The sequence below is a fragment of the Sparus aurata genome, chromosome 22 (genome assembly GCF_900880675.1).
Source record: "Sparus aurata chromosome 22, fSpaAur1.1, whole genome shotgun sequence".
NCBI classification, from domain to species: Eukaryota; Metazoa; Chordata; class Actinopteri; order Spariformes; family Sparidae; genus Sparus; species Sparus aurata.
Window position 1 is genome coordinate 12562242 of NC_044208.1, and position 286234 is coordinate 12848475.

General features: G+C 41.6%; 6 protein-coding genes and 1 long non-coding RNA gene across 15 annotated transcripts; 2 read left to right on the forward strand and 5 right to left on the reverse strand.

Annotated features, from left to right (window-relative positions):
- Window positions 1-46732: 46732 nt before the first annotated feature.
- On the reverse strand, window positions 46733-56061 carry hadhb (hydroxyacyl-CoA dehydrogenase trifunctional multienzyme complex subunit beta). Its single transcript, XM_030405534.1, has 16 exons — window positions 55928-56061; window positions 53768-53840; window positions 53402-53443; window positions 53006-53102; window positions 52815-52859; window positions 52095-52194; window positions 51916-52003; window positions 51232-51419; window positions 50937-51117; window positions 50615-50736; window positions 49830-49909; window positions 49681-49728; window positions 48748-48835; window positions 48369-48443; window positions 47388-47552; window positions 46733-47140 (listed from the first exon to the last, which is right to left on the reverse strand). Exons 2-16 carry the CDS (start codon window positions 53832-53834, stop codon window positions 47105-47107), a joined length of 1422 nt encoding a protein of 473 aa, XP_030261394.1. The 5' UTR covers window positions 53835-53840; window positions 55928-56061; the 3' UTR covers window positions 46733-47104.
- A 184-nt stretch (window positions 56062-56245) lies between these two features.
- LOC115574193 (uncharacterized) lies at window positions 56246-59919 on the forward strand. Of its 3 annotated transcripts, none has more exons than XR_003982442.1 (8): window positions 56246-56348; window positions 56894-56945; window positions 57249-57319; window positions 57515-58820; window positions 58909-59038; window positions 59262-59364; window positions 59454-59584; window positions 59786-59919. It is a non-coding gene; the product is annotated as an uncharacterized LOC115574193 (long non-coding RNA). The 3 variants fall into 3 exon arrangements; XR_003982443.1 differs by having other exon boundaries at window positions 59509-59584; XR_003982441.1 differs by having other exon boundaries at window positions 59262-59584.
- On the reverse strand, window positions 59711-81535 carry gareml (GRB2 associated, regulator of MAPK1-like). The gene is made up of 7 exons (XM_030405533.1): window positions 81212-81535; window positions 76281-76421; window positions 70137-70267; window positions 69795-69960; window positions 67859-68709; window positions 64929-65098; window positions 59711-62446 (listed from the first exon to the last, which is right to left on the reverse strand). The coding sequence occupies exons 1-7, from the start codon at window positions 81321-81323 to the stop codon at window positions 61846-61848; spliced, it is 2172 nt and encodes a 723-aa protein (XP_030261393.1). The 5' UTR covers window positions 81324-81535; the 3' UTR covers window positions 59711-61845.
- A 3392-nt stretch (window positions 81536-84927) lies between these two features.
- Window positions 84928-87452, reverse strand: atp5mj (ATP synthase membrane subunit j). Its single transcript, XM_030405262.1, has 4 exons — window positions 87315-87452; window positions 86300-86423; window positions 86006-86026; window positions 84928-85070 (listed from the first exon to the last, which is right to left on the reverse strand). Exons 2-4 carry the CDS (start codon window positions 86421-86423, stop codon window positions 85057-85059), a joined length of 159 nt encoding a protein of 52 aa, XP_030261122.1. The 5' UTR covers window positions 87315-87452; the 3' UTR covers window positions 84928-85056.
- syne2a (spectrin repeat containing, nuclear envelope 2a) lies at window positions 87443-172725 on the forward strand. The gene is made up of 113 exons (XM_030405261.1): window positions 87443-89089; window positions 89398-89502; window positions 92759-92820; window positions 95095-95190; window positions 95351-95428; window positions 95528-95620; window positions 95819-96015; window positions 96404-96603; window positions 97674-97774; window positions 97936-98025; window positions 98363-98476; window positions 98916-99053; window positions 99354-99518; window positions 99665-99777; window positions 99928-100096; window positions 100227-100323; window positions 100441-100646; window positions 100864-101016; window positions 101263-101400; window positions 101509-101610; window positions 101801-101968; window positions 102174-102332; window positions 102427-103173; window positions 103502-103636; window positions 104003-104158; window positions 104284-104450; window positions 104778-105099; window positions 106319-106434; window positions 106857-106977; window positions 107751-107917; window positions 108518-108668; window positions 108760-109649; window positions 109777-109935; window positions 110029-110179; window positions 110270-110428; window positions 110857-111024; window positions 111152-111253; window positions 111451-111654; window positions 111890-112095; window positions 112443-112550; window positions 112918-113215; window positions 113475-113630; window positions 113767-114105; window positions 114301-114437; window positions 114707-114836; window positions 116406-116573; window positions 116677-118233; window positions 119454-119612; window positions 120839-120994; window positions 121081-121322; window positions 122367-124404; window positions 124509-124843; window positions 124971-125115; window positions 125900-126100; window positions 126599-126858; window positions 126939-127089; window positions 127284-127427; window positions 127547-127678; window positions 128181-128363; window positions 128533-128670; window positions 128810-128995; window positions 129400-129522; window positions 129837-130019; window positions 130217-130315; window positions 131233-131331; window positions 131882-131959; window positions 132266-132679; window positions 132935-133017; window positions 133114-133264; window positions 133564-133650; window positions 134385-134540; window positions 134990-135184; window positions 135599-135691; window positions 136106-136291; window positions 136577-136747; window positions 136897-137028; window positions 138327-138526; window positions 139378-139510; window positions 139808-139990; window positions 140656-140805; window positions 141630-141806; window positions 142096-142251; window positions 142339-142494; window positions 143831-143995; window positions 144221-144354; window positions 144790-144979; window positions 145665-145850; window positions 146040-146153; window positions 146690-146841; window positions 148476-148623; window positions 149156-149250; window positions 151296-151527; window positions 151659-151856; window positions 153887-154009; window positions 155058-155213; window positions 157996-158154; window positions 159227-159393; window positions 162774-162936; window positions 163277-163467; window positions 163948-164098; window positions 164597-164779; window positions 164922-165059; window positions 165391-165582; window positions 166604-166895; window positions 167149-167217; window positions 168752-168897; window positions 169025-169151; window positions 169669-169862; window positions 169944-170120; window positions 170621-170749; window positions 170831-171022; window positions 171222-171316; window positions 171469-172725. The coding sequence occupies exons 2-113, from the start codon at window positions 89427-89429 to the stop codon at window positions 171674-171676; spliced, it is 22470 nt and encodes a 7489-aa protein (XP_030261121.1). The 5' UTR covers window positions 87443-89089; window positions 89398-89426; the 3' UTR covers window positions 171677-172725.
- A 1146-nt stretch (window positions 172726-173871) lies between these two features.
- Window positions 173872-192775, reverse strand: esr2a (estrogen receptor 2a). Of its 6 annotated transcripts, none has more exons than XM_030406049.1 (10): window positions 192542-192775; window positions 185591-185757; window positions 184977-185343; window positions 184600-184766; window positions 183153-183269; window positions 182310-182618; window positions 181096-181234; window positions 179296-179429; window positions 177566-177749; window positions 173872-176602 (listed from the first exon to the last, which is right to left on the reverse strand). In XM_030406049.1, exons 3-10 carry the CDS (start codon window positions 185264-185266, stop codon window positions 176362-176364), a joined length of 1581 nt encoding a protein of 526 aa, XP_030261909.1. In that variant the 5' UTR covers window positions 185267-185343; window positions 185591-185757; window positions 192542-192775; the 3' UTR covers window positions 173872-176361. The 6 variants fall into 6 exon arrangements, with proteins under 6 accessions (XP_030261909.1, XP_030261907.1, XP_030261908.1 ...); XM_030406047.1 differs by having other exon boundaries at window positions 184977-185391; XM_030406048.1 differs by having other exon boundaries at window positions 185553-185757.
- Window positions 192776-230350: 37575 nt separating this feature from the next.
- jag2b (jagged canonical Notch ligand 2b) lies at window positions 230351-279584 on the reverse strand. Of its 2 annotated transcripts, XM_030406269.1 has the most exons (26): window positions 279163-279584; window positions 278036-278356; window positions 259767-259821; window positions 254280-254537; window positions 253112-253172; window positions 249532-249662; window positions 247805-247924; window positions 246974-247087; window positions 246645-246758; window positions 244355-244468; window positions 243863-243909; window positions 243582-243755; window positions 238519-238681; window positions 238255-238416; window positions 237479-237592; window positions 237215-237328; window positions 236870-236983; window positions 236390-236506; window positions 235321-235348; window positions 234614-234699; window positions 233213-233326; window positions 232941-233056; window positions 232572-232829; window positions 232330-232461; window positions 231358-231508; window positions 230351-231245 (listed from the first exon to the last, which is right to left on the reverse strand). In XM_030406269.1, the coding sequence occupies exons 1-26, from the start codon at window positions 279229-279231 to the stop codon at window positions 230713-230715; spliced, it is 3780 nt and encodes a 1259-aa protein (XP_030262129.1). In that variant the 5' UTR covers window positions 279232-279584; the 3' UTR covers window positions 230351-230712. The 2 variants fall into 2 exon arrangements, with proteins under 2 accessions (XP_030262129.1, XP_030262131.1); XM_030406271.1 differs by lacking the exon at window positions 244355-244468.
- Between the last annotated feature and the right edge of the window lie 6650 nt (window positions 279585-286234).

The following is a 286234-nucleotide window of genomic DNA, read 5'->3' on the forward strand; positions in this document are numbered from 1 at the left end:
TTTGTGTCTGTTGGAGTGCCAGTGTGCAAGTTTGTGTCACTCCCGCTCTGTGTCAGCTGCTTAAAGCTGCCAGGCCACATTGTGTCTCTCTCTCTCTCTCTCTCTCTCTCTCTCTCTCTCTCTCTCATGTGTTTGCCTCCCTCACTCGCTGGGCCCTGATTGGTCATTTTTATTGGTTTCCGTGGGTAACCAAGGCGGTGTAAAGGGTTAGGGTTAGGAGAAGGAGCAGCACTTTGAGAGGATCTTCTCTTAACTTTTTTGATCAGTTAATCAGCCATTACGGCGAGTGACAAGCCTTTTCATGGTGGACAACAACCTGCAGCAGAGTCGCAGCGCGGTTGCCAGAGATGTAATGCGTTAATTAGTTGCCATGTTTTAAGTTGTGGTACTGTTTTATTTTGAAGTTGGATCCTCCAGTGTCATGTCTCACTTTGTACTTCCTCCCTTTGTCTGTTTCCCCGCCCTTGTTGCTCCTCACCTGTGCTCTATCATGGTTAGCGTTCTGCTTCCTCCATTTTTGAATTTTATGGATTTATATTTTCAGCTTTTTTGTTATTAAAGCTTTTTTGTGTGTTTGGTTACTTGTCTGCCTGTGTGTCTTGCGTTTGGATCCCCTTTGTTTTACCACAACGTTAGTGAGCTTCAGACTCCCCCTCCAGTCTTTGTGCTAAGCTAAGCTAAGCTAAGCTAAGTTAATTGCCTCATGACTCTAGCTCCATACCCTAACTCTCATAAAAGCAGGAATATTTCTTAAAATGTCAAACTATTTTCTTCAAAAATACCAATTCTTACCTGGGTTCAGATTCTCAAATATGTAGATTTGCTGTTTATGTTTTTCTCATAGTTGTGAATTAATGCTCTTGAGTTGTAGGTTGAGTAAAAGCAAGCAATTAGAAAGATATGACATTGAGCATTTTTTCCCAGTTTCTCAACATCTGTGCTGATTAGAGAGAGGATCTAGTTGTTTTATTGATGGACGTTATTTAAAAAATGTAAGTACAATATTTTATCGCATAAATATAACATGTATTGTGTATTACCTGTACTACTATAACTTCTTCAACTGCCACTTCTGTGATGGTCGAAGAAGCCACCACCTGAGCCCAAGTTGTGTCACAGCAGTATTAACAGTAGCAAAGACTGTTAAAGTGTCATTTTACAGTATTTAAGCACAGTTTTGCTAATATTAGCTATGTTAGCCACCTTAAGCTGCTAGTTATACGAAACGAAGTAGGACTGTAGCTGCAAAATCCCAAATGTGTATTAAGTGATTAGTTTTATTACTTATAAACTGAACTACTCATCTGTAAGAAGGTTTTAAAAAGTCTTATAACTCACTTTATAGGGGCACCATGTAGTTTCAGAGAAGAAATTCTCACTAATTTACAATATTAATGAGGTAATAGTTCAAACTCAGAATTATTAATAATATTTTCCCGTAACTGAATAAACAAGCTGTTCTCAGAGGACAATAAGGTCCCTAGAACACTGTTTGAAGCTAGAAAGGTGGCAGGGTCCGCCACAAATAAACAAAGTGAAACGGTGTGAAACTGTTGTCCTTTAAGGTCAGTTTGTTAATTCAGTTTATTCAGTTATGAAAACAAAGAGAGTCTGTTTATTTTTATGGAGTAAAAAATCAATCTTTTCTCTACTCATTAAAATGTCTTCCCCAAAACCACATAGTGCACGTTAAACCAATAATTGATTAATTTGAAAATATTCTGTAGAATTATGGACAATGAAAACTCCATCCAATTCCCTCAACGCTATAATAATACCACTGCCATGTGTTCTTGAACAGTAGAGGCATTTCTCCAATTCAGTCATAAATCCACAGCAAAAATGCCCCCATGTGACTCTTTGAGATAAAACCGAGTCACAAACTGAGACTCACTGTGGAGACTTGTGTTTATTTGAGTATTTGTGACATTAAACATAAGAGAGAGCCTCCGCTCAGTTAGGCAGCTCTGGATTAAAAATATCACCAGCAGCAGACTGACAGACACCGGCCTAGCTGTTTTCATCGTCAGTAAAAGTATCAGTTGACTGATGTGAGGTTGTGGCTGTGTGTCTGCTGCCGTCTGTCTGGGATGTCTGGCTGGATTCGGCACGTCAGAGCAACGCGAGGAGGTTTCCCACAACTGACAGATGTGTTAAAGCCGAATCGGCCCTCGAAACCCAGCCGTGTCACCTCCGACACGCCGCTGTCAGCTTCCCCCTGACAAGCTCGGGAAGTGAAATGTCTCTCTTGTTCGACTCAAAAGGAAGCATCAGCTTCTTGAGCATTTTTCAAATGTGTTTGTCATTAGAGTGATTAAGACATTGTACTGAAATTTGAAGAAGTTCTCATATTTTGTTTTCAGCAGAAGATTAATATATTTGATATAATGTGTTATCAAAACTCTAAATAATTTGGGTGATTTAATGACACTGTTTTACTGCCACAAACATGTTTATGATAACATTTCAGACCTCTGCAGCGTTAGACGTAAATCGAGGAAAGCATTTCTGACTCTCTCTTAACACATAACATATTATTATATACTATGCAGCTTGTATAGATGATCTGTATGGTCGTTTCTCTGATTAGAATGGGCTGATTTTTGAGTCCCTCCTGTAGCGAAATTTACATAATATTATGCCTACTCTTATTGTGATGACGTGATGGGCCGATGTTTCATTTTAAAGTCTTCATCGGCTCATACCGTTAACGTGCCAGTATTATCATGCATCCCATAAGACGACATAAAACAAATGCACATTTCAAGTTAAAGCTCCCGTTTTTGAGTGTCATACCCAACTCAAATCAAATACTGATGCTTTGGGGTGACAGCCAGCCCGACCTACACTCCCAAAGCGTCGGTTTTACCATCTTACCAACAGCAGCTTTAATTGGAAATGATTTCATTATAATTATTTAGTTCATATTCATATATATATATATATATATATATATATATATATATATATAATTTGAACATTTTTGGGGCTTTACATTGCCAGCTGATCTGTGACCATACTTTGTGCGGCAGGCGTTGTACGGTTGAGGAAATGTCGTCCCAAAAGAAAAGGGCGAGGTGTGCCTTCTTTCAGGTGGCTAAAATATGTCTAGCTGTCGGGCCCCGCATAGCAGTGCAACGCTCTGCTTCCTGTCGATGCTACGCGTTGCTTCTCCAGACAGGGGGAGAGCTGACGGTCGTCTACTGCAGGTAACACACTGACTAGAGATAAGCACCTCATACAACCCCACATCAGAAGACCCCAACTATCACTTTAATATTGAACGTATAAGTGAAATATTTACTCATGTATTGAATGAATTTTCTGCCCAAACGTTGAACCTTGCATTACAAAAGAACGTCGCCTTTGAAGATGATTTAGGCAGCTACAGATGCCAACAAAATGTAAGTGAGAAAACAACCGAGCAATAACAAGGTAGCTGTCAGGTTGCATATTAAACAGAGCCACATCGTGTTTATTTCAAAATAAATGCGCTGCTGATGTCTGTTGATATTACAGAATATAAGCCAAAGAACAAAATGATTTCACATCCTGTCAGCAATTGTTCCGGTTCTTGACTTTGCGTTGACATATTCCTCGACTGATTGAGCGGCTAACCAATGAGCAGCTAGTGAGGAGGGCTGAGAATAAAGGGACGTGTGGAAAGACGGGGCAGACTTTTAACTCTTTTAATTCTGCTGGAGGAAGCTGGTTAACCCTTAAGTGTTTCGCCCTGAGGACATCCATGAAAACTTAATCAGCCCCACCTGGGATGGGCACCTCCATAACAATGACTGCTCATATGTGTGTGTGTGTGTGTGTCTGTGAAATGTGCATGCATGGAGAGGCCGTGAGCCGTGGTCAGTGAGGTATGCAGGTCTATTTCTTATTGATGAGCGGCGGGCAGATGATGGGCGGAGTCTGCGGTGTGGTGCTGGCACCACAGAAGAAGAAGAAGAAGAGAGCAAATCAGGAGATGAAGGCATCCGGAGAACCATATGCACCATTTCAGATCGGTTAGCATGCCCAAAGGCGTGAGAGCTTTCATCTGAATATGCCAACTTTGTACTGCATGCAAAACCACCGCAGTAGCTGCAGGTCAGTGTGGTCTGTTCAGTGTGTGTGTGTGTGTGTGTGTGTGTGTGTGTGCGTGCATATCCTCATAACAATGTGTGTATCAGCCTGCATAGATCAATACGTTGGGTGTCCGATGGTCTGCTGCTCATCAATAGCATTGATCACATACTATCTTATCTATTCTGTATGGTAATGCATTGAAGCTAATGAGACCACACACACACACACACAACCACACACACACACACAGCTCATCCCACCTGAGAGGTAATTTCTTTCTCTTGCTGAGAGGCACCAGAACAAAACATTCATTTATTATTCAGAAATATATTATTCATCTATTCAATTAGCTACTGTTCTCCTCAGCCAACCTAAAGAATCAATGTGGGCAACGGATATGATATGCACAGTCCGTCGTCTGACACACAGACACACACACACACACACACACACACACACACACACACACACACACAGAGACACACACACACGGGGAGAGGTCAGATAGACTGTGATCAGAATTTGTAATGGAATCTCCGACCTGAAACCACAGAGCAGAGCAGACCAGCAGAGACACAGAGCCTCACACACACACACACACACACACACAAACAGACACACGGGCACTAGCCCACACTTTCACGTCCAGAAAACACACACCATGCAGACACACACAGAGGAGTGAAAGGTCCGACTGTACACCATTAAACCACAAGGACGTTTCAGGGACACTTCCAGGGTTTCAGTAATTTAAGCGTCTTCTGTTCTGAATGTGATTTCGACAGATTAAAGAAATCCAATAAAAGACTGTTTTGGTGTGAGAGGGGCAACGTGCAAACTGGATAAAAATGGCACAAGGTATTGATTAGCCAGAAATCACTGTGTGTCAGCCAAAGCCCGGACGTCTCAGTTCAGGGGCTACATCCTTCAAAGGACGTGCTCTACAAAGGGCTGAACTGAGCGATGTTAAATGAGACGGTCTGGTCTATCACGAAGCGTCGCCCCTGTCACCTAGCAACCATGGCCATATTGGGGTCCCTTGGCTTATACAACAATTATATCGTTAGCTATTGGAGTGCATTGTAACCACATACTTACATTTAAAAGTGTCTTCAGCTGCCGTTTCGCGGCACCAGTTGTCTTTTGGCAAAAGCAAATCCAACCATTATCACTACTGTGTAAACAAATCTTGAGATATGGTGGAAAGGGAATGAACGGACACTGTGACACATTCTGTCTTCAAACGCTGCCTTTAAAGGATGCGGCCCCCACCTTAAAACACAGCTATCATATACACACCGGCCAGCATTTATACTGTGTAGTGAGCAGAAAGACATTCACATGTTGTGGAGTTTTGTACCTGGGCACCGTTTGCAACTCACCAGTTTGGGAGGACGGTCGTTTTTGTCTGTATATAAAGTCTTCTTTTTTCTCACATGGACGTTTGCCTGATAAAGACTTTGAAGTGGAAAACATTTCATCATTAAAAACGTTGTTTTGGGAAGACAGATTCTCCTTTTAGTTTGTAGGAAAAGTAATGGATTCATAAAAACATGCAGTTTCGAAATACCGGTGCCTTCAAGTAGAGTCGTGTTCGTGTATAGAGTCGATCTGAACGAGTTACTGAAGCGATGGTCTTTCCGAATAGCTCAAAATGTAAAAAACAATTCCATAGTTCATGGACAAATTGCTAAATAACGATTTTGTTAGCTGATCAAAAGAGAAATATGGTAAAATCTTGAGAGTCTGCTGAGGGAAGAGGGAAACTAGCTGGCAGAAGAAGAGGCAGACGTTGGTCGGTTCCCCTATTCCTATTTGTTTGAATAGTGTCGTGTTGCCCCGACCCCGGACAGGATATTTTTCATTACACACACTAAGCAGACACCTAGCTAGATATCTGCTGTTCTGTTCCGTTCCGTTTTCTTTCCGCTTATCTGTGATTGTCGCTGGGATGTTGCCGCTTTTTCCCCCCTAAGGGGTTGCAGGGCTTACTGGGGCCAAATCCAGTTTACTCAATGGGTGAAGGCCAGGGTACACCCTGGATGAGTTGCCAGCTCATCGCAGGACCCTTACTGATGGTAGTGGCTGCCACACAAGGTGCCAACTGCACATCAGGAGCAATTTTGGGGTTCAGTATCTTGCTAAAGGATACTTCGACATGTAGCGCAGTCCCTGAGCTGAATATCTGCTGAATTTGACAAAAAAACATTTTTTATTGGACTAGAACAGCTGTCTAGTATGTAACAAACACAAAAGATACTTTTATAAGGGGACGAGACTACATTCATTATTGTCCCTTCATGACTCTAACAGGGTTTCATGACTTAAACCTCAACTAATACTAATAATGACGGCATATTATTTACCCTCCTTCCCACAGCACAGACTGTTTTCTAACATATGATGTCGCGCACAAAAAGAATACCTCACAACGTGAAGCCAGGGCCCGTGAATGCACCGTAACTGATACATGTTCACTTTCTTTGCTTTGGCTTTGTTTAAGGAAGCACGAGACATTATGACAGCAGGTACCTGATCACAGCTGTGGAGGTTGTTCGGGACGTACAGAAATCACATTTCAAGCAGTTGTCCCTTCAAAATGGAGGACATGACATGAAAGCCGGTCTACTGTGCGGTACGTGATGTTAGACTAACTTCCCATAAGCTCTCCGGGTGATAATAATAAGTTGCTGCGTTGAACCAGCAGGGACTTGGCTTACTTTCTCTGTTAACACAGTGAAGTGATGGCTCAGCGGATGAACGCGTGGTCGAGAAACGGCTCCCAAAATAAACCAGTTCATTTCAATTTCATAGCTCGCCACTGCAGCTAACGGGGAAACTATAATGGAATTTAGTGACATCAACGGGGCAAAATTCTGCGCTGTGTTAATTTAACCAAAAATCCTCCCACGGCTTTTTTTTTAACCGCCAACTTTGGAGTGCAAACTGTTTCAACAAAGACTTTTGTGGAGCGATATGCCCGCCGACGCCTCTGACACTGACCTGTGTGTCAGCGTGTAACCGATGTCAGCCTCCACGTCGCTTTGGGGATAAAGTCTTGACAAAGCAGAGCCGTTTCCAGTAGGAACTAGCCAGAGGTTATGTCCCCATTTGTCGCATTCGTCAAAAGAAAGAGACTCATCCATTTAATATCGTGCATCGCTCAGAGCCACCCGTCATCAGAGTACGTCGAAGAGATAGTGACAAACAGGAAGAGAGAGATAGGAGATAGAAAGAGAATAAAGTGTGTGTTTGTGTGCGTGTGTGAATGTGTGCGCGCGGCAGCAAGCTCGCTTCAGATAGAGACATTGGGCCATTTTTTGTCCCTCCTCGGAGGGGATAATTATCTTTTGCATATTCATATATGCAAACACAACATGAATAATTTCCCTCTCCACCTTCCTCTCCCTCTCTCCAAAGGTTAGCTCATTAATTACAGCCCAACAATTAGCAGAAAATATTTTTATAATTAATTATTTGCTGTTTCTTTGGCGCCGGCGTTCGTGCATAACTTACAGCGGGGGTCAGAGCCCAGGACAGCTGTTGAGGGTGTCTGTAGCAAATGGCGCGCCCATGCTAATGCGGGATGTGTTCTACACTTAGTTGTTGATGTTATGCGCGCGCTAGTGTGTGTGAGAGAGAGAGAGACAGAGCGAGGATACGGAGTCAAACTATTTCAAAATAAAAGCATACATCAAGTCAAAACCACACACAAGCAAATCAACGCACATGTCAAGACAAAAAACATGCACACACAGTCCAGATAGTATCTCTAACTCTGCCTCAGACACACACACACACACACACACACACAAATACACACAGGCAGCGGTCTGAGTGTTGGTTGTTGCCTGTGGGCCTGTGGTCTTTGAACTGCCTCTCAGACTCCAGTCTGTCCAAATTCACTATGAGGGATCCAGCTCTCTGCCTGCCTGAACTACTGCAGCTCAAACACACACAAAGAAAGAAACACACACACAACCCAAAGACAGACGGACGGACAGAGAGGCAAACACACACACACACACACACACACACACACACACACACACACTTTCTAAATCAGTGCACCTTAGCTTCCTGCAGAAGTTCTTGGAAAGTGAATTTTGCTTTCTACCTCGAGTCAAACATCCAGCAGTCCTCAGCTACTAAAACTTCAGGTAGGAAATGATTCAGGAGATTGTTTAGCAGTCGAACACTTACCTGTCATTGTTTACAGCACCATAATAAACAGTTCCTCTGCTGTTTTTAAGTCTAAAAAAGCAGCACTAACACTGACCTGAAGGATCCAGACATACTGTAATGTCTGAAAAGCAAAGTATGTGTTGTTAGATTTGGGGCAGTCAGTTGTTTACTTAGAACAGCGTGTGTTTGCTCTTTATTATGTGCGATGCTTTGCTCAGGCACATTTGAAGGAGGCGCAGTCGTCCCAACATCAGTGTTTCCCTCCTTAATTTGGTTTTGTAATGTCTTGATTGTGTTCCCTGCATTAATAGCCTCTCCCGTGGCCTCCGTTGTCTTTCAGACATCGTGATTTCTTTTGGTCTGTCAGCGTGGATAGACACTGATAAGGACGCATCAACAGCAGCTCTGTTTCAAAGGATTCATCCAAAACAAAGTGAATATTGCACTCAGTGTACGGCCAGACAAGAAATACTGTTAGTGGGGTTGAAAACTTGGTGACCTGTTGGGTACCTCTGGACTGTTGGAGCTGCTTTTCATTTGTTGTGTAAAATATAATTTTCTTATTTTTCTTTAGTTTCGGACTCCCCTTTTCTCTTTAAATCAGCATCATGTAGAAATTCATATTTTGTGCGATTTGACACTGGCCACCTTTTTTTTTTTTAAAAGATTCTTTTGAGGCATAGACACCTTTATTTGACAGTGGATAGATCAGAAAGGGGAGAGAGATGTGGGTGTCACATGCAGTACAGGTCCTCCGGCCAGATTCGAACCAGGGTCCACTGCGTTTGTGGCATGCGCTCTAACCACTCGACTACCTGCGCACCACCGGACACAATTTCTGAGTGCGACACAACTGTCGTGAACACGGATCCCAGGATTCTGTTACAATTTGTCGGACGCATGCTAACTACATGGGAAACTCAACTACATGGGATGTCAACAATGTAGTAGCTTGGAATTCTTTGCCATGCAGCAGTCGAAGTTTGCATATGGGGCCTTTTATTTATTTTTATGTTTTTTAACACTTTTAAACACCACTATGCAACAAACTTAATAACTTTTCAGTAGTTTTTTTTTCTAACAATGAACAGAGCATCATCCGGTTTTTGGTCCCACCTTCCCTCAACAGCGTTTCATGACTTAAACCATAAGCGATGCCAGGCCAACCAACGTAAGCTGAACCAGAGACAATAACACCTGGCTTTAACATGCATCCAACTCAATAATGATAATAATAATAATACATTTTATTTAAAGGTGCCTCTCTGGGCACTCGAGGAACACCGTACAATACATAGAAAAATACAGAAAAGAAAAAAAAACAAAAAAACAGATAGTACAGTACCAGAGTTAAACAGAGTAGGACAATATGGACAATTAAGATTAATTAATTAACTAACTCAAGACATGTAACTTAGCAAGCCAGCTAATATTACTTATCCAACAGCAGCAGACTGTATATCTTATCTATATCTATATCTTAGCTTCCTCTGTCAACGTCCTCTTTGGTCTCCTTACCTCTAATGATATCTGGACGGACTGCTGAGTCTGGTTCTGGACCTGAGAACCTCCTCTTCCTCCTCCATACAGTCCAAAGCTGCTGTGATACACCAACACGGGCCATTCAGGCGGTGGCTGATCAGTGGCAGCACTACACTTCCACTGTACTCAGTGGAACTGTCGTCACCAGGTGTGAGAACTCCATGTTAGTGATCTGCTCTACAAGCATTAAATAGAATAAAATGAATTAAAAGTCGACTTTTTATATTTTACACAAGGCTTGCGTGGCCGTTTATACACAGAACTGGTTCATACAGTGTGTTAAATTTTGTGTTAAATTAAACTACCTTGGCACCGGAAATGACTGTTTCTAGCAGCTGGTGGTAACTTAGAAACTTCATCGGACTTATTGTACTGTAGATATCCATATTAACATGGAATAAGTAGTCCGCATTCTTGATGTGTTCAATGAAGCCAGAGCGTCAGTGTTACTGATATGTAACATTTAATTGTCGAGCGGTTTCAAAAAGACCTAAATAATGACAAAGCCGTCATGATGACATGAGTTCAGACGGGTGGTTGCTCGGCTTTTAACCTTGAAAAGTGTGAACAGAGGCAAATTCTTTGAACTGAACTGGATCGACAAGGTGCTTCATAATTTCCATCACATGTAGTCAAAAAATGGGATCAGGAGAGGGCACGTTTTGCTTTTCTCTCATTACGAAGCCACCGCGCAGACTACTGGTTGGTAGAGACGTTCCAACACGCTGTTGTTTTCATTGTTATCCTCACCACATTGAGTCAACAGGTGCTTAAGGTGATAAAAGCAGCAGTTTCGCTCGCAGCACTTAATGCAAAGTGAACAATAAGACATGATGGTAACAGACTCCTTTGGTCAACATACCAAACGCTGTAATACTTTACTGTCACCGCGCTGTACGGCGGGTAATTTCCCTCCTCGCTGGCGAAGGCCTGGCATCTTCTCACTTTGATCCACACTCTCTCCTCACGCTGTGAAATGAGAGGTGATGTGACTGCGCCGCCGAACGCCGCGTGTGTAGTTTGTCTCTCTCGGCTTTAAAGGGAGCGCGTCTCGGCGCCGAGCGAACCTGTCCTGTTCACTTCCTCCTGAAGACTAATTTACCCACGTTGCCTCTCATGTCTGCGCCACTCTCACAACCACAGCAAAGGAGTTGTTGACTTCCAGAGAGGCAGGGAAGGTGTGCGTAAGTACACTCATCAGTGTGCCCATGCGTGTGTGTGTGTGCGCGCGTGTTTGAGAGAGAGAAATAGAGACAGGGATGACGCGTGGGCGTTTGAAGAGTGAAAGGAAACATTCTCCCACTCTCTCCTCCCATTAAACATATTTGTACATTTCATCGCCAATAAAAACAGCAAATCAATCTCATCCAGCGCCCTTCAGAGGGCCCTTTGAAGTCTTCTTAGTAAATGACCTCCCACTTTCCCCATCAACCGCAACCCCCCCACACACACACCCCTGAAAAAAAAAGACTAGTGCAATATTTATTTCACTTCACAAAATTTTCAAGTTTTTTTCTTCTCTCTCTTTTTTTTTTTTTTTAAGGAAAATCCTTGAAATTTTCATCAAAAGCATTCTAATCAGGCACTCCTCAGGTCAGCTAATGAGTTGGCAGGAGTGGGGCCCTCGCCGGGCGGTTCTCTTCAAAGGGCTAGCTCATTAGCGTTAGCGGCTCTGATTATGATACTTTCACATGCTCCCCTCCACACGCACACACACACACACACACACACTTGGTAGCTCACTGACGCTGTCTCCCTTGCATTCACACATACACACACATAGAGAGAGAGAGCTGTCATTAGCTCAGTTAGCATCATTAGCATCATTAGCAGCCAAGGTCAGTGTTTGAAGCCATAGACAGACGAGCGACCTCCATCTTCCTTCAGCCAGCCTTTCAAAATGTCTCCTGGCTACTTAAACAGCTCCAAAGTTACAGTGCTACAATTAAGGCCAGAGGAGGCGAGACGAGAGAGCGGAGGAGGAGTTGAGACGAGGAGAAAAAGGAAAGGAGAGACTAAAGTGTACACCGAAACAAAGGTTGAAAGAAAGAAAAAACAAATTCACGCTGTGCCCTCTCTGCCCTCAAACTTTCCAGGATTTCAGGAGCGTGCGTTTTCCCACCATCCGTCTTTGCCGGCAGAGAGAGGAGAGAGTTCACATGTGATTTGCCACAACTCCACTGAGAATTAATTAAAAAAGATGAAAAAAAAAAAAAAAAGATGTCACCCCTTCGTGGATTATTCAGCCTCACATTTACCTCTTGATAACATCACGTCTCGGTGTATGTGGTGACTCTGTGGGTGAGTTTTTTCATGTTTGCTGACATTCATTGGACCGTCACGGTGGACGTGAATTATTAAATCATTTTCTGCTCAAGTGTAACATCTCCAGCTCTTTCTCAGGTCTGAGTCCCTTTTGAGGCGGTACACATTCCATTTCATATTGCGCTGGTTTTTTTTTGGGGGGGGGGGGGGGATGCTACAAAAATAATCAGCAACCTTTATGCAAATGTGTTGCAGAGGATGTGACAAGATTACATAATTCAAAACCTCAAGGCATGTCGTTGCTGTTTCACACATAAGATTGCACTATTTTCTTAATTTTCTTTTAATTTGTCTCTCCTGTTCCACCTCCTGCACCTTGTGGTGTTTTTATCAGCCAGCCGTGGTTTTTCAGGAGGGCGCCGACACGGCAGCAGCTTCCAACCTTTGCACAAAAACGATGTCATGTTTTTGGTTTGACTGTCTGTTTTGTGGATGTATTTCAAATATGGAGTGTTACGCTGGTCGTACCTTGTTTCGATCAAACGCCAGGATAGTGATCTTTGCGTCGTTTGTACTGCTGTCTTGATGATTACGCTTGTACATGGATGCAGTGCTGCCAATGTTATTCAATGTTCCCAAACAAGGTTTCATTTGGGGATAAGTAAAGTTGAACTTGAATTCAAACTTGAACTTGTGACCCCTCGTTTATGGCCAGACTGCGGAGATGAATGAGCAGTTCAGCCAAATAGTAAAATTCCCTCTCAGACAATTTCATGTGAAGTTTTTCAAATACTATAAGAGGCTGAACGTGTCCAAAAATAGACATTAAGAACCCCTTGGATGTGTCTTGGGAGATTTATCGTCGTCAGCCTTTACAGCATCTTCTCTTTTTTAACATGCCAATTGTTCCACCTCAGCACAAAAATCCTCAAACTCAACGCCATGTTTGCAAAGAATATAATTAGTGCAAGACAATTCTGCACTGTGTTAAAGAAGCGTGACACTCATTTGAGCTTTTTGAGGGTTAAAGGCCCAATCGCCCAACATAATGTTAGCAAAGCACATTTCTGCGAAACCACGGACAAGTTACAACTTCACGTGTCTTTGTGCTGCAGCTTTACGTTTCAGTAGGTTCAATTTACTATTTCTCTCTTGTCATACCTTTTGTGCTTATGCTGTAGTTAGGTTTAGGCGCAAAAAAACACTTGGTTGGGGTAAGGAAAACAACGTGGTTCCATTCAAAATATGTATTTTGGTTGCCACAAGCACAGCTGGAAATGTAGCAAGACAAAGACAAAAATAGACATTTATATAAACTTGCATGTCCAGCGATCCATTCGAGTTTGACACCCTCGTCTCAAATGAATCCTGCTCAAGGAAACGTGGACGCGCGTGATGTTTGTGTTGTGTTAATTGTTTGTGCAGGTTCTGTCCTCAAATCAATGTTACGCTCTTTTACTTGGTTAAACAAAAGGGAATGAACTAAACAAATTGCAGACTTCACCAAGGTTCACCACTGATTCTGGTGCTTTTTTAGCCCAGAGAGGGCGCCACAGGTACAGGTCAAAAACATGGTGACACGGCCCAGGGGAGGGGGTGCATCCTTTAACGGAGTACGTCTGTTCTTTTGTTGTTTAGTAGTTTACAATCAGGAAATTAAAGAGTTTAGCATCCTCCTCTGCTACAGAATGAAATAAATCAGATGCAACAGAGATTTTAAAGTGTTGCTGGTCGCAGCAGCAGTTAAAACAACAAAGTATGTTTGTTAGTATGAGGTGATTTCGTTTGTTAAGACCAAGCTTTAACCCAAATTTACCGGGAGGGAAGAAGACTTGTCCAACTCTCCTGCAGCCTCTGTCTTGTTAACTGTCCGTCCTCCTCCTCCTCCTCCTCCTCTTCTCTCACTTGTTCTCTGTGGTCAGTGTGTGACAGAGGCCCCGGGCTGACTAATGGCTGTGGGCGAGATGTCTGGGAGACGGATCTGCCCCTCTAATTCACTGGTGGTGGACACACTGGATTTAACCCGGACTGACTGTGAATTTGTGTTTGAAGCAGTGTGTGTAAATGTGTTTGAAAGCTGGAAACAGAGAGCGAGAGAGTCAGTGCTGTTGTGTGCACGCATGCATGTACTGTGTGTGTGTGTGTGTGTGTGTTCTCCCAGAGAAGAGAAGCCTATTGAAAAGCCTCTCTCCAGTCTATCAGATTAGCTCCATTAGTGGATTAGCCGGATTAGCGGGTTAATTGCACTCTGCTGCTGCGTTGATGCACGGAGGCTAATGACGGCTAACGCCGGTTAATCACACTCACAGCCGCGTTAGCCAGCTACTGCCACGTCTGGCAACATGGCACACACATTGGGGAAACCAGCGTACACCAGCTTCCCATGAGGATTAAGAGCAAGACATGTTTTGGACCACACATCTTTTGCCAATAGCTGGCTCTGTTTTTTTTTTGTTTTTTTTGTTGGCATGGATATCTATCTTTTATCAACTGCTGTTGTGTGTGTTTGTCTTTTCAACACTTAATCGCGTTGTTTTTACACTTTTCAGGAGTTTTCTTTGTTCTTTGTGACGCATCCAGCGAAAAGGATTAATTTATAGGAGATACTGAAGCTAGGATACATGTAGAAGAAAAGCTACCTGCCCCCAACCATTGACGTGGCTTTGGTGAGAGGGCTGCAGAAAAATAAGGCATTATAAAAAAACATCCACTGATTGAAAAAAAAAAAAGTCTAGAATTAAATTAACACATACATCACTTGGAGAAATTATGTTTTTAACAGAAAGACAGAAAGAACTGTTTTCATAACACATGCCGAATTTACAAGAAGCCCAAATCATTAAGAATGTGTCACACGCAGTGTTTCATACAGTTTACAAAGTTTCTCCTGACTCGACAATTCACAAAAATGAGCAAATCTATGAGGGAGTCTGGGGAATGTCTGTACCTCCTCATCCCCTTGCTACTGCTGTGGGGCAAACCGTCCTCCAATTGTTATAAATTGTTATGAAGACCTGTTACAAGGTAGCCTGGCCATGGAATTTTTTCATTTTTTATTTTTATTTTTTTTAAATGAATGTCACACAACATTTACAATGATATCATCACATAGACCACATTATATAGACTGACCCTTCGGCATCCCCAGACTTCCAGCATCTCTGCCTCCAACGACTATGGTGTGTCTTGGCTGTACAGTGAGCACACATGCACTGGTCTGCATCGGAAACATCATCATTTACAAGATCACATATCTTAAATCCCAAACTAAAGTGTCTTATCATACAATTTTTTAATTCTTAATCTCAAATGCACCTTTTAATCCATCACCAAAACTGTATAATTCCCCCCTGTATGTACGTCTACACTGAAGAACGTGCAATTAAAACGGTTGAGAGCGAACAACAGTGTCCGTCTCTGCCTTCCCCCCACATGGCGTGCGTGCTGCAACATGCTATCGTTATAAAGCCATGGGGACGCTTTGACTTAATTTGCTTTGCGAGGTTAGCACTGTCCGTGTGCGTGCGCCGCCTCAAACGACCCCCCGCTTATTGTTTATCCCAGTGCCGACAACAAATCAGGAGATAAATATGAATGGCTGCACACTTTGGCAGTGTCGGGAACAGCATGTGGCAGCGGGAGAAGAGGAACTTTTTTGAAACAGACAGAAAAAAAATGTATTTTATTTCACTGAAAATCAGATCCAGGTGGTGTGATTCACCTCTGATATGATGGATATATACCGTATATATATTAACTTATACATTTTGATCAGGTTTATATGCTTCTCATTTAATTTAGCCAGCAGGAGTCTTTGCAATAGCAGCACCACCGGTAAGTGCAGTTCACTCTGTGTTGCAGGAGATCAACACAGATTGTTGATGTTTGTCGTGATCCTGATCATTTGGGATTGTTTATTTCTGAGTTTTTATAGGAACAAGTATAGCATGGACTTTTCCACAGTATACTCTATAACAGGGCTGCCTAAACCTTTGCACTGTGTGGTGCTGTGTTGTTAAGATATAAAATGGTAACAAGATCCCGAGGTCTGTTGATTGACTGACGCTCTGAGCCTGCTGTGCTCAGATGAGTGTAAAAGCACGTGCAAACAGACAACAAGCCATCATCTGCAAGTGTTTGTAGTCGTTCTGCACATGCTTCTTCTGTGTAATCGTCTACCTCTGTATAAATGACTGCATACGAATAAAAAAAATGAGTTTTTTCTTTTCTTTAAGATCTATTGTAGTAGATATTTGTAAATAAATTAGTTACAGCATGAGGCAGACACGGTAAGACTGAGACTTTCACTGATGCCTTGTTTATCTCTACACAATAAAGCCTTTGAATCATTGAATCCATGAATTATGAAAATATATATTTACAAGGGATCCTACATATTTAAAGAGCATTTTATCTCACAAAAAAATAAAGCAGCATAAACACTGTTATAATCTTGAACGTCTCTTTGATTTTATTTTGCTAGAAACATTTGTGAAGCCAAACTGAACCTCATGACTGGCCAAAAATTTTGCACGAGCTGGTTTGCAAAGCCTATCACTTCTACAGATAAAATACGCCGAACAAACAGCACCAAAATAATAACATTATGATATAATCGATGAAAAACATTGGATCACATATTAATGATTTCATGCCTGATTTGTCTTTTAATCCCGATTATTAACCGATGTTTGTGCAAATATTAAATATGTTCGGATCATTTTGCTGAGCAACTGTAAAGGCGGAATATGTCAAAATCTTGTCGAATTCACACTCAAAACAAATAGGGGGAAGCGCATCACAGCAACAACAGCTAAAGGCTGCTAACTGTAGCTAGTTAGCTCAGTTAGCGATGCAGCTATAGAGAGGCCCAGACTGCACCGCTAGCTGGTTAGCACGCTAACTTCAGTAGATATCTCTGCACCACAATACATAGACGTCAATGTCAAGACTGTTGGTTGCTTCTTTAATGTTTTCAACTAAAATCCTTACATATAGCAAACAGCTGTTTCCAATTCTGAAAAGTTGTCAGAGCTTAATTTGCATTTTGAAAAACAGTTTGAAGTCACATGTTCGTTAATACTCATTCTGATCAGTCAATTTCATTCCTCTACTCTACTACTATTTTGTTATTATTGCTGATATCCTATCTTGTATTGGGAAAATGGATTAATAAGGTGTTGTGTTTAATAATGATCAAAGCATATTGAATATCTGCATCCAGCGTTAAGCTAATTTCGAGAATATCAATGTCAAATATTAAAATATAACACATTGGTGTATTGTCTTAATTCATGAACAAATGTAAAGCATGTGAAGAAGTTTCTGCGGTCCGACACCGAGCCCCGCCGGATCAACACGAGGGGCAGATGTGTAAACAAAACCCAAATCAGCCCCGATCAACCACCGCTGCAGAAGTGAAAAGAAAGAGATAATCGGTCAAAGCAGCGGTACGTGATATGTTGCCGATGTGGTGCTGGAAGCTGAGTGAGCGCGGTGTTATTGATGCGGTAGCCAATGAGGTCTGACACATGGCTTCAGGACAGGAAATGCCAGGGGTTATGGGTAAAATGGGTGTTAGCGAGAGAGTGTGCAGGAAACCAGAAGCACACCCACACCTATGCACGAACACAAACGGCATAAGGAGGCAGGAATGTGAGCGTGCACGGACACACACACACACACACACACTTTCCATATATTCGGTGGGCACCTCGGCCTCATTAAGGGGAAGTGAAGGGCTCCCTGCTCATCTTTTAAAGATAAAACAAAGTGCTGTGATGTCATACCTCATCAGCCTTCGCCAAGGAGACGAGGAGCACTTTAGCAGAAAGAGCAGAGTGTGTGATCGCCTGAACGCACAGACCTCCCTCTGACACTCTCTCTCTTGCTTTCTTTCTCGCACAGACGCACAGAAGTCGACACACACACACACACATTCACTCACGATCGTGGCAGCAGTGGATGGTGGATGAGGGATGCATGTTGGTTTGGGGCTAAACATGATATCTCCTCTCCCCAGGGCCAGCCAATCAGAACAACCTGCCAGGGAAAAACAGCAAAAGCACTCAAGACCGGCCAGAAGAAAACACACACACATAAACACGGACACACACTGGCAGGCGCATAAAAAAAAACGACAAAAAGACACACACACTCCTGTACTCCTGTGTGCATTTTCCTCCGAGCGAGCATCCAGCCAGACAAAGAAATGCTTCGGCAGACACACACTCGAGTGTTTACGGCATCGTCGGGTCTGAAACCTCATGGTGAGATTCATCAATAGCCCAAATATCAGCAGCTATCAGCGGTACAAGCGAGTACAAAGCCGAGCCTCGTCGTCGATGTTCTTAGAGTTGCACCAGTGCCTGCAGGGGGTGGGACCTTAGGGTGGGAGCTAGGGGGTATGGGGCACAGGAAGTAAGTACCTGGGAGGCAGCAGTCAGGGGAAGTGCCTAGAGGTCCAGGGCCCAGGGATGATAGAGTCACCGCTGTCGGCTCTGTTGAGGGGGAAGGATCGGGGCTAAGTGTATCCAGGGGAAGTGTAATAGTAGAGGAAATGTTGTGAGGAGGGTGAACGTGTGAAACCGCCACAAAGAAGAAAAAAGATGAGAGTGAACGCTGAATGGAGTGAAGCGGTGGTGAGTGTGTGTCGGTGGAAGAATTTCACTTTTGGTCACGAGGCAATGCACACATGCAGCTCGACTAATTACACTTGTAGTATTACTAGTGTGATATGGTAATTTAGAATTAACTTTAATTTCATTATATGACAAATAAGGGATTTGCTCAGTCTCTCATAAATAAACTTCTGTCAATCATCTAATTAATCAGCTAAAACTTTTTTTTTTAACTACAATAAGTGTTTCAGCTGTTTTTTCTGTCCTTTATATTTCAAATAAAAAGTGTAACTAAGTACATTTACTACAGTAGCTCACTGTTCCGGTGTGTATGCTTCCTGTGGTTGCATGTATTCCTACAGTGTGGAAATCTCTGCTCCACTGTGTTTTATCTGTACAATCAATGTGGATTAAAAAAAAAAAAGTTTAAAACGTCCCTGTCTTTTAGACAAGGTTTTATTAGATAATACCTCACCTGCAACATGTATTTTACTTTTGTTTACTTTCTCTTGTCTGACCTTTTTTCATTTCTTTTCTTTGTGTAAAAAAATGAACATGCAGGACATTTGATCAGCCCATAAAACATGATGACTTGTTAAGATTTGAGTAGTTAACTTCGTTACTGCAGCTCACTGTTGTCCAGACAAAAGAAAAAAATGTGAAAATTATGGGTATCCTTGGTTTTAGTACTTGTTTCAATAAAAAGAAGCCAATACCCAAAATATGCTGTCACACAATGTGGCAAAATTATTATTTGTCTTTAAAACTGCTTAGAGGGGAAGCTATTGGGACAACTGCAAACTTAAAGGGGCACTGTGTAGTTTTGGAGAAGAAATGAAAACTCTAATTTTTTATATTTCCAATATCAATGAGGTATTAGTACAAACTCAGAAATATTTCTTTCCCCCATAACTGAATAAACAAGCTGTTCTCAGACGAAAATAAGGTCCCCAGACCACTGTTTGAAGCTATATAGGTGGCAGGGTCCGCCACATATAAACTTAATCTTTCGCTTCTTTTTAAAATGTGTTGCACTGAACTACATAGTGTTCCTTTAATATCCTGTTTATGCATTAAAGCACCAGAAAACCATCACTGAATCACCAAATCTCTTATAATAAAACACTAACGGGGGAATTCCGCTACTTTTAGCTCAAGTAAAAGATGTGAATATACTGTCAGCATCAGGAAGGCAAACTGTAGAAAACACTGCAAAAAGAGCGTCAAGCATATTAAGTCTGACAGTGACGAGGCGAAGCTAAAAGCTGCAGTTTTGCTCTCACTTGCGTGACTTTTATTTGAACCTCCCAACTCAGAAACACCCTGCAAAACTGCCCTGTGAAGAAACGTCGCCTGTCACACACACACACACACACACACACATATCAGAGGGGAAGACTAGTTATGCAACGTGGCGGGCCGAAGTCTAGAATGCTGGGAAAATTATCAAACTGTAACAGCGTCAGTCTGGGAAGCTGCAGATTCGTGAATCTATGAGCAGCATCCGAGTCGAGAACCATCAAACCGCAGCTCAGGTGGAGCTCGCTGACAGAGGATTAGAGAGAGGAGGCTCCCGGGTTTGTTTGAGGAGTCGACTCCACCGCTCTCTGGTTTGCCTGTGGGTCTCGCTTGGTTGTTGACCCCCTTACAGATCCTGACAAGAGTTTTCCACAGACTTTCTGTTACATCACGTCGGCGCGCGAGTAAATAAGTAAACTGAAGATTCAGAGCTCTGCGATGAAGAAATGTTGGATAGATTTCCCCCCTTCTTTTTTATATGACAATTACTGATAATTAGTCCCCACATCAAAACATAAAATTAATAAAACAGCAGTGCGAGGGCGAGGTGGGGTAGGGGTATTTGGCGACGGAGGGGTCATTATAGGGTGCAGGAGAGTGTGGAAGAGGGGGCACCGGGGCAAAGGAGGAGGGACGGCGGGGGTGACAGTTGAGGGGATTTGCGTGGGGTGAAGGCTGGGTGTGATGGGGGGGTGCAGCTTGGAGGCTGGTGTGCGACGGGGGTGAGGGTTGGAGGGGAGGGGGGGTATCAGTGGGGAATGGTGTCAGCTGCAGAGGCAGCAGGGAAAGCCGACATCTTAATAAAACAGCCTCGGGCTAAATCCCATTAAAGGCCTCAGAGCCTGTTACCACTGCTGGCCAGGTAGCGCACACACACGTAACACACATAACACACACACACACATCATATATTTCTGGCTGCACGTACACACACACACGCGCGAATATATTATATATGGATCCATGTGTCCGTCTCTCTGTCTGTTCCTGTCTGTCCATGTGTGAGGGTCTTTTCTTTGTGCTCACTTTGTGTGTGTGTGTGTGTGCGTGTGTGCGCGTGTGTGTGGTTTCACCATCTGACCGGCGTGCAATTATACCCTCCAAATCACACAATGCTGCACACACAAAACCACCAAAACACACCTTCCCTCTCCCTCTCCCTCACTCTCCGGCCTATTGTTGTTGAAGGTGCATGGTTAATTCACCACCGGGTCGACTTGTTGTGAACCGGCATCGTCAGCTTCGATTTCTCAGCCTCCGTCTCTGCCTCCAAACCTCTCGTCTGATTAGAACCGGCGAGGAAGAGGTGGAGCCGCCAAGCCCGAATGTTTTTCGAGGAAAAAAAAAAAAAAGACGTTGAGAGATCGTCCCCGAACTCGCCGCCAGAAGAGATGTTATTGTTGCAGGAGGTCTCCAGGCCTCATCGCTGTGTAGATGACGTGTGAGAGGCTCGTGAACACAACAGCTATTTAGATGCACGTGTAGGAATGACACAACATCTTGTTAGTCCGCCTCTGTGTGCTGTAAGTCGTTTTTACAGGTTCACTTGGTTCTATAATTGGGCAGCAGTGCTGCAGTTGATCCCTGCAGCAGCCCTGTTTCCTGTCAAAGTGTCCTTGAATGCCTTCCACTCATTATAAATGGCTCAGCATCAGTTAAATGGCCCCAGTATAAAAATGAAGCGGTGGAAAAGGGACAGAAAGTGTAAAAAAAAAACAAAAAAACTTAATCTGAAAAAGACCTCACTTGTTCTTTAGTTCTTAAAATGTGAAAAAGTGTATTTTTTCAAACTTTATAACGGTTGCTGGAGTGGCCCGATCAACCTCCTGCAGAGGTCATCAATTAGGGTCAGGCTCCTTCTTTCTCAGTCTGAGGGGATGGTGCAGGGGTGCCTTCACCCTTCTCCACCTCATTCTACAGCGCCCCTCGGTGGCTACAGATCAGAGCTGTCTGATCTCGTGGGAGGACGGCGGGCCCTTTCACAGAGGTTTCTGAACTGTAACCCTGTATTCTGAGATATCTCTGAAAGCCCCTTTGTTTGTTTTTTCCTTACATTTACTTTTTTAAATATATATGACTTCTCTATCCCGAACAGGAGATAAATAAATGCTATGTGTCATAAGTTGGTCTCCTCCTCAGACATCAATGTAGGGGGGAAATCAGAGCAGTGAAAGAAAAAATAAAGCAGGGGTGCACAAACATCGTCCCACGAGGGCAAAAAACCGAAAGTTCACGGTGGGCCACGGGCCAAAGACAAACACCTATTGTATCGTTATGATGTAGAAATGTCAGGAGTTACTCTGCCTGCAACGCTCAGGGTAAAAATAATAATGAGTCCTGCTTGTTTAGAGCACTTTTAACTAAAACACTGAATGGCATAAACTGATTTATATGTTCTCTCATTACCTTTACCATCACCATTTCAATCATTATGTTTACTTCATTTTGCTTGATTTATTTTATTCTGCACTCACTCACAGCTCTTGATCTCAGTGTGGCTTCCTCATGAAATAACAGAATCATATACCTGGAGGTCAGGACCCAAAGAGGGGGTCACAAAATATATCTGCAAGGGCCATATTATCAGCACGAGAAAGGTGTGAAAAGTATTAGACCTCTAATTCTTTACATCAAGCCATCAAAGACGGGATGAAACGTTTCACTCGTGCGTTCATTTTTATACGAAGAATACGGGGAGTCCCATCCTGCATTAGTGATCTCAAGACTAAAAAAAATATATATAGGCTATTAGTCCATCTACTATCATGAAGAGGGGATGAATAAATGTGGTGTGTCATTAATTAACCTCCCCCTTTCTAGTGACAAACATGGCAGACAGAAATCTGGACCTGTGGCTTTATGTTACCGGAGGTCGCGACCTTACAAAGGGGTCACAAACTAAATCTGAGTTGCCACATGATGGTTAAAAGCATGACTAAGAAAAGAGAGTATACTTCTGACATGACAAATGGCTTATTTTCTATAATCTATCTCTTATTCTTCATATCAAATCATCCGAGAAGGAACAAAAACCCTCTCAGCTCGATGACATATGCAACATGTGACAGGCAGCCATTTTAAAAAAGGGGGTCACATGCCCCAAAAAAAAAAAAAAAAAGAAGGTTTGGTATGGCTGCTGCGCTCCGCACAGCTGCATGCTGGTACCTCCAGCTGCACGTCTGGGTACGAGGCAGAGACGGCAAGTCACAGTTTTTTGAAAGCGAGGAAAAGAAAACGGCAGAGAGAAATCTTCTCCGGTGCAGATGAGCTCTGGAGGAGATTTGTCAACGCTGGCAATTCCTCCCCGGAGCACTACAGACGCTTGTATGATGAACAGTATCTAAACTGTCCTCTGAGTTTTTAATCCACACACACACACACACTCTCTGATTCCGGGCTGGGATCCAAGTACACTGGCCCAAATGAAACACATGCTCACACAGACACACGCGCACACACACACACACACAAAGTGGGGGGGGGGGGATCAATATGAAAGAGGAATCTATATGTCCCAAAGTTGAAGTTCAGCCTCTGTCTGACAGAACACACAAGTTCCTGTTGTAGTAAACTATTGTTTTGACAGGATGTCACTTCAGTTCTGCCGAGTGTGTGTGAGAGCGCCGAGCGCCGCGCGCCTCCTCTTTATCTCAGGCCTAAGGCTACTGTCACTGAGCCGGGGGGAGAGTGGGAGACCGAGGCAGACAGACAGAGGGAGAGAGAGAGAGAGAGAGGCAGGGAGGGAGAGAGAGAGAGGCAGGGAAATAGGGAGGAAAAAGGGAGAGATAATTCACTTGTCAGCTGCCTGATGAAATGCCATTTTAACTGAAGCTGCTAATAGGAGCATTACGGGGGTTCAGCAAGCCTGAGACAACTTGCTGATACTGAAGCGTGTGTGTGTGTGTGTGTGTGTGTGTGTCCCAAGTAAGTGTGTGTGTAAAGCCAACACCAGCGTACTTTTCTCCCTCCTTTATATAAAAATCTCCCGCTGCCAACAACGAACACCGCGGGGTCAATGTAGATTTTTGCTTTCCTCCTCCACCCAGTCGCAACAGCTGCTCCACGGACCCCAGACGTTAATTACTCCACGAGACGTTCGCTCGTCACGAGAAATGATGTTAAAGTGTTGAAGAAACTCTCAGCTTCGTCTAAATGATGTTTGAAACCTCTCGGTGCGTTGTGGTCTAACTTTGTTGTTGTTGCTTTAAAGTTCTGGCTCCGGGTGAACGTTTGATAACTTTACTTCATTCCATTTCTTGCAACAACAGTACGCATGATACATATGATACATATATGATACATACACAGTGTACAGATAAATGAATATATAAGATGCACAATACGTCAGCAGGGTAGTGATAGTGAGAAGGGATGTGCACTTACTGTGGTGAATACAACATAAACAAGGAACATATACAAGATGTATGGTTCAAAGCAGCTATGAAATATCAGTAGTGTAAAAATGAATACAAACAGGTAATATGTGTGGTATAAAATAAGCCAATATGTAAAAGCCTACTCACAAAATGATCATAAAAATGTTCCGACATATATTTTTACACTGAGACAAATAACTCAATTTGTGAGAAACACACTTTCACTTTAAAGAGTAGGTAAATAAACATACAAGATGATTACTTAACATGCTACGTTACACTGCAACTGTTAGGCTAAACCTAAATTTGATTGAATTTAATTTAATTCAACTTAATCTAGTCAGATGTCTGGTTGTTTGATTGCATGATAGAAGAAGATCCACATTCTACTTTGAATTGAAACACGATCAAGTAAAATATACAAAGTGTGAAAGTGACTGAGAGCGTCAACAAATATAAAAAAAAAACACACACACACACACTTTTTGAGTTTTACTGTTTGTCACATATCGTTTAGTTATGCCGACACCATGTTTATATAAAGGGTTGAATGTATTTGTTGATCTGGAACTCTGGAAGTTAAATGTCTGATAAATAGAAAAACTCAACAAACTAAAACTTTTGTCTTGATTTTCTTGATAAATACAGAAGCTTGTGAAGTTCTGCAAACAGTAATAATGTAGAACAAAATTTGAACCAAACCAAACAACTAACAAATATTATCACAAGACAAAGAAGCACCAACAGGATAAAAAAAAGGTCTCTTTGCTCCTAAAAGAAGTTGATTATACATGTGATCCAGTCAGGTGAGAAAGAGTTTTACTAGTTAACTCGCAGTGCACAAACAGCAATTTTGCGGATTTCTTGGAGGAATGTAAAAACATTTTCCATGATGGAGTTTTATGAGTAACGATTAAGTGCCAAAAAAGTGTGATCATCATTCAGCAAAGAAGCGCTGAGAGAAGGCAAATGCATACGTTCGCTTCCCCTGACAGTATCTGCACATCGGTACTAATGATTGACTAATACAAATCTTGCACAAAACCTCAAACGCACTTTCCGCTGTTTATTTCTGGGCGGCACTTCCAATTCTTCATGACATTTAGCTCTTGTCCTTTCTGAGTTGTGATGCACTTTTCATAAGTCGTAACTTCTGTCTAATGAATGTGACGCAATTTAGCACTTTAGGCTGGAAAAATAAACCACCTTGAATTTCTTCCACATTGTAGTTGAATCACAAAAATACGGTTTGTCAAAGTGGAACCTGACATCTTTACAACTCTAGATTATGGAGTATAATTCACATTAAAAACACACTATTTTAGGTTCTAGACTGAATATGAATTGTCCAAAATCTTGGATGTGAAATGACCTTGTGTTACATAACATGGAGTAGATGACTGACTTCCTTCTGATGGTGATTTGTGGTGTGTGAGTTTTGACGGCGCGTTACGTTTCATATGGATACGGCGGAAGCTCATACGGAATCATCACAGCAGCCAGTTTATACTGTCCACCAGCATTACTGTTTTTCAAAGGGACATCCAACACACGCACACACACACACACACACACACACACACACACACACACACACTCAGACACACTCAGACACACTCACTCACACAGAGAAAGGGTTAAGAGAGCCCTGAGGCCAAGTGATTTACGCAAGAATAGGCTGAATAGTTACTGTCTCTTTCTGCATGAATGTGTGCAAATGTGTGTGCGCGTGTGTGTGTGTCTGCGGGTGAGTGAGTGAGTGAGTGAGTGTGTGTGTGTGTGTGGGCTCTCAAGTACTGTATTTAAATGAAATACTCCAATACAGGGCTGAAAAACTCTGCTTTAAAGCCGCAGAGTTTAAGAGGTTGGTTGATGTCTTTCTTCCGTCCCCTTTATATTATATATATCAAAAGCATGCACACACACACACACACAACTGTTAAACACATAATCCAATGCACAGACGTGTTAAGAACATTTAAAGCTTGGTTAAATATGACCTTCAAGGTGTTATTATATATTTTTTAAACAACTAGTTGATTATATTTTCAAAAAATATATCATTTCTCATTTTCTTTCAATTATTTCCATATATTTGATGCTAACTGTTGTCACATCCCATGTGTCTTCAACCTGTGTGTTCGCCCCTGGGTAGACAATACAGTAGGCTACATTTTAGTTGGGTGTTACTGCATTATATTTTGTATATTTATTAGATTCTATCACGAGCTTGATCATAAACAAAAATCACTCATTTTCTTATGAAAATATCAATTTGAGCATCTTTTTTTTTTGTCCTCATAGAATTAATCTTCATGTAAATATTAAAGGTGTCATACTGTTTACTAGGTAGGACTCAAAACTGACCCAGAGGTGTCAGTCTGTGAAGGCAGGACTTCCACTCGCTCAGGTCTCAGTCTGTGAAGAGCCTGAATGCCATCTAGTGGCTGCAGCAGGAGGCCCAGCGGAGGCGCTGCGGTACAGCGGGAGGGATCAGAGGTCACAGAGTGAGCGACTTCAATGTCAACAGCACCTCCTGCAGGCCGAGGCCCGCACTGCTGCTGCCACACAGCACGTCAGTTGCTGTGGGTGCGTGGAAGTCTTAATTTGTAAAACACAGGTTGGTTAAATATTTAGTCTTGCGCTCTTTAAAGAGACATATGAGGGAAATGTGGAAAGGGAGAGTCTTGCACATGGTCTTTGGTCTATCAAAAGATGTCACCCGTCTGTATCGTGTGACTATTTACCAACTTAAGGAAGACCATAATGCCGGAAATGCATAGGTATGTTCTTACTGTTATTAGATATATAACGACTTTTCATTAACTCAGAGGTTATAAGATGCGTTACTGGTTTGAGTCAAATGTTTAGCGCTCAGTTTACAGCTGCAACACAACCAAACAGGAAACCGGTATCATTCATCATGTTCCCGCTGCGCCTGACACCGCAACGAAAACAAGCTAAACACAGCCGTCCTGTTTCTCATCTCTTGTCTCTGCTGACTTTGCAACATTTTGTATCATATACTTGTCGTGTGTTGCTTGCTTTTGCTTTGTTTGCACCTTAATTTGTGCTGCTCTTGTTGCAATTGTCATCCATTACGTCACGATTGTTGTTTTTGTTCCTTCATTTGTAGGCTGACTTTACGTTGCAAACTTCACACCAGACCAGGAACTACACGTGAAAATGAGCCCCTTTCTTAATTCTGACATACATTCAGTGATGCTTACTAATATAATACGCCCCTGAGAAATAAAACTGAATGAGACTTTAAACATTTGTGATAAAAAAAAAGCATAGAGATTGTTTCAAAGCCACTGCAGAGATTGTTAACCTTTTTTTAATCCAAACAAACTCAAAATTTTCATGACTGAATAAACAAACTCAACTTAAAGGACAACACAGTTTCATACTGTTTTACTTTGTTTATATGTGGCGGACCCTGCCACCTTTCTAGCTTCAAACAGTGTTCTGTGGACCTAATTCAGTTATGGAAACAATAAATATAGCTCAGTTTGTATTACCTTAGTATTATGGTAAATAGTTTGAATGAATTTGAATTTGATCTCCCAAAACTACACAGCAGCCCTTCAAATATAAATACATTTTAAAAAAAATACTTATTTTTTAAAACAGTTTTTTGGGCAGGGAATGAGACCCTCCCTCAAAGAGCTCCATTTCCAGCTCTCACTCACTTTTTGTTCCTCATTAGTCTTCTTCATCCTATCGATGCATGGATTACAGTAAATAACCACCGTTGTACTCTTTTGTTTTCCTCCAAGCAAACTGGAAGCTTTCAGTTACTAATTGTGTAGCTGTTGGTGCATCAAAGCATTCATCCATAGAAAGAAACTTAAATAAAATCCTTTTTACACATCAGCCAGTTAAAGGGGCACAATGTAATTTTGGAGAAGAAATTCAAACTCAGAATTGTATTATTTACTATTTCAATGAGGTTATAATACAAACTCATAAATTTTTTTACATAACAACAAGCTGTTCTCACAGGAAAATAAGGCCCTAGAACACCCTCTGAAGCTAGAAAGGTGGCAGGGTCCGCCACATATAAACAAAGTAAAACAGTAAGAAATTGCATTGTCCTTTAAGTTGAGTTTATTCAGCCATGAAAACAAAGAGAGTTGGTTTATTTAGTTTGTTTAGGCTTAAAATAATCTCTTCTCTTCTAGTCTCTAAGATTTCTTCCACAAAAAGACAGCGTGCATCTTTAACAACAAATAAAATGTATAGAATACTATGCTGTATAAGCAGTATGCTATATACAACTCTCATAAGGCAGTGCAAGTTTATTTATACAGCACCATTCAGACACAAGGTCATTCAAAGTACTTTACAGGGGCATGGAAATACATTCACAATAAGAGGTGAAGAACATTTTTGAAATTGCATTTAAAAGGCAATAAAAACTCAAAGATAACGAAGTGGTTATATGTTGAAAGGGATAAACAAAGTAAAACGTATTTATAAATAAACCCACTGATTTCATTGTAGATCTGCCGTGGCGGCATGTCGTCAGTGACTTTAATACACAGTTAAGTGGAATAGATGAACACAGTAAAACTGAAGTTGAGCGATTTTACTGGATCTAATGCAGTGCAGACTCTCCCTCCACATTAATGTCCCAGCGGCCATCAGCATTCAGCTGGTGAAGGGAAAACAGGGACAGTGGATGGGCCTTCAGTGTGTGACTGCGCTGTGAAGGAGCAGGGGACCGTTGAGACTGACAGGACACACACACACACACACACACACACACACACACACACACACACACACACACACACACACACCTTACGAAATTGCATGAGTTTGTGTGAGTGTGCATTCTCTCAAGGTGTGCTTGTCTATGTGTGTGTGTGTGTGTGTGTGTGTGTGTGTGTGAGGAGCTGTGGATCTCCTAATTTAGCCTCTAGAGAGCTGAGACGTCGGGGTGTCAATCTCACTGCGCCGCTTTTTTCCCCACTTAACTTTTTAACCGAGTTTCCTCCTCTTTGCAATCCTCTGTATTTATAGCTGCCAAGCCTGGAGCAGCCACGTATGTCTCTATGTGTGTGTGCGTGTGTGTGTGTGTGTGTGACTGCGGTATTTACCAACATTAAACTCTTTGTGCTGTGTGTGTGTGTGTGTGTGTGTGTGTGTGTGTGTATAGCTGCACAGCTGTTGATATTGTGGGGTTAGGGGTTTGGTATTTCAGTCAATTTCCACAGAGACGAAGATGAAGCGCAACGCGCGCGAGAGAGAGAGACAGAGGAAGTGTGGAAATCGCTGGAGGAAAAAGAGAGAGCAGAGGAAGAAAGAGAAGGAGGTGAAAGGGATGGGGGGGTTGGTGGTGGTGGTGGTGGGGTTTGAAGGGGGTAGAGGGATGGATGGAGGGATGAGGCAGACTTCTGGCCGGGCGAGCTGCTCTGAGACTAATTAAGGTGAGGGCAGTGGCAGAGACGAGGTAATGATGAAGAAAAGGATTTACTCCCTCCATCCGTTCGTCTAAGACACACACCACCACCTCTCTACCCGTCACTCAGCCCCTTCACCTCTCTTCCTTCAACCCCCCCCCTCCATCCCCTGTCCATCTCCCCCCTCTCAATCCTCCTCTTGTCTTCCAGTGCTTCACCTCCATTTCCTGTCCTCTCTCAACAAACCAGTTTAGGACCATTTTCATGAAACGCACAACAGTGATTTGGCGCCAGAAACTAATCCAAACAGAATAAACATCAGTTTCGCGTAAAGAAAAGCTGACAGCAGGCGACGAACGAGGCATTTACATGTCACTCTAGTGCAAACAACACCTGAGGATAAGCAGGTGTCTGTGTTGCCCGCTCCCATCAATACAGCGTGAGATTTTAGGATAAAACTGGTATCACTCCCTCAGACCACACAGAATTAAGTTCCCTAACTTCAACAAATGTTAAACTAATTTGGGAGTTGTAAAACAATATGATCAAACAAAGAGAAATATGGCTCACAAATACAACAAAAATAAGAGCAGCACAAGAACATGTAACTCTTGAAACAACACAGCGATTGGAGGAAAGTTCACATACAAAAAAATACACACAATTAGGAACAGCAAAGCATGTAATATTCAAACATGAAATGAATTGCAGCTGAGTTTGTTTAAAGATGATTTAAAATGCGGATTGCACTTGCCATCGATATTTTGGGTTCATTCTGACTCTTTCTGAAAACGATATTTTGCAAAGCAATTTAATAAAAGCTGCTTCTTTTAGTGTTCTCTTTAAAGGCTGCTCCAAATAAATCACTCTTTCACAAAAATGACAGGTGACCTAGTGCAGTGGTAGCGATGCATATCATGTACCGTGAGACCTGCAGGCAAAAAGCGACGACTTTAAAGGCGGTCAGTCCGTCTTTGGGTTCATCTCTGTTCATGTTGCTCTCATTATCTTTCAAAGCACCCAATGTGAGGGGGAAAACACTACATGCATATCATTTTGGGGAACACATTGGTGATCAAGTTTAAACACAATGAACAGTCTGATGTAACAGCGGTATCAGATTATCATTATTATTATTTTTTTTTTTTCTAAACCTTTTTGATTTGTATCTTTGAAGCAAAAGATAATAATAATCATAAAATTGCAAACACGTTTCAACATGATCCTGTACGTTCAATCGGCCACTGGTTGCTGAAAAAAAAACCCAGACGATGCGAACACAAAAGTAAGCAGCGTTAAAACAATTCTAGAATAAGTTAAATTATTAATTAAAAAAAAAACATGAAATCTTTTGCTTTCATTCTGCTGCTCTGTTCCACTTTGTCTCCCTCTAATACTCCGTACAGCAGCGCCGCCGTCTGCTGAGACCCTCACATCTTCACGTCAACACTGATTTGACAAACTAAAGAGGAACAGGTTTGGTTTCAGCTTGAAGGCTGCGCAGTGTTGTAATATTATCAAAAGCTTTCCGAATACCAGCGGTGGTGCATTTTCCTCAGACCATTATCTTCACACCACTAAAGTAATGCGTAAAGTGCACGGCGTCTGTGGTTTACCGCTTGTCGTATCAGGTGCTTATGACACGACTGTTCTTCAAAACGACAGGGTGACACCTGCTGTCACAGAGCGGGGCGAGAAGCGGTTTAGGAGGATTTCAGGCACTAGTGGGAAATCAATAATAACACCAGACTGCAGGTGTGTGCGTTCAGTTTAATGAACCAACTTTTTGAACTGATCTCGGTGCCATTTAATTCTGTTGTGTCACACTTTAGCACCTTTTGAGCCCTTTGACCTGTCAGCATTTCTCCTGATTATTTCAATACAATGCTGATCAGCCTCCTTTCCCACATTCTTGACATTTACTGTTTAACAGACACAGTATGTTATTGTCTGTAAATCCATTTGACAGAGGAATTTATTAATGTTGCACTGAGCCCAAATGACCTAAGTATCTATAGTGCAATACCTTTTTAACACTTCAATCAATCAGTTCTAGGGGCCATTTGTTTGTAATTGACAATTTATTACATAAATAACTTTCTGGGGTTGTTTTTATGTGATGTTGCTGTGACACGGGTTGCTGTCGTAGAAAGATTTGTCTTTTTTTTAATATGCCATGACAATAAGGCGTCCCTCTACTGTAGCTCTTTATTTCTTTTTGTTGTTAAATGCCATCTTATTAAATCACGTTAAAAAAGTTCAACTCTGATTGCTTTCAGGGATCTCCTCAGTAACTATCAATACAATAGAACACAACTAACAGTGGTACATTGTCTTTGAGTCACCAAAATGATAAAAAAAAATAATTAAAAAAAGTAAGAGCAGCACGAGATAATAGCCAAAGTCTGACAAAAACAGTTAAACACAGCGGTGCAAAACATACACATAAGTGCTTAAACAAACTTATGGCTCAGTTTGTTTTTGAAAAGGATTTCAAATGCTGATTGCACTTGCAACCGAGATGTTTGGACCATTTTGATTGCTTATGAAAATGGTATTTCAGCAAAATTATTGAATGAAAAAAATACTTGTAATGTACTTTTTAGAGGCTTTTGCGAATAAATAGATATTTTTATTTAAGTATCTGATTAACTCGGTAAAATACTAATAAATATATTCAAGTATTTGATTAATCCAGAAAAGTTTCTTGATGTATAGACAGGTTTTTACATTAAACTTAACCATTATTTAACCTTCACGTCTTGTGCTGGATGTGCATTTTAAATATAAATGTAAAAACAATTTAAAGGCTTCAGAAGGAGACTTGGAGACGTGGACTCGCCTGAACATTGCTGTCCAATTCAACTCATCTGACCCTCATCTCCCCCTCTCTCTCTCCTTCACTGTCAGACAGGTGTGTCTGCTCGCTCTCTCGCTCGCTCCAGCTGTGACTCCTCCACTGGTTTTTCTCCTCCCTCCATCTTTCCCTCTCCTGCTCCTCCTCGGGCATCTTTCTGCGGGCAAACAGGCAGCTAGGGCGGCTTATCATGAGGCCTCCTGTTCCAGCCCCGCTGACTGTGCTCCTGTCAACCAACAACAACACTTCCTTCATCCGAACAATCACCTCCACCCACACTTTTCCTGCACCTGCTGCTCGCCGTATTTTGGCCTCTTCTTGTTACATATTTGCGTACGGTTTCTTGTCCTATCCTCTCTGCACAGCCTCTCCTGTTGTCGTTGACTTTAGTCTGATGCCTTCAATGGAATGATTGCATTTTACACACTATTGTGTTGCTGTTTGTATAACTTGCACTGAAACAGAAGACTCACGGATACAGGAATGTGATTTACTGTAACATGAACCCTTAAAATGCAAATGTTTGCAGTTATAAGGAGTAACACAGACATAAAAGAAGTCTGGAAGGTCACATAAAACAATGTAACTCTTAAAAATTTAATCACATGTTCACATTTAAGTCTATCCTAAAAAAACACTCATGTGTAAAGATGTAGTTTCCTCCATAACCGGCTATTTAAAAAAATTAAAAAAAATAAAAAAATTCTAATGTGCTTCCCTTGAAAGAAAAGGCGTCCACAGTTCACAGTCTTCATCATGAAATTAATAGAAATCTGAGTGAATTCAATCAAGGTTACAATATGGCACACAAAAATGTCAGTAGTTACTAAGGAACAAGTGAGGAACAAATGAGGAACGACCTAATAATTAATTAATTAATTAATCATTAATGAGTAATTCCTGAATAACTGTGTGCACGTGCATGACCAGTGTATGAGAATGGCCATGAGATATTCATTTTTTTTTAGGTGTGTTGTACGGTCTGAGATAATTCCTGAAATCTGGACTGGAGAACTTTTCTTTTATAAACCCTGCCTACAAAAATACACATCATAGTCGTTAAGACTGCATTCCAAGAATTGTAAGCGTGAACCAACAGGATATTCTTCATGACGGACCAAGGGGGGCAAACATTTTTGATTTTTGACAGGCTGTCAGGACATCTCCAGCCATATTTAGGTCGACTAACAGATATTTTAAGCCAGAACATGGTCTTTTCCTCACCCTTATCACTTGGTTTTTGTGCCCACACCTACTGTAACCAGATCAGGCTGACTCTGGTAAAGATTATTTAATCTTTTCAAATCTAATGTAATTATTTGTTTCTTGCGAGCTCGTCTGCTACCAGCTCAGTAAACCACCACAAGATGTGAGGAAATGTAGGAACAACCTGCATCACTAATGGGTAGCTTTTTATTCCTGGGGTTTCAATGAAAACATGAATTCTCTTGCTTCACGATGCACTTTCTTTCTAGCTGATTTTCCAAAGCAAGTCGGTGAAATAAGCGGCATGAAGATCGCATGTTTGATCACTGAGCGCATCAGACGGAGAAGAAAAAGCACCTCAGAGGCACGTTGGTGTCAGTTTTTTCTCACAGGCTCGTTCTGTAAACTACTACAGTGTAGAAATAAGAGAAAAAAAAACAGCGTACTTTGGGCTGAAAGAATACAGTGAGCAATCGTTCTCTGGGACTGTAAAAACTTCCTATAGAAATTAAAGGTCAAACATATGTCTCCCTTGGAACTTGATTATCGCTATGAGTAAAAAGGACAAATCTGGAAACTAGCTTTCGCAAACCACTTGGGTTAGACCTGAGGAAGGCCCTTCCTGGATCTGATCGGTTTCAATACCATGTTCTCTAGCGTTTACTTCCTGTTTGCATCAGAGTGATTTTCCCAAAGTATCATAAGTCTCTCTCAGGACGAGGTTTGCAGAAAGGCCATTTTTGTTGAGCTGAACACTGTCCTCTCTTAGGAACAGGAAAAATAGCTCGAAGTAGCAGATCTTACAGGTTTTACTGTGTCATCACGGGCTCTTGCAGGATTTTAACACATACATAGAATTCAGGGGACATGGAGCTGATGAGAATGTGTCTGTCACGACCAAAAACACATGACTTTCCACGCGACAAGACTACATACACAGTTTATGATAAAACATCCACAGACATAAATGTGTGTGGGTTGAAAATATTGAACTCAAGCAAAATTTTCACGTGACGCTGTGTCCCGAAAGCCTGCCGCAATCGGCGTTTCACAGCGATGTCATGACAATAACGTTGCTCATGTCAGGACGTTCATGAACAACAATGTAGGAGAGGATAATAATCACTAAAAGTGACTGTATGCAGACACCCAGAGCTGCACGATAACACATCTACTCATACCAAGACAGGACAAATAAGGAGCTGTCGTAGAGGGAAGTGAGTGAGAAGATCAGGCTGCCTGCTAAGTTTTGGAAATACAGCTCAGCACTGTGCAGCCAAGCTTGTATCCATCCAAACTCCATTCAGGGAACAAGCATTTAAAAAGTTGTTTGCTTGTCGTCTGGCCTACACACCTGACGAAGCATGAGTACAGATTTTTTACAAGATGGCATTATGATGTTGTTATTTCGGCGTTCTTCTGATCCATTTATCGCAAATATTTTCTTCACATTTGGTCTGAAAACGACGTAACGTTTGGCTTTTACTTTGGCTTTTACTTTGGAATTTGTATTGGACTGTATGTTGTGGTGGTCAACAATTGGTAGACGTTAGCAGACTCTATTACTAAGCTAACGTTCACCAGATATGCACATTGTCAACACTGAAGTAGTAACAGTAGTTACTATTGTTTGTCTACATTAGCAAAATCAACTACTGTTAGCTAACATTAGCCAGCTTGAACTACAGTATCACCTCATATTTCACATGGTTGCCAGTAAAGTTAGCTTTGACTTTTCTTTGGTGGGTGCTGGTGGTTTGTTGACATTGGCAGACTCCATTTCAATGCTAATATTAGCTATGTTGCGCTGTAGGGAGCGGAAGAGAGACAGGGCGCTGAGGAGTACACCTGAACATCACATCCTTTGGATTTTCACATAAAAACCCACAGGCTGTTCTAGGCAAGCAAGGAAGTCAGGGAAGGTTTTATTTATTAAGTTACTTTACAGTCTGTTTTGCAATACAATGTGATTATTACATGTGAGTTGCTTATATCATTCTTGTATTTAATGTGACATGTGAGCTACGTGAACAAAATAATCACCACTGCCATTGACTATTGAGGTGGCTGCAGAGCAGAGCTAAACTACAGTGGTATCTCATTGAATTTGACTATTAATTGACCTCTCAATGACTGCTACCTTTGGACTATGGTACACATGATTGTGTTTTGTGTTCTGGTACAATAGTTTTGTGGCATACTCTGTATAATTTGAGTTTTTTTCACAAAAAGCTGCCAAACTCAAGACAACTATCTGGATCCAAAAACAGACTGGATTATTTGTACATGGTCAGCAATCTGTTATGTCAACTCCCACCTGGTGCCCGTCCCTTCCTGAAATGCTTTCTGAACTGATACTGGCATTCAAATTACTGCCATCCAGGTGAAACCTGAAGAAGAAGAAGAAGAAGAAACTCTGAAGAGGAGAAACGAGTCTTTAGGTTGCAACTTTCATTCATTAACCCTTTTAACTAACCTTAATTTATCTTAATTCTAATCCTAATACTAATCAGTTCCAAAAGAGGGATAAAACAAAAATAACTGACTTTGCAAAACATCCTCATTATGAAGATCAAAAACTCAGAGGACAGAAGCACAAGGACACACACCTATAAATCAGTGATGGAGTCCACGTTTGAGTAAAGGAGGGGTGAAAACAAGCCCTCGACAAATGGAGTTTTTGTCTGCAAAATGGTGAGACGGCAACCTTTGACCCCATTAGATTCCAGCGCCTAAGAGGCGGAGCCCGCAGCCCAGCAGGCGCTCTCATTGGACAAGGTCGTTGGACATTTGAGCTCTGTGGGGGGACGTGATTGGAGGGCGAGCCTTATGCAGAGCACAGGATGCAGGCGAGAACAAGAGACACCGACACAGCATGAGACACAGGCAGAGAGAGAAGGAGGCTGAGACGAGAGAGGGATGGATGGATGGAAGGAGAGGCGGTGAGGAAGGTGCGTGTGTGAGCATGTGTGTGCGCGCGGTTGTGTGTGTGTGTGTGTGTGTGTGTGTGTGTGTTACAGAAAAGCCCGGATAGCAGTGTGTCAAGAGTGCTGTCAGTCACTCATCCATCCAGCTGGCTAATTGGCTCCTTACCCTCTCTCTCTCTCTTTCTCTCTCCTTCTCTTTGCCTCGCTCACTCTCTCTACCTACCTCCCTCCATCCCTCCCCCCCTCGGTTGCCCTCTCTCTCTCCCTCCATCAGGCGTTGCTCCTAACTGCGCGCCGGAGGCCAAAATGCAGATGAGCTCTGCCTCGCGTCAGGGGGAGCTTCTGCTCTGCTTAATTATCTGAGTGTGTGTATGTGTGTGTGTGTGTCTGTGTGTGTGTTGTGTGTGAGAGAGAGAGGGAGAGAGAGAGAAAGAGAGAGAGAGAGAGTTAGCTTATCAGCTTACCAGCCCACACACACGCACATTCACACACACCGTTCATGCTGCGGCTGCTGTTGCTGCTATGCTAAACAGCAAGGCATCCTGGGAATTGCAGTGACAGCTCATTTTGGTTTTTTCGCAGTCTATGTATGAAAGCTGCTGAGAGACAACCCTTCCTCCCCCCCTTTGCCTCCCCCCTTACAACACACACAAACACACACTGACATATACGCACACTCGCTCTCCCCAGTGCTCATGGGAACGGGTCCGGGGCCTGTCACTAACCCCCCCCCCCGCCCCATCCCTTCCTCCCCACATCACCCCACCCTTCCCTCATCGCCGCGGTGACAGGGCTTGTTGACAAACGCCAGCAGTCATCAGGGCACCATGGGAAATCTTCTGCCACCATTTTGTCAGCAGAATGACAGAAGTTGTTAATGTCTCGCCTCTCGCCCTGACACGAGACGCCGGGGCTGACAGACTCTGACACGCGCCATACACACTCACCAGACACACACTCCTTGAGATACACACTGCCGTGCGCAGCCGTACACCGACACAAATGTCACGCTCGACACCGACACAAACACACACATCCATGCACGCACACACACGACATTCATGTCCACATTTTGTGCACCCCATCCTTCACTCTCCCCCCCATCTCACTCAACTAAATCAGTGTGTGTGAGAGTGTGTGAGAGTGTGTGTGTGTGTGTATGTGTTGTCTGAAAACTAGATGTGTATGGATGTTTAGTGTGTATGACTTGGGAGTGTTAATGAGGATATGTCTATGAGTGTGTATGGCTCCTAATGAGTTGTACTCTAGTGTGTGTGTGTGTGTGTGTGTGTGTGTGTGTGTGTGTGTGTGTGAGAAAACAGTGTCTCAGCTCTCGTTATGGATGCGGTGTATGCGTCTGATCAATAACATTTACAATCCCGACAGGAGATCGAGTCTGGCGGACAACCCTAACTGACCGTTATGAGAACATGATGAACTCCGGACAGAGCGAACACACACACACATCCGCGCACATAGACACACACACGGAGATACATATGGGCAGCTTCTCTGGACAGCCAATTACCGTTGCTCATAATCCACTTGCTCCACACACAGCCTCTGACATCCACCTGTGTATAGTCGGTGTACAACCGACAGATGTCGAGATGTATTTCTCGAGTGTGTACACACGCACGCGCGCGTGTGTGTGTGTGTGTGTGTGTGTGTGTGTGTGTGTGTGTGTGTGTGTGTGTGTGTGTGTGTGTGTGTGTGGTGGTGGTGTGTGTGTGTGTGGGGGGGGGGGGGGGGGGGGTGCTGAGGATGCCAAAGTTCTCTCATGAATCCACAAAGATACACCTTCTTAGGCACACAGGCCCCTGATCAGATCAACATTGGTAGTTTACCACATCTCGCTGCACCAGCTGCACCTGTTAGGAACTGAACTCTCTGTTTAATGCAGGATTTCATTGAGTCGTACCTGCAGGGACGGACACTGCGGAATCTGTTGGAAAAAGTGGAAAAAGATGTGTTTATATAGTGCTTCAGAGTGTGAATTAGAATTCGATTGGGTGTTTCAGGACGTGGAAAAGAAGCCCTGTGAGTGAGTAAGAGCGTTGCCAGATTGAAAATACAGGTAACACAATGTGACATCTCTAAAACAAGACATGTGGAGGCCAGTCGAGAAAAAGGCCATATTAGCCTACAGCAGGTCTGGAGGTTGTTTTGATATAAGAGATCGCAGGTATGTTTGTTAGATACAAAAGTAAGGTGATTAACCATCTATTCAGCTCTTCAACTCAATTCAACTTCTTACCTTCTCAAATTGTAATCAGAAGAGAAAGTTTTTCACTGACTGATTTTCTTTTATGCTTGAACAAATTAAATTTAAAAAACTACCTTTCTTTTCTTGACTGAATAAACACACTGACCTTAAAGGGCTCTTTACTTTGTTTATGTGTGGCGGGCCCTGCCACCTTTTCTAGCTTCAAACAGTGTTCTGGGTCGTTATTGTCCTCTGAGAACAGCTTGTTTATTCAGTTATGACATTTTCTTTTTACATTTCTGAGTTTGTATTGTTACCTCATTAAAGTTGTAAATATAAAAATTCTGAGTTTAGATTTCTTCTACAAAACTACATAGTATACCTTTAAGTTAATTAAACATATACCAGGAGATCTCAAGCACCTTCATGTCACACTCACATATAAGAGGAGGAGCATAATTGTTGGTGCAAAAAAAGATGTTATTGTTGATTTAATCTCAATTCAGTAAAATAAATAAATAAATAAATAAAAGAGGGGGGGTTACAGTCAGGGGTGCAGATCTAAGGTCAGGATTGGGGGGGACACAAAAGTGATTTTTCTCAGCATATCATTCAAAAGGTACTGCACAGGGAATCATTTATAGTGCTTACCTTTCTTGTTTTTGTCCTAAACAGTCAACAGCGCGTATCACTGCTTACTTAACTGTAATATTAGTAAATCATAATTTTAAGGGTCTCAGACATTTAATGTCTACTCATGTTCTTATCTTTCGCCTCCCTCCAACCCTCGCAGATCCCCAGTTCTTCTTACCATCTTCCTTTTCTCCCAGAGTATGGGACTACTTTAAGCATTTAATAATTGATATGGATGAATGTCAAAATACGAAGCCCTAACCAAGTGGTGTCAACTAACTGATCATGTTTTTACAATGCCAGTTATGCTGGTAAACAGTTCTGAATCTCAAATGTGAAGAATGTTAAGTCTGAAAATACATTTGTTCAATTTTGAATAATTTAGTGTATTTTTATTGGGGGGCGATTCATGTTTTTCAGAACATCTCCATCGTTAATATTTCTAAGATGTTTGCGAAAGCCCTCTAAAGTCATCTCAATAGCCATGACTCTTAACAGCAAAGTCTGACCCAACCTGTTTGGACATTAGAGCATGAAACTTGCATATTATATATAATCAGTGGGATTCGAGCAACTCAAATGTGGGTATTTGCTGCTTTTTTCTGTTTTATGTCATATGAAGTGAATATCTGTGGGTGTTCAAACTGTTGGTTGGACATCTTCTTACACACTGGGAAGTTGTGACAGGAATTTCTCACAATTCTTATGCGTCGTACTCTGTACTTCAGATACTTTGATATGAAGGTGTATATAAATATCAGTGACCTGCAATAACTTTCAAGTCTTGTGTCATCAAATTTTCTTAACCAGGGATGTGGGAAGTCAGTCACAGTGGAGGGTGCTGAGGGGTCAGTCTATTTAATGATGTCATGGTAAATGGTGCACGACATTCATGTTTTTGTATTCATTTGAATGGCCGTGGATATCATGTATCTGACCGTTACTGACAGTAATTTACTACAATTTGTTTTGCGCTATAGCAGACGGAGTGAACATGAACATACTGAAGGTCAAAGCGGCCACATCGACTGCACTCAACAAACCGCAAGGAGATGAAGAGGCAGAGGGATTCCCCAGACTCCCTCTAAAAATGGCTCGGTTTTGTGAGTTGTTGAATTAGGTGAAGCTTTACAAACTTTGTGAAGTGCTCTGTCTGACAAATTCTTAATCGTTTGGGTCATCTTGTAAATTCGGCATATGTTATAGACTCGTTTTAGGGGTGCTGCAGCCCCCTCAGCAGCCTAAGTTCCCGCATCCATGCTTGCAACTTGCTTATCGCTCGACCAAAATACTTTGGGGGTACCAATTTCTGTAAGCAAATTCCCACTTGCTGTCTAACCTGCGAAGCTAAAACTATTAGCAATATTTTGAACAACGTTTCAAATGAAATTATGCAAATTCATGTATTTATGCAAGTTAGACAGTACAGGGATTTGCTTGCAAGATTTGGTCTGTTCGTCCCTCTCCTAAGCGTTTCAATTTTTCTTGCATGTCGATGTCCATAAAAGCCTTTTGCTTAATACTAGCAGACAGAATTTACCGGGCGAACAAGCAGAACAGAACCAAACAGGATTCATCCAAGTCCCCCAACCTACAGCACATAGAGTCAACGAAAAAGTTTGTCTGTGTTCGCGGTACACAGGGCTTGCCCATGATGGCCATTTGTTTGTAACTCTTGTATAACTGCCATAACTGTCTTTCCTAGTCTACTCACAGTGGAGCTCTGACTATTAGACTACCTAAACTGGGTTAATAGTATCTACACACACATGCACACACACACACAGTGGGGCTCTGACATTTTTGCAGTATTAAAAGTTGCACTCACTCGCTTCTTAACAAACACTGTCAGAGCTCTGTCACTTGTACAGTAGAGACAGCAAAACTTTTAACATCACACACGCCCACTCACACTCATTCTGACACTTGTACAGTACGTAGGCTGTATGGAAACCTGTTAAGCATCACTCACACACACTCTCTCTCTCACACACACACAACCACAGACACTGGTAGAGATGATTGGAAACTAGAGGGGAGAGCTTGTGAACAAATGCTACAAACAGTTGCTGTCCTGGTTGTTGGTTCAGATGAATAATTACACTGGAAATGCTTTCGAACTTGATTCTGTAATATTGTCAGTTGTGGTCTTGCCAATAAAGCTAATTTGAATTTGAGAGGAACAGAGTGCAGAGATTGGTATTGCAGCCTAAACCCTACAGATGAAACATTATACCATCATTATATGAGAGTACGTTGTCACACAGATCTGCTCTAATACTGTCATTTCCTCCAATCAGAAACAAGTTCGAGTGACATCACTCAGCCCTCTCATGTTCATTAAAAGCAGATCTGTTCTTTTATTCTTGTCATGATTTTGAAGTCGAAAACAATGAACAAACATGTCCTGTCCAACCCCGAACTGGAAACAAATAACTTAATGTTCTCTAACTACAACATTATCTGGGTCATTAATGTACTTGATAGGTAAAAAAAAAGGTAAACATTTTTTTAAAAAAAAGCTGTCCTACCGCATGTGTATTGTGTCAGAGCTTGTTGTTGAGATGTTATTAATAGATCTTGTTTTAAGGCCTTAAATTTTCAGCCATTTTCCCTAACATGGTAACTCTGAACAATTTAATTTCAGCACTGATATCATCACAATCATATTTAATGCATCTTAAAATATGTCAGCATAGTTTTAGACTTTTCAGTCACTGATATGTCCCTTATTATTTTTTTCAGTGATTGAAGCTGGATAATTAAGTGGAAGACAATAGTCATTATGTGAGTCAAGTCGTTTTTAAGTCATTTCAAACACTGGAAACAAAATCTAATTTAGACCTTGCATGTTGATTTTTGACCTTGGAAACAGCAGGTGATAAACAATATTCACTAAAGGTCCGCTTGTGCTGGAGCGTCACTGATGAAGACCTTCAAAAAAAAAAAAAAAAAACATGCAGAACAATCTGCAGAGTTTTGGTCCTAAATGAAGAAAGTCGCAGTTTGTGATAAATAAAGTAAAATGTAATGTAGCTTTGTGTTAAACATGTCAGACAGGATGAGAAAAAAAAGTTTTTGTCTTACTCCTTTCACCACCTTACCAAGTTACCATACAATCGCATTAGTAATGTTTTTTCCTTGAACAGCCACCAAAACCCCTAAACATTGTAGAGCTGCTCCTGAATGTAAGCAGCTCACAAAACTGACCAACTACACTTTCACATAACTGCAGTCTTCAGTATGACCAGATTTATTGTGATTTTCACCTTTTTAGTACCTTTTCTGCGCTGAGTTGGCGGCCATGTTGATGTTGGTGATGTATGTCAAGCGAGATGATGCAATTCGCCAGGCGGTTCAAAACAAAACCGGATGATATATCTTACTTTATTAACAACAAACCCTGATTTTCTTGACTTAAAAAAAAACCTTTTAAACTGTGCGTGATTTGCAGCAAGAATCAAACGGGATGGGAAAATCGTCTGTGGCATGGGGCAGATAGGTCCCGCAAGGTCCACCGGAAAGGGCGCGGCTTCGGCTCTCTGTTAATGCGTAGCGAGGGCGTGATGTGGAGAGACATACAATAATTTTGTGTTTTATTTTATTTATTTATTTTTTCCTGGAGACAGACCCCTGACCCTGACTTCTCATTTAGTATTTCACTCGCGTTCAGTTACATTACTGCGCAGTGAAACTTGGATAAACACACACACACACACACGCACGCACGCACACTGACTGAGTGAGTGAGTGAGTGGAGGAAGCGCGCGAGTCAAGTGCAGCTTTCAGCAGGTGCCGCCCCGCGTGAGCCGGCGAGGACGAGATGAAAGACACCGCTGCACATCGACTCCTCTCTCCTCTCCTCTCCTCCCTCCCCCTCCGCGCCGGCACCCCGTCTCCTCCATCCCATCCTCCCCTCCTCTCCTCTCCTCCCCTCTCGCTCGCTGAGGCAGATTTGTAGTGACAGCAGCGGGTGCATTCGCCAGTCATTCCCCATAAAAGGTTCCGTCTGATCAAAGCCCCGCTGAGGCAGAGAGAGGCAGGGAGGCGGCCCCGCTATGTCGGCGTGTGTCGGTGTGTGTCTGCGGTGTCTCGCAGGGTTGAGGCGGGTTTGAAGCTTTAAAAACACAGAAAAAAAACTCCTCTCTGTCTCTCTCCCCGCTATTTACATTCGAGCTCCGTTTTGCCTCGGCAGTAAAACATTGTGTTTTTTTTTTTTTATTCCCTCCGCCTGCAGCCCGTGTGACAGCCAGGCTTCGGCTGCATTAATCAACTCCTCCCCGCTCAGAGCCAAGGATCCCGTAAACTGGGAGAATTAAACCTTTAAATACGTTTTAAACGGAAAGCGTCTGACTGAAGTTATGTTAACAAGCCCCGCAACCCGGTGCGTGCGTGCGCGTGATAAGCGGGGCGCACTCCCCGGTGAGCGCTGAGGGGATCGAGGCCCCGCACATCGAACAGCACGAACACAAGGGAGGCAGTGTGTTGATATAAATGCACCCATCCGCTGTCAATTAGACAAACACTTATAACGGGGTGTGGAGAAAAAAAAAAAAAAAAGTTCGGGCCTCCACAATAGGAACACCAAATATCAGGGAGGCGGCAGCCGCAACATGAACTTTAAAGTCACCTGCCAGCCATACTCCCCCAATTTTTTTTTTTTTTTTTTCGCATATTCATGTTGCTTTAAATTACCAGGAAGCCCGAGCATCCCTCTTTACCTCCTCATTAAGATCAGTCGTCTCGTCAGGAGCAGACAGCGTTATTCACCATCAATTAAGCGCGCAGGAATCCACAGCCAGCCCGCTGCTGACACATCTTGATGCAGGATGCAAATGCAGGGGAAACAATTTTGGAAATGCAAATTTTGAAGTTAAAGACTAGACTCCCCCCCTGCAACACACACACACACACACACACCACCCAAAATCTTTTTCTCTCACTGTTGTTATTATGTGCCGCACAAAGCTGTCTATACATTGATCTTCTCCTTTGCAATAGTCCCCAATCCCTGCTGAATTAAACATAACCCATCAACACTGCTTGAAGTAGTTGTCCGTGCATCAAGGCCTTCAATCAGCGGCAGGCGGAATGTAAGAGTAAAAAAAAAGAAATAAACTGCTGTGATTCTTTGCCTTGTTACTGGAAACATTACCACTAATACTTAAAGTGGCACTATGTTGTTTCGGAAAGGAAACACAAACTCAGATATATTATTCTTTTTCCATAAGTGAACAAACAAGCTGTTCTCAGAGGAAAACACTGATTGAAGCCCAAAAGGTGGCAGGGTCCGCCACATTTAAACAAAGTAAAACAGTATGAAACTGTGTTGTCCTTTAAGGTCAGTTTGTTTATTCGGTCATGAAAACAAAGATGTTTATCTAGTTTGTTTAAAGCCCCTGTACAGACTTTTCATTTAGTGTTGATTTTGGCGGCCCCGGTGGACGAAAGCGGTGGTGTTTTGACGGAATGAAGACCGCATTTCCCATGAGCCCTAGCACCCACTGTCGTGAAGACGTTTGTCTGGCCGGCGCGTGTAGATTTGTTTTGGAAACGTCGGGAAGAAGACGGGACTTGCTTTGAAAACTTTTTTTTTTAGCAGCTATCTACAGTGTGCATATGGATGAGGTAATGTGTCTATTTGTATTTCTATGTAATATAATATGCCGCCGGTGAAACAAAGTAATGTTAAAACTTGTATCTAAGTTCTCTCTAAGTAATTGAATCATGCCTTGACCTGGACAAATGAGAATTTACACAGACATACATCTAAGTTCAGTAAGCCTACAACCAACAGTTTAGATAACTCGGTAGTAGAACTGTTTAGTTTAGTTGTCAACTTACCTTAGTAATATTTTATTGTCAGTGCAATAACCCAGCATTGGAAAAAACTGCAGTAGCATTGCCAACATAATACCTTACGTTGTAAGCTAACTGTATTACCGTGATGTCTGTGACATAGGCTGAACATGCAAAGACTGCACTATTGTCACTGTGTGTAATGCTGCTGTTGCACTGCAATTTCCCAGCTATAAATATTACCCACGGTGCTACAGAGCTAGCGTTACAGCAAAGTCACAGTGATTGTGATGGATGTTTTGTTCTAAGTAAGAAACTGAATCATTTATAACGACAGAGGATATTACCGATGCATCGTTGCAGGTCGGCTCAGCTTACATGGATGCGTGATCTAAGACGTTTGTTGTTGTTTTTACGAGTGTAGTATCAAGAGCTAATCTAGTGGTAACGTTAGCCAGCTTTGTTGTAACAATATAAATTCATGTATTGCTGTAAACTACGTCCCGCAATACATTTCATAAATGAAATAAAATGTACATACCTGTCTAGGAGGAATCGGGCAAATTCTGGATTAGCACTGGCTAGCGTAGCAACAAAACAGATATGCTGAGTGTCGTTAGTTCCGGTCTGACAGCCGTAAATCGTTTCGTCAGTGGTCCGACCCGACCAAGGCCTTTCAGAGGTATAGAATTAGACTACTTAGAAAAAGCGTATCTTCACACTGATGGGCTCATTTGCTGTTGTAGGTAACAGAGACACATCAGCAGAAACCAGAGACTTTTGCATATCTAGTTAAAAACTCCGCACAGGGGCTTTAAGCGTAAACAAAATCAGTCATTGAAGATCTTAAAATTTCTCCCCCAAAAATGCATACTGCACCTTTAAATGTACTAGTCTAATCTAATTCTACTCAAAACTGTTTTGGGTGTTTCACATGGCAGATTTCTGCATTTGGGGATGTAATGAGTGTTCTCCTTCCCTTCTCTCAGGTGCTGCTCATCTGACTTTGTTAGTTTAGTTTATGTAGTCGTTTCTTAGTTTGGTAGTGTGGCTTGCCCAGACTTCCTCCATCTTTTTGTTCATCTTGGCCAGACCTCTAAACAGCCATAGTTTTGGTATTATTTTTAACTAAACACTTTATTTAGCATTCTTGTACTAGGGTATAGCGTCCCTCCTAAAATGATGCAGGTCACAAGGTAGCGTCAACTGACATTTTCTGTCAATACTACCAGGCCACTGTAACCCTCTTAACCACCAAATTAACTGTGGGTCTTGAACATGTGTAGCCTGTAGAACAGTGGGGTCAAAAAAGAATAGCAAACCCAGAACTGAGTGTCAGTGTGGTTATCATCACACTATTTAATCTCAACAGTTGGTAAGAAAAAAATATTACAGCATATATAAACATTAGGATCACTCCAGCTCCTCTGAGTGCTTAAACTTTGCTATGTTACATTCGACTCACTGACAAGTCCACAAAATCCAAGGCAACATTCCTCGACGACATCCTGCTATAATTTAACAGCCTCTAAGCAAAGTTGAATTTACACAAGATTCCTCAAACACACTTACACACTGAATCTGACTCGTCTCTGATCAAGGCAAACGTGGTGCTAGTATGTACAGTCTGTTGTGTGGATGTTAGCGTGCGTGTAGCCGTCATGATGAATCTGAAGATCAGGTTGTAGATGTCATTTTAATTTATTGGGGGTAGGCTTCGATCACCATGGCATGACCCTAGAAATACAAAAATACAAGAACAAAAATAGGGTGTTACGATTATATTAAAGTTATATATTAAGTGCTGTCAAATCTGAGTAGCCCAAAAAGTATGTCATTTGGAAGAAATTACTTCCCTTGTCACCAGATAGGAAAAAATAGTACAAAATACTGTACAGACATACAAAAATGTTGGCTTTAAAACACTTTAAAGTGTTAAATTTGAATTTAATGACTTGTGTGACTGCTGTCTCATGCACATTACCTGTCCTCCAGCAGCGCAAGCCGCCACCAGTCCGTACTGTCCTCCCTCCTTCTGCAGCCGGTGTGCCACTGTGGTCACCAGCCTGCAGCCTGTGGCACCGAACGGGTGACCCAGAGACAGAGAGCCCCCCCACAGGTTGAACTTCTCCATGGGAGGAGCTCCCACCTGCACACACAACAGACATTTGGTCAGGACTGTGAAATCGGAAATTCCACATTCAGATAGGTGGGAGATATAAACACACAGTTGCCGTTTTTAGACAGGGCACCAAGCCGAAAATTGGGGGTCTGTTTTGGTCCACCAATTTTCCGCCTCGGAGGGTACACTTATTTCCGCCTCGCCTGCTATCTTAAAACGAGGCGGCAATGTGCCGGCCTCTGCGTGAGGTGGGCGGAGGTGTCAATGACCTGCACTGTTGTGACCCACAGCCGGGGAGTTTTAAAACCAAGAAACAGCTGATCACAGCAGTCAGTCCATCATTTCATCTGACTGCCAGAGTTAAAGCTCAAGTAAATAACTTTTCATTTTTCAACCCATATTTACAGTATTCTATGTTACTGGAGGGCAGTTGAAATGGAAAAGATGCTTTTAAAGATCCATTAACATGAAATCTTTGTTTCTTTGCAATATCCCTTGATGTAAATCAATGCAATTATTTTATTTTATGAGTTTGCTTGATATTATTCTGGACTTGAAACATTATTATGGTATAAAACTAAGGAAAAACTAGGAATTGTGATATAATTAGGCGTGAAATCAAAATAAACTGGCAAAGGTCTAAAATTTGTTGTTTTCTATTTCTTCCATTTCGTATATTTTGTTTGTTGTTTGTTTGCCTTTTTTTTTGGCTAGTCGTCAAGAGAGACAGTGTATCCATGTCTATTTATCTTGGCCAAATGTACTCGATGTTTATCTATTTCAGCACGTTGTTAGCATCCACATGTTCTCCATGGATCCATTCTGACCAGCAGTCACATTTACCTTCGATTTCCTGCCCAAGTAAGTCTGGCCGAACCAATCGGAGTCCATAGCCTTCAGATTTGCCATTATCTGGCCCTTGAAAAAACACACACACACATACATCCACAGTTACCATAGATACCAAACAGAAAACACATTGATTTCTGCTGATTCAGAAGTCCAGGATGAGAGGAAGACCGGTCAGATCTTCCTCCTCCTTGAATAACACAGAAAAAAAAAAATTGATCATGGCAGACAGAAAATTGAGAGTTTAATCAATCAAGTGATGTATCTGTAACTTAAAACATCTTGGAGATTGACAGGTTATTAATAGATCACTATGCACTTTCAACAACCACCACACATTTTTTTTTCCACTGAGTATGTTGTGATAACTCACTGCGAATGCCTCGTGGAACTCAAAGACGTCAATGTCATTCATAGTCAAACCAGCCCGTTCCAGGACCTTTGGTGTGCCGTACGTTGGCCTGGAAGACAGAAAAACATTTTGCTCAAATAACAGATAATCAAAAGAAGCACTGAAAAACGCCATCACCCCTTAAAAAAACTTTAAATTCTTAAACTACATTTTAGAAGTGTTAGAACCTGAATTGTTTATTTTATTGTGGTTATATGAATGCAACTTATGGCTCTGTTGCATTGCTGCCTGCCTTTCTTTGTGTGCAACAAGCAAGAGAGCAAGCAGCCTTGTGACTGCAGTGAAAATGTTGTTTTTGAAGCAAAAGGCCAACAAATATGGATTGTCTCTACGAGTTGTTAAACAATCCCACGCAGCCGCCACTGGATCTAATTCTGCAAGTACTATAACAGTAGATGTTTTTATACTGGGCAGCAAACCGCCAATTTGGCCTTCCTTTTTGCGGCTAGCATCTCCTTACGCCTACCCCAGTGGCGGCTTTTTGGAAAAGAAGGAATATTACACCTCCCTTTTAGATAGACAGGGCGGCAGATTGCAGCCTTTACCTGGCTGCAAATGTGCCGCCTTTTCTATCTAAAAGGGGCTACTAATAACATCAGTTTAATCTAATCATTAATTAATAATCTGAAACTGTGCAGAAATACAGGCTTTAAAACAGATTGATTAACACATACAAAAAACAAAAGAAAAAGCTGCAAAACATTCGTCATGAATAATGCTTTGAAGCTTCAAACTTTTTAGTACACCCCTTTTACCTGCTGACACTGATGTAAAGCAGATCAAAACAAGTGTTGCTAACGTTTATGAACAACATATAAGACTTAAAATGAAATAAGGAAAACAACTATCAGTTGATATTTCTACGAGGCAATCATCTAACACGGAGGGACTCACCCCAAAAGCAGCTGATCTTTGGGGTCTTGAGACACGTAGACGAAGTCTCTGCAAGGATGAAAACACAAAATATGATCAGCACCTCAACTGAAATAGCATCCCTGATGAAACTGAGGCTGCTCTACCAAACAGAGAAGGTGCAGATATACCTGAGGTAGGCTTTGGGCTTGTAACCCATGGCCAAGGCTTTCTCTTCAGACATGATGAGCACAGCAGAGGCACCGTCGGTCTGAGGAAACACGATCAAGCAGTTTGGTTCAGGGTTCACACAGCTAACAAGAGACTGAAAATCAAGCACTTCAAGGTAGCTTAAATGAACATTACAGGATTCCTTTATACCCACAGCATTTAATGTATAATGTGACCTTGTTTAATTTACCAGTTATTCACATTATCTTTGATTATAAATATTAACTAACTTTTGATTTAGATGAGTGATTGTGTAGACAAAACACCACATTAAGTTGAAAAATTGAGTATTGAGTATTATTTGGTTTCAAGCACATTCCTAACCTTGACAACTGGTCAAAACATTTTCTAAACTTTAAAGACGTTGTACGAACTTGGTTACTTATAGTCAGAACAGGTTATGAATTTTGGCAAATGTTTCTTCTTGTGAGGCAATCAACTTAAGTAGTTGGCATCAAATCAGTGGAGAAAAAAATATTTTGGAAGTGAACCCAGAATGTCACCAGAAGTGTAAACAAGATAATAAAAAAAAAATAAGCTAAAGTTGGTTAACAGTGTTTTGTTTGAGGTATTTTACAGCTTTGTTTTAGCAGCCTGAAGTGTGTGTAGCTGTGTGTGTTTGATTTACACACAGAAACAGATGCCCGTGTCTATGCTGAAGGTGTTTTTGAACCAGAAAGGACGAAATAACGAAGGCTGAAAGTGCTGAAGGGTCCGATGAGAGTGTGTGTGAGTGTGTGTTTACCAGGAAAGAGGAGTTGGCGGCGGTGACTGTGCCGTGAGGTTTGATGAAGGCGGCCTTTAGTTTACCCATTTGCTCCATGGAGGAGGGGCGGATTCCGTTGTCCTTGGAAACAATATCACGACCTGATGAAGACAAAAAATATACGGACATTGTGTAAACAAAAGAAATGAACAATACATGAACACGCAACCCAGTGCATCTCTTATACCTCAACCTTTAATTTGACTCTAGACAAAAGAAAAATACAACAATATAACAGACAACAATTAACACACACCCAAGTATGAATGTGTCTAAGATTAAATGGTGAAGTTGTGTCTACCTGGCACTTTAAAGGAGATTACATCCTGCAGCAGACCGGCATCCTGGGCCTTTTTGGCCAGTGTGTGTGATCGTAGAGCAAACTCGTCCTGTTCCAGTCTGGTGACCCCGAACGCAGCAGCCAGACGATCTGCACTGTGACCCATCGTCTCTGCTGTGGAGAACTCAGCCACGGCAGGGAGCTGAACATGGACATAATAAAAGGGTTATAGGAGGAAAGACTGTACCGAGTCAAAAAGAAGAACTTAACAAACCAAAATTGGTGCAACATTTGGTGATATTATGTGAATATATACCTCTGGGGCAAGGTGTGCCATCCGAATGCTGCCGATCAAACCGAGCTTGGCGCCGAGGGTCTTTGCCTTGTTGAGGGACAGCATGGTCTTCCTCATCTTACGGCTGTGACGGATAGGAACGTCGGACATGAACTCCACCCCTCCTGCCACAATAGCGTCACACTGGCCTGCAGCAATCAGACCGACACCTGGAGAGGAGGTGGGAGAAAGAAGACACAAACAACGGTCAGACACACAAGGAGACAACCAGAAAAACTCATTGGGACATTTAAAAAAGGTTAACTTTTACAAAAAACTACATATGTACATCCATGTTTTTTTGCTAAGTATTTTTTTTTTATTCCTTATATCAGTGAGAAAGGACACATGTGATCTCAGTCTCCTGCTGTGATCGCCCTTCTTCTATCCCCTTTCATTGTCATAAGACATCTTGGTGTGCCATACAGACATCTTAAACTCAGGCAAAGTGCTCGTCTTATAATTAAAATGCTTTTTTAGTCCTTCAAACGTGTTCTCAGTGTACAAAACACCAAATAATATCATTCTTGTTTGCAGCTACGATGTAAGGCTAAGTATCTTAGTTTCCTCTGAGTGTCCAAAAATATGACAATTATAACCCCGGCACAAAATATAAAGTACATGCCAGATGGAGACTTGGTGTAGAGATAGTTTTCCCTGACATACCTGAGGTCATTGCCTGGTTTGAGGAGATACAAGCCATGGTGACGGTGTGAGCTGGGATCTTGTCAGAGAAGCCTGCACCCAGGGCTGCCTGTAAAAAAGAGCATGCAGTATATGTAACATTTACAAGGCACACAGATTCTATAACCATTACTGTGTACTGTATGTGTGTGCGATCATACCTCTCTTGCTACGTTGCTGGTTTTGACCTCCTGAATGACTGTTCCATAGATGATGTAGTCTACAGCGTCTTTGGGTAGACCCGTTTTATTCAGCAGACCCCTATTGAAACCCAGATCAAACACTTTAAAATGCGCACTAAAAAAAAACATCTTTCCGTCATGCATTTAGATCCTAAGAATTGGAGAAACAGTCTTGTGACGAAACAGAATGGAAACTGATAAAAGCATCCTGAGTGAATTTACTGTATGAGAAAAGGGACAAAAGTAGCTGTTTTTTTAGATAACAACCTGCTCACAGCTCTGTTAGAATTTTGGACCAATGTTCCTCTATCTCTTCTGCTCCCTAAACCAACATGTTTCAGAAGTTTTCAGCTGTTTATTACATCTGAAGGCCACTCATATTTCATAGAATTGTGGTCATATACATAACTCTTGTTTAACGGTCTACCATCTTCTGCAAGAAGACAGAATCTGGATTTTCTTGGAAAAAAGGGAAATTACTTCTGTTGTAACGAACACTGAGGAACATGACCAGGATCAACTGACAGTCTAATAAAGTGACTGTACACATCATTTACTAAAGAAAAACCCTCTTTAATGCTACTCGGGTTTAGTGGCATGTATTGAACAGAACAGTGGTTTTGATGGGCAGTTCATTAGAACAACTACACACAATATGGTGATGGTGGAAAAGAAAACACAACCTCACGAGACACTTACTGCAGAGCTGCTCTGGCCAAGTCATGGGGCATTAGGTCAGCATATCTGTTAACACAAACCAGAATAGTTTTAGCTTTCATCAAGTATTCATCATTCATTTTTCTGATCATCTGAACGTTTTTTGAGCGCTGTTCTCATCAAAGCACCGTAAACTTAAATAAAATAAAATAAAGAAAAGAGTTGAGACGTACGTTGTTCCAGACAACAGGAAAGGAGTTCGAACTCCTTCAACCAGAACTATGTTCTTCATACCAGGCCGAGCCAGCGACTTTTTGCTCTTTGTCTGAACTGAAGGAACAGACAGACGGACGGATATAGACAGAAACGGGTAGATTAGACATTGATAGCTGTGAGCTGACCTGAAGAATGTATTTGAGTACCATCTCAGTTGCATTTAATGTATTTTCAACCACTTAGATTCCATCTAGTTCCATCTGTTTTGCAGAGGTTCTGTCCAGGCAAATAAATAAATCAATAAATAGAGGCTTATAATAATCAGCTCGAATTTTAATCACTGTGATCTCCACAAGACTATAATCTGGATTTCTATGTTAATATCAATGATTTCACTGAGAGTAATGACTTACCCTGAGCCTGAAGCTGGGCTGTCGTACTGAGAGAGCGAGCCCCTGAGCAACAAAGACAAAAACATTCTTTATAATTCTCGATTTAAATATTTTAAACACTTCACCAAACTGTGGTTGGCACAAACTTCTCAAAAGATTAATGATGATATAACAAATGGAAAGGCTAAATAAACAGAAGTGACAGTGGCCAAAGATAATATCTTCATAACAATTAATATACTGTATATGTAACATGTAAAAAATCTATTAACTATCGGTGTTGTATCTTGCATCTGATCTCGCATTTACTGTATTTTCCAGTTTTGGCAGAATGTTGTTCTCATTACTTGGAGATACATCTGACAAGAAAGTCCATATACAGCTTACCAATCCGCATCGCCCAGGAAGGGCTGACCGGGCAGCTCCGCAGTGTGCTCAGCAACATGGAAGCCATTATGTTCTATAGAGAAAGAAACGGCAATTGTTAGTTCTAGGACTGTAACTAACATTGTTTTTCGTTATCGATAAATCCGACCATTGCTATCACAATTAATCCATTAATTGTTCAGTCTTTAAAAAGTCAAAACATATCTGAAAAATGTTCATTGCCATCTCCCAGAGACGTCTTCAAATTGCCTCTTTTGTCCAACCAACAGTCCAAACCCAAATACTTTCCATTTACTGTCATGAATGACAAAGAAAACCAGCAAATCTTTACCTTCAAGAAACTGGAACAAACAAATGTTTGAAACTTTTGCTTGCACACTGACTGATTGATTAATCCAATATCAAAATAGTTAGCAATAAACTTTCTTTGACTCAAATAATTGACAAATCAACTAATTTTTGCAGCTCTATTTACTGCAAGTTATAACCAGGGATGTGGTGGAAGAAGAAGTACACGGCGTAAGTTTTAAAAATGTACTACTTTCTGTTTTAACAGTGTTGTTTTTAGTGGGGCAGAAAATAATCAGATTTTGACTTAAACTGAACTGCAAACTACCAGCTCACACAGTATGTAGAACATCCCATTTATATAACTTAGGCTAAATAACAGAACCACCTACCTGTATGACATGACCAGAAAATGCAATAAAACCGTCCGCAAAACCTCTTTAACAAAATCCAAACAGTTACCTTTTGGAGGTAGGAATTGTTGCAGCACTGCTGTATTAGATAGCTACAGTTTTACTTAATAAACTGGGAAATAAGAAAACATACTCTCAAATTCCCAAACAGTGACCAATTTTCCTGGTTTTCCATTACCTCCTCAGAGAATCTGCCAAAGTCTTAGACCTACTACTCTTAATTCATGATAACAGGTTTTTTTAAAATTCTTGACACCACTGTGAGGACTTAATTGTCCTTAACACTTTTATTAAATTTGTTTTGCCTGTTATATGGCTTTTATTCCTTTTACTTTCAGTGCCTCATATTGTCTTTTTGTGTTATTTTCACATTTTCTGTTGTGCCTTCTTGTTTTATCTTAGATTAAACAAGGCTTCCTAGCGCTCGATTTGACTGATGAATGTCAATTCTGTAACATTGCCTTCCTGAGTTTCCTGCTTTTGCCTGTTTATTTATTAGATTACCATTATTCCTGTGTGAGTGCGTCCTTAGAGTGACATAACCACACTACATAGCCCCGGAGGTAACACTCAGATCTGTCTCTGTAGGTAAAAGGTCAGCCTGGTACTGGATGTCTGGATCAGACTCTGGACATTTAAAACTGTCACCCCCAGAGTCCCATGCTCTGTTTGACTGTTTATGGCCAGGTAACTCGGACATATGACTCTACAAATTATGAGCCGATAAGGTTGTGATGGTGAAATTGCAATACGCTTGAAAGATTTCCCCATATTTTGCAGTGTAGGAAAACCAGCTAGTGTAGAGAGAGTGAACACCGTAGCAAAGTGTACTAATGCAATGGTAACTTGTTCTATAGTACAAACATACACCCCTGGTAAGTATAACATAACAATAAAGACATTTAGTCATTCCTTATTAACCTTTAATGTGTTTGTATGCTCCCATATTACATAGCAATGGGGATTTTAATTTTAGGCTGTAAGGAATAAATGTGCAATACATCCTATTCTATCTAACCTAGTCTTGTATTATGTGGGCTAATGTGACATATCGTTGACATTCACCCAACCCAACCCCACCCCCCTTGTCCAGACTGTGACCCTTCACCTAGATTCCTAGCTGGAGAATGACAGAGACAGAAATACACAATCACGCGACTCAAGTTGTATCACAACTGTTTTCGGAACAAGTAAGTATTGGGTTGTAATAACGTCTGCACAAATTTAAAAAAGAAAAGAAAAAACATTGGACAGTGTCACAAAGGGCACAACGATGACGCTAAAGCTCCATGCAAGCTAATAAAGCTAGTTAGCTACCTGTTAGCTAAAGTTTCCACTGAGTTCATTCTTATTCCCTTTGTCTGGGGTAAACACACACACTTGCAGAGCTGACACCATATCTTTGCTATTTGTGAATGTTATTAACGTTAGTAGCAGTGACAGATAAGCTGAAGCTTACCTGTACCAGTGTTGTATCTTTGCCGACAGCGCTTCCCTGTCAAACGATCAGCCAGACTCAGAAGCGCTGCTGGACTACGCTTTCAAGGACCCGTTAGCGTTAGAGCTGTCTGACATAATGCCTGAACAAAACACACGGGTTACCATTGAGTAGTCACTTACCTGCTTATGTCTGCGAGGTATTATGATGATGAATTGTAACGCCGACATGATAAGATATTCATATTTTACAAATTAAAGATGACTAATTGAGTAAAATAACATTTTAGTCTAGGGCAATCTTTCAATGTGTTTTGAGGTCCTTATCCTGTTTGCATCGCTACACTGTTGGCTCTGCTCTAGCGCCTCCAACGGTCAGGATATGTTTTGTGCACAGAATCTATGATAAGTGTGTGGAATAACATTTTCTCCATTATTGACAGGTAAATAACAGCTGGCTGACAATAGCACCATCTCATATACTCTCACTAACTGGGCCAGACTGATGGTTGACCAAAATATCAGGCCATTTCAGTACAGTTGTGTTATAATGTCTTCCTGTGATGTGGAAGTTTCAAGAACAGATTTTTTTAAATGTCTGCTGTCCTTTCCAGCCTGTAACAGTTATTCAAGTCAGATGTTAGCTCAAATGAACCTATTGTTTTTTTATTTGACATCAGGACATTAGAGCATGGATGATGTGGGATGAGAGATTTAAACTCTGAGCACTCGGAATAATGATGCTAGGTCATGGGCACCTGTTCTCTGGGCAGCTTCCTGCTATCGTTTACGCTAGCTTCTAATTGGGAAAAACTGAAAAAAGGCTATGAGGACACGGGCCCTAATAGGATGAAGCGTGTGCTTTGGCTTAAATCACAAAAAGTCCATTAATGCGGCACCTTTCCCAAGGATTTCATGGAGGCCAATAATCAGAAAATAACTGCTTTGTCCTCACTAATGCCACTCCTTCTCTTCATTCACTCTCCAGCTCACTTGACCACAATTGGTCTCTCTCTCTGTCTCGCTGGTTGAGCCGAATGGTGGGTTTACACACAGCAACTGGCAAATCATCATCATTGGTACATCATCATCAGAGAGTGAGCTGTCTGACTTTGAAGACCATCTTGGGGTTTAGTTAAAAACATTTAAATGTTCATTCAGTTGGTGACAGGCTGGTTCCCTAGTCCTCACAGTTCCCTATACATACAAGTGTCTTTGAGCAAGGACACCATTCATGTATATTTGTGCAATATATGCTAACACTACTACAAATTAGCATAATACAATACTGGTAGCCCACTGCCTGACGGCCTCTCATCTTTTGTACTCTTCTCTCCATCAAGCACGAACACACGTCAGCTACCAGCTCAAGGATGATGTGGCAGTTATACGACTCAATGATCCAACAGCCAAGGTGTGTGTGTGTGGGTGTGGGTGTGTGTTTATGGAGAGTGTGAGACAGTACATGTATGTCAGAGAGACAGAGAGATTATGTTTGTGACAGTCCTGACTGCCTGTCTCTGTCTCTCGCTTACAGATGTGACATGACTAATCAGTGTGTGTGTGTGTGTGTGTGTGTGTGTGTGTGTGTGTGTGTGTGTGTTTGCAGGTGAACACACCGACGGCACAGAGGAAGTCTGAGCCAACGGAGGCGATGGGAGAGATCTGGTCGATCGGAGTTGTGAAGTGCTGTCTTCATCTCCAGCAAGCCTGGCTGCTCCATCGCTAGGGCAGATACCGAGAGGCTTGCTGGAGCTTAAAAAAGGTCACCCCTCATTTGTATGTTGTTTGAACCAGAGGTAAAATTAAATATGGTGCAATTTGACATTTTAAACTTTCCAGCAAACTGAAGACAGTCACATGAGTCACAACCATAGACATATTTTGTCCATTGTAAATAGTGGATTTGGCCTGACCATCAGCTGAACAACACTGCACCAAAGACCCCTAGGAGCTAAGCCTTCTGATACTCCAGGGATAGCTTTTCTGGCAGTTATTGATACTTTTGACAGATCTGGGTCAACATACCCTGTTTAACTATCTCCTATATCTGTACTTCTGTAAAATTGTATCACTTTTCATTCCGATGAGGATTTTTTTTGTTGCTCTTTATCTTGTGTGGCCAGTCCTCTTCCAGGTCACCACGGTAGAGTTGAGTTTGTGTGACTGTGGCACCACTCGGCGATGTCGTCTCCTGGATCCAAACTCCTCACATATATTTTATGTAATTTCCTTGTATCAGATATTCTGTCAATGATTTTTGTAAACTGTGTTTTTGTTGTTCTTTTCTGTACATGCAACATATATATTGCATGTCTGTCCGTCCTGGGAGAGAGCAATGTGATTATGATTTTAGACTATATACATAGAATTTATTTGATTTTGATTTAATTTGACCCCTGGTTTGTTCAAAGGTAACATTACAATGTGAAATCACATCTTACTGATGATCTTCGTGGACACATCACATTGTATATAGTTAAGACGGGTTTAGGTCAGCTAAAGTTATCAAAACACTACCTAATTACTTGACGTATAGCGTTTAAACATTAGCTATCATTGAAGTTAGAGGAGATCGTCCAATGTCAGATCTGCCAGCTTTGCTTCCTCCTTATTTTTGTGATAATATTCATCATTTTGTCATGTTCATAAAACTTAACATCATGAATATATCCCTCCATCACATGCTGTAGTCCCCGCTTTTGGCTCCCAGAAACATACCTTATAAACACAGCTGAACCCGGCTAAACTGGATCACCTTTGCTACCTTTCTTTAGATTGGTCAATGCCTTCATGAAACTGAAATATATTTTCTTGGCGTTTTTGAGCACCACAAGCCATCTAGTTCCATTGTATTTGAGAGACTTCTCCAAGACGTCCACCTAAACAAACTACATGGGCAAGTAGCACTACAGGTAAGAGGAAAAACATGTTTTTTTAAATTTTGGGTTGAACTGTCCCTTTAAAGTACTATGTCTGCCCCCCTTATGTCTTTACTCTCAGTGCGATCCAGTCTTGTGAGAGCAGTGAGGAGGTCGCCCGTCTCCCCTGGGGAAGGTCAGAATACTTTGGAGAAGACCAGGAGGGCTCCAGATCCCTATCTGCCCGCGCCACTCAGAGACCGCCTCAAACGGTCTGCATACACACTCTCATATTAATCAGTTATTCACTTAATGTCCTGAAAGTACTGTCACAGTCTTGCGCTGGTGGCTACTGAGTTCCACTGGAGTGTATTAAGGTCAAGAGGCTCACTTTGGGGGATATCTGCTCATAATATCAGCAACCGGCTCGTGTCATGCTCGTTTGGTGTGTGTGTGTGTGTGTGTGTGTGTGTGTGTGTGTGTGTGTGTGTGTAGGTGGGTCTCCCCGGAGCGTCTGACATGATGCTGACAGGCAGGAACATCAGGGCAGATAAAGCCAAGGAGATGGGTCTGGTGCAGCAGCTTGTGGACCCTCTGGGTATGTTCTACGTGTGGCATTTCTTCACTGCTGAAGAAAGATAGTGTTGTTTTCCTGCTGTAATCTTCTGTGGTTTTGATCCTCCCGAGGGGGCGGGAGGGGATTAAACTGCTGTGCCTGTTAACTCCACGCCCCGGTGTGAAGCCTGCAGAGGAGAGAAACTGCTGAATACCTCGAGGAAGTTGCAGTGGACGTGGCCCAAGTAATTGCCAACAAGACGGTATATTTTTACCTTACACTGTTGTGTTCAAACAGCCTGTCACTGCCTCTGATAGCTGTTTTATTTGACCAACTTCTATGTACACATCTATGTAACATCTATGTGGAGGAAACACAGGAGGATAACTTGCTTTCCAGAGGTCATTACGTTTTCTATTTATTTCGTATTCTCTTGTTTATTTCTTCATCGCTCTTCTTACAGTGGCCTTGCAGTAACATGATCACATAGAGAGAGAGAAAGCGAAAGAGAGAGAGACAGAGAGGATCTGTGGAGATTCTGTCAGGACAAACAGTTTGGAGAAACATCAGTGGCGTCAGTGAGCCGCCTCTGACCCGCCTGCAGCCTTGTCAAGCTGCGGGAATGTTACGGAATTTAAAGAAAAATTGATCTCAGACATTACGAGATAACAGCTCGAATGGCAACAAGAGAATCACAAGAACTAACACACAGGATTATTTTGACGTTTACAACAACATAAATTTGCATTTTCACAGTTGTCTGGCCGACATGGATGATCTTGATTCTTGCAGCTGATGCTGAAGTTCCTGGTTAGTTTACATTTTTATCATCAGGCCATTTCTGACTCAGGTTTTGTCTTATTTTTTGAAGGTGTTTTTTTGTTTTTCAGCTCATATAGATCAAAGTAGTAGAACAATTATTACATTTTCTCATGTTGCACCTATTTTGATTATGTCTGGTAGAGGATACAGTCATTTATTTAAATGTAGGGCTGTTACTCATTATCATTTTCTCAGTCTTTCAATTAGTCAAGTCAGAGTTTGGTGCAGGAAATGTAAGAAACCGGTGAAAAACAACCATCGAATTCCCTCAGCTTATTTCAGAAAGTTTAAATGTGAGATGTTGCAAAGAAGGTTATGTTTTCACTTGTGTCCATTTGTTGGTTGGTTTGTCAGCAGGATTACACAAAAACTGCTAAGCGGATGTCCACCAAACTTGGATGGACTTGGATGGAGCCTCAGGGGCCCAGAATAGACCCCATTAACTTATGGTGCAGATCCGTCTATCAGACAGCGTATTTCGGTGTCCTGTCTATACGGAATGCAATTTGATGTAGATCCTAGCACTGGTGAGCTTAAATTATGGTTATTGTTATTGGGGGTTTAACATTTAGAGTGATGCAGGGCTAATGAGTTTATCATTGGATTAAGCTTGACTGAATGAAAGGAAACTGTTGAGCCTTAGTGGAGGTATGCACTCTACTGAGTGCCATTCTATTTTTTTTTATTTAAGAAGTGGACAATTTCAAGTCTAATATTTGATGCAACATCAGTAATCACTAAAGTTTATAATTGTATCATCTATTATAGGGCTTTGGACCTTCTCACATTTTCATTTCTCTCGTGCTTTTTTTTTCTTTTTCTCCCAGACGTATTACTTCCAGGCAGTCTTCAGTGTGTTTTTGTGTCTCGTGATTTGTAGTGAAAACAAATAACTACTGGATGTGAATTCATTTATTTTTATGCCTGGCTAAATCAAGTAAATCTGAGCAAGTGATCTGAGGTACATTTTGAGAACTGAGTGCTTCTGACTCATATTTTCTTAATTTCCTTTTTTTTTTTGTTACACTTTAAACAACTAACTCTTTCTTGGCTCCTCAGAAACACTTTGTTAATTGAGCCAATTGCAGGCTGCTGAGGCTCGATGAGACGGATGAAGGACATTCAGGTAGGAACAGATTCAATTATACATTTGTGTCATCACATGTCACCAACAGAGGCTGTAAATGCCCCTCATACTGAAAAAAAACACTTACATGAAACCCTCACTGTTGCTTGAATGATGCAATATTCTTTCCATTATAATATTGTTCATGGAGAATGAAGGCATTTTTTTCCCCTCACATCAGATTTTGTGTAGGACCATGGCATGAGGGTCACACAGATCCACGCAGAGCTTTCGCTGTCTGAATGAAGAATGTGGTTGAAAATCTGCCCAAATACAAACTGAAACGGGGCACTCTCATCATGTGGCCGTCTGTCGTAGCCATTTGTTAGTAAACTAGTCCCAGTCTGTGATTCAGACAGGAAGTACACAGTTAGCCTGGCATGGGAGCCAGTCGAGTGTCAGTCCTACAGTTTGACCACAGGGTGGCGTCGTTTCCTTTAGCATAGTCTCAGCTTGAGTCAGTCGTGGCTCAGCAGCCAGTTGGTCACAGTGGAAGGCACATTCAGGGCGGCTCAGTAGCCTACAGGCACATTATCAGGACAGTGTGTGTGTGTGTGTGTGTGTGTGTGTGTGTATTAGATCTTGGGCCTCCAGCCCTGTATGAACTGTGTGATCTTGGTGACATGGAGTCGGCTCAGGTGGAAGTCATGTGACAGGATATCGTCAGTCAGCTGCACCAGGAGACTGCCGTCGATTCGCTCCCTCTGGAACACGGCCACCGCTGCCTCTGATAGGCCGATGAACCGCAGACAGGCTGACACTTCCTCCAATGACAGCACCGACAGGTCAGCAGGGGGCCGCCAGGTAGGGTCAGGGGTCGGGGACAACCCTTCAGTGACCCCTGTGGACATCCCGCCACCCTCGGCACCTCTGGAGGAATCTGTTGTGGGGTTGCCTGCAGGCTCTGGCGAGGGGCAAGGGGACTGGCGGTTGAAGGGGTTCAACGCCCCAAAGGGAGCAAATCGACTCTGTGGAGGTGGCGGCCTTAGTCGCGGTCCGGAGGAGGTGAAGGAATCTACCCACGGCTCGGCCCAGGTGGCCTGTGCTGGCTGAGGATTGGCTGTGATGTCTACAGGGAAGGCAGAGACTGGCTCAGGACTGGCAGGGTTAGGAGCGGGGCAGTCCGCCCAGGAGCAGGGGTAACAGTAGAGGGAAGCATCTGGAGAGGGTGAGCAGCTGGAGCAGAACAGGAGAAAGAGACATGAGCTTCTAGTATCAGTCAACATGACTCGAAGCACCAAAAAATTATATATACACTTTTTATTGGGGTATAGTTAAGTTATTCCCATATATTGAGGGTCAGAAGTTATCCAGACCTGTAGGTTACAGCTGGGCTGAAGTCTTTTCAGTATTCGTTCAAAACTTTTATTTCACAGTATTTAAATGGACTTCAAGGAACTCTAAACTGTTTATGAAACAGTCCCAAATTAAAACTGATGCCTCTATACGACCTACATAGGAAACGAGAACATCAGCAGGCAGACTGGCTGTTTCTATATGGTTGTTATATTTATTTTGAATGGCAGTCACTACTTTGTTTATTTCCTACTTATCCAGATTGGATAGGTCATAAAATTAAAAAGATGTTTTTACGGTGGAGTGCTGAGGATGAATTAAGGGCTCGGGCAGCCAGAGGAAAGTTGATGCTCTGCAGTCTGATCACAAACTAGAACAGTTGACTTTGTTTCACCATCATCATCTTCTGTCTGAAGGGTGAAAATCAAGTTTCTTGTTGTACCTTAAAATGTACTTGAATTCAATCTCATAGTCGATTAAACAATCTCACCACAAGCTCCCTCAATTAGCTGCTCTGAAGCTTTGATCATATCACATGATCATCAGCAGACTAGTTTGCCCAGTTGCCACAGAATTGTAAATCTCAATATTTCCACTCTTTCTTAGCACTTAGCACTTTAAGGACTTTGTTGTTCGTGTCAGCTTAATAGCTGAGGTTTCAAAGATTGAAGTGCTTGAAAAAAAAAATGTAAATTTCAACATCCATCTACTGTTGAAGATCCCGTGTTTAAATCAAGCACCATGGAACAGCTGCTACATGGAGCTTTTGGTGAGACTGCTTTTTCAAATACTGTTTGCAGCTCAAGTATTAACTTTAGACCTCAAATTCAGCTCAGTTTTAATCTAGACATCAAGACATAATGTGACTTTGAAATCATCAATTTGGGACTAACTGGGTTTGATTTGATACATCTGTATTTTATAATATTGTTGATTTAGAAAGCCAGTACCTGATATTCTGCACCTACATTTGATATTTTCCAACATTTTGCTTAAAGCGAAACTGTCGCCAAAAAGCAACCGAGGCTTTATTTGGGATTGAGTATGAGTCAAACCTTCGTGTAAAAGCATAATTACGACGAAAGAGGCACTTTCAAGATTTACCGTAGTTTCGGTTTCAGGTACGTTCATTTTGAACGGGAGAGCTAGGGGCATGATACGCTAGCATCAAAATCGCTATTTTTAGAACACTAAGAAGGCTCGACACAACATGAAACTTTGCTCGTAGCATCACCAGGGTCTCTACTCATGAACACGAGCATTGAGAACATTGTTTGTGTACACAGAGTTTATGAAAAAGAAGGTTTTTGAACTACTCACGTTAGCTGCTGCGCTCCTGCGCGTCACCGTCATGCCAGACAAAAAGTGTTGATCCCCGAGTGCGACCTGACAGGCAGGAGAGTAATGGTGAACCGCTCCTCAAGCGTGCCTGTCAGGTCGCACTCGGGGATCGACACTTTTTGCCTGCCATGACGGCGACGCGCAGGAGATGCAGCAGCTAACGTGAGTTAGCGTGTCATGCCCCGAGCACTCCCGTTCAAAATTAACTCGCCCAAAACCGAAACTACGGTAAATCTTAAAAGTGCCTCTTTCGTCGTAATTATGCTTTCACACGAAGGTTTGATTCATATTCAATCCCAAATAAAGCCTTGGTTGCTGTTTGGCGAGAGTTTCACTTTAATCTGGTCACTGTGCAAAAGGCTTTGAAACAGTCTGTAGACCATAAAAAGCTCTTATGTCACCTGTTTTCAACAATAGTCTTAAACACATTTCTCAAGTGGACTTTTTTTCTTTCTTTGTGCTATATATAATCCAGTTTAAAGAGCAGAAATTATGATATTTTGTGGCAACCTCTGATTCATAAACACAGCTCACATTAACTCAGCTTGAGCTGGAAGAGCGTCAGCCTCTTGTGCGACGTTTGTGGGCTTGTTTGTGCAATGAAGTACATCCAAAGTAAAACAGTGTCGATCCTCTCAATAATTATACTTATGATTTAGGGCTGCAACTAATGATTCTTTTCATTGCTGATTCATCCGTCGATTCTTTTCTCAGATTAGCTGTTTGGTCGATAAATTGTCAGAAATGTCAATTCATGTTTCCCAAAGCCCAAGATGACGTCCACAACCCAAAGATATTCAGTTTGCTGTCATAAAGTAAACTGAAAATATTCACATTTGAGAAGCTGAAATCAGACACATTTGTGTTTTTTTCTTAAATCTTTACTCCAACTGATTCATTAATCACCAGAATAGCTGGCGATTCATCTGATAGCTGACAACTATTGGATTAACAATAGTCCCAGCTCTATCATGATTCTAATTAAATGTGATATGATTTGTTGCATGTTTTCACACTGTACCTGTCCTGAAGTCCAGAGGAATAGAAGGAGAGGTTGGGTCTCGGGGAGGTGGAGGCTTTGGGGAAGCGAGGTGGGACGGGAGGGCTGGGGGCCGGACTGGAGATGGAGCCTCCTTTAGAGCAGCGGGGGGGAACCGGAGGGGCGATCAAGTAACGACACTCCTCTCTCACCTACATACAAACACACACAGAAACATGAGACACAGCAAAAAAGTCAACTCCTGAAACTTGACTTCTCAGGAGGCTTCGTGGAGGGATCTTTGTGTGTGTGTGTGTGTGCGTGTGTGTGTGTGTGTGCGTAAGAGCGCGTGTGTGAGCGTGTGTGTCCGCTGGCTTGTCTCAATGTTCTGCTTGGTAAATGTCAAACTTGGTGACCTTTACACCTCAAACGAACTCCCTCACACACAGCAGCAAGCTCTTCACACACATGCGTGCACACACACATGAACACACACGCACAGTCTTGGCAGGCTAAATATCAGGGAATGAAGAACCGTGTGCGACAGGGTATAATCCAGCTGCATAGCAGACATCAACACCCACACACCCTCTGTGTACTGCTGCTAGCTGCCATCACTTTGAAAGAAAAAAAGTTAATTAAGCAAAACAAGCGTGATAATTTCCCCTTCACAAACGCAGACAGGCCATATACACTAACATATGAACACTAATGTTGGTGGGCAACCTAATGGCTCCAAAATAACAGCAGCTCAGCTACAAGAACAACCTTGTTTGAACCATCACACCATTATCTGGTTCAAAAACTATTTCTTTATGATTAATTTACGTATGCGAGTAATGGTCATGTTATGGAGGCGCATAAGAGCCTTCAATTGAACATGAGAAGCATCACACAACATGTGGACAAAGTCGTAGCTTTGCCAGTGCACATACAACCCTTGATTCTCAAGTAAAAAAAAAAGAATACAAAATGTTAGAGAGCAGCCACAAAAATGTGAAAAAGAAATTGAGTGACACATCATATATTACACATGAAATGAATATTCCACAACCTTTAGAGATATTCTAAATAAAAGAGGTGTCTCTTTCTATCAAGCGATGTTACACAGTGATGTTCCGCCTCATGTTGTTCATGGAAGCCTGTCCTTTCTTACTCTGTGATTGCTATAGTATGTCGTGGAAAAGAGCAAGAAGATGCATTTTCTCTTTCCTCGTCATGTTCAATCAGCAGAGGAAGAGGAGGTTGGACACCAAAAATTTCAGACACTACTTATTCAAGTATTCTAGATTAAAGGGTAGCCAAATTTACACATTGAAGTTTACAGGTCTCATGCAGTACTACTACATATGTGAAGTGTCCAGAAGAAGCTGCTTGTAATGTGATAGATTGCCCAGAGTGATGTCACGCCATTGCCAAGATGCAATATGGGTAATGAAGACACCAGGTTTTGAAAAGCAGTCCACTGGTCTGCATTACTCTCTTATAACAATGTTGGGCTTTTATTCCTCTCATTCTCCTTCTTTTTTTGAACCCTGGGACCTACAATTTCCCACAATGAAACTAAGCCATTGAGTTACATCACTTGTGGCTTAGTCTTCAGCAGTACTCCCCAAGACCTGAAGACACACTTTAATCTGTAAAATTGGTGGAGTTACCCTTTAAGATCAAGTGCCTTACCTCTGTGAGAAAGAGCCAAAGTCCCCCTGGTAGCTAATCACTGTTCCTCTAGCATTATGGGAGCTTTAGTTGTTGAATATAAACAGAATAATTGCTATTTTACTTTGTTGTAATTATGAGGTGCACAAAACTGCAACCAAGGTACCTTAACGCTTGAAATATATACTGAATGTTAGTTGTTAGACTCATTTGTAAAGCAAATTTCCCAGAGTTTTCTTTGTTTCATGTATCTGAATAATGACATTTAATCAAATGCATCTAAAAAAAAAAAAGGTATTTCAAGATGCCACCTGTTCTGTATAAAGAAAAATACAGACATTGATTTAAAATAAATATTGTTTTCGGGACTAAAGATGTACCTGTACAGGCAGTAAGGCCTTTTGATAACATTGCAATATTTTCAGGTGGTTTGAAATCTCCTCAGAAGCACTTTATAGATGCTCGGACTGACCAACAAAATCAAATATCACAATATTTTTGGCAAGTATTAGAATAACAGTCTGGTATGATCCGAAAATAACATCATTTTACTGTAACGCAGCCTTTAAACCCAGGAAAAGACAAAACTTTGGCTGTATAACAATATCCAAAATCTTAGAGGATATATGGTCTCATTTAAAGTTTAAGGATAACATTTTGATATATTGCACCGCCCTAATGCAAAATAAGTGGAATTACTCCACTTGAACAAACAAGCTTGCACTAGAGACAAGAACCAAAATGGTCGAGAACAAAGGGCAGGCAAAAAAAGTGTCCGAAATCCAATAAAAAAAAACACTGTCCACTCTGTTTGACTGAAGTAATCTTCTGGGAAGTGGATAACCTCTTTTACAACAAACAGTGAAGTACGATAGCTTTTGTGTTTTTTTTCTTATCATCAGATTTGATTTGACTGTCACTTTGTGGCCACTTTATGTCATGAAATCCATAATAATTTGGTTGTTCTGAAGACTAAAGTGACCATCAGTATTATACTCCACTACTGGAATGAACTGATTCCCTGCTATTTATTTAACTCTTGTGTTTAATGTATTTCAGGATACAGCACACGTGTACCTGCCTTCTTGGCGATGCTGACGCATGTATTCATGTGCTGTGAGTGTATGGCAGCCTTTCCAGGAAGTCAGTGGGTGTTTGTGTGTGTGCGTCAGTAAGGTTTAAAAGCTGTGATGTATGAATAATTCAAGGCCAGGCATCCTGACTTTTAACAACCGGATGCTGCTGTGGACACAAATGCAGGATGAGAGATGGAAGGATGAAGAGAAGGACAGGAGGTGAAGACTGAAACTCACAGCATCAGATTTTGGAGGTACAGGTGGTGGGGTCGACACTCTTGTCACAACGGTGCCAAGAGAACCGTCCAAAGAGGAAGACGAATGGAAGGAGATGAGGTTTGGCTCCTTCCCCAAGCCCTCTGCATTCTGATTGGTCCAAAGTTCCTCATAAGGGATTTCCTCACTGGTCCTCATTTCAGCCTCAGTCCACTCAGGAGTCACATACTCCCGCTCCTCACCTGGCCCCTCCCCCAACCGCTCTCCAATAGAGTCCCTGCAGCGCTGTGATAGGCTGTCCGAAACCCCACCCCCATACCCGCACATGGAGAGGCGCTGCAGCGCCGGTGCCAAGGAGTCCTGACCCGACACACACATTCGAGACCGCCGCGGGCTCACACACTCCTCCGTCATGCACTCCAGCTCTGGCCGGGTCTCTCTAACAGCCCGAGAGTAGGCATCTGGGTCAAATGAGTGTCGCAACAGGAGGCTCTCTAGCGCTGCTGTGTGGACGGAGGCCTCAGCCACGTTGAACCGGGGCATGCAGCGCAGCAGCAGGAAGTGTGAGGGGGAGACTTCCTGTCGGCGAAGAACCATGCAGAGCACCACCGTCTTGCTGACGATGTTGAGCAGCTTGTACCGGTGGCCCTCTCGGACCGCGTGGCGGTCATAGGGGTTCCGCGGTGGTCGTGAAGGCACGGACACATTGACGGGGAGGCGAACCCTCTCGATGATGCTGCGTACCGTGTGCTCCCCTCCCAGCATGCCTTGCTCCAGCGGGGAACGTGTGCAAAAGCGTCCACGGCAGCCAAAGGGCAGGCTGACGCTCTGATTGGTGCGATGGTTCATACAGACCAGACAGGGAGTTTTACCTGAGGAGGAAGAGAAAGGGGGATTAAATCAGAGAACACTAAACAAAAAGTATATGTGTGGGAAAAACTGTTACAAACTTAATCAGTTAGATGTACTGGGAGACGGTGTAGATTTGCTGATTTAAGGTGTCGGGCCTTAAATCTCACATGCTCACTGTGGGCGACCAAACACTGGCGGGTGCCGTGTTGGAGACCCTTGTCTTAAAGTCATTGTAGATTGTACACTACGTAACTGATCTGTTCAAGTTGATTGTGCACTGATTTGCAGTGAAAATACAAGGAAGAAAAAGAAAAGAATATGGGTGCAATAATTGGAGGCAAACAAATATATTTGTGATGCCAATAAATAATGACAGATACTAACAGACTGTCTGCTGTCATTAGAGCGTTGCTGCTACCTAACCCAACCTGTTCCATTACATGAACAGGTATATAGCATGCTACATCTCTTTTGGGCATCTGGGAGACAAGCTCCCGGGCTGCGTCTCTGAATAGTTCACACATTGTGCACTGATTTGCCTCTGATATGGAGCTTTTGTCGGTGATCTTTGAGCGAGTTAAAGATCAAGATTAAAGTTTTGTAGTGGGAGCCTGGATTCAAGGAAACTGCTTTTTTTCTTTAACCCTGAAAAATGACTTGATGTCACAGTTCTGGTTGGGGTTATAAACATGCCTTAAGCAGAGTTTGTAGTTTATAGTTTGGCAGTGTGATGTACTGAGCATGGTTGACTTTATTTCCAAATACAGTGCAAAGCTGGCAGGTCACAGCTACATGGTCAAAGTTGAATAAACTGCAAGTCGAGAGGGACTGAAACAGGAAACAATGAAACTAAATGTGATCACGATGTACAGAAATACTGCGAGACGTAGAGTGCATTGAAACAGCATGGCAAAAATCAAACTACCACTTTTTGTAGTAGTTTTTTCAAGATTAGAAACAAGCCAATCAGATCACAATGAGGAATAAACTTCTCATCCCATACAGTTTGGGCAAAGATTTCAGTGATTCACTTTTTCCTTCCTTTCATGTGCCTGAACAACGACTGAAATATGACTCAGTTACTCAACAGTTTGGTCTTATTTACTTCTAGGAGTCTTGCCCAGGCGTCTCAGGAGCGCGCTAAGTCCCGTCTTTTCCTTCGAGGGCGTGGCACAGAGAAGCTCCGCCTTCCCCATGAGTGACAGCTCATCTCCAGCCTGCAGAGTGAAGCTGTAGGGCTCGCTGTCCTCACTGAACTCGCCTGAAACCACCTGCAGCAAGCACACGTATGGGCATGTGGACATGATATTGCATGACAGGAACTTAATGCATGGTTTCTCAAACATTATCTGGCAAAAGCAAACAAAATGCAACGCAGTGCACAAAAATACTGCTAAATAAGGAGATGAGGTAAAGAACCATATGTGAGTCTGTAAGAAAAACAAACCTTGACGCTAAATGTGATCGTCTCCATGACAAAGACCCTGTCAGGGAAGACTCCAGCAACTTCCTCCACACTGGAAAAATACTGGACCGGATCCCTGACGTCTCGGTCTTCATCCAATAACTTGAACTTCCCTGCAGAGAAAATGGAAGCAGGACAGGGGAGAGAGAAGAGACGGGTGAAGGAGGTTTAAGAAAGGAGGTACAAAGATGGAAGGAGGGAGAAACTTGTAAAAAGGAAGAGAAGGAAAGCAAGATGGAAGAATAAGGTGGAGGAAGCCCAGAGGGGAAGAGGAGGATGGAGAAAATGGGGGAAAATGAGGAGGAAGTAAAGAAGGTAGGCAAGGAAAGAGGAGGGAAGGGAAGGAGGGAGGAAAGGGTAGAGGAGGAAAGCAAGGAAAGGAAGGAAAAAAAGACAAGGTCAAAAGTTGCTTTTGTCCTGCGTTTTGCTTTTTTTCCGGACTCCCCACAGTCTTACTGAAATCACACACACACACACACACACACATCTGCAGGAGACACTATTTGGATGAGAAGAATACAAAGACACCTCCATGACCTATGACCTGGCACCAGCTCCCGGCCAATCAACAGCCGGTGGGGTTGGCATGGCAACCAATAAAGGACCCCCATTCTCACGCAGAGCAGAGACACATCACCATGGAGACACTCACACATACACTCTTGCGCGCGCGCGCGCACACACACACCCACACACACCTCTCTCTCTTTCACCCTTTCTTACTCTTGCTCATCCCCTCCTCCGTCTGATAATCTGTAAGTCTTTCACATTCGGTCCAGTAGCTGTGTTTGTGCTCTGTGTTCTTAAAACTGTAAGTGTTTTTGGTCCGTGCCACGTTTGATGCTGTAAGGAACCACTCCAAGAGGCTCCAAATCAGCCTTGTTAAAATCAAACCACCCTTTACTTTTGATTACAGTACTGAATTGGAATTAACTACAACAACCCTCCAAGGACCCCCTTCTCTTTCTCAGAGTCAAAGTGTTTGTGTGTGTGAGGGAAAGGGAGAGGAGAAAGTTTTTGTGTCTGAGAGGCAGAGCAGAATACCAAACTCCACCATCCTCTTCGCCAGAGCCTCCCTCCCTTTCTCTCCCCCTCTTTCTCCTGCACCCCCCACCTTCCAATTCAATCGGAGCGCCCAGGATAAGGAGCCTCCACTGGCCCAACATTACCAGCAAGTGCTACTTTTCAACACAACCGGCTACCCCCCCCCCCCCTCTCAAAAAAAAAGTGATACAACTGAGTTTCATTTGAAACAGGTTTACTACTATACCAAACTAAACCACAGCTCCAAACCACAAAAACTCTCCCAATGTAGCTAAAAACAGAACAGCAGAACTTAGCTGTAGCAATATATTAAAGGTAAACTACTGAGCAGCTCTGCCTCCAAAGCTGTATCCACATTTAAACCAATGTCCTTGGTGTAGTTTGGTAGAAAGAAAATAGTTTCTGCATGAAACCACTCACAACAAGCTCTGTGGATTATTTTAGGCACCAGATTTCCAGATAGAGACATTTCTGTTGAGTTTTTCAAATGGTGTCCTCCTCAGCTGACTTTTGACATTAGTTAGCTTAGTTAGGATCTTACCTGTTGAACATTAATTATGAATAAAACAGGTTAAAGAGAAGAAACCCCATTTGTACCATGCTTGACTTCTGTGATTGCTTATTTATTTAATAATTTAAACAGTTGTTTATATGAAACCATTAGCTAGCTAAGTTTGCTTAGTCATCCTCAGCTAAGCTTTAATGTTTGCTAGCTTAGTTAGCAAGCCTCTTACCCTTGTGCAGATGCACGCTTCCTTAACCATTTGACATTAGTTAGCTTAGTTAGCAAGCCTCTCAACCATGAGTAGATGCATCTTGGGTTTTAATGTTAGCTTGCTTTGTTAGCTTGGTTAGCAAGCCACTTTTATGATACAGTTGCTGGTGTAGTTTGGTTGATGGAGAATAGCTCCTACATGAAAGCACTCACAACAAGGTCTGTGGATATCTTCAGTAACCAGATTATGATCACTGGAAAGTTTTTTTTTGTTTTTGTTTTTTATGCCGTTGTCCTTTTAACGTGGTTTAAATATGGTTCTGTAGAAATAAAAACATTCTGACACAAAACTGCCATCAACACAGGGTCTGTAGATGATTTTGAGTCCCCAGGTCATGATTTCTGGAAAGAGACATTACTGATTGGTTTTCAAATTATTATAATTTTTTTTCCATTGAGCACCACAAGTCGAATGCCATCTGGTTCCACTGTATTCAAGAGAAGGCTTACATCTCCAAAGCTTGCCCCACAGGTAAGAGGGTGCCTTTATGAACTGTCCCTTTAACAAGCTACTATGACTGTGTGAGAAAATGTTGCCCCGATAGATAAAAACAGAATCAGTCTGAGGTTTTAAAAATCCTCACACAGAGGGCTTTGGCAGCTAGTTCCACATAACAACTGTGGCTGTGGCGCCACTGGCTTCCCTGAAACCCATTCATTCAGCTTTTTCTGCCCTCATCCTCGCCTCTCACTGATGGACAGAGGAGGATAACAGACAGACAGAGAGAGAGAGAGAGAGAGAGAGAGAGAGAGAGGGGGGATGAGAAGGAGGGAGCTTCCTGTTGTCCGTCCCCGGGGAGAAACCTATATTGCTCTCCTCCTTAGCTTATTTAGACTTCCTGTATGAAGTCATCACACAGACATTAGCTCATCACTGGCGATGGCCTCTGATTCAACAACTACTCACCTGTCATATTTAAAGAGACTTGTGTATTTAGGTAGCCCTGAAAGTATGCATAAATCTTAACTGGCTGTGTTGGCTGTCTCGCTCTTGTCTACCGGAATGCAATCGTTAAAATTGCTCACAGGGATGATTAGGTTGATGTAATGCTTCAGGGTCTGGCAACAGAACTGCCCCCAGCAATGTAAACGCATGCATTATTTTGCCAGAAAAACCTCCCAGTCTGAAAGAACCCTGTGGCAGCCCTTTTAAAGTTGTTACTAAGACCTATTAAACCCCTATTTAAACCAGTGAAACCGTTTTTGTTCCTTCTCAACCGTTCATTTCATTTTAAAAAGTCCCGGCACAAACATTGCTAATGAGCTAAACTCAAGAATGTGGGCATTTTTGAAAAATCTGGCAACCAGATGATTTAAAAAAAAAAGAAGGATCAGCAAGAGAAGGCAATGTTACAAGAAAAAATGGAAAAAGTAAATGTCTATGATCACAGTGTACAGATCAACCGACTGACCAGTTAGCATCAGAACCCGTAGTCGCGCTTGTCCATTGTTAATTGTATTAAAATGTATTCAAACAAAACAGCCGCGTCTTTAACAATGTTGACCATAACAGAGTAAAATTTTAATTCTTACTTTCCTACGAAAGGAAGTACGGTCAGTTATCTTTTGACAGAAGCCCTGAGGGAAACTGGACCGTGAAACTGCTCAAACAGCAAGACAGCCAACCCAAACAGCTGATAAGCCAGAACTCCATCTGATTGTCCCAAAGAAAACTAGTTTTAGAGGTAATTATTTGAAAAGATAATTGCAGTGTACTTTATTGGATTCTGACTGAAGTTTACTGTTGCAGTGCACTGATGTCATTTTGGACGATAAAGCTTATTGTTAATCAGTTAGATAATAGCATTTTAATATAATATTTTACTCCCTTTGGGTATCCGCATCGGCCTCAAAAACCTGATCACATGTCTAGCTCTAGTTGTGTACTCCATGAAGGTCAAGCAACAACGAATCTAGCAGGAATTTGACTTGGTTTGGTTGGAGGCGACCCAATCGGGGTGAAAATCATGCTTCATTGGTACAATATGTGCTTGACTTTAAGAGGTAGAGATGTAAACATTGAGGCAACAATGGCTACAGATCATTTTCTCTATATTTTCTTACATTACTGTGACTTGATTGTAATATTTCACTTTCTTTTTGTTTTAATATATTAAATTATAATGCACAATAACTAGGCTTTTCATTTCACTAATTACCATTGTGGCTATTCTTGACAGCACCTGTGAAGTGGGGGGAAGGCAGAAACATTGTGTTCAAGGAACGTCTGAGCCGTCCCTGGAAATTTTGGTGGAAAAGGGCCTTAAAGGGACACTCGGGTCAAGTTAGTGTACTTGCATTATGGGAAATGTAGGATCCAATTTTGCTACTGAAACATAGCTGTAGTCCCTCTACTATATCAAAACAAAGACCATTACTACTCTCTTAGTATTTGGACTTGGCCATTAATATCTCCAGTGTTGGTGGTCACACACTTCCGATGCGAAAAGCTGAAATGTCTAAAATGACAATGATCTCAACATCCGCCCCCCCTCCACCCAAATGTTCTTTCATTCTTCCGAAAAGGAGCCTGAGAGGCGGCAAGCGGAGAGAGGTGACATCAGCAGTCCATCAGTGGAGGAAACAATGAAGAGGAGGCATTAGGATCCAGTTACAGAGCAAATAATGTGACTGGTCAGACAGTCGGAACAATGGGATAGTGGGGATAGAGCTCCGGTGAGGTCATAATGACTCGACTCATTCAGCAGGGAGACGGCAGGTCAATGGACAGGAGGAGTCAGGGAAGGTCACATCTACAGGAGCTGGTGGGGTGAATGAATGTGAGCTGCAGTGAGTGTAACTGGCGCTGATTTTTTTTCAAATTTTTTTTTTTAAAGCCCGAATTAATACTGTTAAACGCAAACATTTATTTGCAGAAATGATCACCTAATTTTTAAAATTTCACACAAATCACAATTTTCACAGTGTTGGTGTTTACTGTATTGTTAGTGAATAATGTGGGTATAAAGACTGAAGGTAAGAATTATAACCAGTAGAATAGTCTGGGAGGTTCTGAAATGTTACTGTAATGCAGCCTTTAAAGCAAGACAACACCTATACATATCACAGCAGGAGAGACCATCTTGGTAAAAGCCACACACCCACCGTGACATCATGATCACGACCGATCAGAACCATGTCCACGGACAGACGGACAGGAGAGGAAGGATCGGAACTGGGTTACAGTAATCTTCATCTTAAAACAAAACCTTTTCCTACTTCCTACCTCCCTACTTCAATCAATCAATCAATCAATAAATCAACCAACCAGTATTAATTTATTGAGAAACCCAACATTTCCCCCATGAGCAAGCACTTGGCGATGGTATGTTGATTATATTTTCTCAACTGTACACCTGTACATTTTCCTGACAAACTGAAAACATCACCAAGCCATGCTGTCGCAGCTGGTTAAAATCTAAGACCAATTTAAAGGCATTTCCCAATAATGATATGCCATCGATAAATTGCCCAGCCCCCCCCCCCCCCCCCCAAGATATTTCCAAGGATTTCATCTTTCTGTAGGTTGGAACAAATTTTGTCTGCACAGCATGAGTTTGTAACAGACTGGCTCAAGACGAAGGCTTAAACAAGATAAACTGCAGGGGTATTTTTAATGCCTGGCATGAAACAAGAAGAAGGTCACATGAAAATAACCCTGACATATATATCACAAACATACAATTTTACCGCTGACAGTTTAAATCATAAATGGTAGCCGGGACGATTGTGGGAAACACATTCACTTTCTGTCATGATTCTCTGAGTTTAGATCTTGGTTCCGTTTTACCTTGGACTTGAGCGGTCTGAGCTAACCCTTCCTTCTGTCGGGGAGTTCATGTTTTGGGTCTGCATTACATTGAACTTGAAAGATTTGGGATGTTGCTTGCCAAGTTCATGATGAGTCACCAGAAAACCATAAAATAAGAGGCTGCTCCACTTCTAAATGTGTTCTTGTTTTATCTGAGCTCGACTACGAGAAATTCTTCTAAACTTGGTTCACATGGGAATAAAGTACTGAACTTGAGGTTACTGTATCTCAGCTCCAGAATTGATCTTATCTTAATCTGAAGAGACAATCCCGCCCACTGCCAAAAAAAGATAAAGTAAGGGATTTAGTTTCCCCTGGAGGAAAAGAATATTTAGGGGAAAACTGGTATTTAAAGGGCCAAGTCGAAATTTTGACTGACTATTAAATCATTTTGTACATGCAAGACTAGAAATGCTGTGTGTGTGTGTGTGTGTGTGTGTGTGTGTGTGTGTGTGTGTGTGCGTGCGTGTGTGTGTGTGTGAGCGCACATGCTCACCCTGGTATTGCAGGGGGATGTCTATCTTGGGTCCAATGACGTAGTGTCCCTCCTCTAAGCTGTGGGCAGTCACTGTGGTCCACTGACGACAGGAGTGTAACAGCACCACATCCTCCTCCGACAGGCCCTCTACACATTCACCTGGAACACACACACACACACACGCACACACACACACACACACACACACACACACACAGAGAAATGGATTAGGAATAAACAAATAGTCTACCAACAAAAAGACAAGAGTTTACTCTTTTTTTTTTTATTTCAGAGCTCACAGTAAGTATCTCAGCAAGGGAAAACAGTTCAACACTCCCCCTGACACACACACATCCAGCGTCCATAATTACCGCCATCGGTGATGGTTCACCACCCCTAACCTCCTCATCAGGACCCTGCTATACAATTGGCAACCCACTATTACACAGCCCCCATACATACACACACGTACATTCAGCCGCACACGCACACACACACACACACACACACAGAGCTCTCCAGCTTTCACTAAAGCCATCATGTCGCACAGCAGCATTGATTTCTGCTGATAGCACAGTGGTACAATTCAATCACTTCACACACACACACACACACACACACACACACACACACACACACACACACACAGAAACTCACACAGATCGGCTCTTTTTGCTCTTGTTGCTGATGGATAGCTGTTAAACCTTTTAATCTAACAGTCATGTTGATGGATGGGTTGAATACACACACAGGACACATGATGAGAGACTGTCAGTAGAAATATAAAGGGGCCCTCTGACAAGGTAATTATCAGCCTCTGATACCTGTATGAGTCAGATCGCTCCGGCCGGTGAACAGGTCAAAGCCTTTCGCCCAAAACACCAATAAAAGACACATCTCCCTCTCATCCCATCTGTACCGGTTGCCATTTCTCCTAAAGTGCATGGTTCCTGGATAACTCCCAGAACCTTGATATAAAACGTTTTCATCGAGAAGGATTTCCTGCTGTCATGAAACCCGTCACAAAGAAAAAGACAGTGAAAGGAAGTTAACTGAACACTTGTCTCCATTACAGACAGCAAGTTTATTATCTGAGCTCTGATGAACGTCCACTTGATCGGAAGCTAACACGAGGTGTTTGCACTGGTGACGTGTGTGGAAGGACAGCTGTGTACGTGTGTTTGTTTGTTAGTTGATTGGTTGCCGGGTTGTCGGTCGGTTGCCTTGTCAGCAGGATTACACGAAAACTACCAGACGGATTTCTACAAAACTCGGACGGAGGATGAGTCTCAGCACGGAGCAGAGCCCAGAAACTCTTGGTGCAGATTCAAAGAAAGGGAATAGTAGCCTATAATGGATATTGTAGCGCTGCAATGATTAGGGAATGTCGTCAGGAAGGACGAAATAACGACAAACTGGTTCTTCAAAATTGCGCTAAAGTGCCAAGTGCATTTTTAGTAAGAGTAGATACACTTTTCAGTTTCCATTACTGGCTACAACCTCGGCTACTTCCACCCAGATTACATGAGAAATTGTTGTTTTCTTGTGATTGGGAGTCATTTACACTTCATTTCACTGACATGCAGACTGAGAATGCATTTGTGTCGCCTGATTTACCCTGCAAACACGGCTATACTTAATCTGTAAGGCAGATATATAATCTTGAGTTTAAGTCTGGAGCGTCTGTCAGGTAAGCCAGTGAAACTCACCCCCACACTCACATACCACTGAAACACAGTCTGTCCATAATGATAAAAATCTGATTTTGTTTGTTGTTAAATGGGCACTTTGTGGTTTTGGATTAGACATTCAAACTCAATTTACAATATTAATGAGGTGATAATACAGTGTTTCCCATAACTGAACGAACAAGCTGCTCTCAGAGGAAGATAAGGAAAACTGTTTGAAGCTTGAAAGGTGGCAGGGTCCGCCACATATAAACAAAGAAATTGTTTACTCAGTTTATTCAGTCATAAAAACAAAGAGTTTGTTTATTTAGTGTGGTTAGGCATCAAAAGAAATCAGTCAATGAAGACATCTGAATACAGTTCCTTCCCTCAGACTACACAGTGCACCTTTAATATGAGATGAAGGGAAAATCTTGCCCCAACGTGCTGACTGACATCACGCCCTATGGTAAATAACTAACCACCATCTGTGTTGGCTGACCGTGCAAACAAACAGGCATCCGTGGGGGTAACTACAGCGCGGTTAATAAACACCCACGGGTGCTGCCCGACTCTTCACACAACGACGCGCGCCCGGCAGCGCTAAGGTGCGTAATTTCGGGGAGCGCGTCACGGCTCGGACGCGCGCTTCTCTCCAAGAAGTAAAGTTGGAGGTTTTCCTGCTCGTTAGTATTCACCACATTCACCGACAGATTACAGCATTTACATATGAAAAGAATTGAGCAGCACTTCAGCAGCACAACAGACACTTTGTGGCTTTCCGGGCCTCGCTGGACTGGAACAACTTTGGCCATGACACCCATCGACCGTTCCCAAAGTAAAGACCCCAGATCGGCTCGATCACACAATCACGATGATGGCGGCAAATATAACGACTGATCAAGAGAAACCCGAACACAAATGTTGCATAATGACCCCCCCTTATGCAAGTCAGTGGGTTGATGTGAGCTAGAAAAGTCAGTTTCCGAGAATAAATGCTGCAGCTGCATCAAGGTGGCCGGATTTAACCGAAATCACAACGGATACAGAGAGATGGTACTTTCAAAATAAGAGCACCAAATGTTTTCAGGCAGCTGGGTCAGTCACTAAAACCTGTCAATACATTGCACATTTATTGACAAATGGCTTTGTTAATGTTTTGCTCAAATACATCAATAATGATCAAAGCACGTGTTGTGCAAGTAACAGTTGTTGTTATTTGATAAAGCTTGTAAGTTTTACTTTAAAGGTGCTATTCATGAGAAAGTTGGGGATGAGACTCAATAATCAGCTTTTCTTACAAATAGTACCTTTAAATGCAGTCTTGTATTCAGACTTTTTAAAAGAAAACCTAATTTATACACTCTGTACTCCATATAGATTGTGAGTTTGAGTCATCAGAGGTAAAACGCATTTGATGAAAGTAATTTCGCTTGTCTGTCACTTACTGAATGTGTTGACCTGGTAACCAGGAGCGGATTCATTAATGTGATTCATTAAGTATAATACAGGCTCATAAGCAGAGATAGTCTCTAATCCCCAAGTGTCATCAGTAATATTACTGTGTGCAGTTTACTTGAGACGCCTTTCAGGAGTCCTGGGTAATGGAGTTTATTTAATAATGTTGCCAAGTCAAAGTTGGGTATCAACCTGTTGTTAGGGAATAAAGGGTAACTATACTTTTCAGACGGTATAAAGCAAGAGCACTGGGACAACTTCTTGCTCCGCTTTAATGTCCACCTCCGCAATAGGACATCTGAACCCCTGACATCACCTCACTGTCTTACATTATATCACTCCACCAATATTGATCATCACTTACCTACATTACAGGCATAATTAGTTCCTGATCTAAACTAAGGGACAGAATAAAATATATAATATGTGTAATTGCCATTGAGTACATCATGCAAATGATCTTAATAAATGTAAGGAAAATAACTATTCAAAAGAAGTCTTCATAAAAACAAATATCATCTTACGTTTATGTGACACCACCAACAAATATAGGTTCAGACAGTTAAGTACCGCTGAGGGTGCATTTTTTTGCACCCTTTTCTTTCTACTTTTAGTATGTACTGCAGCTTTCCTTACAAAGTACATACTGTTGCATGCGGTATCCATACGATTTGGACGTACTACTTCGTCATCGCAGTGCACCTTGAACTTCCTTGACCCTCTTGCTCCTATATCTGTTGCAGCCTTAGCACGACATTTTGGAGTACAAATGGAATGTACTAACCCTGCGTTCCAATACCCGTACTACCATACTATTTAGTATGCCAGAAAAAAGATTTAGAATGTCCCAATATGAAGTTTGTGAAACACAGTATGCCAAAAATACCAGGATTTCGTACTACATTCGGTCACATTTTGCAGTATGGAAGCCAGCATGCTTTTCTGGCTATTCCGACACACAATCCTCTGCGCAGAGGGAGATATGTCACAAAAGTCATGGTGTGCCACGCAAATATAAACACAGACGAGATAGCACAAACATATGGCTGCTCATTGACACCACAATGAGAGATGAAACCACATTTAAGTTAAAGTACTACCTTCTTTGTCCACAAAATTTCATGCTAAGGCTGCGACGGATATGGGAGCAAGAGGGTCAAAGTTCGGGGTGCACTGTTGTGATGAAGTCGCACGTCCCAATTGTATTCATACTGCACGCAACAGTATGTAATTTGTAAGGGCAGCTGCAGTAAAGCAAAGAGAAAGTATGCGAATCTGAACACACCTTTAATCCTTTTCATCGCTATCAACATTGTGTGATGATAATTTAATTTCTGTTTGACAAGATTATGTAATGTAGGCCTCTCATAAATGATCCCTCTGATAACTGATCACATTTATTTGTTTTATTGTTTAAAAGCTGTTCTGGTTTTACAGATACATGGCAAAGTAAGTTAAGCGTTTATTTTGAAAGTTCTGACCGGAAGTCGTACCTTTTCCTGTCGGTCTTGACGCCGTTAAAACGCTCCACAGATTCTTCACTAAATTACTGCACTCGTCCATGAATCCCACCGTCGTTTTGCTCACAAAACCTCTCAGAAACACTCTTTCCTCGATGAAAGTTAAAGTTTGCTCTCTTTCCCTGACTGTGAAGCACATTCATCGATATTTATCATCACTCCTGTCACGGTTCATCTCGACTCTGGCGACATGAGACGACGGAGGAGCGTCCGAGTTAGCTAACAGTCGTGATAAAAGTGGCTAAAAGTTTCTGTCAGCGGTCGGTGCTGGAGGTCGAGGCACCGGGTGGAGGTGGACACTTACCGTGGGCCAGGCGGACCAGGGTGGGCAGACGGAACTTGCTGACCACCGCGTCCAACGGCAGCGCCAACGGGCTCCAAGATATCTCCGACAGGCTCGCCGACAACTTCTCCATCCTCCCGGGTCATCACGGTACCGGAGATAATAGTGATGGTGATGGCGAAGGTAACGAGGGTGGTGTCAGCGGCGAGGAGGACGGCGAAGCGGAGGAGGGTGAGGGTGGTGATGATGATGGTGGTGGTTTAATGTCAAAGAGTTTCGCCATGTTTGAATGTGGGAGAGAGAGAGAGAGAGAGAGGGAGAGAGAGAGGGGGGGAGAGAGAGAGAGGGGGGAGCGCAGTCACAGTCGGTGCGCACGGGCGGTGGGAGGGAGCGAGAGCCCTCTCTGTCATCTGTCATCTCTCATCTGTCTCCCTCTGTGTCATTTATCAGCACACACACACACACACACACACACACACACACACACACACACACACACACGAGAGCAGGGTCAGTCAAACTTTAATCTTCTACACTTTGAAGATCAAACACGTCAATCAATCAAACTTTATTTATTCAGCAGCTTTCAGACAAAATCAAAAATCAAGTCAAAAATCATCCAAGTGACTGAATGACACTTGAAATCAGCTGTAAAGACTAATGCACATCTGTATCAATAGAATGGATAGTTGGAATAAGAAAATATAAAAACAAGCAATAAGAGTTATGATTAAGAAAATAAATAAAATGAAAAATTGCAAGTTACAGTTGCCTGAAAAAATGTTGTTAAATGATTTAACAGTGATATGTAAACACAAATCTGCCAAATATAGTACAAAGAATATAGAAATATATAACCATGAATTTTATAATACACTGCATAAAAGCCAGACTGAATAGATATGTTTGAATTTAAAAGTAAATGGACTCACATTTCTGTAGTGCTTTTCCAGTTTATAGACAGACAATTTGAATACAATTAAAATGCTTACATAGTTTTACAATAAAATAAAATACTAAGGCGGATACAATGAAATACTGAGAAAGAGAAAAGGTAAGTGGAACATAAGGTGCAGCTAAAAGTGCTCTACGACACTTGTCATAAGGATATTTCGACATGCAGCTAGGGATTCAAACCAGCAACCTTCTGATTACTGGATGACCTGCTCCTCCTCCTGAGCTACAGTGGCCCCGTAGTACCAATATTTCCAGCTCCTCTCGGATTCTCCAGCAGGCTGTTGGAACGGCTCGGACGTCAGGCCTCTTATCTGGGCCATTGTTTGATAATCTGACTCATATCATCATGTTTTCCTCATCAGTTATTGCACCAGTTTGTCCACAGAGGTACCCACCCACACACCTGCCTGAACAGTAGATGCAAGGACTGTTTGAGCAGGATTTCATAACGTTTTCTGGCCTGCTGTAGGCTTGTTTTCATGAGCCCAGCAGTTGCAGATGTGGTGTGCAAGTCGTGTGAATTTGATATTTGCGGGGGAACATGTGTGTTAACCCAGATGATCAATCAAGCAATCAGACTTGATTTATACAGCATTTTTTTTTAAGCAAATCAAATGTAATTCAAGACAAACAAAACAAAAATGGCTTTAGATAATGCATTCCCTGAAGTACAGTGCTCATGATTTATGTTCATGACTTTGTGCTACACCTTCCATTCACTACATTTGAAAGACACTAAATGGACACTTGAGAATTTCATACACAAAATCAATATCCAGCTAAAATGTGATACATTGCAGTGGTTCCCATCAGCATTTCAAAAAGGAAATTTGAGGGTCAAGAGATGATTCACAGGACAGGAATGTAAAACTTACTTCTGCTTCAGAATGATGTAACATTTTGGTACAACAAATATGAACGCCTACACAACAAACCAGTGTCTCTACCCTGTCATCAAAAGCCATCGATTCATCTCAGTCCCAAGAGAGCGACTCTACGAAAGACTACTGCATCTATGACATAGTCAAAGGACAGTCTTATCATTTCAAAAAATAATAGAAAAACAAAGATGTTTTTCGAGGCACCTAATGATGTTTTGGGGGTGGATTTTATGTTTAGCTTTGACACAACAAATGAGATGCAACAGAGATTAACCTTAACTTCGACCTGTTAGGTGGTTTCTAACTAAACCTGTTGAAACTATACAACTTCCATACAAGTTCAGAATTTAAAATCGACTTATCAATTTTAAACCATTGTTGAAACATGCTTTGTTATAATAAAAGATGTAACGCCATCTTCTGTACACTAGTGGTGCACGTGCATGAAATATTGAACCTGTTCATATCAATCCAATCACCAGCATACATAGACAATAGTGATGTTGTGGAAGCGTAATCACTTCATCCACCTCCTCACCCAGCACTAAACTTCTGGCCCTGGGCAGGACTCTGGCCGACTCACTCTCAGTTCAATGAACCAAACTGTAAACAGATACTGATTCATTTGCTATTGATTTTCACCAACAAACCAGTTGTGATGTGACAGTTCTTTGTAATACAACTCAGAGTGAGTGGTTCAAATTCAAAATAATGTATACCTAATTGATGTTAAATATACAATTGAAGCAGGAGTTCTATTCAAAAAGGGGGTTGTGTGTTAAATGGAGTTTAGCATTATCACATTGGCTCGTGCCATCACAAATACTTGGTGAAATGTGTGATATCTGGCTTCCTAGAATCACCCACCACGCCCAGGCTCAAAGAAGACCAAACATGGCAGTGCTGTGGCTTACTATCTGTTCAATCAGTTAAAATGTAAACTCCAACTGTGATTCATTGGCTATTAATAGCTCACTCATTCATCCACAACTGCATATAACAACAATGAAATATGAGGATACATTTCCCAAGGACCATGCAACCTGGACTCAGCCAACCAAAGAACTTTAAAAATTGACTATAGAATGAATTTATAAGTTTGAATATTGTTCATACTCCTAACTAAAATATCGGACGTACCATTAAGCATGACACAAAATTGGGACGCAGTAGTCCATTGAAATTTCCCTTAATTTTCAAAACAGCTAATACTATTGTTTCCAATGTCAACTAATACCTCTTATGTGTAAAAAAAAAAAAAAAGTCTGCATGTTATCTCCACCTCAGTAAACATCTATGTAAAGGCAAGAAGCAACAAAATTGACCATAATAATGTGTTCATACACATCTTACATAGCCCAATTCCAAGTTATCCCAGCAACTTACATTTGTAGTAAAATTACTTAATATTTAGATATATACAAATTATTTTACTATATTACTTTAAATCAGATGTTATTTTACTATAAACAACCAAACGTTATGTTTTATATAATTCCACATGATGAAAAGTTTAAGAAAAACTAAAATATAAAATGTTTCAAAATGTGTCACCGGACTTTTAGATTTGCCATCTGTATGATACATTTAGCGGTTTGAAGCACTTAGTCCAAAATTCAAACATCTTTCAAACCTTGAAAATTCCACCTAAAATGCAAGTGTTTCTAAGGATTTCCAGCCCTAGTACGAACCCTTAATATACATATTAAACATTTTAATTTTCTGTTAATCTGCTGCTGCTAATTCAAATACCGCTCTTTGATTAAAACATTTCCTCAGCAGCTTCTTCTGTCTACAATCAACACTGCATTTAAAAAACAACAACTAATAACAACTAATTTGGCATTGACTTATAAAGGACCAAAGTAAAAAAGGAAAGAATGGACAACAATGAAATGATTAAAGGTTTGGATAGCAACTTTATTTGTTCCATATTAACAAAAATTCTAATATGAAGCTGAACTTCTGGACAAACAGCAAGGGAATTATTTGACAGCAGGAGGGGAGTGGGTCACCATGTTGGAATACTCAATGGGCAGGCTCTGTAAAAAGAGAGGACCACAAAAAATTAACATTTAAACAGAGATTGTTGAATTAATATCTTTCCAACCAAGCATGGGAAGACCAAAAATCTGCAAAATATCAGCCAGTAATGACCAGATAAGCCACCTGCCAGTGACATCTAGAGGAAAACATCTGTACTCGCACAAAATCAAGTTCAGTTTAAAGAAAAAAACCAGGCAGTAATGTTATATACACTGTACACAGAAGTCAACAACATGGGTAAACTTCTTTAACATGATATATGCATTTTGTTATCTCACTATAATGATATATTTCTCTTCATCTTTATATACAATTCCCATTGATGCTTGTACTCATTCATTTGTTACATTGCCCACAGTGGCCTATATAGCCATCAAGGGTCATTTTAGATATGTAGGGGTGGGCAAAAAAATTATATCACAACATATTTAAGTGCATTCATAACCCACATCTTAATTGCAATCTTTTCTTTATTTTGAAATGCCCTCTAGACAAAAGCCAGACTATGACATGGCCTATGAATGTCTAAATTTACACCATTAAAGCACAATGTTGCAATCATCTACAACCACCCAAGTAAGAGCAAGAGCCCCGTTCAAATTCCCTCAACTAGCATAGCCATCTACTTGCCTACATTAATAGACTGATTTGTTTAAATAGTGCAGATCTGCTTGTCAATGAGGTTGTGAAAAGCTTGGAAACTAAACTAAGAGGCCATTAAATACCACAATGTCTAAAATTCATCTGAAAAGGTGGCTGTGGCCTTCAAGATTGTTCAACTAAAATCGTAAGGTCGTCTACCCCTAGCGATATCTATAAATGGTATCGCAAAATCTGTTGGTAGACAAAATTATATCATCTCACAATATCATATAATCTTTGCCTTTCCCTAATTATTAAGTATGAATAAACAGAATGCACGGTTACTCACTGTCCTTTACTGCCTTCTTGCCTGGAATAGAAGGAAAATAATGATATATCAGTTACTTAAACTCATACCACAGAAACATGTTCATTTGAAAAACATCAGTTCATCTACAGCTGCTTACATTACTCATATTCAGCACTATCAAAGCCATTTATTTAGGTTCTGTTCACAACTACTGTAATACTTGTGACAATATATGTAACATAACAATATTATTATGATACCATATGTTGTTTGTATAATGGAATACATATGCATTTCCAATTTACTTTGCGGAATATTAAGTCTTGAACTCACCCCCATAGGAAACTTTGTAGTAAGCATAAGTCATGATGCCAAGTCCAACCCATACCTCCTGGTATGCCTTGGAGTAGTATGGGCCCATCTTGGTCCACCAAGTTGCAAAAAAGCTTCCGGCCATCTGTGGAGACAGCAACAGCAGAGCATTAAAACAGTGGTTAGGCCAGTGCAAATGCTCCAACATCAAATAACAGTTTCTTTCAGTAGAGGCATGACTGCCAGAAAGACCACACCAAACTCCATTAACAATTCCACCAATTTACTGAAGTGTTGCTTTTAAGTTTATCTGACAGAATTACGTTTTTAATCAGCTTAAATAGTCATATAGTTGAACAAGATGCATTTAATACACTATTGTTGACCTAAGCTGAGTATCAGAAACTGATCCCACCATTCAGACAATGTTGTTTCTCAACATAAAGTGAACTTGTTTGCAGCCCTGACCCTCAGCTGTGATGGGCCTAGCTAATGACTTTGGCCACCTCTGAAAACCCGATCAAAAGTGCAGGTAACTACAATGGCAACACCATTTTACTTAAGTAACCTTTGCTCTTCGTGGAATAAGTACCATAGCTTTTCATTGGCACAGTCAGTATAATATCTTTCCTGAGGATAACGTTACAGCAACGTAGCTGGCTAACGCTAATGTGCTGCTGCTAATATCACAACCTCGGATTTGCCAAAGTCAGTGGTAGCATTAAATGTTAAGATATACGAGCCGTAAAATAATTATATGGACATTTACACACAGCCATATGGCTGACATTTATATTGCGTTCATTTAACATTTCAAGCGTACGTTACTAACGTTAATTCATTAAGAGAACGCTAACTAGCTTTAGCTAGAAGCTAGCTAGCTAGCTAGCTAGCTGAGTACACCTGCAAAAGTGGCACACACAACAAAAGCAAATAGAGATGTTAGCTTGCTTTTTTGATTGTTGTCGTGAGGCATACTATGTTTCTGTGTTACAATTGAAGCTATTGATTAACTTAGTGCAAACTCTTTTCTTACCTTTCAGTTTGTCACGCTGCAGAGAGAAGGTCAGGACAGCCGATGTTGCTATACGTCAAAGTCGTGGGGGAAGTCTTCTTCTACGCTCCAATGTGTAGTGTTGCATCATGTTTTGGTGTGCGGCGCCACCAGATGGAGGTACACGAGTAACGTTTTGATCTATGTGTAGTTATCTCTTGGCTCCACCTTGAGGACAAAGCAGCTAATGTATGACATACACCATGATTTATTTTATACTGACATATTTCCATTAATTAAGAAAATGTATTGAACACAATGCAGTCCATAGATAGTGTTAATAGTTGCATTCATTGTATTTTAAACTCAGAATTGGATCTGATCTGATATTATACAGCGTATGCTACTGAAATTACAATTTCCACCTGGCAATGGAAACATGATTTGAATCTTAATTCTGTCAAAAAATAATGCTAAGAAGATGAATAATGGGAATTAAGGTAATTTAGGCAGTTCTCAAGATTCCTTCTATTAATGCTTACTGAGCAAAGCCAACCGTATGTTTTTCAAAACAGCTCTGATTTGGTCACCAGAAATACATTCATTTTGAAATTGGATGGACTGGTCAGCTGTCACACATTAAAGCTAAGGAAGAAGATTCTGGAGAAAGATCTTATTCCCTGGTCGTCAAATATCAGTTTGGGTCAGTATTTGGCCCTGAAATTCTTACCCAAAGCGTCAGTAATTGATGAAGCAGGCATGACGCTCTTTAAATCAACTGTCTGTCTCCAGAATACCCTTTCCTTCCTTTAATGTGTGAGGTAAGAGGCTGGAAATTGGTAAGAAAGAGTGTCTGGCTTTCATCTAGTTAGGTTAAGAGTTTGATGTCACAAACTTGTTCATGCAGTTAAACCAGACACCACTTTCCTTTAATTGTCGCTCTCATAATCTGTGCTTTTAGTGGTCATGGACTATAATAACCTTCTAATATGAAAAACCTTCCGCCTCACTTTCAATTTCAGTCACACGCTCTTATCGTGGTGTATTTTTTTAAAACTTGATGTTAGGTTAGGCTTGAGGTTACACAGTTTAAGACTTTCCAAAGGAACTGTTCAGTTATCTTATGTCCTCTTTTTATTTGCTCTTTGGTGCTTGTGCCATTGCCATAACAGAAGGGAATTTGAGGTGAGGGTGCAGCTGCTACATGTATGTGGCACACACACTTTCCACCAGCTCTGTCTGCTCACCATAGTGATTCAACAAATAAAACACTGGCACTGTTTTCAAGGGTAAAGATGGCATTGTGTAACATGCCCTACTGTCTGTGCGCCCTCTTTCACTCCATGTGAAACAAATAAATATCGAAATAAAAAGGAATTTTGGCTCTTCTGTTATGTTATGTCATTGCAGAAATACAAACAGAGACACTATCGTTTTTGTTTCCTGGAACATCAGTAACAAGTAAAGCTGAAAACAGAACTAATCCACAGTGGGCTTTGTGAGGACATGTTTGAGCCAAAGGATACTGAGTTGTATGTGCGCCTGCAGGAGTGATTTGGGCCTGCAGTGAGTGTAGGCGGGACTCTCCACCCTTTTTTTGTCCTCATGCTCCAATAGGCAAGAGGTACCTTGTTTCATTTATGAGCACCTAAAGGCCACGTCCTATTTGAAGGGACTCAACACAGTGAACCAACGTAGACTTGTGCCAATATTAAAGGACACAGCTGAGGACATTTATTATACACAATCTGCTGGGTTCTTCTTTGTAATGCAGTCAGCTGCATTAGCTGTCTTCAGCGACCACAGTCCTGCTACAGGTATGTTAAAGATCTGTGACCAGGCTGTCTATTTTTGTATATTTACATGATGGGACTGTGAGGTCGGCTCTTTACACAGCCCGGTTATTCCTCCTCTTTGAACGCTTTGTTTAAATGTTTGCATGTGTCTACTTGCATCTCTGTGGTCATGTAAGGGTGTGGGTGGGTGTGTTCTGACTGCACCATGACTAACCAGGCTGTGGCGGCAGCTAACTAAAATGTTTTGGACAGAATTATTCCTCTGTGTCACTGTGGATCTCACTTGGGTTGACAATTTTACTAATCCATGTCCCTTGCCCCCCTCTGAGGTTGATCTCGTGTTGTGGTTGGAGACCACATGGCCTCAGGTGGAGCAGGGGAAGACGATGGAGGCATTCCATTGGATATTGACAACGTGCACATGCTCCTCCAAGGTCAGTCTATTCCTGTACTTTTGTAGATGTTGTGACATGTGCTGTACTCGGGAATCGCAGCGGTGGCCAAATTATGTACTGTGTTGAGGAGATACTATTTCAATGTCTCTTGCATCACTTTATTCTGACATATAATATGTGCTCTTAAGTCATAACCAAAAGAATTCCTAAAAAGTGAAAATGAAAGTGGTGGTGTTTGGTGAGAGTGGTGGTGCTGGAGGTTTACTGTTTTTTCCAGCTTCCTACAGACTCACAAAACTTGCTTTCAAAATGAATTAGCACCAAACAGCTATGACCTCAGACACACTGAGGACTTTACTTGTGACGGATTACAAACTTCACTATGATATTAAGGGAACATTGTGCAGCTTCTGTCTTTATTTCCTCAGTTGAAACAGAAAATGAATGATTTGTTGTGTGGCCCTTCCTGCTGAGGTAGGAAAACCTGCTATGTTTGTTAGAGTCATGCCAAAAAGCTTGCATGTGACTCCACCACTAATTGGATGAAACAGTTGAGTTCCTGGTCAAACTGGTCTTTAACCACATGACAAAACATTGAGTCCAATGACCATTCAAATTGGTCTTCTTCTGCAGAAGGCAAAACTACTGTACAGTAATCATGTCATGATGGCTACAGTAATTAAAATTTACCCTAAAAGTCTCTGTATTCATTGATCAGACTACTTTGCAAATCTTCTTTCCTCTCTGTAAGCAGTGCATGTCTTAAATCTTGCCATGTTTTATATGAGCGAAAAATAGTCATTGTGATTGCAAGATGTGCAGCAATTTGTCAGTATGGCTTGGCATTTATTTCACGAACACAAAGTACTCTTCATGATAGTTTATGACTGTTGTTATCAAGTGTCATTTGGTCAACAATGTTACTTTAAATGCAAAGTTGGCTTTGTTTGAGATGTCTTTGTTATGACAATTTGAGATTAACCAAGGCGATATGACCTGCCATAAACATGTCACAGCAGGCCTAATTATCAAACTTAAAGAAACTATTTAGCTTTATGTGTTAACATTACAATAAACTGTTGGCCATCACAAGACCATCATAACTGTGTCATGAATCTGGACTTCAACTTGTTTGGTAAAGATTGGACTTATCATTAAATGTCATTAACTTTTTGTAATCTTCCTGACCTCAACTACAGTGGTCCAATTTGACCTCATCATTAAAACAGGGAATAAGTACCGAAATGATTTCGAGAGATGTACTTGTTGTAAAAAGTAAGTTAACTGCTACCTGTAGTAAGCTGTAGCTAGTCAGCTCAGTCAGCTTTGAAGCTACTGTAGCGCCTGTCAGTCCTGGCGTGCCAGGGACCAAAACCCAGGAAGAAAACCACATGCGTTGAAGTCACAAAATGACACTTTATAACAACAGTCATAAACCTCCACGTTTACGACAGGTGTCAAGTCAAGGTTACAAGGTATCACGTCATGTGTTTCCTCAATATGTGACGCTTCAAGAACGTGTGCTTTAAAACACAGCTGTGTTTCATGGTATCCAGTACCAGCTATATGTTCTTTTTTATATAACAATTTAACTGCGCATGAGGGAATATCAGACACAGACAATTTTGACAATGCATCATGATAAAGTCCCAGGGAATGAGAGTAAAAGAAATTCACATGGTAACTTAATTAAAACTGACACTAAAAGGTTGATATTACGTTTCTCCACATTACATACTTTCACAATGACCTAAAGCAGGGTGTCATTAGTGACATGCTGAAGCCTCTTACTGCTGTTTGTACTGGCCGTGTCAGGTGAACTGCCAGGTTAACTGGGTGGAGCAGAGTAATTAAATATTATCATGAGTTTCCTACCTCGGCAGGCTCTTAAACAAACAGCAGACTCACTGAGCCAGATTCAGGGCTAAATCCGATCTGCACGTGTGAGTTCAGCAATCCGAAAGTTAGCCTGTGTGTGCTTTTCTGATGACCTCAGACTAAACATCAAACTCCTACAATTCATTACTGACTGAATCTTTAAATAGTCTCAACAGATTGTTTGTAATCGTAGCAACACGGAACACAGATACAGAAAGTAGTGGTTAAGTTTAATGAAAGTGATGCAGAATCATATCATTACTGGCAACATCTAAAAGTTCACGTTGGATACAGCTTAGAGTATTCTTAAAAAATTGAATTAAAGTAGTAAAATACTTTTACTCAATGCATTAAATGCAAAGTATTTCTAAAATATACAATGGACACAAAAATGGCCTGTGTGTTTCCAGCTGATCATTGGCTCCACTTACTCTAAGTTTCAATATACTCTGAATAATACCAAAACCACTTGCATATGTTTTTAACTTTTCTGTCACCTCCATGATACTCTCATTCAGGAGGCCTTTATAATGTTATATATAGTAACAGGTTCATGTTTTGGCAACAGAAGCTCAGGATTTGGTCTAGTACCTCTTAAGAACCATGCATGATTAAATCCCTTCACTGTGTGTGTGCATATGTCTGTCAGGAGATTCATTCTATCTGTGAGCTTGTCTCTGTGTGTATCAGCTGTGTGTGTGAGTGTCAGTATCTATGTCTGTCGCTGTCCTGGAAATGGTCCCGTCTTGTATCCAGATCCCAGCCAGGAGCCTTACTTTAGCTTAAAGAGGAAGTCTGCCACTCGGGTCGACTTGTATTAGCTCAGGCAGTTATATATTGTAGCCTCTTCACTTATTATACATGGATTCATTTGCTATAAGTTATAAAAATGGAGGCTCGAAAAGTCGATCAGTCCTCTGATGTCGGTGAGTAGTTTGCGGCCTGCCTGGAGCTAATATCATGATGATTTATAGATTGTTATAAACTTTACATGGGCACATGCCTGACAGGAAAAGGTCAGGTTGCTTTTGAGGAATACACTTGAATGTATTCTCTGCATTTGTTTACATTAGTTGGTGTTTTCAATCCAGCTGGAGTTTAAATGAGATTTAAAATGATGCAAGAATGAGAATTAAAAAACAACCATTTTATGTCAAATGCTTTGCCAAATTTCAACTGTAAATTAGTGAAACTTTTGTGTGAATTAGTATGCTGGACTGTATTTCTTATTTACATGAAGGCATATCTATACCTTTATATAGCATTTTAGTCACAAGCTTGACACACAATTACATGCATATGACTATACCTAAAATGAAACAAATCATCATTGAATGATGTGCTGCATGTGCATGTGCAAGTGATCATTAAAATGCAATGGGCATAGATTACATTTTTTTTTTGTCTGTTTCAACAGTGGAGCATGAGCAGATTCAGAAAAGGACATTCACCAACTGGATAAATGCTCAACTCTCGAAGGTATGTTGATGCTGAGTGAGTGAGTGAGTGAGTGAATGAATGAATGAATGAATGAAAAAACAAGAAATAAGCATTTATAAAGGAAAACAAGAAACTGCCAGCACCTGATTTTTGTGAAAAAGACATACAAAAAATATAGGTATGTATTTATCAAAATAATCTAAAAAGTGCTTGGATGGTTTTACATCTTTGGATACAATATCTAAACTCTATAATGCTTTATTAAAGCCGCGTTTCTGCTGTTGGTAGTATCAAACAGCTGATACGTTTCAACTAAATAAAGACCTGGTGCTTTTAGATTCAATTGCTAAATAGGACATATCTTCTGGAGATTATCTTTATTCCAGTTAAAGTAAAGAGTGAGATAGAAAGAGGCTCTAGTAGTGATGAAGAGAATAACACAAGGCTGCAGGTCTACATGCAGCATCAGCATGTAAGAAGGAACTTGTCTTTTCCATATACTGCAAAGCTTATCTTTCTCTAATATGTGAAATAATCTGTCTGCAACTTAATATGTATTATTGTTGACATGGTTATAAGTAGCCAGATGTGTCTTGTTTTCACCAATTTCATTGTTTGGGGGGAAGTATTAATATTTTTAGGTTTCATCTACGAGAGGTGTCGATGTGAGCTGTGTGTACAGGGTGGGAAACATGTGTCGACCTCAGGTTTACACTCTGCATCAAGTTTCAAACAATACACCTGTTGACCTTTGACATAGATTTCTCTTAGGGTTCAGCAAAACTTGTCAACTGTATATTCCAAAACCTACTTTTAATTTGCCTGATGTCTCAAGCAAAACCTAATCAAAAAGCTAATTTGATGCTTTTGCTTAGAGTTTAGCTGTTTTTCAGTGTGCAATATTTGGAGTGAAGAGTGAGTGTTGAAGTGTAAAAGTAATGTTTGGGAGCGCTTTAACCAGGTAGTGTTGGAAAATGACATGACATCATACTGTGGCAGAGCTGTAAATGATATGAAGCAAGCTGCAGACATGCTGACTCATTGTTCAGACAGCAGGGTGCATTGAGGCAGCTCACCGTGGATCTCAGTGGAAAGAGACCTTGAGGTGCTCATGACGGTCGCCAGGAGTATAAATAGTGCTTCAGTGAAGCAGGACAGCATGTAATCTGAATCCAGCCACCTCTTCATAACCTCAGGTCCATATGACTCCTTGCTAAAATCACCGGTTCATAACCTGTTATCTGTTACAACAGTCCACTGACAAGAGAGACCTCCTTTATGTCTCGAGGACATCGGTCACCGTTTGTGACTTGGCCTAAAGCGTTGACCTGGAAACTTTTAAATGCTCCCAACTTTCAGTTCGGTTTTTGATGGATTAATAGGCTCTGACCTTTTGGGTTCTGGGTGTTTTTGTGAAGCAGCAATTAAAAAGAGATCATGTCATTGCAAAATAATTGTTGAGTGTGTTGTTTCTCACAAAGTTGATCCCATTTCCCATAAACTCCTTTACTTCCTGTCACGCTGTTTTCTTCTGTGCTTTAATGAACATTTGACAAATATTTTTCTATCAGCCTTTCACTTTTTATTACCACATGACATGTAAAAACCCTGAACAACTTCCCGTTTTGTACAAATTGATGCAGCACATTGCCCACCAAATATGAAACAGTGACCCAAGGATATTATATGGATTCATTAACAGCTGTCTAGTTTGTTATCTAAATGGTACTTTTAATGTTATGTGGTGTTATTTAACAGTATCAATGTTTGGACTTCTGCATTAACTGTCATGACAGAAATTGAGGAGCTCAGATGCCTTTGTAAGCTCTGCTACTTCCGGTTTTGAGGTTTTGAGGTTTAATCTGCTTTGAATGTGCTCAATACCAACATCAGAACGATCGAAAAATAGATAAACCTTCAAAAAGTCATTAGAACAAAACTGGATTGCTGTTTTGGAACCTTTTTGTTGGATTTATTCGTTTTACTAATTATGATTTCATGAATAGTCCTGTCAATTATTTTTGATATCAAATATATTTGGCTTATTTTGCATTTTGTCATCTGCGATCTGAGATCTAAAACGGTTTAAAAATGAAGAGATTTTATACATTTGATTGTTATTTTTAACATACAACTTTAGGCTATGCTTCTGTGTTGGTATCTTAGTATAAGCACAGTCAGTATCATCTCCGATTGTAGTAGATGGAACAGTTGAAGTTAATGTTGGATCATCACCTGAGCTCACCCACTATTTTGAAGTACTGTACATCTGGACAGATAAACTAATAACAGTATTTGTGTGATTTGTTACAGAGATGCCCTCCCTCATTTGTGTCAGACCTCTTCTCTGACCTCAGGGATGGGTCGCAGCTGCTCGACCTGCTGGAGGTGATGAGTGGCCAACGGATGGTAAGTTACTACAATGTGCTAATTAATAGATTCCAATTCACTCCGAGAGATCTTTCATGAATAGGAACGTACTTGACAAGAGAAAGCCAAAATGACCCAAAAAGATGCTACAATAAATATTAACATCACATTAAAGCTGATGTTTTATTTGTCTCCAAAGAAAAGACAAAGAGGCCGTGGGGTTTTCCAGCAGAGGGCCAACATCGAGACAGCGCTCAACTTTCTCAAGAGAAAATCTGTAAGTTTCAACAGAACAAAAACCCCAACAGACAAACAAAGCACGGCATCTGTCTCTACAGTTTGTATTATCAACATTTGTCATATTTGGTTTCTGTAGATCAAACTGGTGAACATCAACATCTCAGATGTCATAGATGGACGGCCCTCCATCATCCTTGGACTTATATGGACCATCATCCTCCACTGTCATGTGAGTACAGATGCTAAACTAGTGCTAGCACATAACACACACTTATACTTATGTCAAAGAGAAGAAGAAACTACAGCAACAGCATCTTGTAATACATGATTTATAATTTTAAGAACGTACAGATTAGAAATATATGAGCCATTTCAAAGATACTGATCATTGGAGATACAAGATATTGTTTTATTCTCTCTGTTTTAGATCGAGGAGCTGGCCAACACTCTCTCCTTCAGCTCTCGTCATTCCTCCCTCGACTCTCTGTCCAGCCTGGACTCCTGGTCTGGCAGCCCAGTCCCAGCAAGTCCAGTTCCTGGAGGACGGACATCGCCTCTCCACAGACGCTTCAGAGTATCTGCCAAGAAATCCCTGCTCATGTGGGTCAGGGACCAATGCCAAAGGTGGTTGTTCTACTATATATATATATATATATATATATATATATGAATGCTTAAAATTAAATCTTGATCACTGGTAACCTGAACAGTTCTCTGGGCAGCATTGTGGTACTGATCCTTCACAGGAGGAATGACAGTTAGTCCTAAAGCTGTCTTTGTCAGGTTTGCATGTGTTTCCTTAGTTTGCATGTCTTTTCTCTTAATCAAACTTTGTCATAGCAAAGTTCAAACACATGCAAAACAGATAGACAAGCTGAATTGCTTGTTGGTAGTGACGATAGAGTCCAAGCAATAACTGAACAATGACTGATGTTTTGCAATCACTTCAAGACAGATCGGCTCAGACCTTCTTAGGCACTTTGTTCTTCTTAATTTGTGTTTATTTCTCTAGGGTTGGCTGCTCTGTAAGTGTGAGGGACTTCAAGTCAAGCTGGAGAAGTGGAGAGGCCTTCTTGGCCATCCTGTGCTCCCTCAGGCCACAGCTGGTGGATCTTTCACTGGTCAGGTCCAGAAGCAACCAAGAGAACCTGGAAGAGGCGTTTCACCTGGCTGAGAGGGAGCTAAACATCCCCCGCCTACTGGAGCCGGAGGGTGAGGCTCATTCAGTAGTGACTTATACTGGTTCTCAGTATCTTTAACCACTTAAGGAACACCGTTCCAACATGGGAACACCCTTCGCTAAATGAACACCCTTCGTAAAAACAAATAGTTTTTTTGCTAATAGTTTTAAGCATCAGATCTTAATAGTATATACCCACTGTTGGAAAGCTGAGACTGTCGTGATTATTTTAAGCCCAAAACAGTTATTTCCAGACCATGTAATAGCCTTCTAAACTCACCATGACACAACATTAGAAAGAGCCCTCTACCGCAAGAAGCAAGAATGCCTACATACCTTCGGAGTGTTCCCTTTTTCCACAGCTACACGTCATGCCACAATTTTTTTTTCATAGTTCGCCAAGAGTCCATAGGATGGGAATATCCATGTCATTTTACCCAAAACTAGCTACAAGTGTCGAACCAGCAAGAAACCACAGGGTCTTAGCTTTCATTTGAGACCAAGATTATGTTTCTAGGTAAAGGGGTTCTCAAGTTATAAGCCTTTGAATCTCAGTAGGCGCTCTTGGAAAAAAGGACCCATGCCAAACGCACAGACATGCCTTTAGAAAAAAAATTGTGAAAAATCAATTTTTTTGTTTTTTGACTTCAAATTTTGAGTGTAGCAAGCTGAGACCTGTGGCTATGGCCTAATTGTGTCTGCTGTGTCCATAGACATAGCCGAACCCTTATATCTTTGTTGGACGAAAAACCCAAACCTGTGTTCCAACCTCTGTAACTCTGTGTCAGTATGTCATAGAATCACACCTACACTAGAAAAAACTTGAGGGTGTTACCTTTCCAATGGTACCAAGCTCATCCCTGAGTCTCAAACTAGGTGGGAGCTGTCATGCTTTTAATTTCGGTATGTCGTTTTGGAAAAAGAACCTTAAAATGGGGGCGTTCATTAAGTGGTTTTAAAGGAGAAGGTGAAACCTGTTGCTTCAGTGGGATAGTCAGGTCAAGCAAACTAACAGATTACTGCTCCTACAAAGCCGTGAGAAAAAGTAATGTATTATTTTTCATCATGTGTGAACCTTTCTGTGTCTTTACCTGAACCTCAGATGTTGACGTGAAAGACCCTGAAGAGAAGTCCATTATGACGTATGTTGCCCAGTTTCTGCAGTACTCTAATGACATGCCATCACCTGATGATCATCTGCAGGTAGGACATGAAACCCTCACTGCAGAACTGACTTCATCTACAACTTCCCTTCTTGAAAGTTTTTGTCCCTGCTGCTTCTCTTTCTTGTTTGAACCCACAATCTCCTGCATGAAACAAACCTTTTCTTACCTTACCATTTCTCCTCTGGTGGTTTGGTGCAGCTGTTTCCTCTGGTCCAGCCCTCTTTTCTTTCACCTGAGAACTTGCCTGCTCACTTCACCCCAGCTGTTGCTGTCTCACCAATACGTCAGGTAGCTGTATACTGGCCGAAGAAGTCCTTCTTCAGCTTTTATTTGTCAGTCTTTTTTAGATGTCTTTCTTTCAATCTGTTGCATTGATGATAGAAATCTTATTTACAAACAGTTCAGCTGCTGTTTATAAGATGGATGGCTGTCAATGTGCAGGGCTTCTTAAAATTTCAAGACATTTTTTTTTTGCTGATCTTTCCATGGGTCAAAATATTTTTTCTCTGAAACCTAGTTGAGGTGAACTCTTAGGTCTTTTTGAGTATGGCACATGATTTTTACATTTACACTTTTTAAACCTAGACAAAAGTTATTAATGACAGTTTGAATTTTGAAAATGTAGGTCTCTCCAAGTGAGCGTGCGCAAGAGGTGACTTGCTGGCTGCAGCAAGCTTACCAGGAGCTGTCAGAGTCGCAGACAGCTACAGAGAAGTCAAGCTTTGCAGAAAAATACCAGGTAAGGTGAGGCAGAAGTAGAGCTGAGAGAAAAAAAACACTGATTTGTGTCAACTATTTATTGTTGTTGTGCAGCGATTTCAGGGTTTTGATTTAACTAACTAAAACATAATTAAGTAGTCATAGATTTGATATTTGTGTAATCACTGTTGTCTCAAACTTTTCTTTATCTCATTTCATTTTACCATCCATAAATGTATTAAAGTCAAAATGAGTCAAGTTGTTCAGCTTGAGCTCACTCTAATAACAATATTCCTACATAAAACCTCTGCATGGAGCCATATATAAACAACCGTTATACTTGGCTGCCATTCTTGAGTAAGAAAATGAATTTGCCAAAGATTAAATCTTAAATTTGGTTAAAACATTTCTTGAAAACATCACGTGTCTGATACCTATTGACATCGTTTCAGAACTTTGAACTGTATTTGCATCATTAGGTGTTTCAGAACTTCGCTGATTCCTTCACTGAGCAGAGGAAACCAGTGATGACCCTCCTTGCCGCCATAAGACGCCGTCCTGAGATGAGCCAAGAGCAGTGTGCTCTCAAGGCAGCATGGGATCGTTTAGAGGAGGAGGTGAGGAAATCTACTGCGGATGATAAGCAGTATGGTTATACTCTGCGCCCAGCAGCTTTTTAGTCACTTAAAGTCTTGCTCATATACAGCCTCCTTTGCAATTTTTTAAACATGTTTCTTGTGTTACATGTTTTGTGTTTGGTACATTTGTCTGGACAATTGCTCTTAAGGCTGCTTTTAATCTGGAGACTGGCTCCTGCTTTGTCACTTCCTTAATCTCCAGACGTGTTAGACTCATTAGACAATGTAACAAGCATTTTGTGCTTATACCAGGTTGTTTATGTGTGTGTCATTCCTCAGCTGCAGAGATGTAAAGCAGACCTGGATTTGAGCCTCCCTCCTCCCCTGGACTCAGTTGTCTTGTGGCTGCAGCGAGCGGAGGCAGCGCTAACAGAAGAGGGAGGAGGAGGGGAGGATCACGCAGATGCTGCCAAAGAAGCAAGAGTTCAACAGGACACACTAAAGGTTATTTTTAATTTGACACTACAGAAGAAAATCAACAATCGAAATCAAACATTTTCTAGACAACTCTGAAGCGGCATATATGCTGTGGGATGAGAATGTTGCATCTTATCTTTTGTGCTTCTAATTTTTGCTGTTTTATTCTTCAGACTTTAATTAAGGAGATGAGCCATCACGTCAATATCCTTGATACCTACCGCAACATGGATGACTCAGGAAATGTAGTAGTGCCGCTGGAAAAGTTTGATGAGATAAAAAGACGGTACGTGAAATAATTGTTCAACCTCTGTAATGTGTAAAATGTGATAGAAATTAAATCCATAAATCTTTAAGTCTCTGTTAAATGTATCTGGAGTTCAGCTCCTATGAAACCCTTACGGAAAGCATTCACACCCTCTTTGTTTATGAACAGTTTAACCGATGTCCGAGTCACTGCCAAGTATCAAGGGATTAAGTTGGAATACCAGGAATCCCGTCACACTGTTATGGATCTTCTGGGTCGCATCAATGATAAGCTTCAGACCTGGAAAGCTCCCTACAGATCTCAGGAGACAGTTCTTGTGCTTCTGCAGGACTGGCACGTAAGTATCTGAAAGAGCTAGAAATAAAGCCTTGTAACACCAGTTCCAAAAACATACCAGTGGTATAATATCAATATCACCACAATATCATAACATCAGAAGTGATGACTTCTGTTGGTTTGTTGTCCAGGACACAGTGGAGCGGCAGGGACTGCTTTTGATTCTAATGGACGCTCTCCAAAATCTGAAGGAGAAGGCGAATGCTTACACCAGCAAGGCAGCGCTTGGTATGTGCTACATGTGTTTGTTCTGTACGCACAAAATCTCAGTTTTATCCTTTCATGAAGATTCTTTATTTTTCAAAAGTCAAGCCCTGATCTCCCCACACTCTTCTCTATATCCAGGTGAAGGTTCCCAGTGTGTCACTCGTCAGGTGAATGAAGCAGAAAGCGAATCTGAACTGGTTTCACAGGCCGTGACAGCTGTCAGGGGGATGATGGAGAGGGTGGTGTCTGCGTGGGAGACCTACAACACCTGCATAACTTCTCTGCAGACGTGGTTGGCACAAAAAATACATTCACACACCCAGTCTCCCGCTGCAGGGACGCAGGTAATCTCACCTTTTTTGGGGATTTTTGTCAATGAATGAACTTAAAAAGATTCCTTTATGACTCTCACTATGAAGTTTAGCATGAAAGCTGCGCCAACCAATGTTAATGTGTTAGATTACTGTATATCCCCTTGATGGCTGCAGAAGAGAAGCTTTGCACCCACCTGATTTTTTTTTTTTTATCTTGGTTTGGTTTTTGGTGGACTGGTTTCTGTAGGGTATGAGTGAGTGGACGTCATGTCAGGCTAAGCTAAACCAGGCAGGGAACTTACTCATCGAATTGACAGAATCTTCGACCAGCCTCGCTCTGGCTGAGCAACTCAGCAAGGTCAACATGCAGTGGGCTGAATGCATGAAGAAGACAATGTTTGTAAGTATGCATGCGCTCACTGCTCTTTCCATTGTGGTACAGATGTGAATGGATGAATGAAGGCACAGTTCACGTGAAATTGATGTATAGGATTTTAAATGAAGTAACTCATACCTTCTTAAATAGCATTGCTGTTTTTCATTTGAAGCTTTTGCTTTAGATATTTTAACATAGTCTTGAGAACATGAGAACAACAGGACATAAAGACATGAATACAGGTTGTTACTCATGAAGCATGTCTTTTAGGAAGTATCATCAGAGCCCAGTGTCGGTCCCCTCTGTTTTCAAATGGTACATTCACTGACCCAGGAGGCCAGTCAGCTTCTGAGGCAGCCACTGGATGTGGCCTCTGTCCCACTGAAGGCAAACAGACAGAAGCTACAGGTTGGCAAAGTTACAAGTGGATGGACAGAAATAAACAGCAACATATAGACACAATTGTTAAGTCTTTTTGTGCCCGAGCTAATCTCTCTTTATACATTCTTTTATTAGCTACTGAGTAAGAAGATGGCTGACGTGGACCTATCATCCCTCAGTTCATCCCCAGACTTTCAAACAAGCCACATAGAGAACCTCATGCAAACGCTCCCACAGGTACTCTGCTGCAAAAAGCTGTGAATAACCGTGATGCATTTTAACATTATCTCATTTTCCAGTTTTTGACTATGAATTGTTTCAATTAAAACATTTCCATTGGATATGTTATCCTATTATTGGTATTATTTTGTAGCATGACAAAGTAAGGATGGGCTGCACTCCTGATTGCTTGTAATATGTACATTAGATGCTTGCTGAAGCAGAGAGGAGCTGTGGGGAGCTGCAGAAGGCTGCGTCCAGGCTGGAGGGCCATCTGGCCGAGCTGGATCACTGGACCACAGACGCCCAAGACTGTCACCAGCACCTAAAGGAGAAAAAACATAGAGGACGCTCTGCTGTGGAATCTACAGTCAAAGTCAGCAAATCACAGCTTTCCACACCTTCAAACTTACAGAAAAGCATTTGTTAACATGGATACAGCAAGTAATGGCAGAGTTACAATTCACAAATGACTGTCACTCCGAATTGTGGATACATTTTAGAGTCTTGTTTGGTTTAGCTCCATAAAATGAAACATCACAGTACAGATAATCAAATATCAGCTATATAATCCTTTCTAGGTCCTGGCCTCCCGAGGCTTGCAGCTGGAGAGCCAGGTTGTAATGGAGGGACAGGATCTGCAGGACCTTGTGGCACAAGTACAGAGAACGTCTCCTCTGCAGCATCTCAGTACTTCAGTCATGCAGGATAGGATCTCGGAGGCAGTCTCTCACTGCCAGGTGAGTTAGATCAGTGTAAATAACCCTTTCAAGTTCCTCAACATTTAGATTTATATGAGACAGTAACATTTGTATATGTTTTTGTTTTTTTCAGGAGATTCTTGGGAGGTTTGGTTCCCTTGGGTTTCTGCGACCCGCTGAAACAACCGATCAGATGCAGACGCAGCCACAGTCTGGGTTTTTGGTTGTGGCCAGAACCAAACATGTTGACCAGGTTGGAAATGTGATGCTGCAAACTCAAGACCCGAATCAGGTTTCAGCTGAGAGCCCATCTCAGACACCTCAACAAAGAACAAGAGGTCTCCAGGGTTGGCCTGAAAAACAGCACATGAACACACAGGAGGAACCATCCATTGTTACACCACATGTTCAAATCCAGATGCTGCCTCAGCATTTGGGGGCATCAGGATGTCATATTCACTCTCCTCTTGCTCAAACTGTAAAAGAAGCAGCGCAAATGATCCAGCCACAGTCACTTTCTAGATCACACACTCAAGTTTCAAGCCTGAGTCAAAATGATCAACTTCTACCTGCTTTAACCCAAGCTCTTGCTGGATCAACTGGTCCAAAAAGTCCAGTTCCTGAGGAAAAGGAGAGCTCATCCTCACCACAAATCCACACGTCAAAATCCAGAATAAGAGGGCAACCGAAAACCCTACAAAGTAAAAATACATCTCCACAGCCACCGGTTATGGTCCGCAGTGAGGTCCATTCAAAAGCCCAGTCGATGGCGAGGAGCAGACTGGAGAAGGCTCGGTTTCGTCTGCAAGGACGCATCCAGCAAGCCATCAAGTTATTTGGTGGCAAACAGATTTCAGAGTCACAAGCCAAAAGGAAACAGGTACAGATTTAAACATTTTGGATATAGTATTATTTATTCATCATGAGAAAAGTTTCTCATCAACAAAAGTAAATGAATGAATAGTGATTTACCCTAAAAAGGAATTTTGCACTTGTGAATAAGTGTTAATCAAATTGTCTATAAAGTTGGCTTTGCACCCACTTGTTGCTGAAAGAAAACGCTTTCATGCTCAAACATCTAGACCTTGGAAACTCAAAAATGTAAATCAGAATTGGGACACATTTTTTAAAGGTCTGTGCTGTTTTGCTTTGCACAGCTGCCGGTTTTGTCCGTGTATGTTTGTCCAGCTTTGTGTCTTTCTGTGCAGAGAGCTTTAAAGATTCTGCAGCCTGCCGTCCTGGAGGAGTTCCTGGTTGCAGTGGAGGGTTTGGGGGCCTTTTGCACTGGGCCCAAACTCCAGGACTTGATGATCCTGTCTGACTCAGTCAGAAAGCAGTGGGAGGTACGACAGAGACCGTACACGGAAGACTGTTGCACCTATTATAGGGGGTTCAGTCACCTCTGTCATAAAGAAAAGTTTTACAGAGCTTTTGAACGAGTCTAAAGGCTTAATCATACAACCATACAATATAATCTGTTTTATTGCCCTCAATCTTACTCTTAATACAGCCAACACCCAGTCACATTTACTTACAGTATCTTACTTTCTGACTTATCCCACCTGTAACACTGTAGTTCATCATCATAAGTCATAACATAACCCATTTAATTCAGTATTTTACTGGTTGCATTCATCTTTAAAAGCTATGATATACCATGATAACTTATCACTTACATGTTACAAGTGTCTTGTTTGTGTCAAACTCAGGATGTACGCGGAGAAATGGCTGCCTATGTTCCCGTCTTATTGTCTAAGATCAGAGAGGGAGAGCAGTCTTTATCTGTTGTGCAGTGTGAAATGCAAACTAACCCTCCGCATGAAGCCACTGACCAGACTGACCTTGACTCTTTGTTGCGACAACAGGTATCTGCATAACTCTGTAACATTCGCATTAACATCTAACTGTGTCATGTAACAGACTGTATGGTCTGGGAAACGTTAAGATAGCCAGACAGAAAGAAACTTGATTTTAGTCACTTGTCTCCCAGGCCGTCATGTGCGAAGCTGCATCTGCTGAGGAATGTGTTGAAACGCTCCAAGAGCTGTGTGAGACACTGACGCCAAGTGAATCCTCCTGCCTGGAAACAGATCAACTGAGGGAGTCAGATGAAGCACAGGAAACACAGCCCGGTGACACAGTGCTCCCATCTGACTGGTAAGATAATGCTAAGGAGGGGCAGCATGAGGTGTAATACATTACAAGTCAACACGTTTAAAGATCCACTCCACTCCACACATCTATTAAGGCATATAAAAACAGTGTCTGAGAAGGTTTTTGCTGAAAATCATTAAAAAATTATAACCACATTCAAATCCTGATAATGGTCGCATCTCCCACATTGTTTAATTGAAGCAGACAGCTTATTTATTAACCATTGTCACTCTGTAATCCTTCAAGTCTATTAATCTTAATGAGCTGCCTGTAGGACTGAGTGTAACCGTCCATCATCGACCTCCCACTGATTATCACTTCTTAACTCAGCAGGGGACAGCAGGTCTGGGGAAACAACCCGCTGAGAGCGACTGGCATGTCGGCTGACACGCGGCAACAGAGCAACAATCTCCTACATAAACAAAGCGTGGACAGCCCACAGCAAGACCCGTCACCTGCGGGAGGTAGTGGTGATGTAGTGACGTTGCAAGTTCAGGACGTCCCAACAGCGAGCGAGGGAGACCTCACACAAAACAGCGGCGGTGGGTCAGTGGAATATCTGAAGCCATCACTTCGAGCCAAAGAGCAGTCGCTGAAAGTTCGTCTGTTGCACATCGCAGGGGACAATCAACAAACCCAAGATCATATACAGGTATGAAGAGGGCTTTTATTTAGATTCTCTTAATTTCATGAGCTCTATAAGTATGTTATTGCTTTTAGGGCTGCAACCAATGATCATTTTCATTATCAATTAATTTATAAATTATTTTCGCAATTAACTGATTATTAAGTGACAGTGACATCTTCAAATAGCTTATTTTGTCCATCCAACACTCCAAAACCCAAAGACTCTTCATTGACTATCATAAATGACTCAGAAAAGCAGCAAATCTTTACAGTTAATAAGCAATGAGCAAATGTTTGACCATTTTGCTGAACAGAAATGACTGAAATGATTAATTGATTATCAAGACTGTTAAGAATTAGTTTTTTGATTAACTAGAATCAACCAATTGTCAGAACTAACTGGTTTGTCAGCTCTGAGTTTTAGCTAGAAACAACGATCAGCATTTTTGTTGACCTACCAAAGACGTGAGTGGTGAATTGACTTTTCTTTGGGTGTATCGAGTGCTTCAGTTTTGTTTTATAGGCTCAGCAGTAGATGATAATAAAAAAGATTACAGCATATGACATAAATGTATGCTTTGGATTAAAGAAAGAAGGAGAAAGCTTTACAGCCATCACCTGGATGCCCCCCCTTTTTTTGAGATCCTGGACATTGATGTGTGAGCACATTTGGCCTCCTGCAGGATGCTTAAGAAGGCAAAAAAAAAAGAAGAGTTAAAGTTATTAGTAACCCTTTCTGCCTCTTTCTTTGATTTTCACTGCAAGCCAAAACCTCACTGCAGCCCAACTACTATGTTGGGATGCTGTGTTTAACATACATAAAAAAGACTGTGATAATCTTATAATCCTTTTCGACATACACTCGATTTAAAAAAGTGCAAAGACAATATATTTAATGTTTTACCTCATCGATCCATTGATTTTTGTAAATATATGCTCATTCTAAATTTGATAGCAGCAAAAACATCTCAAACAAGTAACAAAAGACTGAGGAAGTTGCTAAATGCTCCAAAAACACCTGTTTGGAACATTTCACAGGTCAACAGGGTCGTTGATTACAGGTGATAGTATCATGATCCTCCTGGTCAGAAAAGAACTCAGCAGTTTCATTGGCTGTGACTGACCTGGAGAAGTCACAGCACCAGCTGCAGGGCACTAATCCTCTGTAATTGGATCGGCACACTGCTCCATCTTTTCCTCTGTTCTTCGCTCAGCTGTTACAGTCCAACTCTCCCATCTCTCAGGCAGTTGTCAGAGGCAACACTGTGGAGACCAAGCAGGAGGCAGAGTGGACCGTCATCAGAGAGACAGCCGCCCCACCACAGGAAGAGCACCCCTCCAAACAGGAAGCACTGGAAAGGTGTGGGTTAATACTGCTTTCTTTCTTTTTTTTGTTTAACTTTTTTGGAATTAAGTTTTAACCTGAGATATTATTACAGTAGAACATAATCCAGAATAGGTCTGATATTCATTTGCCTTTGAGGAACATCTGGTTCAGCATCATCCTTTCAAATCGATATTATTATTAATATTTACATTTCATTGTGGGTTTACAATCTTATTGACTGTGTAATCCATTTAAACAACAATATAATGCCACAGACAAAACATTCTTCCATGTTCCTTGTTATCACTGTAGTGAAATAAGAATAAAAGACACTATAGTGCCATGGATGCCTGGATGTCACAGATTTTGCAGCACGTTCTGTTCCCATGTAGCCTTTCAGTGTCACAAATGAATCAAATGTTCGGTTCAAACAATGTGTAACTCTTTTATTATAGGTACAGAAAGTCCTGCTCCGAGTTTCAATCTCAGCTTCAGAAGAACAAGCAACATTTGGAGGAGTTTATTTCGGACCCAGTCACCGTCTCCACCTTGCAGAACCACAAGAAGCAACTACAGGCAAGTTTAAACGTCATTTCAACACTTAACATCCATCTTCAGATATGTTTTGATCCATGTTTGGAAATGGTGCTCTCAGTGCAGAATGAGCTTGGTGTCACTTGCATTTGCATTTCTACAACCTAAAACAAAATAGCTGTGAAGAGATATTTGTTCACAAGGTCAAACTTCACCAGTGTTGTGGGTAACGCGTTACAAAGTAACGCGTTAGAGTACTCTAATTACTTTTTCCGTGTAACATGTAACGTAACGCGTTAGTTTCGTGCGTGAAGCAATCAGTAACTTCGTTATTTTTTTAAAAAAGTAATCCGTTATTTTAAGAATTTCTCCGGATAAGGAAAGGGAAAATCCCGAGTGTTTTCGAGCCCCCGGCAAGATGGCAGAGAGGACAGCTTTTGCATCGTGGAAGTACGCACATTATTTTCAATTCGCCAGCGAAAAGGACAAGAACAACATAACGGTAAAATGCACACTCTGCGTTGGTGAAAAGCTTCTGTCGACCTCAAAAAATCATGACTTCTCGGTGCATTTAAAGGAGGCTGTGTGTGTGTCAGTTAAGTTGAAGCATGTGCGAGGCGCTGCAAACGGCTTTTAATTTTTGGTAACGCATGAGTACTCTAATGCGTTACTTTTATTCATAGGTAACGCTGTAACGTAACTGATTACTTTTAATTGATGGTAGCGTTGTAACCTAATTAACTACTTTCCAAAGTAACTATACCCAACACTGAACTTCACAATATCAAATAAATGCTGTGATTCTGTGTGAACAGATTTTAAAACAGGCAACAGAGGCGCTGCGGTTTGAGTTTGAGCTCACGTACGCCCAGCTGTCCCAGTGCTCCCATCTAATGACCACGGAAGATAAGAGCGAAGTGGAAATAATCTGGGAGCAGCTGACTCAGCAGTGGAGAGGCCAACAGATGTGCCTACAGAGCAGGTACAGTACATCTTTCAGATCAATCATTTAGTATTGACTCAACAAACAAAAGCACATTTGTTCCTTGTTGTTCACTTGAAATACTTTACCACAGATGTTTTTGACTGACAGATACAGAACACCAGTCCCTGACCATGTACGAAGAGTATTATTGGTTTTAATCATTAACCCCATCAGATGTATTGCACAACTGTAATACAGATATAATACATAATGTTTAAAATGTCTAAAAACAAGCTTTGTTATACATTTTGTTTAGTTCTGCATTTAGATTATCCCAAACGCTTCCAACAATGTTCAGACCCAGAGAGAATCTGTCATTTTGCTCAAAGTAATAGTGTATTTCATTTTGTCACCTGTCATTATAAGTTCTGGGGAAAAAACATGATGCATCAGGGAGAGAAAGGAAGTCAGCAAACATGACTCAACATAACGTGAATAAAAACTTAAAAACATGACCTCTTCTGTGAACATTTTCAGCCATTTAAGAGTTTGTTCAGGAGCTTTCAATGTTTTTCCATGGTCCTTATCAGCAGATGGAGTTAACTAACACCAACTTATCCTAACAAGTCAAGTTTCTTTTATCTTGGTCTGTGTCAGGATGACATCTGTAGAGAATACTACAGACCTGATGGAGTCTGCAGAGGATCAGATGGAGATGATCACAGAAAAACTCGACCGGATCCTCAGAGAGTCCGTGGACATCTCCTCCTTCAACTTGGCTGATCCTACACTGTTGTCTGATTTAGAGGTACATCTAAGCTGTTTTCAAACAATTAGCACTTTAATTCTGGGAGTAAAATACGCACATATCAATCATAAACCCCTCTTGTGTTCCCCAGGAACTGGACGACAGACTGCAATCAGAAATGAGAAAGCTATCAGAACGAGTCTCTGAAGAGGAAACACAAGGGCCAGACGCCACATCCCCCTCACTCGTCTGCCTGGCTCTCCACAACAGTGTCCATCATCTGGAGCAGCTCCGACAGCGGCTGGAGAGAGTTCAGTCAGCTGCCCAGGCTCTGGATCACTTCCTGGCCACAGTGAAGGAAGTCAAGGCTGATATCCCAAAACTGCTGGCAAACCAGGAACCCAGCAGACAGCAGAATGATGCAGACTGGGAGCAGCAGAGACACTCTTGGCAGGCAGCAATGCAGCAGAAGTTGCAGACTGCTGCGGAACAATCTGATAGTGTTGACAGCACTTTAAAGGCAGTGGGGATGACTCTGACCATGGATGGTGCAACAGTGGCGTGCCAGGATGTGTTGACATCATTGTCCCAGCAAGCCGTGGATGTGGGAAAAGAGCTGATGAGTGTCAGGAGGAGGGAGAGAAAAGATGAGCTGTTTCCAATGGGAAAGGAGCAGATCCAGGAGTTGAATCCTCTGGAAATAGGTCAGATAAAAAATGGGGATGATTCATCACGGGAGCAGCAGCATCCAACTACAAGTAGGATGGAAGAGGGGTCAGGGATAGAGGCCAAAAGGAGTAGGCTGGAGGTAGATACAAAGACACAAAGGGAGGAAGAGGCTGAAACATGGAAGTCTGATGGGGGTCTCGCAGAAGCCAAAGACCAGAGAAGAAGGAGAAGCAGCCAAGTGAAAAAAGAGGAAGAAGAGAAGGAGAGTTTGGCCCGAAGGAGAGGTGCTTTGTTAGGCACACTGAGGGAGATAAAGGAGGCAGCTGAGCAGCTGGGGTTACAGGAGCCCACCCTGCCTGCTCTGCAACAGAGGTACAACACTGATCTGGGTCATAAAACAAATCATTCCAAGTACGGGTGAACAATTAATCAAAATGTTATCGAAATTGTATTATATTATACTCCCATTGTCTAGTAATGATTGTGTCCTCCTCTGTAGGACACGTGCCTTGACTGAGCTGAAAAGTCGTCTTGCTGGCCACCTCGCTGAGCTGCAGTACATACGAGATGCGTCTTCACAGTCAGAAATCCCTGATGTGAGTCAAACCCCAGAAATGGAGGATGTCTGGGAGGAGGTGACAAAAGCTGTAGCTGAAAGGTAAAGAGACCAAGTTCACTCCATTGTGATTTGCTTTGATGACTTATAGTTGTTTGCTGAGTTTGTGTTTGTCGCATTATGGTTCACATGCAGGCTGGAGCGGTGTGATATCCTAACAAAGCTGCTGAAGAGGTTTCAGAGCATTCGTGGTGAGCTGAGTTGGACACTGCAGAGAGCAGAGAGTACCATCAGTGAACAAGCTTCCTACATGGGGAGAGACAACCTGCACCGACTGCAGACTAAGGTATACCACAGTTAAATTGAGATGATGAAACGAAATCAAAATAATTTCCTTGTCGCTGGCAAATTGTTGACTACTCTGTGTGTTTCTTAGGTCCAGGAAACAAAAGCAGAGCTTACCAACCTTGGTGACAGCATAGAGGAGGTCCGCAGTGTCTGCAGGCAGCTTCAAACTCATTTACGTCACCTCCCAGAATGCACCATCGTCCCATATGAGGGAGAAGCGGATGCTCTAATGGACCGCTGGCTGGATGTGAGTTCTGTCACTTTAAGGGTGCACTATGTTGTGTGTGTGTGTATATACATATATATCTGTATACATATAGTATTTTGACTCTTTCAAAACAAAGCAGAATAACTGACAGGTAAGAAAAAGAGAAGTTGAAGGCTGAGACAAATACAAAAAACTTGAGGAGAAAAACTAAACTTAACCGAGAACAAACCAGTAAGACACAAGGAGACACAGGAATACAGATGAAAGATAAGCTGCAAATGTAAACAGACTGATGACTGAAAAAGGGAAACGCACAGGAGGCTAATTAGAGACAGCTGAGACTAATCAGGAGAATCAAAATGGCAGGATACATGTGGAGAGTGAAACTCAAAACAAAACATGAACTTGAAAACATGAAAACATGAACTTTGACCCTGAACCATGACAGTTCATTCACGTTCTTACAGATATCAGAAAGAACTGATTCCTACATTGAAAACCTCCGTCATGGACTGACTCTGTGGGATGGGGTCCTTCAGCTGGGAGCAGAGGTGGAGAGCTGGACCGCCAATAAACTGGCAGTATTTGCTGAATCTCCATCCTTTCAGACAGAGGAAGACATCAGTGCCTTGCAGGTAAAACAGTCTTCCTGTTTTATTTTGTAATGCATAGATACAGACCCGTTTGGACAGCCTTGTGGGAAGGAAATGTTCTTCAGGTTTATACTTTTAACAAAGATCATCTTCTTTTAACTTCATCCAGAATGAGATTGTGGCCCAGGAGGAGAATATGGAGCGTTTCCACCGAAGAGCCACTGAGATTCAGACACTGCTTCAAAGCAGGGAGCCTCCTCTGGAGCTGCAGGTACAGCATGTGGTTTAGTTTCCTGTTTGGGATTCGGGTGCTTCAGGCTGAATCACTGTAAAGCTGCAAGGATTGACAGATAAAGTATATAAGTATAGTACTGGTTTAGTTTTCAGCTCCAGTTTAACTTGTTGAACCGAACTGCTGTTGTAAAATGTTGACGCCTCTATTCCAAACTTCAAACACATTTTGTCTAGGTTGTGGGGACTCAGCTGAGGAAGAAGATGGAGCAGTTGAAGGAGCTTGTTTCTGAAGCTGAGGATGTTTACAGGCAGATGGTGGCTGCTAGGGGACAAATTGCTGCCAAGATGGATGGATGCTTTAACTCCCTTCAGAAGATTCGGGACTCCCTCCTCACGCTGAGTGCTCCAGATGTTGCAACGGTCCTCGCAAAACTCAAGGTGAGGGCCTCACCTGTGGCATACAGCAGAGCACATTGAGTCTGAAAACAACTGTGCCATATTTGTGTAAACAAAAAGCTTGTATTTTTGATTTGGTCACATTCACTGTATTTTTAATGTGTAAGAAGATCTTACATTTGATCAAGAGGGTAGTGGTACATGTCTGAGGTTACAACATTAGATAACTGATGCTTTAAAATGCCTTTCACTTACAGTAACTTATCTTTCTTTCCAGGATTCACTTAATGAGCTGCAAACTCAGGATGAGCAGGCGGAGAGCCTGCTGGAGGATCTGTGTATTATGGCTTCCATAGTGAGTTCATCCAGCCTAGAGAGTCTGACTGTGGACGCGCAGCAGCTGCAGAATAAAGTCAGAAACACCCATCAGCTCTTCTCAGAGGTGGAAGACCGGACTCAGAGAAATATCCAGTCTCTGGACAGGTAGCAATACTGTTTTGGACGGAGGAATAGGATTTACAAGTTTATTCAGGCAGTACTTGTTAGTAGCATGAACTAATTGATGGTGTTACTGTTTTCATGGGATTTGTGAACAATCAGGACAATATGGAATATCACAAAATATATCCCTAAAACTCTGAATGTAACAGACTAAAGTATGTAACAAACTGTAAGAGAGAAAAAAAAGACAGCAAAACAAGTTCGACTTGTTTTCTGAGGTCTCTCCTGTAATGTTTCTTGACACTTTAATCTACAGTGCATTGTACATACTGTATATAGGTGTGTTTGTGTCATGTCTGGACTCATAGTGTATGATGTATATGTTGTAGGCTGCAAAGTGAGTGTGAGCATTTGGACCAATGGTTGCAAACCGTTGAGGATAAAGCAGCGAAGGAGGAGGATCTTAATCTCCTGCAAGAGGAGGTGCTTCAACAAAGGTCAAACTGTTTTCTGATTTCAGATATATGTTGTCCCGCTCTGTATACTATGTATATGTATTTTAAAGTAAGCTACAGTTGATATTCGCACTAAAAGTGGTAAGAACTTCCAAAATACATATAAAGAAAAGGAAAAAGAAAAAGGGAGATGCAGATGTGCTAAGATAGACCCAGAAGGTTGAAAACAGTTAGTAGTATGTAGAATCCAGGAAAGAAAGTAATGTAATCTGCAGCAGGTAGACAGTTTATTCAAGGGGTATGATTAATTATACAATTTATTTTTAATGCTCAGTTTTAGTTACCATCACTAACATTTGAAAGTGTGAATAACCTGTAACTAAACATCCTACATATTATTCCACTGCAGGGGGAGGACAGAGGCCCTCAGTCAGCTTGTGTCATCCTTACAGAGCAGCACACTCCAGCAGTCTCCTCTGGTGGCAGAGAGCAGCAAACTGCTCGAACGATACAACAACTTTCAAACAAATGTTCTGTGTGGCTCCAGTGAAAAGCAGAGCTCTCCAAGCAGAGATGTCAAAGTGTTTCAGACTCTGTCCATGTCAATTCAGTCCTGCGGTGGACATCTGGGACAAGTTGTTGACTCCCCGCTTGGTGAAGACCTCGGCCTCCAGAGTCCCGTGGCGCAGAGACTCCACAGTGCACAAGTAAGAGAACATACTCAGTTTCTCTACATATCTGACAAATCACCCATTTTCACAAAATTTTCACTCTATGTATTGTTAGCACCCACTTAAAATCAATGACAATGATCACATTTGGAACGTGACAGGTCTGGTCATTGAAAGGATACTTGAGCTCACCTAATGGGAAATGTCCGACAAAAAAAAGGTTGAAAACCACCAGTTAATCAAAATAAACGGTAAGCTGTCTGATTTCGACTTGGTGTCCCTGAAATGTCCACAGGGTGTGTGTTCCCGCCTCGAGGAAGGTGTGAGTAATGAGGAACATTTTGGCCAGTTGCTGCAGGACTGCCACCACAAACTGACTTCCCTGCAGGAAAGGATGTCAGCCTGTCAAGCTCAGACAGAAAGCTCAGCTGGACTGATCACAGCTCTGGAGGTGAGGTCCCTTAAATAAACTGATGCAGTTAATCATGTACAAGCTCCCTTACATTTCCACTCACCATAATAAAAGACATTTTTAGGAGGCCACCTATATTGTATTTCTGTTTATCTCTCACTTTTTCACCTTACAGGCTTTGCTTAAAGAAGTTGCAGACGTAGATAAAGAACTTTTACAGATTGAAACACTGAAGAACTCGGTCACAGCCAGTTCCACAGCCGAGGCCCAGGCCAGCTTCTCCCAGCAGGTTGACAACCTCCAAAACCACAAGAGGGCGCTAGACAGCAGCATCAGAGATAATCTGGCGCTGCTCAGAGACAACGGCAATCAGAGAGCTCACCAAGTGGAGGAAGAGGTCTCCTGTGTACAGACTGCACTGAAAGACCTGGCTGAAAATGTTTCAAATCTATGTGAGAGCTGTGGAGCGTTGCCTGATATCAGCCAGCTCAAAGTGCAGTGGAACACAATACAGGTATTGTGAAAAGATCCGTCAAAATGTTGCTTTTCTCTGAGTAAAAGTATAACAAGTTCACAGACTTATCCACACACTCACAGTGTCATCGGAGGAGCATTTATCTCTCTCTCTCTCTCTCTCTCTCTCTCTCTCTCTCTCTCTCTCTCTCTCTCTCTCTCTCTCTCTCTCTCCCTCCCTCTCTCTCTCTCTCAGGACTGTGATACCAGGCTGACAGAGTTGGCTACAAGCGTTTCCGGCCTGCTGAAAACTGGAGACTTGAGCATCACACAAGAAACACTTCCCGCAAAGGTCAATTTGTCTGTTGAAGCAGTTGCTAAAGACCTTGACAGGTATTTAACCTTGTTTCAAAACAAATAAGTCACATTCTTCACATTGAGATACTAAATAAAAAGCTTTTGGAACCAGTTGGTCAACACTACGACAATTCTCAGACACTAGCATAAGTAACGTAAACAAATAACAGCGTTGGCAGAGAAAATGTGATTTCTTTACATAGACTTTTACTCTTTGTGAACGGTTCATGAACAGACACAATCTCAGAATCAAATTGTTTCATTATTCTGTCTCTTTCTCTCTCTCTCTCTTGTTCTCACTGTAGCCTCAGGTCCATTTGTGAACAAAAGAAACAGGAGTGGGCTGAAATCACTGCTAACAGGGTGAGACAGGTCGTCAGTCAGCTGCAGAAGTTGAGCCAAACAGTTCATGATGAACCATCATCCCTCAGCCAGGTAAAACAAACTCATGTGTCTGTACATTTTTCTGTTAATCCATGTATTAATAAACAGAATATTAACAAGTATGTACATTTATTTGACAAACTTAAAAAAGCTTTCTGTTAATTTGCACTCTTTTCATGACGATATTTGATGTCTTTGCAATATATTTGATGAAGCCCTGATTTCAGCCAAAATGCTCAAACAAAGAAACAACTGTTATTAAGAAACTGAATCTCATTTGTTCAATTAAATTTCAAGGATTAGGCCGACTTAAATAAAGGTGTCATGAGATAGCTTCTGTTGTGATTTAGTGTTATATTAATTCCTTTTTACTTGCCGTGACTTATTAAATACTTTTACTATTGCAAGAATTAACTCTGAAAAAGACAACTATTGGCTTTATAGTTTCTCTTTTTATTCCTAATGACGAAAAAAAAATTGGTGAAAACAAGTCACAAATACTGTGTATGTTTTTACTTAATAAAAGGGTTCCGGAGTCTCCTGAAACAGCTGGGAACTCTGAGCAAACTCAACTCAAACAAAACTTAACATTTGTTGGCGGTCTATCTGGTGTCAGTGAGAGAAAAGTAGAATAAAGCCAGCCTTATTACTTGATATGAAAGCTGATCTTAACATGCGACAAGTCTCTCATCTACCCTTTAATAATACTACAGGGTAAAACCTTCTTTTCTTTGTGGTACACGGTGAACATAAGAGTCCTCACAGGGAGGTTGTGGCAAAATAGCTCAAAGGTTTGGTCCTTGGCATTACTAAAGATCAGGAACATGTTGGAACTCATTTACCATCTGCCAAAAAGTCTTAATCTTAATTCTATCAGTGCTATTCCTGTTTTGCCAGTCATCTTTTTTTCTCTTTGTGCATTTGCAGAGATAACATTCATGTCTTTGCTGATGATGTTGATTACATTGTATGACAACTATTGCCATGACATGTGTACAAACATTCATGGTGACCAGAAGATGAGCTCCAGTGACTTTAATGGTCCCTTTATTTTTCATCTAGCACTAACAACTCTTCAAACTGTTCTCATATCCTGTGAAGTATGTATCTCTACATTCGATAGCTTTATACAAACATTCATGGTTTACAGAGGATGAACCCTAATGATGTTAGTCATCCCCTGACTTTTCCTTCGAGTGCAACCATCAGATTCATACTTTTTTGTGTAATGTCACAATAGATATTGGCTGGATTGCCTTAAAATTCTGTTGAGACATTCATTTTCCTAACGGGATACATTTTTAATAACTTTGGCAATCTTTTAATTCTTCATCTGGCACTGACATAAAACCAAATCTTACATTTAGCCTAAATTTAAACCCTTACAATGCTTTAACTAATTACCAAATATTTGTAAAATTAATGACACTCCCATCAAGTTCAGCTTCACTTTGTATTTTGTGATAATTAGCGAATGATAACACACTGAACTAACATGGCAGCAGCTGTAAACGTCGTAAATGCTGGGTGCTGAAATAGCAGACAGAAGAGCAAAGTGAATGGTTTACCTGTGGGAATGTCTATTTTTGAGTTTATATCTCTGTCTGTGTGTTGTTATAGGTAGCTCTGGAAGAGGGCTTGATGCGTCAACAAGCTCTTCGTGAAGTGCTTTCAGAGCGAGACTTTCTTCTAAACTGTCTGGGAACAAACATGACAGAGGAACTGGAGAAAAGCGTCTCAGGTGCTCTCAGTGAAACACCTGCAGTTGAAACCTTAACTAAACACCTGGTGAGTCTCTCCTCGACACATTCCTCTATCAGCCAATGTAGTAATGTTAATAATGTAAACATGTTTTTATTAATATTTCCAATCAATTCAATGTGTTCCACAGGTCAGTCATGGTCCTTGTGAAGGAGAATTGGACAAAGTTGTTGACGAAGCTTTTAAAGGAGAAAGTGATGCACCACATTTAGCTTCAGCCGCCGAAACTCCAGCCGTGTGTCCTCGTTCCTCTCCATCCCTTTCTGCAACAGATGACAAGGAAAACTCACCAAGTGGTCAGAATGACTACAAAATTAAAACTCAAGTCACTTCGGAAACGGCCAAAGAAGATGCATTTGTCACTCATCAGTTTCCTTGTGTAGAAACCCCAGATGATTTCAAATCAACAACCCAACAAGAATCACATCGGCTTACATCAACTCCACCAAATAGAAACTTGACAACGGAAGATACTGGCACATTGAAGAATGATAGTATTACTTCAAACAACGGGCTCAGGACACTTTCTGGAAATCGCTCAGAGCCTTTAATGTCAGGCACCCCTCTTACTCTCAACACAAGTTTAACAGCTCTGCAAGACAACACTGAATCATTTCAGGAAGACGCTACCTCAACCCAGGACTCAAAATTGTCGGCTATAGGCACAGACCGTACCAAAGAAATCGATTCAGAACTTTGTGTCCAATCCCTGGTGGGATCTCCTGCCACAAATCCAGACAAATCCCCCCTTTCGTCCCCTGGAAGTGAGTCTGAACTCGTAGCAGCACAAACACAGACGTTTAAGGCAGTTAGAGATGCTGAAGAACAAGAAAAACATTGTGAGGACGAGAGCGTAACCCCAAAGAAAGTGTTTACAATAGTGTTAGACATTGAGCCGCAGGACATGCAGAAAAATAAAGATGTTCGTCCAGATGTTATCAGATGTTTTCAGGGAGCAGTGCTGTACGATGCACAATCAGACACATTTAAGGCCGTTACCGATGCTCAAGAAAGGAGGAAATGCCGCGAGGAAGTCAGTGTGAGACCAGATGAAGTGTCGCCTGAGAAGAAATCTGGATTCTTTACAACAGTAATTAGTCCTGAATCTAATGAAACAGACTTGAAGATCCACCATTTAACGAGTGCATTAAGCAAGTCTCAAACAGCAGAGTCACTTCCAGAAAACCCTGCGGCATCAGAAAGCACAGAATTCATCGAGGTAAAGCTGACAAGTGCCAAATTATCAATCAAAGAAAACCCAGATGCCTGTGACCTAATTACCAATGAGGTGTTGAAATCCTCCGAATTATGTGGTAGGTTTGTAAATCAGGCAGAAACAGCATCTCCGGATGTCAAACAGGAGCAGATGACAGGTTTCTGTCACACTCAAGAGCAAACAATGAGCTCAGTTGTGAGCACTGTGGAGGGAGATGTCTTAACTGAAACACAAATACCTGCTGGGGACAGTAAACAATGGACTGCTGCCAACACTGCTCAGAGCACAGGTACAGGACGTTTGGAGATGGCAGAGAGAGAGAACATTGAAAAAGAATCAAGTGAGCCTGACCGCTCAAAGTCCGGACATTTGAAAGTTCCAAGAAGACGAGTTAAAGCTCCGCCGCTAATAGAAGAATGTAAACTGAAGGTACCTGCATCGCTGGAGGACGTAGAGGTGACAGAGGGACAGGTAAATATTAAATATATTCTGTGCATTTAAATGCAGAGAGTCTCAACTTTTTTTGGACTGAAACCTCTCAAAACAAAGCAATGTCCACTTCTGATTCACCAAAATCTATACCATTAATGAGCATTTATACCAAAAAAACTATTTACATAAATGTATAAAGAGCTTCATTTTCCAGTAAATCTAAAAAAATAACCAAAGATTAGAGAACATTTTCATCCTATAACCAACAAATGTATTTTGTGACCCCATAAGGTTGGGAACTATTGTTTTTTTTTGAGAATCAACTTGATTCTCAGTGTGGTGCGCTGTGCGAGACACACAACTGGGCTTGGGCAAGAAACTGGCGATTCCACAAACCTGTACTAAGGGTTGACAGTGATTAAATACAGTATATAATCAAGTTAAATCAAATATTGGCTTCGAATTAATCATCATCAGTCATCCTCCAATACAAATTGAACAGCTGGATGACCATCAAGATGATCAATACTACTGTGCAGAAATATAGTAATACGACTAAGATTACAGACTGGCAGTAACATGTGTTTGGATGGTACAAGTCAAAGGCACTGAGGAATTCCTATGAACACCTGTCATTATAGTGAGTAATAACAGTGTGAAGTGTAAACGGCTGACATTTGTTTCCAGCGGTCATTGTTGAGTGTCTGAAAATGTTCCCCAAAATTTGTATTTAAGAAAGCAGTAATTGGCTTCCTGACCCCAATTTGACTTTCCTGTTCTTTAAATTCCAAATTATTGTGGAAAAACCACACCAGAGCACTTCTATATTATTCTCCTTCGTATCGTGTTTCCTGCAGCGAATCAGAAATCTGCTGCACGTTTTCAAATCCCCTTTGTGCTCCACCTGCACCCTGCTACAACATACGTATTGGTCATGTCCAAATCATTCCAAAAGGCACCTCCCATGTTTGTACAGTCTAGTAGCCGTGCAGTTCTTGTCATGTTTTGGTGTCTAACCAAGTTATAACAGACCAATTATTTCTTTAAAGAAGCAAGGGAGGCTGCACTTTTTAGATGAATAGACCGAGTCTTTCTCCCTCAGGGCAAACTGCTCCCTACTCAGGCACATTCTTGTGTTAACTGTACTGACTCGCCTGGCTTCTGTCAGTGTAGTCATATTTACCAGCATGGAGCGGGGTAAGAACAGGAAGCTCTGTCATTATCTATGGACAAACAACCCCTGTCGTCTGTGTTTGTAGCATCAGATCCAAGAAAGCATGGAGCCTGAGAGCACAGCGCCGGGTTTGGCAGCCGAGAAGACGTCTGATGGATCACCGGAGTCCTGCGAACACGAGTGCAGCATGCAGGATATTTTGTCTGAGATCCAGAGCTTGGTGGAAAAAAGTCACATAATAAACGTGAGTATTAGATGCGCAAGATTAATCGATTACTAACTGATTGCGTAGGAAGACGAAAAGTCAAAATGATCAGATCCCAGCTGTGTGTGAGTATTTTCAGTTTTCTTAACTACGTTTATGACAGTAAACTCAATACATTAAGTGTTATTTAGGAGTATAGAAATGAAAAATCACCAAGTAAACATTCAAGTGTTATGAGGTTAAATATAATTGCATTTGTTCAAGTGTCCAAACAGGCCAAGAGGTCAGTTTTAATTGCAATAAACACTGAGGCAGATAAGAGCTGGCAGTGTTTTGATGGATGTTTGTGTATTCCCAAGATGCTGCTGACAGGAAGGTCCAAAGGAAGGATGATGAGGCTAATGTGGCTCAATGACTTCCTGCAGGGTCATTAGTGGGTTTAATTGGTCACAGCGTCCAGTCGCTGACCTGCCCAGCCAAATTTTCTCTTATTTTTATGTTTTCTGTATTATTTTCAAAAAGACTATTCATCTAGTAGACCTGTATAACCTTGAAAGAGAAGAGCATTAAAAGAGGCAAACAAAGCCTGAAAGAACAGGATTTCATTTGGCGCCATTGATGACCATTTTGTAAACAAAAAGTCCTTTCAAGGCTGCAGTTAGACTCATATTTTTGAATTCCTAGACAATAACATTACGAGCTGTAATCTGATTATCCTGCTTGCTTCCTCTTGTGCCACTTTATTTTGCTTATTTTTCTCTGTCTTTTTTACATTACAGTCAAAACACTGAAACAATTCACTGATAAATGCATTAATCAATCATGTAAGCCATTTTTTAAGCAGTAATACAAAACATTTGCCTCATGATAGTAAATCAATTCTTTTAGATGTTGGTCAGACAAAACAAGCTGTGTGAAGACATCAGTTTGGGCTGCTCAAGATGTAACAGGAAGTATTTTGCAACAACAAAATGAAATGAGAAGAGTTTCTCGGTCTTCTCAGAGGTGTTGATTGTTTGGGAAACATGGAGACCTAAAAATCATAAGAAAACTCCAAGACACTCTCTTCTTAAACAGTAACAAACCCTGATAAAGGCTTAATGCTGACATGTGAGTTTGTTTTAAGGTCTAACTTGAGCATGCCATGACAATAAAGGGGTTATTTTTGTGCTTTTTATGCATTTTTCACTATTTTGACATTCTCCAGCACTGTAAAGTTTATTTCATAAGTAGACTGCTCTTTCTTATTCTTTATTTTGTTACAGCGTACACCACACATTGACTTGAATTGGTACCTGAAGTCCTTTCCTGGTGAACCCGAGATTCGATTAGTAAGAACTATTCAAAAAGTCCTGGCATGTCGCTATCAACCAGCACAGCTCGATGTTGCAGTAATGGCCAAACAGATGCAGGAGGCGGAGGTATGTACTTCTGTCTCACAAGTAATTTAGGGAAATGTTACGAGTGTCATGAATGTCAGCTGATGTTTTTTGCCTTTCTACTGTAGGACTACAGGCAGTCTGTACAGGAACAAGTGGCCACCATGAAAAGCACAAGTGCTTCCAGGATTTGTGATGCAGGTGCCCTGAAACGTGTTGAAGGACAGTGGAGTGCTGCATTGCTGGATGCCTCGGCCACTGTGCAGGTCAAAGCAGCACAGCTGGATCAGGTGAAACAGTATCACAAACAGATGCGGATCATCAGAGCTCTACTGGAGGTTCTAGATGCTGAAAGGGATAAAATGAGCTTGTGAGTAATCCTTTGATCCTTTATAAATAACTTGTTTTCACACCCTAGGTTCAGTTCATTATTATTATTTTATGTTCCGTAGTGTAGCAAAGAGACTGCAGAGAAATAACCGATTTTCAGTATTATTAGACTCCAAATAGACCACTCTTTATGATTTAGAGACCGTCATAAGCTGATCTCACCAGTGGCGACGCCTATCAAAATGTTAACATGACTCAGTAGTCATCACTACACTATTACATGTAGACTTTTGATAATGTAGTAACAACTACACACCCTTTGAAGTTTTGTGAATACATCTTGTGACACTGTCACGCTGAAAAGAATCTGTTCACATACAGAGAGACAAACAGACACCGGGCAAAGTACTCAACACGGATTCTGTGGTTGTTCCAGCTGCAGTTGAAATCTCCTGGACCACATTTTGATCACACACACACGCACACACACACACACACAAACAAACACACACACCCAAAGTAAAAACATTACCAACCGAGATTACTAATAATAATTAACATGTCGAGACAGGATCAAAGGAGTAGTCTTGTAAAGTAATAAAAGTGACTGTCAGATTGCTGTTACTCACATTTTAATGGGCTAAATAAACAGATAAAGTAATCTGCGTAGGCTTAAAAACGTTTTAAAAACTTCTGACCTCTTAAACAGGGAAAATACATGTGCTGATTTGTGCGGGTGTTACAGTATATGGTAAGAAAATATTGCATTATAGATCATTATAAAATTACTTCCTGTACAGATTTCACGATAAGCTGATGGATTTGTCAGTGTTTCAGCTATGTACCATCACAAGATCACTTGTGGCTGCTGTGCTTGCTTTCACATAACAAATGATCCGCAGTAGAGTCCACTTCGTAGGGGGTGGATACTACCCTTTCTTGGTAAACTTTGCCCAATTGTTTTATCTCGCACCCCAGTTTTGAAACACTTGCTTCAAACGAGCAGGTGTAAATGCACTTGTTATTATTTATTGTGTACTTGACACACTATACATTTATATTCTTTTGTTATTGGTGTTGTCAGAAATACTTTGGGAAGCAGCGGCCTTCAAGCTGACAAACTCAGAGCCCTGCTGAACACCATGGAAAGGAAAAAAGACAAGATGGAAGAACTCCTCCATTTGAGTAGCCAGTTATCAGTCCACTTGAGCGATGCTGAAAGTTCAGGTGCTCTTCTTGCCCAGCTTGGAGATGTGCAAGAAGAATGGAGGCTTTTGGAAGGAAGTATCAAAAGAGCTCTACAGCATGCTTCAAGCTCCACCTGTCAGTCCTCTCTTCTAATACAACAGGCTGAACAGCTTAAAGGCAAGCTCGAAGCTCTACAGAAATCCACATTTGAAAGCCAGGACAGCAAAAGTGCTTTAGAACTTGTTTGTCTGACCACAGACCTAAAACTGTACAACCAGCTTTATCTGCACTTAAAGTCTCAGTCGGATGCTCTTGTCCGTTTCTCTCTGGGTCAGAAAGAAAAGGATGAGATCAACTGTAGTCTTCAGGAACTGGGGTCCTTGCTTGATGACACCAGGAGCAAGCTTGACACTTCCAAACACAGCTGTGGAGGCATTTCTTCAGCTAAGATCAATAAGCAATTACAAGATTTGATTGTATGGGCAAAGCAGGCAGAAAACCACATCTCTATTGGGCAAAAGTTGGCTCTTTTCCCAGAGGAAGCTCGTATTCAGATAGGTGAAATGAAGAAATTTCAGACTGATATTTGGTCTAGAAGGTCCAAGTTGCAAGTAGAAGTTGAACAGATTAAAGATTTAGCACCTGACACGGAAAAGGAGGAAAGTGACCAAGTATTGAAGACGGTAGAAGAACTGTATGAAGCTATTGCCGACAGCTTGGATCATGTTCTGCGTACCATGAAGAAAAATCTGCGGGAGAGAGAGAAACTGTTATCCCAGCTTGCTAGCATGGATGCCTGGTTAGCAGAAACACATGCTAAAAGAGACCCCTGCGCCCACATTGACAATGTTTCAAAGGCTGACATTAGAAAGCTGCAGAGCGAGCTGCAAAATCACAAATTGGCCACAGCGGAGATACAGAGCCAACTGAAGCTGGTGGATGCATTGACAGTAAATTGCAGGGAAATAGCTGAAGGGCTGAGTCCAGGAGAGAGCCGCTACCTTGTCAACAGACTGTCACGCCTTTGGACCGAATTAGATGGATTGCTAGCTCATGAGAAAGCAACCAGCTGGGAATTAGAGGAGCTGATTCATGAGAGAACCTCATCAAATGAGGAGTTATCGACCATCCAGGCTAGTTTACAGCAAATTTCCACCGATCTTGAAAAGCAGAGGTTCCCTTTAACACAGGAAACCCTCTCAAAAACTACCAAATGGAAGCACATGCTAATGGAACATCAATGTGAAGTACAAGAGCTTCAGCACTGCCAGGAGGCGAAACGAAACTCCCTGCTGTGCACCATTGGGGAACTGCAAGACCAGTGCAAGGCTCTTAGTGTTAACGCCTTCGAACAAGACAAATATCTGCACCTGAGGAGACAAATGGAGGAATCTAGGGACATTGCCAAAGAGCAAATCCAGCGTGCCAAAGATAAAACAATCAGTGTGGGTGAGAGGTTCAGACTGTGCCAAACGCTCTTAGTTGAACTTCCTCTGGTAAAGACACAGTGTCAAGAAGCAGCAGACCAATTGGAGGCTATAGCTCAGGAGTTGTACCCATCTGAGCTGAACTCAGAGAGGCTAAGGATTCGCCACACTGTGGAAACTTTAGTCTCCTGGGAGTATTCTGTCACAGGTCATATCAAAAACCTAGTGGCCGGGCTTCTACAAGGTCTGCATTTTTCCTCCGAGCTTCCTGCCTTAATGGAGCTTTTCAAAAGAACAAGAGTGGAACTGGAGGAAGTCGAACCAGTAAATCCAGATGAAAAAGCTGTAGACAATGCACTACGGAGGTGTTGGGTCATTTGGAGAAATATAGACTCTGGGATGAGGGTGTTAGAAGGTCTGGGACGTAAGGAAAAAATAAACCTCAAGAACTACAAGGAACTTTACGCTCTTAAGGATACAATCAAGCAAAAGTGCCATTCACGAATGGTAAGCTTAAATTATCTTACTTTTGAGGATATTCCACTTTATTATTCATCCTTTTGTGTGTTGTTTCCCAAAGTATGCTTGTTCATATCACATATATTCAACAGGAAAGTTTATCCCAGGCCAGAGAATCCATGAAAGATTATCAGTGGGCTGCTCAGGGAGCAATAGGTTTCCTTTATAATGCTGAAGCCACCTTCCTATCAGCTCCTGGAGGGTTTTTGGACTGTACTGAAGAGCAAAGACAGACTCAGCAGGCTCTAGAAGCTCTTGAAGAAGGATTTCAGGCTCATATCAGCCACCTTGGGGAGCTGTTGCCACAACAAACCTGCCTGTCCCGCCCAAAGACTGAGCAGCTCCACATCAGCATCCTAAGTCAGTTGTTGGTGGGAAGAGCCATACTGGAGGCCCAAGCTCAGCTCAGGCTGGAGTCTTTGCAGAGGTACTGGCTGTTCTTGGCTCATTGAAGGATATGTATGTCACATTGTTGTGATTATATCTGTGTCTCTCTTTCTTTCTGTCATAGTTTTAAATTATGTAAAATGACCTAAAAGTAAATTTTCTTATAGGTGTGAAACAAGACAGCAAAGCCACAGGAAATGTCATGAGGATATATGTCAGCGTCTTTCAGGGCTTGAAGCAAAGCTCTCAGAATGTGCTGCAGAACAAGTGACTTCTTATTTAAAATGTATCGGCCAACAAAAAAGAGCTAAGGTAAGTGTGCAGCCTTATTTTGCTAGTGGTTAGCAAACGTTTCAGCATGTACATCTTTCACATATGCTGGATCTACTAAAACTTATAATGTCATACACATTTACAATTTTTTTGTTAGCCATATTAATGTCGTAGATGGCAATGTCAATTGGTTGGTTTCTTGGTACATCCACCATTTTGATCCGGACTAAAATATCTCAAAAACCATTACATGGATTTCCATTAGATTAACAATATTCATGTGCACCAGAGGACAAATCCTACTGATCTTTAGCAGGTTGACATTTTTGGCTTTTAGTGAAACCTCAGTCACTATTATATCAGACAGATATCCACGTTAAATCACACCTATGGTGATATCCTGACCTTTTAGCCCTTATCCCACCATGATATTTGTGGTTTTGGAAGAAATATCCATTAAAATATTGGATAAATTGCAATGAAATTCAGGTGACAATAATTTCTACATTTATCATGGACTGTAATCAGATGGATGATGACTTAACTATACATTATGCATCACCATCCAGTCAAGATATCAGTTTCAGTACTTCCATCAGCAAGTTAGCATTTAACTATTAAAAAACTTTTGCCAACAACCTTACAGAGTTGCTAGCATGACTTTGGACTCCTAGACGTGTTGATTTACCTGTCCACGTACCACATGAACCTGTACCATTGTCTCAGGAATGCATTAGACATTTTGACTGACATATTGTACAAACAGATGGACAACTGCCTGATTCAAACTATAATTTGAACTTCATTTCATCTCTCCTTAAAGCTTTTGATGGAAGAGCTTCGCTGCCTCGCTGGTAAGATAGAAGAACTGAGAGCTGGATGTCCAATGCAGGGCTGTGGGGTTGGAAGGGACGGTGAACTGGCCGCTCTGTGGAGACGCTGGGTGTCATTACGACGAGGCGTCGGCCATCTGGTGGGGCACACAGAACAGAAAGGAGAGGAATGGAAGGATATCACAACAAGTGTGAGTTATAGAACAAATCCTCTTACTTTTGCTTTTGCATCAGTACTGTAATGTACAGTAACATGTTTTACTTGATGCAGACAAATAAATAAATGCAAAATCCTGCATATGAAATACTATTTATTTATGTTTTTTTTTTCTATTTTCTGGCTTCCAAATGTGTCTAAGGTCACGTCTGGTTCCCAATTTGCCTTTCTTTCAGGAAAGTTTTACTGTTTTTTTATGTGACTTGTGGGCATACAGGACATAAAGGACAGAATAGTAATATATGGACTTACTGAGGATTAAATAGCTATTTGCTGAAGTGCTGATGCCCTCTGAGCTCAGATCGGATCCTCAGGCAATGGTTTTTATCTTTATTGTTGGGTATTTTATTCCATTTATTTTTTATCATATGTATTTATTATATTATATTTTTTTTACCCTGGTTTAACGAAGCAAACTAATTAATAACTTGTTTTGAAAAGGATCTGAATAAATAAATTATTGTAACTTTAGATGGAGCAGTGTTGCAGCTTTTTGGCCAGTCTTCAGGCTGACGTTCCAGACTCCTCCATTGTGAGCTTCGCTCAAGAAGAACCCCAGGAGCTTCTGGCTCAGGCTGAGATGAACCAGGCTGGGCTGGAGCAGGAGCAGCAAGCCTTGGCCTCCCTGGAGCATCGACTGGAGCACGCTCTGAGCTTGTCTAGTTCCCAGGATCCCATCAGCCCTGGACCGGTTGGCAAAACACTAGTGAAGATCCAAGAAAACGTCAGGAGGTGGGGATGCATGCAATATGCATGTGGAAAGTGATTACTCATTAATGTGAGCGATACTAAGAACATACTATTCTTCACAGCTTGAAAGAGAGAAATCTGCTGCTGGTAGCTGCAGCCCAGGCAGAGGAGAAAGAGAGACAGCAAGTCCAAGAAGAGATAGGAGCCGTGGAGCAGCACGTGTTCTCCATTCTTTCCTCCCTGAAAGCCTGTTCAAATCCATGCAAACAACAGGTCATGATAATTCTTAAGCTTTTCTCTTTTAAAGATGGAGCCAGCAAAATGTGTGCAGGGCTGTTGTCAGCTGTCCTTCATCCATTAACTGGAAAATAAGTTAAACAAATTAAGGAAAGATCTCAAACTTGTAACCTATAAGATTTCCATTTCTTCTCCCTGATCAGACTTGTCTTGCATTTCCATCCTGACAGGAGCTCAGAAAGGATTTGTTCTCCCAGAAGGCCAAACTGAAGATTATTGTGGACGCTGTGCAGAGACGGTACGCCGAGATACCAGCTGACATCAGCAGAAGGTTACAAGACGTTCAGATGTCTCTACAAAGAGAGGAGGACAAGGTAACTCAAAACAGGATAGAATCCAGCAAAATCTCCAACCAAAACCTCTTTCATTTTGCTAAACTCATGTGTGTGTGTGTGTGTGTGTGTGTGTGTGTGTGTGTGTGGACATTCTACAGTTCATGGAGAAGAGCTACCCCGTCCAGAAGCTGAACCGTCAACTGTTGGAGTTGGGATCAGGTCTTGAGAAAGTTAAAGTGTTACTGGAGCAAAAGAGTCTGACAGTAGACAAAGCTCAAAATTTAATCAAGGTGTGTGTTGGTTTGTGTTTGCATGTGTGTCTGTGTGTGCATGTTACATAAACCTGCAGATACACACAGACATGTTCCTCTGACTTCCTCATTAAATTCTTGAAAATGAGTTCCAAATTTAATTTATTCATCTTTTCTATCAGTCACTTTTAGATATCGCATTTTATTTAGCATGACAGAGTTTATGGTGAAATCTGATGTTTGCACACTGCTTCCAGCCACCAACACTACCCTTTAGCTGCGTTAGCTATTGTGCAAAATGTATGTAGTCTAGAAGGAGTGTGGCTAAGTGACCAGAAGCTACAGCGTAAACAAAAATTGTGACTGCTAAATACATGTTAACAGGTTATCAGTGTCAAAATAATCACTTTCTGGTAAAAAGTAGCACACAACTGTTTGCTAATTTTTGACAAGACAACTAGAACAAATCAACTGTAACAGCCACTGTTTCAGAAGAGCTGATGACATTGTCACTACATACTTTACATTGTTTGTTCTCCAGCGTGTGTGGGATGAGCTGGATGCTTGGCACAGCCGCTTGATGCTCCTGGAGAACGAGGTGCAGGATCTTGCGGAGGACTATCCTGATCAGGCTCATCTGCTCATGGACCAACTCACCCAACCACTACAGTTCTACCAAAATGCAGCGCAGATGGCTGAGCAACGCACCGCTTTCCTCAGCAAGGTCAGGAACACGATTCTATACTGGCACGAAGTGTCAGGAGCCATGGTTTGACTTTTTATGGTTCTGAAACACAAATACAATCTATATGGAAAGTGGCTTCTAAAAGTGCAAATATCTTTGTAAAACTGCAATTCTACTTCCCTTATATTTTCTCTACTCCTCCTGTCAGATCCCTGCCTGTCTTCAGGAGTTTGACAGCATTGTGCACGGCGCCACCTGCTGGTTAGATGAGGCCCAGGCATGGCTCTGCGCTCCCTGTTGTTTTACAACAGCCAGAAGCCTCCAGAATCATGCAAACTCCCTACAGGTCAGAGACCAAGCAAACAAACAAAAACTTCTGAAGAGACAACATTTTTGCCATGATTCAATATTGACCACAAAGTCCACAAGCATTTGCAAATATTTCATGTAATCAATGAATTTCGTTTTTAAATCTTCAACTAAAGCTGGTGCTGGACGACTCAGAGAGGATCAGACACGCCCTGCAGGACTACAGGCCCGTCTTGCAGGAGATCTCTGCTGTGTGTGACATGAGCACCCAGGAGAAGAAGCTGGATCAGAATGACCAACAAGTCCACAAGATGCAAAGCAAGATCGTACAGCCGCTGGAGCAGCTGCTGCAGGCTGTTGTGGTAAACAATTTTTCAAAAAGAGGAGTTCCACAAATGTCAGGTGGTCAGGTGGCAGTCAGACGAAACAGCTGGGGTGTTTTATTTTCCCAGTGCATTTTAGTCCACTCCCAGAAGGTTTTCTTAGTAACAGACCTGACACCTCATTTTGACATTGATAAAACATGAAAAGAGCGTGTTACAAAAGTACCCAGCCAGACATCATTATGGAAATTGCAACATGGTATGCATGAGGCCCCAATTTGATAAATTTTCACATAATATAAATTCTTGGGCAACACAAACTGTAGAATCTTGGAAATGCATTGCTTTTCATGAGCAGTTGTTCATACTGCTTGTGAAACCGTCTTTATTATAAAATTACAAGTCAAGCCGTTGAAAATATTTCCTGGTAATCTTCATTCCAGGTGGTGGAGGCAGTAGAAGCAGAGCTGAAGACGATGGAGAAAAATGTCCAGAAGATCAGAGCGATTTTATCCTCCATGGATGACTCCAACATCACTCTGTCGGAGCATCTTCAGGACCGACAGGTGAAAATTGAAACTGCAGTGGTATAGTAAAACACTTCAGACTTGAAATAATTTTAAAAATAAGAATCAAAGTGTCTAATGAAAGAAGCATCACATGTGCAAAACAGGTAAGGAGTGCATAATAATGCTGAACATAGATGTGTCTAAATCAAGGACTGTATCACAAAGACAGGAAGCATACAGTTCTTCCCTAAGCATTATACAACATTCTTTAAATAATTAAAATTATGTCATCACAGATGCTAAATGTTATTCATGTGTCAGTCACACATATGAAATTATTGGTTAACAAGCTTCTCTGTTTCAACGTGAAGGTGATACTGGCCAATGTGCAGTCGATGCGGAGGACATTGGAAGAGATGGAGAGATGCAAAGGAGAGCCTCACCTCCCTGGAGGAGCAGAGAAGAGCCTGCTGGTGTTCTCCAGAGCCAGACTGCTCCTGCAGCAGCTCGAGGAGCTGGAGCAACTCACCCAGCAACAAGCCACGCTGCTGAAGGTACAGCGTTAAGTCTCGTATCAGGGCACATAGGAGAAATAATTACTTTGATCTGTTACTGCAGAAGAAGAGCAGAGAGGTTTCATGACTACTAACGATCATAGTAATTATTTTGATGGCAAGATTGAAATGAATTGAATTCAAATTGAATTAGATAGCTCTGGCTTCACATTCCCTTGTCTTTTTGACTAACTTAGAGCAAGATCAGTGGGGAGGATCTTGGCACCACCACAGTCTCTGACCCTCCTGAAGAAACCCAGCAGCTAGGCAGATCTGCACAAAGACACTTTGGCCAGGTAATAATGATTAACAGTCATAAGTTTTATTTTTACATCAGCTAAAACGATAACACAGTATGATGTTTGAATGTTGGAATGATCTTTGTAACTTATCAGACATGTCCTCTCAATCATTTTATGCTGACAGTTTTTGTCAGTCAATTACTTTATTAATTGAACTGCTTTGGAAAATAAACGCGTCAGTTACCAAGTCTTTAATTCCATGATTTTTGAATGAGGGATCAAGTAAAATTGGTGAAATCTTCAAGGAACTCGGGCTTGATGACAATTGTTTTTTCCTACTGTTATCCGGAATTGGTTAAACCCACCCAAAACAGTTTTCTATACCAGTCAAGCAATAACCCTTAAAACTGAGGTTGTTTTGGGGGGAAATTGTTCTAGTATTGTCATACATCATGACAATATATTAATATATCGTACACAGTGACTGGTTAGTGTATATTGATATTATTAAGAACTTCGCAATTTAAGAAAGGTCAAGTCGCGGGTAAGAGGATAAGTAATGTGTTAAATGGTTTTATTGTGAATCTTCCCCCAAAAATAAACTTTTTAGCAAATACATATTCACTAAGTTCACATGCTGTCCTCTCGTAGACTCCATTAGTCTAACCTTTTTCTGTCATACAGTATAGTTCTAAACTGTGGGATTAATTCATATAATGCATTTAAAGTCATATTATATCATTTATCATATTTGTTGTAAACATTATGTTGTAAATAAAGCAAAACAAATAGCTGATGACTGCTAATGGAGCTGAGCATCCTGAAAAAGAAACGCTTCTCCTCACCGATATTGTTTGAGGAAAAGTTGTAATTGAGATAATTGAGGAAGTCGTTAGAAAGGCAATCTGTTTTTCCATTTTCCTGTAAATCACAGTTTTGATCATATCATTCACCCTTATCGCTAAAATCAGGAGGCTTTTGAGGTGTCTAACTCAGAGGAAGAGGAAGATGAGGAAAACAGGAGTTGTCACTCGTCGTCCTCTGACACACTAACATGCAGTATTCCAGAGGTAAATCTAAAGAGAGTATTCTTCTGGGCATCTTCTTTGGCTTGGGTGTCATTCCAAAATGACACAGTGTAAAAACTGCTGTCGATAAAGTTTAGCTATTAAAAAAAGAAAAAACCGTTGAATTTGATGTATGTTAATCCTCACAAATACATACATTTCAGACTTGGCAAGGGATTGGCAAGAAATGTTGATTCTAAGTGGTTTTGGAGTGAATCCCAAAATTCCTTGGGCTCCTTCTTCTCAAAATTCACTTTTGACTTCCATTTCATTCACTTTTTTGATACTTTTCAACACTAATATTGCTTCATTTTCCTGTGTTATGGAGGTTTTTAGCATATTTTGCATGTTTATGTGATGCCTTTTCAGGCAGGCTGTCCTGGTGAATCCACTCTGGTACTGTCAGAGGCAGCTGCTTGAAATGTGTCGCTCCTCAGAAACCTGTCTCCTTTCCTTACACACACACACACACACACACACACACACACACACACACACACACACACACACACAGTGGCATGTGAATTTGTATATTTATACGTTTCGTCTTTAGGACCCAGACGAGACATTCACTGCTTCAGATGTGCAACGTGAGGATATTGTTGAAATTAAGCCACTATCAGATGTGAAGGTAAATAATATTTTTCATTTCAGAGATTGGACCCTGTACATTGGACACATTGTTTTTTCATTCTTATACTTGCATTTATAAAAAACCAAACATGTTTTGCTGTGTTTTTCATTAATCTCGATTAGTAGTGTATTTATTTCCTCAGGATTAAAGAATACATCTATGCAGATATATTACCATGTTAGTTACAATGATAATGACAAATTGTGATTTTTTTTTAAATTAAGAAATGTGTCTACACTGGTCTGTGTTTACTAATGATATCTGGTCATTTTCAATTGAATCATTATTAATCTTGTTTTTCAGGCACTCGAGAGTAGAGAGTATTCTTCTGAAGTGGAGACGAGCTCAAAAGTTGAAACTTGGCTCGATACAAAAGTGTCAGATGATGTTGGAACTGGATTAACAACAATGGATTCTAAAGCCGATGTTGGAAAAACATTTATTCCTGAAAATGTGACACCGGAGTCACTTATCAGTGCAGCTGAAAACCAGCCCGCTGCTGCTGCTCCTGCTCATGACCAGCATGGATTACCAAACCCTGAAACCCTCGTCCCCAACACTTTAACAAAATCCCCTCCGGGAGCAGCTACATTGGAAGACACAAGATTGATTCCTGACAGACCTGTCACTCCGTTTGGTGCTACGAGAGCTTTGGATGAGTTTATAAAAGAGGAAGACAAAGATCTGCCTTTGTCCACAGTTCCCTGTCAAGATCTGGTAAGTGTCTGAGAGAGAAAAGAGGCGTCTTTCAAAATGATTTCCAAAATTTTGCTCCAAAATGTCTAATCTTTTTAAAGTTGAATATTAGCCCGTTAGTGACATCCAGATTTGAACTGTAAAGAAAAAATAACTGTATTGTTAACATGTGTTAGTGTTAAATTATATTTCAAATTTGAAATGTCATAAAACGATTCTCAATAATGTGTTTGTTTTTATTGTGTTTCTCTTCTGTCTACTCTTAATGTGTTGAAGGGGCAAAATGAAGTCAGCATCAGTCAGAGTGGGTTGGTGGAAGAATCCCAACAAGCCCAGGGGTCGTCTGAGGTGCCAGTCAGGTAAGAAAAAGTCTATGAGTCATAGGCATTGATGACAAACTCATAAGCATTCAGCATACCATAGACTCAGGTGTATTGTGTGTTTCGTTTGTTCAGAAGCTTGACTGGAGGTGAAGAAGAGGCCAAGGAGCCGCTGAGGTGGAGCCGACTTCATGACCAGATCTCTCAAAAACTGACAACTTTGAAAAAGGTTCAGGAGGAGAATCAAACCCTGATCAGCTCAGATGATGGAGGAACAGGTGGAAAGGTGGGAAGATACATAAAACTAATAAGATTCATTCTGATTTTTTGAGGAGATATGATGTGTTAACAGTGGATTAAGTCTTTGGTTAGCAGGTCCTGTAGTGGGAGGATTTTGTCTGCGCTCCTTTCACTTTGAGATTTAGAAAGATCTTAGTTTTACAATTTCATTAGAAAATAGGATAAAGGGAACCAATAGGAAGGATCTTGTAACGATAATTGATTGAAATTATTGTCTTATGTCAAAACAGTTACGACACAAATTTGTCCTGGTAGGAAAATTAATGAATTTCTATGTTTTTTCAGGTTCCAGAAAGGGAGCTGGTATCAACTGGCTCTGCTTCTGCTGTTCTGCAGCGGATGCATGGGTCCATCGCCTTGCTGAGACAAATGGTATGTACAGTAGCGACAGAGGTTAGATTTTAGCATTCAAGTACCTTTCCAGTGGAAAGGTCTTGTCAGTAGATGCAGAGATTGTTGACTCTTTGAAATCAAACGCTGTGGTTTTGATAAATTGTCCCACAAATGATCAACTAACATGGATCTCTGTGCTTAAAAGTGTATTGTAAAGAAATCCTTTGATTGTTTGAACAGCAAACGTGTAAACCTTTATGGATGTTCTTTCTTATAGTTGCAGGGTTCGTACGGGTGCTTGAAATCCTTGAAAGTACTTGAATTTCAATGTTGTGTTTTCAAGGTCTGAAAAGTGCTTGGATTTTAGTTTAAGTGCTTGAAAGTGCTTGACATTATAACTCTGTGTCTTTCACAAAATTTGGATCAGACTGGATAATTAATTTCTGAAGTTTTTGCTATTATGAAACATAATTTTAGATGTTTACAACATAATACAATGTACATTATTGTGATAAAAAGTGAAGAAAAAAATATGAGTTTATATATTCCTGTAGAAAAGTATTTTACCCCAGCAATAAGGTGCTGGAAAATCTTTAAAATGACCCTTAAAAGTGCTTGAAAATTGCTTGAATTTGACCTTGAAAAATGTGTACGAACCCTGTAGTTGGCCAAATAAGTGAGCTTCTTAAAATCAGACAACTGGGGAAAAGTTCTTTACTAATTGCATAAACATTTCATTGAGAGGCGGCATTTGTGCAATTTTTACTTCTCAGGTGAGCTGTGCAGATGGCTCACGTCCGGGTGTGAATGAGGACTTGTACACGGCTGTACGGAGGGTCCTCCTCTGTCTGGACAACTTGACCGACCTCCTGTTGACTCCCGGTGGCTCTGGTGAAGGGGACCCCCAGCTGTGGCTGCTACAACAGGAGGTGACTGACCATAACATATAACACACACACACACATATATATATATATATATATATATATATATATATATATATATATATATATATATAGATATATATAGATATATATATATAGATATATATATATATATATATATATATATATATATATATATATATATATATATATATATACATACATACATACATACATACATACATACATACATACATACATACATACATACATACATATGTATGTACATACATATGTATGTATATGTATGTATATATACATACATAACCAACATAACTACACATTTTAGTGGTGCTATGTTATGAAATCTACTGTATTTAAAAGAACAGCTGCAGGTAGATGGATAAAGGACCAAATCTTTCCCCTTTAAAAAAGAGGTGTCATTTTGTTTTTCCTGTTTTTGGTCTTCTGTGTTTGACTAAATTCCTGCATAGTGTGTATCGACTGAGCTGGTGATGCTGGCTGAGCTGTTGAGTAAAGTGGAGTCAGACACCAGAACTACACTCTCTAAGGAACAACCAGAAGCTCTGCACTGTTTGACATCCCTTCAGGATTGCCTACAAACAGTCCAGCAGGTCTTCACCTCATCCCAGAATCAGTTCGCCAAACATCCGGGTATCACAAAGCAGGTTAGAAACACAAATCAGTCACAGACATCAATATAGAGTAAATTAAGTAATTTCGCACAGCGTCTTGTCAACCAGTGAAGACTTTATGGGCTAAACTTCTGCTTGTGTGGCTTTGGAAGAGAAAGACTTACAATAAATTAGATTTTGAAAACAATAAATACAATTAGTTAAGGAAATATTTTGCATTACCATTGATTCAACTACTGAACACCATAAAAAGTCATTAAAATGATCTCCCTATTGACCAGCATTAACATGGAAATGCTGCTTACATGTCGATGCATCAAAAGCTTTGGTTTGACTTTAGCAGCATTTTGAGGAATTTAAACTTGTACTCGATTTTCAGATTGTGGTACTGATGATTTTACTTCAATAAGGGGTCTGAATACTTCTTCCACCCTTGTTCTAAAACAGAAGCTCGTCTCCAACCAGCTGTGTATCTTGGATGAGTTTGAACTTGGACAAGATGAGATCTTCCCCAGTATTAAAGATGCTCCCAGTTTGGAGGTACCAGTACTTTTTAGCTCTTTGTGTGCGTGTGCGTGTGTGTGTTGCTGCACTTTTACCAATGTCTGTGCACACTGGTATACTATGCCTGGGACATCTGTGTCTAGGATACTCTAATTTACCTTCAACTTTCAACAACCTTCAACAACTTTACATTGCAAGATAACCCAAATGTAAGAGTTGTTATCAAAGAGCGGAAATTAAAAGCCATAAGTGCTAAATTACGATCTCTAATGACTTTAAATAATGACTGGCCAATATTACAGGTTACCCAGAGAGTCGAAAAAACAAATCAGTTAAATCAGTGATTTACCAGCCGTAATTAAAGAATAATATCAAAGCAGGAGTGATGTAGGATCTTTCAAAAGTTAACAGAATTTTCCCTTAACTTTGTGCCTTTCCTGCATCTCTCAGCAGTGTGTGCTGGGCAGACATCTGAGGGAGAGGCCAGGGGAAAAGGCCAAGCTACAGCAAGCTTCCCGCTCCTTGCTTCAGGGGATAACGCGCCTCCTGGACCTGGGTGAAGAATGCATAACAGAAGGGCAGATGAGCCGGGTTCACAGCCGCAGCCAACTTCAAGCCGCTCTCTGCAGACGCAAGGTATCTCACTGTGCTTTCAACAAGTTCTTTAACAGGCAGGCAAAGGCCAGATTCAAGCCAGGCACCTTCCCAAGAGTGTGGAGAAGCAGCTTGATGTTTTCACAGAGATGTCTAGTGCTAAAACAACTAATTCTTGTGTGGTTTGTTAGTGTGATGCAGCTGTGACATCAGAATACATAAAGTATCCCTCTCTCAATAAAGATATCACATGCAGTGTCTGTTTTCACTTCTGCTGCACCTACTTTGTAATTATTACATTTCTCTTCTGGTCTCTTGGTACTCAAGAAGCTCCTGCAGGTCCTCAGGTCTCAGTTGGCCTTTGTGCAGCATCTTTTCCAGCATGAGCCAGAAGCACTCCGGTGTCAAGAGGATGAGCGGGTACAGCTGGAAGTCAGCGCAAAAGCTTTACAGCACCAGGGTCTGGAAGACGAAGTGGCTTCTCAAAGGAGGATCCAGGTTTGTAGTACAGATTGCTGCGGGCCATACGGATTCATACATAAACATAAGTGGATTTACTTACAGAACAATTTCTCGTACTGGGTGTTTTGTGCTGACACATGAAATGTTAAAACTGATGAGTGGGTTCTTGGTTGGACCTGCTGCAGGAGTGGACCCGGTGGGAGGATAATTGTGTTCGACTGGGCAGGCTGCTGGATGATGTTGAAGCCCTCGTCAGCAGCGGGGAACCAGAGGGAGACAACGAGAAGTTAGCACAGCGGCGACTGGACACCTGCCAGGTAAACCCTGTCGCACTGAAACACACTGAGTTCGTTCGTTGTCTCATCAGATCTGTCCTCCTTCCCTTCTCACCTCTTCTCTTACTTTAAGTCATTTTTTTTTTTTCATTTTTTTTTTTTGTAGTTCAGTTTTCTCAGTGCCTACTTTAATCACATTCCCTCTCAGGTCTGCCTTTCTAATTTCGATTTCCCTGCTGCAATAATGTTTTGCAGCCAATTTGCAGGATTGTATGTCAGGTTGCCTCCTGATAAGACTTCAGTTACTGATTTCTTACATTTCCTGCATGCCCCCAACAGCCTTTAGTGAAAATGCCCGAACTGCTTTGTACTGTATGTTTGTATTTTATAGATGGGTGAAGGGAGCAGTGGTGATGGCATTCACATTGTTGTGGCAATCTTGGGGCCTCTTAAATTGTTTTCTGACTGACTTAAATTGTTTTCTGACTGAATGATTGCTGTAATGATTTTATGTTTTTTATGTTTGACGTCTGGAAAGCTACAACTGAATTGCCCATTTGGGATAAATAAAGTGGTCTGAATCTGAATCTGAATCTGAATCGAGAGAAGAGAAAAACATAGTTGGACTTTTTAAGCATGTTGCTATGGAGTCGTTTCAGTCAAAGTTAATGTGTCTTCTTCACCTATGATGAGGTCTTTTTTTGAAAGCATTAATTATTTAAGGAGATTTCACTGATCAGATTCACACAGTTACACATTCACACCTGGAAGCTGCCCAGTCCGATTCACTGGCTACTGAGTAGCTCCACTGGACCGGCTGGGGTGAAGAGCCTTGCTCAAGGGCACCTCAGTGTGGTAATGAGAGAGAGGCAAGCACTGCCTTTCACTTTCCCCACCCAGATTTATCCTGCTGGTCCATGAATCTCAACCTGCAACCCTCTGGTCACAAACTGGTAGAAACATTTTTCCCTGAAAAAAGTTTTTCTTGATTTTTAGTTTTACTGTTAAAGTAACATCATGTAACTTTTTACCTTCAGTAATAGATAGTCGGAGTGGCATTACTTAATCACATTGTGGTAGTTGGTTAGGTGTTTCTGTGTTCATGGCTCTTTTTCACCCTCATTTTTCTTTAACTGTCTTTTTTTCACCTCTCTGCCATCCTCTACTATTTGTATGACATTTCACTATTCGCCCCTTAACCCACCATTTTCTCCACTTTACATCACAGTCAGTCCATGCTGTCTCTTCAGTCATTAGTGTGAAATAGGCTTGTCAAGAGAAATGTCATGGAGTTTGATGTAAACTCGATGTAAGCACTGCTGGTTCTCTTTTTCACTCAGCAAACACTGGTCCAGCTGGATGAGAACAGAGCTGTGTTAGGACTGCTCCTGGATCAGGGAAAGGTGCTGCAGACCGAGCCAGAGTTTGCTGCCACAGTTAGTCATGCAGGAGGCGCCCTGGAGCTGCGATGGCAGAGCGCCTACAGGCGGACAGAGCAGGAGATCCAACGCTGCAGAGGGATCCAGGACAGCCGGTTCAGGTGGGACAGGCTCTGAAATACCAACATCCATCTTATGTTTAAAAAAAGTGTATAGGTTAATACTCTTTCAACAATCATACAGTCAAAATCTAGGATTCAATGTTATTTTAAAAGTTCCCAGGTTACACTATGTGTCTTATGAGTGGTTCAAACTATGAATATGTTTTGAGTCTTGTATTATTGGTATGCACATTAAAATGTACCCCAACATTCTTAAGTGTCTTGTACACCCAGGAAACCTTGAAGGATTTCTAATTATTTGATGTCAGTGTTTTTATTTGATTTCAAGAGAATCAGTCATCTCTTTTTACCTGTATTTAGCAAAAACAGTTGTTCTGTAAGAATAATAATTTACATCTCAATCATCTGTGTTTGGTTTCATATGTTCTTTAACAAGTATTCCTTGCTTTTTCAATTTTTTTTCTTCTTCTTTTGTTGGATGATAAAGGTTACACTGGAAAATATAAATAGTTTTTCAGCTGATTTAGTAGAACTCTAGAGCAGTGAGGCCCAGTTAGAGACGACGAAAAGCGTGAGCACAGATCCATCACAATGTGAGATTAATACGACTTTTTGGAAAAACTGTTACACTGGTTTTAGTTTTGTCCAAAGAAATTCCCCCTCGATCTTGTCAATCAGTATGAGTGAAACAGATTGTATTTCCATGGGGGATTAATGCCTAAATTCTTCCTCCCACAACAGCATCATTCCAACAATCTGTTGTTCACATGCTACAGTCTTGTTCAGCAGTATTGGACCCATGCCTGAGTCCTGAACATCACTCTTTGTCAAGGAACAGTCACGTTCTGCTCCACTAGATGAACTATCCGTTTTTCTCATCCTCCCCACAGATTCCAGACCGACTTTGCCTCGGTCAGTGAATGGCTGATTGATGCCAGCAAACACCTGAAGACATGGTCAAACCTGGCAAACACCTCTGACTTGAACCAGCAGTGTATTCACAACCATCTGATCAAGCTGCTGGTGAGGCATTCTCATCTGTTATTGTTATGTGTATTTATATATCATAAGCTGAAGCTGACTACTGTCAAAACGGTTGTTATGTCTTTTTACCGCTTCAAAACACATAAAAAACAATCAATGTGGTTGATAAAGGCAGATGCATTTTCACAAGTTTATAACAAATAGCATGAGCAGCAAAAATGACTGAAATACACACATTCCTTACAGGTATTACCAGCGGCTTGACGCTGAAATTAAAAGTCAGATGGCAGTTTAGAATGCATCAGTCACACACGATACACATGTTTTTTGACGCAGGACTTCTCCATGGAGACTGAAGCCATATCAGTGAAGAGGGCATCTGTATCCAGGGAAGCCTCTCGGCTGCTCCACCTGAGGGAGGCTGACTGTCCCAGGCTGAGAGCTCAGCTCACTAAGATGGAGGTCAAATGGAGCCAGCTGATACCTGACCAGACCAAGATACAAGAGCAGCTGCAGCAGGTACAGTTGTCACAAAGAGATGTCCCCCTCTGATCAAGAAGAACAGAGTTTAAAATGGTTGCACCAAAACTTTTAGTTGAACTGTAGTTGCACTTTGGTGTAATTATCGTCAATAAATTATTCAATAGTCATGATGATCTCCAGCCTTTATCAGATATCAGCGGTAGTGCTGGTGTTTTTTTTTTCAAATGTTGGATCAAATGTCCAATAAACTTTGACATTACTGTTTTCCAGTCCTCCAATAATTCAAAATGTGATAGTCCAAATAGAAGTGCTGTTGGTTTTCAAACATAGTTAGGCATTGAGAAACCCCCTCCTCCTGAAGGGGAGTGTTAACCCTGATGAAATCTTTGGGGTGATTGAGGACAGGGAATTTGGGAGGACTAAAAGAGGAGGTGAAGGACACTTTTTAATTTTTACTCGACATTTATCACCTGTGAATGAAACCAGATATTATGCTTTATAATTATTGCACCAGTGTTGCCAGGTTTGTCTTGCTGAAGGTTTATTTATATGTCTTAAACTTTGGTAATCACCTCAGGAAAGGATGAAGGGATATTAACTTGCAAAAAAAAACTTGGACAGGCACAGAAGTCAGATTGTATTAGAGCTGATGTCTACTGTATCACTAGTCACTCTCTTCTCTGTTGTCTTGTGTCTGTCAGCGGCTCCTGGCAGCGTGGCCACCGGTGACGCTGCTGTCTGACCTGGAGGACTGGCTGAAGAATTTGGAGACTCGACTGAGCACAGAGAGAGAAGCAGCCCTTGAGGCCAAAGATGACGCTCAGATCACTAAAATCCTGCAGAACTATAAGGTGCTAATACATCCACTGTCTACACTGATTTTCTTATGTGAGTCTCTTTCGAGAGAGGTTCTATTTGATCAGCTTTTTAAATGCTAGTGCTTTATTTTAAACTGTGGCCATTTACTAAATTAGAGAAATTACCATGGTATTCATTGACATTGATCATTTGGTCATCCTTAATGTGTTTCAGCATCCTGTTCCCCTCACAGCTCTAACACTTTCTGCAGTAAAGGGGACACAATGTCGCACACTGCACTGGTCAATTTTGACATTTTAGGCTTTATTGCAGCTAACATTTGTGTGGTCTAATGAAAGGAAAATGTCCATTAATACACATTTATTTGTTCATTTTAGTTTAGATCTGTTCTGGACAATACAGGAAACCAGTGCATTATTCATTAATTTGCATATTTAAACATTTAAATAAAAATAAAAAACAATGAATCCTTGGAATGTTTTTTTTTTTTTTTTTTTACCGTATTCACCTGTAGTGTCTCAACATATTCTTTTCAAGGAAACATACATTCTTTGAGAATATGCAGAATTTGTCTCAGATTCAAATTTCCTTTACATTTAAAGACAGAGATCAAGGAAAAAGAAAAAAATCTATGATCTGCAATAAAAAGCATTACAAATGAGATACAAAGCTACAGTAAGGAATTGTATGAAATAAGCACATTAGGGAGGACATTTTTATGCTACGACAAAATAGAAATCAATATACAGTTGTGCAACAAGGTGCCTCCATTTTATCAGAAAATGGCTGACTTGTACTGACTTGTATGTTTTTTCATATATTGGAGTGTTTGTATTGATGAAATTCTCTTTCTCAGGAGTTAAAGGCAGGCCTGGTCAATGGGCAGCTCCTTCTGGATTTCCTGTGCCAGTCCGGGCCTCAGGTGGTGAGAGTGGACAACAAGGATCTCCGCTCTGAATGTACAATGTTTGCAGAGAAACTTGGCGCCCTCAGACTGCAGTGGTTGCACCTTCAAAGAGAGCTGGAGAGCCAGGTGTGTTCATCAGCTACAAATGCACAGTAAAATCTGAAGTTAAATGTTCCAACTGTGAATCCTCTCTCGATTTTCTGGTCCAATATTTGTCATTAAATAAGGTTGAGCTGGCTAATATCTAGGTTGAGGCTTATCGAATCACTGGAAGCCATTAGTCAAACTATAAACATATTTCATTATTTGCCAACTGCAATGGAAAAAGCTGTCCGACTAAAAAGAAATGTGCCTTTTTATTACTGACTTTTGTTTCTTTGCATTAATCAGCAACTGTGTAACTTTGTCCCCACAGACTGGTGAAGCTGAACGTATGCATCACACGTGTGCAGACAGAAAGAGACGGCTACAGCGTCTCCATGGCTGGATAGAGCAGCAGAAAAAGCAGCTGAATCAGAGGAAACATCCCACCGGTCAAACTCTGGCCCGTAAGACTCTGCTTGACTTAGAGGTACAGTAACAGGATGTGAGCCGTGTGTATGTTTGAACTGCCTCTCTTGCTGCGCTCGGATCTGAGACTGCTCTGTTTTTCTTCCAGGCTGTTGTGGGCAGAGCGAAGGACGTGGCTGTAGCTTTGCAGAAGCTGAAAACAACTCGAGTTCATGTTGACAAAAAAGAGGATCATCCCTGTGATATTTCTTTCTCTGGCCAAACAGAGATTGTGTGTCAGGAATGTGGGGATCTTAGTCAGCAGGTAAAAATAAACCTGTTATGGCAGTGAGAGGCATGTTAACATAGTGTCAGAAGAGAGTGAATCAGAGTTATTCACCAAGATTTTTAGTTAATGCCCAGTTTTAACCAAAACTGAGCGAAAAGGAGAGTGAAAATCAACTGTTTGGTGATCAGGAGCAAGACCCCAAATAAATGCTAATGTTGCTCCCTGTCTGCTGGGTGTAGCCTATAACAGGCAAGTGTTTGCTTCCAGGTTAGCTACTGAAATCGTTTACTACCAGGGCCACGGAAACCTCAGCGTAACTGACATATATGTGCGTTCAGAAATTCATGGTTTTAGTAGCTGTTGTTGCCTCACTGGTAAACACACGGATGCTTTGACAGTGTCTCTGAGCTCGTGGGGTAGAGCAGACAGGCTGGGTGGCGGATCAACAGTCGATGTCCGGTTGGGGAGAAGCCAATCAGTTTGGTTTACTTAGTCCATAATGACACGGCTCAGAAGAAACGGAAGGAAAGTATATCGAGGGAATGCAAACGTAGTAGTAATTCTCACCATGACCAATCGGAGGCTCCATAGTGTTGTTAACAAATTAGGCATTGCAATTGTTTACCAGCACATTAGCCATATCAACTTTACAAGGCCTTATCATTCAAAACAATTATGTGGTGGCCTGCAGCAAGACTCCAATTAAACACAATTTGTTGTCATGTTAGCCATGGCAACTTTTGGCTAGTTAACTGCATACATAATATGTCAAATGTGTGTGTGATACTCCACTAGTTCCTTAGTTCTGCCTCGGTGGCTATAAGGCTTTAAGCATAACTATATTAAGTGATACCAAGTGACCAATATCATCTGAAAAAGAACTTGTCTGTGTCCATATTTTTGCAGTTGTTTTTTAGCCAAATCTACAAAATGGCATAACACTTTTGACTTGTATTCACTTTTCATATGCAGTGAATGTGTTGGATGTTTACAGCTAAAATCAGTAAATCTGCAAATTTCTCACCTGATGTAGTACAAAAACAGCCTTCAGTGCAACAACATAGACAATCCTGGGAAACTGTTTATCTCTCTATGCCGAGTACAAACCAGTAATACCCTCTTGTGTAGTCCTAATCATTTTAAATATATGAGTTATCTATGGTTTAGCATAATGCTCATTATTGATTGTAGTAACGAATGCTAGCGTGAAGCACCAGAAACAATGGTACATCAGGAATGCCTGGATTTGCCAGTGCCTTTACATCTTTCAGTCAGTTCAGACAGTCCTATAGTTCTTTAAAACCAGGAGTAAATTAATTGTAAAGTGTGAGGGATGGTACTTCACCAGACAACATCCTGTCTTTCTTTGCAGATGACAGCTCTGAAACCAGTTCTACAGCAGACTGTGGAGGAGTGGGGACGTTTTGAGAAAGAACTGAGGGAAGTTTCTCTGCATACCACCAGGGTGCGCTGTGCTCTTCAGCATCAGCCTCTGTTCTCCCTACGGCAGGCTGAAGGATACATGGATGTCCTCCAGGTGAGCAAAAGCACTGAACATCAGTGGCTTTACAGCTATAAGAAGAAATAATCACATGCTGTATTTTAAAATGATGATCATCACAGTAATTTGCAGCTTTTAGGCCACGATTTAGAAAAGCCAAAAAGTAACTCTGTAACAGCCAGTCCTGTCTGTATGAGATTAAAAGCCCATCCATCTAGTTTTGACAGTTTTGAAAATGTAAAAGGTGTTTTTCTTGCACAGCTCCTCCAGGAGAAGGCCAGCAGAGGGGAAGAGCTTTTGGCATCCGTGGACAAATCATATCAGAGTCTTGTTAAGACACTTCATTGTGAAACAGCTCAGGCTCTGGAGGATCAAATAGAAGGAGAGCGAAAAAGGTCAGTGGCCTGAAAGCCAGAACAGAATTGCTGAAATAAACTTTAAACTCAAATTTATAATGCAAATGACAGCACAAATGAATAAAGTTTTCTTTATGGACTCATAAAATAATCCCTCCATTTGGATAATCTGAAAAATACATTGTCAAAAATCTGAACTGAGCACAATAACATTGTCTGTTACTTCTCCCCTCTTAGCTTATCTTGTTGTCCATGCATGGGCATATCGGAATCAGGAGGAAAAAAAAAGTTCAAATATTATCATATAGGCAATTAAATGTGTGCTGTTTTAAAACTGATCATCTAATTTGTGTTTAAAAATCTCAATACAATCATGTTCTACAGTGCAATTAGACTACTATAGCTTTGAAATGCTCATAAACATTAAAGAGTCACACAGAGTTATAGAGGACTAATGTATTGTGCTTGTGTCAGGTGGAAGGACGTGGTGCAGCAGCTAAAGGATGAGCATGTGAAGACTGCAGAGACGCTTTCCCTCTGGCGGGAGTTCACTCACCTCTCTGATCAATGCTCCCTTCAACTGCAAAAACTGTGGCATCAGAGGGAGGAGCTGTCAAGATGTTCACCTCAACAAGACACACAGGCCGCAGTTAAACTGGTAGAGGTGAGTTCAAGGTGCCGTTCGGAGTGTTTGAATGTCTAGTGCTCAGTGAAATGTAGTGATTGTTGTACATCTACAGTAAACTGACTGATGTAGAAATCTTGAGGACGAAACAATTTTTAAGTATGAAATTTTTTTAAATGAACACATAACTATTGTACAGGACACCTTTGTTAAAAGAATTGTGTTAAGTTCTTGATTGAGACATTTTACAGTAAGTAACAACTTGTACTTACAGTCACCATTCAACAACTTAAAGAGTTTACATTCTCTGTTGCAATGTACAGTGGTAAACTGCAGCTAATTGCAACCAGCGTCCATTGACATTTAGTTGTTTTGCACATCCATGCACGACAACAAGCTTCAATTCTTTCAACCATGTAATTCTTTTCCCTTTCCAACCTTTTAAAATAGTACACTGAAAGGTCTATTTATGGTTACTTGCGTCAGGAACATCTGTGGAAAACAGGCTTTCCATTATTCTGGAGGGGGAAAAAAACAGTTAGAATCGCATGAGCTTTGATTTTTGGCACATTGCTGAACAGTCAATAAGATGGTGGAAGGCGGTCAACGCTACATAATTAAATTAAATCAATTAAAAGTCGGACAGAAAAACATAAACGCGTCATTGCTGTCCTCATCCTCTCATTCCTCAACCTAAGTGGCTGTTTTTTCTCTCACTCATTAGCAGCAGCTGCAGATAGCTGCCATGGATTTGCAAAACAGCATGGGAGATGTTCTCTCTGCTTCCAAGCCTCTTATTGGACGACTAGAACCACTGGGCGCAAATTTAATCCAATCAGAGACCAGACTGCTGTCACGTGAAGTCCTGCTGCTGAGCCAGGCAACATCACGGAAAAAGAAAAGTCTTCAGGTGAGGAAATGAGCAGAAATAATGTCTTATTATGAATAGATTAATAGCAGAAATATTTGTTTAACTTACAGTTTTGTAATTATAATGACTCAGAGATGAGTTTCCCTTAAGTTTATCGTGAAACTGTGACATATTGGTCAAAATGAATGAATTCAGGTTAATATTAAAATCACCTTTCTCTGTGTGCAGGAGGATTTGGAGCAACAGGAACTATTCAACACACGATTGGAGACCGTTGAAAAGCAGACACAGAGTATACACACAAGACTGAAGGCCAACATGAATGACAAGGACTCTGTGAAGGTTGGTCAGAATCCCTGAACATTACTTCTGTGCGTCATGCACATCAGACACCTATTTTAAGATTCACTGTCACTTCTCTTATTATCCTCCATTGTGGGAAATCTACAGTCTCTGTACACATGCTTACATTGCAAATCAGGAACTTCTAACAGTTAAATCAGAAAACTTTTATCAGTCAAAATGTACAAGAATATAGACTTAAAAAAAACATTTGAAGCTTATTAAAACAGTACCTTCATACTTTTTGTTTATTTTCCCCCCACAAAAACTCAATTATGGGAGCTGCATACCAAAACTAGGAGCACTATTATGCCACAAATATAAGTAAAATGAAGAATGATAATATGAGTGAAAAAAATCCAATAATAGAAACATTTATCTTGTTGTACTTTCAGCATTTGTTGCCATTAGTAAAGCTCAGAATGTCCAGACAATATTGTTCTCATAAGGTTGCGGGCAGTCTGATGATACGAGACCATTTTGTTCATTAACTGAAAATACATTGTGTGTTTTTCATTTCTCGGATGTGTTGGCAGGTTCTCTCCGAGCTCAGCGGCCTGTCTGCGTCACTGGTTGACGTCAGGGAGATGAGCGGCTGTGTGACCCATAACAACCATGAGGCAGAGAGACTGCACATGCTGAGGAGGCAATGGGTTGAAAGCATGACTCATACGATGGATATGAACAGGTGAGAACATTCAGCTCATAAAGATGCACAAACAGAAATCCATTTAGTGTGGAGTTGTGTTGTGTGTTTTCACATTGTTGCCTGTAAGTGGAATTTGCACATGAGCCATGATAAATATTTCTTTGTCATTTCAGTTATACTTTACCATGTTAAGAAATCCATCGTATCTCACAGGACTGAATCAAGGCTTTAATGAAATGAAAACTTAAGATTTTAAAGTTTGAGCTGTAGCGTTATAAAGCAGATCTGTTCCAATCACTCCCGCTTCCACAACCACAATTATTTTTTAATAGACTTAATAGCTTGTTCCTGAAATTTATTTGGAACAATAACAAATCCAGGTTGAGACTTAGACTGTTATACCTGCCCTACGAAAGGGGAGGTTTATGTTTTCCAAATATGAAATGGTATTATTGGTCCGCACAGTTGCGCCCTGCAATGTTTTATTTTTCAACTGAGTTCTTTCTTGCTTGGGTAAACATTGAGCAGATGTCAATACCAAACCTTCCAATAAAACTATATTTATATTCTGCAGATCCCAAAACTTTGAGAAGAACAGTAGAAAAACCTTTTCTCAAAAATACTATAGATATTTGGTATAAAGCCCATCAACTCCTCCCATTTCTCGCTTCTCCCCCATATGGGGTAATGCCTTTTTTAGGGCAAGAAGGGCAGATGGCAGTTTCAGAATCTGGGCAAGAAGAGGTATGCAAAAAATAGAGGATCTATACATGGATGGTAATCTTCTTGCGTTTGAACAGCTGTGTCAGAAATACTATATTCCTAAAAAACATTTTTTTGAATATCTACAATTGAAGCATTTCATATTATCAAAATATAAGCAGATACCATCTGAACCACCATTATCACATCTTGAAAATCTCATAGTTCTCAATCAAAATGGGAGGAGACAGATTTCTTTATTTTATACAACTCTGTTACCACATGATAACGAGTCTACCACTGACAGATTAGAGGCATGGAGGCAAGATATGCAAAAAAAAACATAGAAGAGGCTGAATGGGAAAAGGCATGCTTAAGAGCTCAAAAACAATCAATTAATACGAGGGTGAAGCTATTACATTACAAGTGGTTGATGAGAACATACATTACTCCAGTCAAACTCAACCAGTGGTCCCCTGGCAACCCTGAAACTTGCATCAAATGTTTAGAGGAGAGAGGCACTCTGTTTCACGATTTATGGGACTGTCCCAAATTAAAACAATACTGGAAAACAATCCTTCCAACCATAGCTGACATTGTTAATGTGGAAGTCCCTTATCAAGCAAAAGTGTGTATATTAAGTATATATCCCCCAAATGTTATCATTAATTAAAAACAGACAACTTTAATTGATTTTGGACTCCTGCGGGCCAGGAAGATGATTGCCTTATATTGGAAAAAACTAGATGTACCTTCAAAACAGGTGTGGGTGAAGGAGATGGCATCGTATATTTTGTCAAGTTCAAGTTTTGTCATTGTTTTATTCAGTGTCTGTTTTTTAGTTAAATATGTAACATTAATTAAAAATATTGGTGAAAAAATAATAAAATAAAACAGATCTGTGCACTTTGAAGGACTCTGCCACTTGTTGTTTTTTGTCTAATGTCGAACATATTATTTTTTCTCTCCAGAGAACATCATGTTGATCATCAGCGCTCCCAGAACTTTCAGGAGAAGTGTATGAACTTGAAATCTATCCAGAAGAAGCTTGAGGAGGAATCAACATCCAAAAAACTTCAAAACTACTCCAGCCTTCAAGAGATGCTCAATGTCCATCAGGTACAACACACCTCACAGTTTATCTACATTTCTTTTGTTTCGTAGACATTAATCAGAAACAGATTAACTGGAACCAATTTTTAAATGGCTTCAAGGCTTTTTTCTCAACTCTGGAAATTGGGGACAGAAATGATAGATAAGTCAAATTGCTAAAATTCTAATTAAAGTATCACTCTGTTAAGTGTCCCTAGAAGCAAACTTTATTCTCACTTGTTCAAAACTAGTGTCAAATTGATAGGAATGTGTACATACAAACATTTTTAAGCCGATACCGGTAGTTACCTGCTTCTCTCTACTCTATTTAAAAGTTCATCACCTGTGTAAAACTAGCCTGATTGGCACAAACCATTCTTTAGTACATCACTGTGATTATTCCAGGACAGTAGGATGCTTGTTTTAAACATTGAATATTACAGAAAAATGTAGTGTTGAACTCACGCTGGTTTAACTGCTTAGTAATGAGTCTAATGAAAGATTTAAGCTATTGCTCTCCTCATGTTCTCTCTCCTGTTGTTATCACTCACTCCCACAGAGTCTTCAGGCTGAAATAATCATTGGACACCAGCTTCTGCAAGCTCTTCTCTGCCATGCAGTCGGATTCATGGAAAAAGAAACGGGAGAAAAAAGGTAGGTGATGCGTGATTCTTCAAAAGCATTAAATGGCAGTTTAAAAAGTAACAAAACTCTTTGAACGTGCAACAGCTTAATGAGGTTTGAGTAGCAGATTCTTCCTTTAAGACCTCATTGTATCTGGTTCTTCCCTTCATCAACATGTTAATAAATTCATATGATCATAGTGTTCCTCATTTTCAGGAGTGTGCTCAGTTCAGCATGCAGCTCGTTTCGATCGGCTGTTCTGATTTCATCTGCATCACATTGACACCAACATAGCCCCCATAATTCTTAGTTATTAAAAAGTTTATTATTGGATGTTAGATACAATTAAAGATTTGAATGCATAATTGTAAGTAAGGTAGTGTGTCAAGGGTATTAATTACCACTAAGCCACATAACTGTACAAGCTACTTACAGGCTTTCCTCTGGTGATTTCACAGCTTTGTGTTGGTTTCAGAGTATTTAGGTCAACATAAACAACGCAGACAAAAACATACGCATAATACGTCAGGAATGAGGACTATTATTCATTGTCCAGCACAAAAGGAGTAACTTGTTACTCCGCAGCACACCAGCTTTTTCTCACACAAATTTTTGTTGTCAAGGTTCAAGGTTTCCCCAGCCTTCGACAGGCTCATATTTAGATAAGATGCACAACAATAGTCAATAGGAAAATGACAACCACTTCAGGAGAAAAAGGGGAGGTTAGACTGAAAAAGATAGAACAAGAAAGATTGTATGTAAGGTCAGTGGTTAAAATAGTATTCAGATCAATTACTGAAGTAAAAGTATCATTACCACACTATGAAAATACTTAACTACAACAAAAATTCCTACATTCCAAACATCAAAGGTCCAGTGTGTAGTATTTTTAGAAACTTATCAGAACCAATGATTGGTTTGTCCATCCTGGGCTACTGTAACATGGCGGTGCAACATTGCGGACTCTATGGAAGAGTGCCCACTCTCTCTGTAGATATAACAGGCTTTTTGTTAGGTAACGAAAAACAATTCTTTGCCATTCGTAGACATTTAAAACGGGACAAAACGTGAGTTTATTTAAGTATTATCAGCAATTCTGTTAAAGTTGTAACATGTAAGAATTCTGCAGTCAGATGTCTAAAAAAATGTCCAGATCTTTGTTTTATGTTTTGTTGAGTTGTGTTCTTGCATTGTCCCAAATGAATTGACAATGTTTGAAGTCAGAGACATCCCAGCTGCAATATGTGTTTGAATGCAGTCAGGTTGATAAATGGGAGTGAAGATAAATCCTCAGATAAAAATGAAACTTCTTAATCCCAAAAGTCCCGAATGCTAAAAGTAATCTCAGTTCCAGGACCTTTTTAATTGTGTGATTCTTCCTTTTGGGGATTGATGAATGTTTTACTCATTACTTTTGGTATGTGGACCGAAACTAGCAGGTTTCATATTGGCAGCAGTATTTAAAGAATCTTTCTCTCTGTGTGGGTGCCATGCCACGGGGAAACTGTGTTATTAATCTGAGTCATCAGAGCGTGCCGAATTGCAGTCTTGTGTTCGTCACAAACCCAGTCATCTGATAAAGTAATTAGATTTGAGGGTTTTTGGTTGCATTTCATTCTTGGCCAATAAGACTTACACACACTTGGTGTTTACTGACACACAACAGAGGATCCGTGTGTGTGCAGGTGTTTCCTTGCCTGGAACTGTCACAGTAGATGTCTCTTTCCCTAAATCATTTTGGAAAGCTTGGAGAGAAATGCAGATTTTTTTTAGGAGCCAACGGAAATTTTGTTCTCTTACCCCTGCTGAGATTTCTACTTTGGGCTTTAAGACAGTCTTTAAAACCTGCTGATTTTGTGTTGATTTATCAATTGCCCGTGAATGAAGTATGACAGACTCATTTGTGTTTTTTCTCTTTCTACCGTGTTATGAAGCATAAAAGACTTTTCTCATAATGTCACAAATATTTTCCTTAATTTTCAATGGATATCAACTAGTAAGCCTACATTTGTTAGCAGTATTGTTTGTATCCACATATATAGAAGTCTGAACCTCTTTTGTTTCTTCTCATGCAGATCTGAGCTCATGACACAAGCGGCCTGTGTGAGGCAGAGCTGGTTGAGCTCTTTGGCTCTGGTTGGCCAGCGAAGGTCGTTGATAAAAGAACAACTGGGTCAGTGGAGGGTCTACCGTCGTGGCTTGAAAGTTTTGTGGAAGCTGTTGAGTGACGTTGACCCCTTACTGCCTCCTGCTGGACCTGCTATGTGTGCACTGCATCAGCAATGGAGCTGCAGGGACGATTACCAGGTAAGAAGTGTACTGTGCTCCTACTCCTGTGTGTCAGATTCTTATACCAATGGGCAAATTGTGGTTGAAATGCTATGTCGTGTGAAATTTAGGAAAATTACAAGCACTGACTCTCCCCACATCTTTCAAAGTGCGTTGAAGATGCTCTGGGTCTCCACTCCGCGGTGTACACACAGACACTGGATGCTGGAGGACATTTATGTGAAACTATGACAGAGTCAGAGTGTCAGAGCCGACTGCAGTCAGAGCTCCAGGCTGTACAGGAAGCCTGGGAACGAACCAGCTCACTGCTGGAGACGAGACGAGAACTGGTCACCACAACTGTTCAGGTAACACCAACACTCTTTTAGTTATTATTATCATTTTTTTTGTTAAATCTTACAATTGATCTTGTAGTGTTTTAAAACAAAACTATACAATCAGACGTTGAAATAAGTATTAAGCTTTTCAAATTAAAAGGCGAACATAAACATGTCTGTCATACTGATATACAGTAGATATCATTTATATAAATCAAACTCAATCAAAGAACAGGATGTTGTTATCTACAGCTTGTCCAAATTTCCCCTTTTTTTTAACTTAAAGTGAAAACAGGCAGCTATTCCCTCCTAGAATTTCCCAATTGTAATATTGTTGGTGCCGCTGTTGCAAAGACAACTGGATCGTTTCAGTTTCCTCAGAGTAACAAATAACAACAGCACAGGACAAAACGTGAGTTTATTCAATCACTTAGTCTGTAATTGAAATGGATTCCCAGTTAACCTTGATTGCTTTTCCCAGGTGACTGTGTGGCAGACAAAATTGTGTAGTTATAGTGAGGTTTATAAGAAACCGATGTAAATGCTGATGTTTCATCATTCTATATCCGTTACATCGACATCAACATGTACTTCATAATAGTATGTTGAAGCAGAAAATCATAATATACACAGTTAGCTTGCCTTAAAGGGAATTTTTGACGCTTTTTATGTGGATGTCCAATCTGTATTGAAGGTAACTGTCATCAATTGAAGCAATACATTTCGATACTGACCGAGAAAACTGGTCTTCTGACACCAGTGATGTTATTGGTGCTTTGGAAAAATTACAAGCCAACCCTAAGTGTGAACACAGGGTGTGCTGCCATTCATAAACAAAACTGGTTCTCTTGCGTGTACACCAGCTACATTTCTAACAGTGAAGATGTCCATGTGTAGTGGACAAGGATACATCTTCGCTCACAATGCATCCTGGTACGTGTAGGAATTGCTGGCATTCAGCTTTCTCAGTCAACATAGCAGCTACTGAGGAATTTATTGCTTCAGTTAACTAAATTTACCAACAGCACTGATTGGACATCCACATCAAACATCCCAGATGTTCCCTTTCTGTACAGCTTTGGACTGATAAAATCCAAATGAACATGTGTTACAGTATTAACAAGGGAGCAGGAGGTGTCAGCTTTTCATGACCCATATCCAGGCCCTAATCCTCCAACACACACACACACACACACACACACACACACACACACACACACACACACACACACACACACACACACACACAAACACATACACAAACACACATACAGAGAAGCTGGTGTGTTGCCCTGGCACTGACCTTCAGCCAGGGATCAAAGAGAAGCTCAAATCCAAAGACGGCTGGTTATCAGTGTCCGCCCCTTTTTTAATTCCATCGCTGTTATTCTGCAGTGCTCATATATTGTACAGCAAGGCACGGATCATACCTGTGATCTAATAAAATACTGTAATAATAGTGAAATAAACATACACACATTATGTAGGATCAAAGCATGTTACTGGCTGTCTGGTAGAAATGTTTAACAAACACTGATTGTGTAATACATCAAAGCTCTGACTACTGTCGTATGACTGACAGAAGAGACAAGCAGCTTCGTGGTTTGTGTTACTCAGAGCATTCGGATGTTTTGGTACCCAGGTCCAGTAAGGTCAGGGAAAGTTGTGTTAACCCCTTTAAGATAAACAGGCGGGGAAATCCCTCCGAGCAACATGTCAAAGATCACACAGAGAGAGGCATTGATGAACAAAGTATAGCTGACAGCAAGAGCCCAACTTGGTCCTCATAAGATGGTCATAACACAAAGCATTTTAAAGACTTACATTGGTGGGAATATTTAGAGATTTAAGACATTTAAACAGACATTTACTGTCAAGGCAAAACTGCCAAAAACGGTTTCTTAATTCTAGACCAACGTATGTCAAAAAAACAGGTTATTTTTGCATTTGTGTTTTTCCTATTTCATCTTTCTACAGCCCAGGTCTCTGTGGTTAATCATCTGTCAGATATGTGTTAAAGTGACTCCTGAGATCTCCTTCCTCTCTGTCCTCCTGTTTAGAAGTGGTCTCAGTGTCAGGATGGGATCACCAGCATCTTGTCTGAACTGGACAAGCTGGAAACAAAGCTCAAACAGCCGCTGCCTGAAAGACTGCAGGGCTCTGAGGAGGAGAAACACATTCAGGTAATTACAATACATGTAGTCTGTGTGTAACTTGACTGTGTTCCTATTCCTAACTACTAGAATAGAGTAAATAACAGCCCTTTCTAATACCACGTACAAAACACAAGACATTTTATAAACTCCTTTGAAAACAGAACATAGACACTGAAATGGTCCAGGGCATTATGCTGTGCTTGGAGTGGAAAACATAAGCACCTGTACTCCCCCTATTCATGTGTTGGCGTGTGTGTGTGGGAGGGGGGTAAAGAGGAGGATGCTCGATTGGCTTATACAGCGGCTGTCAAGCACGATTTCTCCCGGTGCCCTCCATGGCCAGTCAGACTATGCCGGCGTGAGCGCGTCCCTGGATACTTTCTGTTCTCTCTGATTTTAGCTTGTCACACAAAAAACACGTTATGCCCCAACAGAGAAAAGCAGGCAGGTGAGAAAGGGAAGCACATGTAGTGCCCACCAGAGTATTATGTAGATGTTTATTAGTGAGCACCAGAACACTGAGCGATTCCATTATCCAAAATAATATGAGAAATCTAATCTTTATGTACTAAATCATGATTTTATTATGCTTATGTCTACCAACCTCACTTACTATTGAAACAAGTAATTCAAGACAGTAGTTCAAAACTGTTTTCTTCATTGTAAATGTTGAACAAATCAAAGAGTCGACTGATCATATGGAAAATTGTTTTGATTGTACATTATAACATAAAGCATAAAGTTGAAACACCAGGACCTAAAAGATCATCAGCATGAATCTGTCGGATGGTCAGCTGGTCTAAAAACTGACCAAAGTTCCCCCACCTCTCAACTCCATCAGTAACTACCCCCCCATCCCACCAGAGTGCCTTTAAGTTCCCCCCCTTTCCCTTATTTAATACCCCCATGCTTTCACTCCCCTCCCCCTTTTCTGCCCCTTCTACCCTCCCCCTGTTCCGTCCACAGCCCTTTAATCTGGACAGTCGGAGCGAGAAAGAGGGACAGCAGCGTGAGTGGACAGCTTGTACATGGCTCTCTGAGCTGGTGTTAAAGTGTATGTGTGTGTGTTATGCAGGAGACCGAGCTCTCTCTGCAGCGTTTGGCCAGTGGATTGAGAGACCTGGCCACCATGAAGACGGACCTGTCCCAGTACGTCGCGGCAGGCGACTCGGCTCTGCTGGAGCAGCAGCTGGAGCAACTCCACGGTCAATGGGAAGAGCTGTGTATGAAGGTGAGAACTGATTAAAAAAAGAAATGCAGCGGTAGAGAGAGAGAAAGAGGGAGAGAAAAGGGACCATAAAGTGAGCCAGAGGAAGTGAGAGATTGTAGGTGGGGCAGGTGGATAGGAAGGATTAAGGGGGAGAGATGGAGAGAAGGAGGGAAAAGTTGCTACCAGCGGTGTTTTGGCTTTGACCAGCAGCAGCAGCAACACAAAGCCTCTGCACCACTGGGGCTGGACACACACACACACACACACACACTCATTTGTTTGAGAAAAGAGCCACCATGTGCAGGTTTATGGAGGGAAATTACATTGTCATGTCCTCTTGTTAACACTTTCTTTTCCCACAGGAGAAATTCATTTGTTTTCTTAACATTTAATTTGCAAAAGTACTAAAACTTAAACTTTTTGTTTGGGTTGGACATGTCTGGATTTATCCAAGTCTTTTTTCCTGCTTTTATTAGTCACAAACATAAGACAAACATGAAGAAAAGTGTAGCATTATGCAGTTTATCGAAATGCTTTCAAATAATGACTTTGCAGCTTTTCAGGTTGTAATTAGCTGCCGACTCAGACTCACTGAGCCATCCGAACAATCACATGAAACTCTCGACAGAACAGCCCATTAATTCTGAAACTGCATTACTGGTGAAAGCAGCTCTACTGTATACACACAAATTCCTACAGTTAAGTCTTTTGGCTTAAACACAAACGCACTGTTGTTCCTAAATACCAACGGTTGTGACATGCGCGGGACATTTTTGTCAGTTATTAGGGGTTACAGGATAATTTGCAGTCATGCTAATTGGTTTCCCAGTCAGGCCGGCTGCTTCCACCTGCTCCTGTCTTGGCACGAGCTGCTGGGATGCAGCAGCTGCATCAACCAGCAGTTTGACCAATCATGAAGTTTTCCGTTGATATTTTGTTTTCTGCATGTTGGATTATTTGTGCAAGAATGCTATTTGCTTATTTTAGCTCCATAATTCTTCTTATGTTTGTCCAAAAACAAACCTGAAGTCAAAAAATGGAACATTACCTTAAAAGAATATACTTCAGCCATCAAAAAATCCATTTTTTATGATAATTTCTGCTAAATAGTGAAACGGATGGACAAAAATATAAAATGAGGTTATTTGACAGAGCACAGACAATTTTCAGCTGTTAAATCACACAAGATTATTCATCCCTATTAATTCCTGACATGTCCAAGGGGGCCTGGATCTGAGCCACAACAGTTTCCTCTGCATAGTTAACAGGTTGTAGGTGGGGGAAGCCACTGGAATGGGCCCGATGAGCAGATGGCCTGGCTGGGCTAAAGGGATTCAAGGGACAGGCTCTATTGTTCCAGGGGGAAGCACAAAGTCCTCATGGGGTGACGGCAGATCACAATGCACCCTAAATTCTCCAGTGTCCAGAAAGGCCCAGCGGTTGTTGGTTCGTTAAAACCAAAGCACGGCTCATTTAAATCAAATAAATGCCACAGAACGGTAAAATATAGCTGGTTCAAATATGCCCCGAGGGCTCGCTAAGCCCTTTAACCTCAAAAAGATCATCAGCCCCCTCCTCAGCGATGTAATGGGGGGTTTTCATGGCATTAAGCTGTCATTAGGAAAATGGACCTTGTTAATTTTATCAACCAACCAGAGTCCCTTTGGGGATTTCTCTCAATTCAGTTGATGACTGACTCTGCTGCAGATTAAATGCTTTAGTGTAGTAACACACTTCATATTCAGTTTATTTATAGGTAATCCGTTGTATTGAACAGTACCCTTTCACATTACAGATTTTGAAAGACGTCCCTATGAACTAAGCTCAAATCTACAAAATGCACTGTTGTGTAGGAGAATTAGGTCAGATCTTTCCTGGAACATACCAATAAGTAACATAACCAATAACTCTGTTTCAGACTGGATTTACATTTGTCAAAATCCAACTGACGGGCCCGGCACAAGTTAGACAGTTAAGACTTGTTTCTTTGTAGTAGTAGTTCCCACAAAGTCTATTTTAAATTTGGCAAAGAAAGGAGCTAATCTTGTAACTGAGACACGTTGTCAGTTTAATGGTTTGTTTAAAAGCTGTAAATCATGTTTAGTGCCTTGGGTGGATAAAGCTCCATAGTCACTGGTTCATCAAAAAGAGTCATGTAGTTAATGGCCTGAACCCTGAACTAATGGTTATTCTAATAATGGATTAATCTGCAGAATATTTTTACGATTAATCGACTGTTTGTTTAGTCTATAAAATCTCAAAGAAATTATGAAAAATGCTCATTTCAACTTCCCCAGAGCCCAGAGTCACATCTTCAGATTGCATCTTTTGCCCAACCAACAGTCCAAAGCCCAAAGACTACATTTACTATCAAGAGTGACAAAGAAAGCAGCAAAATCCTTAATTTAAAGGCGATGGAACCAGAAAATGTTGAAATGAATAATCATTTATCAAAACAGTTTCAGCTAATTATTGCAGCTCTAATCTGGTTACCCTTAACTAACATGATAGTGGCATCAAATGTTGCTGCAAATACCAAATAAATGTTTCTCTAATACTTAAATGCAGTCAGTGCACAACTTATTCTAACTGCAGCTTAGCCTGTTCCACAGGTGTCTTCAAGAAAAATACAGTCTTGAAATTGCACCAGGCAGCTTTTTTACTATATAAATACACCTGTCTGCACAATGTAAAATCATAAAATGGTAATTACAGGACCACTGATACTTTCTTCACCATCAATAAAGCGTTTAACAGTGTGCAAAGCTACTAAATGCCAATTTTATCACTTTGACTCTTCCAGGTGTCCTTGCGCAGGCAAGAAATTGCAGACCGCCTCAACGCCTGGACCATCTTCAACGGCAAGAACAAGGAGTTCTGTGATTGGCTGACTCAGATGGAGAACAAGGTTTGCCACAGCGGAGATCTGAGCATCGAGGAAATGGTGGAGAAACTAAAAAAGGTACAATCTCAGAGGAATATTAATATCTTCCTTATACAACTGCTAACACAATATTACACCAGGACATGGACAGGCTATTTTTTTTTTTGTATTTGGATGAAATTGGAGTTCCCTAATCTACCATCTAACTTAATTAGAGCTTGTTTTGCAGGTGTAATTGCTCCTGTATGCACATTGTGAAACATTCATTTAGGTTCTTCTTGAACTATATTCCCAGAAAATAGCACATTCTCTAATACCCAAAATGCACCCATGATTAAGGCCATGGACATCACTTGTTTATGTTAAAATCCATACATGAGCAACATGTAGTACAGTATGTTGTTTATGACAGATGGTGGCCTGGAATGAAATGGCTGCATGTCCTTTTGTTTCAAACACAACAGTTGCCCTTTCAGTGGCTGAAAGCCTTTTGTAGCTTCATGTTACATCATGAAGCATGCTCGTTTAGTCAAAGAGATAATAATTGGTTTAAACGTGGCATGATTGTTGTTTTGAGCTGTTAGATGAGATGAGAAAATTAGAGGGAATGTGATCGACCCTTTTAAATCATTTGGAGAGCAGAAGTTGGCACTTCCTGGTGATGATTGACTGCTCCTGGCGAATGGAAACAGGTGTTTGGTATTTGGAATAAACAGGACACTGAAACTTTGAAGCATCCCACTTTATTTCAGTCTGAACTGAACTCTCACTTAAGGTGAAGATGTTTCCCTCTCAACATCTTATATATGCTGTATATTTTCTATTTATTATATTATAAGGAAAGTTGAAATCATGAGATAAAGTCAAAATAATGATAAAGGGCATAATTATAAGATAAAAAAGTCAGAATTATCAGATAAACAGTCAACATTTTTCTCTTTTTTTCCAGTAAGGCTTTTTTTTCATCAGTTTCCTTTTCTTTAACTTGAGGATAGGAGCGTCCATGTGTTTTGTCAGTTTTGGCCCTACAAGGGAAAAACTTTGGGCACCATCTGGGGCAGATTTTGTTTTTTTAGGTTTTTCCTTTTCTTTTCTTTAGGAATTAGTATTTTATAATAAAGCATCATGGTATCATGTCATGTTTCCATAGGACTGTATGGAGGAAATCAACTTGTTCAGTGAGAATAAGAGCCACCTGAAGCAGCTCGGTGAGCAGCTGCTGTTGGCCAGTGATGAAGCCAAGCAGACGCAGGTCCACGGCTCACTGCTGGAGGTCAACCAGCGCTGGCACAACCTCTTCCACCACATCGAAGCCAGGTGAGAGAGCAGCCACAGCTCTTTAGGTTCAATTTACTGTGTATTTGTATTTCAATTAAGCCCTTTGCAGAAGACCCGAAAGGACAGAACAGATTCGGACTTTCGTGCTCCAAAAGCAAGAGGGTTGTTAGATTAAATATCGAGCTGTGTGTAGGTGTGTGTTAAAGGTTTTCTAGTTTTGTTGCGTAACACACCAAATGTCATCCTCTTATTAGCCTTCTCAGCCAGCACCTTTCACAGCAAAGCCACTCTAGCTTCATTAAGGACTAAATTGCTCGAACTGGGAGCCTATAATTAAACAATGACTCTGATGTGAATCCATCCACCTGCTGTTGTGCCCGTCGTGCTCTGCAGCTGTCAGGAATACGTCCTCTAATGTACAGACTGTAGGTTAAGCCCCTGTGATATTAAACTGTTACTGCCCCCGACACCCCGCCTCCTCAGACAGATGGAGAGTCCTGTAGAAGAGCAGGAGATACAGACTCCTAACCCTGCACACTCCGCCGACCCCACCCGATACCGCCACCAGTCTCAGACAGTACCATATGTCCCCTCGTCCACGCTGACTCCCCCAGCCCTGTTCTAGTGTGGGACAACATGAGGGAGGGCGGGTGGGTTAATGTGGGAGGGGCTGTGTCTGTCGGCATGCATTAACTCTCAAAGTGAGGTAACCTTAAAGACTCAGGGGGCTTGATCCCATGCAGGCAAGAAGGGCTGTAGATAATGAGTGCATGCACATGTTGAAGATAATGTATAACAAAAAGCTATTCTTTTAGTTTATCAGCTATGATAAATATTAATTTGACACGATACAATAAATGAGTAGGCTCAACAGGAGAAGTGTATTCTATAATGGATGTAGCCAGCCCAGTTACTAGTCAAAGGAAAATAATGGAGTTAAAAGCACATGTACAGTGAAAAGCTGCATCATTACAGCAACAGCAGTAAATGCCAGTTGGGGTTTATAGTCTCTGAGTAACTTTGAGGCCTCCTGTGGTCAGCTGTACTTTGTTAAATTCATCCTCCGACCATACATCCTCACTTATCCTCCGGCCCTTTTCTGCTCTGTTTTCTCCACCCATTCTGCTCTTGTCCTTTTCCTCATCAGGGACCCCTGACCGGGTTTTGTGTCTTTGTTGGGTCCTCCACATGAAGCTGCTGGTCTTTGTTAGGCTGTCAGAGGTAGAGAGGCGGTGAAAGAGAGAGAGAGACAATTTAGTTGACTAGGATGGTTGTTTCTGCAGAGGGGGAAGAGACTTTTCTGGACAGAATTTACACTCACGCCATTATGTCTTCATTACACGGACATAAACATGAGGCCGGGCAAACTACACACAAACGTCCACTGACTATACACTGTACATTGAAGGTTTTGGCATCAGTTCAGTTTTCTTACTGGTGTAAATCCAGCACCTGAGGTTTGGAGCAAATGCTAGCAAGAACACATTTTTCAATCCATTATCTTTTTTGTTTTGTTTTAGTTCTTTGAATTCCTTCAAAGAATGATTTTTTTCGTAACACAAACTGCCGAGTACAAACCATATATATATGTTAAAAAAAAAAAAAAAAAAAAAAAAAGTAAAGAGCTTTTGGCCAAACAGGAAAAACTAAGATTGTGAATCTGAAAAATAGTACCTGCAAAGCGTCAGCATGCTCAGTTTCACTGTAGGCATGGCAGCATACCAACGTTTGCATTTTGTGCAAATCACCACTCTGCTCTGCTGTTAGTGCTGGCGTCATTTTAGCTAAGTAGCAGTCCTGATGGCAGTCCCCCCTCCTCTACGTCACCATACTTGCTCTGCCTTTCCTTTAAGCTTTTTTCATCACTTGGCCTGTTTGGTAGTAAAAGCAAAGCATGCAAACAGGACTGCCCCTTTATGGAGTTCTCTGTCCTGATTGGATAAAGTTGGCAGCGTCTTTTCTCTATTTTACTGCATGAGCAGGATGAGAGACAAGGATTACTGACCAAACACTCTACAACACTGATTACTGTTGGAATATAGAGCCCATTTTAATAAGTATAATAAGGCTTTTAGTGTAGCCATTAGCGAGGCTGTCGTTTCGTGCTCTTGTCATTTAACAAAAGTAGGGAAAGCTTTAAAGCTTAAAAAGAGATACGAAGACATAATTTCTTCAAAGACAGAACATGAACTTAATTGCTTAATTGCAATTCTGCTCCTAAATCTAAGCTAACCACTTGAAGAAGAAAGAGCCATTCAAAATAACAACAGCTCAAACCGGATCGGAAAAGATCTCAAAGGACTCTCACACACTCACACACTCTACTTATTCAATGTTTTCCCAATGTCCGGCATCTGTTGGGACCCTTTCATGCATTCTTCAGCCTGCCACTTACAGCTCACAGCTGTTTTTAGTGCTTATTATTTTGGTGGAGAGCGTCTCCCTCTCGGCCCCCGACAGGCCCTGCTGGACCCCAACAGGAGAGGAAGGATCAAATGGGGGAAATTAACTCAAACTCCCAAACGGGGCACACTTCAGGCTTTTAATTCAGCCGCAGAAGAGAGCTCGTATTGTCCCAGGCGTTGCTATGACTCCAGTCAGTGTGGCGCGCTGTGTGTGTGTGTGTGTGTGTGTGTGTGTGTGTTCACTCATGAGGGGGGTCGGTTGCCATGGTGACTGGAAGTTTTGGTATAAGATACCTGAGAATGTTGTAGGTTGGTGAATAGCTAAGCTGTTTATTTTGTTCTCTTTTAGTTCTCGTTGACTTTCGTTCTGTTCTTTCGGCGTCTTTTTTTCTGTCTGTTTCCTCCTTTGCCCTCTTTTTTCTGTCTTCATACATTTTTCTTCATCTTTCACCATCTTTCCTTCCCTCTTTATTTCTCTTGTTGTCTTTTCCCTTTCTGTTTTTCTTTCCATTTTTTTTTGCTGTTTTTATTTTTTTATCTTTCCAACTTTTTCTTTCTTTTGGTCATTCTTTCTGAAATTCTTGTTTTCTTTGTGATTCATATATTTTTTAAAAACATATTCATTTGTAAGACAGGATGTACCAGAACAAATGCTTTGTTATCGGATCCTTTTTCTGTCTCTCTCTATCAATTTCTCGAACAATAGTGAGCCAAGAAACATACATGGAAAATAGAAAATTGAGAACATAAAGTATGTCCAAAATGACTACTTGAACACAACACATACATGTATGGATCTATTGATAGGTGCAGGTGGACATTATTTCATTTTAAATGGTCACAAACCGAAAAGGTTTTAGAACCACTTAGTTAGATATTTTTAATCCATGTAACATAAAGAAAAATACACACATTGCAGACAGTCACAATTGCTTATTTGAATATGGATCGCTAAATATGAACTGTGGATCGTACAAGTTATTAAACTGTGTGTGTGTTTGTCTGTGTGTTTAGGGTGAAGAAGCTGAAGGAGACTCTGGTGACGGTGCAGCAGCTGGATAAGAACATGAGCAACCTCCGCTCGTGGCTTTGCCGCATGGAGGCCGAGCTGTCCAGACCCATCACCTACAGCGTCTGTCACCACCAAGAGATCCAGAAGAGGCTGGCTGAGCAGCAGGTAGCCCATAATGCACACAACCAATGTCTTCTTTCTTTTTGTCTACATTTTTTTAGTTTCCTTGTTCTTTTCTTTTCCGGACATGTTTTGTAGTTGTGTCTTTGTCTTCACCGTATTGTTTGTGTGGTTTTAATTCCATAATTTAGTTTTTCTGGTTCACTGTCACTCCCTCTCACTCTCTGTCTCTCTTAATAATTAATAATTCATATCTGTCCTTTGTTTAATTTTGGGAGTGGTGGTGGGAGCTGCTGTCCTCTGTCTGTGCGTCAGCGGACTGATGTTTTAACACGTGGTCTCACTGCCGTGGACTGATGCGATGTCTGTTTTGGTGTCCGTCCAGGAGCTGCAGAGGGACATCGAGCAGCACACGGAGGGGGTTGCGTCGGTGCTCAGTCTGTGCGATGTTCTGCTGCGGGATGAAGATGCTGCCGGCGGCACTGAGGCGGAGAGCGATTCCTTGCAGGAGACCAGCCACAGCCTGGACCAGCGCTGGAGGACCATCTGTGCCATGGCTCTGGACAGGAGGCTCAGGTAGGAACTGAAACACACACGTACTGTACAATGTCCTCTCACTTTTCACCACAGATGTATCAGTCAGATCAATGTGGACCTGAATCAGTCATGCATGCAAGTTTTGAAGGTGTTACACAAATGGACAACTTAACATTTTTGTGTTCTTTGTCTATTACTATTAGTGCTGGTGTAACATCCATAAACTTATTCTGATGTCTGTAATAGGCTACAGTGTACAATATATAGACAATACTAATACTTTACATTCAAAAAACTGTTTCGCTCTGCAGCCTAGAATCATGTTCCATTTAGTTCATTTTAATGGAAATAAAACATTTTGATTCGGAACTTATTTTATGCTTTACATTTGAAAAACTCAATAATTAAGTGCCAGGCAAGGCTAACATCTGGAAGAGAAAATGCTCCATATATTGATCAGAAAAGCCATAGATCAGCCTCCGCAGCAGACTGTAACTCCAGCGTGACGCTTCCTTGTAGGATCGAGGAGACGTGGAGACTCTGGTGCAAGTTCCTCGACGACTACTCGCGGTTTGAGGATTGGCTCAAGATGGCCGAGCGCACCGCTGCCAACCCGAACTCTGCAGACGTCCTTTATACCGTCGCCAAGGAGGAGCTCAAGAAGTTCGAGGTTGGTCGTGTGATTTGCAGTGATTGGTGAAATTGCTGTGTTCTGTTTGCTTGGTTGGTTCTCAAAGAGGATCATTCTCACTGTTCTGTATCAAATTTCACTTGAGTGAAATCTTTTTTAATTTCTGATGTGGAAAAAGCTTCTTAAACGTGTTGAAATATCACTCTGCTGTGACTCTATGATCAATCATTGTCATTGTTATTTTTTTTATTTCACAATGTTCTTTCTGGTCTCCTAGTAAATGATTAACTCTACCCTTTACAGTTTTCTGTTAACGGCAAGAAATTAAAGATACATGTGTGTAAACCAGGCTGAGTGTGTTTGACATAACGGACAGAACAATTATTTTCAATTTGAAATAATCTGCTGATTATTTTATCCCAATTGTATTTTATGTTATGAGAAGGATGTTGTGGAACAAACGCACCTTCTGTCCGCCAAGTGGAACAACAATATTTGGAGACATAATCATCTCTTTTCTTTTGCTCCTTTTTCTAGGGTTTCCAGAGGCAGGTCCATGAGCGGCTGACCCAACTGGAACTTGTCAACAACCAGTACCGCCGCCTTGCCAGGGAGAACCGCACTGACCGAGCCAGCCAGCTCAAAGCCATGGTCCACGAAGGCAACCGGCGCTGGGACACCCTGCACCGCAGAGCGGCCGCCATCCTCCGCAGACTCAAGGTGCAGGACGGGACAGAGGGCGCGACACAGCGTTGCTCTTTGGAATACATCTTGTGATCCTGTCATCACTCTACTGTTTGCTATGTAATAAATATCTGTAGAGATATTTACTCGTCATCTTTTTCCTCCACCTCTCTGTCAGTATTTCACCACCCAGAGGGAGGACTTTGAGGGCACCAGGGAGAGCATGCTGGTGTGGCTGACCGAGCTGGACCTGCAGCTCACCAACGTCGAACACTTTTCAGAGAGCGACGTCCATCACAAGATACAGCAACTCAACGTGAGGACACACTGTAGCCGCACAGACGCTCACACACACACACACACACACACACAGAGCTGACTGTTGTATGGCGATACCACAGGGAGCAATCTCTCCTCAGTTTAATTTTCTGAACAAAGTGCCTCCTTTTAAGCCTCTGTGTCTTTTTTTTATCACGTCTAATAGTTCAGTTTGTGCTCACATTTTTCAGCCTGTGTACGTGGCTGAAAACTGCCAGAGCTTTTACTGTGGCTAATTTTTAGGAAGGTTTCTGTTACGGTTCGTTCACCATGGACACATGTCCTTTTGGTAGTCAACATTTTCCTGACTGAGTCTTTTGTTTCCACAGAGTTTCCAGAAGGAGATCACCCTGAACACAGAGCGCATTGACGGACTGATAGTGTTTGGAGAGGGTCTGATCCAGAAGAGCTCGCCGCAGGACGCCGCTCTGATCGAGGACGAGCTGGAGGAGCTGCACTCGTACTGCCAGGAGGTCTTCAGCAGACTGGTCCGCTTCCACCAGCGCCTCAGCCAGCCTCCGGTGAGCCGGAGCACACACAGACACTGCGACCATTCTTCAATTCATAACTCGATTTATCGAAATTACACAGATTTTATTATATTCATACAAGTTAACGGTTGGATCCTGGCTTTGCCAAACCACTGACTTGCTGACGTTTAAGCCTAAAGTCAATAAGATTTCTGATGTTAACTTCATAATAACTTTAGTTTGCACTTTAATCCTAAATGAGCCCTTCCAGGTGAGGATATGACTGGTTTTTCAGTGTCCCACGGTGAGGACATGTCACGTCGATATCCAAGGCAAAAACATGACCATGCCACTAATATTATTTGATTGGAAGGGAGACAGAGTTACAAAGTGCTTAACAGTGAACTGAGTAAAAAATAAAATACAGTAAATAATGTAAAAACAGAGCCGAGGATAAACCAACCAAACAGTGAAACAACGGACAATAAAAGGACAATAAAAACAGGTTGTAAAAATGGTTAAAAGTTGCTCGCCAGCATGGGGCAACTATTGTTTGAGCGAGCAGTGCTTACGTGCACATCCGGTGGTAAATGTAGCAAAGTCACATTTCGCAAATGACTTTGCTGCGGCATGCTCGTGTTGTTCCTATAACATCATAACTGATGTCGTTCTAGACACAACTGTCATTGCAACTGAACAATCGCCTCGTTGTGATGTGATAACTGAGTCTTGTGTTGTTCCTGAAACGTCATAATAATGTTGCCTCAGAACCATCGTTTCTAATTACAAAAATATGACAAAGGTTTTTATTTAATGTCTTTATCTGTTTTTGCTTCACTTGTTGCTGTTTGGTTAGTATTTAGCCAACAAACATACTTGATTAGGTCAGATTTGTTTTCCCGAGTCATAAAGCTGTGTTACTAGTAGCAGTCTGGACATGAAAAGCCTAAAAAATGATCAGCAATCTTGTTAGAATGGTACTGATGTGACCAGTTTGTTAAAAGTCCTCGCATCAGTTATTTGGAACAAAGTGAACACGACTTCATCTTGATTACTTGTTATGTATTCCCAGATGATCAAAGAAGAGCCGGAGCTCTCTGGCAACACATCTTCCTTGGAGTCGAGCTTGGAGCTGATATGCAGACCGTGGCTGGGGCGGAGCCAAGGAAGCCTTCCGGCCACGCCCACCCACCTGCTGGCCTCTCCGCTGGAGCGTTCAGGCCGGGAGACGCCGGACTCCCTGCCGCTGGAGTGGGACCACACTGTGGACGTGGGAGGGTCATCATCACATGAGGATGAGAAAGAGGAAGAAGAGGAGGAAGAAGAAGACGAGGAGGATAGGACCTACTTCAGTGCGCTGTCAGGTAGATTCACATCGTCGTCTCCAGTAGCGTTTCATGGTTTTTATTGAAATAAAGGTTTTAAATGTCACAAAATCATAAACGCAAAGTCCCTTAAAAGGTTTTCTGCAGTTATGCTGGGATTCAACACCAAAATAAAAGACAATGACAAACAATATGTAGAAGCTTACAAAAAAGGAAAAAACAGAACACCATTTCACACACACACAGTCATGGCTGTCCACACACCTCTGCTCTGACCCCTCTCTCCTCACAGAGGCTGAGTTGTCTGAGTTCCAGGAGGAATTTGTTGAAGCCCCGGAGGCCCTACGAGCCTCCTCACCGGGTAGGCTGAAGAACATCTTTACGCTAATAAATTCACTCACAGCTCTGGGTGCTGGAACCAGATGCTCATGCATCACTTGCTGCTGCTGCTGCTGCTCTGACTCTTCCTGAATGTGTGATTTGGAAAATCTACTGAAGGCCAAAGCAAACACTTTCCCTTTTCTTCATTTTTCCACACACTGTGGGCTGAATTTCGGAAAAAGCACACAACTGGCTCATGGGTAGGATGTAATTAAAGGACAAACATCTCCAAGAACGGGTCTGATTTTTGTTCATGTTGTGAGATGGGTTTTAAATTTTCATGAGAAATACTTCACTCAGGAAAAAGACTCGTGACACCGTCCACTTCACTTGCAATTAAGTTAACAGATAACAGCATTTTGGTACTTAGACCTTCAGATAACCTGATGAAGGTCTAAGTGCCGAAAAGTTGTTGTCAATAAACTTAACTGCAAGTGAAGTGGAAGGTGTCAAGAGTCTTTTTCCTGATTCTGCCTGCCTTCAGTCTTCTATGCGCCTGTCAATCTCAAAAGATTCACTCTGTAAATGGATCCTTATTTAAAATACTGGTCTAATTTTTGATAAAACATTTTCACTAAATCAACTTATATTAAATGTAATCGGATATGTTATTGTATCAACTTCTGTGAGGACACTGTAAATCGTTTTGGTTTTATTTTTCCACGTGTACAAAAGTTTGCATGTTTTTCTTACCTGTGTCTTTCTCCACCCTACCTCTTATTTTTTCTTGTGTCCGATCTGTTCCGATGTGTTCAAGGTAATTCTGGAGAAGGTTAGTTGATTGTTCAGGTTCATTCCTGGGTCGTCATATAATGTGTTCGACCCCAAATTCTAACCAAAGACGCTGGTATAAAACTAGACACAACAATCAATCTGTACCTGGAATCGCCTTCCCTCTGTCTCTGGTTGCAATTTGTTGGAAATCTGAGACACTATTTTACTGCAGAGGACAACAAAAGCTTTGCCTTTTTGTGATTTTACTGAGGAATGGTAACATAGAGCCATTAAAAGTTGTTTAGTATGGTTGTGAACCTCAGCTGTCTCTCTTTGGGTGCTGGTGCAGTAATCTTTCTTTCCTGCTGCTCAAAGTGAATACTAGTGTTTAATTACCACACAGATCACAAGTTTTACAGTTTCCTGGGGCTAAGCTATTTGTGCTTGGGAGGCGTCTTTACTCTGCTTTATTTTTGGCAAGTTTTGGCTAAAATTCAGTATTGTAAACGTTTACAGCTTTATATCGTCTCGGAGTCCTTGTTTTCTGTAAGAGAATATAATTGTGTTTATAATTGTAAATTTGTACCACATGCCGTATCCCAGCATCAGTCGCTGAGTCATAATTTCATTAGACAGATATATCAAAGCAGAAATTGGCAAAAATGTGTAGTATTTCTTGGCAAAACTGAAAAAGTCCCACCAGTGAAGCTTCAGAACCCGGGGTTTTCTAAGAGGAGAGCATGATTATTGATACAGTAAACCCAGATTATTATTAATAAGCCTGTGGTTTTGTGTTTCAGCTTCCAGCAGGTCTTTGGCCATCCATGAGTCTCCAAGATGGCGATCACAGGCAGACGCAGAAACACAATCTCTCCAGCTAGACTCAGAGGGCCACCCCGAGGCTCCACCCACCCTCACCAGCACCCCTCTGAAGCAGGAACGCTATGTACGTTTTAAAAAAAAATAATGTAAAAAGTTGATGCCGGTGATGTCCAAACAGAAAACAAAATCTGAGCTGATGTTTTATACAAACCTGTGTGCAGCTACTAACAGTGTGTCCGTTGTGTCTCCAGCTGCGTCTCATGTCTCAGTGCAGCGGCAGCATCGAGGACATTAAAAGAGTCTCGCTGATCCTGGATGATGAGGAGCAGCCGGAGGAGCTCGGCCTGACGGGACTCAATGTCTCGGACAAACAGTCTGGTGAGAAACCCTCATGGCTTTACATTCATGGTGATGGAATGCATGAGCTCCAATTTGAAGATGAGAGAAATGTGCAGATCCTAATCTGGTTAGAAGAACAAAATTCAGTGAATGTCTGACGTTTGTGGTTCATATATTTTTTTTTTTCTACAAATGATGCCATGAGGTAGTGATATGAATCTGTAAGCATTTGCTGGGGCTGCAAATCATGTAGACAAACAAAAACGAGCACTTGAGGCCAGTCGGTGAACATGTTTTTAACCACAACACAGAGAGCCAGGCAGCAGAAACACTTGAAACAAGAAGTTTTTCCTTAGAGTTTCCTAGACTGCCTGCTGTTTATTCTGAAAGTTAGGCTGCGATAGGGCCCGTGTCAACATAGCATTTATTTCAGGCAGAAAAGCACTGGTTGTGTGCTGAGAGGAAGCTTAGGAGTCGCTACACAAAGAAGGTGGAGCACTCGTAAATAGGGACGCAAAATAACAACTAAATCCACCATCAAATGTGGCTCTTTCAGCTGTCATTGAACGCTGGGAGCTGCTCCAGGCTCAGTCCAGGAGCGACCCGCACGCCGGCCCTCAGGAGCTCACGTCGGACCTCGACGACATCACTTCCTGGTTAGAGAACGTGATGCCGGAGCTCGAGAGCCTCCAGCAGTCTGACCCGTCAGCTAGCATCGAGGACATGGCAGCCAAAGCCAAAGAACTGAAGGTGACCTTGAAGGAAAAGCACAACAGATCTGATGGGAAGTATTCAGCGTTTGTGTTTGTATTCATGGATCTTCTCTTGCAGGAGATGCAGAGGATGTTTACTCGCTACAAGTCCATCATGCTGTCTGTGAACCTGCGAGCTCAGGAAGCTCCAGAAAAACAGGACAGACTGGCGGCTATGAACCGAGACTGGAGCCGAGCTTGTACAGGCCTCCAGCAGTGGGACACCAGTCTGAGGAAGACGCTGATGCGCTGCCAGGTGAGAAGAAGTGCCAAGTATTCATGAGAGAATATTAAAAAAATGCAGCCTCAAGTCTTGTGGTGTTTTGAATCAGAGAATTATATTTTCCTGTGGAAGCTCTTTCACTCCTACCATGCCATCACTCTTGTTCTCTGTGTTGGTCTTGGTTGTACTTCGTTTGAAGTGCAACATATGTTAGATTGATTTTTGCTAGTGGCCTTCGTGCTTGTCAGCTGCCTGATTGGTACTGGCCATGTGCGACCCTCAGAGATGTAACAACGTGTCTAAATGAGACTGCACCCCGGCATCCTGGTGGAGTCGCTATGACGAACGTGACACACAAGGGGGGAAAAAATGGAAAACTCGTCTCCCAGCAATGTGAAAAAGTCGCTTAAAATAAAACAAACTTAAAATAAACACTCTCATTTTGGTGTAATGTTGTAGTATAGCAGAGTCGGAATTCTGCAAATTCTGTTTGGCATCATTACCATGAGAACTAATCTCCAGCCTCCATACAGGAGTTCCATGAAACCCTCCACTCCCTGCTGCTGTGGCTGGCCCACGCAGAGAGCAGACGCTTCGCAGTGGACATCCATCACCCAGACACACCCGGCACAGCCCTCCAACAACACCGCAACACGCTCACAGTAAGCAGACTGAATCCAGCATTGTCGAGTGTTCCCTCTCTTGCTGGGATGGACCGACTCTGATTGTTTTTTGTTTTGCAGAGTCTGCAGGAGGAGCTGCGGGGCAGGCAGACTCAGCAGGCCTCCCTCCAGGCTCTGTGGTCTCAGCTCCAGCCCGAGGAGGAGGCCGAGGAGAGCGAAGAAGCTCAGGAGAAACTCCACGTGACGGGAAGCAAACTGAAGCTGCTGCTGGAAGAGGTGGAGCGGGACCTCAGCAGCCTGCAGCCGCATCTGGTAAGACTGCCGATGGAATTAGTTTTTTCAGTTTCTTGAAGACGTTTAACTTCCTCCAGAAATATTCCTGCCATTTTTTTTCCCACCAATACGCTAGTCATAAACACAGGAGGGAAAACTATTTAGACTTCAGTTTAGAAACCTCCGGGCTTCCGTGAGGTTCTGTATGTCAAAAATGTCTCTTTTGTCTTTAATTCAGGGTAGTGAATCTGCATCAGGCGTCCAAGACCAAGGTGCTACTGCAGAAACTTCTCAGGAAGCCACAAGTTCAAAGAAAGGCTCCTCAACTCAAAGGTACACAGAGAGACATCAATATTGTGTTAATACAATACAATTCTTTGTTTTAAATTGTGATTTAAAGAAGAGCGCAGTTACCTTAACAACTGACGCCTTAATTACGTAACAGCATGTCAATTTAACGTCCTTGTGTCTTTTGTGACGTGCAGAGAGAAGAGGGACTCATCGCCGCCTCGCTCCTTCTTCTACCGCGTCCTTCGTGCCGCCTTCCCCCTCCACCTCCTGTTCCTGTTCCTCCTGCTCCTGCCCTGTCTGATCCCCCTGTCAGATAGCGAGCCCGGCTGCACCGGAACCAACAACTTCGCCCGCTCCTTCTACCCCATGTTACGCTACACCAACGGCCCACCACCCACCTGATGTGGACGTACGTGGGGGGGAAAAAAGAGACGAAGGGCATTTTTTCGGGGGGAACGCGCTGAGAAACACAAGCCACCTTTTTTATCACTGAAACACGTGAAAAACCTGTCTGAAAACTAAAAAAATATTTTACCGAAAGAAGCGATTGTCTTCTAAAAGAAAGTCCAAAGTGCTAAAATGGTGTTTATTTATAAGTGTCCGTTTTTAAAAGATTTGATCTTTGAACAGATTATATTTATTCCACGAACAAAACCACCGATTTTGAATCAGGAGAAGCGCCACACATGAAGAATAAATTCAGATATCTTGAGTTTGATTGAGTTTGATAAGGCGAAGATCTTGCCGCCATCCAAGAAATCCATCAGTGCAGCCCCTTCCAGATCTCATCTGAACGAGTCGTACAGTAGACGGGGTCTTGTAGTTGCAGCAAAGATGCTTCAGTAACAGGTGAGATCGTTCCGGTGTCCTTTAGCTGCTGTCGAAGCCAGCGAACAAAATTTACAGCGAGTTCATTTGGTAATAACTCTCTTGTTTGAACTTGTTGCTATAAGCTTTTATCACAGTTTTTTTTTTTTTTTGTTTAAATGTAAACATTATCGTTGGGATTTACATGTTTATATCCAGATTTCACTCCTGCCACGTCCTTATTTTATGTCATTTCTTATAACTGCTGACATTTCATTCTGTGAGACTCGACCCTGAAAACAAACAGAACGCTTCATCTATTTTTATGTTGTACTGAACTCTAAAAAAAAAGTTTATTTTTTATGACAAAACACACTGGTTGGTTAAATGTAATCTTTATATTAAAAAAAAAAAAAGATGGCAGTTTTATACATAATAGTATATCAGTTTGTTTTTTTTCTAGATGATTTGTCTTGAATAGATTGTGAGCGGACATTTCTTTCCTTCCCACTGCACTGTTGAAACACTGTAGATTTAGCAGAATGACGTGTATGTACAGTATGTAATAATATAATGCTTATTTATAACGTCCAGTGGTGGATTTATGCTCCTAAATTTCTGGTAGTAAACACTGATTTTCTTAACTCTGTTTTGGTGTGATTGATTGTGAGAGAAACACACAAACACAAAGCTTTGAATCAACAGAGTTCAGATGTTTTAGGGCTAGAATAACCTTTTGAATCCCTAAAAAAAGGATTGTTTGTTTATTTGCATCTTTACAAGAATCAGATTGAGAAGATTAATACCGCTCATGTTTGCACGTGACAAAAAGAAAGAGCTGAGGGGGAATCAGCGAGTCTTGCTCTTTCTGTTTGTTTAAATCAAATGCCACTAGCGGCTTTGAAATGCAGCGATTAATTCCTATCTCATTTGTTTAATCTGAACACAAACAGAAATGTAGAAACAATCTGTGATGCAGCGTCTCAGCGCTGCTCTCACTGTGATAAGACTGCAGGAAATCGCTGCAACCAGCCAGTGATTTCAGCCACAAACCTCACATTGGTATCTGAAGTTTCTGCAGTTGTCCTGAGAGAGAGCGTCAGACGAGCCGTGTCTCCCCTGCAGCCAGTCTTTATGCTAAGCTAAGCTATTACATCTAGTGTGCATTAAAGATGGTTTTGAACTAATGAGCCAAAAAGATTAAGATAACTGAAAATCTATGGGACATAAATGAGGGTTAAAGTTCTTTGTTGACCTTTGTTGACAACAGTATCTAAATACAAATCTTAACTCAAGTACCACTTACAAGCTTTTAATGGAGCTTTCAGCTGTCAATGACCACTTAAAGATTTATTTTTTTTAAAAATATGTTACATTTGAGTGACACTACAGTCTGTTAACTAAAGCAGTCTACCTCTGTGGTTGTTGTTCTGATGAAGACGGGGCAGAAAAGCACCACCTTTAATATGAGATCTAACATCTTTTACAATTAAGTTCCGACATCGGGACCATTGAACTCACGAGAAGAAGCTTTTTCGCTGGCTTCCATCTTAGTACTTGACAAACAACTGGTTGAATGTCCGGCATGCAATCTCTACTTCTTCTTCACTCTTTATTACAGTCATACATGATGTAGCATATGCGGACTACAACTTAAAAAGAAACTACAATTTGTGTCGCCTAGTTCATTCGTTGCAACCCAGTTGGCGAAAAAGTCTGGCTTTTCACGTTTTGCTTCTGCTAAAATCATTGAGGTAAAGGACTGATAAAGTGAAGAATGTCACTGTATCATCTGTACAATAGTTTTGCTTTATTTCAGGGTGAAAACCAGAATGAACGGGGAAATGTATAAACACATGACAAAAACAAATGATCATGTGCTAACTGGATGTCCACGGTTGACTTGTGACCTTGACGATTTGAAAGGTGAGTGAATGATTACAACAGCAGTTCACCTCTTCACACATCATGTGATCATCAAGCCATCATCAGAAATTAACCAGTTACATTATGATGGATATTTTTTTTGGGAACATGAAGAACAATCTCAGTACATGTACACAGCGACAGTACAGTTTGCAGTGATGGTGGTAAAGAGTCCATGGGGTACATTTTCAAAGTCTGCATATTTTCGTATCATGTGCCCTTCTTGCGGTGATCCTGATTGTCAAGCTGCATCGCGACCGCACACACAGACATTGGCTACGTCAGCGACTTTTAAGATACAAAAATAATTTCCTTTTTTCTTTAAGCAAAACTTGACAGATGCTGTATGAGTGCAACTTTGTCTTAAGAGCTTTAGTGGTTATGATTCTTTACAGGAAACAAGAGAGATGTGTTAAGCTAAGAATGAACAGTGATGAGTTATCTGGTTCTGTGATTGTGTGCTGTGAAGCCCCCTCTAGTGGTCAACAGGAGGTCTGCGGTGACACGATTCAAATTACAGTTATCTGTCTCAATACAATTCAGACAGATTTTTTTTCAGCGCTACTTTCTGATTAGAAAAATCCATGAAAAAAATTGACCAAATCCTGTTTTGATAGCTGTATGCTACAATAAAAAAAACACTTCCTGGAAAAAAACTGCTTTAGTCTAGCTTTTGTTCTGCTAGCTATCAGTTTCCTGTTACTTTCAGTCTATTTAAAAAAAATAAATAGGTCTCCTTTACTGTACTGAACAGTAAAAAATAACCTTTGTTGCAATTTAACCAAGATAAACATCAGTGTTGTTTGTAGCTCCAAGCTGTTGTTCAAATGTAACTCTTTCATCTCAAGGCGCTTATCTCACCTGATAATGAGCCACGGATAGTCTTATATCACGGGACGTTTGTATTAAGGGAATGTTCAAACATTTTTAGTTACAAAGTGCTTACTTTCCTTGCAGAGGGTTGGTTGAGAAGATTGAAACCCCTCTTGTCTGTACGGTACTGCAACACTGCAGGAGAGACTTTTAGTTGGCCAGCTACGTATTTAACATACGGATATGAGAGTTGTATCACTCTTCTCATCCAGCTCTTGACAAAGCAAGAGTACAAAGCAAATAAGATTATTTAACAAAATATCAAACTGTTCCTTTAAAATATAAAAGCTATAAAATACTTAAAATCAGGCATTATCTGGAATTTCAAACCTGAACCCTTTTATTGGTAAGATGAGATACCTGAGGTGATTCATCATGTTCATGCAAAAATCTTGTAAAGTCAAAATATCCGTGCCCACAAAAGACCACAAAACATTTCTGGAGCTTCAGAGCAAAATGCCGTTGTAGCATTCTCCTCAACAACTGATGCAGATGAAGAACAACAGCAACAGAAAACGGCTCATCATCAGCTCTTCTGATGTAATCCCAGCATCCAAGAGCCCTGAAATCTTAAACTGATATGAAAAGGTGTTATGGACACCCTTGACACAGGTTAAAGCTCACGGGGTGCACACCAACACCTTATGGTTAGCAGCAGTAAAGATTTCAGATTGAAAAAGGGCGTCAATCTTCTCTTCTCAAATCACTATGGGATCTTGAGGCTTCAGGAAACTTGGATTACACTGGACGAGCTGTATGGATCCGTTTTATGTTTTTGTTTTGTTTTTAACATTTCAAAATGAGTCCCAATCTACTTGTTGTTGCTGTAAATATCCAGACATGTTTTGTGGACTATGACACTTTACCCAACTTTTAATCGGCATGAGGATGAGTAGATAAACAACTGAAATTCAATTTTTCTCTATTGTCACTCTGTATATAACCTCATATCACCAGATTCTCGGTATATCAAAGCTATAACAGAGGTTATATCTTGTCTTGATAGCCTTGCACTCTTCAGTGATTATTTACACACAGGATTCTCTGTTGGACCTCCAGAATAATGTCAATTTTTGACTGCATGAAATCTGATTAAATGGTTAAAACAGACATTACCATACTGCCTATATAAATATAGCTGTAATCTCTCGGTCACATCTCAGGGTCTGTAATCATGAATGAATGTGATGACTGACACTGTGGTTCATTATCTGATATGAAATATTACATGAACTTAAGCACGTGCTGGTGCTACAGGCCAAATAATGACAGCAGCCTCGTCATGTTCCTGATCCACTCTGGCTTTTTAATATGTGGTGGAAAGCCGATGAATACTGCTAGGTTGGTCTGTCTGCAGAGTGAAATTTGAAGAACTGAAAGTGCACGGTGTGTCAAAGTGAGAGTTCAAAGAAAGCAGCGCTCCGCAGTGAACTAGTCTTGTGTAAAGCGTGAAAAGTCATTGCATCTGAATTCTGATCCGGCTACTGCGGTTCACCTCTGCCTCCGGTGCAGCTGGGAGTCCAGGTGTTCGTGGGGCCGGAGGTACCGGGGCTGTGTGGCCGGGCAGGAGCGTCGCACTGTTCCACGGTCTCCTGCTGGGGTGACCGGCGAGGCAGACGGGAGCTGTGCATGATATGGGCGTCCAGCATCTCCAGCAGCAGGTCATACAACGGCACCATGTTCTTCATTTTCATGCCGTGGAGGTGGTCCATGCCTTTGTTACTGAACATTTAAAAACAAAGTAGAAAAGTCATCATGACAGGTCATTTTTAAAGACACATTAATAACATGAAATATAGGGCTGTCAGGCGATTAAAAAAATTTATCTAATTAATTACAGGATTTGTAGTTAATTAATCTAATTAATCGCATTTTAATCTCATATCTGCTAAAGGTACCCAGATAAAGAATTTGAATTCTAGGACATTACAAAATTGTATTGCATGACTAATCAATTGAATACACTAAGAAGAGAAGATCTGAAATCGACATTTTTATTGGTGAAGTGCGTTTCATAAATGAAATTTAAAAGAAAATGGTCAAGCACATCCCAGCAAACCAATTAGGCCAGGTGCATTATTCAAAAATGCAATACAAATACACTTATATAAATAAAATTCAGAAATAAAATAAGGCTGAGTCTCAAACAGGCACTTAAGCAGACTCTTTATCCCGACGTGTTTAGCGTTTAAATGATAAGTCAAGCTGGAGCAGCTTCGGTCATAGGAGAATTCTTTTTTACAAAAGCTACAAATCACGGCGTTCTTGTTGATAGTCCCGTCTTCGTTCTTTTTATAAACAAACTTGCCATTCAAAGGCCCTAGCAACGATGTGCTCGCCTCACTCCCCTGAGTCGCGTCCAGGGTGACTGTTGTCACCCTGCTTTGACTAGCGACGCAGGTGGGAAGTGACGAACACGTCCGGACAAGTTCCTCGGTGCTGTGCTACCATGACGTGCCACTGCCAAGTAGCCTACGGATCATTCAATGGGCCAAATTTAAAATGCTCGCGCATTGAATTGCCACTCAGAATCTCAGAATTAATTGCGTAAATTTTTATAACGCGTTAATTTGCTGTGTAATTAATTAATCTAATTAACGCGTTAAACTGACAGCCCTAATAAAATAACATTATTATAGAAATGATAGACATTGCATCCCAACATTTCATATGGGGTCCTTTTACCTGACGTGGCGGATGTGAGAGAGCAGCATGAGCAGGTGGGCGAGGCGGGTGTACTGTTGGCGGAAAGTGAGGCCGGTTTTGGCGATGGCCCACACAAGAGCGTCCGTGACGGCGTCCAGAAGACGCAGCAGCTTGGAGCGACTCTGCAGCTCCTCGCTGCCCTCTGAGGAGCTGAGGCACATGTCTGGTAACACACAGAAACAGTTTGGAATTAACAAACAGGTCATTTATGCTTATGACTGGAGCTATTGCGCATTTTCATCTCTGGCTACTTTTGTGACGATTAGTTGCTATATGTCTCATTCATTTCAAGTCATTATTTAAGAGAAGATTGTGAGCATGGTGACCTCAGAGACACACTAATGATAATGAGAAAACCTTCATTTCCATGGCAGAGGACGTACAACAGTTAATGTGTGTAGCACTGAGTATTAACAAACTACCTTCAACATCAGTTTTTCAATACATACATTTACAAAAATGAAAACTAAAATCTACAAACAAAACCTGGTGTGAGAGCTCTCCATTTGCAGGATGGTTATAATGAGTAATCAGAGATCTGAAGTTATCAACATAACCACCAGCATACGTACCTGCTATTTGAGCTAGCGCATCTTGTAATTTCACAGACCAAAATTTGAAAATAAACAAAAATTAAACATGACAACAGAGAATTGTAGCTGTGTTTTGAAAAAATTGTTCTTGTAGAATGTGGAAAACGAATCGATAAGCAGTACATCATTTTCAGAAGGTGATAATTGATTAGAAACAGTGAAAATAGCAGTTCCATGATGCAAATACTTGTGATAGTTATGGCGAGCAGCTCCAAGTAATGCGGTAATGATGCCAACAGTCAGAAGAGTCACACTAAAACAACTGAACATATAACCACCAACCCAAAAGGATGAAATTTGATATACAGGGAATGAGACTCAACAATAAACTATTTTTCTCCAGAATCACTGACACCCTGATATGTTCCAAAATACAGCAGGCAAAATAAGAAAATACAGGCAGAGAGAAGATACTTTTGGCCGGGCCAAGTCGGACCATGCCATAAAGAGTAAAATTATTCTCATATGTGGAACAAGAAACACATTTTTTTGACGAAAAACTATTGAATTGGTTTTTGTTTTTTGTTTTTTTACACATGGAAAAACTAATTTAAGGAACTTAAAAACATTATCCTAGCAAAACTTCCCACCACCAGTTCTAAAGCCATTAACACAGGAAAGGAAAACAGTTTAGATCTGACGAAAAATGTCTGTACAGACACAAACAACTCAAACTTATATAAAAATGTTTGAAAGGAAAATGGAGGAATGGAAGGAGCTAAAAACATGATCTGAGTTTGACTGTGCTGGTGGAGGAAAACAGAAACATTAGTCAGACATTAATTAATCAACGGCGGCGCTGCTCTGGCCCTGTTTATCTTCAAACAGGTACTGCCTGTTACTGCGAGCATTCAGCGCAACCGAGCCCAGCTGAGACTCCAACTATACACGGTGTTCCCATTAGAGTATTCACTGCTAACTCAGATACTCCGTCCCCTTGCCAACCCAGTGCATCACACACAGACAGGGTTACACACCGATAACACCTCTGGTTTTATGTACATACACAGGAACTCACAAACATCTTTATCTCACATACACACACATACAACACACACACACACACACACACACACACACACACACACACACACACACACACACATGTTCACTCACTGGAGTTAAGGAGGATCATGGCCTTGAGGCAGACGTACTCCTCCCTCTGGAGCTTGAGCTCTCTCACCCTGGATGTGGCGGCTATCAGCATATCAAAGATCTCCAAGAAGCCCTGGACACAGCTCCCCTCTTCTCTGCCGTACAGAGACACAAACACAGCACACACCGTTTCAAAATTAGGGAGAAATCATGTGACTTCATGCAAAAAATGATTCATGGACTTAAATCCGACAAAGATGCTAAAGATGGCGATGGAACAGCACTTGTTTAGGACATAAATACTATAAACACTGGATGGACTTTTTCTGATACTGCAGGTTTAACTGCACACGGAACAAAAGATTCCAGTGGTTTTATTTCCATTTACTCGAGCATCGTACTATTTTATGTTTCGACTGTGCTACATTTCATTTGGAAATATTGTCCTTTTTACGCCAGTATTAGCAGATCCCATTACTTTTCAGAAATAATCAACGATATGTAATTTCTGCAGTTATCAAAACAAAAAGACATTTGCAGAGTGTTGTGTGTGGAGGGCCTGGTGGACTTCTGGGTCATAGCTGTGCAGAGTCACAGCCAATTCTGCTCTGATCCAGAGATGGGAGGTTATTGACAGGAGGAGAGCTCACAGATTTTCACTTTCAGGTTTTAAAAGAGGATTTATCTTCACTCTTGTTTATCAACATGACTGCAGCAGCCATCCACAGAGCTGACCTCCATTGTTAGGCCTTTATGTGCTGTAATGTTGACTGCTGACTGGAGCTGGAGGGGAAATGTACTTTACAACAAGAACAACATTACGGAAAGAAGAGCGGGGACAGAAGAGTGAACCGGAGTCTCCGGTGAGTGCTGGATTTAGTGAGAGTTGAGTGTGTGAGTTCATATGTTCACAGATGAGCTAATGAGTCACTTCCGTCCAATTAATTATCAAGCGTGGCTGTTGTTATCTTAAACAACATCTTCCACCACAAGAAGAATCAGCTTCCTGTGACTCACGCACTGCACCATGCTCTGCACTGTTTCTAAGCTATAGTCAAGGACACCTCAAAGGAAATTTAGTTTCGCGAAACGATAAAGCTCATCGAATGAACAGGACACTTGTTCCAGCTATTGAAGCAGACGAGCGTCAGTAGGTGTTCTCTTGTTACCACATGTGAGCGCAGATTGTTTATAGTCTCAATGAGTCTGCGGAGGAGATACCAGTTTGCATGCACACAAATCATTTTCTCATACAATAAAAACAGACTGCATGTTGAATACATCCACAACTGTATAAACAAACAAAATCAAAAATTACAACAATAAACCAAACAAAAAAATTATAATTGTGTAATATCCAATATTCCTGAATCTTTTTAAAGATATTAAATATTCTGCCAGGGCAAAATGTTTCTGAACAATTTTTTTTGACTCTTTAAAAGTTTTTTTTTCTCTCAACATGGCAAGTTGTTTGAACCAGAGTCTAAGGACAGAGGATGTTGTTTACTGTATAAAATTGTAAAGTCCATTGAGGCAATGTGATTGGGATTTTGGGCTATATAAATTACATTGATTTGAGTGACCTTTGAACCACATTTGAAGAAATTCCCTCGTGAAATATTGATATTTCACAAGAATGGGCTAGATTGACAGACAACCTGAAAACATAACACCACCAGCTACAGCTACTGTTGCCGCATAGTTATTAAAAGCTAAAGGTAAATAAATTGAAAACCTTCAACCAAACATCCACATTAATAATAGCAAACTGTCCTTTAATCAAGCTTGTGAAGTGGGGATGCGAGTTCTCGGCGGTGGTACCTGCTCAAGCTGAGGTCAGGGGAGAAGATAAGTTTCCCTGGATGGTCCACTGACCTCCACATCAGTCCGATCATCAGCACCTCCAGCCAGCAGCACTCCAACAGGTGCACCTGGTCCAAGAGGCCGAGCTCTAAAAACCCTGAGAAAAAAAAACATAGTAGAAATTGTTTCTAAGACAAAATCACAAATCCAGTTTGAGATCAATAGTTACCTTAACCTTCCTCCTGGCAGTATGGTGTTGATTGGTTAATTGACAAGAATTGCTAATTGTTAAAGAACTGCAAAAACATTTTAGTCATATTTCATCCCAAAATGCAGAAAATATGCGTGTTCCAGCTACTCAAATATGAGGATGTAAGGCCTTTCTTGGATTTATAACACTGCAGTTTTAAAATCTGTTTGTTCTGGACTTCTGGTCTCACAATAAAAACAAGATGTCCCCTTGGGTTCTGGGAAATTGTGATGTTAATTGCATACCAAATCCAAACGTTTACCCAGAATTTCATGCATCAGGGCCCCAGCTTACAACGTGGTTCAGTTTTTGGTCACATGTCCAATGTCAAGAGCAGCCAGTGCTGTTATCTGATTTCAGCCAGGCAATGAGTGACTCTGCCTGTCAATAATACTCAAACATGTCACTTTAGGTTGAGGTAAAAGGTTTCTGTGTCATAACATCTACACTGCACAATGAGGTAAATTCAGTTCAGTTCAGTGCCATTGGGTCACAACTTTCATATTGTGCAGGGAAGCAGTCTGAATCCATCAGCACCAGCGAGTCTAATAAACAAAAACGCAATGTCACCACAGCTCATTGTCCACCTTCCAGTTCTAAAAACACCGCTACTTGGTTTTGTAGGTCTGGACTCACATGCTAAATAAAGCAGGAACAATTACTGCGTCTGGCCAGTCATTAACTCAGTTCCTCAGATGACTGAGCGGCTCTGCAGGGATGTTTTAAAAGATGAGAGGCATACAGACATTCAGATGTGTAAGTCAGGGTACAACAAAATGTTATTTGCTTTTTACCCTGGACTTATCATTAGGCCAATTTTCATGAGGTCATTTTAAGAGCTAAAAAATACAAGGTAGGAATTGCGATACAATACATACGAAGTCTTCGATTTCATAACTGTTATTTCTACGAATTCTGTAGAAATAATGTAAGTATATATATATTTTTTCTTTAAGGATCCCCGTACAGCCCCGACACACACCTGGAATCTTCTTGGCCCAGGTGATCATGTGAACCAGCTCCTTATCGGCCAGGTTGGTGAGCGACATCATGATGTTTGCTTCAGTCAGCGGCCTCCTCATGTCCTTCATGAGGTAGATCTCTGGCGGCTCTGCCTCCATTATCCGCTCAATCAGCTGCTTTGAAGTCAGTGCGGGAGGTTGGGGTGTGTTTAACGGACCCACTGCTGGTCCATTTAACACGCTTGGTCCGCTAGTTCTGCCCTGTGAGGACAGACGGGTCACTCGCCTCATCTGGGGGTTCCTGAAGTTTCCACGTTCCTTTCGCATTCCTGAGAAAAAGAAAACGAGACATAAAATATGGCTTTTTACAATTTTCCATATCTGAGATACATGGCTATGATTAAGGATTGATTTTCATGTTTTAAATTCTACTTCAACACTGAAATATCATCCTCATTGAAGAACTAACCAGCATCCAGCTGATATTGAGCATTTATTTGTTTTTCTGAACACCTGATGAAGGTAGGTCTAAACTGCTGAGGGAAATATCTGGTATTTTACTTTGTGTGGGGCTTTTTGCGTTCTACTCCACAGCTGTTGAACAAACTTAATTTTATGCGGAAATGAACAACAACATTTCCTGGCTGTTGTCCTGGAGTGTGATCTTTTTTTCTCTGCAGAAGAAAAGAAAGGAAAATTCTGGAACAAACAAAAACCCAAGGGAGCTTGACGTTGCCTGAATTATTATGACAGGTGGAATTTAACAAATATCACAACAGTTGCTGGTTTAGATTACAGAAAGATCTGAATAGAGATAAATACAACAACGACGAACACCAATAAGGGAATATGAAGACACTAACCACACTTGGTCATGCCAACGTTGTAGCATTTGTGAAGGCGACACGCCTGGCAGCTCTTACGGCGGTTCTTGTCTATAGTGCATTGATTGGTTGCTGGGCAGATGTAGTCGTTGTGTCCTGAAGGAAAGACAAAAAGAAAGATAGAAGGAAGGAAGGAAAACAAAGAAATTGCAGAGAAAAAATGACAAAATGAGAAGATGACAAATAATTAAAAAGCTTCCCTACAGATTCGTAGATTAACAGGCAGATTTTTGCCAAATCCACAAGAGTTTAGCACCATCTCACTTCACCCGCTAAAAGACAGAAATGATAAGCTAGTGATTACTTTCTTTTGGGACCACTTTAAGCTTTTTACTAACCTTTAAATCTTCAGTTATACTAGCATGTTCAGTCAGTGAGTGCAGATTCTACGGTTCAGACAGTGAGATTTAGTTACAATAAACCCAAAGCTCATGAATCAAATGTAAGGAAAGTGTTTCAGAGTGACGATTCCAAATGTAATGTAATGACCTTGTAGAAGGTCATGAATATGGTTTACAAGCTACTGTGATGAAGTCTGACAGTGTTAGAATCAAAAGGTCAGTGAGAAGAACATGCATGGATGGTTCAACATTTCCCATCCAAGTTCAAGAAAAAAAAATAAAAAATCTACAGCCATGCTAACGGCTCAGCGAAGCTCTACTTATCGACAAATGCATCACTTTTTGCTATATGCTTACTCCTTCACAGTGACAATGTTAACAGATTGACTTTCAGCAGGTATAATGTGCACCATCATTCACCATCTTAGTTTAGCATGTTAGCATGCCATCATTTGCTATTTAGCACTAAACAAAGTGCAGCTAAAGTTGATTGAAATGTCATTCATTTGACTATTTGGGACATAAAATTTAAAAGATAACATTTTGTGATAGTTCATTCAATAGATGGCGATAAATCTACATGAAAATCACAAAGGCCAACCTCATGATGGCACTAGGGGAAAAGTCAGTAGGTTGTCTGGGCACCATGAATGTTTTTACAGAAATGTGCCAATCTATCTGCTAGATGTTGACATACTTTATTGGATCATCAAGTCAAGTCAATTTTATTTATTTCCCGCAGCTTTTAGCAGGGGGAAAAAAGAAACCATTTGATAATTGTAGATTTATCTTCATCTGGACCAAAGTGGTGAACTGACCTACACTGCTATCCTTAAACCTTGTAGCATACAAGCATGGCTAAAAACAAGTATAAAAATAGAATAAAAAAAGTATACTCTGTGTTCAGACAAAAACTCTCAAATTACACTTAGAGAGTCCTGCTTTAATGCAAAAATGTCATGCCCCGTCTAAAAAGGGTCATGAACACCTTACAAAGTCCCAACAAAAACTGAACATGAAGGCTGTCAAGAAAGTGGCACCCCTGTGATTGTATGAAAACAAATATGTATGTTTTTGGCTCTCACTTTGGATGCTCCTCTTGAAGAAGGCCTTACACCCCTCACACGACCAGACGCCGTAGTGGTAGCCTGAGGCGTAGTCGTGGCACACAGCACAGAAGTGGAGGTCCGCCTTCCCGCCCGATGACACCTCACCCTCCTCGTTCTCCTGAGAACGCCTCCTTGCACTCTTACTAACAGATATGTCAGGGTCAATATTCAAATGAGCAATCTGGCCTCAGCATGCAAATCAGTTCAATAAAGTGTTCTGCATGTTCCATTTTAATAAGTCATTTCCACATCAGTAGTATGATTACAGGTTATTTTGACATACTGCAGGAAATAAAACCAAAATGGGAGAAAATTTGTGATTACCATCATCAGGAGGTGATGCATAATCTTACCTGCTTGTTAACACATTGTCCAGTGGCGACAGCTCCACCCATGGACTCTGAACCGCCTGCCCGTGCTGAGGTCGAGCCTGGAGGTGGTGCAGGGGTAAGGTGGTCCCCACATGGCCATGGCTGGGCCAAAATAAGGAGGGGCTTAGTGTCTGATGGACAGAGGGGCGGTCTGAAATGGCCGGCGGATTGGCATAGCTGAAATTAGTTGCACTGTAGAAAGGTATGGTGGGGAAGTCGTGGCCACGGTCGGTGTAAGGGGAGGGGATGCAGATGGGCTGGTTGGTTTCCATAGGGGAGCTGAGGACCGGGGAGAGAATAACTCGACTGGAGTCCACCTTCTGGAGCTGGAGGAGGGACTGATCCTTCTCTGGAGAGCAGGCAACGGCCATCACAACTTCAGACAATCTCAGTACCACTAGATTTACCACATGATCAACAAAGAATGGGCCTTAGACAGAGTCATTCTTTCTTGGTGTAGTTCACAATACAATAAAAGAACAGTGGATCTATCTACACACGTCAGGCCACATTGTAAATTCCAGGAATGATGAATAACCGTGATTTTACTCTGCTCACAGTGAAATGCCAGTGTTGAGATGAATCACATGATCAACCTGTCAGTCGATGCTGTCAGATGATGCAAAGAATGTTGAACACACAGGACTGCAGTCCGTCTACACTAGGGGAGGGAAGGTGTTCTGTGCTCAGTCTCAGTCCAGCCATGAGTCTCACATCGTCAAGTCGTGGCATGTGGAGTCAGATGTGTGGCAAACCTTTCCACCTGGAGGACGAAGAGAAAAGCACTGGTTTAGTACTGATTGTCTGCTACCAAAGTTTGAGTTTGTTCTTTTGGCTGCATCTGCCAATTATCTGGTTTAGTACGACAACGCTGAGTTTGAGAGTTTTCTTGTATGAAAGCTGTTCATTATATCATTTTCATTCTCCTGCCCCCTTTTACTCTTTCCTTTTTTGGCATTGCTGGGTGGTTGTCACTTGTGTTTTGCCTTTTCTTAGTTGGAACATTGTTCTGTTTGTAATTAGAGAAGTTCTGTTGTTCATATTGGTTACTTTATTTGATTATTATTTGTCAAGGACAAAAATGATGTCTGGGCATGTATGTGAGGTTATTATCAGGCTGTTGCCTCCCCTCAAATATTGTTTTTGGCTTTTGACTATTGTTTAAAAATCAGAGTAGTAGAAGTAACGTAACGTAAGACTGAATTCAACCCAACACTGCATATCACACATGGCAGACGAGACACAACAACATAAAAGATGTAACAAACAGACAGGGAAGGAGACTCAGCTGGAAAGATACAGTACATTCAGAGTCTGTACTTTCTTACTTTTACTCGAGTAAACAGGTCGTATCAGTACTTTGACTTTTACCAGAGTTTCCTTTTTACACAAGTATCTGTTATTCTACTTGAGTAAAGAATGTGCGGTGTCTGGTTAAATGGGAACACTAGAATAGTGTTTTTTTCTTTTAAAATCATAAAGAATGATTAAAGTCATCGATCAGACACATAAGATCAACACTTTATGAGAAGTACAGCTGATACCTGTTGAACTAAAATGTTTGCACCACAAGTTGGAATCTCCATTGTCTGAAAAAAATGGGGAAATGGGAAATCTGAGTGTATAATCCAGTTTAGACAGAGACAGCTGTTGGATCAATAAACAGACACACACACACGCGGACACACACACACACACACATACACACATACACACACACACACACACACACACACACACTGTACAGTCTATGGACATGAAGTGTACTGTTAGGACAGCAAACTCAGAGTTAATCATTTCTGAATGGCAGGTCTCTGTCTTCAGTCAGAGCTGGTACACTTTGTCTCCTCAACCTTTCACAAAGCTCAGACCAGGAAATCATCACTTATCTGAAGGAAAAGGGTCCATTAATATCACAAAATGGCCTAGAGAGAAGCTGCGGTTTGCTACGCCAACAAAGGTTTATAATCCGTGGGAGAAGTTGGAGTCTTGCGCGTAAAGGCGTAAAATGAAGAGTGCGGAAAGCTGGCAGTGATTAAAGTCACAAAGCTGTAATAAGTACAAGTGACCATTAAATATTTAGTATACTGTGAACAGCGCCTAAGTGAATTTTCATTTAAATGATATCTAATAGAGATGTGACAGGAGGAATCACTCTAACAGTTGTGAAAACACAAGTGGAGCTCTTCAACATGCTGAACATTACTTACACTGTCCTTTGTCCATTCAAGGGAACTTCAGACAACAACTTAATTTTACACAGCGTTTAACGCCAAATTACATCGAACATGTTAAAAGTTAAAGCTTTTCATTCAATTTTCAAAGAAAGGGAACGTGATTAAGTCAATACCGTTGATAGTCAATGGTAATTCGCCTATGTGTGCCTGAAAATTGAGAGAGAAAAATATTCCTTTATCCATGGGTAGGGTATGCAAGAAAAATATCCAACTCCAGAATTTCATATTCTCTGATTCCAGCTTGCAGCTTCAGCAGGATTTTCTGGTTTCTTTGCCCCTCTGTAAACTGGGAATCTTGAGTTGTGGACAAAATAGGACACGTGAGGACAGCATTTAGGGCTTTGACAAAACCCTGATTGATATTTCTCAACAGTTTGACATTTATAGAACAAACAACTAATCGATTAATTATTAATTAATTAAAGAAAACAGTCGACAGGTTTAAATCAACGATGAAGATAATCATTAGTTGTGGCCCCTCAACACAGCAGGAAAATTAAGCACCTAAAGAAAAGCAAATGACTCCAAAAACAGTGAAGAATACACATTTTTATATTCATCAGGTGGACACAAACGTGATGATAATTTTGCTCTGCATCCTCCAAAGCAACCGTATACTAACAGCGTTGCCAAATCAACTGTATGAAGGTGAAAATGTGTCAATGTTGAGTTTACAGCTTACTGCGCTCCCCCCCAAGAGACCAAAAACAAGCAGTTTTAATTTGTATTTGTGTTGTAAACATTGTTAGCATTAGCGACAGAAATATCTCAAGATGCTAAATGCGAATAGCAACTATGCATTTTGTGGATGCTAGGCAATGTGTTCACACTCAGCTCTGAAACTATTGAAATTTAGCCCTCCACTGGTCTTACAGTTAGAATGGATGCTTATTGATGAGTTTAGTGATGTTTCAGACACACAATGAACATTTTTAACATTTATCTCAGCTGTTACGACTTGCTGTTTATTGAATAGTTGGGCTTTGAAGTGTCATTCGGTTTGACAAACGATCCATTTCTGGCTGATGATACAGAGTGTGTTTTGGCACTGGGAGGATTGCTACACATCTGTCTTCTCTGGGTTTATCAGTTCTTACCTGACATCCAAACTGATGAAACACCAGGAAATTAAAGAGTTTGAGTTATTTTTTGTTTGAAGTTTAATTACAACGCTTGCCAGCTCATCGGACTCTGGTTGAATCATGGGGAATGATTGACGACCTAAAGTAATAGACTGCGTCACCAAAACTAACAATTACAAATTTGCAGTAAAGGGAAAACAAACAAGAGAATTTCATCACACGTTTGAGCTTATTATACACAATCTACAGGTTGTACGTTGTTGACAGAATGAAAAAAAGTCAGAGCAGTGGAGTTTCACTACATTTCCAATGACCTTGTGTCTGCAGGCCAGTAAAGTGACTCCTAAAACAACTGAGGCACTTTAAGAGAAGAGAAAAGAGATCGTGGCAGGATTTTGTTTGTTTAATTACTATTTGGGGGTAAAAGGCAGATGTGATAAAGTTTTTGTTTCCTTTGAAGCTCTGACCTTGCCTTCAAACCTCATCACTGCCACAGTCTCCACCAGCTGGCAGCTTGTGAGAGAAAACCTCCTAATTCCTCCACGGTGCTGCTCATCCTGCTGCCTCTGAAACCAGCTCATACGCACAACAAATACAGTCAAACCTGAGGTTGAAGGTTCAGCTGAGGGCCACAACAGTTGGGAAATGTTACTCAACAACTACAATGTTCACTTCCCCCAGGTCTCTAACTATTAGTGAATTATAAACGCACAAGTTCAACACGGCTCAGAATCGGATAATGCTACTCCTGTTACAAAGACTCTGGGTTAAAATCTGATTATTTGAATTACATTACAGTCCACAGCCTTCCACTTATAGCTGCTCTGTGCGATTATATGCAGCACCGCCAAGTCCGCTTATTATATAATATCAGTTACAAATATTGGTAGTTGTGGGTCGGCTAGTCTCTCAAGTGTAGTTGCTTCTTTGAGCTTGCTTCCATGACTCCAGTCTCTCCTGTCTACTAACGCCAAAATGACTAGTTTGTCATGTTGCAGCATCCATGAACAACAAAGGGTTTTAACATTAAGATCTGGACACAGCCTTGGAGACGGAGCGCTGTCCATTCCTATTAAAGCTGCTCATTGGAGCATGAAGCTAAAATGGCTCAATTTCCCGGCAATAAAAGACACCGATCTTCCATGTGGTTGGGCAGTGAAACCAAGTCCTTTTGTAGGAGTTGTGATGCTTGAAAGAAAAAGTATCCGGTTTGAAACCAGAAGTCACCAGTAAGTTGAATGAATCTACAGAAGTAATGCAGTGATTTTAAACCAAACCATGATGTTCTTCTACACCCTTACCAACTGATTGCTGCTACGGTCTTGTAGTTTTGGGAGTCGCTGGTAATGGACCTATTTAATTATTGTAATGCAAGGATGTGCTGTCGCCTTTTTTTTCTTTTTTTTTAGATGTTAATATGTCAAAAAAACATCTTTGTATACGGCAAAACAAAAGGTAGATTCTGGTCTTTCAAATAGTGGCTATGTTTTGGCTTTTTGAGGGCAGATTAAACACCAGTGAACCTCATTATTCACAGCTGGCAAACACATGCACAACAAAATGCTAACGCTAAGCATTTATCCCATCCAAAAAGATAATTTAACCAAAAGGTCAAAGCCAAATAAAGTAAAAGCTGCTCCTGGTCATTAGCCAAAACTGCATGCCTTTCACACAAAAGCTCAAGGACATGTCCTTTTCCAAACTAAAACTACACTGCCTCCCTAAAATCCGACGGAAACGGATGTGAACCAGCTCTGCAGAAAGAAGCCGGACCTTACTATATACAGAAAGGGAGTGTGAGCGGGGATGTGAGCGGTGGTTGCTGCCAGAGAATTTAAAAAATTGCAATGAATTGTTTGCAACAAAGAAAGTAAGAAAAATGTAACTTTAAATTAAACTTTAACAGTAACTATGACTGATTTACCTGCTCACTGGCTAAACCTACAAGTGTCTCATTCCTCAATTCCTTTCAGATTTAAATTTTTTCTACCCTCAAACAGAAGGGAATTCATTTGTTACTATTGTTCTAGAAAATTCTAACAGGGTTGAATCCTCATCTCTCTGACAGTTTGTCATAGCCAATGTCAAACATTTTTTGTTTCCAGCTTCTTTACAGTAAGGATTTGCTGCTTTTCAATTTGAAGATGTTGCTTTGGACTGAGAAATTATGATGAGCATTTCCCACAATTTTGAGAGATTTTACAGACTACATCAAAATAAATGTTTTTCCTCTCTTGAAGGTTACAACCTTCAAAGTAAAAGTAAAAGTGAACTAATTTGATGAAAAATAACTATAATTAAGTTTCCTAGAAAATAAGGGAAATTTTCTCGGTGGTAGCTTTTTTTATTGCCCTTACAAATTCTGCCCGTTAAACGTCCTCAGTTCAATAAGACTCAGCACTGGACAGAGGTGCATCTCAACTTTATGATACACCTCATGCTTTTAATCTTAAATCATTTTATTTGAACATATAATAGATTCACTGTGTCAGATGTCAGGTCATTACTCAACCCCATAATACTTCCTCAACTTGAAAAGCAAACAAATTTATAGCACTATAAAGCTCATTTCTGTTTATTTTCTTACCTTTAGGACAATAAAAACTTAAAGTACACTTTACCACAACTCTCTATTCATTTCAAGATAACCGCCATGAAAGCAGTCTCTAAATAAATTACATTATGCATCAAAATGACTCTTAAAAGACAATAAAGGTTAAATTAAAATCAAGTTGCTGCATATTTGTATGTCGTATATTTAAAGAGTGAGGAGCTGGGACACATTTTAACTAACATACATGAAAGGCTGCCAATGCTGATTAATCTGTTGTTTATTTAGTCTATAAAATGTCAGAAAATGGTGAAGCATGTCAATGAATGTTACCTAAAGTCAGGGGAGACATCCCCAAAAGTCTTGTTTTGTCCACAACCTAAAGATATTCAGTTTACTGTCACAGAGGAGTAAAGAAACCAGAAAATGTTCACATTTAAGAAACTAAAATCAGAGAATTTTGACTTGTTGAATTTGAAACCATCAATCGGTCATCAGAAGCTGGGGATTAATTCATTAGCTGACAACTTCAATTATTCCAGTCATCGTTGCTCTAGATACGAGCTTTTTAATCTTGAATTCTTAAATTGAGCACACAAAAATACACTTTAACAGGTAAAATCAGGCCCATGTGGTCATCATCCAATCCAGCCCTTACAGTTGACAATTAAAAACCCCTTAATCAATACATAGCACTACTATGTCGAGTGCAATAAAAACTCAAAACCACCGTAGAAAACACTTCAACTCTTTTGTGAAGCAGTCTTCAAGCAAATGACTTTATTGCATCAAAAATGATTCCACACAGAAAAAGAGAAAAAGCAGCTGAATAAAAATCTCTTGCATACTTGGATGCATGTTTATTAGGATCAGGATTTATCACTATTATTAGTATTGTGATTAGTATCGATTCATCTATTTTCTCTTGGACTCTCATTTCCTTGTCGACTCCATGTGTTGTTTGCCCTGACTTGTAGTAAAGACAAGAATCAGCTCACGTTGATGTGCATCATTTCAAAAATGTACCTATTGTGAAGCTTTGGCAGAAAAAAGGCAGATGTCAGCCAAATCAGCTGTTTGACCTGAGCACTTTGAAGATAAAGAAAACTAAACTCTGTGCACAGTTCAAACAAGACGAAATGAAGTTCTCGCTGCGAGCTGGCCTGTATCACAGCAGCTGGCTGATAGCAGTAGCTTGTTTACACAGTGATGAGTACTTTCTGAAGGAGGCTTGTTTAAATGTGAAAGCCGGATTCTTAAGCCAGGAACAGACACAAATCAATGCCACTGTTTTCATATGGTCATACATCTACAGACGCACTGGAGATGGCCAGTACAGAAGCAGCATTAATTATCTACCCGCCCAAATCAACCATATTCAACATTAAGTCGTTGCCATCTTTTTGTTGCAGATCTAGAAATGATTAAATCAAACCCACAGCCTCCTATAAATGAATACACACTCTGGATTAAAACGTCTCGCCATCTTGTTAATGTTTTTTTCTTGGGAGTTTATTCTGTCACCTGTTAACCAATTTGAGTAAAAGACACCGCTACAGGCCTTCTGCTTCTAGTACGTAGCTTTAATTTCTGATGATTGGACAGCTGGACATCTTCTCTGCACCGCTGCCAACTTTAATAAAAACAAGAATAAGTCGTATCATATTCCTAACGTACCTCTTGGTCCGGACACACCAGTTGCTGACAAAGTTGTGACAGTATGGCGACCCGCCGCGGTGTCCTGTGCTGCTGAAGTGTGAAAAACAAATGTTTTTTGGAGCCGTGGTGAGATTCAGAGAAGACGAGCAGCGAGTGAGTTCACCGAGGAGTCCCGACGACGTTCATGCAGGACTCGTGTGTGTCGCCTTCAGCTGTCAGCCCGAAGACAAACCACCAGCTGCGTTCAGGGAAAATGGCTTCAAATCGGAGAGGATGAGGCTTACAGCATCCGGTCTGCATCTTCAAAGTAAAACCCACCAAAGTCCGCCCTGTTCTATTCAGTCCGGCTTTTATTTTGTGTTAATGTGTTAATAATTTCATGGTTTTAATATTTGTGCTTGTCCAAATTATTCTATAATTGATTTTTATTTTTATAGAACAAATTAATGATTTATCGAGCATTTTATCTTTTTATATTTCTATCTTTTCATATTCCTCAACATTATTAGTATTATTATTATTGTTATTATTATTAGTATCATTTTTATTATTATTAAAAAAAATATCTTTTTCAACGTTTTAGCTGGGGGGGGTGGGTTCTTTCAGCAGAGAATGGTTTTGGAGAGTGCATTATATTTTGTAAACTGGTTGTGCATAAGGCACAAGGGACTAAACAATCTCCAAACACAAACACTAATTCTAATTCTAATTGGCATTCTCTTGGTTTTATAGGAATGGATGTACACATAATATAATTTTTTTATGTTGACTTCTACGTCTATTTTATCCCAGTTTGTATTCTTCTTTTTTTTTCTTGCATGGCGAGAAATCTTTTTGTATGCATGGACATATGAAGATATATGGTAAGTTTCCCCCGCACTTCTGAGTGTGATGATCATAAAGCAACAACACTGTAAATATCAGGCAAAATATTGAGCATGTATTATAGAAAAAATATTTATAACCCTCAGTATTAGATTACCTGTTAATATTGTGCTTTTATTTTGGAACAGGAACCCCTTCAGTTCCGTCTTTTATCTTATTATATGAACTTGACCCTCCCCAGGAAAAAAAAGGATCCCGACAACGTCAAAGTTAACCACACCTTCCTGTTCGGTCTGTAATCACTGCCTAGTGCCTGTCAATCAAACCCTAATTGGCGCGAGTCCATTTAACTGTTTCCAATCAATTAAGGTCAGACACAACAAGCTGAGATCAGAGACCACATGGTTGATCTAAATGTTGTTTTAAATGTAAATATTTCAGTTTTTGACAGAAAATAGATCATGGACATGAAACAAAATATGGAGCCATTCAAAGTTATCAACATCAGTCAGCTGATCAGCTGCATCAACAAGCTTTTTTTTATATAATTACCTATGTATTTTACAGCAACACCAGTCAGATCAAATGTAAGAAAAACAACCTGAATTCCAGTAGAACTTTTTTTATTTAAAGTCCTTTAAGCCTCTTCTCTTTACATTGTAACTATCAAATAAAAAAATATGTTATAAATACAGCCATCATGAGAAGCTTCAGTCTAAAAAGAAACACTGAGACAACTGTAGAACCTTCTAAAGCCATAGCATATCAAGACTAATAACACTTTTGATTAAATCTTGAAATATGACGCAGTGAAGCGACGGAACATTAGATGATGAACACAGTAACAAAACAATGAAGAGCATGATCCCTTCATTAATCACCTCTTAGACGTTCCAGGTGCTATTACTCTTTCAGTGTGTTCTTGGAGACTTGATGTATTACTTCTGAGATCTTCAAATCACAGCAGGTGAAATAAATCTCAGCCAGTTTATCTTCCATTTAATATCGGCACTTCCTATAGATGTTCTGATCGACTGAGCCTGTTGTTGTTGGAGACACTGGGATCTCTTCTCACTGATGGAAGCTCTTAATGTTTGATTCAGAGAGGCCGGTGTGCTTCTTGGGCAGTTAGGAACAGAAATAACAACTGTTCATTCGGGGGCATATTGTGGCCTTATAGCCTCGATTGCAATAACATCTGAATCATGCGCTTGTTGTTTCTCAGCAGTTACAGCATTAACGCAGGGTTATCCACAGAGCACACTTGGCGTGGACCTGGTCTGTGTTTACAACAGCGAAGCCGAAGTCTGACCCCTGCTTTCCTCTGAGCTCATTAGCAAAGCGTCCAGGGAGGAAATTGCTTACGATTACGCAGCCAAGGCAGCAAACAGGCTGCGAAGTGGTGCGGAAAACAAACAATGCTGCACGTACTTAATATTCAGCAAACACTATTGCTTAATCATGAATCTACTGGAGGCTGAATCCAGCTAAACTGCCTTCATCAGTTCAAGTGTTGTTGGGAGAATGGTAGGGATACAAATGACTTTACTGGTTTTAAGAGTTAAAAACAGCCCACCCATTACAACCTTTTTTATTTCTTCTGTTTTAAGAGTTGTCAAAAGGGGGGTCTTGTTCCTCAGTGTTGACAGTAAGTGAAGGTTGAACGCATGACACCTGGGTGAGACATTCAGTATGCATGATACAGCTCATAATAAAACAGCTCTAAAGTAGATTTTTTTTTTAGATTTTGACCTGGAACATTCCTTGACAAATGATGACATGTAAGTTTTCTGAAAAGTGCTTGAAATTACACAAAAATGTGTTAAGTTCAACATCCTGGGAAGAAACAGGGTCCGGCTAATAAGTTATCGGATTGGTGCACAGACTCACGTACTTGTCAATACTCGATACCGCATTGTATGGTGGTATTGGAGGCATTTCTGATACTGGTATCATTATCGGAACTACCCTAATACATGCAGAAGGATTCCCACTCTGACTAATGGATTATGTGAGTTTTGTTCTTGAGCCACTGACCTGACATAGAAAGGAAGCTGATGGCCTGAGACCCGCAAAAGGGTCATCGAGTAAGATCCCAGTAGAAATAAGACACACTGGGTAGGAAAAGAATCTTTCAGCTGACAGTTCCCTTTCTGCCACGGCAGTGAAAAGGCGAGGTTCTGAAACCACCGGCTCCAAATCTCAGTAATGTTCATTCGTTAGGTGCCATCATTACAACTGAGGGTTAAAAGCCCAATTTTAAGGGGCAAATTGCTCCTCAGGATCCCACAAACCAAATGACAAAAAGACGGGAGAAGCCATAGTCACATCTTCTGGCACAATTTGCACCTTGTAACCTGCGGCGCTCTCACGTAAGTTTGGCCAGAATGTGAAGACTGTAGTCCATTACCAGGTAATACCAAATGAGCCTCTGAGGCACTGATAGACTGCGCAGACACAAAACGTAATCACCTTAATTTGATTTTAAGGGGCGAGAAATGAGTGCATCATAATTCTGAGTGATTATCTCGACAGGTGGGAAGAGCTTCTTTTTTTTCATCAAGAAAATTACAAGAGTGAAAATGCTCTTTGGGAAACAGTTAGTCTGTGCTCCTGCCCTCTGGGAGAGCAGGTGTAGAGGGGGAATCGAATCTGGAGAAAGTATTCCAGGTACAAAAGCTAATAAATGGTGCATTGTGTTCTCTATTACTTCTCTAATTGCACCGCAGAGCATTCTTGCTTTTCTTACATGATGTTTTTCAAGAACACTGCAAATTTTAAGAACAGGACTAATGAACATGCTGCACATCACTGTAGCATAACTGTTTGCAGGGACAATAGAAATCATACAAGCAGAGTGGCTAATCAGCAGAACCAGATGGACATCATGATATAGATGCGAAATGGTACATTCTGCATATAGACAGGGTTCATTAAATGTAATATATATCCCTTTTCAGGTAGAGAACATCTGGGGCTGTGTTCATAAAGTGTCCTAGTCCTGAGAGTTGCTCCTAATTATATTCTTATCATCATATTCATAATAATTGAGCATTTTTCTATTATCGATATTGCTGATAAAATAAACACATTTTTAAAAATGTGCTACTTTGGCTCTGATGCAGCATCCTCTCACACAATGTTCCGGACACAGCACTGTTTTATTGATAACACATCACAGGTAAAAGCCTGTAAACAATAAAATAATGTGAATCTGCAAATGAATATCAGTCGTGACTGATTTCTAATAATTTCTACCGGTGTCAGCCATGAAAAAGCCACATCGATCGGCCCCTAATAAAGACTAGGTCCTTGTAAAGAAAAAGTAATTCACAAAGCATCTTAACTCCTAAAAGAGCTTCTAAGATGAAAGTCTGTTGGGAGCAGGGAGGAGGACTTTATATAGCCTGAGGAGTTTCTTATTTAGAGGAGAAAATGGTGGACAGACAAAGAGGAAGTAGAAACATTAAAAAACACATTAGAAACATCCTCCAAATGCCAAATGACAGTGAGTTAATGAAACGCGTCAGTTCGTGCATATATATTTATTTACAGTTTATTCAAAACAATGTTTAAATTGCAACAGGGATTGACCAAACTCTCCTTCAATAAATTGATCACGCAAACAATTGCAGTTCAGCTTCAGTCTCCCAATTGTTATTGATGCCGTCACTTGAATAAAGTTTTTCATTTGTTGTCAAATATACTAGAAGTTAATGCACATAAATACATGTAAGCAAACAGCTATCAGCATGACAAGAGGCGACTACATGTTTTTTTTTTAGGTTTTTTGTTTTTGTCTTCTTGTTATCTATTATTTATTTTTGTTTAATTACAGATAAATTCATCACATAAAATACTCATTATCACACCGTGCCTAATATAGACTGACTTCTATGATTAGGCCTATTGATTTCACTGTCCATTCACTGCCCATTATCACCAGGAGTGCATTTTAATGTCTTTTTTTATCAACCAATCACAGCATTGAAAAGGATGTGTCGCACATAGCAACGTCTCCTGGCTAAGATAAAAGTGTCTGTCTGTATCCTCCATTGCTCTTAGTAGTCTTTTCTCCTAAGAAGAATGCTCAGAATGTTGTTCTGCGTACAGTGACGTAAACTCACAGTAAAAAACGTCATTCTAGAAGCTAAGTTCAGTTTACTCAAAAAGTCAGACTGTATTTTCTTGCTCCGATTGGTTCATTTACAATAAAAAATGTAATAGCAATCTTCATAATCAATTCATCATATAACTTAAAGGTCGGCAGAGTTTTTGACCACGAGCGCTCTGGAGCAGTTATAAGACAACCACAACTTGTTCTGTGCATCCTTCTGAACTACCAGGAAATGTGAAGGGTTTTTTTGGTGAGGTTGTAGGCAGTGTGACCATCCCAGTCACCAGAACAAATGCTGGCAGTGTGCATATCTGCAAACCACAGATATGTTGAAACTATATTTTTCTCTAAGATGGAAATGTACATTTCTTAAGGATATAATGTTTTTGGCTTAATGTGAGCATCTGCAGAGTAATTCCATACCAAACATGTTATGATTCACTAATGGCAGGCACGTTATGTGATGAATAAATCCCTGTTTTTGTCATCTTGGTCGCCATTTTGACTGTAAGTCTTGCAAGCTTTAACTGGTACTGGTTGCATGGTGCACTGCTGACATGGACACTTGCATGATTCAGTAATTTTAGTATAAACTGTGTTTATGTGCATTGCAATTTTTCTGTGATTTTGGTGCGGAAACAGCTGGCACAGAGAAAGGAGAAGTCCTCTGTGCCCTGGGAGACATGGATCCAGTAAGAGGAACACAGAAGGTTCAGAATTCATAACCCCAAAGTGCTGCCCTCCATTTTACTGCTGGGTGACTTGACTTTATTGCTAAGATGTTACATAAAGTTTATTATACCTTATTTATGATGGTAAAGGTGCCAATAATCCAAGGACTGATCCAATTTTACTCTTCATGGTATATTAACCTGAATATCCCAGGTCCCCAACTCCGGGCAAAAAGGCATCTCTACAAACAATCTGTCCACAACAGCTCATAAACAAACACATCAGTGATTGTTTACCAAATGCAGATCATCAAAACAAGGAATCAAAACTGCCCGACCTCCAGGATGGAAGAGTGCTGCCAAGGTCGGAGGTTCACGTTGACCTCTGAAGGCATGGGACCAGGCAGGAGTCACATGCTGGCAGCTTTGTAGAAGTGAGAGTGGGAAGTTGTTGCGCTTATTGTGGCAACCTGGCACATGAGGTGACACTGAGGGCACCGCTTTGCATTGTGGGTAGCGGGGTGTTCGCACACTGACCAGTGTGGGAACTGTTTGTTAATTTAATTGTGGCAGTGATGAGTCAGGGCAGTGATGGTTTGAGATACAGGGATGCTGGTCTTAGTAGCTTGCATGCAGCCTTGATCTCCAGGGCCCATCTGACAGGTCCTGTGCCCAGTTTTTAATTTCATCATCCTCAAATCACTTGTCAACATTTTAATTTCAAGATATGTACATATTCCTAAACTCGTTTATATTCAACAAGTGTTATAAACTGCATCATGATGTGTAGTGAGGAAGCAAATTTCGGTAGGAAATCAGGTCATATTTTGCACAATATAGAGAGATGTCACGTTAACTACGAACGTTATATCCTGCTAAGCTTTCCAATTTTTTTGTCCAGTGTGCACACAAATTAACATGTTGCTATTTTCACTGACCTTTTAATAAATTCAAAAAACACTTAAGTGCTTTTTTTTTCAAAAATGTGTATATGTGCCTCAGCAGAGATTCCAATGATACAAACAGTGGAGTTTTGCTAATGACTAATAACATGGTGTAACTCAAATGTATTCTCAACATTCATAACAACACGGATGAATCTAAAACTTGGCAACTGGCAGAAATACAAAAAAAAAAAAAAAAAACCCACAATGAAAAAACTTCTCAACCAGCCACTGTTATATAAAGGTTTGTGGACATGTTTTCCTTTTTTCTTATTTTTTAAATCTAAGATCCAAACCTACTTACAAATGAAACCTTAACCAAAAGAAAAACTTTAGGAAATGTATCCTAAAAAAAAGATTCCACCTTCCATTAGGGTTTTGACAAGATCCTATTTTAAAACCTGTGGAAAATTAAACAATATCTTTCTGGCTGTTTCTCACCCCATGGTTCAGATATGGCCAAAATGAAGAGGAGGAGGTACATCACAGGTACAAGAGGTGTTTCTGTATTCAAAGAAGTACAACGGAACAACTCAACCATCATACACTAGAAGTAACTCTAGAATTCAGTTTACACCAAATGGCATCCAGAAAAGAAGATCGTTTGTACTTTTAAATCTATTTTGAGGGCAACTTTCAACAACACGGCCATTCAAAATGCTTTACATTAAACAAAATAGATATGAATAAAAAGTACCAAATTTAAAGGAGACCCGTTGTGCTTTTCCCCTCCCTTTCCTTCAGTGTTTTATATATGTTCCCGATATTTAAGAGGTGTGAGCTGACCAATCACAGGAGACTGGGTATTCACGAGGGTTTCCTTAAAGAGACAGGAGCTAAAACAGAGCGTTCAGACAGACATATAATAATGCACAATTTTGTTACAATACAACCCTTTGTTCGGAATATAAAAGACTGACAAAGTTATTTGGCACAAATTGACTTGAAAAACTATTCATTTAGTGCAGAAGTCCAATGTTAAGTCTAACTGCAAGACCATTGTAGCTGGTGAGATTTTTCGAAATAAGGAAGAATTGCAAAAGAATGAACAATTTCCCCCAAAACTACAGCAGAGACTTTTGCGTGACAGTGATGTGGACCAAAGGTTGGTTATAAAGTAGAAGAAAATGATGAACATTTTTTAACAGAGGGAAAAAGTAAGAGACAGACTGAGAAGAAAAGGTTGAATGAGTGTATGAGTGTGTTTGTGACAATGTAGGTGTGTATTTGTGTAATAAAGATAGACCGTTCTGATGTGTATGTGTGTGTTTTGGTTTGTTTGTGTGTGTGTGTGTGTGTTTTGGTTTGTGTGTGTGTGTGTGTGTGTGTGTGTGTGTGTGTGTGTGTGTGTCAGTCCCTTGGATTTTCTGCTGCTGGTTTCCTGTAACAGACTGAAGAGGTTATTTATTGCTGGAGAGCGCCGTGCCTGGCATTCTCTCTCGGTACACATTGTGATGTGGGAGTAGTGCAGCCCTTCTGAAAAGCAATTAAAACCATCTGGGATATAAAAAAAAATAAAAAATCTAGCAACCTAAGAGCCCACACCATTATTCAGCCTTGAATTCAGAAAGATGTGTTTTGAGCCTTTTTTATCCTGAAGGTTGAGTATAGTTTGGGAAATTCTGGTTTGACATTCAATGAGCAGAATAAAATGTTCTTTTCTGTTCATTTTGAGTGCATTTTTCCTTGCTTGTTCAAAACATGGTCAAAGAATAAAATCTAGTCTCCCTCGGCGGAGGCACATCTGACCATCTCCTTCATTTCCTTTCAAACAAAAGCTTCAAAGTTTTAGAGAGTTGGAATTGAAACCATGTTATTTTAAAGATGTTGTTGTCGGTTCTCAGTCTTCAGCATCTCCAGCAATTCACATGTTACTCATCAAAGCAGCTCCAAGGAACGTGTAAGCTATTCCTTTATCATAATTAGCCAACACCAAGTAATAGGCTGGTAGCAAGACCAACATAAAGTTACAAGTTTACATATTAGCCAGTTGTTCCGCTGCTTTCTGGCAATACATACATCTGTCACAGTACCACCAGACTACAGAGCAGCGTCTGTCATCATTAATTGTACTCCACCTTAAAAAATCTTTTCAATTTTATTACTTATTATTTGACAAGGGAATTCAACCCATTGGTAGTATGTCAGAAAAACAGAATTCTGGAGCAAGATTCTGGTTAACTTTTACGGACAAGCAATAGAACGCACTCTGACTGGAAACAGCACAAACTGGCATCGCCCAAGACAGGAGGGCTCGACAGCGAGTGATTAAAACCACCCAGAACATCAGTGATACCATCTACAGAGCATCAGTGACATCAGTGAGGTGAGATGTCTGCGCAGAGACTGTTTCACAGCCAGTTAAAGGTTCCTTATAGTACTTCTGACCCACAGTGTCTGCTTGGTTCAACTCGGGTTCAGCTGAAACGGAGAATATTTTCCCCAATTACAGAAGGCTTCCGGAGAATCCACAAAATAAAGTGATTGTATTTCTTCTGAGCAAAGCTAAAAGCCATTTAATGGCTTGGTCGACTTTTATCTTGCAAATGAATCATCCGATTCTGACTGAAGAGTGGGAGTGAGACTCAGGACGAGTTTATGTGACTTTATCTTGTTTCGTGAGTTGTTGCTCCCAGACTGATTTATAGGCCTCGGTTATGTCTCTCGTTTTTATACTGTGGTTAACACAAGAGAAAGGTCAGCAGCTTCAGACGCAGACTTTATGAACGTATTCATGTCCCGATGACACATAGCACGCATGGAAGTCATTGGTGAAGGTTCAACAATGACCAACAGTCTGCAGACTGATCTTAGATCATTTATTGCCAGACCCACTAAACTGTCACAAACTCTCCTCAGCTCAGGACAGAAAACACCCACCGGTATAAATTCAGCCAAAAATATGAAAGCGATCTAATGACTTGCAGAGACAAATCTCATCTCTTGCCCAGTTTTCATTTTGTCTCAATATTGGCTCAGATGGGATGAGACAGACTGAACCCTCTCCCTGTTGCAAAACTAATGTTAATGTCAAAAGACTAGACAAGAAAAGAGAGCAAAAAAGTGATTTGAAAAGTTCCCTCTTGACATCTCCCTGACCACTTGAGGGCAGCAGAAACAAGCTGGAAACACAATCCTGACCTCCAGTATCATCACCCTTGCTGCTGGACTGTGGATTTCTTTGTGACATACTCGGCCGGATTATTAGCGACAGTCCAAAAGATGTGACTTTATGCACCCTCTCAAGTGCCTCGTCGCACACTATTTCAGCTTTGGTTATGGTTTCCTCCAGCACCTGAGGAAAATTTAGGAAGAACAGTGTCTGACAGTCACACTTTCTGCTGTCAGGAAGTTCAGCCGTGTGTTCAGCTGCAGAAAGCAAAAAAATAATTAAATAAAAAGATAGAATTTAAACTACAGTTTTAATGCAGATAGAACAATACGACTAATTCTGTCCAGGACTTAAGTGTCCGCCATGTATTTTATTTTACAAAGGTGCTCAAATCTTATCAACCTCAGTTACAAATATTGGCCGAAGCAGAGCAGAACAACTTTAATGCTCTCTGGTGAAGACATGGCCCCAACACAAAGGTCATGAGAAAGTCAAACTTAGTAGTTTTACACATTCAAGTGTGTTTGCAGCACTTGGGGAGTACAACTGCAAATGGGATAAAGTAGTATGAAGCTTTTGTGGCTATAGAGGAAGCTGCAGGTTTTGAAAAGCACCCCACTATTCTGACACTGCTGGACTCATCATTGGGCAGTTTACAGTTTTATTTGTATACATTACCCACAATGCAACTTAGCCACTGAGGAACATCACTGGATTAGATGACGTGCAGCGTCCTCTGGTGCCACCAAAGGCTTTATACTACATACTACAGTACTACTCCCCAAGGCCTGTAGACACACTTGAATGTGTAAAATCGGTGGAGTCGCCCTTTAACTGTAGCAAAGGAGCAGTTCCTTTAAATCTGGGGCTTTACTTGTTCATGCCCCATGCAGTACGATCCTATATAATTTGGAAGCTACTCGAATGGATCTTAAATGTATTCACGTAGCATGACAGTGCGCCCTAGTGGTTGATTTGCTCAAATACAATGATGTGATGTGCAGTCAAGTTTCCAAATATATCACCTCAACATTATACAGCCACTGTTTTACACATTAACTATTACAATACACCCTTAACAATGAGGTAAAAGCTGCTCTGGCTGACTCGGAATATCTTGAGAAACCATTCAGTATAAATAGGTCTGTACAGGCTTTAGAAGGCTTAAAACAAGAAAACACATGTTCGTCAAAGTGGATAAGATTTCTCTGCAGCATTTAAACTGCTGGTGTATGATGTTTCTGTCACTGTTGAGCCTTTTCAAGCTTTGACACAGACACTAGAGGCTTAATGTGGTTGTTAACAGTACACTTCACAGTACATCCCCGTACCCTTCATTGATCTCAATTGACCACTAGAAAACTGATGCTTCAATGGCTATAATAAAATACCCAGCTCGGTGATGCCTTTTTGAAGATGACCATCTTACACTCGTGGTTGATCTCCTGTTCATTAAAAACTCTTAAACACAATTTAAGGGAGGCCTCTTGATCGCTGCACACATATCCCATTTTTCTGAATAAAATTAATGAATAATGAATGAATGGAAATGAAGTGCCGCTTCAGTCTGATTATCAGACTTCTGGAGATCATTCGTAACCAGACACACACTTTAATCTCAAAATTATGAAAATATCATTTCTGTAAAACAACAAATCAATTATTATAATCACTGTCTGAGGACCTAGAAATTGATTGTGCCATTAAATAATGATAAATACATATATATATATTTCATTTTTCTGTTTCTGTGCAACCTTGTGGTGAGCAGACATCTATATTGTCTTACAAGGCACTCCCACACACACACACACACACACACACACACACACACACACACACACACACACACACGAGATGCTAATACAAATGGAGGAGTTCAGTGATCTGTAAAAACACTAATGGGATCCCTGACAATATAATTAACTAATGAGGCTGATGGAAATGACTGCTCTCTGTCACCAGACACCCACTCCTCCCCCCCATGCCACATCTACAGCTGCTCTTTCCCTCAACAATCCTCTCACACAGAGATGCATCATTTCATCACTTATTCTCACTTATTCTGACATATTCTGCTTCAGTCACACAAGTGAAAATCAATCAGTTTCATTCTGATGACATGGACCAGCAGTCTCTTTTCTGGTTAGTTTGGTTCTCTGGCTCTTAGCAGGTACCTGTTTCTGTTGAAATAACGTTTTGTAAGCAATCGTTAAATCCATTACTATTATTTTTTTGTTTTTGATGTGGCATATTGTCAGCCTACGGAAGAGGATTAGGGCCACACATGAATTTTTTTTGTAGTTCTGACTTTAAAGTCAGAATTCTGAGATTAAAGTCAGAATTCTGAGAAAAAAGTCAGAATTCTGAGATTAAAGTCAGAATTCTGACTTTTTTCTCAGAATTCTGAGATTAAAGTCAGAATTCTGAGATTAAAGTCAGAATTCTGAGAAAAAAGTCAGAATTCTGAGATTAAAGTCAGAATTCTGACTTTTTTCTCAGAATTCTGAGATTAAAGTCAGAATTCTGACTTTAAAGTCAGAATTCTGAGATTAAAGTCAGAATTCTGAGAATAAAGTCAGAATTCTGAGAATAAAGTCAGAAGTCTGCACATGTAAATTTTTTTTGAGTTCTGACTTTAATCTCAGAATTCTGAGAAAAAAGTCAGAATTCTGACTTTAATCTCAGAATTCTGAGAAAAAAGTCAGAATTCTGACTGAAATTCACATGTGGCCCTAATCCTCTTCCGTATCAGCCACATTGTAGGTATGACACATGCAATAAAAATACTTTTTTCCAATATCATTATTATTGGTGGATGCAAAAGTGTTTGGTTTTTTTTGTTATTCATGCAGTTTTAGACAAAAATGGTGACTACAAAATATGTTTATTTTATCCCCAAACAATTAAGTGATATTGGTCTTCTTGTGCTGTTGGAATTATCTGGAAAAAATGCTTTCCTGACTGCTAACGTTCACATGAGAAAGTCTGAGAAAATTTGGCATGTGCTATGATTTGAATGAAGAAAAACTTGTATTTTTCCCCTTTATCCCTCTTCACAATCATTTATGTGCTACAAAATTACATCAAACTATATCATTAGTTGATGTTACAAACATAATTTTGGGTGAGTGGGTTTGATGTTAACTCAAACACCTCCTAACCCACCTAACACCTCGGATGATATCAAAGACTGATGTTTGCCTCAGTGAGTTTCTCACACAGCACTCATCATCATTTAACTGTTTCAGATCCACTGAAAAACATCCTGCGGATCTCTGCCCTTGATCACACTTTCAGCACTAGACCAGCTGGTGCATAAATCTCCTGCTCTGGTCCACTGATTTATTGCTGAACCTGCATGTTCTGATTACAACCTGTACAAATATCCAGCCCGCTGTGTGTGCATGTGTGTGCCTGAGTGTGCTTCAAAGCCCTCTGAGGCTTAAACTGCAGGTGCACAAGTTAAGAGAAACCTAATTAAATTCTTATTCTGTTCAGGATGTAAGATTCACATGATTCAGACGGCCTTTGATGCCTTATCTCCTTTTAATTTATTTCTTGAAGTATGAAATAGACCCCAAAGTAAAGAATACATCTCTACAGACAGCCTCTGTGAAAAAAAAGCATTTTCTCAAAGAGACTCTGGTGAATCTATCCCCATGATTGTTCCATGTATTTGGAACTTTCCAGCTGTTGACTGATTGGCTAACTTGGCTGCTGGTTAACAGTTAACCTCTCTTCACACTCAATTTCATGGTTTGTGCAACAATAACCAAAAAGCAGCGAGGAGAGGGTCAGAAATGTGTGATTGTTGAGTCGCCAGCGTGGCTGTGGCCACTACAGAAACATCACTGTCACATTGTGTTGAAGTGTCACTGAGAGACTGCAGCCACTGATTTATTGCTGAGCCACAAAAACAGGCTTCCTTTGTGTCCCGGGATAAAAGCCAGGAATGTTGGACGCTCCATTAATTAGGCAGTTTGTTGTGCTTTTGCATGGGTACACTGGTAATGATTAAGCAACTATTCACACACACACACACACACACACACACGCACAAAAACACAAAATATATGTAAACATGCAGTATGATGTCATTTTTCATTTCTTATCCCATTAGAAGTAAATGTCCTGAATTCAAAATCCTACTTTAGTACAGAGATATTGTGAGTAGTTACATAATTATATTTCTAGCATTGTAAAAGGTACTATAAGGTCAGACTGGAGTAAAAGTAAAGATATTGAGTTACAATATTACTTCAGTTAAAGTGAAAGTTACTGACAAGAATTGTGTAAAGGCAACTGATATTAAAATGTACTTTTCTGGCCTAAAATTTGCTTCTTTTTACAGAAGTACAAGTAAAAGTAAGTTATACTTATATTTACCGGCTGAGTGTCAAATCCCATATTCAGCTTTTGTCTGATTATCAGAATCTTATTGCCAAAATGTTTAAATTTATTTTTAAATGCATTACTACGGCTCTGATGCAGCATGCCATCTCCAAAAGTAACTAGTAACAAAAGTTATCAAAACAAATGTAGTAGAAAAAGTACAATACTTAAAAATACAACACGAAGAATGAAGTAGCAAATCAAAAAAAGTACAAGTACCTCAAATGTACACCAGTACCAGTACAGTTACTCAATACTTTCAGTAGTATTTTACAGCTGTAAAGTAAATGTAGTAGAATAAAAAGTAGAAAATGTCTCTCTAGTGGAGTTGAGGTATAAAGCGACACAAAGAGGAATACTAGAATACATTTTCTAAGTTACACTCATAACAAATTATGCAGACAAGTAATATATCGTAGAACTAAGAGCGGTTAATCTAAGTTACTCCATTTCTCTTTGAGTTTTCTTCCTTTGAGGCAACAATTCTAAAGAGAGAAGCTGCTGTTGAGCCAAAACGCCAAAAATAAAGTGACAACTCCGTCTTTTTTATGATCATGATAAAACAGTCGAGGAGAGTTGTATGGACCATTTTCCAACAGTAGAGGTCAGCAGAACCATGTGTCGTCAAGTGTGCGTACAGTACATGAGTTCTGATGCCTCCTAACACACACACACACACACACACACACACACACACTTCCATCAGTCCCATGGCTGTACGTTGACAGTGCTCTCCATCCTCACATTAGTGTTCTGTCTACACAGCAGTCTGATGATTAGCAGCAGCAGAAGTGCTGACCTGCCTGCCTTCATCTGACTTGTGCTGGACATTCAAGGCAGGATCATGCTCTACGCTGGATGGTGCGCACGTACGTATGCTGAAAAAGTACATTCCTTGATGGACAAGGCAAATATCTTGTCAGAAATGTTCCCTAATATATATCACACTTTGACTTGTTGATATCAGTGATGAAAGAGATATTCATGTATTTCAGCCTCTCTTTACGCTGCTGATAGCTTCAAACAGACATTATGGAGTAAAAGGAATCCTCTCAGGCTTCATATCCTCCCCTCCCCGCGGAGTTTCTCGATGTCAGGCACTGATGCCTATCTTCACCATCCGAGCATGTGTGGGATGGTTCTGAGCCTCAGGTTGGCCTGGATGGCCCACCAGTTTCAACTTGTGCGTCGCTCAGCCTGTTGCATGTCTTGGTGTGAGATTTCCTAAACAGGGACCAGAGGCCTGAGACTTAAGTGTCCTTAAATTCCAGTATTTTTAAACCTGAGCCGTAGATTTACATGTTTTGATGTGCAAATGATCCATGCTGACCAAAAGTTAGGAAGTTAGAACAGGTTCAACAGAGGCATACAAATTATTATTTGTGCCTGGTTTAAAGAAACGATATGTAACATTTTCACATTAAAATGTCTTAAAACAACTAGAACTTTCATGCACCTGTTTGTTCGCATAATAATATTATGAGTACGACATAAATTTGGCAAACATGACTAATGGCATTTTTTCATCACCACTCTTGGTCGTGCCGAGTCAAACCGACCCGAGCCGATTTGGACCTGCTCCAGAGTAGGGCCAAGCTGGGCCCGCCCCTCCTCCGCGCGGAGGCCAACCTGTAAAAAAAACATCCATCCCCCTTTAATAACTGTGTGTTGCAAATCTATATAGGAAACCTGAGAGAAAGATGTCTTTAAAGTCTGTGTGCTCAGCTCTTCTAACTGAATCTCTTAAGTTTCTCTCCTCCCGTTTGTTCTTTCAAGCATCCGCTATGTGTTACTGCTGCTTAAACTTCTGCTTCATAATAAAAGCTTTTAAATGACTAAATAACGTGGGGCTTTTGATGTGAAAAATTGTGTTAAATGTCTTTGTTAGCGGTGATTCTTCAACAGTACTGCAGGGAGCAAAACAACTGCGTAATTGGTTTTAAGCCGGTAGAGGTAGCAGGCAGAGTCGTGGTGGAAGAGACAAATCCCTGCTGCCAAATTGAGTAGAGTCAGGAATGTTTGTGCAGTGGAAAAACAGCATTAATGTAACATCTAAAAAAAAAAGTAAACAATACCTCGTTCTTGAACATTTCAGTTCAGTCTGATAGAATTTTATCTGCAATGGTGTGTTTTTAACTCCCATGATTCCACGCTACATCACAAAATCGTCAAACTACGTCTTTTGTTTTCATTGTTTTGATTGAGGGACCTCTAGTGGCAGAAATCATATACTGTGCATTGAACCAACAGCTCTTCAACAGCCTCTTTCCATCCATTGCTATCTCTTTGATAAGATCCAGTTTTGTTTGTGTCGACGATCATTGTGTTTTCTGTTGATGGAAAGGTACTTTCACAATCAGACTATGTTAAGGCTTACTTCTTCTCTTCCTTTAGTTTAAACAGTCATTTCCCTTTATATACCAGGAACTAATTCATAGATCAACTTTGCCACCTGTGTGAGAGAACCCAACAGCCACGAAGCCTCTTCCTCTACATTTTTACGATCATGCTGAGGAGATAACAACAGGAACTCACACAGCTTCAGTCCTGCACCAGCCATTCCGTTCTCATTTCTTCGCAGATATTATCATATTCTAAAATGTTATCCCAGGCCGCTGTTTAAAAATAAACAAGCTCCCCACGAGAGAGAAACCTTCCTCCTTGCCTCCTCCTCTCTTTATTTTTCTCCTCTGTGTGTGTGTGTGTAGTAGAAATCCTTCCCTCCCTCCGCTGGCTGTAAACTTACTGACCCTCTTTGCTGCAGCAGGAGTGCTCATCTCTGCATTGACTCCTTCTGTGGAGAAAATCAATAAGCAAGGGTCAAAACAGCCACTGAAGGAAGGAGTATTGGTAACACTATAAAACCATCAGCAGCAGAGGATTTATTGAGGATACAACTGTGATCTCAGCACGAAGGGACCTCACTTGTATCTACGCTTAAATGAACTACATTTTCTCTACACGAAAGCTTGATCGAGATGATGCTAGTGATGACGACTTCAAATATTTTTTGAAAAACGAGCAAAACAGCTCAAGAAAGACGACACACACTCTCTCTCACAGATGCTTGACACACACACAAAACCTCTGATAGGCCTAATGTGAAGACATCAGCCTTTCCCCTTTCCACACATGCCTCTCACCTCTCAGCGCTCTCAGCCCTCATCACGAATGTGCCGCCGCGGAGTATCTTTGGCTCCGTGCCTGTTGGTGTCCATGCCGCACTCAAGCTCCTTATCAGGTGTCAGATGTGGGTTTGGTGTCAGTGAAGTCCCGTCCATTTCCTCCCACACCCTGCTGTTTAGCTTTATCACATGGGCCAAATAACAAAAGAAAAGTATGGTGTTCGTTGCTCTTTAGAACAGCTCGAGTAAACATTATAGTTAACTAAGTCTGTGATTTTCTTTGAATTTCACTAGATTGTACCTTGTTTATCAGTAGCATTCTCTTTTATTGAATTCTCCAAAAAAACACTCTCAAAACAGCCAAGGGTCGCCCCAAAAAAAGAACATTCAGCTGTTATCTCTATACCTCTATACATAGGCATGCGCACTCTACCAGCTGAGCTACTGAGGTGCCCAATATTGTCGTTTCAAATCAATTCAGGGCTTTGAGAGACTTGTATTACACCAGAGAAGTTTTTCTTGTCAGTTGTTTTGTTCCATTTAAAAACAAAAAAGTCCCCCTGAATGCTGCAGCGCTGTTTTGCTGCAAAGCTTCTGAAATGTTTTGTGGATTATGAAACTTCACCCAGCTTTCCATCAGCATGGGGATGAGTAGAGTCTGAATTGTCTTTTTTAGGTGAAGTTGAGCATTCATGAACATGTCAACTACATAATAAGGATGACCAGAATGCTTCAAACCTTCAGCCAATGCCCTAGTAATCAACATCCAGATCTGTACTTGAATGCTTCGAGGGGGTCGTCTCAAAACTCACACACACAAAGTCCTATCCTTCTGAGGCGTGGTCAGTGATTGCTTGTTTATGAGTCAGTGTATCCACACACACAATACAGATGGTATCAATGATGAATATTTCTGCTGTCAGACGGGTGAATGAGTAAACCGTGAAACAGTGATTTGACAAAGGGTCATGAACTTGAGCTGCCGATCAAGACTCAATCATGGCTTATTCATAGAGACCGTGGAGCAGTTATATTACAGGAGGAACATAAAAGTTGCCCACAGCATCCGTATTATGAGCCAAATTTGAATCTCGAAATTGAAATTTGAAACATCAAGCTTAGAGAAATGGAGCAATTCCCCATGCTTTTGATGAGAATGTCCATCCTGAACTGTCTGCAGGTCTTGGAAAGTCCCATAGTAGCACAACCGTGGGAATGGGGGACATAAAAGCTTGTGTCTCAACACCAGGATAAGTGAATGAACTGTTCAGATGCGACGTTGTCTCCTCGACATTACTGGTGATTAGCCGCTGATAAGTGGGCAGGAAAGGCAGCAGACGGTGGTCGAATGTCACCAGAGGGCTTACATAAAACACAGTGGTCTCAACAGAGCTGATGTGGTCACACGCCAACACCAGTAGATCACGGGGGTGGAGGAAATGCAGGTTATTAGAGGTTTGTCTGATACGGGCAGTGGTTCCGTATGAAGGTTTAATGGAACAAATCCTCTAAACTAGAGAAACTAGGCATAATACATGTTGGCAATGCAAGTTTATGAAAACCACGGATATGGTGACAATGCGGTGCTACTGATCTGGTTAGGTTTCGGCACAAAACTAGCTGGTTAGGGTTTAGAAAATATCCAGACTCAGGTTTTGGTCACTTAAAAGCACAAACAGCCCTAGCTTCCCATCGAAAATATTTTGTTTTTTGGTACCATAAACATGGTTGCAAATCATCCCAGGGTTGTCCTGAAGCTACATGAAGACAACTTGGGGTATCAAAATATAAGACACATAAAATCAGAGGCAGGACTGTGCAGCCAACATAAAAGGCTACGGCCTGTGACAGCAGGAGCTGACTGACTTTAAACAGATTACACTATTTAAACTGATTACTACAACTAGCTAAAGCCCAGATAAAGCTGCAGAATAACCAGAAGACTATCTGTGATATGACTGATGCGCTTCAAACACATTAAACATATCTAAAACATCCACTGGGGTTTGTCCAAATGTCAGCATCAATCATCTCAGCTGAAAACGTCCTCTGCATGGATGTTGAGATAAAGCATAACATGTAGACGTTATCGGGGTGAAATCTACAGAAAAGAAAAGACAGGATCGGATTCTAAGCTGTACAGATTTCTGCCTGTGGAATGCAACAGAGCCCATATAGCCTCAAGTCTGAGCCCCCACTGTACAGAAGCATTTTTTTGTTAAGACTCCATATGTACATTTATTTGGAACAAAGACAACTTTCCATCTGTCATCAGCAGATTCTCATTAAAGCTGATGCACAATGAATTTTGAGGAGAGACAAAAGGAGTGCACTTGCAAGTACAGATCTGTGAATAACCATGTGATCACTTCCCCCAAGTGATTTCCAACCAAGTGTAATTTGTCTTATGGTAGCTGGATGACGGGGTTAGCTGCCACATTATCCGTAGATTTCAAGGTGTTGTTAATTTGAATGGGTATTTTAGACAGTTTTACTTATACTGTGCCAGTTCTCAACAAAAGTTATCTCATGACATGAGTCATAACAGACCTTTTCATTAGGAGCTGATGAATCTGAATTGTAGGATTTACAACTTGGGTAAAGGCTTAAAGTCAGCAGAGGGAGAAGTCATTATCATTCTTTGGTTAAATAAAAGAAATAAGACTACAATTTCAAAATACACTGCAAGTAAAAGCCCCACATTTAAAATCACATCATGTATTAGCAAGAAAATATACGTAATGTACACATTATGCAGAATGGCCCATTTCAGATGTTTGCCATATAAAATTGTATTATCATTTAAATGTCAAGTGAGCAGGATTTAGTGGCCTCTAGTTGTGCGGCTCGTCCGTTCTGAGCTACTGTAGAAACTAGAGGTCGACAGGAAATGGATTCCTAAAGGCAAGTCATTACAATGATAGTATGAAGCAGGAAAAAGCTCATAGGTGAGTAATTCACCAATGTGGAGCACAGCGCCTCATCGGCCACTATAATAATAATAATGTTTTATGCAAAATGCAGACATGTTTTGTAAAAAAAATATTTATCTGTAGAGTAACCAGAAACTATTAGAACCAGACTGTTTTTGGGACGGTTTATTAGGAAGAAAATAATTATGATATCTACATATCAGCTCATATGCACATTTATTATTGTCATTATTTATTATCATTTTTGCAATAATCGCTCAAATGTGGTTATCAAGTGTGTACTTGTTGAGGATATTTAAATGAGGAAGGATATTTTAAAGTTTTCAACTCTTCGGCCAACCAACATATTGGTTGAGCTCTAGATACTATGGAGTAAAAGTTACAATATTTCAGTACAAAGAAGAATAAAGAAAGTTCCTTAAAGTATCTCAGTTGTACTTACAGTAAATAATGTTCTACAATTCTTCCACCACTGAAAATAAGGGTGTACATAAATAAAGAGTAAATTCAAATGAGAGGAATCCTTAAGCACTTAAACCTTGCCTTAAGAACCATCTGAGCAACATTTGGTCGATCACATTGATATTGCATTGACAATTTTGAGCTGGTGGCTGGTCTCAAATGGTTTGAAAATGGGATTCGAGTTCAGATTTGGGTCAAAACATGCCTCAGTCCAAACCCTGAACCCCAGTAAACACACACACTTCATTCAGGCCGAGAATCTCGATCATCGGGAGGAATTTTCTCCCTCCCTTTGATGTGACTATTTATACAGCCACCACTTGTTGTCTGGAAAGTGCAGCCCTCTGCTGCTCCGTAGATCCCCACTGTACACAAGCATATAAACACGGCCCGGGCTCACGGCACTGCCCTCCTTATCGACAGGAACCCAAAGTTCCTCCAGTGGAAATGTCTTTGTTCCCCCTCGGCTGCCACACAATGAGCGCGACTCTCTGGAGTCGGCTGAAGGCACTGCAAGCGAAGGCCTTCACTCATTCCACACATAGCGCAGCGAAGGCTTTGACCTTGGCAAGAAGCTATTAAAATGTTCTCCGTGGAGCATGTACAGTCACCTTGGTACACAAAAACACACTCCTGTACGCAGCAAAACATGTTTCAGTACGAGCTCCGAGCTTAAAAACAAAGGGGAGATCAGTAGAAAGACCGCACTGTGAAGAGTGGAGGAAGATTTTTCCTACACCACCACATCATACTGTACAACTGTATAACTAAAGATTATGTTCCTCATTGAATGATCTGCAGAGTATTTTCTCGAATAAACATACAGCAATTTGATTTGCACATTCAGTTTCGTTCATTCGTGAAACCGGGAGCATGAAAATGCTCATCATACTGTATTTACCTGCTTACCGACTACAGTAATAATCTGCTTGTCAATTGGCTGAATTCATCCATTGATTGTAATGAAAGTATCAATCATTTACATTTAGGGCTTTAAGCAGACGCTTTTGTCCAAAGCAACTTACAGTAATTCATACATACTTTCATACACGGATGGTGGTGGCTGCCATGGTGCTGACCAGCACATCAGGAGCAGTTTGGGGTTCAGTATCTTGCCCAGATACACTTCAACATACAGATCAGGGGAATCGAACCAGGGACCTTCTGGTAATAAGACACTGGCTCTACCCCTGAGCCACAGGCGCCAATCACATGGTGTTAGAGCTCTAAATTAAGCATAGTTTATTTAAATATCTATCAGGGCAGTATATCAATATTGTATTGTTATTGTGATATGAGACTGTATAAAGTGTTATGTTTTGGCTAACTTTATATCATGATATGGCATTAACATTGTCTTCTGCATTACAGTGAAGTGATGTCATTTTCTTACTTGCTCTAATGGTTGTCTTTACCCACTCAGTCATAACATCCACATAACTGATGGTTATTTATCAACATTCTCATTGTGTTATTTTTTCATAGAAGTCATAGTAGAAATAGTCATCCCTCCATTCTAGAGAAAATGTCTAAAATTAAGCTTTTTGGTTAAAGATAGTATGATATTTGATCTTGTAGCTCTGTCCTGAGATATTTATTGTGTATATCGCGATGTGTGGCCGAAAAATAAGGCCATATAGCCCAGGCCTACATTACAGGTTACATATAAAACAAAGTTGTTGTAGATTTCATCCATTTTCTATTTTGAGCAAGATACAAACTGAGTGGAACATTTTACGATCGGAAAATGAACTTGTCAGTGCTGTCTGGTGGACAGACTACATAATTCAGACCTTGTTTCTAAGTTGCCTTAAGTGCGGTCTGGCATTTTGATACTGTGATTTTTGATACAAATGCGTATACAGTAAGTATGTATAGGCCGCCTCTAAAAAAGACATTGCAAATACATGTTTTCATTGTACTGTATCTACCATATTACATACTTTATGAATAAGCATCTTCTTTATCTAGCTTATCCGTCCGTGAAATGTATTAGTCTTATATGTCGATCCGTGGGTCTATTTCATCGCACCCACTTTAAGATCCCTCATCCACCATCCTACCCATCAAGCCATTTATCTACCTATCTATCAGTAGAGCACTGTACCCTCTGCAGGATGGCATGACTAAACATTTGTTCCGACATGTTTGACCCTCTGCCAGGTACAAGATGGCTGCAGGACAGATCGACCAGCTCAGACTCTAAAGAATGTACAACCTCCTAGATACAGCATCAGCACAGAGGCGGACAACTCACGCACAAGCAAACACACACACACACACACACACACACACACACACACACAGGTTTTCCCTAATGACTTGCCTCACGGCGGCAGTCAGTTGAAGCTCCGCAGAGGATGAAATCCTGTTACAGCCGGCTTTTCATGATGCCTTTAACCGCATTACACTCTCCTCTCAAGTCTAGATCCAATTTCCCTATCAAACAAGGTAGACACACGCGGCCACACTGGGACGAGCCTGTCTACCTTTAACGTCGTCAAAATCAAAGTATGTTTTCCTTCTCTCAGTATCTCCAGTGGCCGAGCCTCTCCGGCTAGATGGGAACAGGAACTCAGTCAGACGGCCAGGGAGGGAGGGGGGAGCGGGACGTGAGTGGATAACTCACTTGATATCTCATCCGCACTGGAGGATGTTTGTATGTGCGTGTACAAGTCCTCACAATGATGGAAAGATGTTGAAAATCCTCTGAGTAAGAACATTTTATCCTTACCTGTTCACTTAGCTTGTTAAGAGGAAGGACTGGGAGTCGTGTAAGGACATGAATTAGGTTAAGTACAGAGTTAGGCCTGTAATGAAGTGGTCAGAGAAGGGAAAAAACTCTTTAAAACATTTCAGTCTTGCTCAACTTGCTTTGGAGAAGTTTAATTGGCTTGGTTGGCTTTCTTGTTTCTACCTCGCAGAGATTTCTAGCTAAAATCATTCGTAGATAAGTTAATCAAATTACAGAAAAATCAGACACATTTTGTAATTCCAGCACACAATTTAGGTAATTATAAAGCAGCATGTTGGTGAGGATGCTCAGTCATCCAGGTCATGGTATAGCCGAGTGCTATGCTAAGCCAGCTGGACTGGCTTTAGTTTCTTGAAGATGTTTCATCTCAAATCAAAGACGTGAAACGCCTTTAAAAAACTCAAGCCCTTCCAGTTGTCATTTTAAAGACATTAATCAAGCAAAAACACACAAAAAGTAGTTGCTTCATGCTTCGGATATTTTATTGACTGATAGTAAAACAAGCGCAGACCCGCGACAGCTGCAGACGACTTCACAAACACTCGACCACTGTGGCAAATTTCAGCTTCATGGATGGAACGTTTCGGTGGCTGTAGGAGTTTCATGCAGCTTTGTGGACCAAAAAACTGACGGACAAGAGCAATGAAAAAAACGAATTCTGTTCAATGAGAATCTGATATAAGTGTTCAACAAACCTAAATGAGCAATGAAAGGTAGCATGGCTAAAATGTAGAGGCAGGGCAAACTCTATTGAAAAAGGAATTTTACCAAGGATGCCTCCTGTAAGAGTCTAACAGCTGGTATATCAGAGCTTCGGAACCAGCTCAAAATATGGAATGCAGCCATCATTTATGTTATAAATTCCACCTATGCTTTTCATGCTTAGATAAATCAAAATGTATGCTGGGAAAAGGATCAACTAGCAGGAACAGTTAATCGACCCTTCAGCTCGTATGTACATCCTTTGGACGTTTTTGCGACAGGCCCCCTCCCAATGCGAATTTCAGCTTTAAAAAGGACTAAAACTGTGGCCGCCAAAGGGACGAGAAATGTTTGAGACAGACTGATCAACTGACTGACAGATAAAGCAACCTACAGAGTGCCAGAAATGGCATACTGTGCGTTTAACCAAACTAAGTGTATGAAAGAACTCTTGAATCGGCGGACAGAAGAAGAATTCTGCAAATAAAAAGGTCAGTCAGTCACACTGAACGCCCACCATCTCCCTGAGAACAACCCTAATCAAGTCTGACATAACGGGCTATAGAAAGACACAATCAGCATTAATGATCTTAAAGGGTAGGTGGGTCCACAGCGGGTCACGTTTCCCCTCCCCCCGCCCCCGCAGCAGAGAAAACGTCTGCTGCTGCAGCATCAGCCACATGTTCGTCTGCAGGATAAAAGGTCTTCCTTATTAAGTCAGCTGTCACATCGGGCACTATGCCAAGTGACACATCCGTCCGCTCGCTATTTCCAGCTGTGCCGTTATCGCTCAATGCCAACGCCGAGCGTGACCTCGCACAACCTCGCACAACCTCACACAAAATCGAGTCAGAGATTTACACCGCAGCCTGATTCTTACCAGTGCTTTAAGTGGGCTGGAATTGTTGTGCAGTACCGGCACTTACACATTTTACTCTTTGGTGTACCTTGACTTTCTGTGGCTTTCAATCCCGAGATCACAAATACTGCAAATCTAGACCAATCAAAATATTAAAAAGACGTATCTGGTTGGTCTTTTTACGAGCACGAGCGACCATATTGCCACCAAATGTAAAGTTTTGCTGAATGAAAGGAATCATCAGCCTTAGAGAACGCATTCTATTATCTCTAAGTGTAACTTTCAATTGCCCTTTCATTCAGCCATTGGAAATGAATTGATAGAGAACAGATGGAGTTGACCTCTGATCAGCTTCCTAAGGTCGCGTCTGTCAAGTGTCAAGCTGGTAGAATTGATTTAAGTATTGAATGGGGTTTCTGATTAATTGATTTTTTCTTCTTCTTGAGGGTGTCACTTTCACCCATTAACATCAACACCGAGAGGAGAAACATTTAAACATTAATCAGTCTCTCTGCAGCAGATAACCACATTTCTCTTTAAGATCTGGACCCAAAGATTTGTCTGGTTCAAAAATGTTTCTTCTTTTTACTCATCCAGTGTATATTAAATACTAAATATATTGGAGGGAAACAAAGTGTCTCTTCTACCCTCGGCAAAAAATATCAAATATTCCTTAGTTTGAGCTTTTCCACTGTGATGAGTTTAGGCTTTTTAACTCCACCAGAGAAGTGATGTCTTTGCTCGTATCACAGTTGGTTAATAAGTCAGAATAAAAGAAAACTGTTCAACAGATTTCCATGAAGCTTGGATAGACGCCATTAACTTTCGGTGCAATCCTGATTAAGGAACGGCTCTTTTTCACACTTTCCGTAGCATTTTTTGACATTCTCATACATTTCTCTGGGAATAACGCATGGATCGAGATGAAACAATTCAGGCATATTCAGGGGCTAGTATCTGTGAGTGAGTGCAAAAGGAGACTAATGGGCCTTGGCAAAGGTATATGCTCTACTGAAAACCTGTCAAGTTTCCATTATAGATGAATCTGTTGATTATTTTCTTGATTAATCAATGTTTTGTCCATTAAATGTCAGAGAAAAATGCCACTTTTTCCCAACAAGATATGCTAAACTGTCTTGTTTTGTCCAGCATACAGTCCAAAACCTAAAGATATTCAGTTTAGTATCATGTTTTTGTATTTTTGAAACTGCAACTAATGTTCTATAGTTACATATTAATTCCCCGTCTAATCAATCAATCAACTTATCGTTGCAGCTGTAGATTATTTAATTCACGTTGCAACACACTTTTGCTGTGAAGCGCCAGAAATGTTTTGTTGAAACTTTGCACAGCTTTCCAACAGCATGAGTTTAAGTAGATTCAGTGAATGTATACTTTTGGGGTGAACTGTTCCTTTACCAAGCATTCTACACTATCATCTGACATTTTATGCGACAAACAATCATTCAATTAATGAAGGAAATTGATAACAATGGAAATAAATCGTTAGCCGAAGCCGTACTTTCACTCATAAACCTGTTCTGGTTAAGTGACCATTAAAGGAGTGAGGGTGTGTAAAGTGAATGCAGAGAGTTCAAGAATTGTCTCTCCTAAGAAAAATGCCCTTGAGCAAGGCACCAAGCCTCTACATGCTGCAGTTGGGTTTGCTCACTCACTGATAAAATACAAGGGCAACTAACTGGCTGCAATAAATAAACTGTCTTAATGTGAAGAAAGGTATTTCTTAAATAAAGGTAAAGGTGTTTTGTGGTAAAAGCTCAGTTGCTATCACTGTTTAAGACGTGGATCAGAGCTGCAGTCAAGGCTTTCACTACGTTTTTAATGCGCCAAATCACTTTCTCTTCAGCACTGGCTCAACTGTACGTGACATGGCTCAAGGCAACACATTTCTTCGACATGCCCAAACCAATCGAGGAATGTTTGAAATTACAAAATCCCTGATGCATTATTTCCTAAGTCATTATGGACCAGGTGAGTCAAGGCTGAGTCACACTGTAGGCGTGCAGGTATGAAAATATTCACTAAATGGCTTAAATGCACGATAGACCGTCCTCCCCTTTTCTCTGCAGAACGCTTGTGCTTTTCCATAACCAAAACCTGATCTGTGTGTAAGTGGCTCAAGGGCCACTTACTAGCGAATTGTCCTTATATAAATACAGATGTTCAAAATTCATACTTCTCTTCCATGTTAGTTTAAAGTAGTTCAAGCTAAGAGTTTTCTCCACTCTTGACCTTTGAAACAGCAGTTCAGAAAACAGCGTTACATAAAGGTTTTGAACAGATTTACTCATTTAAATCTGAATTAATGAAAAATTTGCAAACTCCGTCCACAGGCTCTTTAATTAATAGATTTAATAAACAAACTCTTCCCTTTCTTGACAGATTAAACAAACTGACCTCAAAGGACAACACAATTGCTGTTTCACTTTGTTTGTATTTGGCGGACCCCGCCACCTTCCTATAGATGTATATATTATTTTCCCCTGAGAACAGCATGTTTATTCAGTTACAGAGAGAGAAAAAATGCCTGGGTTAATATTCATATCTCATAAATATTTAGAATATTTAAATTCTGTGTTTAAGTTTAGTCTCCAAAACAACATAGTGCCCCTTTAAACATCTGTCCTCCATGTCAGTCTGTCTAAATCTTATTGCCACCAGTTATGCTCTCAATAAACACGGCCTATGTAGCAGTATTTAGAGCAGCTGTTTATCATGAAGCACCTGCCAAAAAGCAACCACAAGAAAAATAAACTCAGGCGGTTAAAGACATTTTTTTTTTAAGTAAAACAATTACGTGACAAATACTTTCCACGCGCAACAAAACTGATTAAATGTGCAGCCTGGAGCAGAGAACAAGTATAAGTCAACAGCATTGTTAGCTTACATAGCAAAGTTAATTTTTACCAAGCCCATAAACACGAGTGAACAGAGCCGAGGCATTGACTTACATCATGCATGTTGGCACAGGCGGCAGGTACGTACACCTGGTGGAGTGAAGCTGTGAGCCTCCGCAGCTAAGCAGTGAATCCTTTGGGAAGGCTCGACAACAGGAGCAGGCCTGGAAGTGAGCGTGGCAAAAACACTTATGTAATCTGCAAAGTCGTCCTGAATAAGGCTGGCTTGACTTTTAAAATGCTAACATGAAACATTATCAGCACAGGGGTGAGGGACTGTAACTAAGTACATTTATTTAAGTACTGCATAAAAGAGTAGTTCCATTTCCTGCAACTCTATACTTCCACTCCACCACATTTTGGAAGCAAATATTGTAATTTATACTGGACATCATGCACTAGATGCTTAAGTGTTTCAGAAACATAAATGTTGGTGCCGGCACTGTTCTCAGATACTGTCTGCAAACACAGAGAACATCCATGTATCTCTCTCGCTCAGCACATATTTAGTAGCTTTGAATGTTCTTGTAGTGTACGTCCTGTAACTTGCTTCAGAGTGGCTCCTGGGGGTATTTTTTACACTCCGTGATGCCACTCAGGCTGAGAGGTGCAAATTGACATTGCATATCTCTGTACAGGGTGTTGGGTTTGCACTGCACCCTGTCACTTGAGCGTGTACAAATAGACATGCATAGAATATGTGTGGGCTAACATAAGACGGAAAACTATAAGATGAAATCTCAAAAAAGCACAGACTGGAACACACCATCTTTCCATCTGTGTGTCAAGGTAAATGTAATGTCTGTGTCTATATATATATATATATATGTGTGTGTGTGTGTGTGTGTATGTATGTATGTATGTATGTGTATATGTATATATATATACATATATGTCATTGCATAGTATGTGTACACGTGTATGTACATGTGGACAAAGGCTCCTTTCTGAGTAGGTGAAGTAGATGTAAATTCACAGTTTGTTTGACCCCCTCTGACCTCTGACTTTTCCTTCTGCCCTGCAGAATCCAATATGTGTGTGTTTTTTTTTATGACTACCCCTAGCTGGGATCTGCCCATGTTACAGCAGGGAGGCAAAACAGGCCAGTCAGTCAAGTTTGACATTTACAGCCTTTTTAATATCAATTTTCTGTCAGATTAATTGTGGTTCTTTGGTATAATCATACACATTACATATAATTACTCCATAAAATTACTCTTACCATGGTTCAGAAGATTTCTGCAAAACACCAACAACATTTCTAATGTTTATGGCTTCATACAAGCAAAAGAAGAATAAACTACTTTAATTAAGTATGTGTATGTACCTAACCTATCTATGTGTGTGCAGCCTGCACATTATAACTCAGATACCATCATACGCTCTAGGAAATTGGGATTGTGATTTTTCACTTTTTGTTGCCATTTTCTAGAGCAAGTGAGATCGGTCAGATAAGAAAATAATCAATAATCAAAACCAGAATGGCACTGAGTAGAGAACCTCCGTCAAGACCCAACACTCCCCTTTAATTCAATCAAGTCTAATTCAGAGACAAATAAAAGACATTTAAAGGGGAAATATAAAGTTTTGGGAGATTCCAACTCAGAATTGTAATATTAACAATATTAATGAGGTAATAATACAAACCATAACTGAATAAACAAGCTGTTTTCAGAGCAAAATAAGTTCCCAGGACACTGTTCAATGCTAGAGAGGTGGCAGGGTCCGCCACATATAAACAAAGTAAAACAGTATGAAATTGTGTTGTCCTTTATGGTCAGTTTGTTTGATAGGTCATGAAAACAAAAAGAGTTAAAGAGTTTTTAAAAAAATCAGTCAATGAAGTTCTTTCTCTTCTGATTAAAATGTCTTCCCCAAAACAGCAAAACTGAGTGCAGCTTTAAATCTGCTAGATCTAGATTTTTATTTGGATTTATTTGGATTTATTTGGAAACTGTTCTCACTTACGTTATTCCCTGACGTTTCTGGATCTATCCCTTTTTATCCAGATCTGCATCAAAGGTTAACGAGATCTATTCTTGGCCGAGACCCATCCTCATGACCATCCATGTTTGGTTTTACATTTTTTAATTAAAGATTATATTACCTTTACATTTTCCACATATAAGCCACACTATAATGTAAATATTAAAATTTAAATCCAACGCAAATATTGATTAAAGAATACTTTCCTGTATTTAGGTTACCTCTCTGAGCGTAACTGGCAAGTTTACCCCAACAAATCATGTAAGTTTCCTTTTAAAAACCATTTTCTTGTTCAGACACACACACACAAACAAACAAACACACACACACACACACACACACACTGAACAGTTGTCCCAGAAAAGCTGCTGTGGCACAGTAACACTCCCCCCGCCCCCTATGCCAAGTTGATGCCCCCCCACCTCGTGGTGCAGAGGGTACGTGTGAGAGTTACTGCAGTGGCATCACAGAGCTGCAGTGCCAGCCAACACACACACACACACACACACACAGCCAGCACACTGTGGCTTGTTTCCCTGCCTCAGACGGCCCACAGTGCCAGCTGCAGCCCGCTGTCCACCAGCACGTGCCAGCTTGATGCCCCGTAAGAACCATGTTTGGTTTGTGACTGTGTGTGACTGTGTGTATGTGTGTGTGTGTGTGTGGTTATGTATGTGTATATTCTGTGTGTTTAGAGGGACGGAGGGCTTAGCCTAAAATCCTGTCACCCAGCTGCTTTCACTGTCAGATGGTCCCAAAGACCCACATCAACAGATGTACAGGGCAGCGACAGGGAGCAGGAGCACACACTAAATACCATCTCACAGTCAGTCAGTCAGTCTGCTGCAGCCTGCTTGTGTGTGTGCAGACGCTGCATGTGTGCATAAAAGAGACTGCAACCTTCCCCTGCTTTCACAAGCCAAAGTAAAACAAGCAGTCACGTCCTCTACTTTTCAGCTGTTTCGTAGTCTGCGAATGCTTTCAGCCATTTTGAGCTCAGCGTTCTGTCGTAGTACTACGTGTTTACAAACGCAGCGCACCGAGATGTCCTTGGCTGTTGTAAGGAGCCACTTTTGGAATCCGGTGTCAGTTTACTGATGCAGTCTGGGATCAGTGGAGGGGTGGAGGGGGGGTCCTGATGCTGACAGGCACAAAGGCTACTTGGCATCACTTCACACACCTCCTCTGTACTGAGCAATGGCAATTAATAAACTGCTTAATGATCAGACATGAAAGCAGCAACCAACATGTTTATTTGACATCCCATTAGTGATGGGATCAAGTAGATTAAATCCAAGTAAATCAAAAAAGTATTTATCAACCTAAATATCTTGATTTCTTTCAATCAAGACCTATGGATTATTTCTTGAGAAATTAACCAAAATGTCTAGTATATGCAACCAAACAGTGTAAGGATGACGTCAGCTGTACACTGTACAAATACAGATTATGAAGCTCTTTGAGACAAATCTGTAATTTTGGGCAATACGAATAAAATTTGACTACATAGAGCAAACCATCTTGCAGTCAGTTATAAATTGAAGATTAACAGAGAAAGCAGAGATGTGGACTCATGTGACTTTAGCTGACTGGAGTCACTGTTTTAGACTTGGACCTAATTACCTGATATACATACTGGAAAGAAAAAGTTCTCAACTTTTTTGAGATGATTTCTACATTTTTGGAAATGTCCACATACCAGAAACAGTTCAGCAAACTGTCAAATACTTAAAAAAAAATAGGTGAAAAAATACCGAGCATGGCCAAAAGTATGCGGACACCTGAACGTTGCACATGATTGTTCAGATTTTCATTGCAAATCATCAGCATTAATCTACTGCCTCATGAGCCTCCGTTCTTCCAGTTTCAGGATTTTGAGTTTGGAACCTGGCTGCAGGGATTTGTTCCCATTTAGCCACAAGAGCATCAGTGAGGTGAGACACTGACGTTGGGTGATAAAATTTGAGTCGCAGTCGTCATTCCTGTTCATTTCAGAGGTGTCGAATCAAGTTGATGCTGTGTACAGTTCGTCCACACCGAACCGGTAAACCCATTTCTTTATGGACTAGACTTCTTACAGGTGGGTACGGACACGGGAAGACACCTTCCCTAAACTGTTGTTACCAAGTTGCAAGTACACACACTGTTGTGGCTTATGTAGGCAGCAGGTTTTGGCAAAGAAGAAGAACATGTGGGGAGAAAAGATGATATTTTGGGCTCTGCTGCAACGATTTTTATCTCTTTTTTTAACTGTACATCAAGAGTTCATGTAATGCCAAATTGGTGGAATACTCTTTTAAGATTTCCCTTCATGGGAGCTAAGGGACCTGACTTAAATCAGGGGAAAAAAAAACATCTCGAGGCCGAACTTACTCAAAACCTTTTCCATGGAGTACACCAGACTAACTGATGTCAGAATAAATAATCAGAATTTAAATATTAGCCGGAGCTGTAACCTTGTTTGGTGGTGTGATCTGACCACTTTAGGTCACATTTTGAGAAAAGACCATTAAATAACGGCCACTCGATATTATCCCTGTTAATAGACAGGGACTGAGCCTCCATCCTGTGTTAGAGCTGGCACCTTCAAATACAGATTTGAAGAAATGAGGACATGATGCATTTCTACAGAAACTAAACAAAATACTCTGATATCCAAGGGGGTTAATATCCACTGTCTTTGCCTTCATAGGATCAAATGATATTGCACTACAGGAAGAAACGGTTCCTAAAGAGAACTGACAGTCATCCATACATAAATATATCCGTAAACATCATCTCTCGTCTCTCTCCTCCTCTCCCCCCGATGACTCCAGCACTTCGACGAAGCTCTGTAAGTCGATCCGGCCTTTCCGACAAGAGAAGGTCCTATTAGCGCCAGCCAGGAGCACCCATGGGATTCAGGAGGAAAAGTGTCCCACCACACCGCCGCTCCGCCCGGCATCATAACATTACTCATGAAACATTCACATCTTTATGTGGCGAGGACGATCACGCCATTCTCCCATTGGCGGAGGCTGGATCGGCCCAGAACAGGAGAGGAGGTTCTATTGGTGTGGTGGGAGTGAGAGTGATGGCAAGAGGCTGGTGAGGCTATTGGATCGATCGACCAACGCTGTCCTCAGCCCACACAGACGAGGGCAAGGGCAAGGACTGCAGGGTTTCAGAGGATTGTTGTTCTGGTGCAAACAGCAACAGTTAGAGGATGAGCGAGTTCATTCTGGGGTGATCTGATGTGCAAAGGCAAGATGATTTAGTTAAGAGACAACATAATTTCATTCACATTCACATTTGTAATAGGGCGACTAAGTTGGGCAGAGCCACACTGACCTTGCAGCTGACTTTTGTACAGCCAGTGCTTTCATGTCTAGCTGTGCAGACTGCTTTGCTCTGTTGAAATAAATGTCTCCAAGATTTCTGCAACCACACAGTACTATTCTGTTTGGATATTCTGGATTTGGTCCGTCACGCTGACGCAGGGGATGCATGAGACGCCAGGCAGGAGGTGCAGTGGATGAGGTTTTAATCAGGATCACAGCACTAGGAGGAACAGGCGAACACGACGGAGCATCAATGGAACCGAACAGGAACACAACAGATGACTCGACAAAGATTGAACACAAGACGGGAAACAAATTGAAATAAAGAGGGAGCGAGGTTCAGGTGGAGCGAGGCGAAAAAACACAGGTGAGGGTAGTGAATGGAAAAACACTAGGAACAGGGAAGAGCAGTGCAGGTGTGGGGAAAATAGCAGACTGGGGAGGAACCCAGGTTACAGGGCTGGGCTCAATAAACAGATACAAGAGGAGTAAAAGAAAACAGGAGGGAAAACAGAACACTGAGAAACCACAAGACACCACAAGAACTTAGAAAACACACATACGCTGAACTACATGACAGGGTGATGACACCTAATCCAATTAAAACACTACGAAAGACTTTAATATCAACAAGGTCTTGGAAATGTAAATATCCCATCTCTGACCTTTTCACATGGTGGTTCAGTAATATGAGTTTGCGATAGTGTGGGAATATAAGTAAAATATTTCCTGTCATTAGCCATGTGAACAGCATTTCGGACAGTAAGGTATATTATTTAACTGTAAGATATCATGCCTCAGTTACATATCCCAAATATCAGCATCAGCATCTCCTCTGCTCCAAGTTTTGGTGGAAACACCCGGCTATTTAGCTTGCTTAATGCTAGTGGCTAATTAGGTCAGCGTCAAAGTTGGAAGACAAAGGAAATATCTGCCTCGTGAAGGTAGGTGAACAGTAGTAAGTTTAACTTTAAAATCTTAAAAACCAAAACACTGAGCTGAAAGACGCTAAAGGTCAGTTACAGAAATAATTCTCTGTAGGTTTCTCAATGCAAGTAACCTCACATTTTGCAGTTATTTTGTCAGTTATTAGTACAAAAATATAAATTACTGCAGCTTTAAGATGGTGACATGATAATCTAGATGTCTAATTGTAAATGGATGATGGGATGTTTTGAATTTCTGTCAGGATATACAATCCTGTTGTGTAAATTAACACTTCAGAGCAATTACATCAGCATTTTCTTAGGAAACCAAAATGTTTTGCTTTTTTTTACTTTACAAAAATGTTTTGTTCCAATTGAACACAATGAATATTTAGCACCCGATCCATGTTGAGTATACTCAATATTAAAAAAGCACACATTAAAGGTGCACTCTAGTACTCTAGGTGCACTCAGTAGAGAAAGATCTTCATTAACTTATAAGTGAAGTGAAGTTAAGAAACTCTCTTTGTTTCCATGACCGAATAAACAAACTGACCTTAAAGGTCAACTCAATTTAATACGGTTTTACTTTGTTTATATGTGGCGGACCCTGCCACCTTTCTAGACCACATTTTTCACTGAGAACAGCTTGTTTATTCAGTTATAGGGAAAAAATATATTTTTGTATTATAACCTCATTAATATTGTAAACATTCAAATTCTCAGTTTGAATTTTTTCATTAAAACTACAACATGCCTCTTTAAGGGAAGTTTGGTTCGTCAGCAGTGGTTTCTAAAGTCAAGAATGAACTGTGAAGACTGATTTTTAAGTGTGGATAAAAGGGGCTACAATAAGAAGTTCTGAATGGAAAATACCAGCATGGACATCAGCATGACAACTTAGCAAACTCAACTGGCTGGTGAAGGTTTCCTCTGCCACGCCCTCACCCAGCTGCTCAATGCTTACTGGACAGTAACATTTCAGTGTTGTGTACTGCACACCAAATATAACAAGCGCCATCAAGATGTGTCAAAACTGCTTTAATAAATAACTGGGATGATTATTTAGAACAATGAAACATCCACTAAAATAATGGAAAACCTTTCTCACTTTGTATAAAATTAACTTGTGTCCCTTGTAGAATAAAATGTATACAATATGCATATTCAGCTTTTAACACCAGCAGTGATGCATCTTTAATTCTTTATTTTGCTGTGTCCCATTTACAGAAAATACGATGGCGTTTTTTGAGACAGTGACATGATATGAAAAAGGGGTCATTCTGAACAGAGTTGGTAACTTGGGAAAAAAAACAAAAAAATACAAAAAAACCAAAACAAACAAACATCTGCATGGTAGCAAAAACATCTGCAAATATTGTTCCCTTCATTAAAGCCTTTAAACCAAACATGAAGCTAATGCATGATTTCCACATTCTGACCTACTGACACCCACATTCCTTACACTCAAAAAGAGCCACGACGGACTGTTCTTTTCTTTTTTTGTTGTACTTTTCCTATAAATCCTCCATCGGGTGGTTTTTATTCCAGAAATCTCCGTCATAGCAAAGTGAGACGAGGAGAGCACTTTACGCAGGCGAATAAAACACGCCACTATACGACACACAATGTTTTTAAAGAGTTAACTTTCCTTAATAGTGAAAACAAACCAACAACATAAAAAGATGACCATTGATTACACAAATTATGCACGTTACATTGCTCGTTACATTAAGGCACCTGAAACAAAAGGGTTTGTGACGGGTTTAGAAATGGTTTGAGAACTTTTTAAGGCTGTGATGTCAGCAGCGTTGCGACACTGCCGCTGGATTATTCTTCTGATTGAACAACAGGAAAAAGAAAAAACGCTGATATTTCTAACAGAAAGCGGCCAACGGGAGGTAACAACTGGAACGAATACCGAAGAAGTAGAAGCTCGGCTTTCTACGGAGCAGATAAACAGGGACATGTAACATCTGGAACACACCCCTTTTTGAGATGTCACAGTGGACGTACTGCCTTCCTTTTCGAGGGAACCTTAAAAGAGAGAGGGGTCATTCAAGTTAACGATTCTCGCTCTGGTGCCAGGCTGTGGGAGATGGAAAAATTAGGGCTAGTATTGAGAACATACCCAACACCAACACATATACCTCGTGTGACTTCTGATGAAGAAATGCCACAAGAAAATAAAAGAATAAACTTCAGACAGTAGAATAACGACTGATTTGTTTCCCCCCCCCCAAATGACAGGGCTGATGATATTGTGATCAAGCGGGTCATTATCACTTTTCCCAATAGGGATGAGCAACATGTCTAAAAGAAATCAGTGGCTATTCTGCTCCCTGAAATGTCTCTCATTTTATGAAGGCATTTCTTCGCAAGTCACACGACGTAGACATGTTGGGTTACAGTGGTATTTTCCACACATCTCCCATAGACTTCAATACAGCCGGCAACCACAGTCTGGCGCCAAAGTGAGATTCGGTGACGTGATGAACCTTCAATTTAAGAGTCCTTGCAGCTGTCAGGATAAACGATCACATCGACATCGCTGATTAAGGAGTGGCCAAGAAGACAACTTTCTTTAAAACGTCAGCTGTGGAAGTTAAAATGTTGTCCGTTTTATAATGCAGCCATGAAATGCTAAGAACACCGTCAATCAATTATGCATCTACAGGTTTCCTTTAATGCAGAAAATTAAAGTCAGAAATAATCAGGACTTCGGGACTATGCATCCAAATTAAAATAAAAAAAAAAGACCAGATCTAGTAACGTTGGACCACATAAAGCCAGGAAAAAGATTGTTTTGAGGAGCAGTATTTTGTTTTCCTGGTGAAAGTAACTTTAACGGTTTTAAAACCACTTAAGACAAAACCATTCAACGTAATGGTTTCCACAAAAATAAAGAAAAAAGAAATGCATCGTCGTTACAAACCATATATAAACCCTTCAGACATTCCCTCATAGGTGGTACCTCATTGTAAAGACTCTAACTGTGGGGCTCTGGATATGAAGTGTTATAAAACGTGCCTATTTTGACTGGCATAAATAAAAGGAATGGCATTGTAAAAAAAATAAAAATAATATTAGTAATAATAATAATAACAATAATAATAATAATAATAACAATAATAATAATAATAAAAATGTGTGACTTGTCTTTAAGTTACTTATTTCAAATATACACAGCGACTCCTTTAGTATTTACACATATGTACAGAGTATTCATTTCTGTTTTGATCAAATACCTTGAATGGCGTTGCTGTGAAATTGAACTCTTTAAATGTACACTTATATCCCTTTGAGATTTGAGAACGAGGAGGTCAAACTGGGCAGCGCGACTTGGAGCCTCGACGCGGGGCTCGTAGAAAGGCACTTGCTACCAACTCAAATACTGCAAAAAATCCTCAAACAGAGCTTTCAGCCAAGACAACTGAGAGACAGGAGAAAAAAAATGGAAGGCCACATAGTAGGCACTGGGGTTTCTGTCCCCTCTCCCCCCCCTCCAGGCCAAGTGTTTTGGTAAGGCTGGCGCATATGACGGCCGCAGGTGGATTGGTGGGCAAAGCAGGAAAGAGACAAAGCAAAGGGATGGTTTCCTCTGTTACTGTGGCTGCAACAGTCCATTTCCCTCAAAACTCTTCCTTTACTGTCCCTTAAGTGTGTGTGTGTGTGTATGTGTCTGCCAACACCCCCCCCCCCCCCCCCCCCCCCCCCCCCCACCTGCAGACACTTAACAGGAGCCCGCTGACAATTCAACAAAATCATAATCTTCTGTAAACGAAAACATCTTTATACAGGTGGTTTTTTTTTTTTTTTTTTTTGATGATTCATCGTTTCTTTAATGGTACAAATCCATAAACAAAAAATGCAGAGAGCTTCTTTTGCCTCCTGGTAACATTTCAGCTCCTTTTTGTACATAATTAAAAAGAAAATAAGTGAACAGAAGCAAAAAAGGATGTTCACTGTGCTCGAGCCTCCTGAATCAAAAAGAATTTCAGGTGACAGTGACGAAAACATGAAATCAAAGCAAAGAACGGCTTTTTAAAACACAAAGCCTTTTTTTCTTCCCAAAAGTAGTCAGTCACTGCCTCGCAGCTTCTCTCGCTTCCATGGCGCAAGTCCTTTGTTTAAATTTCTTATACACAATGGTCTCTGAGGTCTTTCTGACCAGTCAAAGCGGCACTGACATTTTTCCAGCGGTTGTCTTTGGGGCTGTAGCCTGGGGTCCGGTGGGGTGCTTTGAGGGATGAACTGGAGCTGTGCAGGGTACAGATCAATCCCCCACTGGACTGCACTGCAGTCTTAGAGTATTTGCTAACGGGCTGCTTTCCCGCCTCTGCTCCACCACACTCATCCTCGAGCTCAAGCTCGCCTTCTGTCTCCTCCTCCTCCTCCTCCTCCTCCTCCTCCCCCTCACACGTCCGATAGGAGGGGCCCATGAGCTTCTTGCGCTCCTGCTCGGCCTCCCTGTTGCTTTCCTTCAGCTGCTGCTGCTGACGTCCCACGATGAGCCGAAGTGGCTGCAACTGGTTGTTCACGTTGTCGTCAGCGGCTGATCTGATGTTCCTCTCACGCTCTTTTCTCCGTTTGCGCGTCCACCAGACGCACACGATGATGCAGAAGAGGCAGAGCAGGCAGAAGACCGCACACAGTACAGGCACCAGGTAATCTGTGGACATCAAGATGATGAAAATCAGTGGAAGCATGAACAGTCACTAATAAGGAATTGAACGGGGGCGATAACACACTCTTGTGGGACACCCATGTAAATTATTACTCACCCACTGAGGGGGGCATGACCTGTGTTTCCACTTTGACCTCAATGACTGCCAGCATGACGGTGCTGTTGTGCCGCTTGGACAAGGTGCCCACTATGGCGCTGGCTGCCTGCTGGATCAGACTGTGGTCTGGAAGATCCTCTGGCTGGAAAGACTGAGAAACCAGAGCACCGGGAAGAAATTAGATATAATGGCTAGCAAAAAGCATCAACACAACATCTTAAGCACTTTTAATCTATTCACACTTCATGTGTTATAAAGCTGCCATAAGAGTTTATGCTTAGGCCATGTTGTTATAGTCTTAATGGCATGAAACAACAACTAAAAACTAACAAACAGTCAAACACTTTAGGTAGAAAAGGTTGTTAAGGGTTAGACTGAGAAGTTTATCTGTGAAATACACTGATTCACTTTTCCTGCCAAGAGATCGAGACCACATTTTGTACGATTGAGCTGGGACCTCCAAGCTCTTGTCTTAGCTTAGCAACACTGTTTGTTTATATTTGGCAGACCCTGCCACCGTTTTAGCTTCAAAGTGAAACAGTATGAAACGGTGTTGTCCTTCAAGGTCAGTTTGTTTATTCAGTCATAAAATTGAGTCAGTGAAGATCTGAAGGTCTGATTAACTTCCTTCTCTAAAACTACATAATGCCCCTTTAATCTAAAAGGTTGTGTAAGCATTTGAAGGGTTGACTGTCCTTTGGCCAGACGGCAGCAGAAGTTGTTTGGGTCCCAACCAAGTAAAACTGCCAGCCACAGTGCATGAAGAGCTAATGACCTCAGACACTGTTGTGCTTTTCAGCAAACTTTCAATAACACAACCCGATTCCGAAAAAAGGTTTAACACTGTGGTTCTTCTCACTTTGAGTTGCAGGCATCAGATCCATTCACTTTTAGGAATCTGGGTTGTAATTCAAGCCCAGAAAAGGATCATGTTCAAATTCAAATTCAAGCTAATTTTGATCATTCACTTACTATAGCCACCTCTACAGCATCCTGATTTGAATGAGAGAGGTCACACAGCAGGAGAAGAGCGTGGTCTTTCGCCAAGCTTCGGGTGTCAGGAAGATACCTCAGCTCATAGCAGATGTTCTCCACTGTTGTTCCCTGCATATTCACACACATACGCACACTGATGAGCAACAAAACAAAACCCAGAGTGTGCTCAGGACTGCACGACTGCAACGAGACAAGTTCTGAGTGAAGAGATGACTCACTGGTGGCACTTTGTCTCTGCTGAAAACAAGTGTTATGCGGCCACAGCTGTTGTCCAAATGCCCGCTGTTCGGCTGGCACTTGGTGGTTGCTTGTGGAGATGAGGGTCCAGCCACGGAACAAACCCCCCACTCATTGCAAGGGGGAGAGAAGCAGGTGAGATAGCTGTGCTCCACACACTCTCGTCCTGCTGGGCAGGCCTGCTGCTTCTGGTCCTGGCCTGATAACTGGAGCCGGCAGGGGCGACGACCACACAACACCTGGTGTCACAGGGTCAAAATGTTCATCCACCCTGCATGTTGCCTTTCTATGAAAACCAGCATGCGTTCATGCATTCATTTATTTGCTGTCACTGCTTTAAGAAGTGTTACCTTTGTACACTCCACTTTGCCATTGATGCAATGGCAGCTGTTACACTCTTCCTCCCAGCGGCTGCTGTGGGGAAACTGCAGCCCGGCGTAGTGGCAACTCTTCCCAATACCTACAACTAAAGACAGACAGAAACCAAGAGGAACGTTCAACTTCTGTAGCAGGACGTCGACAATTACAATTCTCGATTTGCAAGAATCCAAACTTTGGCTCCACACTCCACAAGATCAGTGAATCAATGAGTTAACTAGAATTTCAACAGAGGTGTATTTACACTCTTGGCATCGGACTCCTGTTCTACCGATCGGACAGATGCAGCGGAAACCGTTGATCTCGTCCACACAGGTGGCACCGTAGGCACAGGGTGAAGACTGGCACTCGTTTATATCTGTGAAAGGACAAAAGAGCATGAAATGTTGATAGGACACCAGACCCTGGATCCTGACATTTTTTACTTCATGACCTTTGATAGACAAGTACCCCAATGACATCAATTAATTTGGAAAGATGCAGTATGGGGAGCTTTGGTTAATTGGAAAGATGAAAAATGGCGAGACATCTTCCAGACAATGTCTGCAAGACACTTATGTGCTATCTGGGTAAACACCAGAGAGTGGCACAGCCAAATTTGTCCTGTTTCTTTGAAAAATCTTGGACGGCTGAACTCTGTATCCTCTTCATGACAACTAACTCTGGGTGCATGGTCTTTTCTTAACTGACGGTAAATTATTGTTAATTTACCTTCTTTTTTTCCCATTTCTTAAGTTCTCATTCTCATTTGTGTTCACTGTATGTTTTTATGTGTAAATAAGTTGATATGTGATTCTAAAACCGTAGAACGTACCGCAGTGCCAGTCAGCAAACCACTGCAGCCGGCTAGCAACCTGCTAACATGACAACTGCAGACATGCTGGCACTATTCAGTCACAGTAGACTCTGTGTGCCACCAACAACATAACACGAGCTGATCTCCAGATTGTGGCTTGAGAAATAAAAACTCTTTAGATTTATATACAAACACCAACGTTTTTGCATGGCAGTAATGTTTTTGCCTTGTATGACCAACTCTGCCAGTCATCCCTTGACAGTCAGGTCAAAAAACGTTCAGTTAAGGCGAAATAAATCTAGGATTAAGCCCCAGAGCTGTACAGTTCAAATCCCCACATTTAACTTCATAAATGAGCCAAGTCTCCACGTGTTTAACTGCCAACCTATCAGCTATTTGAGCAACACACATCAGTTGTGTCTTCCCACCAGAATCACTGGGAATGTCGGCCATTGTCACCCAGATCCCGCATGAACAAGGCCTGGATGAGGATTCTCAAATTCAAGCCTGACAGAAAAGGTGAATGCTATCCGGCCGAGACAAAGGAGCAGAGAAGAAGAATTTCAGGGTCACTGGGTAATTTGTCTTCCGTGTGTGTTTGTGTGACTCTGAGAGTATGGAGGAGGGACGACCTCTGACCCCCAAGGCGTTAAAGGATCGAGAGCAAGGGAGAGGGCGGCGTCCCGGTCTTACATTTAGGTGTCAATGTGTCCATCTCCTCCTTGTCCTCCCCTTTTTTTTTGTTTTTACTTAAAGATCTTTCCTCGCTCCATCCATCCATCCTCTTGATTATACTTCATTGTTACTGCTATGTTGTGTGATTAAGTACAACGCGGTCTCTTTACTCACTGATTCTGCAGTCTGGTCCGGCGAAACCGGGAGCGCACTCGCACCGAAACCAGTTGACTCCGTCCACGCAGATGCCGCCGTTGTAACTGAGAGAGGGGAAGAAATTTAAAAAAAAAAAAACATTACGAGCCACATCCTTTCCAGCTGCAACAAAGCACATCGTTTGTGTGTGTGTGTGTGTGTGTGTGTGTGTGTGTGTGTGTGTGTGTGTGTGTGTGTATGTGGCGACAGTAGAGGGGGGTCACAAGCCTCAATTCAACTCATCAATACAAGCCTCCACCTTTCAGATGCTAATTGCCGTGTCCAGTCCCTCCCCTCCCCTCCTCTCATCATGCCTCCTCAAAGCCGGGCTCCCCCCCAGGTCGCACGGGAAGAATGGACACGTATGCCCTCACCCCCCGCCTCTACACCCCCCACCTGCATTCACCATGGGGAAGGTGGGAGTCTTGTTCCCCCCCCCCCCCCCAAGAAAAAACCTCTCTCTCCACCTTCTATTCAATATCCAAGCCCCCCCTCCTCCCCATACTCTGAGAGATGCCCCCTTTGAGGCTTGATTTAAGGACGACTTCCACTGCTTTTAGCGGCCCTTCACCCTTCTAGCCTGCGAGGCCTGTGTGAAGTGCAGAGATGAGGGAGGCAGGCGAACGGGGATAAAAAAGTTTGGTTACGCCGCAGGAGTGTGGCGTGAGGGAGGAAACAGGACATACCATGGATGAGGGTTGCAGTCGTTGATATCTGTGGAGGAGAGCGGCAAAAAGGGAGACATTTAGTGTTTTTACACACACAAAAAAAAGACTCCTTTATAGTTCTTTTATTTTAATCTATTGTGTGTAGTTCAGACCCCAACAAACATTTTTCGATAGTTTATTCAGTGATGCAAAAATGATCATTCCCATCAGTCAGAAACAATTTATAAAAAGTAAAAAATCTTGGCCATATTGCGCAGCCCTTCTTATATATCACTTGTAATATTGCATCACAGAGACGTCCCATAACTGTGTGGACTTAAAGCGATAGTTCTGGTCTTCTGATGCCGGGTTGTATGAGCTACTTATCCCCAGTCAGTGTATTACCTGCAGCAGACGACCTTCAGCTCTCCCGCTGTGTGGAGAAGCAGCACGCAAACCGCACCAGCAGCAAGACGTATTTAAGCCACCTAAAATAAGCCGTCCAAACAGCCTTTTCCTTCTGCGCTACATTCCGCTTGTGTGTGGGAATACGGACGTTGTAAGGTTGGGGCAATGCGGTCCCAAAGGAAAAGGCTGTTTGACGGCAACGAAAAAAGCCCTACGCCTATGTTCACAACATTGCATAAACTGAAATGGAAACATATTTTTAAGGTGGCTAAAATACGTCTAGCCGTCGGTCCCTTTTAGCAGTACAGTGCCCTGCTTCCTGCTGGCACCACATGCTGCCTCTCCGCACAGGGAGAGAGCCCTGATAGTCATCTACTGCAGATAAACGCACCGACGTGGGTCAAGTACCTTAAACAACCCCACATCAGAAGACCCGAACTGTCCCTTTAAATGCCACTGTCAAATTACTTGGGATACTTTTAAAGCTTCTAGCTGTGCAGGTCAGGTAATAGAATTTAGTAAAATAATCTAATCCACAGTTATAAAAATAATCATTCCGCGTGGGTCATAACATACTGAAGAAGTAAGATTTAGGTTAAAGAACTCAAAGCCAAGGGAATGTGGGCATTTAAAAAAATTAAGTACGAACCAGCTGAGAGCATGGTGACAGTTACATGCAAAGCTACATAGATTAACGTACTTTGGCCGCAGGTTGGGCCTTCCCAGCCCTCTTTGCAGATGCAAGTGAAGGTGTCTCCTCCTCCTACACAGGTTCCGCCGTTGGAACATGGACTGGAGGCGCATGTGCTGTTCTTGGCTGTGGGAAGAGAAAGTGTTAGTCAGACATCACAGAAATGGTGTCAACATCTACACAGAGCATCCTCGCGCAGGAAATCAATGATGACACAGTTTTTGCAGGACAGCACAACACTATAACGCTGCCATTTTCTCAACGTTATCCAACCTGATTTTTAAGGTATTTACATTTCACCTGAGGATCTTTAAATCTGTCTAAATCGGTAAAACGATTCAAAACAAACTGACCCCTCTCCCCTACAAGAAATGATTGAGAATAAAATCTGAGGCATTTTACATTCTGCAAACCCGAGTAAATCTGTAAGCTACACCATCAGTCACTCGCTTCCTCGAAACCTCAACAGACTCCATCCTGAGGTCTCACCTAGGTTGCATGTGTTTCCTCCCCAGCCAGGTGGGCAGGCGCAGCGGAAGGCATCCCCGTGGTCGAGGCAGGTGCCTCCATTGCTGCAGGTGGTTGCGTCACACTGGCGCTCGCCTGGCCGGGATTACAAAGAACAGACACCGTGGTCACACACACACACACACCATCTCCAGGCGACTATTCATAGCATCGGTAGGACAGGATCGTTCCTACGCTCAGTGCAGACATCGTGTAAACATATTTCAGTTGTCAAAACATACAAAGATGTGTAGCGTGGTGGAGTCAGGGGCCACGGCCGGCCCTGAACATAAACACACACATTAGCACACAGTCGACATGACTCACGGGAATGGCAGGTCTTGCCCTTCCACTTGTCGGCACACTCGCAGTAGAAGTCGTTCACCAGGTCGACGCAGCGCCCGCCGTTCTTGCACGGGTTGTGTCTGCACTCATTGACATCTGAGGAAGATTTACATGATTGGAACTTTCCCAAACCCATCTTTGGATTTATTTTACAGCTCTGCCACTGGCAGGAGATTTTGTTTAAAATGCTGCACAGACTGACTGAGAAGATGAATAACTGCATTTTGTTTGAGGCAAGGAACTCACTGAGATCGCACAGTCGACCTTCCCAGCCCTCAGGACAGAAGCACTGAAAGGAGTTCACTCCATCGATGCAGGTCCCTCCATTTCCACAGGGATTCTCGAGGCAGTCGTTGATATCTGGAAAAAGTCAGGTAAGATTGACAACATACTTTCAGCAGGACTCAAAAGATGTTTTTTTCCTTTTTTTAATAAAGGCTTTTTGGTCTTTCTTCATTTTATCCCAGCCTATGTAGCATTTATAAGTAGTTTATAAGTACTTGTTTATGTTTATAAATGGTCTATTATACACTATTATGCAGTTGTAAGCAAATCTCAGTCCATTTTAAGTGTATTGGCTAACATTATATATCATTAGATGTGATTTCATGATGTGTATATGTACTTTTTCGACATTTGAAATGGTTTGTCACATGTGATAAACCATTTAATGTGTTATAAACCATCAATCCATAAACAGTCCTTGATAATGATTGGCTGAGCTGCATTTTAAGCCATTGTAAAACGTTCTATATACAACCACACATGACTTTATTCCATCAGTATTAGTGAATGGAAGAAAAATACAAGGAGGCTGACATGCTGAAATTAATGACAGAAATTTAAGAGCTTCAAAAGTCAATAAGCTGTGAGTGCTCCAAGTTGTGATTAACAACGCCGCATTGCTGTTCTGACATAACTTTTATCAGATTGGTGGGCTAAAATGTTGAGAAATAAAAATTACATTTTTTATTTGTAGTTGTGATAGGATCAAAAGGTAAAAATCCAAAGTCTCCACGTACTCTCATGACAGTAGATGCCACTGAAACCCGGATCACACACGCAGGTGAAGTTGCCGGCTGGCTGGCTGATGCAGCGTCCTCGCGGGCCGCAGACGTTGGAGGAGATGTGCTGCACTCCCGCAGAGTGGTTGGTTGCTATGGCAACTGTGCAGCTGTCAATGACTGCAAGATTTAAAAAAAAAAGAAAGGTTTCAAATTCATTACTTTTCTTTAAATGAACAGTTTGTTTAATATCGTTTTATGATTGCAGTCGACTTCAGTCACCTTGACACGGGGTGGTTTGGCAGTCGTCCCTGAGCCGTTCACACGTCTTCCCCACGTAGCCTTCGGGACAGGCGCAGTAGAAGTCCTGGTCCATGCTGTGGCACTTGGCCTCATTCTCACACGGGTTTGGATCACAAGCATCTGAGGGCGACCAGCTGGAGACCTGAGGGGAGAGAAACATTGTATTTACATTACAAACACTATATACAGATCAAATTGAAGAACAAACAAATCAAGGTGTTAATATTAAAAGTGGATGAAATGGCTGTGGGTTTATCATGATGTTATAGAACATTAGTATGTAAACATCTCTCAGTTGATTATTTTGATTTGATGGCCTGCAACTTTATTGTTTGGATCAGTTTCACTCTCGTTCTCAGCACTGGTGTCACTTCTAGCAGCGGACAGCCACTGCATAAACATTTAGCCATTCCACATGATGGAGTTTAACTGCCTAAGAGACAGCTTTTCTTCGGGGGTTGGTGGAGACCAAAACAGAACTGAAACGATGGGAAACATATCAGGGTTCTCTGATATTCTTGGGCATTGAATTCAATGACCTTTCAACAGTAGCGTGCACAGACTTTTTGAAGAGCAGGGGCGAAAATACAGCGCGTTCTCGCCACTGAAAAGGGCACTTTAGCACACGTTTTGGCTCCCAAGAGGGCACTTAAGCGTGCATTTTGGCTCCCAAGAGGGCAGTTTATCATGTTTTAACCAGCCAAGGGGGCAGTTTAGTGTGTTTTGCCAGCCAAGAGGGCACTTTAGCATACGTTTTGGCTCCCAAGAGGCCACTTTAGCGTGCGTTTTGGCTCCCAAGAGGGCACTTTAGCGTGCGTTTTGGCTCCCAAGAGGGCACTTTAGCGCACGTTTTGGCTCCCAAGAGGGCACTTTAGCGTGCATTTTTCAATAATTGGGCCACGAGGGGGGGCGACCGCCCCCTCTGCCCCCCCCCCCCCGTGCACATCACTGCCTTTCAATGACTTTCCAGGCCCATTTCCCTAACAATCATGGGCCCAACACTGTACACTCTGAGACAGGCATTGAGGCTAATAGTTCAACAAAAGGCATTTTCTATAATGACTACGCTTTAAAGAAGCACACAGACATCAGTTAAAAAGAGGGAGAGGCTTGAATGGCAGAAAACGGTGACATTCACACATGTAGACAGCAGAAAATAGTCCATTCACTGATGTCATGAACTTTCATTTCTATTTTTGCACAAAATATATTAATTGGAGCAGTTTCAGTGACCCATGTGTTGCAGAAATAATGGATGGATGGATGTGTGCAACTTGTGTTTACAGCCTGATGCACTGCCCAAAAAAATTGCCAAATAATCTACGTATGCAGCTTTTTTTTAAAATATATTATTTATCCGAAATGAGTCGTTGACAAACTTACATGCTGACAACCAGCAACAACACACTCCTTCACAAGTGTTGACTCACAACCACAACCCTCTCCTGCCAACGAGCAGCTCCACTGGGTCAGACGGAGCGATGGTGACTTGCCAAAAGGCTCTTGGACAGCGGTTGTGGGAGGTGAGACGGTTCCATGGTAATCAATCAATCTGAGCCGATCTTTGGCCGCACGCCTGCTTCTGTAGCTCACAGACAGTCACACTGACTCAGTTCACCAAACGTCATCGCCTCGCTAAAATGATTAGTCAAACAAGGGAAGCCAAATGAGCGATAGATAAAGCAGATCTAAAGTCTGCGTAGGTGAGCGGCTTAGCTCAGCTCAAGCCACCGCCGCTGTTCGGAGCAAATCGAAAGTAAGTGGACGAGCGAGGCAAAGCCTCAGAAATGTTCCCTAAGCTCATCAAGGGAATCCACGCTTTTGGTTTTACATCTCTGCCACGCTTAATCTTGCAAGATTATTCTGAGACAGAAGCCTGGCAGGAGAAGGAGAGAGTGCGCGTGCGAGAGAAAGTGAGCGGTGAAGAGACAGAGAGCCCATTATGAGAGCGAGCGTTGACTCTGGTCCAACATCATGCAGAGCGGCCGTGGATATAATGAAGATAAATCATCTGTCGTACCACCGTGACACAGAAACAACCCGACTGAAGGCCGAGGCGCCATTTTTTTTTACCGTTTCCACACGCTGCAACACGCAGGTTAGAGTGAAAATCTCTCCGTCTATGTAAACAGACGCCTACTGTGCGTAAACTCCGAGATGCACCCCTTCGCCATTTAAGGCGCTGAACATGAGAGTTTATTTAACTCCAAGTGTCGGGGCCAGATACATTTTTCTCCTCCTCTCTATTTGCATGTGTGTGGTCAGGGGCTTGTGTCTAAGGGCAAGAGTGGCCATAAATCTCCTGCACATTAATGTAACTGTTTGCGCTGTTCGAGGCAGTCGGGGGACGTTTTTCATTGTAGCAGACAGGCGGAGAATTTATTTAAACCACAAGGCGACATCATGATTTACTCGTGGTCAACCATAAAAACTACATCCTGCAATGAAACTGAAATGAAATTTTAAGACTTTTGATGATTGTTTTCATCATTCAAAAAGGGTTCTACTCGTCTGCAGGAGATTGAAAACAAAACACGCATTCTACTGAACATTTCAACAACAAAAAATATATTGGAGCTTCTTTCGTGTGCTAGTCCTCGCATTCTGATCATGATGTCCGTTAAGTAGCTGCTCTGGAGCTTTAAACTCAAAGATCACCGAGGACAGGCCCCTCTTTTGCAATGATGTCAATAAAAATACATGAAAATAAGACCGTACATTAAAAACAAGTATATGAATACAAAGTCCATAACAGACACAAAAACAATCCAACTAAAAAACAGGTAAGAAGAGATCACAAAATGATCTCAAAGTGTTGCTTTATGCTGCTACAGAATGAGTCCAGAGTTCTCATTGAATTGTATCATTCCCAACAACTTTGTGAAAACTTGACACCTCTGGAAGATCATGGGAAGTAACCGAAAGCTTGCAGTGAGGTTATTTTCTCCTCCCTTTAAAACATAATGTTCTCCAGTAAGGATAAAAATAGACGTAACATTTGGGAATTAGTCAACCATCACTTTCAGGTTACATGTCTATGACGTTTCATTTTCGGGAGGTGGAGGGGAAGGGGGTGGAGTTGCAAAGCCAGTGACCCAGTCCGAGACTGCGTTTCAACATTTGTAAGCGTGACTCCGCCTCAGGAAAACTTCCAGCTCAGTTTGTACCCGAAGAAAGCAGATATCTTTTTAGAAGAGGTTGGACCGTCTCCAGCCACGTTTGTGGCCATCCAAACAGGTATTCCAAGCCAAAATATATTTTCTTTCCTAACTCTGACCAGACCATAAGCACACAGTTGCCACAACATAAAATAAAAAACTGAACCTAAAAGGAACTTGAAGTTATTCTGGCATTGGACTGGATATCTTTCTGAAAATAACACATTTCAACCTGCTGGCGGCGACAAGAATGACTTGTGTATTCACCAAAATCTTGAGGATACATCATCTGGGGATAATGAATGTCTGCACCAAATTTCATGACAATTGCGACAGTTCTTGGCATATTTCATACCAGTAAAATACAAGTTGCGCGTTTGGGGTGTCTACTCCCCGAAGAGATTATAAGTGTGGCACAAAATTTGTAAACTGGCATTGCATGATCAAGACCAGCGTGTCATCTACTAAGAGAGAAAATGTGGCTCATTTCCACCGGGATTCAAGTTGTCCTTAATACTTCTGAAGTCACAGTTCAGATGAGGAAGGAGCAAAAAAACACCATTACACAACCAAATCTTCACGGACTGGGGAGGAGACACTAATCAGAGAAATATGAAGCTGGCGGCGTTGTAGTTTTGGCACCGCAGGGCAGGAATGTACACCGTGCCATAGCGGGCATCAGAGCTCAGTAGTATGCAGGCAGAAATCCAGCGTCACCTCATTCAGAGAGGCTCGTATTTATAGTAGAGATGCTAAAACAGGATTGGCTCCTGACCAGCAATGTCCTCCATTCAGGGCCCGAGAGACTCGGGGAAGTGTCGGTTTCCTCACTGCTAACCTACATTAGCTTCAAACACACACTTGAAATATAAAAGGCTGCAGCAGGGACACCGATATGTAATGTCTACCCCAAATTAAGTAATAAATTACAACAGGACTCCAACCTGGGCTTGGGTTAATGGGCTTGTAACATAAGACCCAACTTTTAGGCAGATCATAGCAATAATTTGGCCGACGGCAATGGACAGTTGGCTCGGATCGTCGCTGTAACGACATCTGCAGCTCTGCGAGTTGCTTTGTGTATATCGCCCAATTTCAAGGCTGCCAAGGTCATGTTCTTTTCACCCCGCCGTCATCCTGGCATGCAGGAGTTTCGACAACATTTTCTTTAGATTGTTAGATTTTACTGGCACGTTTCTGCCATGGAAACTGTGGTCTAGTTCAGGCAGCCAGCCCAATCTCGTTCCTGGCAGATCTAGATTGTATCCAGGTTGATTTTAGGATGCAGCAACATAAACACGCGAGACAAGATGTTCCAGAATCTGATCTTAGCCACATTTTGAAGGTCGTGCGAAAAGCGATCCAAATCTGATGCTCACAGATGCATCTCAGTCCAGAAAGTGTATCAAAGTGTCAATTCAGAGAGACAGAGGTGGATCTGAACGACTGGGCAACCCATACAGATGTTGTTATGTCTGGACGCTTCAATCTGATCCCATCCCTCGCAAATAACAGTGTGAAAGATCTGATTTAATCTGATTCGTCTGCTGTCTGAACAAAGTCTTGCATAGTTCAGACACCGACATGGAAACATAGCGGCAGGGTACATCTCATCTCAACAGTCTACAAGTGGTCAGCTCAGCTTACTTTGAACATCAACAAAGGTGACAAAAAGTCCAGTTAACAGGCACCATCCACAGTGGAAAAAGAAAGAAATCGAGTAGAGTCTGGTCAAGTCAAGCTGAACTGTACCCTGAAGTGGAAAAAAAACGCCTTAAAGGTAAACATGTCACTATACGTTTAAGTTCTGTATAAATGCAGCCTATCAACAGCCACTGAATCCGCAATAATCCAGCGCTGTGAGATGTGGAACATGACACTCACCTCACACAGCTGTCCGGCAAACTCTGGTGGGCACTGACACACGAATCCGTCCAACACTGCGTGACACTGGCCGCCGTTCTGACATGGTCTGCTATCGCACTTATTCCTCTGGATCTCACAGTGAACGCCCACGAAACCTGGAGGACACAGGCAGTGGTGACCCCCCGGGCCCTCCTACAGAAAACACAAAAAGGGGAAATGATGAGAGCGAGCAAAATCTTTATTTTGGTCAAAGTGTGTGCAGCGGTGCAAAGTGCAAAAGAGCTGGGTGAAGCAAGTACCTTGCATGTTGCTCCATTCCGGCACTGACCATGGCAGCCGCTGTTGCCTGGAGAGGAAGAAGAGTTGATTATCAAGAATAACGTTTAATTGTTTCCACATAGGAGTTCATTATGGGGTCATCTTTCAGGTGCAAGTTACACATTGGGATGTGCACAGATTAGGGCAAAGTTTTGGAAAAGAAACTAGTGGAGCCAAGAGAGTGCCAGATAAACCTTTGATAGATTGTGACTGGGCATGCATCGGATCCGGAGAGAGGCACTGGGCATGCAAGTTCAGTCATGATGGCAAAGCTGCCAGCTGAGTTTTGCCAAGAGGAGAAAGAAACGGGTTACCACATGTGGGAAAAGTGAGTGAAGAGAAACTACACCTAAGCTGTGAGTCCCAGAAGTGAGAGGTTTTAACATGGCCAGAGGGAGAAGGACGCCAGTGGAATGACAGAGATGTAGATGTGACTTTTTTTTTTTTTTAAAAAAAAGGGAAGAAATACTGACTGATGTCACAGTTCTGTCCGGACCATCCCCGAAAACAGTCGCAGTGATATCCGCCAATCAAATTTTTGCAAGAGCGAGCGTTCACACAGGGCTTCCGTGCGCACTCATTTTTATCTGTGAAGGCAGGATGTAGAAGAAGACCGAGTCCATCAATTGAAACAAACCAAGGGGAGGACACACAGAGGAAGAACAGACACCAGAAACTGAACCTTTGAAGCCGCCGCTAACGCCAAAAATGACAGAACCGGCCCAATGTCTACTGCAGAATTAAAAGGTTGCAGCCATGTTTGAGCACACACTGGAGCCAGAGAAGTTTTTTTTAAATAATACTTTTGTCAGAAAATCAATGAACTTTTAAAGGTTTTTGGGAAATGTAGGTTCCAGTGTTACTTGATCTTTTGTAGGGAGTAGAAGTCAGAGCACCTCAGCATCTGTATAGTCAATTTTAAAGCCCTGAAACTTTATTAGATCGCTGTATTACTGTAAGTGTTTGTCAAATAGAGAATGGTTCAATCTAGCGCCATTACTCATTTTAAATCATGCTCAGGCATTAGGAAGTCAGATAATAAGGACTTCATTATAAACAATGCTGTTGATTGGTTTGTGATTTTGAGGACGCATCGAATCTATAAAATGCCCATTACATTCATCGCATGATTCTCAGGGCCGACAGTGACGTCTTCCAGGTCCAAAACAGAAGACTGAGACTGAATTTACAAAAGCAGCAAGGAGGCACAATAATGTATTATTCATTAACTGATGCCAAAAACCGATAACCAATATTGATACGATAACCCAAGAGTTCACATTTTAGTACAACAGTTTGACAACTGTATGACAGTTTAAGATGCAGTGATCTTCTTCTGCTCTTACATTGGATTGTTGTTGATTCTGTGCTTATCAAATCAATAAAAACTATTTGGCTTAGTAGTACTGGCTGTATGACTTGGCCGTATCCTCGATGTCGGTCGATCCTGAGAAAGCAAATTTAGGTAGCTAGAATGTTCAGCAGTTGTGACAAAAAAAAAAAAAAGGCTGGGTGTCCGGTGACCTGGGCCTTTACCCTCATTACCCTCCTCCCCAAGTAGTTACCGCTTTTGTCTGAACTGTTCGCACAATGAAGGCTCAAAAACCTGCTGTTGCCAGTTAGCAAATCTATCAACCAATTTTTGTTGTTGTACTGGCAGCAAATTTCACGCACACACCGTGTGGCATTTCCTGCTGTGTGACAGACTGAAAGAGAATTTCCTTCATGAGCCCGTATCACCGGGTCCCGTGTGGAAAACTCCAACCATGAAGTCTGAAAAATGTCACAGTAAAAAGCCTCTGAGAAACGACCGCTGACAGTTTTCATCTGTTCAACGCGGATGAAATGTCTGCTAACGGCACGGCTTCCACCGCAAACGTTCAGCACATCCAAACACATTAGAAGTGTTGCAACAAAGAAAAGAAAAAGCAGCGCTGCTCAAATATTCAAAGGGAAAAGGGTTGGGGGGGGGGGGGGGCAGTCTGCAGGGAGTCCTGCTGTGCTCTCTCTCACACAAACACACACACACACACACACACACCTGTCTTCTCTCTGTAACCCCAAACTACGCACACGCACATTCACACAATTGCCAGGTAAGACAGGAGGCCAATGGCTGCCTGTAAGCTGAGATATGAGCTGGTAAGATGACACTGAACTCTTGGGATCTCTTTCCTACCTTCACCCTCTCACACACACGCACACATTCTCACACACACACACACACACACATTCTCACACACACACACACACACACACACACACACACACACACACACCCCAACTTTGTTTACCGGTCGTAATCCATTTCCTGGCTTCATGCCGGTCACGTCCGCTTCTCGGGATGGCAGCGAGATAGAAAACGAATGCCACCGCCGGCGACAAACAAACAGCCGGATATAGACACACTCGTACGGTGGCTCATAAAGTCATCGAAGGAAAAAAGAGAAAAGAAAAAAGAGCCCTGCAGCTGCCAGCTCGTCCAGGATATTGACAGCTTGTACCCAGGCCACGGGGCTCAGGTTGCCGGTTGAAAAACACAGTTATCCTGAGCAGCGAGCAGTGCTGTGTGTGTGTCTCAGAGGTCGTTTTATTTGTTTTAGAAAATGGAACAAACAGGAAAGAAAACATACCTTCTGTTTGCCAAAAAATCCTGAGCACAGGATATCCTATTTTTTTTTTTTTTAAACAACCTCTGGTGAGAGGTGCACCAACAAAGTAAAAAAATGTGTGTGTGTGTAGGTGTACTTATTGAAAACCTACCTATCTGGCAGGTCTTTCCCTCCCACTGTGGAGGACACACACACTCGAAGCCGTCCTCCAGGTCGATGCATGTTCCACCCTGAGCACATGGACCGGAGGCACACTCGTCCAGATCTGAGGAAAACACACAGACACACACACACACACACACACACACACACACACACACACACACACACACACACTTTGACTCAGTCTCCTTTTCTTTCTAACCACATATGAAGGAAGTGTCGGACTTTATTTAGACTTTGAGAAGCAAACATTAATCTCCAAATGAAGATGAAGCTGAACATGAGTTGTGTGTGAATAAACGTAGCGCGGCGACTCACTGTTGGCACAGGTCGGACCCTCCCAGCCCGGAGGACACTGGCACTCAAAACCATCGGGAACCTCGTGGCATGTACCACCGTTGGCGCACGGACTGGACACACAGGCGTGCTCGGCTGATGGTGAACAGAGATGGGGGAATGCTCTTCAGTCATTTCCAGAGAATGATGCACGGCATCGCTTGTCAACGCTACATATACAGTGAAGCTAGTATGTTTTGAAGGCTGCAACATTAAGATGAGTGATGAATTAGCCAATCGATATAAAATGAATCACCAGCCATCCTGAAAACGTCAAACACTTGCTGGTTCCAGCTTAGAATTTAATTATCTTTTGTTTTTTCTTTGTCATTTAATACATCTTTTAATAATCTGCATTAATTGATTATAAAAGATAATAATTAGTTGCAGCTCTTACATGTGTTGATTGAATTCATTGCTTGCCGTCATTGTACGGATCCTGTACAAGTGTTAGCGAAGAGTTTTTTCCCCACCTATTACTGATTAATCCAAGCCAATTATACTGTAAATCAATTGATCAACTGATGATCAAAGTGTCAAGAAACTGTGAAACAATAACAGTCACAATTTCTCAAAGCTCAAAATGATGTCTCTTTTTTTTTTTATCCAACCAAAAGTCCAAAACCAAAAATAGAGTCTGTTCAAGATCATATCAGAAAAAGGAAAGCAGAATCATGAGCGCCGTGTCGAGTAACGCTCTCTCCCCTGCTGACTTTTCTTCAGCTTCTGCAGCTTCACAGTAATAACGAATTTGACAGAACAAGAGTTACTGTCAAGCGATACTGTGTACATGTCATGCGGCTTCTCTCTCACCTATGTGACAGGTCTTGCCCGAGTATCCCGGCGGGCAGGAGCAGTGGTACTCGTCGGGCTCGGTGTTCATGCAGGTTCCTCCGTTCAAACAAGGGTGGTGGCGACCGCAGTAGTTCAGATCTGGAGGCAGACACAGCGAGAAAATTAATTCAGTGCCGGACCAAAAATGTCCAAATTAGATCTGAGAAACGGCACAACATGAATTCAACAACCCCGCCTGAGTTACTCCGCAATAAGGACTCCAATCTCTATAAGCCCCTGCATCGCTTCATCATGATACTAAACATGCTGCAAATTAATTTGCATTTCAACGGGTTGGGAACAGTGACTCACTTGACTTGACTTTAAAGCTGCCATGAAGATCAAAAATAAAATGCTCAAGTGTTTTTATTTAAATCACATGTCTTGCTCTGTATCTCACCTATACCTTGGTATCAGGCCCAAAAACTGCAATAAAGTATTTTATAGGTATTTGTAACGGTATTTTACAGTTTGTAATTTCCTAGAAAACAATAAAAATTGTTGTAAAAATTGTATGATCAGGTAGAAGGATGCCTAGTGTGTCTGGGTCCCTGTTTTCACAGACCATCTACATACAGATAACCTTCATGGAGGTGACGAAATGTCTTGTGCGTGTAAAATATATCGGCAAAAATATCCTATAAATCTGTTAAGAAGGCAAAGAAGTATCCTCTTGTTGTTCAAGACAAAACAGACAAAGCAACACCATCTTTTTAAAGGGGACATCAGTGTTTCTTGGTCTGAGTAAGAAAGATGAGCTCCTGTGAATACATATCCAACACCGCCTGAGAGAACCTTCGATGTCAGTCACATCCCTGTCTTCAGACTTTGTGAACTGGATCGACCCTGTGAGACAGCTCATCGCCTGTTTCACCATTTTTCATCCTGTCGGTGCCGGACTTTCCCAGGAAGCTTGCAGGGATCTTCACTCAGTGTGGAGCACCAGCTGTCAGCTTTGACAGGAAGCACAGAGTGTTTTCTCAGCCCCTCTGCTGCTCTGCATTGTGATAGAGCTTTTACAGTATTTACAGAAACGCGGCCAAGTGGTTTAGTTGCGGCTCTCCTTCAGTCAAGAGACTTTTGTCTCGTACATTTCCATTTACAGAGCGAAGTAAACCCTATTTGATCCCTGCCCAGCATCCTCAGGCTGAAGGCCGGGTCAGCCTACAGGCTGGTAAATAAAAGAGCAGGGATCTGTCTCCACCGGGGATCTTAGGACCCATTCTCATCCCCCGAAGAGCCCTCAGTGACGAAGGGATGTGGGGGGATCGAGTGTCCCTGCTGCTGCTCAGATCTCACAGGCAGTAAAACTATCCAGCTGCTGCGCCTCAGTCAGAGAAGAGAGGATTCAGACCTTGTATAAAAAGGTGTGTTAGTTCTTGTAATACACGACCACACGGTTATGAAACGATGGAGCTCCAGTCCTCTCTGAGATAGCCTTTGGGTGACTGGACGCGATGAAATTATAAAACTGAATATGCCTGCACTGGACTTACATACCAGAGACCAGGTGTTTCAGAGTGTTACATGGTGATGTGATGCTTCCTCAGAAGTCGTTACTTTTGCATTTCTTGCTCTCTTGTTACTCATCAATCAAAGGAAATGTGTAGCTTGTGGCAACGTGCAGAATAAGAGCGGGGACTCTTGCCAGCCTCTTGAGTGAGAGGTGATGAAACAAACACAACAAATAAAACTTTTCCCTTTACCTTTATCGCACAGCAGACCACCCCAGTTCCTCTCGCAGTTGCACTGCCAGGGGTTGTTGCAGGTCCCGTGGACGCAGCCAGGAAAGAGCATGCATTCATCACAGAATTGGCCCTGCCAGCCGTAGCTACACCTGCGAAACACAGACGCCAAAAACACAACCATAAATCAACATGTTCTGAAGAATCCATGTCATCACCTGCTTCGTTTGTTTCTTTATCATTCCTCTTACACAATCACTCCCATGACCTCAGTATTATTAGTAATCAAGGATGCCGATAACAGATATTTGGAACGATATGCATTCGCAGCAGAAATGTAAATCTTCACGCCTTAAAGTCAGAATAACCAGAGCTCGACTGTAACCAATTATTGTACTGATGCTGTGTATTTACACTCCACTACGTCATGGGTTCTACTTTTTACCCAATTTCATTTAATTAATAACTGAAGTCACGAGTTAACTTTGCAAATTCACATTAGTCAGTGTCCACAGGCTTTTAATTGGGACATGCAACTGAAAAGCATTTTTGTAATTAATTCATTTCTGTGGCAATTGGACAAGAAAATAACAATGAAAAATGCTGATCATTGGATCTGGCTGAGGGGGAGTGTACTCTGGGGTCATTTCTTAGGCCTTCAAAAACATGACGAATCATTTTGTCATTAAGATCGATTGTTTTGTATGATCTACCAGTGGTAAACTTAGCGATTATATTGATTTTGTCATGCACCATTTCCTGCTTCTGTTGTGGATGTAGCCAAATTAAATTAAATCAAAGAAGGTTTTTTGTTTTTTTTTTAAAAACAACATAATTTCTGACTCTCTTACAATCCAGTTCTCTGAGAGCTGACAATCCTGTGTTTTTTTTGGGTCCAGTGAGAAGCTGCCACAGAAAGCCAAGTGCCTCAAATCCAATTTATCTTACGTACGATTATAAATAATAAGAAACAGCATTTGTGGGGAAGTCTGTGGGAGGAAGAACTTCTGGTGAAATCTATTAGGCCCTGGTTCAGCCTTCTGAGCTGCTGGAAGAGGAAGAAGGGATGAAGAGAGAGTCTGTTAGTGGCTGCAGCGAGCCCTTCGGATGCAACCTGCCCGACAGTGGAAACACACCTAATACTGTATCTGCTCTTGCATCAACCTATCCCACGGCCTCCAGCCAACTAATCTTAGTGGAGGGTGACATTCCAGGGCAGGAGGGTTAAGAATACTTCCAGCGGCTCCCGTCCTCGGGTTGGAGTCTGGGGCTGAGGGCTACGAGGGTGGCTACAGTCGACTGTGTGTGTGTGGTGTGTGTGGTGTGTGCGTGCAGATACAGCGTATGTGTGCACACGCCTGCAGCTTCATGACAGCGCCCGGCTATTCCGAGGCGGCGGTGTTGTCGAGCCAGCTGTCTTGTCAATTGACGGCTATTTTGAGGCTCCTGCAGACGGCACCGCTGTCTCTCTGAGAGACCTTCAGACATCTCTGCCATTCTGAGGCTGAGAGGGGAGGGGGTGAAGGGGCATCAGGGAATACTTGGCATGCTTCCTCCACTGTATATGATTAGCTTCAGAGGGTCTGACAGCAATGCAGCAACAACACTAACAGAACTTTGGCAGGGTGACTCGCTGACTGCTTTTTAAGCTCGAAGGCATCAAAAGAGGCGTCCCGTGGTTTAATTCTTGGCCATACCGATATCACGATCACTCTGAAAGCCCTCGCGGGTGTAGGCGTGATGCTGGAATGTCAGTGAAGTGAAACCTTCAGAGAGGTGGAAAATGTGTTACATTGCTTACCCAAGTGATTCTTAAGACACGGCAAGCCGACAAATGTGTCGGAACAAGCCTAATGTGTGCTGATAAAAGAGCCTCAATGCAGCAGCGTAACAACAGGCACGTACTAGCTTTTGTGTTTCTCAAAAGCCTGTGGCAAGCGGGGCAAAGCCCATAAAACTGGGAATGAAAGGAGATGGCGAGGGACTTTTTATGCCAGCTTTCTGTGACCTGAGGCTTCATTAAATTCATGCCACTGCAGGAAGATTCTCCACCGCTGCTCTTCTATTCATGTCACCTTTCCTGTTGACTGCGACTTGACATTTCGGAAGAATAAGGAGCTCCCCCCCGGTTGTCTGTCTGCAGCCCACTGATCCGGGCAGACACAAAAAAATGTGAAGCAGTTTCCTAAAACTGGTCTTCCCCTGTTATTCCTCGGCTCCGAGCCAAGTGTCTCTTTCCATCTGGCAGGTGGGAGGGACGGGGTTTTACAAATGACGACGGGATGCGGCACATCCTGGAAATGTGGACCTATGGGGCCATCCTACGTCACTTTATCTAACTGCCGTTTCCACTTTGGGAAATGTACATAACACAGTGGGATATTCATTTCCTCTCCTGCCCCCTGCCCTTCAAGGAGGACTGCAATGCGGATTGGGGAGGGGATATGACAATTCCCGGCACGTTTACAGTGGTCAAATTCACACACCGAGGACTCCCTGTTTTCTTTGGTCCGAGCCGCAGAGAGCTGATGAGACGCTTGGTATTCTGCGGAGGATTTCAGGTGGCTAAAAATACAAAAAGAGGCAGGCTCGGCATTGCCCTTCTCTTCTGAACCGAGGTGGAGATGCCCACAAGGGAAGAAAAAGGCTGACACACAAAAAAAAACAAAAAAAACAACAGGCTACGACAAGCGAAGGCGCCTCTGAAATCCATCGTTCCCTTTGCCTTTCACACATTTAGCTCAACTGCTGGGCTAATTCTTGAGGTCTAACATCACCACAGTTGCATTTCAGTCGTTACAGAGACCGCCTTTCTACTACAAATCAAAAATTCCAGCTGCATGTACAGTCTGAAGAAGGACTGGGCAATATATTGGTATACAGTGATGCCGATTCTGGATATCTTCACTGTAAAACATCAGATAGAGGTGTGTTTTCCTTGTTTTAATGGAATGCGTTAGACTGTTGTAATCGTTGTTTGTACCCAATTGATAACATTTCAGAGAAAATTTCAGCTCTAAACAGGGGCGTAAAATAACGTCTCTTGGGAATCTCTGAGCTTCTGGAGATTTGGATTATGTCGGGGAAGTGTTTATGCAGCCATTTTATACCTCTTTTTGTATTTCTTCCATTTTTCAACAAGTCCCCATCCACTTTAGTTGTGTAGCAGATTGTTGCATCGTTAATTTGCTGTGAAGCTCCAGAAATGTTATGCGGACAACAACATTTCACACCCGCTTTCCATCGGCATGGGGTTGAGCAGACAGTGACTGAATTTTTTAATTTTTGGGTGCACCATTCCTTTAATAGTGTGTCAAAAATACCAAAATACTGTGAAAAATATCATATTCTTGAATTTTGTCATCCAGTCCTAGCATCTGCGAATAGCTGTTGATAGCTATACATCATGTATCGTGACAAAGTCAGAAAATAGTGCGATATTATTTTAAATAACCTAACCCAGCCTTGGTATGAAGGATCTTAACACAAACAAATTTAAGAAATGTAATCTCTTCCAGGATAACAGCAGGACATCAGAAGTAAAGTAAAGATCCGAACAGGCACATTTTCTGTGCATGAAAGACACTCGTGCTCATCTTACTTGCATACTCCTGGGACGGGGCAGCTGCCATGTAACAGGTTGCAGCCTTGCTTGCAGATTGCTGCGAAGAAAGAAAGAAAGAAAAAAGACAGAGAGAAACAATTTCAGGTGTGTGATTTAAACTCCTCCGGGAGACGTGTCTCATTACATTTTCTTCCCATAAAAAGAGATTATTCTCCGAGACGGAGGACCGGAGAGATGGAGGGGAGGCGATGACACGTAAAAGGAGGGAGGAGGAGAAGCTCGTTTGTTTGCCATCTTTCTAACAAGCGCAACAAGACGTGAGAATTCATGGCACCCTGTCCAGGCGAGGGGGGGGGGGGGGATTGGCGAGAAAGAGACAACTTTATAGCTTACATGTACAACACAGCCCCCCTACCCTCTTAAAAACAACCCAGGCTCTCTCCTCTCCCCCCCCCCCCCCCTTTTCAACCTTCGTCTTCTAAGGTCAGCTGGGTGATTTATTGAGGCCCCCCACTCTCTCTGACACCACCCACATGCACGACCCCGACGCCGCCGCATGCTAAAACATAGGCAGGCGGGGCAGCGCATTTCTACCAGGCGCTTTAAAAATGGCTCTCGGACAATGAATTTCAAAAGAAAGATATGTTACCGTTACTCGTGCTGTTGTGCACTTTCAGAAGAGAGCAAGTAAACAAAATTGTTGCAAACTTGCAGTAAGCACAGGCTGCAATTTCAGCGATATAATGCGTGACAAATGCATTATAATGAAGTGCCGTGGTGCTGCAGAGGTGTCGTGGTCTACAGATCCTGTTCTCCAGATGTAAGAGAACATGTTGGTTAAGTGCACACCCCAACAAATGTCACATCATCATGATTTTAATAGTTTTAAGTACAACAATCATCCCAAACTAATCCCGAATTATATCGCAATCGTACAAGACACACACACAAACCGTCTGACAGTCAACTAAGTGGTGTGTATTTAAGGATTTAATGACAAAACTTCACGGTTTTAGCAGGTAATCTGAGCCCTCTGCACACTACTAATCGGTGAATCGTCGCAGCTCTACCAAGTAGGTCACGGTCAGGTTAAAAGTCTTTTTCTGTGACGCCTGCAGTTGGTGGATTTATAATGAACAACATGACATCAAACTGTCTCCATGAAGTGTAACAGTTATTGTGAACACCAAGTCCGGCAGCTCACCTGTCCTGCAGTCTTTGCCCATCCAGCCGTCCAGGCACACCTGAGCCCCCGAGGGCTCGCAGCGATAGTGGCCGAAGTAGTCGTCACGGGGAACGCACAGCTTGTTGCACTTGCTGCTGTAGTAGTTCTCGTCGCAGCGCACTCGGATGCGGTAGGTGAGGCGGGCCACGGGGCCGTCGTGCAGGACGGTCTGCCAGGGGTCGCCGGGGTTGATCATGCCGGTGTGGACGCTGCGTTCAATCAGCAGCTCCTCCTCGTCTGAAACACGAAGCAGACGAAGACAAATCAGTCGGTCGGTTTGGAATATTCTGCTACGATTTCAGCACAGAAACATGAAGATGAATATTTAAAATAGCCCCTAAAAAAATAAACAAAAATAAAAATAAAATCACCCACAATCTAGAGGGTAATTCATATTCATCTCTCTTGAATCTGAGGCTCATTTCAAGTTTAAGGAGTTTTTATGTGAGTTTCAGCTCCTTGTTAAGCGGTCCGGTCTCATAGAGTTGTTTCCAGCAGCAGCAGGCAAAAAAGTGCTAAAACAGTGTCCAATACCTGCTCAGCACCAAACAGCAGACGACACTGTTCGTGACAGTTAGCTGGTGAACATAGTGAAGCATTTTGCAGCTACAGAGACAAATATTTCCCTCAGGAGTTTGTAGGGGTGTAACAATTGTCCAAATCCACTGTTCGGTTCAAATTGTTTTCTGAGCCACAGTTTGGTTCATACATCTGGGGTTTGTTTTTGTGTTTGGTGTTTGGGTGTCCTGAATACCATCTTTTTTTAGCCTTTTGGGCTTCAGAGCTTTTGGAGTAATAAACAGCAAAATATTCAAAGCTTCGGTTGGGAGTAGAGAGGACTGAGAATGACACGAGAAGGACTCATCCAAATCCCAAAATTGATAACTGTATGTATCCATCAAACAAATATTCTAATAGCCAAATAATCAGATCCAGCCTAAGAACGGTAGGAGTTGGTAGAGACCAAACAAGAGCTAAAAGGGAGTGAATATTGGACTTATGTTCCAGAAACATTCAGACTCCAAATGAAACCTAATGATGCTCTGAAACTTCTGAATGTGTAAATAAGAAGATGTTCTATCTATATCAATTTAAGAGATGATCATACGTCAGTGCTGTGTTCACAACCTGTTTCGGTGTGGCCAAATATATATCAGGCTGTGCATGGGTTCTTGGCTAACACACCTTCAGCATAAAATCCCAATGTGTTAATGCAATAATCCTAAACAATGTGGTTTTATCAGTCATCCCCGAAAAACAGTCAAACTAAACCACTGCATTTAGTGAGGAGGATAAAAATGTGTTATCGGAAATGCGCTGCGGAATCTCCTTTATTCTAATGTAAAGTCACTCCTCCTCGAGATAAAGCAGTGCATTCTTATTCAGCAGACAGACGCTTTGATATCACATTGTGCGTGTGTGTGTGTGCGCGTGTGTGTGTGTGGAAAGTAGCCACTGAATTTTAAGCATGCAATTGAAATTCATTGTCTGCAAATTGATCCATTTTCTGGCGGAGGCACACATCGCCGCCGAGCTCTGAGCTCTCTGTTCATGCACTGTCATGTCGGGAGGTTGCGACGGCTTAGCCTCTGGCACACAAACACTCGCATCAAATAAGTTGTGTGCCTCCGTCTGGCTCGCTGCAGCGCCGGCTCCCAGAAAAGAAAGCAATCTTTATCACAGAGGGATCGAAGCTGGCAAACAATCTCTATGGAAATAGGGGGTCTGTGATTTCCTTTGCTCAGGGGCTCTGGGCTGCAGTGCACCATGGACATTTTGAAGTGAGCAAGCAGGGAGCGCGCACACACACACACACACACAGACACACACACGCACCTTCCTCTGCTGGGGACCGACACAATGTCAGACAGAATTAAGCAACAATAACAGAAATAACCCCCGGTAGTTGCCAGATAGAGAACAATGGGCTCCGGGCCCAAGCCGGGCTCTGCTACCTCGGTGTCTAAACACTGAGCCCGGCCGCCCAGTCCACTCAACTTCCTGCTCGATAAACACAAGGAAAACAGCCGGCTGCTTTTCCTGAGGACACAGGGGGGAGGGAAGACACGCACACCGGAGGACGTGACGACGGAGGAGAGGAATCTCAGTGACAGAACCCAACATACTGATGGGCTCTTACGTAGGACCAGACACGATGAGGCTGCTGCTGACTCACGCCGGAGAACAACTTCAAGAGTCCAGCAGAAAACTCGCAGTCATACATTTCAGCGTTTCATCTCACATGAAGACCACCTCAAGGTTCTATTGCTCGGCCAATTGACATGTTGCGCAGGTCTTCCAACACGTCTGATTTTTGGCAGTGTGTCCCGCTGTGCTCCTGACTGGTTATTTCTCCCGTTAGTGTTTCTCAGTTTCTGTTCACAGGGAAACGACCCTCCCTGATGTACATCACTTCTAATGCCTCACTTTAGCCCTGCACTCAGTTTGTCACTTGAACAATATGAAACGGTTCTCAAGAAGAAAAAATACGAAGTCCTGCGGTTTAGGTCGGATCATTCACGAAATGGTCAAACACCGAAACACCCTCTTTGGTCGGATGTGTTGGATGGTTCCATTGTTTAAGCTTTCTGCTATCGAATGATTTTTTCAAATCTTGGCCACAATCAGAAATCCCACGTATGTTTTTGACAACAGGCTCAATATTTAAAAAGATGGCGATGCGGAATGAACTGAGCGCTCAGATTCCTGTGTGGACATCCAGCCCTCGGTGCTAATGGATAGCGAACTAAAAACCACACCAGTGAGTTTGTTGCCTGCATCACTACGGCATGAAATAAAATGCCATGCCTCCAGGTGATGTTACTGCAGGCGAGCATGAAATGCCACAACACAGACCGGCAGCCTCGTCTGGAGGTTGCTTAAGCTTCTCACTCGATCCAGTGACAGCCCGATCACTAAAGGGTGGTTCATACTGAACACACTCTACTAATCAACACTCCACAACACCCTGAATAACTCTAAGCAGACAGACAAACATTTAGGGCATTTCTGAGCGACTCACAGTAATTCATACGTTCATACACTGATGGTGGTGGCTGCCATGCAAGATCCCGGCAAGCACATCAGGAGCAGTTTGGGGCTCAGTATCTTGCCCAAGGGCACTTTGACATGCAGACCAGGGGGAATAGAACCAGCGACCTGGACAAAGGCTCTACCCCTGAGCCACAGCCGCCTCCATCTGATCTGAGCTGAAGCCAGTCAACACAGCACCTCAGTGACACCAATTAATTGCCACGCCTTGACAAAGTGAAAGCCGCTGACTTGTTGATAACTTTCCATCCGTCTCTGTTTGAGCAGAACTCGAACATCGTTCAGTCAAGTAAAAGACATTTAGAAAGGATGCCACTGTTACCTTTCATTACAGTCATGATGAAAAAGAACCTGCCTGTTTTTTTAGCAGGTTTAACCCCACGTTAAAAATCGGCATAGACACACTAATTTTGGTTTAGAGGTGGCAATCCAGTGCTCACGTGCACATCTTTGACCATGACCCGTGACAAATAAAGCTCTGAATTCCACAGATGAGATAATAGTGGAGCGACGCATGTAGAATGACATTACATATTTTGTTAAAAATCGACATCATGAGCTCGACCTGGCAGGCGAAGGCTATGGCCTCTGCTGTAACTGTGACCTTACAGAGGTTCGCCACTCTGATCAGACTCCCTTGTGATCTTCCACAGAGGGAGAAAGGAGCACTTGTTTGAGACGTTTGTGTTTCTTGGACCCATGACATTGAGGTTGAAGTCAGCTGATGTCTGTGACCTCACAGCAGCCTCAGTGTGGCTTTCATACAGAATCCAGAAGGAATTAATGAATGATATCCGTTTCTCTTTTTATCAAATTTATTCAACATTTGGGCTTAAAAAGGAAAAAAATTGAGGGTTGCTCTCATCTCTTGAAGTGCTGATAAAGTGTCTCTTGTGTCTTGCTTCCTCTCACTTGAAACATCTATTTTGCCGCTTTAAAGCAGTTTGGCTGAGGCTTGAGTGCGAGTAGCTGGCAGGAAATCAATTAGACGGTTTCTCAAACAACATTAAGGCCTCGCGTCCATCAGAAACATCAGGACTAATTACTGTAAACGCGCACAATTACTGGAGGCCCGCATGCAGAAACGCAGTCTAATCAAAGCGCTGTGATGTCAAAATCTATTTCTTCTCCATTGTCTGCATTCAGGGGTGGAAGTGCGTTTGATGTTATGGACAAAACAGGATGCAATGACCTCATATAAATAAAGGAGCAAGTTTAGACTGGGGAGAACAGTATGGATATATACATGCATTCATGTACACCGTCGCATGCACAAAAATGTACTAAAGGCTCGTGAAAAATGTGCACAGATCAAAGCCACGTCTGAACATACAGACATTACAGTCCTCAATGGGTCCTCTTCCTCCCAGACTGAGCTACTGCTCAGACGGGAAAAAGGGGTTGTACAGGAGTCCACCCAGCGGACATAACCAAAGGAAAACAGGATACAGCTGGTCAGAAGTGACCGCCAGAGCCAACGTGTCTGAGACGAACCAAGGATTATATTCTGCATGAAGCATCTTGAGGTGCTACAGTGTGAAGTTACACATGACTTCAGAAATTCATTGAAGTTTCCATTTGCGGCTTGAGAGAAGACTTCACGAAACACAATTCGAGATATGAACATGAACCCTGTTGATGTAGAGCTGACGTTCCCTTCATGTCTTAACCAGGGGTCTGCAAACAATTATGATTATAATCAACTAATCTGAAGGTAATTTTCCAAATTAACTGCCAAACTGACAGCTAGAAATCAAAAGGAATTCAGCTTCTATCAACAAAATGGGGCTGTTTTAGTCATTTTCATGATCCATTATTCTGCCTGATTAATCAATTAGACAATAAAAAGTCTACAACTTGTCTTCAAGCTGATTATTTTGCCCAACCAACGACTTTTCAATTGTCAAAACAGCTGACGATTCATTCTCGATCAACTAATCACTGCAGCTATAATATGAAAAAAATAAATACATAATCTAGCACATATTTAGCAGCAGCCATCCATGAATTTTTGGCATTTTTTCCCCACACAAAAACATCAACAAAAGTGCTTCTGACTAATTTTCTGGATGTTGTTCTTGATCCGACATCACTGACATTGATTCAAACCCAAAACAACCATTGTACACTCAAAATGTTCAAATCGTTTTGGATCTGTACCAAAAGATGGAAAAGCTGGACCAGATGATAAATAGCACCCAAAAAGCTTATCAATAAAGGACGTCTTCAGCTTAGCATGGTCCCCCAAACAGCTTGGGTTCTGCTCTTGAGCCTTATAATAGTAGGGAAGTCCTTTTGCCTTGACTTACTTGTACAAATTTTACCGATAATCCTTTTTACCTGCCAACGTTTATCTCCATCAGCGACAGTTAATGGAGGCAAATGCATTGAGGTGTGTGTGAAGCTTAGACTTACTGTTGCGTGTGCCGTTGTCCCAGTCCCTGGCCTCTACGATCAACGTGTATGTCCGCTGGAGAGACAGGAAAAGAGGAATGAGTCAGGTGAAATTCAGACAAAATAGCATGCGGCTCTTTGGACCGGCAGCAATAGATTGTGGGTCATTGCCTGTTTTAGCAAGTCATCCTAACAGTACGAACTTTAACAAGCCTGCAGCTGTTACCTTTTTCCATTTTGGAAAGTATTTAGCCATTTTAATGCCAGGGCTCCATTTTGCAGGGGCACCATCGCTTCCTGCTGTGGTTAGCACCACCAACGACTATTGTGATTGGTTTAAAGAAACACAAACACGCAAGAATGACAGTGGTTATCCAAGGCCAAGCAGCACAAAACTTCTGTCAAACAACGTGAGGAAACACAATGGCCCACACAGGAATCAAAAAAAACAATGCAATTCCAGTGAATGATGTCTCACATTACCTACTGACTCACTGGTAGGTATGATATGACCACTAGCACAATTCAGAGGTCACCCATTTTCCAACATTGCCATTAGAGCACGATAAGAAACATCAATTTATGCATTTCACTGATCCAAATATTAAACCGAACATATACCATTTACAAAACAAGAAAGCTAAATTTCTAATAATAGCTGCAGACGACATTAATAAATCATGGTCAAAGACGAAACATTTAATAGATGGCATTTGTTATTTTGTTCCCAAATTCAGATATGCAGAAAAGTAAACATTACTGATAGTGATAATGAGTTCATTTTATTTCATTTTAGCCAGTCATGCAACTCCTCCACAATCTCTCTCTCTCTCTCTCTCTCTCACTCTCTCACTCTCTCACTCACTCACTCACTCACTCACTCACTCACTCTCTCACTCTCTCACTCTCACTCTCTCTCTCACTCTCTCACTCTCTCACACAAACACACGATGCAAAAATCGATTAAACTGCTACGACAGAGTCTCATACACAGCTCGGGTCTGCCTGGAGGTACGCTCGACTTACGCTGCCAATGAAACCCGATGATTCAGAGATAAAAGAGCAAGAAACGTCGAGTAGAACTACGGGAAGAAGCCAAAAGAAGGGAGGGGAAAAACGAGGAAAGAGCAGCGACGTCCCTCTGGCTCACTGTGCAACGTGATTATGTGAACCTGTATGTTACTCCTGCTGGCTCATCAGTGAAGCTCTGCAGATCTGATACAGAAATCCTGGCAACAAGAAGCCACAGCATTGATGTGTCATGGTTCAACTGAGGCAAGGGCCACAGGCGCATAAAGATACTCGAGGTAAAAGGTAACAAGCGCAAGAATGTTCAGGTTTTTGTTTTGCGGAATCACAACATCAAATGATTTCAGAGAGTACTTCATTCCTCTTTGAGACGACCGCTGATTTCCAGCAGTAACGATCAGTCAGTAGCTGAGATCGAACATTTATATCTTTGGGTTTGTTGGCTAGTTTTGAAGCCTGCCACAAAATGTAGCCAGTTAGCTTCAGACTTAGCTAGTTTATTAGCAAAAAAAAAAAATATGTTCCATGTTCATATTAACATTTTCAGAAAATATGCTTATTTCCACTCTTGTTGTGAGTAAGCTGAGAAGATGGCTAGAGGCAGGAGGCTGATGAAAGAGATATTGCTAGTTTGTATTGGTCAAAGGTTAAAAAAAAGAAAAGAAAAAAGTCACAAACTGACATGCTAACTGATTAATCTGATCAAAAAGAAACTGTTTTACAGGAGGTTTAGTGTGGGACTATTTCCTGACTGGAAGCGGCAACATCATCAACATATTTCCCAAGATAAACCTTTGACATACGTTTAGTCATCATAGCTAGCCATTGACTGTTAGCAGCTAGGTGAATCTGATACATGCACACAGCAGTTACCTGACAGGATTGCTAACTGCTGACTAGTACTCTTCTGAAAGCCCACCACTGAAACCCACTTGAACCTTTTATTTTTACCTCCTTCACTTCTAAACTTAATTCATCTCAGCTTTCTTGTAACACGATCAATATATTAAACAGAAAAAAGGTTTTAAAAAAATAAAAAATAAAGCCTCAGCAGGTATGATGTCCATTAAGAAGGTCACTTTGCCGATATTAGCTATGCGAGACAAACTCTGCCTGGCTTTGTCCTTGGTTGTCAGACAGTGAGGTAAATCAGCAGCTAAAGGGATTATCTTCTTTTACTCCAAGTTATGCTTTACAGTTGACCGGTGTAACAGTGCTGGTGCATTAAGTAAAGGGGTTTACACTGTGCTTAAAATGATCATTTGATTAATTTTGGCAGGTTTACTTGTTTTTCGTTTTTTCTTATTTGGATGGTTTTGGACTCTCGGTTGAGTCATCTTCTACATTATAACATTTTAACAATTAATTGATAAAGGAGCAATCTTTATTTGCAGCCTCGGTTCTACCTGGGATCCCCAATACTACTGCAACCAAGCTGCAACAAGCGATTATTTTCACAATTACTTGATCAAAGTCTTGATCAAATCTCAAAAATATAGCAAAAAAAATATGATTTCTTCATATTGCTTGTCCAGTCAACAGTCCATAAGCAAAAGACTCCTGACACTTAAGAAACTGGACCCAGCAATTTTTGAAAAAGTTTGTTTGAAAAGGTGACCAAAATTGCCATCTAAATAGTCGGCAATTTTATTTCTTTCCATTGAGTAATCAAACGTTAAAGCTCTAGATTCCAAGTACACAAGTGCCTAAACTGACTCAATGTAATCGATACTATTTATTTGAGAATCGGCAAATGTATGAAAAGAAAATTCAGTGGAATGATGCAGCAGAAATGTGAGCACTCTGCACAGCTGACACCGGCTTGAATAAACATGAACACACGCATAAACACACACACACACACACACACTCTCACAGATGGAAACTAACCAAGCTAACCAGCATCACAGGAGTAATCTAGCTGGTGTGCTGTAGGGCACACTGCTAGACAACCAGCTGACCTAAATAACACTCATTACGTCACCACCAGTGACAGTTGTAGTAGCCACAGAGTGACTGCCATGACCTCTACTGTAATGTCACTGATAGGACGCTGGCCGGGGGGGGGGGACAAAAAAAGAAAAAAAAAAAACATAAGGCAAGAATTCGAGGGACCTGCGGTTGCTTCAATGAAGCGGGAAAGAGAAATCCCAGGGAGGGGGATTGGAAATTTTGTGTGTGTGTGTGTGTGTGTGTGTGTGTGTGTGTGTGTGTGTGTGTGTGTGTGTGTGTGTGTCAGTCTGTGTTGTTGATCTGGGGGACCAACAAGCTGGTAGGCTGGTTGCTGCTGGGCTGTGGGATTAAGTAGGCTTGTCTGGCTGTGGGTGGTGGTGGGAGGAAGGGGAGGGGAGTGTTATTGTGGAAGACCACGGGTGACAAGAGAAGGGGATGGAAGATGACAGGATAGGGGTGAGCTAAAGGGCTCGGGTCAGAGTTTGAGCACGGGGGGGGGGGTACAGCGGTGTGAGACTGTAGCTACTGGTGCGACGTGAGAGGATGAAAACTAAGCAGGGGTTAGGGGAGGCGAGGAGTAAGGAAGCGGAGAGTCTGGGGGTTTCGGTGGAGGGCGATGCTCGTGCTGCTGATGCCGGAAGCTCTGCCAACCCGTCCAACCTCAGACACACAACAGATGCAGCCTCAAAGATGGATTATTTGACATGAACGTGGATCATCCCACGACATGTAGCTCGGCTTCTGACCTTTTCCACTCATTGCCCCTCCCCCAACCATAAAAGGGTGGGCTAGCTGCCCCAGTCTGAGCATGTGGGTGGGTGGGTGCATATGCCAGTGCATACAAGAGGAACCATGAGTGGCAATGCATTCATTAGTGGCAGGAGATCTTGCAACGATGCTTGTACCGTGTGGCCATGCAAAGAGCTGCAGACAAACCTTGGTATCAGAGATCAGAAAAGGAAGAGGCGGCTATATTGTGACCTCCACCTTGTGGGTTCACCCAAAATCCAGGCGTGCTCAGATGCCTTCATGTTGTAAACGTTTCCTGACTCAGTGTATGTTTGGGTTGAGCAAAGCCACGGACTAGCCTGGTTTCCCACAGACCATCCCAGTCTGTGATTAGCTGGATTAAGTGACAGCTGCCCAAATGGTTGGAACAAGATAGATGGATGGGCAGGGGGATAAAGGGGAGGAGTGGGGGAGGGAAGGGGGAAAGGCTACTGAACAAAGACCCTTGTCCCAACACCATAACTCTCCCCCATCCCAATCAAAACCATTGTCCATGAAGAGACACAGTCAGCACGGAGACAATTAGTGTCAGCAAGTGTGCTACTGAGCCTGGGCGGGACAGTTGCACAGGCGAAGTCAGAAAAAAGTCGCCTATTCTGGCATCCAACTAGGCTATAATGCAGACTACAACACACTTCAACTACATCAGACAGTGTGAAATACTTCATCGTAGACTGCAAAGAATCCTCTGTCAGTCAAATCTCCAAAACCCTACCCAGCCCTTCCCCTAATGGATTAGAGGATTGACTTGGGAGAAATCCTAGTTTTCAAGTCAAGAAAGGGGGGCATGGCTGAAAAAAAATTGGACGTTTGTGTGTCATGTCTTCAGCAGGTCTGTGTTTGCTCAAGCTCATGTGCCACCTTTGCATGGCATGCCGCAAAAGTAACGAAAACTCATCACTTCACTCGACTCAGGTAGACTCATTCAGGTCATGACAAAAGGCTGTTTTGGTGATGTCTGGGGAGAGCCACAGGTGTAGATTCCCACGCCAGATGAGAAGTGGTCATTGGAATAAAGAAGGGACAGGGAACAGAGAAAGGTGGCAGTGGGAAGTGGAAGCCGGGGCAGGTTGGGGTCACTAAGCATGGGATCTGCACGCTTCTTTTTCAAAAGACGGGGTCAACCCTCTGCATGTGGGGCGATGTGCATGTTTGCATTCGAAGAATACTAAGAATGTGAGATCCAGGCCTGGTGTGTAATCCCATGCAAGATCCCAGTCTGCCAACAATTCGGCATCAATGGAGGGGTGCGTCTGCATTGTGGAGGGAAGTTTGATTGACTCATTTCTGCCTCTTGGGGAAAGTTGGGAGCTCGAATGCTGATTCAGCGTTGAGAGGAGCTGTTTTTTATGCCTTTCATGGAGCTAAAATTCACTGATGTGCTCTCCCCTGTAAAAAAAACAAACAAAAAAAAACTCTCTGTAACCTTGAGCTATTTCTGTTCCCATGTCATTGAGAGGTGACCTGAATGTCCACCTCCCCTGTTCCTCCACGGGGAGTTCCACTGACATCTCCTGATTTATTGCCTTCTGATGGGACATGAGGTCATCACGATTCATCCCGTGGCCAGTAATCGTCGCATGTAATCTTCATTAATCTGTGATGTCAATCCCAGCTTTTGGTTTTACTAGGGCTGAGTCTACGCTATTCCAGCAAGGGCATAGAGCTACACCGTCTCTGCTGAATAGGAGGGGCAGTGGGCACAACAGCATGTGAGGCACCTTCTACCTTCTTCAGACAGAGATCTTTGGAATAACTGGCAAAAATATGGATGAATGCTCACTGTTAATGGGCATTAATGGATAAAAGCCATCTCTATATATGAGGAATATTATAATGAAAGATAGGCCCATAAAATTAATCAACTCTGAAATGTTCAGACGCATCCTTTATTCTAATTAGTCATTAAAACTAACTGGAAGCGAAATAATTTGGTATCATTAGATCCTAATGATACTGATGGTCATTAACGCACGACACTGAACAGGCTGAATGTCTCCAATTTTTCATCGGGAGTAGAGCTTGTTCGGGTTTTTTCAAATTGGGGTTGATGCAAATCGGTCTTGGTCTCAATTCCTCAATCTGTTCGGAGGCAAGGATCAAAGACCTCCGGTGGTAAAATCCTTGCGAATGTGGCGATGATGTTGGCAGGCAGAGAAGTTGGAAGGCTTTTGAACCTTTGCGACACCCATACCAAACATTTCTGTACTTTGCTTGAACCGTGATTCCCGGTAGACAAAATCAGATAATCAATCTTGAATATGTGGAATCAAACCATAAAAATGTAAAAAACATAAAAGGATATTTAGTCTTGCTCATTAATATGACAATTCCAACCAGGTGCATGTTTTGATAGCATGTTGACATAAAATTGTGTCTTTTTCCATATTATTGCATCCTTGGGCTTGAGTTAAAGTTCCACGATATAATCAAAAAGATGACCCATCACAAACTATTAAACACCATCACGATCAACATCTGAAATTGAAAGTCTATGAATTTCTCCATTTGTACCATTGAACACAACATTGCATTAAAGAAAGTTTAAACAAGTATACATTAAGTACCAGGACCTCTATGATTTGTCTGAAAAACGGATCGTGGACGGCTCAAATCGGCCACCCCTACATACGACCTCAGTTTCCTTTATAAAACACTTCACATCAACTTGCCAGAGACCCTTGATCCCTCTTGCAGTAAAACGGACCCTGCATTTACCAACTGAATCCATTATTCTGTATATTACTCTTCTATTGAACGTGAGAATTAGACTAAACCTAACCTCATCCCCTCTTTTACAGCAGTGTTTTTTCATCAAAGGCCGGAGCATCAAAGCGCAAACCAAAAACACAATGCAAGGAAGCAGATTCTGACATCTTAACCTCAGAGAATAAGTAGGCAAACCTGTAAGGTAATCAGCCTCGGTGTTTTTCCTTAATGAAACCAGACTCCACTGACCAATGACTCAAGGAACACAAGACAATATTCCTTCACACTACTACAACTCCACGTGTGGTTGAGAAAGCAGGTTACAGACCGTCATATCTCTGCTGGGTAGAGAGGTGTTGGGGGGGGGCACGGGACGCACACAACGCTTGCCAGCGTCGTGTGCCAAGAGATGTCGCACTGAAGGCAAGGCATTTGGCCGGCTGGTGTGTACCGGCTGTGCACACACACGCACGGCCCATTGAGCATGCTGCTACTATGCCAACAGGGTCATTACCCATGCACTTCCAATACAACAAACCCCTCCCCTCCTGGTGCTAATTAACCAGCATGATCCAAGACTATGCAACACGTAAAACAAACACAAGCACACACACACGCGCGTGCATTTGCATAGAGGAGCTAAACGGCTTCACGTGCAAACCACAGATATGTCAGAGTAGACAGCCAGTAATTAACCTACTGAAAAACAAACTGAAGGCTTCACGGTGGTTTGAGATCGGAAAGCGATGCCGCCAAAACGGAAGCCGAGTTGATTCACGCTGTAAACGGATATTTCTAGCATGCTTAAAAACGGGAAAATGTAATGATTAAAGGCAGTTTTTCATTCCTTTATCAGAGACAGGATCGTCGATCATCATGTGTGCCAAGAAACGTGACAAACAATCAGGTTAGAGCTCAGTTCTCGTGGATATTCGTCAGTGACTTCCTCAGGTGTTGATTTGCCTGAAGAAGTCAATGGACACGCTGCACGAACATTAACAGGCTGATTCCTGATCCAAAGCAACAGGGCGCCTGACTGGAGAGCACCGCCTCCAGCCGAGCGCCATTATCATTTCAAACAGGTTCAACAGTACAGTGACAATTTAACAGCCCATGTAATGACATGCTTTAATTACCCCCACGAGGAGCCCCGAGCACCTGCAGACCATTCATTTAACGAGAGGCAGGACATGCAGAGGGTCACGGCAACGCGCGCAGTACAGCGCATTCAAAACAGACACATAAGTGCAGAGCGACAACAGAAATATGCTCATGCACATACGTATCACTACACATCTGGTGTGCACCTCGTAGTTAAACAATACGTGTTGACAGCAGCACCTGAGCCTCCCGCAGTAGTTTGAGTCCATTATTGGAGGCCAACACATAGTTTGCAAATTAAATAGGAGACTGTTTAATGAAGATTTTTCACTTAACCATCATCTCAGGATCAATGTCATTCCAGGTACAGTAGAAAATCTGAGGCCTTCCCAGGATGCCTTTGGGATCAAATGGTATTTTGTATGAATATGATCATGAGCAAACTTGAGTTTTGGGACGAAAACCTTCACTTAACAGTGGTTAAAGGTTGTTTTGGGACAATTCTGAGAATGAATAAACTTAGTCTGGAGCCTTGAACATGCACAACTGAAATAATGTTGTGGAGGCAGAAGACTGAAGTTAATGTCACTGTGTCACAATTAACATGCTGTTTTAATGATGTTTACCATCCGAATCTACAGCAGTGCAATTTGTAAAAATGTTGGGATGAGGAAGAGTCTGGTTGCAGTATAAGGACAAACACTGCAATAAATTTAGGCTTTTTCAACTTTAAACCAATCCAAAAACCCTGCAAATACAGTTAAAAGGTTAAAAGTATGTCTCTGATTGGCCAACACAACAGCGTCAGGTCGGCCTCAGATACTGTGGAGCTTCCTCAAGTGTCACAAGTTAAGACCCATAGGACACTACTCACGCCAACGTGCTTATGAACGCCCCCCAAGGAATACCTGCACTATCAAAACACACGCAGCCGTACCGTCTCTTTAAAAGCCACAGATCTCACGCACCTTCAGGTTGTTTTTCTCGTTGAAGGGGAAACGGTACAGACTGTCCATTTATCATGAAAAACTCAAATCATCTCAACACAAAGTCCTCATGATCCTGTTGATGCAAAACATTTCTATTTCCACTGCAGCCCTTGACCAATTTGAATGCTGGTTTACACATTCAAAAACAATGAGGCCACTTGTAGTGATGGACCATTCACAGTGCGGTGGTTTGTTTGAACTGTGGTTTGCAGCAAGGCATCAACCTGAACAGGAATACGAGTATTTTCATACACCGTGACCACAGGATGCATCTCTTTCAATTTGCTTTTGAATACCTTGGCTGGTAGCATGCAAACAGACGGAAGAGACGTGCAAGGGGAGTCAGACCAACTCTCACAGTGTCTTTCCCGCCACATATCCATAACTTTAACTGTGTTCAGCCCCAGAAGCTTGAGACAAAGTTAGCTGGCTAGCTATACTGAAGAACTGAGCTAAGAAAATGCACATAACAAAAGGCATGACTGAAAGAAGCACCATAACAGCAACCTGCAGAGGTAAACACCGCTGCCATCAATGTAATGAAGCGTCTGGGGTTCGCCAAACAGGGAAGGATTCATTAGAAAATGAAAAACAGGACATGGAGACACAACTTCAGCGCATTTAGCAGAGACAAACTCATTTTCTCTCCCACATGTCACAAACACCAACAACTCCTGCCTTATGGCAACTCTGAAGAGACACACTACTTTTTTGTACTCTACTCTGGTGGGGGTGGCCTTTTAAATCACCGTGTTAAAATGGTCTGACCGCCAGCCACCGGCGACGGAGGATGGCATCATCTCTCGTCCCAACCCCACTTTGTAGGACAGCTGTTGAATTAACTGAACTTGTAGATAAAGTTTGGACTGGCAGCTTTGCAAGTAAACTAGGTAAAGAGGACAGGACCAGAGGGAAACTGGTGCATTTTGGCACAGGCAGAAATATGTCCAAAATTAGTCGAAAGTCACTGAAACAGCGAACACATACACCATCAAACAAAGTTCAAATCATCCGAACGAGGGCAAAAGTTAAAAGGGATTTAAAATGAGGCTGAGCTTCGATGATAGCTGACGTTCAAAATACTTGGAGGAAATAATGAGAAACTTCCAGCTGATTACAGACCCATTAACCAGATCCTGGTAAAGAGCACACGCTAAAACATCATCGTGTCCCCGAGGTTAGAAAACTACCTTTTAATCATTGGACCCTAAACATATCCACTTATACTGTGTACCTTTTGTGAAATTGTGAACAAAAACAAAGTGTTCTCGGAGGAAATCCCCCCCTACACCACAACACCGATCCATTTAATATTGAGAATGTAGTCGGAGTCAGATGGAGTTCAGGGCACACGAGTTTCCACAGGGCAGCTGTCCAGATCACACAGCCACCACTACACTGCATCTTTGTTGATGAGCAACCAACGCAACAACACAGATGTCTGTCAGACTTGTACACTCTGACGACAGGCAACAGTACGTAAGATTTCTGAGACACAGAATGTGCAGTGTCTGAGGGGGAAAGGCATGGCTGGGAAGAAATCAGAGCGTGGGGTTAGAGTGATAACAAAGATGAGACAGTGAGACGGCTTGTAGTTCTCTGACCTTCTATGAGTTTAACACAAAATAAATGTCAGTTTAGGGTGGAATGTTTTACCAATTGTGTCAAGTTGAGTAAGACGCATTACTTAAAATTACGACTTTGGAGAAAGTCTATGGCTCCGTTGCTTTACCCCGATCAACACCAACAGTTAATGGTGTCTATAATGGGACAAGACCCCTCCTCCATCCAGGTTTCATGGAAATTCAGGCAAAAACACAGCCTTCTCGGCGGAGGTAATAAAATGGCGAGCAGAAGCGTGCTGTTGGAACAGCGCAGGCAGACTTCACGCAGTCTTTGTGACTAAAGCATCTGCTTTATGATTCAAGCATTGCGAGCAGGCTGGACATTAAAATCATCCAGTTGGTCACAAATCAGGAACATGAATTCACACAGTAAACACGTTGTAAAGGGACCATTAGGCACGAGGGAAAAGCTTCCTTGCGGCTCGCAGAAATGTGCTCACCGTTAGAAAGAAGCTAATGAAAGCTGGAAGTTATTACACAGCAAACCCTCTTTGCAGCACACACAAAGACGGCATGTGCGTGCGCAATTACAACCTTGAAATCCAAATATCAGACCCTAAGCACCCCCTTTTAGGAAAGGGCCGTCATTTTCTGCCTGCCCGGGTAATTGCCCGATCAATACAGAGCCGAGCTGAATCACAGGTGAGACTTGTGTAAGTGGCTTTCCACGCAGCAGCCCTGGGACCACAGGAGGAAGGATGGGGGAGGGAGCGGCAGAGAGGGAAGATAATTGTTTACTAGAGGCCTATGTAGCCGTCGCCTAGCAACAGCCCTGACAAGCTCCGCATCAGGTGAGGCTAACCATGGCAGCCTGAGCTAGCTTTTTTTTTTTCTTTTTTTTCCTGTGAGTGTGTGTGTGCATCCAAAATAACTTTTCCCCCCCTCACATGTAGCTCAGCATTAGCTTCAACTGCAAGTGTTTGCACGATGAACAGGAATCCCAAATAGATCAGCATTGTGAAGAGCTCTGTACCAAGTATGATTCAGATAAACATTTTATGGCATGCAAACATTTTCAGAACAACTCAAAAGGTTCCAATCTAATTTAAAAAAGGTGTCATATGTAACATGGGGGTTGACCAATAGGGCTTTTTCAGGGTTTCCTATACCGATTATAAGAAATCAAGGAGACTGAAAACTGATATCTGGGGCAGATATTCATTTGCAGTTCAAATGAAAATCTTTGTGTCAAAATTTTGAGTAGCCAATGATGAAATAAAGTACAATTAACATGAGGTACTGTTGGGAGGCACTTTACCTGACTGGTAAAGACAATCGGCCTACCCCTACAGTAATATACTTAGTTGTTGAGTCTTATTCCCAGGTTGTCAAATAACGCTTTAGGTTGGAGTTGGGCTTTCCACAATCCACAGCACTGGTAACCAACCAACCAAGTCCAGAATGGCTTGCTGTGACTTTAGGTATTCGCAGAAATCCAAATAAAAGCTAGCTACGTTTCGATCGCCGGAAAGCAAATATCGATATTCAATATACCACAGGGAGAAACTGACACAACGGGCCTCTCCGAAAAGCTACAATCACTTTTGCTTTCAGATTTTGCCAAACAACATGCTATACAAACTGGTGATCTGTAAAATCTCACATAGAATTGTTTAAAATGCTCGTCGTGGAAGAGGAATAAGTGTGACCTCGGCTTAGAAGTGAGTCAAGTATTTGGTTTACTTGACGAAGAAAACAAAAGACGTGCGAAACAAAGCTTGCAAGCAGCACAAACTTAGCGGGACAGCAACACTGTGTGCATTTGACGTACACGTGGCCACAGCAGCAAGCCAAAGCCATTCAAATAGTTTGGGTCCATTCCAAGAAAAACAATCTTCAGCAGGTCTGTGCAGATAAACCCGTCGTTTAAAATGTGAATGAGATCGTCCAATCATGCCTCCCACTTCGAGACGATCAGCCTCTTGAGACTGACAGCGCACTGAGGGAGAGCATGAGCAGCAGACCAAACAAACCGACTTGGTACACACACTTCATCCCTTGATCATAGAGACACTCCAGAGGCTGAGTGTTATTTTCACAGGAATATGGAGCTCTCGGTCGTCTCGACTGTCTGTTGAAATAACACTGCAACTAACCGCTCAAGCTTCTACTGTTGAGGTTGGTGGCTGCTGCAGGTCGGACTACGTGCATCTATTTACTAGCCGAGGGAGGTCTGATACATATCCGAGTTCAGAGCAGATACAGTTACAGGCAGGCTTGTATCACACGGACGTCCGGCTGATGTAGCTCGGGTTAGGGAGGGAGGGATGGAGGGAGGGGGAGAGAAATTTCACCGGCAATTTCATTAGTGATCAAATGGAAGTAAGACGTGTCTCTCTCCCTGCCTCCCTCTCTCTCTCTCTCCCTCGCTCTCTCCTGAAGTGCTCACACAGCACAACAAAATGGAAACTCAATCAGGCCTAACGAGGCCTTAACTTGGTCAGCTGACTGCTGAACCCTGTTAAACACAGAGGTACTGTATGGTCCACATGCGACTGACACTGTCCGGTATCAAACATCTAAAGAATGTTTTATTAAAAATACGTTTTTTTGGGGGGGGGGGGGGGGGGGGGAGATTTTCTTTATTTCAGAGGTAAATAACAAAAATATCACCAGTATTTGCTACGGAGCTTGTGGCAGGAGGTGATTAGCCTAGCTTAGCATAAATGTGGTAATCAGAACATCAGACCTTGTTTGTTTATGTTTAGAAATTTAAAAACAATTTAGGGTTTTGGGGGGTAGTCAGTGTCCAAAAACGGTGAACATTCCTGCTAAACATTTGCCTGTCAGCACTGTCGTTTTAGAGCAAGTTAGCATAATGTTGTTAGCATCTGGCTACAACCCTCGCTGGGCATAAGTATAGTCTCACAGACCTGCACGTCTGTAGCCTCTTGTACACCTTTCACACTGGACAACATCACACCATCTGGCTTCTGTCTTCAGTGGAAAATATACAATCAACATTCATGGTGCCTTCTTGTGCTGTTGGAATTATCTGGAAAAAATGCTTTCCTGACTGCTAACGTTCACATGAGAAAGTCTGAGAAAATTGGTAACAACAGATGCCCAGTTGACCTCTTACGATGCTGAAACATGGTGGATGAAAGAAGCGTTTTCCAAAGTCATGTCTACATACTTTTGCCATCCGTGTTGCTCCCAAATTCTGACATCACACACATGAACGCACCGAACTCTGAAGAACAAGTTCCCAACTTGGGATATGGGACCACCTGAGGAACATGTGTAAGCAGCATTATTCCCAGGTCAACTGACTGCAGTAGTGCTGGGTATTTATTGGCTGCAGCTCTGAATGGCAGTCATAAAAACATCACACCACAGGTCGACGCGCTAATTTACGCCCCTTTTCCGTCGCAACACTATGATTTGTGTTGAAGGACGCTGGTGCATAAATACTTTTCCATCAGTCTCTGTCAATTGGATGATTTTCAAGCACTGCTTAAAGGTTGTGTTGGAAGAAGAAACCGAAGTAAAAGATATAACTTAAATGGCACTCAGTAGAGAACATATGTCTGCCAAGGCCCAACAGTCCCCTTAAGCCTAATCCAATATCGAATGAAACATATTTACATCTGCTAGATCCGGATTTATATTTGGATCCACAACAAATTGTACTCACTCACAGATACCAGGCACCTTCATACACCTACATTTTTTTCCATCAGGATCCATGCATTATGCACACTCTGGGAAACTGATGAAAATGTCTAGAAAACAAATCCTGTCTTGTAATGTTAGAAGAGAGCAGGGATAAATTCCTGGATCCCTTTATCCAGGTCCACACCAAAAGTTAAAGGGGTCTATTTTGGGCTGAGAGCCATCCTCCATCCTGGTTACATAGAAATATGTTCAGTACTTTTTGTGGAAACTTGCTGACTAACCAACCAACAAACCAACAGATGGACACAGGTCAGAACGTCACTGACCTCCACGCTGCTTTCTGCTGTTCCCTGGTTCGAACATGACACACCAGAACTAAAAGCAAAAGGGCAAACTCTTCAAATACCAATGAAAAAAATAGTCAGTAGTCTTACTGAGCTTTACTTTCCAAAATAACCTATTCTTGGAAATGTAAGCCCTTTTAAAAAAAAAATGTAGTACTTCAGTCAACCCCAATCACTACATCTTTTTAAGTGCTTTCACTGCGGAACAGATTCCCGCCCGTTAAGTTTATTACAATGACACACTAACAAAGGACTATAAAATGCATGAGAATAGGAAGCAGAAGCAGTGTGCATTTACTGTAAACTCAAACCCGTGGGGAAACACCGAGTGTGGGCTGAGCTCAGAGGTGGCAGCAGCATCAATAGTCAGTCTCTTTACCGGCATGCTGGCAAGATGAACAAGAGCTGTAGCATCACTGGAGGACTTCCAAAGAATGGATAAGCATCGTGCAATCCGAGTCAAAGCAGCCATTAGTGACTGCATCACACTGGCGTGATGATAACTCGGCCGGGAGGAAGAAGAGGCTGTGATGTCTCTGCCTCAGTGTCTTCATAGAAGAAGACGCCTTTCCCAGAAATGCATGGAGAGATTTTCACCGTCACAGCTCGACTGCAATACAATAGACTGGAAGATGAAACCTGTCTCTCTGAGAATTGGTATGAGCGTCAATTCAGGAAATTAACAGAGGTATCAAGGGGTATTTTCACAACTCAGGCTTTCAAGGTCAATAGGAATCAATGTGTCGTGGGAACATGAGTGATAAGTCTTTGTAGGCTTCAGCAACTACAGTTTTACCAAGGCTGCAATGATTAAATCGATTCTTCTACTAGTTGTCATCAACAGAAATGCATTATGCTTTTTCCATTTACTTCCTTTCCTTCAGTGTTTTATACACAGTATGTTCTTGTGCACATGAAAGATCTTGGATAGTCCACACCAACAGAAGCTCCCGTCTCCCACGGAAAACACTGCTCCTGAAACGCTACATCAGTAGCCCCGCCTTTAATTCTGTGACTTTGTGACAATTTATACCGATGTTCACAGTGGAAGAGAAGCTAGCTGTAAAACGAGAACACGACGGAGCCGACTGGAGGCAGCCTAATTCTGTTCATTTATGACATTCAAGCCATTAATAAGAGATGCAATACTTCAGAATTCGCAGCCGGAAGCAAAATAACTTTCATTTTCAGATGCTGTGGTTCAGATGACGGAAGAGTCCGGCCCTCATTGGTTTCCATGGGCCTTTAAATGGGCAGTTGGCCAGATGACAAAGCCAAGAGTACACTGCATCTTTGTTTCTTCAGTCGGGAAAGCGACAACGCCACAGCAAGTGACCCCGCAGGCCTGTTGTGACATCTGGCACTGGAATAGTGCACCGTTATCAGGCCGGGCCACTTAACAGAAAGACAACACACCAGAATAGCCCTCTTCACCTCCGCCTCGAGGTGTCAGTCAACGAGTCACATATGAGACTACGAGTGGTTCATACTGAATGTCAGATGTGTGATGTTTTATATATGAGTAGCGCTGAGATAAAGCCAGGGTTGGCCCCAGAAAATTGGTTAGAGCAGGTGGTAAACACTGCCTCTAACCCACCTCAGCACCTGATGGTGTCAACAACAGCCTCCCTCATTAAATATATGGCCTTTACTGTGTGAAATCACACCTCTGACATTTTAGCCCTGAAGCTGAAATACGAGAGAGAAGGCGGCTGTTAATTCACTAAAGGTGGACCGCCTCCGCTATAAACTGCAGTGGGAAACCCTGACATCATTAAATAGACAAAGAAGAAACCTGGATCCAGCATGTGATTCCTTTAACACAAAAGACAACGTAAAAAAAAAGGCTTTCAGGAGAACATTACTGACACGCATAGCATCTCATTATTTGGAGCTGGAAATCATCATCCAACACTTTCAGGTTGAAATTCTCCATTAAAAAAAAACAAAAAAAAAAACAGCTCAACATTTATTCTAACAAATGATTTACTGATTATTTTTCGAAATAATTTATAATTTATTCATTTAGTCTCAAAAAACGTTGAGATCTTGATTAATTGATCAATTTGTTCAGAATCACATTCTTTTCAGTCAGAACTTCCTACAACCCAACATGACGTCTTCGATAGTCTTGTTTTGTCCAACCAACAGCCTCAAACCCCCCCAAAATATTCTCTTTGTAATCATGTTAAAACAAAGAAAACCAAGAAAAGCAGCCAACTGTCAATAATAAAAACCTTATTGGCGGTGCCTTATCCATCAGCCATCACTCATCTGCAGTCAGACCAGCTTAATTGCATTGGAGGGGCCACCAGGGGCCACCTGGCACCCACAGCAGGAGAGGAAGCTGTGGGGTGCAGAGCGGGGAGGGGGAGAAAGGTGTCAAAACCAGCCGGCGGCGCGCTCAGAACCACTGCCCAGAGGCATCGCTCACTTCAGCTCCACACACGTTTCATTCTGGGAGCATAATGTCACCCATTCATCATCATAATAGAGAATTAATTGGAGCATCCATTCAACAGACGCAACCAGGCTGCACCTCCAAGTACAGTGCGTGCCACTCGCGTGCATCACACCAGATGCCTGAGTAAATTGGCAGCTTAACGTCTTTGCCTCGCACAAAAGTAAAAGTTAGGCACCTCCCGGACTCTTCTCAACATGCAAATCACAAACCACTTAACTTCTACATAAATCAGCTTTGCCTGGCATTTCACAAATTCATCCGAGAAAGCTGAAAATCACGGCCAACCCTAAAAGGTTGAAGTCTTAATCTACCACATTCCACTTGATGGATTGTAATTTGATGAAATTGCCCTAAATGTCATGTTCAGAGGGCTGAACAGCTTTTCTAACCGTTCCTCCATACGAGAAGTAGCAGAGAGTTCCCCCTCCGGGGTCTACATATCAAAGCGTTTCCCCCAGTCTAATTACCCTATCATGGCCTTGGCAGGTGCAAGCTGCTGGATTGGAACAAAGCCAGCCCTCATATATCAGGGCAACTTTAAAAGATGACCCAGACGACACTTGCGAACCACTGTAGCTGCAATCGGATCCTCGTGAAGCATGCGATCGTTTAGCGGCGATGTGTGTCGATGCTCATAAGGACAAGACGCTGCCAAGAACCCCCGTTTAATGATGTCCGTCTTTCTCTGGAGGAGCAGATTACATGTGACCCCAAAAAACCTAGACCAGATAGTCAAAGATTCACTGTAGACTTTGCATCAATGTGATCGTTTAGCGGCAGTTTGTTCGGATGAAATTTCAACTTCTTTCCTTCAAGCCTTCCACTGTAGAGCTGTGGAGCCTCTGCACGGGAAGATGGTTGCACTAAGATGCAATGATTCCTCAATTAATCATTAAGACAATCCATTAATTGTGTAAGTAGTTCTTCAAGCAGAAATGCCCAAAATGTGACGGTCCAGGTTTCTCAAATGTGAAAATGTGCCCGTTTTCTTGTTCCGACATCATCATTATTATTATTCTGAAAGTGTGAATTTTTATCCAATTTATTGCTGCTGTCATGTACTTGATGTATGCAGAATGGGAGAGTAAGTCTAGACCATTCATAAAAGGGTTTAAAGATGTGTTCCCTCGGGCATTTGTGGGCATGGATCAGGAGATGAACAGTAAATCGTTTAAATTCTAAATGGAGTTCTGTGTTGTGCCAATAAAAACATGCTTGTAGCTTTAACTTGAGAGGAAATTACACTCACCGGCCATGTAAACTGGAAGGGGAACGATATCTTGCCAGCAATGGCAACTTTATCCAGCACAGAATTTTCTTACCGTCTCCTTAGGTTTCATCGACTTTATCCAGGACACAAATTTCTCACTGTTTTCTGATATTTTATAGACAATCAATAAAATGATCAGTTTGTGGTTTTTTTTTCCTGTTCTGAGTTAAGCTCTATTGTACTAAATGTATGCTGAATGGGAGAGTAGCGCCAAACCATTCAGAAATGATTTCATGATGTGTTCCGTCAGGTGTTTGTGGGCATGGATCAGGAGACGAAAACTAAATCGCTGATATTCTAAATGGAGTTCTGTGTTATGATGCCAACAAACAAACACACGCAAAAAAAAAAAAAAAAAAAAAAAAAGACACTTTAACTTGGGGAGGATATGACACTCACCGGCCACGCGAACTGGAAGGGGATCAATATCTTGCCGGCCTCGTTGACTTTGTTCGGGTTATTCTTGGCGCCCTTAAAAGAAAGCATATTTCCACCGAGAACTTGCGTAGATCCAGCCCCGAACGTGCAGGGGCCGGTGGTGACCACCTCCATCTGGTACTCCTTCAGGCAGATCTTGAAGTAAGTGTCGCACTCGTCTCGGGTGCAGCGCAGGTCCGGGGAGCTCCTGGAGCCGTCGCAGCACTCCCCGTCCGCCAACTCGCCGTTCACATTCTCCACGGAGATCAGCTGCAGCTCGAAATAGCCGGTTGACTGGGACACCTAGAAACAACATTTTAAAATATATATTTATATCTATTATATGTAGCCCTTTATTAAGAGTCTGCAGCGTGGGGTTTGTGGTGCGTAAAACCGGGGGGGGGGGGAAGACAAGTGGCCAAACTGCGCCTGAATGTTCATTTAAAAAAACCGGCGTAAGGCTCGTGCAGATTGGGTGCATGATCCCAAAAATGATGTGCTGCACGTGAACAGCCTATGGGAAGGCTTTTTTTTTTTTTCGTCAGACAATCAAGGTTTACTCTCAGACGGGGAGAGAGGAGGGAGGAGGAGGAGGAGGAGAAGGATGAAGGAAGGGGGGCGAATTAACCGCTGCAGCAGCCAATTGATGCAATGCAACTTACAACTTCTTCATTCAGGCCTTAAAAAAATAAAGAAACACACGCACACACACAGGGAGAGAGAGAGAGGGAGAGAGACCCCCTCCACCAAAATGGAGAGAGAGAGAGATAGAGAGACAGAGAGAGAGAGAGAGAGAGAGAGTAGCCTGTATCAATTCCTTCATCAAATCTTGTCATGGTAACACGATCACATGCTCCACAACTGACGGCTACGTAATTCAATTATCGATTAATGTGATGCGAATATGCACAGAGAGGCGAACACGTCTTGCCCACGCCCACCAACTTTTGACATGGCTCATTTAATATCTTTTTTTTATATATAAAAAAACGTGCGTGGAACGTAAAGGGGGGTGGAGGGTGTCAACATTATTTTTTAGGGGGAATTAATGATAAAAAATAATAATAAAATAAAATAAACCTCCCCCCGAAGAGAGGCTCCCTTCTTACCTCCGTCCATAACGTCAACAGCAGGCACACTATTGGGAGGCAATTCCTAATCCTGGTGCGATTCCACATGCCGTCCGATTAATTAGAGTGACATAGGGGGGGAGAAGCGATGAGAAAAGACAGGCAGCCGCGGACCCGGCGACTAGTTCCTCCTCTCCTGACATGCAAAGACACAATATTCACATGCGCGTCTTCTCCTCCGGCCGGATTCCAGCGAGGCGTTACATGCGTGTGTGCGAGCGAGGCGGCGGATTGCAACGCGGCGATGATGGTCCATGAACAGGAGTGTCCCTCCGTCAAAATCTCCACACAGCAACTGAGATGTTTCCCCAGCCACACAGCCTGAGGAGAGGACGTCTGCTTTGATTGGCAGCTCCGCAAACCACTTACAAATTGGCCTGCGGGCCAGTCTCTGAGCCAACCGGATTAAGGGGCGGACAATAGTATGATAACCCCCACCAGCCCTGCTCCCTCCACCTCCTCCTCCTCTTCCTCCTCCTCCTTCCCAAAACTTGAATTATACTGGGGTTTTGGTTTTTTTTTGCGTTCAGCTTCATTTGGACCAAAAAAAAAAAACAAAAAAAAAAAACCCGCATTACAACATGCGCACAGCAGCAGCAGCAGGACCGGACTTCAATTAAAACAGGAGCTTTTTTTTTAGGCCTTGAATGAAATGATTGTCATTATCTGATTCACTGCTTGCTTCCTGATATCAGTCATGTCATGCTCCCGTTTCACTCGTTTGTTCCGTGACAAATCCGAATTTTAATGTGTCATTTGACTTTTATTGCACATCCACGGTCTCAATATCCCTCACTAACTGTGAGTGGTGCAATTTGTCACCACAAGTTTGTTTTTGTTTTTTTTTTTCAAATAAGACTACATTTCTAACAGCAGAGTGGACTGACTGCATCCGGATGTGATTACGATGGTGTGATCACAGCTCTGAGTGTGTTTTATTTCAAATGTTCTGCATCCAAATTGATTTTCCTGCTTTTACCCCCAGTGATGCTCAAACACAGTTTATTCTGGACTCTGAATGTATTTGATCCTCTTGACTTCTGTTCTTCGTGTTAATGGCTGCTGAGAGTCAAACTGCCACCGAAACACGTCAGTTTTTATCCAGTAATGAGACGAGACTTAACAAGGAGCTCTCCTCAGTTCAACACCCCTCCACCCCAATTCATTGCAGCAGTGAAGAGCGCCCTCTACTGTCCGCACCGGTCACAATCTAACCTGATTAATATGAGGGAACGAGATACAGAAAAAACTAGAACACAGATTTCCTATATGCTGGTGTTCTTACAATTTCCTAAACCTTGGATGCATCTTAAAGTGGAAAAACAAATGCCCCTGTTTCTATCTCTAATGGTGAAATGATTGCTTTCATTCATGTAGCGTGGTTTGCTCTCATCGGTGGTTGAGTAAGTATTCAGATTCTTCATTTTTAATACTAATCCTGCATCCAGAGTCTTATTTAAGCAAAAGTGTACAAGTACTAGTGACAAAATAAACCTTGTGCGCTAAAAGGAAACACCTGGAAACCCTTTCAGAATCATTAATTGACTGGATTATAAATAGGGATGCATTCATGTAGCAGTTGGTTAATTAGGAGCTAAATTCACTTACCTTACATGCTGTTGGGTGGATGAACTCATAATTATACATCGTAATTTATTAGTTGATTTATAGTTGGTATTTATAATGTGACGATCTGCAGAGCACCTGAAGGCAGTCAGAAGAGGGCATACCACATCTCATTCATAGATACCCGCCACCTAAATATGCCCTTTATCAAAATCCACACATTATTATATTAGATAAATTCGTGAAAAATGTCTAATCTCGCAATGATTAAATAAGTGAGGAAAATTGCTGGATCGGCAGGAAAAGTGACTGGGCTCTTGTTCTGGGCCGGGACCCGTCCTCCATCCAGGTTTAGTTCAAATCCATTCAGTAGTTTTTGTGTAATCTTGCTGACAATCCAACCAACAAATAAATAGGTAAGGTAAGAAATGTAGTGCAGTAGAAGTACAATTAGCAGTGAAATAAAGACACTAACTCAAAAGTTACATCCCGCCATGACTATCTGCAGCTGCGTCGACCTCGTCCCTCACATTCCTCTCGTCCCACCTGCCTCAGTAAGTACAGAGATCTAAAACCTGCAGCGTGTTTTTACTGAATCAACTGGTTTTCCTCCACATTAGACCAGCTGGAAACCCTGGACACAAGTGCCTTTATTCCTTCTTTTTTTTCCCCTTTGAAAGGGCCAATGACAGCTCGGTCAGCTGATCTGATCTCTGTCAACAGATGGCGGATGGTTACAGTGGCTGTGCCCATTTAAAGGACTATTCCAGGGCATCTTGAGTCTATTTCTAAATTAGTGAGAAGCATTTCTCTTCCTCTCATCCTCATTCCAAAAGTTAACTGACTTCCTTTCTTTTCAGTATCGGTGTGCACGCAGTTGAATGAAGTCAGGTGATCCATCACAGTGACCATGGTCTTGTGGATTCCATGTTGAAGCCTGTTTGGTGATTGTTTTTATTGTGTGTAAACCTCTCACGCTCCAGTTCTACAGGGGACTCTCTTGGTCAGTAGACTTCAGGAGGCCTCACCGGCACATCACAAGGGAAAACGATATGGTTAAATCATGTGAACTAATGATGTGGCAAGAATAAATCATTGACTATATCAATCGATGATCATCTCAAGCGAGTTCTGAGTTGATTTACATACTTTGTGGTAATACATGGTAACCCGTGACTGCCTCTCACAAATCAATGAATCATTTAGTCTATAAAATGTCAGAAGGGACGTCCACAGATTGCTTTTTTTTTACCAACCACCAGTCAATAAACCCAAAGACTCTTCATTTACTGTCATAAATGACGAAGAGGCAGCAGATTCTGACATTTAAGTAGCTGGAGACTGCAAATGTTTGACATTAATAATGTAGTCAACTGATCGGTTAATCAACTTAAAATTGCAGCTCTACTCAACTGTGACCCCATTTCAAAATGAATAAAGCGTTATTATTTCTATAACCAAGAAGTTGTGCAGCTCAGGTGTAAGTGACATACACCATGCCACCACTGGAGTCACCCCGCTCCACTTCTGACGAGGACAACGCGAGAGACAAGCTGCCAATCAAAGTGTGTGTGACAGCTTCCCCCCCTTCGTCCCCTCCGTGTCTCCGTCTCCTCCTCATCAGGCGACTGCCAGCCCGTCAGATAGCCTGAGCCGCTGCAGCCGCTTTGACTGGAACATTTCACATGCTGTCACAAGTACATGTGAGTGCCTTAAGTTGGATCACACCTAGTGAAGGGCCTCGGGTGGTGAAGGGACTATGTGTGTGTGTGTGTGTGTGTGTGTGTGTGAGTGTCTCCTGTAGTGTTTTAACCAGTGTGGGTTTTTTAGCCGTGCTGACAGCGTGGCAGTCAGTCAGGTCGTCCACAATAACAGGTGGCTGTAAAACTGTTTAAAGACGCTCATGGTCCCCAGAAGCTGAATCCTACAAACATGAGCGATACGCAGACTTTTCCTCTTGCAGCACCGACAGGATAACATTTTCGGATTTGAGCTAAATGTCTCAACCGCATCGGGATGGGCCATCTGAAAAACTCAAAGTGCACGTCAAATAAATTGTTCCCAAAGACAGTTTGTGCCATTCGAGGTCATTCTTACCACACTGTTCAGGTGTGTGCGTGGGCAAGAACTTGATACTATGGCGTCACCAGCGTAGTACGGAGCGCTTGTTTCCAGGATGTCTTGGCTTCACTTTGTACTGTGGGAGGAAGTGAAGATGCATTATCCATTTTGATACATGCAATATTCAATGGTTTGTTTTGTCTTGAATATTGGCTGCTTGATAACCAATTTCTTGTGCTGAACCTTTTTTTTTTTTAGATATTTTCCATGTTCATGCATGGAAAATGAAAAGCATACAGCGCTTACCCCCAGACCGGCTTCACGTCAAGACGGAAATGCCTCTGTAAAAGCATTTAGACCTTAATGATTCACTAATATGAGCCTCGCCATTGAAGCCGTGACTAACGACATTTGTTAAGCATCTCTATAAGCCTGAGTGATGCACCAGAGGAACCTGAACGCATTAGGCCTTCAGACACAAAAGTGGATCTCACACTAGGAAATATAACAAACAAAAGATGAGGGTTTTAGATTTCCAGGATGATTTATGAGGCTCTCTTTCTTCACGCCAGCCATGAATAACATCTAATATGTCCTAAAAAGCTAATATCAGTCCGATCTAGCGCCAAACTGTATTATCTCCTGAATACTAACACCTACCGGAGGGCCCGGGGTGGTGTGTGCCTACCTTGTCTTCCTGTTTGCATACACCGCATGCATGTGTGTGAGGCGCAGAGCGAGGGAGTGTGTGTGCAGCAGGAGAAGGGATTATGAGTGGGAGCGCTGTGGGGGGTTTGCCAGCCTCCAGGGGGGAGGTGAAGTGGATTTCTTCTCTCATCCATTTTTCATGGCTTTTCTCCTTTCAGATCTCCAGTCTCTGTACATACGGCTGACGGGTCGATTCTCTTTTATCTTTAAGCATCTTTTGGGGACTCGGTGTGTGTGTCTGGTGGCGTTTTGGGGAGGGGGGGGGGGGGGGGGGGGGGGGGGGTTGATGGTGGCGGCACGGGTCAAGGTTGAGACATGCTGTTTTTCATCGAGCCCTAATGACGATCTCACCACGCCGGCTGCTCAGATGATGCTCATTTGCGGCCGGTTTCATGGTTTTAATTACACCTTCCTCGAAAGGTTACCGAAATCTAAATATTCAGCGGAGACGATGTGGATTTGTGTGTTTTCCACAGACTGATGAAAGGATGCTGTGCGAGATCTCGCAGGAATATTATGGAGGTCGCTCCACACGCGGACCGCACATAAACAGCGCTGTTTAATAGCAGTTTTATTCCCCTTGTGGATTCATTCAAACACACGTGTCTTAAAAAAGGGCTTTGAATAATGAATGACCTCCGTTTGTGACCTCTAAGGTTCATCACCATTGACCAAACTTGTTTCCTGGCCTCCACCCTTCCCCTCGAGTTCCCCTCCAGCTAGAGAGACCTTTAACATTTCTATGTAGAGAGGAAGTTATTCAGTATGAAGTCATATCAGCCATTTTTTAGACCGAGGGATGTACGTCTGAGAAAGCCATATCGTTACGAAGATAACAAACCAACAACGAAAAAGCTAAAACAGAAAAACTGCAGATTTCTTCCTGTTTGGATTGGTGAACGACACATTTGGTCTTCCCTCCACTGATAACCATGTATTGTGTTTTTTTTTTAATCTTAATTACATTTTTGTTTTTAGCAAATGCTTTCATACCAGAATGCAGCGCGCGGTTACCAGCCAAGCTAACCAAGGCTAACGTCATCTGTCGTCATACAAGCTCATCTCTAGTCAGGGTCGGGAGGGCTATTTTAACATTGTATTCCGACACCGTCACTAATTACCTGTTAAAAAATTTAGTCAGTGATGCTATTTAAGTGTCGCCGTAACAAAGTAGCGTAACTTGATCTCCTCTCATTACGTTTGGATTACCTCACTAACAACAAACCCATGCGAATAAAGACAAGAGAAAATAAATATTAATAGGATGACTTTTATTTCATCCCAATAATTTAATCCCATGTTGTGAAGTCTGCATGGTAACAGACTGGTACGTCATTCTTCTACTTTAAAATTGTAATCCAGTTAGTAATCCCCATTATAATTGAATGTCTCTGTAAGGTTCTCTGTAACCTTAGTACAGTTACCCTTTTCTTGTTTCATGAACTACAACTGATGTTTATCAATTTAAAAGATAGCTTTTCCAATGGTGAAATTTGCAGTTTTTCCAGAATTATTTGTCCCTCTCCATTCACTACCATACAAAGTTTTTCTGAGATAAGGTTTCATGGGGTCCACTGGATGGGGCGTGACTTCGGCGCTCTACTGACCATACAGAGTGCTGCGGCGGTACTTCTGTAGGAAGTTAGCATCACGCTAGTTCCCTCGACAAAAAGCCTGCGGATAGTAAGCTCAGCGGCTAACACAAATTTAAGACACCCACATGTTTCGTTCTTCACACATGAGCACCACTTTCATGATTTTGATAGTTAAAGTAAATCCCCAGAAGTGAAAAAGCTAACGTTGGGCTACGAACGACAACATCATGGTCAAACGAGTTAAATGATAATAACAATAAAAAAAACAATTGAATGAGCGATTAGTCAAAACAGCTCTGACTACGTGAATCTCTCCTTTTTGCTGGCACTTGGAACTTTGTCTGCTTTGTGCTTCTGCACTGTGACCCGCTAACAACATCCTCACATACTCACCAGCATTTTTCTACCTGTCATACGGTGTCATGGTTTGTACCCGGCAACCTGCACATAAAACTGCATTCCTCTGCCACCAGCCTTGGTACAGTGCACACTGCAGTTTCCCCATTCTTTTTAAAAAAATGTTTTACAGTTGATAAACACAACTAAATCTGTTGCTACCACACATTTTACTCCCCTGAACCGTGAGGGATAGAAGATGTGAAAGCATGATTCATGTGTAAGGGAGTATGCGCTTTTATCTGCACCACTGATGTCTGATATCTTGATTTGTTTTGAAGTGCAGAGGACAGATAACCATGACGCCCTCGATTCAACTCTGGCCTTCGATTTCACTCTCTCCCCCCCACGTGATCTTGTGTAACTCCATGCTGTGAGCAATCAAATAAAGGCAGGAAAAATGCTTGAAAGAACAAACATGCCGAGGACAGAAGTCGTTGGGCTAAACAAGGTGAGACGTGGTTAGAGCCACTTCCAGAATGTGTTTACAGTAAACCAAAAAGACGTCGCAACGCCTTCTTCAGGTCTGTGATTCAGAAAAATAAAAGCTGGATTACTATTCTATAACTCACATGTTATATTCAGAATAATAGAATTTCTGGCTTGAGAAAAAAATGATTGAGATTTACGTAAACGTTTTTCAGCTTGTCAAATATCTTTACTATTATTTACTTTATTATTTACTTAATAATCTTTACAGGCCGACTTTAGTTACAAACTATTTG

What these genes read in the sequence shown, in the direction of transcription:
- hadhb (XM_030405534.1), bottom strand. Translation starts at nt 53,834, where the DNA reads ATGGCTTCCATGTTGCTGAGCACACTGCGGAGCTGCCCGGTCAGCCCT. An exon ending in TTGGCCAGAGCAGCTCTGCA is followed by an intron (nt 52,195 to 52,814) that starts GTAAGTGTCTCG and finishes GGGTTTCAATAG; the next exon opens with GGGTCTGCTGAATAAAACGG. An exon ending in AAACCAGGCAATGACCTCAG is followed by an intron (nt 51,420 to 51,915) that starts GTATGTCAGGGA and finishes CCTCCTCTCCAG; the next exon opens with GTGTCGGTCTGATTGCTGCA.
- gareml (XM_030405533.1), bottom strand. Translation starts at nt 81,323, where the DNA reads ATGGAGAAGTTGTCGGCGAGCCTGTCGGAGATATCTTGGAGCCCGTTG. An exon ending in CCTGGGCAAGACTCCTAGAA is followed by an intron (nt 68,710 to 69,794) that starts GTAAATAAGACC and finishes CTTCCTCCTCAG; the next exon opens with GTAAAACTCCCTGTCTGGTC. An exon ending in TCCTCTGGACTTCAGGACAG is followed by an intron (nt 62,447 to 64,928) that starts GTACAGTGTGAA and finishes GTTCTGCTCCAG; the next exon opens with CTGCTCACCCTCTCCAGATG.
- atp5mj (XM_030405262.1), bottom strand. Translation starts at nt 86,423, where the DNA reads ATGGCCGGAAGCTTTTTTGCAACTTGGTGGACCAAGATGGGCCCATAC. An exon ending in CTACAAAGTTTCCTATGGGG is followed by an intron (nt 86,027 to 86,299) that starts GTGAGTTCAAGA and finishes CTTCTATTCCAG; the next exon opens with GCAAGAAGGCAGTAAAGGAC.
- syne2a (XM_030405261.1), top strand. Translation starts at nt 89,427, where the DNA reads ATGGCCTCAGGTGGAGCAGGGGAAGACGATGGAGGCATTCCATTGGAT. An exon ending in TTTGATGAGATAAAAAGACG is followed by an intron (nt 99,778 to 99,927) that starts GTACGTGAAATA and finishes GTTTATGAACAG; the next exon opens with TTTAACCGATGTCCGAGTCA. An exon ending in ACCATCTGATCAAGCTGCTG is followed by an intron (nt 139,511 to 139,807) that starts GTGAGGCATTCT and finishes TTTTTGACGCAG; the next exon opens with GACTTCTCCATGGAGACTGA.
- esr2a (XM_030406047.1), bottom strand. Translation starts at nt 185,365, where the DNA reads ATGGCCGTTGCCTGCTCTCCAGAGAAGGATCAGTCCCTCCTCCAGCTC. An exon ending in CGTTGGCATGACCAAGTGTG is followed by an intron (nt 182,619 to 183,152) that starts GTTAGTGTCTTC and finishes TCTTTTTCTCAG; the next exon opens with GAATGCGAAAGGAACGTGGA. An exon ending in CCTGACCTCAGCTTGAGCAG is followed by an intron (nt 179,430 to 181,095) that starts GTACCACCGCCG and finishes TCTGTACGGCAG; the next exon opens with AGAAGAGGGGAGCTGTGTCC.
- jag2b (XM_030406269.1), bottom strand. Translation starts at nt 279,231, where the DNA reads ATGTGGAATCGCACCAGGATTAGGAATTGCCTCCCAATAGTGTGCCTG. An exon ending in CGGACAGAACTGTGACATCA is followed by an intron (nt 243,910 to 244,354) that starts GTCAGTATTTCT and finishes CTTCCTCTCCAG; the next exon opens with GCAACAGCGGCTGCCATGGT. An exon ending in AGGCCCAACCTGCGGCCAAA is followed by an intron (nt 235,349 to 236,389) that starts GTACGTTAATCT and finishes TCTCCTCCACAG; the next exon opens with ATATCAACGACTGCAACCCT.